The 211672-nt window shown below is 35.4% G+C and overlaps 14 protein-coding genes and 2 long non-coding RNA genes across 29 annotated transcripts; 8 read left to right on the plus strand and 8 right to left on the minus strand.

Annotated features, from left to right (window-relative positions):
* Window positions 1-13271: 13271 nt before the first annotated feature.
* On the minus strand, window positions 13272-73545 carry LOC104892485 (protein N-terminal and lysine N-methyltransferase EFM7). 3 transcript variants are annotated; one of them, XM_048645055.2, is made up of 7 exons: window positions 73388-73545; window positions 73243-73301; window positions 70598-70731; window positions 67952-68097; window positions 67511-67582; window positions 13638-13742; window positions 13272-13546 (listed from the first exon to the last, which is right to left on the minus strand). In XM_048645055.2, the coding sequence occupies exons 1-7, from the start codon at window positions 73437-73439 to the stop codon at window positions 13401-13403; spliced, it is 714 nt and encodes a 237-aa protein (XP_048501012.1). In that variant the 5' UTR covers window positions 73440-73545; the 3' UTR covers window positions 13272-13400. The 3 variants fall into 3 exon arrangements, with proteins under 3 accessions (XP_048501012.1, XP_010676735.1, XP_048501013.1); XM_010678433.4 differs by lacking the exons at window positions 13272-13546; window positions 13638-13742 and adding exons at window positions 62244-62565; window positions 62651-62755; XM_048645056.2 differs by lacking the exons at window positions 13272-13546; window positions 13638-13742 and adding an exon at window positions 66301-67294.
* LOC130591555 (uncharacterized) lies at window positions 17405-19796 on the plus strand. Its single transcript, XR_008969326.1, has 2 exons — window positions 17405-18203; window positions 19165-19796. It is a non-coding gene; the product is annotated as an uncharacterized LOC130591555 (long non-coding RNA).
* Window positions 27354-37823, minus strand: LOC104892484 (cytochrome P450 72A397). The gene is made up of 5 exons (XM_010678432.4): window positions 37384-37823; window positions 36957-37174; window positions 36410-36654; window positions 28318-28717; window positions 27354-27968 (listed from the first exon to the last, which is right to left on the minus strand). The coding sequence occupies exons 1-5, from the start codon at window positions 37661-37663 to the stop codon at window positions 27540-27542; spliced, it is 1572 nt and encodes a 523-aa protein (XP_010676734.1). The 5' UTR covers window positions 37664-37823; the 3' UTR covers window positions 27354-27539.
* LOC104892483 (cytochrome P450 72A397) lies at window positions 50764-55349 on the minus strand. Its single transcript, XM_010678431.3, has 5 exons — window positions 55001-55349; window positions 54292-54509; window positions 53747-53991; window positions 52403-52802; window positions 50764-51363 (listed from the first exon to the last, which is right to left on the minus strand). The coding sequence occupies exons 1-5, from the start codon at window positions 55272-55274 to the stop codon at window positions 50935-50937; spliced, it is 1566 nt and encodes a 521-aa protein (XP_010676733.1). The 5' UTR covers window positions 55275-55349; the 3' UTR covers window positions 50764-50934.
* A 3199-nt stretch (window positions 73546-76744) lies between the features above and the next one.
* LOC125497627 (uncharacterized) lies at window positions 76745-77980 on the plus strand. The gene is made up of 2 exons (XM_048645054.2): window positions 76745-77590; window positions 77686-77980. The coding sequence occupies exons 1-2, from the start codon at window positions 76856-76858 to the stop codon at window positions 77890-77892; spliced, it is 942 nt and encodes a 313-aa protein (XP_048501011.1). The 5' UTR covers window positions 76745-76855; the 3' UTR covers window positions 77893-77980.
* Window positions 77981-78159: 179 nt separating this feature from the next.
* Window positions 78160-78570, minus strand: LOC104907944 (uncharacterized). Its single transcript, XM_048645664.1, has one exon. It carries the CDS (start codon window positions 78568-78570, stop codon window positions 78160-78162), a length of 411 nt encoding a protein of 136 aa, XP_048501621.1.
* A 1457-nt stretch (window positions 78571-80027) lies between these two features.
* On the minus strand, window positions 80028-87251 carry LOC104892486 (LIMR family protein At5g01460). Its single transcript, XM_010678434.4, has 14 exons — window positions 86725-87251; window positions 86542-86627; window positions 84074-84186; window positions 83673-83783; window positions 83271-83369; window positions 83015-83137; window positions 82367-82429; window positions 82201-82265; window positions 81548-81657; window positions 81347-81461; window positions 81202-81267; window positions 80732-80842; window positions 80594-80660; window positions 80028-80456 (listed from the first exon to the last, which is right to left on the minus strand). Exons 1-14 carry the CDS (start codon window positions 87072-87074, stop codon window positions 80409-80411), a joined length of 1527 nt encoding a protein of 508 aa, XP_010676736.1. The 5' UTR covers window positions 87075-87251; the 3' UTR covers window positions 80028-80408.
* A 1556-nt stretch (window positions 87252-88807) lies between these two features.
* On the minus strand, window positions 88808-93785 carry LOC104892487 (meiotic nuclear division protein 1 homolog). Of its 5 annotated transcripts, none has more exons than XM_010678435.4 (12): window positions 93633-93784; window positions 93316-93377; window positions 92284-92364; window positions 91125-91241; window positions 90889-90927; window positions 90676-90783; window positions 90522-90584; window positions 90379-90430; window positions 90184-90228; window positions 89951-90030; window positions 89442-89558; window positions 88808-89074 (listed from the first exon to the last, which is right to left on the minus strand). In XM_010678435.4, exons 2-11 carry the CDS (start codon window positions 93316-93318, stop codon window positions 89490-89492), a joined length of 657 nt encoding a protein of 218 aa, XP_010676737.1. In that variant the 5' UTR covers window positions 93319-93377; window positions 93633-93784; the 3' UTR covers window positions 88808-89074; window positions 89442-89489. The 5 variants fall into 5 exon arrangements, with proteins under 5 accessions (XP_010676737.1, XP_048501009.1, XP_048501010.1 ...); XM_048645052.2 differs by having other exon boundaries at window positions 88808-89080; XM_048645053.2 differs by lacking the exon at window positions 90184-90228 and having other exon boundaries at window positions 93633-93785.
* A 9826-nt stretch (window positions 93786-103611) lies between these two features.
* On the plus strand, window positions 103612-112228 carry LOC104892488 (hypothetical protein). Of its 2 annotated transcripts, XM_048645049.2 has the most exons (11): window positions 103612-104040; window positions 105618-105724; window positions 105904-106029; window positions 106198-106288; window positions 106482-106556; window positions 106695-106777; window positions 107432-107515; window positions 107676-107822; window positions 109683-109755; window positions 110046-110352; window positions 111739-112228. In XM_048645049.2, exons 1-11 carry the CDS (start codon window positions 103779-103781, stop codon window positions 111812-111814), a joined length of 1431 nt encoding a protein of 476 aa, XP_048501006.1. In that variant the 5' UTR covers window positions 103612-103778; the 3' UTR covers window positions 111815-112228. The 2 variants fall into 2 exon arrangements, with proteins under 2 accessions (XP_048501006.1, XP_010676738.1); XM_010678436.4 differs by lacking the exon at window positions 107432-107515.
* Window positions 112229-112738: 510 nt separating this feature from the next.
* LOC104892489 (uncharacterized) lies at window positions 112739-114240 on the plus strand. The gene is made up of 3 exons (XR_789946.4): window positions 112739-112919; window positions 113420-113515; window positions 114104-114240. It is a non-coding gene; the product is annotated as an uncharacterized LOC104892489 (long non-coding RNA).
* Window positions 114241-117194: 2954 nt separating this feature from the next.
* LOC104892490 (uncharacterized) lies at window positions 117195-141735 on the plus strand. Of its 7 annotated transcripts, none has more exons than XM_048645045.2 (27): window positions 117199-117627; window positions 120802-120961; window positions 122253-122345; window positions 122469-122583; window positions 122661-122847; window positions 125133-125307; window positions 125553-125681; window positions 126484-127044; window positions 130426-131028; window positions 132607-132675; window positions 133046-133162; window positions 133242-133487; window positions 135661-135708; window positions 135785-135922; window positions 137664-137795; window positions 137886-137948; window positions 138044-138151; window positions 138265-138348; window positions 138440-138487; window positions 139023-139097; window positions 139520-139615; window positions 139746-139826; window positions 139985-140056; window positions 140291-140335; window positions 140428-140511; window positions 141268-141371; window positions 141462-141735. In XM_048645045.2, the coding sequence occupies exons 1-27, from the start codon at window positions 117410-117412 to the stop codon at window positions 141604-141606; spliced, it is 3996 nt and encodes a 1331-aa protein (XP_048501002.1). In that variant the 5' UTR covers window positions 117199-117409; the 3' UTR covers window positions 141607-141735. The 7 variants fall into 7 exon arrangements, 5 of the variants coding, with proteins under 5 accessions (XP_048501002.1, XP_048501003.1, XP_010676739.1 ...); XM_010678437.4 differs by having other exon boundaries at window positions 117200-117627; window positions 137631-137795; XM_010678438.4 differs by having other exon boundaries at window positions 117200-117627; window positions 122673-122847; window positions 137631-137795.
* Window positions 141736-146840: 5105 nt separating this feature from the next.
* Window positions 146841-152558, plus strand: LOC104892492 (uncharacterized). The gene is made up of 3 exons (XM_010678443.4): window positions 146841-147324; window positions 147792-148231; window positions 151655-152558. Exons 1-3 carry the CDS (start codon window positions 147160-147162, stop codon window positions 152091-152093), a joined length of 1044 nt encoding a protein of 347 aa, XP_010676745.1. The 5' UTR covers window positions 146841-147159; the 3' UTR covers window positions 152094-152558.
* A 3506-nt stretch (window positions 152559-156064) lies between these two features.
* Window positions 156065-163423, plus strand: LOC104892493 (PHD finger protein ALFIN-LIKE 1). Its single transcript, XM_010678444.4, has 5 exons — window positions 156065-156467; window positions 156558-156590; window positions 157375-157597; window positions 161108-161228; window positions 162958-163423. Exons 1-5 carry the CDS (start codon window positions 156380-156382, stop codon window positions 163213-163215), a joined length of 723 nt encoding a protein of 240 aa, XP_010676746.1. The 5' UTR covers window positions 156065-156379; the 3' UTR covers window positions 163216-163423.
* A 1846-nt stretch (window positions 163424-165269) lies between these two features.
* LOC104892495 (calcium-dependent protein kinase 13) lies at window positions 165270-173331 on the minus strand. The gene is made up of 7 exons (XM_010678446.4): window positions 172392-173331; window positions 170264-170407; window positions 169905-170057; window positions 167359-167474; window positions 167097-167264; window positions 165786-166016; window positions 165270-165696 (listed from the first exon to the last, which is right to left on the minus strand). The coding sequence occupies exons 1-7, from the start codon at window positions 173032-173034 to the stop codon at window positions 165547-165549; spliced, it is 1605 nt and encodes a 534-aa protein (XP_010676748.1). The 5' UTR covers window positions 173035-173331; the 3' UTR covers window positions 165270-165546.
* Window positions 173332-192643: 19312 nt separating this feature from the next.
* Window positions 192644-194551, plus strand: LOC104892496 (protein PNS1). The gene is made up of 2 exons (XM_010678447.4): window positions 192644-192837; window positions 193098-194551. The coding sequence occupies exons 1-2, from the start codon at window positions 192748-192750 to the stop codon at window positions 194379-194381; spliced, it is 1374 nt and encodes a 457-aa protein (XP_010676749.1). The 5' UTR covers window positions 192644-192747; the 3' UTR covers window positions 194382-194551.
* Window positions 194552-196087: 1536 nt separating this feature from the next.
* LOC104892497 (hypothetical protein) lies at window positions 196088-198837 on the minus strand. The gene is made up of 4 exons (XM_010678448.4): window positions 198681-198837; window positions 197445-197646; window positions 197204-197354; window positions 196088-196432 (listed from the first exon to the last, which is right to left on the minus strand). The coding sequence occupies exons 2-3, from the start codon at window positions 197634-197636 to the stop codon at window positions 197223-197225; spliced, it is 324 nt and encodes a 107-aa protein (XP_010676750.1). The 5' UTR covers window positions 197637-197646; window positions 198681-198837; the 3' UTR covers window positions 196088-196432; window positions 197204-197222.
* Between the last annotated feature and the right edge of the window lie 12835 nt (window positions 198838-211672).

The raw sequence follows: 211672 nt of genomic DNA on the forward strand, positions 1-211672 counted from the left end.
CAGAGGAGCAGAAAAATTCTAGAAATAATCAGTAAATAATATATCGGTTTCTTTGAAATGAAGAAGAATCAGTTTTAAAACTAGCGAGAATCAAGTAGAAATCCAAAAAACAGTTTCAAAATCGAAAAAAAGATAATGACCTAATAACCGTTATATGTTTTTCTAAAAATAAACAAAACTGCTGATCAACAAAAAAAGGGAAAGCCCGCGCGTTTTTGATGGCCAGGCCCGTCCGACGGAAGCTATTGGGTCAGACGGTCTGACCCAATACTTTCACAATAAAAAATGCCTAATTAACCTGGACAAGAGAATACTAAACTGCGACTTTTCAAGAGCGTTTATGAATATGTCGGCAAGCTGAACCTTAGATACGAAGGAAGCAATGAGACCATCAAGAATGACATCCTGCACAAAGTGACAATCAACCACAATGTGCTTCTTGCGTTCGTGACAGTGTCGGATCCAGCGTGAGTTCAGTGAATTCAACAGAATCCACGCTGATCCGAGTAAAAAATTGGCAGAGATAGAAAAGTAAAGGAAAATAAATAAAGCTACATATTAAAAACACGCAAAATATCCCATATTGTGCTAGTGTGGCTCAGCGGTAAATTATTGTCTTTTGGATCGCAGGTTCAATTTTTCATTGTCTTTTTTTTTGTTTCCTTCCTTTATCTTATGTTTTGTTTCTCTATCTTCATTCTTCTTTTTCTTTTTCCTTTGTCCTCCTCTTATTTTTTTAACTCTCCTTTTTATCTACAAATCTCTATCTCCCACCAAGTACTAATATAGTAGAAGGTAATGAATCTGGTTTATGTTCCATTCTCTTCCCGTTTCCCTTGCTTATCAATAAATTAATCATGCATCTATATATATATACTTCATCCGTTTCAAAATAGACGATACATTGTTGACTTTTCCACTATTCATGAATGAGGTTTGACCATGCATTATTTACTATTAGGTAAAATCAAATGTTATAATGTAATATGTTGTTGGATTTGTCTTAATGTATATTTTCAGAAAATCAAAATTTATACTTTACTCTAATACATAATTAAAGATATTAGTAGTCAAAGTAGTGCCTCGACAAGCGTTTTAGTCAACAATGTACCATCTATTTTGAAACGGAGGAAGTATATAAAACAAGGTTCATTTTGCTTACGTGCCAAGCCAGCATTATTCAATGTTCACTTCGCTTACGTGTCATGCTACTACTACATCTGTCACGTGTCATTGCCAAATTCGACACTCTATTATATACAAAAATTCTGATGTCACATGGCGTGATAATTTCCTTCCAAAAAAAAATACCTTGAAATCAAACAATGATATTACTGTGGGAAGTTTTAAACAACTACCTAAATTATAGCTACCGGTCAAATATAATTAAATATTTTTTTATTTAAAATTCAAAATTCACCCACCAAGAATTGTTATTATAGTTGCGGAATAATTAATAAAGGTAAAAAATTACTCTATTATATAAGATGTTTATGTAATCACACCTAATATAAACTGATTGTCCAGAAAATTAGAATGTGCATTCATCCTAATTTCAATTTCAATTCTAAATTCCTAAATGACAGTTATACTACTAATATATTAAATTAATTTTCACTAACTGTTAAAATTTAGAATCTTGATTTTTTTCAATAGGTTTCTCACTCACTAACTGTAATAAATTAGAATATTTTCTATAGATTGGCATAGTCACTATTTCATTTCAACCTCATGTTATTGTTTCAAATAATTTGAATTTTGATTCTTCCCACTCACTGTTATCAATTTTAGGAATTATATGACTCATTTTAGTATTATAATTATAAGATATAACTAATTGCTAAAAACTACATGCAAACATAAAATCATGGAAATTTCATCATAATTAGTCAAAAATCATTTTTTTAAAAATAAACTTACCAAATAATTCCAACCTATATTGACCCATTTAGAAAATTTCTTCGAACTCCACTCAATCCAACTCCTTCACAGATTTGATTTTGCATGCGGTCTTTAAATCTTCTTCACTTTGTAGATGGAATGATGTACACCTTGGTTGCATTAAGGGATTATAGTAACCATGCTTCAAATAGCAAAAGATAATCAAAGGCTTAATTTTTTACAAAACCCACATGCGTGAGTTTTATAATTGTTGTTGTTGCAAAAGTCGATGACTTGAGAAGATAACAATTCAAGATGTTGGAGTATAATTTTGATTGATAATTTGTGGCTTTAAAGTATAAAAATGTAGCTACTTATAAATGAGAGATTGTAATTTGATTTGCTTGAAGCTCTAGATTTTAGAAGATGAGTAGGCGTATTTTTTGGACTTAATTTTTGGAGGGTTTTGATGGAAAATCAAAGAGGAAGAAGAATGGCTGTTGGTAATGGATAATTGTTCATAAAAAGTTTAATATATGGTACATCAATATAAGGAATAGGAAGAAAGAATGCATCTCATTTAAGTTCCCTGAATAATCTGAATACAAACAATTGTATAAGTTTGCTATAAAGTGTAACAACTTATAAAGTATTGTATATAAAGCTTGATATAAAGAGTTGAAAATAAAGTCTGATATCTTATTGTATAAGTTGATATTAAGGTTATATAAAAAAAATACAATTTTTAAACATATTACTATGGTTTTTATTTTTTGATGTATACATAACTTATTATTAGGTTAAAAAATTGGGTTTTCTCTTTTGATGCATAATGTACGTACTTGATATATGATGTATGCTTTTAGATATAGTTGAAGAATATTTTTGTGGACTGTGCTACATAACAATAAGAAAAAAAATTATATTGTTAACTCATAAGAGCCCTTTATTGGATATATCTAACAGTACGACCAATCATAATTTCAGTACTAAAAATCATACAAGAGTTATTGACTTGGTGCTCGAAATCTAGATCCTAATTTCATAAGGAGCGTCTTAAGGAAAGATATATAAATGAAATATATTGTCTATTTGATAAATAAACTCACATGTTTTTTTAAAAAAATGATGGAAAACGTAATCACTCTTTACTTTGATTAAATAATATTTAATACATTGGCTTAATTATAATATTTCGGTAAATATTTATGAACTTTACAACATATTTTTGGCGAAACTATCATAAAATCTTATATTTATCATTCCCATGTAATTTGCGGGGGTCAAAAACCTATACTAAAATTTTCGAACAAATTTATTAGTAGCATATATTATCTCCACTCACACATGAGAACCATGGTATTAGGGGGGCTATTCTTTGTTTTTGTGTGTAAAGAAATTGATATAGACATTTAAAATTGACTATAAGGAACAATGGCATAAAATTACGTGAGTTTAAAGTATCTAGAGACAAGTTTTACCGCTAAAAAGTTAGTTAAAGTTAAATAAATGACTCTAAGCAGGTCCATTTTTTATAAGGCCCGTTCTAATAAAACAAGAACAATCATACTACTAATTATAGATAATTCACAAGTCATAATCTTACAGCACAAGGTCGTAAGCCAGTTTTAAACTATTCTCATTACAAGATTCTAAATTTTTTGATCACAAAGCCATAATAAATATTTCAACCTAAAATTACGAGATACACCTCATTCACGAGTATGTTGGAATGTAAATATAGAAGTTTGAAATTGTTCTACAATACAATTCTAAAAATCGAAAAGAATATGGAAAAAACAGATCATATGGTGATTAAGAAATAAAAGGCAAATCAAGAAAAAAAATACCATATTTGTATAATTTTCTTGAGTGATTGTCTCTTTAAATTAATTTTTTCACTTAGAAATTTAGAGATAACCCCATTCACTTTGATGAAAATCATGCTATATAAACTTTGAGATTGTTTTTTAATACAATTTGGATAATCATATCATTAAAAAAAATTGTAATAAGATAGTTTAATAAGAGAGAGAGTTGAGCGAAACTGCAGAAAGCAAGGAGTGAAAGTTGTTTCATGATTGAGTGACAGTAGTGCTGCGCATTGTGTTTTTATATGAGCCTCTGTATAAAATGATAGGCAGAACAAAAGCTTCTTCTTTTAACTTTTTTTGTTTAAGAAATTTTTTTGCTAAGCAAGTAATAAAATTAATTAGAGCAAATAGTTACAACCTAAGACCAACTAAGAGAAAGCAAACCTTTGCTAAGCAACAAAAAAAAGTTGGTTGGTCACATGTGTTTATCATGACATTAGCTACATCAATCACTGAACATAGGTCGTAAGTCGGTTTTAAAATTTATTTTTAATACACGATATGATTATGAAAACTTGAAATCAACCAGCTACTATTCAAATCATGATTTTAGGAGAAACATCCTAAAATCTTAAATTTATAAACAAAGTATTCCCCCGCATTTTAACTGTTTTTTTGTTTCATTTACGTAATTATAAATGTATATATCACGATTACGAATTTTTTAAAGTTCAAAATGTTGTAACAAAGGATTTTTATATATATTAAGTATAATTTTATTTTTATATTCTTTTAATCTTAAATACATGGACATGGATTCTAATAATCACGGATTCAATATATTTCGAATAAATACAACTACTTAATATACAAAATAATGTTGTCGTACATTATACACGGCTCCAAATCATTTCTACATAAAACCTCCCGTGCATTTTTGCACGGGTGGAAAGCTAGTTTAGTAAAATTAGACAAAAATTCACTATGTTGATCACTGATCAGTGCTCAATTTTTTATATGCAATGAGATATGTGTTAAAACATGAAGGATTAATATTATATATTCTTATAATCTTTATATGTGCATTTTATAAACTAATGTGCAGATATTAATTTTATACATGGAAGTATTTGATACATCACTTCTAAAAAAAAAAAAATTCTTGACAGAGCTTAATATCACCCAAAATGCAAAGAGGTTATTAGTGTTATTGTGTTGATTCGTTGTCAATTAGTCATTTAAGATTTTATATTTGTGCTAGTTGTTAATATATTTTTTTTCATGTTTCACATAATAGATATAGTTTTTTTTTTTAATGTAATCAAGAATAGAACTTCTACTAAGTACAATTGTTGAAAGCTTTCCTTTTTAAAAAAAAATGTAACTCTAGATAGTAAAATGTAATTTACAGTTTATATCCGAATAACTCCGAACCCAAGTGGCTCAATTCCTGGATTCGCCACTGGTTCGTGAAACACATATATTCTTGTCAATATGAAGAGCAGATTGGTTGTCATAGAACAAAGGAATAGCTTTGGGATGATGAACACCCAAGCTGAAAAGTAAAGTTGATAAGTGCATATTCTAACATCATTTAATTGCATATTAGGTGCATTTTCATGTAGTATTAGAGCATGTACATAGCATTTATGCATATTTAGGTCCATTTTTATAAATTAAGATGCTTTCACGAGTTGTTTGGTCTTTTAATGTAATCTCAGGTACTTTGGACTCTTATTTGAGGGCATGATTATTAAGGCACGTAAATAACCTTCAACACGATATATCATGTGCCCAAAACGGAGTTAAAGTGAAGAAGATACACACGACTTTGTGTAGTTGTATGAAATATGAGACATCTGCAATGCACCATTTTATCCATAACTTTTGACACGAATCATAATGAGCTAATTCTAACTGAGATGGAAACTACACATCAAGAGCTTTCCAACAATATATTACATGTACGAAATAAAACTTTGGATCAAAAGTTATAACTGTTCAAAGTTGAGCAAAAACCTCTACCTCACTCGCACACCCGTGCGGATAGGTGCATGGCCGTGCAACTTGTAATCAACAATCACAAAAATTTTTGCCCTGCTTGTACGATCGAGTGAGATATCGCTCGACCGTGCACGACGTTGCACACCCGTGCAACCTGTTTTAATGTCGTATATTTCGCGTGACTTAAATTATGTTGGTTTATATTATTTTGAGATTATAAATAGAACTTTAAACCTTATTTTCAGTAGCTTAGATATTATAACATCATTATTGGTTTATACTTAAGGTTTTTATAGAGAGAAATTAGAGAGAAAAAACTTATAAATCTCCATTGTTTTCAAGACTTTACCTTCTTCCATTAATTCAAGTATCTCTTTTCTTTTTCTATTTCTCCTTATTTTCTATTATGATGTTTTATTATTCTTCTATATATTTACTTATTTTAAGTATACTTTCATAGTTTATAATATATGGTTAAGTTGAACCCTAGTGTGAATTAATTCATGATTATACCTTTAAATTCCCAAATTAATTGGTTAATTATTCTTGCTTAATTGATTGTGCATATTCTAATACTAGATTAAGGATAGCTAGTATTGTTATGATTCCATTGTCTTGATCACAACGGGACTTGAATTTTGACGGATTTGAATATTTCAATTAAGGGAATAAAGTTCTCCACGGGAGTATCGGGTAGAATGGATTGTTAGGAAGTTAGAGAGCCGCGTTTAATGTCTTTAATTTGCAGGATTCCACGGGAGTAGGCTTGAGTGCATATTAGGAAAGTCATAGATACTCGGGAGAGGTTTATGGTATTTTAAAGGGTGTACTTTTCCTTGTGAACTTTTAATTAATTAGTTTAGGATAGGAAGTATTATTGTATTAATTCATGCTAGTGGGGATACTTAACTCTAGAGTCTTTATTTTGATATTGATTTAGTATAGTTTATTCCACCATTAATTCAAGCTAGTGGGGATACTTAACTCTAGGGTTTATAGTATGTAGTTAATTAGGGTTAGGGAGAATTAGAGATTAATGACTAACAAAAGTCTAACACTGTTAGTCAAAAGGGTAGTTAATTGATGTATTTTTTGAAAACTGGAGGGTATATGGTGAGCTCCATTTTGAGGCTGAAGAGCTATAAGACTAGTAGGAGCATGGGTATATAATGGTGAGAGCTCAAAAGCAAAACGTAGCAATATCATAGACAATGCAAGCTTAGCCTCAATTAGTGCCAAATTTTGCCCAATGCAAATTCTTGGCCCCCAACCAAAAGGGAAAGTATGAGTTACTCCCCTTAGTTGCTCTTGCAATCCCTTTAGAAAATCTCTCTGGATTAAATTCTTTGACATCAGTACCCCCAAACTTTGGGATCCAAATGTGCATGGAGTATTAACACTGAAACTACCACCACAGGTGGCATACTCAAATTACTAACAGCAGGTGTTAAAGAAAATAACACAGATATGTAGAGCTTTCTTGTGGAGTGGACAATACTTTACTCTCAAATCAGGGTACATTGCATGGGAGAAAGTTTGCACTCCTAAGAATGAAGGAGGTCTAGGCTTCAGAGATGTGACTAAGTGGAATATTGCTTGTATGGGTAAAGTATATATGGGCCATTTCTACAAAGCAAGACAGTGTATGGCTTAAATGGATCCACTCAGTGTATATCAGAGGGGATGATTGGTGGATGTATAAACCTAGAGCAAACTCAAGCTGGTACTGGAGAAGACTTTGTCAAGTGAAAGAGCAGCTAAAGCAATGTTTTAGTGAAGCTGAGATCAAAAACATGCTGCAATATTCAGTCAGGAAGGTGTATGATACATTGGTAGGAGAACTCCCAAAAGTTCATTGGGCTGGAATAGTATGGAATAGACTGAGCCTACCCAAGCACAGATTCATATCTTGGTTGGCTTTTCAGGAGAGATTACAGACTACATCAAGGTTAGCAGCCATGGGTATCACTAATCAAGATAACTGTCTTCTATGTGCAATGCAGAAAGAGGACCACTATCATCTTTTCTTCCAGTGCCCATTTAGCAAAGGTTGTTTACAGGCTTTTAAGGAGTGGCTGAGCATCACTACATCAACAACTGACTTGAAGCTTCTGATCAGGTGGATACAGAGAAGCACGAAATCCAAATTTCAAAAGAATGTCATGTATGCTGGAATTACTGGGTTAATTTACACAATATGGCAGAGCAGAAACAAAGTGTTTTGGGAGATGTGTGCTCCAAATATTGATGCTAGTTGTAAGCAGTTGAAAAATATTGTGAAAGCTAGAGTGAGAGTTGTTTTACCACAAAAAAATCACTAGGAAGGATCATGAATGGATCCTTAGTCTTTAAACTAGAATAAATTGTTTTGAGCTTTTCTTGAGTTAGGGGGTCCAGCCTAGTTGGTTTGCCTACTCTTGTTTGGCTTGTTTTAAGTATGTGATGTAAGCTTTTGCTTTGTGTTGCTTTCTTTGGGTTGGGGGTCCAACCTAGTTGGTTCGTCTTCCCTTAGTTAGTTTGGTTGTAAAATCGTGGTTATATATATACAACTCTCACTTGCTTAGCAAAAAAAAAAAATTACTAACTTGGTTTCACAATCATATATCCTTCATATATTATCATTGTCACCTAATAGGAAGCACAAACAAACAATTAGCATTAATTCATTATCAATTATTGTACAATATGTAATTGTAGGAATACAATCAATCTTATGGATTGAAGAATATATAATGGTACTTCTATAGCTGATCACTCATGCTTTAGAAAACATGTATATGGCTAATAACGAATTGAAATTTACTTTTTTCAAACATATATGTAAATTTATATTCTTCCGATCTTTTACATTATCACTTTTATAGATAATGAGTTAAATATTTCCACGGTGATTTTATGGAAAATACATAAAATTTGAATTTGTATAAAACAAAAATATTCTCGTGCAATTTGCATGGGTCTTAAACCTAGTGTATATAATAAACTTTAAGATTTGTGGAAGCTCCGAACCCTCTATCTTAATATATCAAAAACATATCTAGGTTTATCATCCGTTTCTAGATAATTGAGACAATTTTACTTCTCATTATTCATAACCTAACTTTGACTGTACTATTTTACTAATTTATACTCCCTCCCTAGTTCCATCTTATAATATAGTGTTTGCATTCTTTGTTAGATGTCTCAAAATGTTGTACTTATTTCTTTTTTATCAATTTGTTTGGACTAAATTATCCTTCATTTTTACATATATAAAACTTTCCAAAATACCCCTACCTTTCTGTTAAAATATGTGTCCCTATTTATTATTTTACACTATTTTAAGGAATATTTATTGCTCTTTCATATTATTCTAAAGGAAAAAGAAGAAAAAAACTAGTTTCAAGACAAAAATACCCAATAAACATTTACTTAAATAGAGGCACATATGCTTTTGTGAAATCCTAAAACTACTTTCATTTTCCTTAATTGTTGAGAAAAATGAGAAGTGAGCCCTATATTATGGGACGGAGGAAGTAGTATACAAATCAAATATTAACAAGTCAAATTTTATGTTACGGCAAATAAGAAAGTCAAAGTGTTGCAAGTATTTGGAAACAGCAAAATGTGTTTTAGCCTATGCCGAAAGAAAAAAAATGAAAAGTACTTATTAAAGAGAGAGCATGATTAGTGGTGTTGATCCAATGTTGATCCAATGTACCTGAAGAGATATATTATGTTAGAGGAAGAGATATATTACTTTGTGTTATGACTATAAGTCATACATGATTAGTGGTGTTGGATGCACCTGTGCCATGATTCAGAGTATTGATGCCAATTTTATTAAAAGATTTTAATTTTTCTATACACGTATTATTACTTGTAATAAAGGATAAGCATCATCTACTATTAGAATTGGCATTCGCTCAAGGCATGCATGCACGCGCTAGTTTGATGAGCGGTTATATCATAAACACCAACTTAGTACCATTAGTTAAAGTTGCATAATACATGATCTAGTACCTTTTTTTAAGAGAAAAGATCTAATACCTTTTTTTAGAGAGAAGATCTAATGCTTTTACTTTTTTTTATAGTAAGGAGAATTCACTTTTAAAGAAGAGAAGATATTAAGGATCCTTCTTACAAGGGGTGAGAATCGAATCTCTGTCACAAAAGCGGAAGAAGGATTTTACAAGTTAAATTAAAACCACTCGACCAATCTTAATTCTCGATACTTTTACTTAAAGTTATACACGACATAAGGATGAAGAGCTAGCTCATGTGGTAGAGCACTCCCCTCTGATCTTTGAGGTCAGGAGTTCGATCCTTACCCCCAGCATTATGCTGGGATATTTCCTTAGCATGCTTTGCATGCTTTACCCAGTGGTAGTTCCTACAAAGCTAGTAGCCTTGGTGGCTTGATAGGGGTTAGCCCTTAGGCTGACCTAATTTCCCAATTAAAAAAAAAAAAAAAGTTATACACGACATTATCTTTTGGTGGCGTACTTACCTAGATTTACCATAACGTGTAAGAGGTCATGACAGTAAACAACGGCGTTTACGAAACATGCAGCAGTGAGTGACCGGTACAATACAATGACCACCGCCTTCACCACGACGTGCCCGAGCATGTAGTTTGTAGATACATAGGCAATTATACATATACTTCAACGGTGCGGAAACAATTTAAATTTATGATTTGTCATTGTCACTTTTGGTCTACGCTAATTTTTTTTTTTTTTTTTTTTAGCCAAAAAAACAAGAAACTAGGGAGGGACCCAATTTACAGGCCACCCTAAAGCATCCTTACGGATGATCTTGGAAAAAGCAATATCAGGAGATTCAAACCAATAACAAAGATTCGTAGTTGAATGGCCATGATGTGCCATCCAGTCGGCAGCAGAATTAGCTTCTCTAAAAACATGCTGAATATTATAATTATCAAATTTTAGCAAATCAGCCGATGCATCATTAATAAGAGCATTAATTGACCAGGGAATTTTCCATACTCTTTTAATAGCTTGAATGTATAAGAGTATTATATACATTTGGTCTACGCTAAATGTATAAGAGTATTATATACATTTATTTTTTCAAGGAATATTTAGAAGTACTATATATTGATGTGTACTTTTAATCATTATTTTTTATCGTTTCAGAAAGGAGAGAAAAATCGAAAGAATTTAAGAAAAGAGAGGACAAGAGATTGATTTAATAATCCAAATTTATGTAAATATATTGAAAGGTGTTCCTAAACAATGAATTGCGTCATGTGGCGCTCATCCTAAGAAGTTTTAAGCTCATATTATCTATGTATAATAAAAAAAATTAAAAATTTCTTAGTATAGGTTTTGATCCTGTGACCTCAAATTCCTAATAGCTAGGGATGACAATTGGGCAGGGCGGGTGCAGAGGATGGTACCTCCACACCGGCATCCGCATAAAATTCCAATCCCCATCCCTGCTCCACCACTCATTGCGGGGAAAATTCCAGACCCATCCCCCCACCAGGTACGTATTTGTACCCATCCCATCCTTGCACCATCACCCGCATGGGTACCCGCACTCGCTTCATACCCGCGTCGTACCCACTTCATCCTCACCCCCACCACCCGCATGGGTATCTGCACCCGCTTCGTACCTACGTCATACCACAGATTTATATTTTGCAAGATATAATCATTAATAATATAAGTATATAAATAGAATTTCAATCATGTATATGTGGGGCAGGCGGGGGCGGGGATGGGGTCGGGATAGCACAAAATCCATACCTTCTCCACCACCCATTGCGGGTAGGATTTTGATACCCATCTCCGCCACACTTAGTCACCCAACGCCGCCTCACTTGGGCGAGAATGGGGCGGGTCTCCTACTTGACCCAGCCCCACTGCCATCCCTAATTCTTATGCTTCCTCAGTTTCGTTTTAAATGTAACAAAGGAGTATTTTTTGTGAGATATAAAATATTTCATTATTGCATTTAAAATGAAACGGGGGAAGTATTAAAGTTTTAACCACTAGGTCAGGTTGTATTTAGTGTTATCATTTTAAAGTATAATAGTAATAAATGAAAATTTTCTTACCCGGGGAATAGCCCGGGACTAATAACTACTCCTGCTTCTATTTAGTTGCTATATTGTTGGTGTACGGTTTTCAATATATTATATAACCCTTAATATCTCTTATTTCGATTAAGTAAAAATGATAAAATTTGATATTATAAATCTACACATCGAGACGAATCTCATAATACCACATATGATTATATTTACACTTATAAAAAAATTAAAATAACCGGTCAAAGTTAGTAGTTTGGTTTTCGAGAAAAACAACGTAGCAAACTAGCAACTAAATAAAAGCAGAGGGAGTAGTTAAAGAATGAAAACTTGACCAATGAAAAAAAAGTATGAATTACTTGTGCTCATAAAAACTGAATTTTGTTGATTGAAATTGATATTTGTTGATTAAAATTGTACTACTTCCTAGTAATTTTGCTTATGGTTTTTGATAAATTTATAACACATTTATATTTTATCCCAAAGTAATGGGACATATATTTGAATTAAATGGTTAAAACAAGTTTGTTTGTTTGTTGATTAAAATTGTACCACTTCCTCTTCGAAGTTGCTGCTTGGAGTAGCGATTATGAGAAAAAAAAACCGCTACTTGAAGAAGCCGTTAAGTTTAATTGACCGTTACTTAAAGTCGCGATTTACCACTGAATCCTTCCACCTTTAAGGCCAACACTCAATAAATGTAAACCACTATTTCGAGTAGCGGTTCATTAGTAGAGATTTGGTGCTGGAATTCCATGTTGGAGAATTTATTTTGTAACGTTTCTGGCATTTTGGTCAGTTATGGGAAAACAACACTAGCTGGGATTTGTGTGCATATAAACCGCTACTTCGAATAGCGGTTCATGTACGCCAGAACTCTAGTTGCTACCCAAAGAAAACCGCTACTCTAGGTAGTGACTTACTCTGTCTAACCGCTTCTTTGAATAGCGGTTTATTTTGGCGAAAACAAAAAAAATAATTTCTCGCGAGCTGCCTTACGTGGACGTTACCTATGGAATTAATTTGAACTTTGGCGCATGTGAGGAAATAATACCATATTTTAACATTATTCAAGGAAAAATTCCTAAAAAGAAAATATAACATCTGTTTTGTTACAACCATATTTAGAAAATGTAACATCTATTTTGTTACACATAAAGTACATTATATCTTCTCTCAAGAACAAGCACATGTAACAACTTTGACTCTGTTCTTTTTAACTTATTCTTACTTCCTGCGTTATTTATTAGATGTTACACTTTTCAAATCATGGACTCCTAGGTAATTTTTGGAGAAGAGAGAGATAGAGAGAATGAAAAACAAAAGGATCTCATGTGAACATGTGATAGGAGAGAGATAGAGAGAAGTTATTACCCAAAATAAAAGTGTAACATCTAATTTAAAACTTCCTAAAATATGAATTAGTTTAACCTTATTAAACTTTATTAGTCCTTATTTTGACATGAATAATACATGCATGAAAATTGAAAATGTGATGGCTATACGAATCTTCGACAAAAGTAAGTTTTGTTAACTTCTCAAACAGCTCTAATTATTTCAAGAATTTCTTCCTACTATGACCAATTAATACCTCTCACAAAAATATTATATATATAGGAAGAACAAAAAGAAACGGAGACATGACAGTGTCTTAATAGCGACTCTCATTCCCTAAAGAAGATGCAATAAATATGAGATCCAAGATGTTGCACCTCAAGACCAGCATCCTTACAACCTCCGAAGAAGAGGGCTTCATCGTCTTTTCCAATTCTTCGTGCCAAACTCATTAGAAAAGCTGGACAAGGCAACCCTGATTTTTTCAAAAGAATTTTGATGAATGTTACATTCAATAAAAACATACTTATGTAAATATTACAAATGAAAAAAGAAACAAATTATACCATCATCTTGCTCATTAAGAGATGACATCTTCGTAGTCCGATTCGGCTGGTTAGCCTTTAGGAGAAAGGATAGTGTCTTTATCAAGTTCTGATATTGTTTCACATCTACAAAAAAAAAAAAAAAAGGCGTTAGGTCCTCTTCTTTTGAGCTTAATTTCAGCACATTTCAGTTCTGTTAAATTCAGCTTCATTACGTTAAGTTCATTTCGACACTTTTTTTTATTTCAGCACATTTTAGTTCCGTTATTTAATAATGTTAAGTTCATTTCGACAGTTTTACTCACGCAATTTCAGATTTTCAGTTCAGCTCCATTATGTTCATTTCATATCAGAAAATCTCAATCTTGTAAGGAAGTACTTCCTAGTTTACTCAATAAACAACTCTACGTTGAGGTATTAAGGGTAAACTAAGTAATGCATCGTACTATTCGCTAGAGAACAGTTCTTTGAATAGACGGACTCTTGTTTTTATTGTACAACTAGTTATTGGGCCCGGGGTATGCCCCGGGTAAGAAAACATTTCATTTATTAATATAATATTTATGATAATAACTCTGAATATAACTTAGCCTAGTGGTTAAAACTTTAGTATATGTACTTGAGGTCTTGGGATCAAACCCTATACAATGCAATTTCTTAATTTTTTTATTGTACATGGATTACATGAACTAAAACTCCCTAGGGAGAGCGCCACGTGGCACAATTTCTTGTTTTCGCACGCCTTTTAATATAGAGAACGTATTGTGTCGGACTCGTCCGACCATAATCTTGGTCGGACGACTTTCAGGTGGTTCCAATTTTTTTTCAGGTAGTCTTCATTTTTTTTTCAGGTGGTTCCAATTTTTTTTCAGGTAGTCTTCGTTTGTTTTCAGTTAGTCTTCTTTGTTTTTCAGTGGGTTTTGTTGCTTCAGTTAGACTTACTTGGTTTCAGTTGGTCTTTATTCTTTTTCAGGTAGTCTACATTTTTCTTCAGGTAGTCTTCATTTTGTTTCAGTTAGTCCATTATTTCTTTCAGTTGGTCCAACTGAAAGAAAAGAAAGTCTAACTGAAAGAAAAGAAAGTCCAACTGAAAGAAAAGAAAGTCCAACTGCAAGAAAAGAAAGTCCAACTGAAAGAAAACAAAGTCCAACTGAAAGAAAACAAAGTCCAAAAAGTCCAACTGAAAGAAAACAAAGTCTAACTGAAAATGAAAAATAGGAAAAGAATAAAGAAAATTAGTGGGCTTCATCTTCAACATCACGATCAGCTTCATCACATACACTTCTTCAACATCACGACATTTCTGCTAGTCTGAAGTTTGCTGAGAAATTCTTCAATCCATCTGTCACATCCTTTTGCTTCTTGCTCATGGATCTTACATGAATGTTTTCAGCTGGATAATTATGGACCGAAGATGGGATCTTAATCCATTATTGCTTGGTTCGTGGATCAGGTTTTTGTTGTGATAATATCTTTAAAAGATCTATCTCTAACTCATCATCCTGCCTATGTCTACCCAGCTTATCAAGAGATTCCGATATTTTCCCGTGAGATTATTGCCGACTTAATAACAGGTTGAGAACACGGAGTTTGTAAAGAGAAAAAGAGAAGGAGGGAGAGAGTAAGAGAAGAGATTGATGCGAAAAATGCCGCTGCAGGCATGAAGAAAGCCACGTTTTTTTCATTTGGGTCAGCCTGTCTGACAGTAAGTATTTGGTCAGACGGTCTGACCCAATACTTTCACTTTAATATATTTGTATAGATGTATGTCACCAGAATGATTCATCTACTATGTTGGATACACCTAACCTATATTCGAATAGGTTGAATGAAAATTTGACAAAATAAATCCCATATTCAACTCAAAGATGGATATTTTTGTTATTAAAATAATTAACTAATCGTTTGATTGAGCATAAGAATTCATAAAATATTAGGAAGTGCGAAATTTTTTTGGTTGATTATATAAAGTTCTTATCTAGGAGGACCTAATAGTAACTCCCTCCATTCTTTTGAAAATAAGCGTCATTATCCACGTTTTAACCAACCAAACAACTCCATATTCTTCCACGATCTTGAAAATTCTACTTCTCATATTAACCAAACAAGCACTAAGTTTGAAATAATCTTTCCAAAATGGTGAGAGACTTATTAAGTAACAGAAATTAAACCAATCATATTTTGCAACTAAAAACAATTATACTTCGTATGTCTAATGTTCAAATTTTGACTCTTATGCCGAAAATCGAGACTCTGTTTCGAAAAAAAATTCAAGCACGCATCGCGTGCAAAAAATTCTGATATAGATATAGGTGAACTTGCCTTTTAAGTCAAATGAGGTAACTTTGGAACAAAAAGCATAACTTTTTTCTATAAAAGGGTTCACTTCTATATAAGTCACCTCGAAAAAAGTTACCTCTGGCAATACTCTACTGTGCACTAGGCTAATTTAAGAATTTGTATTACAAAAAATTCTCCCCAAAAGTAATATTTATTTCGAACTTTTTTTATCCATCTAAAGCCCTATTCAGCGCAAGTTTTTAAGGTAGCTTTTAATGTTTTGACATAAAACAGTACTCCAGTATTAGCCCTAAACCCTTAAGTCAAATAAGAATGTCTAGTTAGATAGTGGTGTGGGTAGATTTTAGCGGTAAAAGTAGTATTATTCCAGTATTAGTTCTCAAAAGCTAAAAATTTGTAGCTTTTAGGGATAATAGTTAATTAGTGGTGTACAAATTTCACATAAAAGTTCTGTTAGAATTATTGAGTATTTTTTTTTTTGTAAAAACTCCTACTTTAAGAATAATTTCCTTCACTAAACATAAATTTTTTATATCACTACTTCGCCAGCGAACGATTATACGACAATCATGCACTAAGGGCCTGTTCTCCCCAACTTATTTTCAGTTCAGTTGCAATCAGTTCAGTCATTTAATTCTCTGATAATAAAACAATGATAATTATTATTATCATTATTATTATTACTATTATTACTATTATAAATATTTATATCATGATTACAATTATTATTAGTATATTATTGTTATTATTACTCGGCCTATTACTATTCTTTCAATATTAATAATAATAATATTATTATTTTAATATTGCTAATTATTATTTTGCTAATAATTTTTTTCTATATAATTCGTCTAATTATATTAAAGAGATATAATATTTAATTTAAAGAACAGGTTGTCGTGAAACGTCCCTTTTAGTTTTTAGAGGTTGTGGTGAAGTAAAAGCTAAACCCTAGTGGCAAGAATGACCCAGAATCCAAAAGTTATAAGTATTTAATTTAGCTTTAGCATTGCAAGTATGTAGTTTGTATTTTTTTAAAATTGAAAATCATTAAAAATAATGTACAAAATTTGTAACATTCTTTTTAAGCGTTGGGTAATAAAATATATTCTATATTTTGATATTCTAATTTTGTTCGTCAATATTGGTTTATCTGTTTATTACAGACTACTCCATCTATCTCACAATAATTATTTATTATTACTATATGATAATTTATTATTATTTTATTTAATAACTTATTATTATTATTTAAATCATTATTATGAATTTATTAATAATAATAATATATTATATTATCACTACTATTAGTTATAATTTAATTCAATTCAATTTAGTTCAGTTGCAATCAGTTCAATTTAGTTCATTTCAATTTAGTTGTTTTATGCCGAATAAAATAGACCCTAACAAGTATTATCACAACTAACAACAACACTCACTATTAAAAACTACAACCACAACCTACTATTACAAAACACTCTCCTCATTTACGTACGAGCGAGTCTTGGCTACGCAACAAATCCTTAGTTTCCTCTATTTTCTTTTTCTCTCACCAAAATAAGTTAACCTACAATATTTTACAACCACTTTCATAGCTATGGAAAAAGAATTAAGAATTCTTTTCTTGTCTGTCCCATACATTCTTTGTTTTAAATCATGAAGGTCTCTTCTCTTGTAGTATCCAATTATTTCACCAACTAAATTTGGTTTACGACTTAGATTGATTTTCCAATCGTTTGGAGAAAACAAAAAGGATCATATATAGATAAGATTATACTAGATGAATCTTCATAAATACTCTAGGTACGTCTAACCGTACTCACGAACTTTCATCGAAGTTTCATTCGAATATGGGCAAATCTTCAACTCCCTCTGTCTCAAATTATTTGCTACATTTGTTTTATCACAAAGACCAAGGAGTGACTGGGGACCACTGAAGGAAATGGAATTAACAAAAAAGCAAATAGGTAAATTGTGGGACCTATGTACTATTTATGGAAATATTTACAAAAACCAAGGATGGAATGATGACAAAATTGTAAATAAAGTGTGGGACTATGTACTATATATGAAAATATTTGCAAATGTAGCAAATAAATTGGGACACACCTAAATGGCAAAATGTAGCAAATAAATTGGGACGGAGGGAGTAACTGATAAGGGACTGTTTGTCTTTACAGTGATTTTGGCAAAAGAACAAGCACCATATACTGCGCAAACAATGCCATACCTCGTTATCATCCAAACAGAAACTGGTTCACATGATTTCAATTGCACTTTCATCAGGTGCGTGTCAAATGTTTTGTTATTTTTTGTTCGAGGATGAGGTGTGTGTCACTTGTATGATTGTATCTTCTTCCCACGAGTAATTTAGCGATTGACTAATTTTATCCCATGTTTTAAAATTTAGAGATTTACTTTGGAGTTCAACAATACAATTTGAGACTAACTATGAGACCAAAAAGGGAGATATGTTCATAGCTGAAAACTACAATGTGACTCTGTGAGTGATGCCATGAACTTAAAAATTAAAAGCAATGTTGTTCGGACTTCAAACTCAGGTACTCATAAAGGACAGAAATACTTACGGATGGGCCATGGTCATTACTAGGAAGTCATGTATGGGTCCAATGTTGGAAAGCAGGTTTCCGGCCGTCCATGGCAGAAATAACAGAATTTCCAAGATGGGTAGCTCTACCGGAATTGCCAATAGAGTTCTACAATAGAGATATTCTTGAGAAGTTGGGAAATTCGCTGGGGAGAATCCTAAAAATCGATGCGCACTCTTTGACGGGGGAAAAACGAAGGTTTGCAGCCATATGTGTACTAATGGAACAAGGCCAGATTCTACCAAAAGGGGCGTGGATGGGAAAAACGTTCCAACCTCTAGTGTTCTGCGAGGGACCTTCGTTTTGTGAGGGTTGTCAAAATTTCGGCCATCAGATGAAAAATTGTAGGCATTTAAATGGGAAGCAGCAGGTTAAAGATCAAAGAACTGAAAATAAAAGAATTGATGAAGAAAAAGACAACAATAATGGTGATAAGTTCATATTTTATGAACTTTATTATATCATTCTAATTCTATTTTGGAGTATAAATTACGTGTTTATATAGATTTTAAGGTCTTATTAGGAGTTTTACTATTTAAGCTTAATGGGTCAATATTAATTAATAGTACTCTAATATGCTTGTGTTATGGAATATTTGGAAAAGAAAATTAAAAAGTCTATCTTTATTCTATTTACAGGTTATTCTTGGCTTCTTGCTAGTGCAAGGAAATAAAATACAACTATGGCCCATAATACAAGATGAAGTATAATAATTCCTAAAACCCATGAGACTTCAAGCAAAGACTTACGTGCTGCAACATCCATAAGAAAATAAAAAAAGAAATAGAATAATGGGTTGAAAAAACCCATTATCTCATAAAGCCCCAACACCTATTCTAATAGGGAAAGCGGCGGCACACAAGAAAAAAGAGGTTAAAAAAGAAAAAAAACCCTCATTAGAGGCACGAAATAAAAGAGGAGAACAGAGGGCAGCAGCTTGGACACCTACGGAGGACGAGCTTGAGAAGGCAGCACACAGACGGACGAAACAGAGGAACGAGAACAGCAGCAACTCGCGAGTACGGAGAAGCAGTAGCTCAGGCATCAACATTGGGCATCGTCCAACTCCGAAATTAGAGTTTTCTCTTCTCTATTTAAGTTTATGCAATTAACAATGTTAATCATCATTGGTTGTGTTTTCTTAATCTCCATGTCTGGCTAATTTCCCTTGTTCTAGGTTAGGGATGTAATCTTTTATTTTCTATCAATGATTTGAATTATATTGTTTGGGTTTGATTTATATGATTGCAATTTGATAATCTTGTTTTAATTCGTACTCTTAATCTGGCCAATTAATTGTATGTTTAAGGTATTGTATTATTAGCGGGAGTGAACGTTCAATACTAGTTCGTGGGATTATTAAACGTCAAGTAGTATAATTTTAGGAATAGTTATACACTGGGGTGATCTTATTGAATTCCTATTCTTAATGAGTTTATTTCAATTTATTGTGATCACGAGAGTAGACATAATATTGATTTAAATATACGTTTTCTACCTTGGGAGAGGAGATATACATACTATTGGTAATTCGATCATTGTTATGTCATATTTATTCAACCCTACGATAAATTTAATATCATTATAGAGAGTAATTGGTGAAACCCGAAACCTAGAACTACGTCTCTTACTTGTTTATCGTTTTATTAGTTTGTGATTTTATTTTTTATAGTTTTAGTACTACTCTTCTATTTATTTCCGTTGTCTAAATAATATTTTAGTTTCTTAATTTGGTACTTGAGTAGACCTCCTTGTGGATACGATACTTTGCTCACCCTATATATACAGTACTTGACCCGTACACTTGCGGTAGATTTAGGCCCGACCAAATGGCCATAAATGGGAACTGTTTAATAGGAGAGACAAAGGAAGAATGGCGAGTGGAGGTCACGGGGAAGCAAAAGTCAACGTGACACGCTGGACCCCTAAGAAAATCCAGGAAGCAGGGGGTTTTGACAAGTCACAGAAAAAGGAGGTGGAAATTTCTGAGAATAAAAAAGAGAGTGGAGAACCCTCCTTAATATTGGGAAAGGGGACAAATGACTGCACATTAGAAAATTCTTTTTCATCCTTGCAGGAGACGGAGGATTTAGAGGGATCTCTTTCCCATGATTTAGCAGAAAAAGTAACCCATCATGATGAGAAAAGTGGCAACCCAGCAGAACCTATTCCACCTAAGACATCAAATCAAAACCCACCTTCAAGCAACACAAAAAACCCGTTAAACACAACAAAACCACCTTGCTCCCCTCAACGGAACACAAAAATAAAACCTTCAACCCAGAAAACTTATAACCTCGAACCTACCCATGGAAATACCGACGGAGATTTACCCAACCTCACCACCACCATTGTCTCCCCCATCAACACCCCCATCGCCTCCATCACCACCCCGAACCTTAACCATTCGTTACGACCATCCCCTGCACTACAACTGCCCAGTCCGGCCGGTGATGTCGGAGTTCAATTTGGGATATGCAGATTATCTGATCCCAGACGAGGAGGAGGGACATTTCACCGATCTCTCATGGCAAGAAGTCAAAGCCATAGCCCTCAACCCTTACCCCAAACCCATGATTTTTCAGAAGATGTTTCTCTACGTAAACTCGGATATCGCTCCAGTTCATGTGCCACAACTTCAGGATGCGAGCCACCTACCCAAAGTAATGTTTGTATTCCTAAAATGGCTACTAGAGAAAGAGGGAGGAGTCGAGAGCGACGAAAGGAACCTGTTTCAGAACATGGGACCATGGCTCGACCCAGCGCCAGTTCTACCACGTACTCGGACGTTGGTACTCATGGAAAATCGCTCAGTGAGATTGCAAGCAATGAGCAATACAGATGCAATACTACTAGCAAGAGCCCGAAAATCGACCCGACAATTGGGAGTGACTGTAAGTTGGGCAGAGGCAAGAGGACTAAAATTCCCTCGCGAAACCGAGGCTCTCCTCCACCCTCATCTGCAGACAATCACAAACGTCGAGACCGGGGAGGAAGTGCAAGTGTGGGAGCCAAGTCAAAAGGCAGTGCTTGCACATTTTCTCAAGAAACCTTTCCTACCAACTAATATGACCATTCTTTATTGGAATGTTAGAGGGATAGGGAGACCCTCTTTTAAGCCCAACCTCCGTTTACTTGTTAGCCAACACCACCCTGACATGGTGATTCTTGTTGAAACCCGTGTGTGTCGCCAAACAACAAACACCATCTTAGAAAATTCGGGGTTTGATTCCTGGCATATTGTGGAGCCGAGGGGTTTCGCCGGAGGCATTATCCTCCTGTGGAATGCTAATAATCTGAAATTTCATCCCATAGGAGGGAACGCTCAAGGGGTCCATGGAGTCGTAGAGGTATGTAGTTCAAAGTGTTCTTATGTTTTATCTGCAATATATGCGAGTCCGGTTTTTGCAAATAGAAAATTACTATGGCAAGATTTATGCAACTTGTCTGATTTTATTAAATGCCCATGGCTAGTGATTGGAGATTTTAATGAAATTATTAACCAAAGTGAAAAATTTGGTGGTCAACCGATTAAAAGAAATCGTGCGAACTTATATGCTGCTACTATGAACTCATGTAATTTGTTAGATTTGGGTTATCATGGTCAAAAGTTTACGTGGTCCAATATGCGGAAAAAAGACCCAATTTTTGAAAGACTGGATAGGGGGTGGGTTAACCCGGAATGGATTACGAAATTCCCAAACTCAAACCTTTGGAACCTGCCTAGGATAACATCAGACCATTGCCCGATTCTAGTATACCTTGACAACCCTACACCGAGAATAGGAAACAAACCATTCCGTTTTGAACCAATGTGGCTAATGGACCAAACCTTCAAAGATCACATAGTAACAGCGTGGCCTACTCAAGGGGGGGAGATTGGTAGTATTCTTCTAGATATTAAAGAAATGCTTGTTGAGTGGAATATGAACACGTTTGGGAATGTTTATAAACGGAAGAAACGGGTATTAGCTAGGCTTCATGGTACACAAAAAGCCCTCCATATAAATCCCTACTCTAACTTCCTTTTCAATCTTGAAAAAGACCTTCAAGCCGAGCTTATCCAAATTTTAATGCAAGAAGAGGCTTTGTGGGCCTCTAAAAATAAAATGGATAGACTCAGGGAAGGAGAGAGAAACACAAGCTTTTTTCATAGAAGCGTGATGATAAAACGCAATGCAAGCAGAATTCTCTCTCTTCGAGATGAAGTGGGAATGGATATCCAAAACCCGGACCAGCTCAGAACTCACATCGAAAACTTTTTCCATCAACTTTACTCCACAGACCAAGAAGTGTGTAGGTGGCATGGAAACCCCAGCAAGCACCTGATAGAGATAGCATATCCCCCCTCGAATGAGGAGATAAGGAAGGCCCTCAAACAAATGAAACCTATAAAAGCACCTGGTCCCGACGGTTTTCACCCTATTTTTTTCCAAAAAATGTGGGATGTGGTAGGAAAGGATGTATGTCAGAACATTAGATCTTGGTTTGCCAATAGGAAGATGCCCCAGGAAACGTGTCATGCAGTTATATGCCTCATCCCGAAACAAAATCCTCCTGAAACTGTTAAACATCTGCGACCCATCAGTCTATGCAATACCTTGTATAAACTAGCAACTAAGGTCATAGTAAACCGTCTGAAACCCCTGATACCCTACTGGATTTCGCCGAATCAAAATAGCTTTATAAAGGGTCGGGGGCCTGATGTCAACATTGTCGTAGCCACGGAAATCCTGCACTCAATGAATAAGAAAAAGGGTAAGACAGGATGGTTTGCCCTAAAAATTGATTTAGAAAAGGCTTATGATAGGATTGAATGGAACTTCGCCAGGTCATGCCTTCAAAATTTAGACCTGAGTGAAGCCTCGGTTGATCTGATTATGAGCTGTGTGTCCCAATCCTCATCCTCAATCCTCATAAATGGTCGAAAGTCTAACACCTTTCATCACACGCGAGGCCTGAGACAAGGGGATCCCATGTCCCCCTACTTGTTTAACATTTGCCTGGAATCTCTATCTCATATGATTACACAAGCCACCATGGATAAGAGCTGGACCCCCTTTTGGGTAGGGAAAGACAAAGTCCCTGTCTCACATCTAATGTTTGCAGACGACCTGTTGATTTTTGGGAGGGTGGATGAAACAACCACATTTGCAGTTAGGGACATCCTAAGGAACTTCTGCAGCATCTCGGGGCAAAAAATCAATGAGAACAAAAGTAGACTCATTTTCTCACCTAACACTTCTGAGAAACACAAACTCCTCTTTCAACAAGCCCTTAAGATAGAAGAAAATGAGAATTTAGGGACTTACTTAGGGTTACCCTTGTCCCATAAGAGACCCTCAAGGAGTCAAGTCCAATTTGTGGTAGATAAAGTTAAAGGAAAGCTGGCCAATTGGAAAACAAAATATCTGTCAAAAGCGGGGAGGCTATGCCTTATCTCTTCCACCCTTTCCACCATTCCGGCCTATTACATGCAAGCCATGTTTCTTCCAGCTGCAACACTCAGGGACTTAGATAGAGTGTGCAACAACTTTCTGTGGGGTGACTCAGATACGCAAAAGAAAATACACCTGGTGGGAAAAGAAAGGTCCTTCAGACCTAAGGACAATGGTGGGTTGGGAATACGTAACCAAAACTTGATGAACAAAGCCTACATGGCTAAGTTGGGATGGAAACTTTCTCAAGGTCCTGAGAACCTCGCCCAAAAATGTATCACTTCTAAATATGTCCATAGAAACTATGTGACCTCATTTGCGAAAGGGTCGCCAATATGGCAAAGTGTAGGAAAAGGATGGGACCTTCTTGCGGAAAATAGCCAATGGATTTTGGGGAACGGGGCAAACATAGAGTTTTGGCATGATGACTGGCTAGGCATAGGGAACATACGCAGCCTTATAATCGGCCCTCTCAATGAGTATGAAAGCGAGTACAAGGTCCGAGATGTTATTGAAAATGGAATATGGAATCTAGAAAAAATTTCCTTGGCCTTGCCGAAGCATGTAATAAGTCGAATCTTGAATTTGGACCCCCCCCCCAAGGAGTCTGCACAATCGGACATTCTAGCACCAACATACTTAGACCACCAGGGTTTCTCGCTCTCTCTAGCATATAGGGCCCAAATCCCTCCTGACCACGGGCCAGACCTTGGGTGGATTTGGAAAATTAGGACGGCCCCCAAAGTTCAATTCTTCCTCTGGCTTGTGGCCCTTGACCGACTCCCTCATAACAAATTGCTCCGGGACAGACATATAACCCACGGGGTTCCATGCGCAAGATGCCATCATGATGTTGAGGACTCTGATCACATTCTCAGACTCTGTCCAGAATCCCAAAATATCTGGATGTTAGCACCTGCCTATCTCCCACTTGGCACCCAAAGTACAAGGCTTTGGTTACAAGAAAACCTCAAATCAAAAACCGTGTTCCGTAACTTGGAATGGCATATAATCTTCCCGTACCTTTGCTTTGAAATATGGAAGAGTAGGAACCATCGAGTTTTCAATCCTGATGAAAACCCATACAGGGCGGAAAATGTGCTTGCTCAGGCATGGAGAAGTGCTAGGGACTACCTCCAAGCAAATTGTCACACTGAACAACAAATGGGGAAAATCTATAACGCCACTTTGACTGACCATACACCTTACTCCTGGATCATGTTAAATGTTGATGCTGCACATAAAAATCAAACCCAAACTAGTGGGCTAGCAGGGATAGTGAGAACAAGTGAGGGAAAATGGGTGAGCGGCTTTACAAAAACCACATTCGCACGTGATGCGTTGGGGGCCGAACTGCAAGGTATTCATGAGGGGTTAGCATTTGCCCTCCACCATGGCTTTAGAAAATTGGTACTCTTCTCCGATTGTAAAACGGCCACACAACTCCTTGACCAACATATAACCCAAACTAACATATATTCTGATGTACTATGTAAATGCAGGGAGTTACGCACGAAGTTTGAGGAAATCAAGATCCTACATTGTAAGCGGCAAGACAACAAGATTGAGGACATGATGGCAAAATATTGTATGACACATGAAGACCCGCAAATTTGTAATAGAGTAGCTAGAATTTTCCAACATGTTCCTAGCTATTGCGTAGAGACTTATCTAGAGGAATGTATTAGTAATGACTACTTGTTTTGCTCCCAAGAGCTGTATGATACTATGATTTAAACTTTAATGCATCCTTTTTTCACCAAAAAAAAAAAAACTCAGGTACTCATATCTGACACGAGTACATGTTCAAGTGTTCAATTCGCCTATTTTTTGGCTCAAAACAAATTGTCCAAGTGTTCCACCTATGTACGAGTGTCGAGGATACGCCACGGATACATGAGGTGAAATGAATAGTTCGAGCAACATAGATTATATTAAAAGTAAGGAATCATCATATAATTTTTTTGAAGGTTTAGAGGACTTGCGGAGCTCTAGGTGGCCCAACTTGACATGCATGATGCAAACAAGAATGGACCTGAAAAGAAAAAAAAAACACATTCCATTTTACCCTTGGTTCTACTGCTTTTAATTTTTGATGATCGTGTGACCCGATCCAAACCTAACCCAAAAAATGCAAAGTTAGGGTTAAAAAGTAAAAACTCAACCAAAATATTAAATGGATTGTGTAAGACACACATTTTTTAAATGTGGACCGGAATTTTTTATGTATAAGTAAGAAAAGTGTGATGTGCTATGACATTATCTTAGACGCAAAATTCGTACCCCTAATGGTGCAATCACAACTGACATTGTCATCCAAGATTTAACATAGCGATACTCCATAAAACAGATTTGGGATTAATTACTAATTAGCTTCATTGATAAGGTCTTTGATCATAGATTACTATGTGTACTGTCTTGTGAGTTGCGATAGATGGGGAAAGGCCAAAAAGAAGGAAATGGAAAGGAAAGTTCCATACTACATAGGCTAGCTTGATGCCAACTAAAGGTACAACATGGGCATATGCACTATATATGTAGTTAAAGTATCAAACTTCTCTAGTGTTTGCAATTGGCAACATTAATCTCTTCGAATTCTTAAAACTTTCTATCAATTTCACATTACATGCTTAATATGGCTGTGATGAAATTCACATTCTTGATTTCGGTGGTACGATACTTCCTTGATCTTCTTTACACTTACTGTAATTGGTATATGGATGTGGTCTCTGCTAGCCAATACTTTGGATATGTTCTACTTTCCACGTAGTGTTTCGTTTGATTTTTTATTTGGTATAGTAAGCCATAAAGCGGCATGATGTAGATAGTCACCACACACATAACGACTAAACTAATTGGTGTCTATTTTGTTTGAAAATTATGATCACAAATTGAGAAAAAACGGTACAAAGTTGTACTTGTACATACACGCACCTAGATGCAGCCTTAGGCACATACAGACGGAGCTAGGCTCGGACAGTTGCCAAGGCTTATCTTAAGAATTTGTGGATAATGTAGCTAAGATTTTAACTTAGCACATTGTATCTCAAAGTTCATTTGTTCATTACTCTTATGCTTATCATTTTGTAATTTATTGAAGGATATATATAGTTGCAAGAATCCTCCTTTTTCGCACTCTATAACATCACACAAGACATATACAATATAATTAGTGCAAGCATCTAACCAGTGGCCAAGTCAATTACGACATGGAGGTGCACGTGCACCTCCAAATTAGAAAGAAATAATTAAAGTTTTGTGTAAAAACAAGTAATATGCGCCAAACGCACCACCGCCCGCCTTGCGCAATAGCAGTGCGCTAAGCGCAGAATGGCAACGAGTGGTGCCCACCCCCCATTCAAAATTCTAGCTCCACAATGCATCTAACATGGGATCATGCACTGACAAGGCATAAATTTGCACATATGTCTAATATAGACAGATATAGTTGAGACTTATGTCTTTTAAAATTACATTTTAAAGTCTCGTAAAGATTAAATCCCAAAGTTAAATTCAAAATCAAATACATGCTGCATGGCTTAGAACAGTCTTATTACATTCATATTGCACGCAACTTAAAGTCGATGTAAGATGAGGTAAGCTCCATGTTGGGGCTGTAGGGCAAGAAGAGTGGTAGGAGCATGGGTGTATGATGGTGAGAGCTCAAAAGCAAAACGCTGTAATATCATAGACAACACAAGCTTAGCCTCAATTAGTGCAAAGTTTTGCCCAATGCAAATTCTTGGCCCCCAACCAAAGGGAAAGTATGAGCTAATCCCCTTAGTTGCTTTTGCAATCCCTTCAGAAAATCTCTCCGGATTAAATTCTTTCGCATCATCACCCCAAACATTGGGATCCAAATGAGCATGGAGTATTGACAATGAAACTACCACCCCAGGCGGTATAATCAAATCTCCTAGCTTTGTTTCACAATCATATATCCTTCGAGAGGTTGCAACGATAGAAGGATACAATCTTAGCACCTCATATAGTATCATTGTCACCTAATAGAAAGCACAAACAAATAATTAGTATTAATTCATTATGCATGACTTGTTCAATATGTAAGTGTAGGAATATAATCAATCATATTTAAGAATAAATAATGACAATTCTACTATGCGATAGTTTACATGTGGAAAAGATCATTGGATGGGTTAGATCGGATCATATCAAAAGGCCCTTCAGCAGAGTTAAGAATATATATATATATATAGAGAGAGGTGTCTCTAGTTACTCGATCACGAGTTGGAACAAGAAAGTCTAATTGTTGCAAGTATTTTGAAAGGGATGAAAATGTGTTTTAGTCGATGCAAAAAAATAATATGAAAAAGTACTTGGTGAGGAGCTTACTATCTTCAGACGATTATTTAACCCATCAAAGTCTGGTTGGTTGTTTCCAAAGGTTGCAAGAACTTCTTCTCGTGCTCGTATTTGCCAATCTTGGTGTTTACTCAACAAAATCATCGTCCATGTTAGCAACACTGAGGTGGTCTCTTGCCCGGCAAGATAGAACAATTTACACTCGTCAATTATCTCTCGAGAGCTCATAGCAAAATGTTGCTTGTTACTACCAATTTTACTTTGTTGTGTCTCTTTATAGTTTGAATCCAACATTATCCCCAATAAGTCATCCTTGACAGCTTCTCCTGCCTCCATTGCCTTCTTCCTTTTATCAATTTCTGTCTTAATTATACTTTGTATCTCCCTGTTTATATTATTCATTCTTCTCTTTCCCTTTGTTGGTAAATATCTAACACAAATCACGTATGCAAAATCATAATGTGATCAGCTTGATACTAATAGTCTTATTAAATGGCATATATATAATTATTAGAACAAAGACACAAAGTGTAAGTAGTTAAATCTTATAAATCCTCTTATAATAGAGCTATTGTAAGATAGACCACCTAACTTTTTGTATTTCTAATGTCACTTTAAAAAGTTCAATGAATCACAATTAAAGCTAAAATGATCATTTTTAGACAATTGTTCACCTTTTACCTCAAAGGGGACCTGACTATTGTATATTTACGGTTGTGAGTAATAATCACTCTTTTGAATTTTTTTCTACTTATGTTTATCTAACACACACTACTGTTTTTGTAAATTTAGTAAGGAAGCATGTGATGTATACCATGATAAACAAATTGCATACTTAATTGAAAGTATATAACGCGTCCACAAATCCTAAAAGTTGTAATGTTAGCCTCTTGAGTTTTTTTTTGAAGTATTTATAATTGAAAATGGGATTTTTTAATTAAAATATTATTGAGATTGTAGTTATTCAATGTATTATTCCGTATTTTGTATATTGTGTAGGGTTTAATAAATGGTAACTTCCCATTTCTCTTCTTGTCGAGGACACTAATGACGAGTTAGATGCTGACTTTCTCAATGCTGTCGGTGTTATCCACCACAATCCCGACGTCCTTTTTGATGCAGAGACGATCGTGGCTCCCTCTCCCCCCTCGTCTGTTGCTGATCGCGATGGCAAACGCCGTAAAATGAATGAATTTGAAGGAACCCTCCTCCCCCCCCCCCCCCCCCAAAAAAATAATCATATTTATGCTCACAATTTGTTCTCCTTTTTGGGTTACTTTGGAGAACTTAAGCTTTTCCTTCTTTTGATTTTCGCAGCATGTCAAAATTCAACTTAATGTTGTTTAACTCCATTAGTCCTTTACTAATTTACACTTTTCTAATGACTTATGTACTCTTATTGGTTATTATCAATGCAAGGAAGTCATCAATTTATCTTGCTGATTTCGGTTATTTAACTGTGATTCAAATCAATTCTTTTTCTCTAAACTGCCAGAATCTTACTTGCACTTTGGGATTAGATGACCCTACACAAACTCACTCATCACTCCTTCTAATCCAGTTGCACAGGATTTTTTTGAAGTCCGAAAAGAATCAGTGGCCAAGATCAAAGCTGGCCTACTTCAAAAACCCAACTGCTTTATCACAAGATACAAGTGCCACTTGCAGCCCGCTAAATTTTGCTATTGGGACTCGTTGCCAAGCCTTGAAGAAAGGCTTTCCCGCCAAAGGCCTCTTTACCCATATTACACAAGGCCCAACCAACACTCCTCCTTGGTCCCTGCTTAGCAGGATTGACGCCAGGCTCGTAAACTTCGAATGAACAAATCCTACACGGGCCTCCAACCCAAAAATTTTGGTACATCTCTCTTGGGCCAAGGCCTCCTTATTTGCTTGACAGGGGTGTTTTCTACTCCCTCAAGAACTTTTTCCTTTGTGCATGTACACTGGTCGCCGGGCTTTTTAACGGCCTTATCACACCCGCCACTCGCCTAATGGTAAGGCAATGCACGACATCCATTATTATAAGCAGATTATATGAAAATACTCAGTTGGAACATACAAGGGGGGAAAAGTCCCAAGTTTTGACCGAAATAATTTATCTGAAAAATAAGTACATACGGATCTTATCTTTATTATTGAAACATTAACCAACTCCGCTAATAGCAAAAATTTTCTTAAAGCACTACACTTTCACAACACCATCATTGTCGATCGAGTTAATCACTCAGGAGGAATCTGAGTTTGTTGGAATAATAATAATATTACCGTCCGAAATCATGTCACACATGCACGTCTAGTCGAATTGCAAATCCTTTACAAACCGAACAATAATATCTACAATATTTTTGGCACATACTATCCCCCGCAACCCTCTGATAAAGAGACCTTCTGGTCGTATCTCAATAATCGCTTAACTATCGCTCTAATAACCATGGATCCTAATTGGAGACTTCAATGAAATGTTACTTCCACTAGGACAAACTTGGTGGGGGCACCTATTATAATAAATCAACTAAATTTTTTTCTGTATTTACTACACACACATTCAACAATTGCTATTCCTTGTCACAAAAATCTTTCCCATGGAAGGGCCTCGCAAATAACTCACATATTTATGAGCGATTGGACAGAACCATCGCAAGCAATGTATTTTTTAATTGACTTCATTGATTCCATGCTAACATATGGGAACTTTATGCTCTCCGACCATGCACCCATAACCTTCTCGTCTAATCAAGGATCTCACTCAATTGTAAGAGAACATTGGAATACCAACATCACCGGATCCAGATTTTTCAAAATACAACAGAAACTAATTCGCATCAAAACAAATCTAAAGGTTTGGGCCAAATCTAAGTATAGACTTACGACCAACAAATTTCAAGTGAACGATGACAAACTTAAATAATTACATGAAAAACTATGGTTACAACCTTTCAATTCTATCTGGATCAAACACATCAACATGCTCCTTCTACAAAGAGAAAAACTACTAGTCTACTGCTACTCTTCAAACAAAAAACATGGGGGAAAATTGCACGGAAAACATGGCTAACTCAAGGCGATTGAAACTCAAGATGCTTCCATAATAAAATAAAAAAAATACACATATATACAATGATATTCAGACTAAATAATGAAGTGGGTCAATGGGTAGATTCCCAGCAAGACCTAACCCAACTATTCACCACTTCCTTCAAAAATCGATTCCATCCAGTACTCATAACACAAGAACCATTTATCTCAGCTTCCTCACATCGTTGATCTCTCAATCAGATTTCGACTATCTAATAGCACCAATCACCCCAACAGAGCCCCGGGATCGGACGACTATGGTGCTAAATTCTTTCTAGCTTATTAGTTAATCATTGAAAAAAGATATTGTTCTTGGAATCCAAAGCTTTTTTTCATCACGGCAAATTGCCACCGTCCCTAAATAATACTATCATTACTCTCATTCCTAAAAAAGATATCCCCGAAATGCCAGATCATTTCAGCCCGATTAGCTTAATTTAACACCATCTATAAAGGAATCTTTAAATAATTAATAATTGTTAATCGCCTCTGTCCTATCCTACAAAGAGAAATTAGTCCTCTATAAAAAATACTTTTACTAAAAACATATCCATTCATGATAACTTGCTCATAGCTCAAGAAGCTCTAAATACATTCCCAAAATCACACAATAAAACGGGCTGGTGTGCTATCAAATTGGACATGAAAAAGGCTTATGACAAAATCGAATGAGATTTCCAAATGGGGAGTCCTTCACTCTTTTGGCTTTCCAGCCATTTGGATATAATGGATCAAAGAATGTGTGACCAATGTCTCATATTCCCTAAAGATTAATGGGGAAACCTCCCCTTGGTTCCTCCCATCCCGAGGACTTCATTAAGGTGACCAATTATCGCCTTATCTCTCCATCCTTTGCATGGAAGTATTAATAAGAAAACTAACCCTACAATCACATATTAGAGGATCGGGTATCAGTTTCAAAATACACCCTAGATCCGCCAACATTCTATGTCTTATGTTTCCTAATGATAATCTATTATTCTGCAAGGCATCCACTGAGGCTTGTAGAAACTTAAAGTCAACTTTAGATGAATTCTGCAACTCATCGGGTCAACCGGTCAACTTCCACAAATCGCCAAATAGTCTTTTCAAAAAATGTCCAACCATTAATAAAAATAAATCTAGCGAGACAATTCAATATGCTCCCCAACTCCTCTCTAGGATGCTATCTTGCTGTGTTCCTCAGCCCTTTTTATCCCACCAAAAATGATCTAAGTTCAATTCTTACGGAAACTGAACATCGTATCGACCTATGGGAATCCAGATTTCTATCCAAAGCAGGGATATTCATCTTAATACAATAGAATCTAGAATCTATCCCCCCCTATACTTGCGCATCAACCCTGCTCCCTTCCAACAGTGCCAAGTCTATGGACTTAATTCATCGCAAATTTTTCTGGCGCCAAAATAAAGAGAAAAATGGTATTCCTCTCATAGCATGGTATAAAATACGCACCCTAAATCCCAAGGAGGGTTGGGCCTCAGGATAGCACTACAAATGAATCAAGCTTTCATTACAAAACTAGGCTGGGAAATTCTTACAAATCCAAATAATATTTAGGTCCAACTAATCAAAGCTAAATATCTAAATAAGCACTCCTTCTTCACTTGTACCCCTAAACCCCAAGACTCCCCCATTGGGAGAAATATATTAAAACAACGAAATATTCTTCATGAAGGGATTCGCTGGAAGATTGGTGACGGTAAACAAATCTTATTTTGGCTATATAATTGGTGTACAAATGATAACCTCTTCAATATGCTCCCGGCCTTTCAACAATCAGCTGATATCACAATCCACTTAAGTCAATTCATTTTGCCAAATCGCACGTGGGATTAACCACAACTAAAAAACCTACTTCCAGAACATATTATTTAAATAATTAAGAGAACTCTGATTCCTATCCACCCTATTTCGGATGAACCTATATAGGGCTCGTCCTCTATAAGAAACTTCTCCATCAAATCAGCCTTGGCTTACTCATAATCTTTCGTCTAAAAACAAAAAATGGGAATCTAGCTAGATTTGGGAACTACAAATTCCACCAAAACTGCAAATCTTCTTTTGGCAAATCTGTCACAACAACCTAGGTGTTCGTCAAACATTAGCAAAGAGGCAAATCATTCCATTTAGCAACTGCGCCATCTACAGCAACACCGACGAAACAATAGTTCACCTCTTTTAAAATTATTCCTCTATCACTTCACTCCGGGACTTAGAAATTCTGACTATCTAGTTACCCCATAGCACGCACAAGACATCATTCTTAAACACTTTTTCCGACTTAAGATCAGCAAAAACCTCATACAAAAATACATCTTCGCTATTTTGAGCATTTGGAAAGAGCAAAACAATATTATTCTCCATACTACTTCTCTAAATATTCACATAATCATCCATAAAGCTAAGTTCCTATACAAAGAATGGATCCTCATAGAAACAGTGGATAATTGTTTCTCTTCCGGCACCCTGTTCTCACTTTCAAAAATCAAACATCCCACCACCATTCCCCACCAATCCAACTCCATCCTCGCCACTTGGGAGGCTCCACCACATAACTACTTTAAATTAAATTTCGATGGCTCCCTTTGTCAGCCCTCTTCGTTATGCAACGATACAAAACAATCATCAACAACAACATGTATCATTATCAGAGACTCTACTGGGGATCTTCGTTCAGCTGTAGCAATCAACCTTGGTTCCACCACAGTCTACATGACGGATTTCCTAGCTCTTCATCATGGCATCATGTTGGCTCTCAAAAACATTATCCAGCATATCATAATAGAAGGTGACAACCTTATTGGTCATTAACTTAATAAAAGATATTTGGCAACCCCCTAGACAGATTTCCAACACCGTTAGAGACATCCACACTTTACTCAACTCTTTTGCTTCATGGGACATCAAACACATATACTGGGAAGCTAATAGGACAACTGACTGGATTGCTAACGTGGGTCATTTAGTAGATACCGACTTTTGTATAGATGATTGTACTTCTTCAACTCTTCAAAACATCCTTGTAATTGATAAGGTGGGATCTCCCCTCATGCGGAGGGTCTCCTAACTTTCTTTTTCTTACCTTATAAAAAAAACTTCCCATTTTAATTTTTTTTTTTTGTCAAACGTGGTGTCTAATATGCTTTGAATTGTGCTTGAACTTTAAATTTGTTGATATGCATTGATTGATTGGGAAGGTTTTGAGTTGATTGAGAATTTATTTTGAAATGTTTTGTATATAATTATTATGTATTATGTTATTATCTCTTATTATGCGGGCCAATCAAGCCCAGCTCAGCTCTGGGCCGTGTGGGCTAAGCCCACGAAAAGTCGATCCAGCCCAACTCGAACCGTGAAATTGATGTGTGGGTCGTGGGCCAGATTTTGAGTCCAATCCACAAAAGCCCACCACTAAAACCGTACAATCCGGTACACAAAACTGGTTCGGCCCGACCCATGAACGAGACCAGCCCAGCCCAAAAAATTATTCAACTTAATTGTATATATTTTAATCAAATTGCATATATTATAATTCAATCAAATTCAAAAAATAATGATATCATTCATTAATATTAATAATTTTATATATTTTAATTAATTTTAAAGGTTGTATATAACTATAACAAATTATTCCAATGATAAGTAATTTTGAGAAAAAAAATCTTATGTCGGCCTGTTGGCCTGCCTGCCCACGAACTGCCACAACTGCTCTCCGAATCGCAAAAACCACTAACAGACCGGTATGTGCCAATATTTTTCAGCCCGTGGACCAGCCTGTCCGAACCGTGAATTTCACTGGTCCGGTCATGGGCCGTGAAATTTGAGCACGGCCCACAAGGACCCACGCACCCATCCACCCAGCCCGCACCAATGGCCATCTCTAGTTGAGTTGTAATTTAATAGGGTTACATCATTGCTAGCTCCCCTTTACTTATATCTCTATCATATAACCAAGAGGGGAGCTATGGCGTCCCTTTTAAAAAGACTTTTTAACCCTTCATTCAATAAAAAAGATTACCTATTAAGATTTTGAGATTTTCCTCAATCATAGCCCTCCCTAATTTAAAATATGTATATCAAAGGAAGTTCAAAGTAGCTAAAACAAACTTTCATAAAAATATGTGTATTGAAAGAAAAAAGTTTACGATTGAAGAACAAATTAACATAAATAAAGCAGTTTTCAAATCAATTACAAAATCAAAGACATAAAATTTTAATTTTACCTAAACATTGAAATGCAGTAACAATATACCAACATCCATTAACAAGTAATAAAAATACCAAGAAAACAACTTCTTCATCAAGTAACTTTTATATTTTGTATTTACACCACATGATATTTAATTAGAACTAATGATGATTGTAAATTACATCTTTCAAATCGGTCCAAATCCGGAAAATACCGGTCCGGACCGGAATCTCTATTAGTTTAGTAAATAAAAGTTTATATGTTAAAAAAAGTTTTAAAAAAGGTAGAAAGTTAGAAATTTAAAAACATACTATTTATTACTATAAGATTTTTTTTGAGGGGATTTATTACTTTAGATTGTTGTTATTAAAAATATTAATTTTTAATATATCTAATTTATAAATATATTTAAATAAAATAAAAAAGATCTTATTTCTAAAATAATATAGATTCCGGTCCAATAGGTCCAAGATCAGGCCGGACCGGACCGGAATTTTTTCGATCCGGTCTCAGTCCAAGAAAAAGGCAGATTCTGGTCCAGCCGGTTCCGTCCGGTGCACACCCCTATAATATGGCAATATATGGGATACACCGAGAAATAAAATAGAAAAAGAGAAAATAAAGAAGGTTAACTACCTAATTTAATTATAAAAAAAATCACCTTATCTCTATATTTTGTTATATATGAACAAATTTATGTTTTTGCACGCAACGCGTGCACATAAGAGTAGTAATGCTATACCGCCTCACTCTGTCACTCATCTATATATAGAAAAGGTCAGCAGGTGATCGCCTATTATATAAAGCTTGGATGTTCCTGGTAATGAATTAATGTTTAAGATGTCACTTACTTCCATCCAGGGATGTAAACAAATTTGAAAAGGCGTATAACAAGTTCTTTTTGCTCCGTGAGAAGTTCAAATAACTTTCTTCCATCTTCATAACTGCTACAAAATGCAGCTCGAGAAATAGCATCCGCGGTTAAAGTCGTAAGATGTGGCCAGACATCTACCTCTGAAGAACCTGTTTTAGATATTATTTGTTCCCACTTGTTCATTATTTCAGTAACGCTCGTCTCAAATGCTGGGAGCATAAGCTGCATACAGATGCATTGAAGTGGTCAAGTGGATCTATTTAATAAGTATAATTTTTACTAATGCGTAAATGAAAAAATAAAAAGCAGCGCTAACTATTTCAGTGACCTTTCTTGTCACGTTAGTTTCGATAACATTACAGGGTCAACTCAACTATAAGTTAAGCTGATATTTGGAATTTCAAGATTCGTTTTATATTCTATAATCTATAAGAAGATATACCATGAAGACAACAAAAGGTCGTCTAATGAAATTAATTAACATACTTTGCGTGACGAAGAGAGTATACGATCGACTACAATACCTTCAACTTCTGGACATGAAAAGCAGGATTGACAAGCCTCCTGTGGTTGGCCCATTTCTCACCTTCATAACTTACAAGTCCAGGGGCAAGTAATTCAGTTAGTGGGTTCATTTTTGGCTTCCTAAACTCGTTCATCCTAGTGAATGCATCCCTTATTAACTCGGGTTGTGTAATAAATATCGTTGGTACAGGCCCCATCCATGTGAAACAATTTGATCCTGCATGCAATGATTAATATGTTGTAGTACGTAAAACTACAAAATGTAATATGCTCACAATTTTCATTAAATATTAAACACTTACAATTTATTCTAAAATATACTTTCACAATCTAATTAAACAAAGAATAGACAGAATAATTAACATTGCATTATTAGAAATGTGGTAATACATGTTTTCACGAAATTACGTAACTAAATTAAATTACCAGCTTTTGTGACAAGTTGATGGAGTAAGGGTTGGATACGATAGAAGTAGTCATTACTAAAAGGAATAGGTTTTTTCATGGCTTCACTACGTAACATAGAGTTTTCCTTCATGTCTCCGATCAAAAATCGGTAGGATTTTCCCGCGAGCCCTTGATTTCGGAGGCATCTCTCTAGCTTGTTGGGTGTCAACCAAATTCCATTTAGTAGTTTCCATAACCATTGCACGGTAACAAGGCACAATACAGCAACAAGTACGACACTTACGCTTTCTCCAATCATCTCTCAATTTTTTTTGGGTGTTTCAATAATTGAGGCTATATGCGTACTAGAACTTGTCAATTATATATATACAATCGTGTCTAAAGCATTCTCCATCTTTCCTTCTTACCTTGTCCTTAACTTGTCCTCATGAATCATGATTCACGTGTTTGTAGGGCTGGCAATCAGGTCGGGTCGGGTCAGTTTCAGGTTGACCTGAATTGTATTTCAGGTCACTTATCCCTGACCCAAACCCGACCTGATTTATATTTCAGGTTGAAAATCTCAACCCAAACCCGACCTTATATTTTTCGGGTTGACCCGAAATCGACCCAAAATGACCTGAAATAAAAATCTAAATATCCAATGATCAAAAACTGTCAACTTAATTCAAAAAGCTAATGTACATGTAACATGTTTAAGTTTCAACATTCAAAGTCGGAATTTTCAGGTTGAAGTGAGTTGGGCTTGGCCCAATATTATAACCTAACCGGCTAAGGGCTAACCTAAGATAATATAAGTTATTTTTAAATCAGGTCATTTCAGGTTATTTTCAGGTTGAAAATGTCAATCTGAACCTAACCCGTTATATTTTCAGGTCGTGTTGGGTCGACCCATTTTTTTTTCAGGTCGAATATCTCAACCCAAACCCGGAATTTTCAGGTCAGTTTCTGGTCGGGTTATCAGGTTGGGTCAGTTTTTGCCAGCCCTACGTGTTTGGTATTTAGAGTGGGGTAATATATGAAGTGCGTGTTTGGTGTAAAGTCACAGAATGAAATTAAATAGAGGAGCGAAGTGCTAACAAATTAAACTTGTTATCTTTTTTTGGGAGTAATTCAAACTTTTGAATGAAAAGAGAAATGAAACCAATACCACCAACAAATAAATTTAGTTATTTGAGCGAGGGGGAAGGGATGATAACAAATTAGGAGAATTCATTACCACCAAGTAATGGTAATAGATTGAAGAGGGGTTAGACCAAAACAAGAAAAAAAGAGAATATGTATTATTTAATCTCGTTTTTTAGAGCCCAAATGTTTTGAGCCAAGCAAAAAGGAAAGAGTATGTATTTGATTTCGTTTGTTAGAGCATGTTTAATTAGGTCAAGTAATGAAATGAAAGGGAATAGAATCAATCAATCAAACAGCTGAGAAGTTGAAATGAGAACAAAAATTGTTATCTTTATTAGGTGTTTGGTTCAAGTCTTGAAAGGGAAAGAGAATGGTAATCATTACTACCACCCACAAATGAATTTTGTTACTTAAAGAGCAAGAAAACGAAACAAACTAGTGGAATCCATTATCACCAAATAATTAGTAATGGATTATCGGGTTAAACCAAACAAGAAAAAGAGAGTAGGTGATTGATTCTATTTCTTATAGTCCAAAATTGTTCAACCAAATGAGCTCGTAGTAATAGAAGATAAAATAAGAGAATCATGTGGGATCCCCTTTTTATTATCCCCTAGACCCCTACCTTTTTTTTTTGAAAGAGAAATTTCATTAATTGAAAGCCAAACGGCATCTACAATAGGTATTAAAGTAAAACAAGATACAATTAAACAAGACTAAATCAAATTCGTCTTCGAAGAAACTACAATGAACCAGATCGAACAATATAGCACAGCCCTCTTGTATTTGCTGAATCAAGCAGCTATTGATGAGGAAGTCTATCATTCTGATATAGTTTGGGAAGAACATTCTTGATCGAGTTAGGGTGACCGCATCTGAGATTCCAATACCTTCATGTTGAGTCTCGAACTTCAACCAATGAGAATAATTTCTCATACATAAAAACAAAAGAACCATACTCACAACTCCCATAGGGGAGAAGGAGATTTCCAAAACAGAAACTAAAAACCCCATAATAGGGTTTGAAAAAATCTCATAAAGAGATACTGATTTATTGAACAAAACAAGAAAATAAATTAAAAAGTGGAAATAAAAGGGAAAAAGGGGCTTACCATGGATGAAAACATCCATGGCAGCCCCTAATTGATGAAGAAGGGGTAGAAGAGGCTAGGGTTTGAGAGAGAGAAAAAGAAAGGGGAGGCTAGGGTTTTTTGCGCACAACAATAGATACCCCTAGACCCCTACCTTATGAGACCTAAGCTTGCTTGGACAAGTAAATTATATCGAATAAAAAAAATAAAAATAAAATAAAATAAAGAGCATGAAGAATGCATAATTGGTGGTGGTAAATATAGTTAAGCATTAATTCCGCAAGGAGGAACGGATCATTACGGCCACAGGAACTATCTTATTCTACATTATCTACATCATATTTTAAACAATCCATCTATATACATCTTATTTTCTACATTATATCTTTATTACCCTCCTAATGCATTGTCCTAAATTTAAACACGCAGAAGGTACACGAGGAAAGGAAATGCCCACTCCGATCCAAAAAGGCCTAATAGGATACGATTCAATGACCTTAAAGTGCATTCTAATCCTCAAATGTTAGACAAACTAACGACCGAGTCACATGTATATATTTTTCCTTTAAAATAAGATAAGTTGTAATCCCTTATAAATAGAAGGGAATTTGGAAAATCCTTGCAAAGAGTGAGACTCGATTCTAATACCTCTGTATTAAGTCATTACCTATTGCTAAAGTCACACATATGTATATTACATGTCTATATATATGTTATATTTTGAGTAGGTAGTTAAACGATAGTCTAGTGGCATTGAAATCATCTCGGTTCACATATTCTATAGGGGTCCTCAATCTCCCTCCCCCCTCATAAAGAATTTCAACTTACCCAATTTCCTGCTCTCTCCTTATAAAGAATTCCAACTTACCTATATAAAAAAGATTAGGAATCACAAGAGACATACACCTTTACCCTCGAGGGATGATAAAACACTATCAGTTAGAGGACACCTTGCCCAGTATCAGGGACAACGTTGTGAAAAAAAACAAATGTTTAAGTATCAAAAACACTTGTTAATGATAAACCAACCTATGTTTATGTGTTTACGACATTTGTTATTTACAAAACTACCCTTGTTGGTGTTAAATGTAACTTTTGTCAAAAAGTAAGACCGTGATTTCTGACAAAAAGTAAAAGTTGTCTTGATTTGCATGCTTTCGCCAGCTTTTTCCAAAAAAAAAAATGTAATTTGATATTTATAAAAACCCATTTTTGTGTGTTTAAAACACTGGTTATTTATAAATCAACTCCTATTTGTATATCTTAGACACTTTTTATTAACGCTTCAACCTCTACTTGTGTGTGTTATATGCTAAAATTACAACATAGTCCTGATAGGGGACAAGGGGTCTTTTTAGCTGAGTTTTATCATTCCTTCTTTCCCCTCGAGGAGCACGAGCATTTATATCATTGTAGTCCTTAGGTTCATCGTGCTACTTAAGATGTGTTTGTGGAAGTCAGTAGACAGAAGTAGTTGAAAAAGCTGCCTAATTAACGGGCCTTGTACTTTAACAAGGTCCACAAATGTCAAATCGATAACATATTTAAATTTAAGGGGAAAAAAAGATTTTTAAAAAAAAAAATTTAAGAATCAAAGATTTTCTTTTCCTTAATACATTATATTCCTAACACTTCCCTTCAAGTTGGAGCATGGGATGGATGAGAATCTTTATAGTAAACCTGGGTATACCATGCTCATGGTACACCCAAGGCTATTTTCGCCAAATGAGCAAAATGGAAAAATGAGCAAAATGAGTAAATGAGCAAATTAAGCAAATAATCAAATGAGCAAATGGGTAAAATGAGCAGATGAGCAAGTATTTCTACTCATTTCAGAAAATGAGCAAACTTGGTGCAAATGAGCACTTACGAAAACGAACTAATTACAGATGAGCAAAAAAGAAAATGAAGAAAGAGATGAAATGAATAGAAAAAAAAGACTAGAGCAAGTATAAGAGTTGACTAAGCAGCAATAATCATCCAACACAAATTATGCAAATGAGCACATAATCTTCAATCATTCTAAATAAGCATAGATGCTTGACTCATTTGAACATTAGAATTCAAAATTATTGCAAAATACATTTGCTCATTCCTACAATGATAATTCAAAATCAGCACCCATAATTTTGTTCATGTTCTGATCATGTAAAACAACCAAAAACATTTGGTTTATGCAATACGAATAACTGAGGAGAAATGAGAAAAACAACAACAACAAAACAAATGAGCAAAAACATAATCAGATCTGAGTCGTGGGTCTTCATCATCGTCGTGGATGGGTTGTGGGTCTCTTCAGTCGCCTCATCATCATCATCTCGAGTCCGCGCCATCATCATCTCATCGTTCATCTCGCGAATTTCAGATCTGAAAATTTTTTTTCCGCGAATTTCAGATCTCCATTGTTGTGTTTGGAAGGTTTGGAAGGAGGAGAGAGAGAAGAATTGAAAATCAGATTTTCTGGTCAGCAAGAATTGAGAGAAATGAGCAAGAAAGAAGAATTGGATTCAGATTTTTGCTTTTTGTCATTTATTGCCCCGAAATTACCAGCGTGCCCCTTAACTTGCAATTAATTATAGAAATGCCCCTGGGTGTACCATGAGTGGACTCTGGGATGGATCAAAAATGTCCAACTTAGACTAGAGAATATCAAACTGCGACTTCCCAAGAGCCTTTGTGAATATGTCGGCAAGTTGAGCCTTAGTATGCACATATGAAGGAAGCAACGAGGCCATCAAGAATGGCAACCCACACAAAGTGACAATCAACCACAATGTGTTTTGTGCGTTCGTGAAATACATGATTCTTGGCAATATGAAGAGCATATTGGCTGTCATAGAACAAAGGAATAGCTTTGGGATGATGAACACCCAAGCTCAGGAGTAAACCTGATAAGTTCATATTCTAACATCATTTCATTGCATATTAGGTGCATTTTATGTGGTATTAGAGCATTTACATTGCATTATTTATGCATATTTAGGTCCATTTTTATAAATTCCAATGCTTTCACGGTTGTTTGGTCTTTTAATGTAACCTCATGTACTTTGGACTTCTATTTGAGGACATGATTATTAAGGCACGTAGTTGACCTTCAACACGATATATCATGTGTCCAAAACGAATTTAAAGTGAAGAAGATACACACGACTTTGTGTACTAGTACGAAATATGACACATCTACATCATTTTATCCATATCTTTTGACACAAGAATGATAATGAGGTAATTGTAACTGGGTTGGAAACTAGAATTCAAGATCTCTCCAACGATATATAACATGTACGAAATAAAGATTTGGATCAAAAGTTATAGATGTTCAAAGTTAAGCAGAAACCTCTGCCTCGGTGCACGGTCGTGCAACCTGCAATCAACAGTCACGAAAGTTTCTGCCTAGATATTATATCATCATTATTAGTTTATACTTAAGGTTTTTAGAGAGAGAAATTAGAGACAAAAACTTGTACATCTCCATTGTTTTTCAAGACTTTACCTTTCTTCCATTAATTCAAGTATCCCTTTTCTTTTTCTCTTCTCCTTGTTTTCTATTAGGATGCATGTTCACAAGGAAAAGTACACCCTATAAAATACCATAAACCTCCCCCGAGTATCTATGGCGTCCCTAATACTCACTCAAGCCTACTCCCGTGAAATCATGCAAATTAAAACATCAAACGCGTCACTCTAACGTCCTAATAATCCATTTTACCTACTCCCATGGAGAACTTCATGCCCTTAATTGAAATATTCAAATTTGTCAAAATCTAACTTCCGTTGTGATCAAGACAATGGAATCATAACAATACTAGTTATCCCTAATCTAGTATTGAAATATGCGTAATCAATTAAGCAATTAATTTGGAATTAAATTTGAAGGTATAATCATGAATTAGTTCACACTAGAGTTCAACTTGACCACAGATTATAAACTATGAAAGCGTAATTGAAATAAATAAATATATAGAAGAATAATCAAACATAGCATACGAAGATGGGATGACGTAGCAGTGAGGATTAAATTACTTTAATTCATGCAACTATGATGGTTATGTAATCGAAGTTTATGATCACAATTACGTAACATTAGCTATGCTTAAGCTATCTATATATATTTCTAGAATTACTATAACTATTATAGAGGTTTAGTTATATGAAAGAATGTTGCCTTGTACTTTCCCGGATGGAGAGTACGGCAGTGACGCACCGACTAAGCTTGGAAGGTCTTCCGCTACTAATCTTTTTAACTAATTAACCTAATAGTGATGCTTAGAAGTCGGGGCGTTACACCAGTGCCCAGGAAAAAGGGGCGGGTTATATCTGTTTTGGTGGTCGAAGTTTTAGGTGGAGGGGATTCTTTGTCGCTTGCCATGAGAAGATGAACGAGAGACAAAAAATTGTATTACGGCTTCAATACCATGTCAATTTGTATTAGGGTAAAAAGATGTTATATTCATTGCTCATCATGCAATATATCTCTATTATATAAGTGAAGGGGGGAGGAAGATGGTGTTCTCTCATAAAAAGTCTAATATACCCTTAATGAAATTAAATTGTCATATAAATCTTTTCTTCTTCCCACTTGTCATATATATTGAACAAGTTAATAATGGAATTGAATTTGAAATATCAATTTAATATTTAATTAAGGAGAATAATTTCCTCTTCTTACCTACGTGTGAAGAAAATTTATTCAAAAATTAAATTGATAATATAACTTAATTGACACAATTAGAAGAAAAAAATTAAAACTTGAATTTCATATTAATAATTATACTCATAATATTTTAAAACCTAAATGTTGGTTATTCTTCGGTAATCTCTATTAACTAAATTAAACTCTTTTTAACGATTGAATCTGATACATAAATTCTTCCACTTTATTTGAGCACAGACTTTCTTCTAATGTATATTTCTTTCTCTGGATAGTATATTTGAATAATGATGAACAAATAACTAATAAAACAAATAAAACATTGATTTAAGAAAAATATATTAAAAGTTAACAATAATTATAAATGTATTTTCGAATCAATTTTTTTAAACACTGATGAATAACTAATTGAGAAAAACAAAAAAACATTAATAGGACACGCACGCATAGCATGAAAAAAATGCTAGTATCAATAAAAACAAGGAGACCTTGCTAACCAAGAACTCTAGTCATATGAAACTTTCCTTAATACATTATATACCTAACATAGCATAATTTTACAATTCATAGTACTCTCTTTTTCTTATAATTGATACTCCCTCCGTCCCATAATATAGTGCCTACTTCATTTTTGGTGGGTCAAACTTAAAAATCTTTGACCAAATATTCTCATTTGTATATATTAAAAAGCATATTCATGTGGAATCTTGTTAGATTCGTTTCAATGTTTACTTTCATAATATCAACTTTTTATATTTTTTATTAATACGGAATTGAAGATATTAAAGGTCAAATTTACGTCTTACAGACCGTATAAAAAAGAAACAAGCACTATATTATGGGACAGAGAGAATCTCTATTACGTAAGGGAAGGGGGGGCCTATGATGTCCTCTTTTGAACGGACTATTTTGCCCCCCTTTCCCTGACTAAATTACAAAAATAATATCAATACCAAAATGGGGATTCAAACAAAGCTACCGAAAATTGAATTTCAACATCACTCCCAAATCACTTATGTTAGGAAACTTTACAAATCCCTTTCTAAATCACGTTCAGGAAATCCCGCAAATTACTAAACTTTACAAAAAACTAAAAATTAACTTACAAACCAAAACTAATATAGTAGGGCGTAAATACATAAAAAAAACATCCACAAAATTCACTTACAAACCATTGTTCTCAAGAACTCACAAATTTCACTTACAAATTATTCTTTACCTGTACACGCTATGCATAAAAATCTGTAAAAAACATAAAATTTCGACGGGGATATCACACATTTGTCCATCGACGATTTGCAAACTTCCAAAAAGGTACATAATTCTTTCTCTTCCAAGTTATTTCAAATTAGTTGAAAAAACAATAGCAATTGTTATGTAGCGACTAACAGAAAAAAGGGAGATGATAGCAATTAGTTAAAAAGGACTTAAATTTAACCCTTTATTTTCACATGAAATGAGAGAACAAGATAAAAGTAACAAATTTAGTTTTTTTTTTTAAATGCCAATATTAAAAATTCTGCTCATAACTTTTGCAAAAAAACCATTTTCACAAATAAATTTTGAAAAAAAAAACCAAAATCAAAGTTTTCGCGAATGGTTTTTGCAAAAATCAATTTTCAGAAAAAATTAAATTAATTTGCTAAAACCATTTTCAGAAAAAAAAAATTACATTATTTTGCAAAAACAAATAGTGAAATTAAGCACCAAGACAACTGTAAAATTTTGAAATGGAAAAAAGGGCTTTTATACAATTTAAATTTAATTCATTTTCATGTTAAATCAGAAAACAAGATAAAAGAAACGATTTTTGTTTTTTTAAAAAAATTCCAATATCAAATTGTGTATGAAAATTTACAATTTTATCTCAAATATAATTTTAAATATGGGACTGATGAAAATTTTAAATATAAGTTTGTGAAATCATAATTTAGATGTTAGGCAAGGGAAAAAAAAAACTGAAATTGGTTTAAGAAATTACCTTTCTCTGTTAGAAAATCGACCTAAGAAAAAACTGAAGTTGGTTTGCTTCCTTCAAAAGTGGTTGATACGGCTGATGGATTTTTGATAAATTAGATTTACTGCTTTGCTTAATACTCCTTCCGTTTCCTAAAGATCTTCCCACTTTCCGTTTAAGGGTGTTTCCAAAAGATCTTCCCTCTTTTGCTTTATTCCTTATTTGGCAAAACAAATTTCCCTATTTACCCTCTCATGTCACTATCATATGGTCCACTATTACATTATTAATTCAATTTCACTCCCTTTCTCTCTCCTACTTTAACCCCTTTTTATTTGTTTATTTATCTTAACCCCTTTCTCTCTCCTACTTTACTCACATCATGCCCCACACAACTTGATTTTCCTTGGTATCTGTAGGAACAGTAAGTGGGAAGATCTTTAGGAAACGGAGGGAGTACTTGAAAAGACTGATTTTCTTATTGTATAGTGTATAGTTTGATGAACTAGGTTCCTTGAAAATATGGTTCATAGATTTGTAGTGAGAGGAGAGAGAAAGTGAAGAGCAAAAGTAGTGGAATTATACTGATGTTGCCAAGTAGTGGAAAAGGTAGTGAAATTTTTTTTGTTAAAATTCTAGAAGGATGTGCCTACAGGCTACAGCACGTCACTCAAAATTTTGGGTTTCAAATACAAGTGTGGATCAAAGTATAAATTTGCCAAATTATAATATGGGTTTCAAATACAAGTGTAGATCAAAGTATAAATTAGCCCAAATTATAATATTGTTGCATTGGAAATTCAACGTAACAGATAATATGGACTCAATTTTTTTTTGTTCAACAGAGATAAGTTTAACTAAGGTAGTAATACTATAATGCTACTTAAATGCAAGAGTTAAAGACTGCAGAAAAAACAGAATGTAGAATCTTATTCACAAAATAGAGGTGACCGTAAAATACTAACTTGCATTTTCTTTTTATTTCTATTTAGTAATACTTAGGCCTAAAAATATCATCGCACGCATCGCATGCATAAAAAGTTAGTATTATATGGTATCAGCCATCATAAACGATAGCATCAAAGGTTTAAGGGAATCAATCATATTTGATATTATACTATATAAAAGATTTTCCTTGCAAATTCAAGAGTTGTTACATGATTATGTCGGAAAGTAGACGTTGATCTGTTGACTTCACCTTACCATCATCTTCCAAACACCTGGAATATTTAATTAAAAGAAATCATGCCAGTACGAGATAATTGATTGTCTACAAAAACTTAGATTACCACGAGTTCATTCATGGTACACCCGGGTATACCATGAATATGTTACATCCAGAGATATTTTTGTAATAAATTAGAACTTTAGGTGCTCATTTGACACCAAATTTGCTCATATGGGCATTTTGCTCATTTGCTCATTTTGCTCATTTTGTAATAGAAGTGTTTGCTCATTTTCTTAAATGAGTAGAAATGTTTGCTTATTTGCTCATTTTTTTATTTTGCTCATTTACTCATTTTGCTCATTTGGAGAAAATAGTATTGAGTGTACCATGAACATGATACACGCACCCAGGTGTACTATAAACATTCTCAAATTACCAAGAGTTCAAGACAAGTTGATGGAGAAAGGATTAGATAATGGAAGAAGTCATTAATAAAATAAAAAATGGATGATTGCTGGTGCCTGGTTGCATGGCTTTACTACGTAAGCTCTTTTCCGCTATGTTCAACTTTTTCTTTTTTTTATTTACTAATATTTCCTCCGTTTTGTTTTATATGTAACAAAGGGATATTTTTTATAAGATATAAAATATTTATTTGTTGCATTTAAAATAAAACGGGGAAGTATTAGCTCAAAGTATATATAGAACTATCAGCTACAGTAAACCGAGGTGCTATCTCCCGTAGCATTGCTGCGGGTTCGAGCCTTAGTATCCCCTTTGGTTAGATATATATTAGGATACTAAAGATATGATAAATATCTTTAGGATATATTAGTAGTTAGGATATTAATTATATTAGGAAAATATTATCTTATGATTTATTTCAGATAAGTATTAAGAATAATATATCTTCTGGAGGTGGCTTTCGGGTAGGAGCTTCTAACACCCTCCCACCCATTGAGAGATAGGTAAAGGTTGTGGGCCTGATTAAACTATTAAAAAAATATAAAAAAAAATTTATCAACAAAATTTAAGGAAAAATTGATCTATATGAGTATATGACACCAAGTCACCAACTATAACTTAGGTGCAGGAACCGAAACCAACTAAAGCGTGGGTTATTAATAGAAAGAATATTCCTTCCTCTTCCTCTCTAAAAAATTCCCGTTGGACCGCCACTGAATGGTTCTATTCAAAGAACCAATCTAAGGTGGGTAAAGCTCCCAACACTTCTCCACTTCCCTACTCAAACTACCTTGGGCCACGGCGTTGGAAACCCCCCCTCCCCACAAAATTGTCTAAAAATAAATGTGGATAGCTCTTTCATATTAAGCTTAAAGGAGTCGTGTCTAGCGGCTGTGTGCAGGAACTCGATTGGCTCTTGAGTTGGAGGAATTGCAATGAATACTTACTGCACCGATGCTCATGAGGCCGAGATTCGAGCAATTCATATGAGTATTGAGTGGGTTCACCAACAACATCCATCATTAGTTCAGATTGCAAGAGTGTCGTAGAGGAAATTAGTAATAAAAGAGTGATTAAAAGTAATACTTGTAATGTTGTTAATGTGTGTAGGGAGTTGCTCGCTCCAAGAAACCGGCGAGCTCAAGCTATGGCATGAAGGTAGAGAGACTAACAGGATTACTGACACTCTAGCTAAATATGCAAGAGGGAGGGCGGTAACTCCAAATTCTCTACAAAATTTTCCTTTCCCGTCCCCGGTCTGTAATATAATGCTATATTATTAGAAGAAGCAAGAAACTGTATTCTGTCAGACATGGACTGTAAACTTTGACGACTGCTATGTTATATTATTGCTCGTTTATAACCAAAAAAAAAAAAAAAAACTAACTAAAGCGCGTGGCGGCATGGCTTCTATAGCACCAACTATGATAATGGGTGCTCTCATGGCCTATTTTTAGCTTTCTAAATGAGTAAAAAGTGAGCAATTTTTTTTTTTTTTTGATTGGGAAATTAAGTCAGCCCAAGAAACTGTATGTTATATTATTAGAAGAAGCAAGAAACTGTATTCTGTCAGACATGGACTGTAAACTTTGACGACTGCTATGTTATATTATTGCTCGTTTATAACCAAAAAAAAAAAAAAAAACTAACTAAAGCGCGTGGCGGCATGGCTTCTATAGCACCAACTATGATAATGGGTGCTCTCATGGCCTATTTTTAGCTTTCTAAATGAGTAAAAAGTGAGCAATTTTTTTTTTTTTTTGATTGGGAAATTAAGTCAGCCCAAGGGCTAACCCCTACCAAGGCTACTAGCCTTGTAGGAACTACCAACACATTGGCTAGTAAAGCATGCAAAGCATGCTAAGGAAATACCCCAACATAATGCTGGGGTAAGGATCGAACCCCTGACCTCAAGGATCAGAGGGGAGTGCTCTACCACATGAGCTAGCTCCTCATCCTTGTAAAAAGTGAGCAATTAACATACATAAAATTAGTCTTCGATATAATATGTATAAATGAATGAACCGTCACACGTCTGATTAATTGTTTGAAAAAAAAAATATTACCAGTTTTGGTGCATTTACGTACGTTATTTTAAATAAGGGAAAAGCTATATGCAATTATAAGAGTTGTATATAAGAAGTTAAAAATGGAAATAAGTTGCATTAATTGATCATTTGTTATATCGGTTGATGCAAAAATTTTCCGTAAATTCACAACTTATTTTCATTTTAAGTAGTGTATTTATGTCTTATATGCAATCCTAAGGGTTGCATATAGCATAACCCTTTAAATATTTGAAAAACAAATTGTGTTGGTGATCATGGAGGGATGAGCAAATAGGCTCTTTTTCATTTGTTTCAATGGATACATTAAGAATATTTTATGTTTTAAACTAGTATATAACTAGAGATACAAAAAAAATGCATTGACGAAGGTGAATAGTGGAAATAGAAAGAATTTTAATTGTGGAGCGAAGTGAGTAACTTTTTACGATTGCAATATACTTTTTTCATCTGAAGTGTTGTAACGTTTTTTTACAGTTTTTTCACCATATACCCATGATAAAAAAAAATTGCACCGTATACCCTCGCAAGTTTCCAACTTCACCATATACCCTCCAGTTTTCAAACATACATCAAACTACCCTTTTTAACTAATGGTGTTAAAACTTCCGTTAGTCATTAACCCTTGGGCACACACAGAGAGAGTTAGGCTCGGACAATAATGTAGCTAAGCCTTTACTTATTAGCACCTTATATCTCAAAGTTCATTTGATCATTACTCTTATGCTTATAACTTTGTAATTTATTGAATGGCATATATATAGTTGCAAGAATCCTCGTTTTTTGAACTCTATAGCCTCGCACAAGACATGTACAACATGATTAGTGCACGCATCTAACATGGAATCAGTTGATCACGCACTGGCAAGGCATTATGCACATATGTCTAATATTGACATACATAATTGGGACTTATTTCTCTTAAAATTACATCCTAAAGTCTCGTAAAAATTATATCCCAAAGTAAAATTCAAGATCAAATACATGCATTGCATAGCTTAGAACAACATTATTACATTCATATTGCATGCTTAGAAACAAACCTAAAGTCGGTGTAAGATAAGGTGAGCTCCATTTTGAGGCTGGAGAGCTATAAGACTAGTAGGAGCATGGGTATATGATGGTGAGAGCTCAAAAGCAAAACGTTGCAATATCATAGACAATGCAAGCTTAGCCTCAATTAGTGCAAAGTTTTGCCCAATGCAAATTCTTGGCCCCCAACCAAAGGGAAAGTATGAGTTACTCCCCTTAGTTGCTTTTGCGATCCCTTCAGAAAATCTCTCCGGATTAAATTCTTTGGCATCACTACCCCAAACTTTGGGATCCAAATGAGCATGGAGTATTGACACTGAAACTACCACCCCAGGTGGTATACTCAAATTACCTAACTTTGTTTCACAATCATATATCCTTCTCGAGGTTGCAACAATGGAAGGATACAATCTTAGCACCTCAAATATTATCATTGTCACCTAATAGGAAGCACAAACAAAAAATTAGCATTAATTCAGTATCAATTATTGTACAATATGTAATTGTAGGAATACAATCAATCTTATGGATTGAAGAATATATAATGGCACTTCTATAGTTGATCACTCATGCTTTAAAAAACATGTATATGGCTAATAACGAATTGAAATTTACTTTTTCAAACATATATGTAATTTTATATTCTTCTCTTTTACATTATCAATTTTATAGATAATGAGTTAAATATTTCTACGGTGATTTTAGGAAAAATACATAAAATCTGAATTTGTATAAAACAAAAAAAAATTCTCGTGTAATTTGCACAGGTCTTATAATTAAACCTAGTGTATATAATAAACTTTAAGATTTGTGGAAGCTCCGAACCCTCTATCTTAATATATCAAAAACATATCTAGGTTTTTCATCCGTTTCCAGATAATTGAGACAATTTTACTTCTCATTATTCATAACCTAACTTTGACTATACTATTTTAATAATTTATACTCCCTCCCTCCATCTCATAATATAGTGCTTGCATTCCTTTTTAGATGTCCCAAAATGTTGTACCTATTTCTTTTTTTATTAATTTGTTTGGACTAAATTATCCTTCATTTTTACAAATATAGAACTTTTCAAAATACCTCTACCTTCCTTTTAAAATATGTGCCCCTATTTATTGTTTTACACTATTTCAAGGAACATTTATTGCTCTTTCATATTATTTTAAAGGAAAAAGAAGAAAAAAAACTAGTTCCAAGACAAAAATACTCAATGAATATTTACTTAAATAGGGGCACATATGTTTTTGTGAAATCCTAAAACTACTTTCATTTTCCTTAATTCTTGTGAAAAATGAGAAGTGAGCCCTATATTATGGGACGGAGGGAGTAGTATACAAATCAAATATTAACAAGTCAAATTTTATGTTACGGCAAATAAGAAAGTCAAAGTGTTGCAAGTATTTGGAAACAGCAAAATGTGTTTTAGCCTATGCTGAAAGAAAAAAATGAAAAGTACTTATTAAAGAGAGAGCTTACTATCTTCAGACGATTATTTAACCCATCAAAGTCTGGTTGGTTGTTTCCAAAGGTTGCAAGAACTTCTTCTCGTGCTCGTGTTTGCCAATCTTGGTGTTTACTCAACAGAATCATCGTCCATGTTAGCAACACTGAGGTGGTCTCTTGCCCAGCAAGATAGAACAATTTGCACTCGTCAATTATCTCTTGAGAGCTCATTGCAAGATGTTGCTTGTTACTACCAATTTTGCTTTGTTGTATCTCTTTATAGTTTGAATCCAACATTATCCCCAATAAGTCTTCCTTGACAGCTTCTCCTGCCTCCATTGCCTTCCTCCTTTTATCAATTTCTGTCTTAATTATACTTTGTATATCCCTGTTTATATTATTCATTCTCCTCTTTCCCTTTGTTGGTAAATATCTAACACAAATCACGTATACAAAATCATCATCATGTGAGCTTGATACTAATAGTGTAAATGGATTGAATTACAGAACAAAAACACAAATTGTAAGTAGAAAAATCTTATGTAAGACCACCTTAAAATATAGTTATGTAAGATCGCATGTTTTAATTAGGGGTGAGCACAACCGGGTACTCGGTCAAAATTTCGAGAATTAGACCCGGACTCAGTCAAAATCGGTTCCTAATATTTAGAACCGGAATTGGTTGGACCAGGTCCTCAATTTCTGGAGTTAGTCTTGGAACCAGTTGGGACCGGTTCCAATATTGGGTACCCGGTTCTCTGAAAGTATGATGTAATTTCAATTTTGAGTGGAGGTGACTTTCTAGAACTGGTCTTAGAGTCGTTAGGAACTGATTTTAATATTGGGTATCCATTACCCAATGGCATTCAAAAACTAAATTGTTTTATTATACGTTAAGCTTGATAAAGACTAAAATAAGAATCATAGCATATATGTATTAGTATCCCTTGATATAATCTCATCCAAACTTCTATTGACGAGCTAATAAGTTTTAAGACTAAATTATTCATCATACGTAAAAAAAAAAAATATCTACCACGTACTTAGTTCGAGACCTGATTTCATCAAGTATATATATCTAGATTTACCAGGTATTCAGTGCGTACCGGGTCCAAAATTTTACTACCCATTATTGGAACCACTTGCAACCGGGACCTCAGATTTGGACCTAGACCCGATCCCAGCAGGATCAGTTCCAATTTCGGACCCACCATGTCCAACCGCAACTGGGTCTGGAACCGGTCGATATCCAATTTTTCTGCTCACCCCTAGTCTTTATAAGGTCACTTTTAAAGTTAAATGAATCACATTTAAAATTAAAGTGGTCACTTACTGGTAATGAATTGATGTTTAAGTATTAATTAACATGTCACTTACTTCCATCCAGGGATGTAAACAAATTTGAAAAGGCGTATAACAAGTTCTTTTTGCTCCGTGAGAAGTTCAAATAACTTTCTTCCATCTTCATAACTGCTACAAAATGCAGCTCGAGAAATAGCATCCGCGGTTAAAGTCGTAAGATGTGGCCAGACATCTACCTCTGAAGAACCTGTTTTAGATACTATTTCTTCCCACTTGTTGATTATTTCAGTAACGCTCTTCTCAAATGCTGGGAGCATAAGCTGCATACAGATGCATTGAAGTGGTCAAGTGGATCTATATAATAAGTATAATTTTTACTAACGCGTAAATGAAAAAAATAAAAAGCAGCGCTAACTATTTCGTTAACCTTCTTGTCACATTAGTTCCGATAACATGTCAAAGGATCAACTCAGCTACAAGTTTAAGTTGATATTGGAATCTCAAAATTGATCTTATATTCTATAAGAAGATATATAATGAAGACAACAAAAGGTCGTCCAAACTCCAATGAAATTAATTAACATACTTTATGAGACGAAGAGAATATATGAATACGATACCTTCAACTTCTGGACATGAAAAGCAGGGTTGACAAGCCTCTTGTGGTTGGCCCATTTCTCACCTTCATAACTTACAAGTCCAGGTGCAAGTAATTCAGTGAGGGGATTCATCTTCGGCTTCCGAAACTCGTTTATCCTATTGAAGACCTCCCTTATTAACTCGGGTTGTGTGATTAAAATCGTTGGCACAGGCCCCATCCATGTAAAACAATTTGATCCTGCAATAGTATGTTGCAAAATTACAAATATGGTCCTGTTTGACAAATATAATTTAGTGTTTAGCGGTTAGAGTTTAGAGTTTTCTGTTACAGTTTTAACTTTACAGCAGGATCACCAACATTAACCCTAATTAACCATAGTTATCTCCCTAACCACCAACATTCAACCACCACCACCTGACCCCTACCCTACCCCCACCAGCCACCCTCCCCCACCACCTTGCAGCCCTCACCCTGTAACCCTGACCCCTACCCCCAGTTACCCCCCCTCCCCATGCAGCCACCCAGGCCACCTTCCCCCACCCCCGCCCACGCAAACTTTCCACCCCACCACCCCCAACTCGCAGCCTCCCACTAAAGAAGATAGACATAAAATATGAAGAAATAGAAGTTAAATCCCCCTCAAAAAACAAAAAAAAAAAAAGAAGCTAAATAACCAATGAAATAATAATGAACTTAAAAATCACATAAAGATGATAAATTTAAATTACCAGATTTTGAGACAAGTTGATGGAGAAAGGGTTGAATTCGATGGTAGTAGTCATTAGTAAAAGAAATGGGTTTTTGCATGGCTTCACTTCTTAATCTTGAGTTTTCTTTCATGTCTCCTATCAACAATCTATATGAATTTCCAGTGAGACCTTGCTGTTTGAGACATCTCTCTATCTTCTTTGGTGTTAACCAAATTTGATTTACTAACTTACATAGCCATTTCACTATCACAACACATAGTGCAACAACAACTATTAAGCTCTTTTCCACCATGTTCAAATATTCTTTTGTGTTTTTAGTGTTTCAATATGAGCTCAGAGTATATACAACTACTAGTACAATTTGCAACATATATATATATATATATATATAAATGGATACAACATGGGCATTTAGCTTCATTTGGAATTGATCTTCAATATCAACGTATAACATTATAATATTCAATCTTTTTGTTGTACATTCCTTTTTTTTATTTAGTCCGTTTATTTATTTATTTTTCTGTTTTGGATATGATTTTTTTATCTTCAACATGGGCCTGTATAAAATGGGTCCCTTAATGAACAACCACTAGATAACGCCTAATAATTTCATGGGATCTTATAACATATATATAGTTACAACATTTTATGTGTTTTTCTCATATAACCTCCACATTTATGTACACTTATTCTTAAGGTGGTATTAAGCTTGTAAAATAACGAGACGATTAAGGTCATCCGTCATGTGTAGGGTGAACTGCACGAAACCTCCAAAATATAAGGATCCAATTTTATTAGTTGTCTGCCTAAATAAAAAAGAAAAAGAGAAAACCTAAATCTAATTATAGACTATTCCTTTTCAATTTTATTTAGTATAATGTTGGATCATGCAAATTTAAAGAGATTAATTTCTATTTGGTATTTTTTTTTTCTTTTCCTCCTATTCTCCAAAAAAATGAACCATTAATAGCTCTTCCTTCTCTTCCAATTCACCAAAAAATTTAATCTTTATGATTTATTTTAGCACATGGCCCCCTAATTTTATGAGATGACCCTCGTAAAATAGCTTTTAAAAGTTGACGATTTGATAACGAGGATATATAGCAACATTAAACGTCTGGGGTTATGCTATATGCATCCCTTAGGGTTGCATATAAGATATAAATACATTGCTTAAATTAAAAATTACTCCCTCCGTCCCATAATATAGTGCTCACTTCTCATTTTTCACAAGAATTAAGGAAAATGGAAGGAGTTATATATTTAAGTAATTGTTTATTTGGTATTTTTGTCTTGGAACTAGTTTTATTTCTTTTTTTTCCTTTAAAATAAAATGAAAGAGCAATAAATATTCCTTGGAATGGTGTAAAACAATAAATAGGGACACATATTTTAAAGGAAAGTAGGGGTATTTTGGAAAGTTTTATGTAGAAATGAAAGATAATTTAGTCCAAACAAATTGATAAAAAAGAAATAGGTACAACATTTTGGAACACCCAAAGAGGAATGCAAGCACTATATTATGGGACGAATGAAGTAGTTGTAAATTTATGACAAAAGTTTACATTAATCTATGTAATAAATGATCTATGTTAAATGATCTATGTTAATCTATGTAAGCATTAAATACATGTCTTAAAATGGAAATAGTTTATGAATTCGTGACAAAATTTTACATCATTTGAGGTAATCAATGATTGATTTAAAAAGTCTTATTTATATTTTCCCACGACTTTATGTCTTCTCGAACTTTGCATTTATATAAACCCTATGTAGTGGGAAGACAGTAGAGTATACAAGTTCAAAAAAAAAGTTTACAAAAGAAGAAACTCTAGCTAGTTATTAGCAGAAGAAAATGTGGGGTAGGGGGTCCATAAATAAGGATTCACATCCTCCCAAAATCATCAAAATTAACACATTGAAGGTTGTCTCGAGAAAGGATAATACGGACGTGGAGGTTATTTGATGATAACTTCATTTGCACACCTTTCATTAATTTTACCCCAATTTTCCGGAGGATCCACTTCCCCCTTTAATTATTTTCCCACTTTTTACTACTCCATCTGAATAGTTTACGCAAGTCAATATCCATCTAATTGTTCAATTTAAACACTTTTTATATCAAGTTCGAACAATCTATGCCACTTAGCTTGTTTTAAAAGAGAAAACAAATCCAAAAAAATCGAGTGACTCATGTCATTTTCTCATGCAAACACCCCAATTTTTGCTTTTCTTGGCTTATGAAATAAAACCGCGATACAAATGGAAATCATCAATGCATTTAATCTCATCCTCTAGCGTAATATATCTATTCAGGTACATCGGATCGACATCGAATCGGCAGTCCGTAACATAATTTAGGCTTAATCCAATGCCGATCCAATAATGTATCTAAAGAGATATATTATGTTAGAGGAAGAAATATATTACTTAGTGGTGTTTTGGCTATAAGGCGTACATAGTTGGTGGTGTTGAGTGAACCTGCACTATGATTCAGAGTAGGGCTGGCAATCCATGACACGACACAAACCAAACCTGAAGTTATTGAACACGAACCCGGAACGAACACGAATGACACAAAGTTAATCCGATAAATTACATTTATCATATTATGCAACTACTCCACTTTTTATATCACTTTTGATACATTTGGAGGACCAACTCGAAATCAATACGAAACCAAACACAAACACGAACACGATAACACGAATTGTCAGCCCTAATTCAAAGTGTTGATACCAATTTTACTAAAAGATTTTAATTCTTCTATACACGTATAATTACTTGTAATCAAGGATAAGCATCATCTAATACTAGTAGAATTTATATGATGTGTTCATCATATAAAAGTCTGGAGGATCGGCATTCGCTCAAGCCATGCACGCTCGCACTATTTGATGAGCGATTATATCATAAACACCAACTTAATACCATTAAAGTTGCATAATACATGATCTAATACCTTTTTTTTTAGCGAAGATCTTATAATTTTTTTTTAGAGAAGATCTAATACTTTTACCTTTTTTTAAGAGAAATTTCATTAATTGAATGACAAACGACATCTACAATATATATTAAAGAAAAACAAGATACAATCAAACAAGGTCAAATCAAATTCGTATTCGAAGAAACTAAAATGAACAGATCGAGTAATCAAGCAGCTATTGATGAGAAAGTCTATCATTCTGACACTGTTTAGGAAAAGTATAAGAATAATGGCCTTGAATGTGTTTGTAAAATTGCGTCAAAGGGGTGTTCGGGAGCACCGCCCGATCGGGTCGGGTGAAGCCACCCGGTCGGGCCCGTGACGAAGTTTGGAACAGCTGTTTTGGTAAGACGCCCGATGGCGTCGGACCATATCGCCCGATCGGGCGAGCTCGCGAATTACGACTCGGGCGAGGCTCGCCCGACCGGGCGTGCAACAAAACTGGGAAGGAGAAAAATACCGCCCGATCGGGCGGATGTCGCCCGACCCGATCGGGCGGCTGCCCGGTAAACGCGGAAACGCGTTTTCTTTGACGGGAGTATAAATAGGTTATTTATACCTAGTTTTTAGACTACTAAAAACACTCTATTCTCTCTGTAATATGTTCTCTTCTCATAATAAAATATTCTCTCTCCCTCTGCCGCGGATGTAGCCAAATTGGTGAACCATATAAATCTATTGTCTGATTTTATTGCTTTTGAGTTCATTATTTGTTTCTCTCTCACATCCGTTATAACAAAAAGCATTACTGATCGAGTTATATGCATGTTTATCACATCCGATATTCCAATACCTTCATGTTAAATTTCGAACTTCATGGCAACTCCTAACTGATGAATAAGGGGTAGGGGAGGCTATGGTTTTAAAGAGAAAAGAGAGAAGGGTAGGGGACGCTAGGCTTTTAGAGAGACGAGAGAGAGAGTGTGGGGCTTTCTGATAATAACCTAATATTTTTTATTAAGTAAGGAGAATTTCCCCTTGCAAGGGATGAGAATCGAATCCCTATTACAGAGGTAGAAGAAGGACCTTACAATCACTAAGCCAACTTTGATCCTCGATACTTTTACTTAAAGCTATATACGACACTATCTTTTCTTGACGTGCGTACCTAGATTCATCATCATGTGTAAGAGCTCATGACAGTAAACAACGGCGTTCACGAAACATGCAACAGTGAGTGACCGGTACAATGACCACCGCCTTCTCCACGAGGTGCCCGGGCATGTAGTTTGTAGTTGCATAGGCATATACTTCAACGGTGTGGAAACCATTTTAAATTATTGTGTACTATTAAGATCAAATTTATGATTTGTATGTCATCGTTACTTTTGGTCTACGCTATCAATGTATAAGAGTACTATATACTATTTATTTTTTCAAGGAATCCATAGAAGTACTATATGTTTTTATTTTTAATTTTGACAATGGGTAAACAACACATGCATACAAGAAAAGCTAAGTGATAAGAGACAGTCAATTGTAAACAAGTTCTAGCACAGATTTGAGCTACTTCATGAGCTCGTTAAACTTGTTGGCGATTTACTTTTAACACAAAACACTTAAACAGAAGAGGCTAAACATTTGATATGTTGGAGTGTTCGGTAAATTAATGTAGGAGTTGTCATGTAGGTTTTTAGACAAGTACTATATTGATGTGCACTTTTAATCACTATTTTTTATAGTTTCAGAAAGGAGAGTAAATTTGAAAGAATTTAAGAAAAGAGAGCAAGGATAAGAGATTAATTAATTTAATAATCCAAATTTATATTTGTATAAATATATTAAAAGCATTCATATATCAAAAAAAAAAAATGATGCCACGTGGCATTCTGTTTCAAGCTTCTAATACACGTGTTTATAATATCATTTAAAAATATTAACAATATATATAGTTACTAGGATTCGAACACATGTGACCATTAAAATAAAATGTGAGTGTGTAACCAGTAATCCAATAAAATTTTAATGCTTAATGTTTCAAAGTAAAACATAATAAAGTCTTATAATTATATGTAATTATCAAGACATAGATCGATGAACTTTTTTATCTCTACCACTTATCATGTCATAACGTTCATTTTACAATTTTACACTAGACAAAATATTAAGAAAATCTAATAAAATCAAGTATGAGTTTATGATAATAATATATTTGATAATTGTATTTGACCCGCAGCATCGCCCGGGCCAAAATACTAGTCTATACAAATATATTAAAAGGCGTGTGAAAGAAAGCCTATGTGTCACGTGGCACTCTCCTCAAATTAAATTTCTAATGCAAATGTTTGTTTATCCATACTCCTCACTTAAATGTGTAAGTGCAAGGTATCGAACATGTGACCTTTAAAATGAAAAGTAAGAGTTTAACCATCAATACACTATGACTTTGTTTGCTAATGTTTCAGATCAAGTCTTATAATAATTATAATTAACTAAAAAGACTTAAACAAGTTTATATATATATAAATATATATATATAAATATATAAATAAATAAATAAATATATATATATATATATATATATAACACTCGATCTTATTATGTAACTTACAAGAGAATATTGATGTCATATTCTCTTACCGCATTTCCTTTTAAGGTATTGTTTTCAAACTCAAACGTTATAATTTTTTTCCTGATCGCGTTGTGACGTGAATTTTTCAATTTATTAATGGACAAAAAAAATATGAAAAGTAGCAAAATAAATTATGAAATTTAAAAATAATAACATATTTGTTTATTGTAACTAACCCGGGACATCGCCCGGGCAAAAAAAAACTAGTAAATATATTAAAAGGCGTTAAACAATTTTAGTTCATGTAATCCATGTACAATAAACAAATTAGAAATTGCATAGTATAGGTTTTGATACCGTGACCTCAAATTCATATACTAAAGTTTTAACCACTAGACCAAGTTGTATCTAGTGTTATCATTTTAAAGTACAATAAAACCAAGCTTGCTTGGTGGAGGTGGTGGAGAACTCACCTTGTGACTTGAAGCTCACAAGTTTGAACCCCACTACCTACTTATGCTTGGGGGTAGGGATTCCCTCATATCCCCCTCTACTCTCAAGCGTTAACCTGTGTAGTTGGGCTAGCTGACCTAAGCGAGGTGCTGGTCTAATATCATCCTTCTTCTTACCCGAGTCCCCAGTGGGGGCCCAAAAAAAAGAAAATAAAAAAAATAAAGTACAATAATAATAAATGAAATTTGTTCTTACCCAAGACATAGCTTGAATCTAATAACTAGTTAAAAAATAAAAATTTGAGCAATGAAAAAAAAAGTACGAAATACTTGTGCTCATAAAAAACAACTTTTGTTGATTGAAATTGATATTTGTTGAATAAAATTGTACCACTTCCTAGTAATTTTGCTTATGCATTTTTTTGATAATTTATATCACATTTATCCCAAATTAATGGGACATATATTTGACTTAAATGGTTGAAACAAGTTTGTTTGTTTTGGAAAAAAAAACTTGTTTCAAGGTTTAACTCATTTACCCATTTATTATTGTTTTATTATCACAATTCTTATTATAGAAATGACTACTTCCTCCGTAAGATAAATAATGTTACACTTTAAAAAAACACATTTTTCTAGACAATTTTTTAAAGGAGAGAGATAGAGAAAAGGAAAAAAAAGAGACCCAAGTGATAGAAGAGAGATTGTTTCCCAAAAATGAAATATAACATCTATTTATTACAACCATATTTAGAAAGTGTAACATCTATTTTGTTACGTATGAACTATGAAGTATATATTATATCTTCTCTCAAGAACGAGCACATGTAACAACTTTGACCCTATTCTTTTTAACTTGTTCTTGCTTATATGAATTAACTTAAACTTATTAGACCTTATTAGTCTCCATTCGACCTTATCTAAAACTTACTTTTTCTTATAAGAACTAAAAATAAGTTGAATGAAACATGACTTTTGTCGAACGGTAGGACAAGAAAATAAGAAATGGGAAATACTCCTTCTGTTTTTTTTTATCTTTCTCACTTTTCTGTGCACATCTCCCAATGCACATTTTTGAACTTAAATATTTTTTATTATATAATAGTAAAAATTATACCGATTGAATATTAATAATGTACTAATTGAGATGAATCAAACAAGATCCCACATGACTATATTTTTTCTTATAAATTGAAAAAAATTAATAAAATTCTCTCTAAGTATGAATAGTGTCAAGATTCTAAGTGAGAACAATAAAAAAACAGAAGGAGTACATGCACGAAAATCGAAAATGTGATGGCAATACGAATCTTCGACAAAAGTAAGCTTTGTTAACTTCTCAAACACCTCTAATTATTTCAAGAACTTCTTCCTACTATGATCAATTAATACCTCTCACAAAAATATAAAATATTACATATAGGAAGAACAAAAGGAAACGGAGAAAGTAACTCTCTTTTTCCATTACAGTGTCTTAATAGTGACTCTCATTCCCTAAAGAAGATGCAATAAATACGAGATCCAAGATGTTGCACCTCAAGACCAGCATCCTTACAACCTCCGAAGAAGAGGGCTTCATCGTCTTTTCCAATTCTTCGTGCCCAACTCATTAGAAAAGCTGGACAAGGCAACCCTGATTTTTTCAAAAGAATTTTGATGAATGTTATATTCGATAAAACATATGTAAATATTACAAACGAAAAAGGAAACAAATTTACCATCATCTTGCTCATTAAGAGATGACATCTTCATAGTCCGATTCGGCTGGTTAGCCTTTAGGAGAAAGGATAATGTCTTTATCAAGTTCTGATATTGTTTCACATCTACAAAAAAAAAAAAAAAAAAAAAAAAAAAAAAAAGGCGTTAGGCCCTCTTCTTTTTTAGCTTAGTTTCAGCACATTTCAGAGTCGTTAAATTCAGCTTCATTACGTTAAGTTCATTTCAACACTTTCTATTTCAGCATATTTTAGTTCCGTTAAATTCAGTTTCAATATGTTGAGTTCATTTCGACAGTTTTACTCACGCAATTTCAAATTTTTGTTCAGCTCCATTATTTATTTTTTTATTTTTATTTTTTTTTGATTGGGAAATTAAGTCAGCGCAAGGGCTAATCCCTACCAAGGCTACTAGCCTTGTAGGAACTACCAGCACATTGGCTAGTAAAGCATGCAAAGCATGCTAAGGAAATACCCCAACATAATGGGGGGGTAAGGATCGAACCCCTGACCTCAAGGATCAGAGGGTAGTGCTCTACCACATGAGCTAGCTCCTCATCCTTTTGTTCAGCTCCATTATGTTCATTTCATATCAGAAAATCTCAAACTTGTAAGGAACTACTTCATAGTTTACTCGATAAACAACTCTACGTTGAGGTATATTAAGGGTAAACTAAGTAATGCATCGTACTATATTCGCTAGAGAACAGTTCTTTGAATAAACGGACTCTTGTTTTTATTGTACAATGTCACCAGAATGATTCATCTACTATGTCGTCGGACACACCTAACCTATATTCGAATAGGTTGAATGAAAATTTGACAAAATAAATCCCATATTCAACTCAAAGATGGATATTTTTGTTTTTAAAATAATTAACTAATCGTTTGATTGAGCTTAAGAATTCATCATAAATTAGGAAGTGCGAAATTTTATTGGTTGATTATATAAAGTTCTTATCTAGGAGGACCAAATAGTAACTCCCTCCATTCTTTTGAAAATAAGTGTCATAATCCACGTTCTAACCAACCAAACAACTCCATATATTCTTTCACGATCTTGAAAATTCTACTTCTCATATTAACCAAACAAGCACTAAGTTTGAAATAATCTTGCCAAATAGGTCCCCGATAACTTGCAACCAGTATTATACTATTATAGCTAAATCAAAAAACAACTTTCATTCCCTATCTCTCGTTCTCCTACTCTTCCTCCATCTTCGCCTCCACCCTAACTCAGCAACGCCACCCCTCACACATCACCGTTACTATCAAAACCTGCAAGCTGCAGCAATCAACACTGCCCAAACTTTGCACCTCATACCCCCTTGGCCCCTCGGCCCATTAATCGGTCCCTGATGCCATGCAACCTTACCTCCCCCTTCTTATAGCAAATACACCGTTAATAGCGCGTCCCTCAACAATAAGTCATGACATTTTCCTTTCACTAACCACCCAAAATGATACTACTAGGTGGTTCGACATATGTTCGTCGATCAAAATTCAAATATAACCCTTTTTTGTGGTGCTAACAGGTCACCACAGTAAATACAGCAGTTTGATACAACCCTTAATTATATAAAAAAAATGATGCATCAAATCTTTTCCACATGAATACATGATCCTTACTGAGTTCTGACAAGGTATATGAGACAAACTTCATATATAGTAACTGACTTGATTTAAATCTGCATCTTGATTGGTTTTTAGTTTTTACGCTGAATAATTGACAAATTTGTTGGCCATTTGCTTAAAATAGTTAAGCAGACCAGAAAATCATGTGAAATCTGTATCTTTGACAAAAAGAGTTGTGGTGCATACACGCTTGACCTTCAGTGTTAGATGCAAATATGCAATAATTTATAGACTTAAAGATTTTGTCAGAATAAAAAAAGTGGCAGAAGTATGTGAAATATATCACGCTACTCCAAGTTTCAAGGCTGTGCCTTAACAATGCTGGGAACGTCAATCATACGGGGGGATTCATTATGGTATCAGCTACAAGATGAAATCTCTATTAAAATGACTTGTGATTTGTCATCTATATACTCAGAAGATATTCCATAGGGAAATAAGTCAAGCACAAAAAAACTGATTTGCCAGAATAACACCATATGAACTGCATACAGAATAAACGGGTAATTTTTAAATATTTTTTTTGACCCATTTATATACATGGGTCAACTCGAATTTAATTATATCATAATTGGGTCGGATTAGTGTTGGTATTTCAACCCTCAAATGGCCAAATGACAACTTTAGCCATTTAACACTAATGGGTATCAAATTACCCTTTAAACACAATAATGTTAGGGTTTCTTCTATGATTTAAAAATCTATGTCGTACCCAACTATTTAAAAGTTCTAAATAATACCCTTGAACTTTGAAATGTCTCTAATAAACCCTCGTCGTTAACTTAACATTAGTATTTTCATTAGTTATGTAATAACTATCAATTAATGTAATTACAATAAACACAGAATTATCCACATAGAAGATAAAAACCCTCTAGATGGATTATGTTTCTTCATCAGATAACTCAACAATTTGAAAGGCTCGGGGTTACACTAGAAAAAAAAAATCCAAAACTTAATATACTAGCTCAACACAACACCATCTCTAAGTACCCACACTCCCAATCTCAAACCCAGAAAAACGCAGATGCTTGTGACTTGTGATAGGTGATAATCAGCGTAAAACTTGGTAATGTTCCATCCATGAGCAAGAGCCGTTATAATACTATCATGGGAGTAATCCCTACTAAATGACGTGCTGCAATTCCTAGACCGGGTGTATGCAAGGGTTACTAAGTCGTCATCCCTACACCCTCGCCTTAGTATGGTGTCACATGAGGAAGGGCTTCTATGTCTAAGTTATAGGCAAGGGAGGCTTTGGAAGAACACTGGGACTAATCAAACTGCGTCTAGAATCTTGGAAAGTTCGTAGAGTTGGTAATGTGACACAGAAGAAATGTACATTATGTGCTTTCAAGAGACCAAGTGGACAGGAGAAAGAGTTAAAATCATAAAGCCTCGAGACTATAAAGTGTGGTATTCAGGATATGATAAGAGTTAAAACAGAGTTGGCATTCGTATGATTGATAAGAAATTGTGCATAATGTTAGTGCTTACGTGCCTCAAATCACTGTAAAAGAAACTCTTAAATGTGGAGGATTTAGATGAGGTGTTTAAGCTATCCCTTATAAAAGCAATTTATTGGTGGAAAGCTAAATGGACATGTGAGGGTAAGTCGCAATGACTTTAAAAGTATTCATGTGTATTTGGGATATGAAACAAGGAATGAAGAAAGAGAGAGCTATTTAGATTTTGCACGGTCATATGACCTGATCTTGGCTAACACATTTAAAAGTGGGATACACCCTAACAAGGCGTAAAAATATGCATAGTTGCTTTAACTGTTAAGGTATCTCAGAGGAGAGCACGGCTAATTAACATAGACTTCTACGGTCGTTTGGTTAGTGATCATAAATAGTGGTAATGGTAATAAATTTTAGTGTAAATTTGTAAGGAAGTTATCAGGTCAATGACCAATTAATCATGGGAATGAAAGTTTATCACAAAACATGGTTTCCCTAAATAAATTTCCACTACCACCCAATACCACCTTCCCAAGTGGTAATGGATAGTAATGAGATTTTAGGAAGAAAATGGATATCTCGAGATGAAGTAGCATTACCTATACATTGGATTTCTTGTAAAAATTTACACTATAATGCATTACCATTCCCACCATTTATGGCCTCTTACCAAAAGGGCCACTAATGCTAGATGTTCATATCAAGGAACTTATAAGAAGAAATACATGTCCAAGTTAGCCAAGAACACGATAGTGGAGTCTAGCAGAAGGTAATATTAATTTTAAATACCGACTGAACTGAACAATGAGTGGTACAAGAAGCTGATAGCCCTCAGAGAGAACCCGATACAACTTAGATAAAGATGAAAAACAGTTGATTCAAATGATGAAGAACCCAAATCAAACCAAATTGGGAGGCCAAAGATGACTTTGATAAAGGGGTTAAAAAAACGATATGAAGAAATTAGATTCATGCATGGAGCAAGCGACAGAGGCAAATGATCCATGTGGATACCAGAGATAAAATCAACCCTGTCTCATTGAGATAAAAAAACCAACACTGTTGTTGTAATCATCAGTTCCACATGAATTGATAAAATAGTATAACAAGATTGGACGTAAGAAAGAAAATTATTGTACAATTAGTAGGTTGGGTTGGTATCAAGCCTTTTGGTCTGTATTATTACATGGTTTAAGTTAGTGTTCAAGGTTTTCAACATGTTTCCTATCTGACACAACACAGCCCATTTGAAAGCTCTAGGAATAGGTATTTGTTTTGTCTCTACCTACCATGAGTGCATGGCATGAAGTAACCAAGGTCAGCTTTCTAGTAAACATGCGAGATTAATGTCACATCTAGATCACATCGAGTCTCAACGAAGTCACTAGAAAATCTTATGGACATTATCTCGGTGCCAAATGGCTCGATTGTGAGAGTTGCGCGTGCACAGAGACTCTTGTTCTCAACTTACAGATAGTAGGTGTTAAGCTCTTCGCCTCCCATAAATGCATGCATCTAGCCGGTATGATGTACTGAGTTTCCAATGAGACTGCAAGCTTGACAACACATCTAGAGGGTCATGTCCAATCTTAATGAGATAGGAAAACCTCATGGTCTCTAGGACGTTATGTAAAATCCAATGGGCTTAACCTTAAATATAATCATATCAGGCCACTAATTGACACTGTTTTGTCCTTAAAATATGGCACAGGCACACAACAATTGATGTAATTTACTTATATAAACTCAAAAATTGCACACTTACATAGCAAGATATCACTAGCAATTATCAGATCCCATTTTGGATTGACAGATGAAAAGGCATCTCCCCATGTATCTGAATATCAGAAAAGCAGCACCTTGTTACCAATTATCATTCAAAAGCTCGAGGATAAAACCACAGATATAAAACTGATCAAATATCAATTTGCTTGTGTGATACTTGAATATATTATATTCATCTCAGCTCTTTCCAAATGAATGGTAGCTTTAGATAGTCATTCCAATCATCAGATGACGATGACATACTTCAAGGTGATATAGTTATTCAGTTGGCCTGATTAAATTTCGAGCGTGATAAAACTTAAGAAATTCGTCTGAGGTCTCATTACTTTATTCACGACACAAAAACAGTTGTCTTTACTCTATAAGGCATCATTGACAACTAAATATTGAAATGAAAAAATGAAATTCATATGTAACTCACGCTTCATATGAGGTAGAGCAGGGGTGACTCCATTGATCTTGCAATTATAAGCTATATTATCCTCGATTTCTTGATCATCATAGTCAGACGTTGTGATATCAATTTGCCACAGTTTCTTCAAAAAGATAGCCAAAGCACCAGTCCCACTGCCATCGACGAATGGAACACAAATACACAATTAGCTCAATTTTAACCCATTAATGTGATGATTACAGGCAAAAGCAGCACATCAGCTTTACACATGGCAAATTTATTATTTTTCTCTACTAGAACACTCTCCTTGGTGGACAACCAGCAGACTCCAATCTAAACTCTTTCTATTGAAGTAGAAAGTAACTTCATCGAAAGAAGATAAAATCACGATTTACAAAAACAGCCAGCAGACGGACCAGTAATCATTCAGCAAAAATTAGTTAAACCAGATCTTGTACATTCTCCACCTATTCACCTTCTTCTACAAAAACACAAAGATAAGAGGAAGGTAAACCTCTAAGATAGGTACAGAGAGAAAAGCAAAAGGACGGCACAATTAAGAAGAAAAATGTTTCTGCAAATTTTGGGAACAAACAAGAGGGTATAATCCCCTATATTCACTCATCTTCATAATGATTGATTTACTTTAAAGCAGCACAAACCCAGTCCTAATAACAGATGTTTTTGTACAGTAGAAGCACTTCGGTCATAAATACAACTGCACATAAAGTTAAATATAAATTTTTTTAAGATCCTTTTTTTTGTAACAGCCAGTCACACATTTTCCACTAAGTTATTTCAGATCTAGGTCTCTATGGTGTAATGCCAGAAAAAGGCAGCAACTTCTCAAATAAAGTAAGAAACATAATATCTTTTGACTTTCTTGAAATCCTGGAAGCTTCAAAATACGAGCATGACTGTTGCCATAGCAATTGAACCGAAGTGAATTTTCCATCATCCATTAAGTGAAGTGAAATCAGAAAAACCCCATATGTGTTTACCCTTAGAATAACTTGTACATGAGTTCGCATTTTCAAAAGCTTGTTTATTTCTTATATATCCAATTTGCTTGCCTGAAACAACCAAAAGAAAGTATCTGTTTCAAGATAAAACAATAACTGAAACCTAAGATGGGAATCAAATACATGTACATGCAATTGAGGGAGCAACTAAGACCAGTAATAAATCATAAAAAAATAATGTTTATTATGTAAAAGATAAACACAAGATCAACATCTGACATCTCTACATTGAAGCTTACAACCCAACAGTACGACACGAACCTCACGTCTAACAATCTATTAGATGTACTAGAAGACATACTCAATATGGAACTGAAGCAATTTGGTGCAATCTAAGCATGTTCACTCGAGGCAATGAAATTCGGGATTTTAATACAGCTTAGCCCTTATAGACAGAGAAGTTTCAACTTGTACTCTATTCTCGGAAATTTAGACTTGGAGCCTCAGATCTTCTTCTCACTAAACTTAGATCCATGTGCAAAACTCAGATAACAAACAAAAATCTCCTGATATTCCAACATTATTTTCCTAAGATAAAGATTGACAGATTCCATCTACAATCAATCTCGTATTACAAATCAAGAGAATTTAAAACCAACATAGAGAACCCACAGATTTTAGGTCATGACGGGGCTAATGGATTTTGACCATCTTACCGAATGCCTTTTGCCTTTTAGCTTATTATGTGGTTAAACGAACCAAAAAAAAATTGGTGAATGGATTTTAAGTTGGTTAAGCTTTTCAGCTAAGCAACTTTTCCAGCCAAATTAATAAAGGTGGACATCTTTACATATTAACAGCTAACTGCCAAAACGTCTTTATAAACCATAAATCTGACAAATGACTAAAACAAGCAATGCAAAATAATAAATACAGCCAAGATAGGTCAAGTGAACCAGCCAACAAATGATTGGACAATAAAAGAATCAAAAGCAACCCATTCATCATGACAACCTATGTTGCCACTAAATAAAACTATGAACTAAAAAAAAAAAAAAAGCCAAAAGTCATAAAGTGCTCCAAGTCCTCTTCAATTAACAAGTTTTGTGCAGATGCCACCCGTTACAACTGGATTTTACAATGTAAAATTACTCATAAGCCAGAAATGATCAGTCTCCATGATTAGGACGTCTAGAAAAAAAGTGTACAGAGACACTAGTAAAAATGAAAACAATGAAGACTTGTAATCTTGTCTCTTATTAAACATATAATTGGGACCATTTTGAAGGCCATGGGACTCAAATGTTGGTGGGAAGCTTAACAACAAACTTAAAATTTCATATCATTCAAAGGATGACACAAGTCAGTAATCTAGGAGGTCAAGTAGAATCCACTTTATCGAAATTTTCTTTTCTTTAGTTCCAGTGACCCAAGATTAACATATTTAATATTAGACTGAATTACTTTTCAATCTATTATAGCTCCAATATACAGAATCTCTATAAATATGTCATCCATCCAATTAAAAAGTGAAAAAAGAATTTGTCAAACTTAGGTGAATCCACTACAAGTCCAGAAAAATGCAGTGGAGATTAAAGTTCCTCAAATTTATGACCTTAGTTCAAATCTCATCCAATTCTCTAGGAGTGATGGTTAGTTACTAAATATAAAAAACATAGCATTAATTTGGATAGAAAAGGATATTACATGCCTCCCCAATTCAACAATATGTCTCCCTTCTATCCAAGACCGGTGTTGAACCATCCATTCTGCAAAAGCAAATGCACCTGGCCAGAGCAAATTAGCATTCAGCTGGTGGAAGGAGAATTCCCGAATGACTAACTCCTGAAAGTCCCAAACACAAAACAAAAATAACTAAGTAAGACATCTAATGCAAATGAGTTCCTCTTAAATGCAAAATCCCTGAAAACAAAAACATTATTCAGCGGAGTATTGCTTATCAAATAAATGTTGATTAGTAAAATATTAATCTCTCTGTCTCAAAATGAATGCAAAAATTTGACCGGGCTCACTCACCAATGAAAAACATTGACCATTAGTATCTTACTCCCTCTGTTTTTTTTTTATCTTTCTCACTTAGAATCTTGGCACTATTCATACTTAGAGAGAATCTTCTAATTGTTTCATAATTTATAAGAAAAAACATAGTCATGTGGGGTCTTGTTTGATTCGTCTCAATTAGTACATTATTAATATTCAATTGTTATAATTTTTACTAATATATAATGAAAGATATTTAAGCTCAAAGAGGTGTATTGGGAGACGCGCATAGGAAAGTGAGAATGATAAAAAAAACAGAGGGAGTATATGCTAACATTTGTTTTTATACATTAAGTAAAAATTCATTGTCAAAGTGAGCATTCAAAAAGTCAAATTGTTGCATTTATATTAGGAGAGAGGGAGTATCGCTTATCAAATGATTAATCAACATTAATTAGCTATCGAAATCAATCAGTGCAAACAAATAGGAGACAACGAAATTGCCTTATTACTTTATTAATATAAATTTACACAAATCATATACATTGAATAACATAAAATTTCATCATTAAGTTCTTCTCCCTTCTTTGTTGTGCGCATGTTGTTACTACTCCCATAATCCCAAATTAGTTCGAACACTTTTTTCATCCGTCCCAAAATAATTTGAAAACACTTTCATTTTAGGAACGGTAACCACTTTTATTTTAATACTTATCTCCTAACTCATTGGCCCACCACACTCTTATTCAATTAAAAATACCCAATCCTCTCATAATCTCATTCTTTAAAAAGAACTTCCAACAATTCCTGTTACATATAACTTTTTAATGATATGATTGATAACCCTTCAACAACTTATGTTCCAAGACTATGTGCCAAGATAAGTGTTTGAACTAATTTGAGAAAGAGGAAGTATATGTTTTTTGCTCTTTATTTTTGCAAATTTGGGAAAGAAAGTATAAGGAGATAACGACCCAATTCCTTTATCAATGTAAAAGAACGTAACTCTTTATTTCATTTCACGTAACCATGTCGAAACACGACAATTCCACCATGACTACAAGACCATGGAGACTTGACTTCACACTCCATCTTTGACAAAAAACAAGGAAAGTTTTCATAAAATTGTCAAGCCTAACACTTGGACACATACCATGTTTAACAACATGAGTAGTTAAGTCCAAGTAACATAGTTGAAAAGGCGATGAAGTCACTGCTGTTAAGAAGTAGAAGCTTTAACCAAAAACTTCTATCAGTTGCTAAAACTTGTCCAACAATGACTCAAATAGCTCTATGGATGCAACCCATATTCCACTTATAAAAGTAAACTACTTACAAAAAGCTAACTCAAGAACATAAAACAAAATTAGGGCTCTGGATAGCAAAATGTTTCCCTATCTAGAACACCCAAACAGGCCACTAATTGCTACTACTTTGCAAGAGCTAACTATGGATCGGAATGGAGAACATCCTAGTTGTACTAGCACTCATCAATCATCATTACGTATCAGTAAGTCAATCACAATAATAAACTTACAGAGATTCCAGGTTCGATAGAGGTTCAACAAATAATATATTAAGGCGTTTGAAAAAGGTTGTCATTTTTTCCTACAATAGTAATCATTTATGATTGAATATCCTAAGAGACGCCTACTTGAATTGAGTGATGAGCAGTGTGCAAAAATGACTGTAACCAGAATAAAGAGTCCTTTAGCAAAAACATTTCATATTCTAAAATAAGAGTGATTGGAACAATGTGATAGTGAAATCTGGATGGAAGAGTATTACTCAAAAGATGTTATCATTATCATCGAAGAGTTTGAGAGTTTTGTCATGAACTCGTGATACAATCTTCATCGATAAAGAAGTTATGTTGCCTAGTAATCAGTTATTCAGTTATACAAAGAATACTTATGGCATCCAAGGTTCTGATTCAAATCATTGAAACTCTAATGTAACTATCGAGGTAATCTAAGCACTATGTAGCACACTATTTCTCTTGAAACACATATCGTATCCTTTTAAGTTTCGAGTATCTAGGTGCCGAATCAAATCAATTGTTCCCACATAGCCATATTTGTGCCATTAACTCCAAAATACTTTCACTTTTACTAGTCTTCTTCAGCAAACTAGCAACCAAAAGCTGAAATCAGAAAAAGATTCTACCAGACAAGTGATGTTCAATTTATAAATGAAACCCAGAATTGATTGATTCATGAAACTCAATCATCCAAATTTATGTCTTTAAACTTGATTCTTAAACCCCACAAAACTGCATGATACTAAAGCAATCAAAAACTAGTATATATTGTAGTACATAAGATAATGAAAAGAGTAGAGATAAAATATACTCACCATTCCAGGAAATTGGTGTGTCCTCTCAACAAAATTGTCATGGGTGTTTGATTCTTCATCTGCTCAAGCACAAAAGTCAGTTAATTTGTAAGCATTAAAATGGTGCATAAATTATAAAATTGCAGAGTGGAAGAGAAAGAAATACCGGAAGAATTGTCACCGAAGAGGGAAGAAGGGGAGAAGAGTGCAGTGTCCATTATTTACAACACCGATCGGAAAACTGTGCAAACTGATGAACTAATTGGAGGAACTGAACACTTAGGTTCTTTATTCGAAACAACCTTCTAAAGCATAGTGACATCTCGTGAGAAACGACCTTATATTTTTTTGGATTTTTTGGTTAAAACACCCTTACGTTTGGTGATTTTTAAAACAATCCCCCTTTTGTTTTTTTTTTTAAAATGAACCACCAAACGTTTTATAAAAATTTTGGTTGCACCCCCAAAACCGAACTTCCGTCAAATTAAGACGTTTGTGGGGCCCTTTTTCCATTTTCCCTCCTAAATGTTTCGTGCAATGACATTTCTATCCTTGGGTAATAAAACCCTTCAACTAACCTTTTCATCTCTCTCATTCAATTCCTTCGTTCCTCTGATTTCATCTCTCTCCCTTGGTTCAGTCAAATATTCATCTTCTCTCTCTTGTCATCATCTAATCCTTTTCATCTTCTCTTTCAGTCTCTTTCATCTACCACACACTCTCTCTCTGTCAGCATGGAGACTGGTACAATGACAGAAAAGGGGAAACTTTTACTGACGGTAAAACAAGAGCATGGTGCCCAAAATAGGTAATTCACTGCGCTTTGGGTGAAATTACCTTTATTTTCAAGCAAAAAGATTTTTTAATTGCTGGTTTTTTGGATTACTGTAATGGTGCTTAGAAGCCCTAATTTTTTTATTGCTTGTTTATGCTAAAAAATGGTTCTTTGAAATTTGCTTGTTATTGTAACTCAAGTGTAATTTGTACTGTCATTTGGTTAAAAATTAACAATTGTGTCATTATTGAACTCACTTGACTTAAGTACTTGAACCCCCATTTTGTAATTGCTGATTTGTTGTTGCTCAAATATTCTAGGTGTAATCCTACTCATCTGTTGCTGGTTGTGCATTTGGGTGGTAAATTTAGACTGGTTGCTGGTAAATCTGTTTATGTGGGGGGTCAAATTTGTATGAGGGAAGGTGTGAGCTCTAGAGAGTTGAACATGGCAACAATAAGAGGTTATGTCATGCAATCACAGAAAAAACTGAATTTAACAAGTGGTGAAAATTTTAGTTTGTGGTATAAGAATCCTAGAATGGAAATGACAAATGGCAGGAAAAAAATTGAGAGTGAAAGTGATTTTGAAGAGTTTTACCAAAGTAGGGACATTCATGAAAAACTAGTGTTGTATGTGATTGATGAACCTAAACCTCAAATAGTTGTGCCATCATTTAGGACCAAGTTTGTGTCTTTCTCACCACCAAACCCATGTCTTATACAGCCCAAATGTTCCTGAAGTCCTGCTCACAGCCCATACCCACACATCAATTGTTGCCTGGTAGCTCATCACAACCCATCCCCAAACCCAGATTCATGCCTGGTAGCTCATCACAACCCTTGCCAAACCCCAAACCCATCCTTCCAATTAGGAGAAGCCCACGTTTAAATGATCCAGAAGTTTTGTTCTTAGGGACCTCTCAGTCACTACCTCCCTCATCAAACACTATCCCTAATACTAAACCTTCCACTGTGATATCTCCACAAAAAACACCTATAAAAACATCACCAGTTCAGAAGAGATCCACACCTAGGGTGAAACAGGAAGCTAGGAAGAAGAAAAGAAAAGATAAAGGGGGAAAAGGGAAAGGGAAGGTAAGTGAAGAAAAAGAAGGGAAAAGGAAAGAGAAAGAGAAGGAAGGTATCAAGGGAGGGAAGAAGAGGAAGAAGGCAATCAAGAGGCTGTTTCATGATGAAGAAGATTGGAGTGGGGATGGTGAAAATAGCTCTGGATCTGAGCTGAGTGATACAGATAAGTACTTTGATGAAGGTGAGGAAGATAGGAGTGAAAATGTTGTGAATGAGATATTTTCCAGCTCTGCAGTAAATGGGGAGGAGTTGTTGAGGCAAGCTGAAGGTTTGTTTAAACAGCAAGGAGAGGGTAAGAAGAAGGGAAGCTGGGCAGAAGAGCAGTATGTGTTTGATACTATTGAGGAGGTTGAGTATGACTCAGATGAACTAAGGAGCTTGGATGGATCAGATGAAGAGGTTGACACCTACCCAACCTTCAACATTGAGAAAGATTTAAAAGGGCAGGTAAATCTGACCTATGGCTTGAAGTTTAATAGCATATATGATTTGAGAAAGGCATTGCAACATCATAGCATTCAGAATAGGTATGACTACTACTTTATGCATAATGAGAGTGGTAGATTAACTGTGCAGTGTAGATATAAGTGCAACTGTCCTTGGAATACAAAGAAAGGAAAGTTTAGAAAGTGTAGTTGTACTAAGGAGGAACTTAAGTGTAGATTCAAGGTTCATGCTGTGCAACTCAAAATGTCACAGACTTTTCAGATTAGGACAATTAGGTTAGAGCATGAATGTGGGTTTTACCATTCAACTAGTAAGGTGACCTCTGCATATTTAGCTGAAAAGTACCTAGATGAGTGGAAATCAGACCCTGATTGGAAGTTAACCAAGTTCATTGACAGAGTTTACAGAGACTTAGGAATCAGAATTAAATACTATAAAGCATGGTTTGCTAGGGCTAGGGCAAAGAATATTCTGTATGGGGATGCTACAGAACAGTATGCAAAAGTGTATGAGTATGCCTTTGCACTGCTCAAGTACAACCCTGGTTCCTCAGCCCTTGTTTCTGTTGAAAATTCTCAAAGTCCACCAATCCATTTCCAAAGGTTTTATGTATGTCTTGATGCTTGCAAACTGGGTTATAAGCAAGGGTGCAGACCCCTCATAGGAGTTGATGGGTGTCACCTTAAAGGGGCTTACCCAGGAATGATTTTGATGGCTGTTAGTAAGGATGGAAACAATAATATCTACCCCATAGCATGGGCTGTAGTTGATGTTGAGAATACAAACAGCTGGATTTGGTTTTTGGAGCAGCTAATGCATGATGTAGGTCATGTCAGAGGTGAAGGTCTTACCTTGATGTCAGACAGGCAGAAGGTGATGGCATTTATCTTATACTTCAATCTTTGTTTTCATTCTGTTATGTGATGTTGTGCTAATAAATTTTGGTTGTTTCTGTTGATAAGCAGGGGCTATTGGAAGCCATAGCCTTGGTAGCTAGTAAGGCTGATGTGAGATTCTGTGTTAGACACATTTGGGCTAACTTTAAGCTCAAATTTGCTAGCACAGTGTTCAAGGAACACTTTTGGAAAGCAGCCAAAGCAACAACAAAGGTACAACTTTAATTAAGCCCTTTCTTCCTTGCTAATAGTTGTACTAAGTTTATTTCCCACTTATTTTGTGCATAATACTACTTTGACAGAGTGAATTCACCAAAGAGCTAGAAAATATTAAATTCTTGGATGAAGATGCATACAACTACCTTCATGCAATCCCATCCAACCACTGGTCTAGGCACTCTTTTACCACAACAGCAAAATCAAACATGTTAACTAACAACATGTGTGAAACTATGAATGCTGTGATAAAAGAGGCTAGGGATAAACCAGTACTTACTTGTTTGGAGTGGATTAGGAGGTACATTATGAAGAGGCATGCTGATAAATGGGAGGGGACTGAGAGTTACACTGGCAGATTTATGCCATATGTAGGGAAGGTTTTGAATTGGATCAAGGAAGGGGCAAAACATTGTATGCCAGTGCATTCTAGGTTAGATCATTGGGAGGTTGACACTGTTGATGATAGGTTCATAGTCAGCTTAGGGGATAGATATTGTAGCTGCAATCATTGGATGTTGACTGGGATCCCATGTGCTCATGCTTGGGCATGTATAGTGGCAAAGAAAGAGAGTCCAGAAGATTATGTGGATGAGTGTTACTCTAGGGAAAAGTACATTAAGGCATATGAAGCACACATCAAACCTATGCCTGGTGCTAAACACTGGGATCCTTGCAATTATCCAGAGCCTCTACCTCCTATCATAAGAAGAATGCCTGGTAGGCCAAGCTTGAAGAAAAGGAAGAAGGAGGCAGATGAGGAGGAGGGGGGAAGGAAGAAACAAAAACAAAGGTGCTCCAACTGTGGGATATCTGGTCACAACAAAAAGAAGTGCAAAAATCCTACTGTCACTAAACCTCCACCCAAAAAAGGAGGCAGACCCCAATCAAATGACCCTTGGGTGGTGGCAACCAGAAAGAAAAGAGAAGCTAGGGCACATCAGGTATAACTTCAAGTTCATTACTTGTAAACTTGTAATTATTTACTTGCTTATAGTACAAATACAAAACTAATCTCCATTTTTTGTTTGTTGCACAGATGAATTATGTTGCTCCTTCTGTGAATGAGGCTGAATCTGTGTCACAAAACCACTCCTGTCCTCCTCCACTATCAAGTCAAGCATCAAGCAGTCAAGGTACAACCACCAAGCAGCCAAGCAAGGGCCCTGCAATATCTCTGTCTCAGTCCTCTAAGGCAGCACCAAGACCCAAGTTGCCAACTAAGTCACTGAAGAAGACAGCTTAAAATTGTGGACAATTAATCTTGTAATAGTGTTTTAGACTAGTGAGAAACATTAAGTTCATGTTATGTAACTCATTTATCCTTTATGTTAGTTGTGTACTATGACAGTTAATTAGTTATGTGTGCAATGAAATGAAGACTTTTAAATTCACCAAATAGCATCATCTTCATTAATAGAGTTAGTCAAGATACAGCCTACTAATATATTGCACTACTAAACTACAAAAACAACTAAAACTAACCACTAACCAATACAACCTTCCACTAATTCTACATTACATTAACAATAAGGAATAAAATTAAAAAACTTGCAACTACCCCAACAAACAATCCAGTGATAAATCCACAATTTTTTGGTGCATTTTGCCTTTTTGATGCTCCTGATTTTTTGTTCAACAGCACCAAATTTTCCACCTTTGGCTTAGTGTCTTGAATCCTTGTAATTTCACTCTTTAAAAACGTTACTTCATGTGTCAACAACCTCTTCTCCAGCACCAGTTCATTAATGACCACCTTCTGCCACTCCTCCTGGTTCTTCTCAACCCATCTAAAGAATCCACACCCTTCTCTTCTAGTATGAACATCTGAGAATTTGCAGGCATAGAAACTCCTCCCAGGATTGTCATGCGTCCATGACCTCAAAATCTTAGCAGGAATTCGACAATTGCATTTGGTTGCCATAACCCTAATTCAACAATTAACCCAAATTAATTGTAGCAAATAAACCCTAGAATCGCAAAATTACCCAAAATTTAATGCATAGAAATGAATGTAACACTTACTTGATTTGAAGGATGTCAGGAATTGTCAATTGAGAGTGGAATTGCAATTTTCCGTTCGAAAATTCGGATTACCAGCTTCAATTTGGGTGTATCGCAAATTGACCGTTGTGAGAGAGGGAGCATGCTGATTTGGGATGAAGTGGTTGTTATATAATAGCAGAGGTGGGCCCCACAAACGGCTTAATTTGACGGAAGTTAGGTTTTGGGGGTGCAACCAAAATTTTTATAAAACGTTTGGTGGTTCATTTTAAAAAAAAAAACAAAAGGGGGATTGTTTTAAAAATCACCAAACGTAAGGGTGTTTTAACCAAAAAATCCTATTTTTTTTGTGCGAAACCATCTTTAAACTTTATTTTCTTGTCTAATCAAATTTCTAAATATTTTTCGACATGCACCGGATTATTTTAATATTGACTTTTATTAAAGAATCATTCTCCTCACTTTTCCTCTAATTTCTATCTTTTACCTCATCCTCTTTCAAACCTAAATAAATTACTATTCTAAGTAACATTTAACCTCCCGTCCCCCTTCAATAATTCATTTCTCTCTTTTCTGTAACTGTTTATTTCTCTCTTGTTTTCGTAAATTTTGGTTCCTTTTTCTTTTTTTCTCTTTGATCTAATGCTAATAACGGCTAAAAGTAAGACAAAAAAAACGTCTTTAAGAAGGACAAGGAAGGAAATCATTAAGTTAACATTCAAACCCTAAACTTACCAATTGAAGATTCTTATTAAGGCGATTTTTCTGGGAGAAAATAGATTTGGAGTGGGATAATGTGATTAAGTGTGAAAGAGGCGGAAAAAAGACTATATATGGGGAAATATGGAGGAAAATAAAACTCCAATACAAATAAAAGAGGGGGAGAAAATTTTAATGCAAGAAAAAATCAGGTCAATGCCGAAAAATGGTTGAGAGCTTTGATATTTTTTTTGACAAGAAAATAAAATCTAAAGGTTGTTTCTAAAAAAAAAAAATTATAAGATTGTTTCTAACAAAAAAGTCTTCCTGTTTTCAACAAGAATTTATTGACGCGAGTGATGTCTGATCCCACAGGATGACGGGATCGTCTTTCATTTATTGGAATAACTTGTCCTAAAAGAGGCATTTCAGTAAAATGACATTAATGTGAAAAAAAGGATCACAATCTAAAAATGACCTTTATAAGGTAAAAAGCGACCCCCTCTAACTTGAAACGTTGCTCAAAAAGTGATGTAGTGTTACAATAACTTCATTGTTCAGCGATCTTACAAACAACTTAAACTGTTGATTTGGAGAGGCTGGATCAAGTCACCATGTTGCGTAACACTACACAACATTAATACAAAAAACTCAAGACTTGGGACAGATAACACAGAATGAATGAATAAAATGATAAAATCATAAAACAAATGAATTTAAAACGCAAGTACTTGATCATACACTCTGCCACCAGATATATTACAACAGCATGATGCTCGTACCTCCAACCCCACCCTGCCCCGCCCCTGCGGCCCTGCCCCAAAAATCTCTCTACAAGTACTAGACTTGGTTTTTACACAAATCAAACAAGAAAAAATACATACAATGAGAATAATAAGTAAAAATTGTTAGCCGTAATGCAGCATCACTCTCATCAACTTGCTCAAACCACAACAGATACCCGAGTCTTGTGCCAAAACACTTCATCACACAACCGAAGTATGTCGTATGCAATTTCAAGACCTTTAAAGTGCCAAGTTTTACATTCCAAATACACGATCAAGAAGAAAGTTGTAGCCTGCCAGAAGGCTTCCTTCTCCGCCAACCCTAAAGCATCACATATAGCGTCAGCTAAATCCCCGCAAGAAAAGAGAGTTAAGAATACCCCACCCCCCTCCTCTATACATAAGCTCTTTAGCCTTTTTCCTTAACAAAAGAAAACCAGATGAAATTCATGAACTTACAAAAGCCGCATAGTAGAGGAATGTCAGTATAGCTAACGCAACAAAACCAATTTGAAACACATTATACCTGTGAAAAAAAGAGTAAGCATCTGCAAATGATGAACATAACTGTATAAGCAAGAGTTAGAGCCTACTGACTTGTATAAATATTTGATGCCACGAAGAGACTGCAACGTGTGACCAAATATTTCGCCAGCAGCAGTTGCTTGGGCATAATATGCAAATGCAGTGGCACAGAATTGGATCACACTGAAACCAGGAAAAGGGACCAAGATCACAAGGTTAAACAGATGCTCATTGATATAAGCTGACAGAAAAAACAAGTAGAAAACCTGATGGAAGGTTAATATATAAAAAAAAAATGAAAAGAAGAGCAAAGAAAGGAAGAGTAGAGTAAAGTTGCACATTTCAGAGCAAATGCCCCTATATTTGGGGGGAAAGGCGTATAAAAAACAGCGCACTTTGCTAGAATTAAAGCATACAGTTGAAGCAACAACCACATCTTTGAGATTAAGCCATGAAGCTTGGCACATATGTTTATCTGAAGACATGCATACATGAAATTATATGGTATGAAAATAGTTAAAGAATTAGGCCAAGGTTCAAACCTTATCGAGCAAAGAAGAATCAAACCAACATTGAACAGGAAGGAATTCATGAGAGTGGCTCCCCACCTGTCACCAAGCCAATTCATGTCAAATACTACGAGATGCTACCACAAATAAACAGACCAAGCACATAAAAGTTCAGTACTTCATTGGATGGATGGTGATGAAAACTAATTTTAAACCGAGCATAGTTGCACCAGCAACAACTGCCACGAGAAGATAGAAGCAGAAGAATGCAAATGCTGCAGTACCAAGCAGCCCTGGAAAGTAACAAAGAAAAGAGTTTATATTAACAGTTAGATAACCAAAATAACAGAAATAGTTATGCTGTCCTAAGGAAACTTACCCCAAACATCATCTAATTTGACAAAGACAAAATTCAAGAAAGGAGAGAGAGGAGGCCTGATTATCAGATATATCAGAATATGTACAATCCAAGCCACTGAAACAATCAACCTGACACAAAAGCCAAAAACTTTGGTTAACGAACTTTGAGCATATCAAGCACATAATGAACATAATCAACCTGACACAAAAGCCAAAAACTTTGATTAACGAACTTTGAGCATGTCAAGCAAATAATGACCAATGCCTTTCATAGAAGAAACCATTTGACTGCAAAAGAAGCAACAACTTGATGTAAAAAGAGATACTGACAACATTATTACAATCAAGAAAGGTGTTTAACAACCATAAACATTGTCCTTCAGTTATAATTATATGGCTAAGCTATCCAATCCTGCACACAATCTGAGATAGAGCAAACACACCATTTGCTGTAAACTAAAATAAAACCCTAAAACTTCACTAGCTATAAAAAGAATATAAGCCCCTCATCCACCCTCTCCCCACCCAAAATAATGGTAGAAAGAAAACCGGAAAGACAGAGAGACAATGAACATAGATGAACCATGATCCACAAAATATGATAGCATACAGCAGCACAAATATTAATCTACTCAAGATGCAACAATTAAAGTCGATAAGATCGATGCCCACCCTAAGATTCCCAATATGAGCTTCCCCAAGTATCCAAGTACAGTTAAAGCCCAAGCAGTCTCAGCCTGAATCAAACAGAAGGATGTATTAGCAAAACGTAAGAGAAAAGGAAAGAGTACTATAGTCAATTATATGGACATAAATAGCGCAGAGCCACAATCCCCACCTTGTCCCCTTGAGGATACATCTCTTCCAAAGCCTTCACATCTTCTTCCAATAAAAGCAACTCCTATAGAACAAAAAATTACAAAAAAATTCAGCTTATGTAATGATAAAAACCTAAACAACATTGGTACTATGAATGGCAACATAAACCTCTTGACAGAATAATGGCCAACCCACCTAATTCCAGGCTTCTAAATTTTTGGGAGAGAGGCAGAACTTCAATTTCCTTTTTGTTTTAAACTACATCTTAATATTCAAAGCCTTAACTCATAAAAGCAAGCAGATTTCTTTGTCTCACATTTGCAATGCAAAACGGAGACAGCACCGTTATCATAAGAAGTTTCAGTGCCCAATCTGAGGGAAACTGAATATGATGGCAAGTCAAAAATGTAATTCTGAACTAGTAAGTGATCAAACTACGATGCTGTAGATACTACAAGCCTTAGCAAGGTTCAAAGAATTTGAGATAAAACCTCACTTCCTTCATGCCTCAAAAACCACTGAGGTCCCTCACACTCTCCTCAAGCAATTCCTAAAAAGGAGGAACTAGCATCCAGTAGACATGCAAGCATTTTGAAAAACACCATAAAAATCACCAAAAAGACTGATGGAGCTCCCCCCCCCCCCAAAAAAAAAAAAAAAGCCTTACCTTTTCAACTGCTTTCACATTTTTACGCCATTTTCTTCCCTTGCTGCCACTTCTTTCCTCCTGATGAAGTTCATCAGCAGTTTTCTTCAAATCTCTTGCCTTTTTACCCAGCTCGGTAGCTTCCTAAATGATAGCAGTAGGACATTAGCAAAGCATACATATCTGCACAATTGCACTGGAATATACTGAAATTTTTTTATTACAGTAGCAAATGATACTCAGCTTGTTCTAAATGTTAGACAGTCAACGAAGATACCTTAATATACTGTGAGCGAGTAATAACAGCCTTTGGACGCCTGAAGAATGCAAATATGAGCCCCAAAGGTAGACAAGCAATGCCAACGCCACCAAATATCTATGTAAGGAAAAAAAAATTAGTCAGAGACATCCTGAGCAAGATCAGAGAAATTCATCAGATATTCGTTCATAAACTTTTAAATATGTGACACCTCAAGTCAGTAGGACAGAAAAAAATTAAAATTTATCCAAAATCCTCCAACAAATTATCATTCCCCGAGTATTCGCAAGATAGAAATTCCCCCAACAAAATGAATATAGTTGAAAATTCCTTATTCAATGTTCTTAGCAAATGACAAAAGACGGTGGACACCATGAAGAAACACTATTATGTCATGGCAGTTGAAAAGAATGATGATACCATAAAAAGGAAAGATCCTGCAATTGTTGCAAGAGCAACAGCGTATTCTGGGAACGTAGTGCGCATACTCCATGTAGTCTCTGATGAAGGGCTTGCTGAATATGCAGAGCACTAAACAGAAGAACAAGTAAAAATTAGGAGAAAAAAATGTGGAAAAAGTAAGTGGAATTGCATTACTCCCCCTATTTAAATATAAGGCGCCCAAGATTTTCAAGTTGAACTTTGACAAAATATATATTGAATAAAGTTACAAAAAAAAACACATAATGAAGTAGTTTTTGATACGAATGTATAATATATTTTGATGTTATTTTTGCCAAAGCTAATATCTTGAAACAAAAATGAGCTGAAAAGTAACAAGAGTTGCAGATAGGTGATCTTCGAATTCTTATGTTCCTAACCTGCCGTGAATTCCCAAGACATGGACTGCCGCTAGAGAGGCTCCACGAAGAAGGAAATGAAGTTGTGGCAGATGAAAGATGCCGGACAGTAAATTCCACCTTACCAATTACCCCTGAGACAAGGACCAAAATCAGGTGCGGATTATCAGATATAGATATCCAGTTCACTAAAAGAAAACTAGTAATCTTTGCAGCTATGAATAAAGCAAACGTATCACATCATTCAGATTCTATTTCAAAAATCCAATTTAAATCATCTAAGTAATATTTTAGAATCTTTCAAAGAAAACGACTACAAGAGGATCCCACTCCACATGATGCTTGAGTTTAACTTTACATATGTGAGTACCCACTCATATGGTTTGGTCTTGGCTAACACATGGTTCAAGAAACGAGATACTGATAACTTTTCCAAAGTGGAGCAAATGCAACATTAACATAACTGCATTAGCTGTAAGGTTATCCCAAGAGAGATTATACTTAACGTAGACTTTCAGTGCTAGATATTCTTAAAAAGACAAGGTTAAGTTAGCAATAAATGTTTACATTAGCCAAGAAGATGTGGCGTTTAAAATACGGTATGGTTCAAACATAACTCTTTGGTACCAATTTTTAAAGAAAAAAGGAAATTCCCAATACTTCTCAAATTATAAGAGACTGAAGCTAATGACTGAATGACTCATACCATGAAGTTGTGGAAGAGAGAGAGAGAGAGAGAGAGTATAGATAGAAGAATGAAGATAGAAGGTGTAACGAACAATACAATTTTTTTACATTTGGGCCTTTGGGGTAGTGTATAGCACTTGAGAAAAGAGAATGGAGACAAAGAATCTATGTGGGCGACCACCACAAATAAAATCTTAAGTTCAGTTTGGGTCTTACTAGCTGAATTCAAGTTTTGGCATTGTTGTTTACCGTTTTTGAGTTTCACATGGTTTAAATTTAAAATCTAACTTTACATAACATAAACGAACTCTTTTAGCCTTTTCAGTTATTTTCCACAAAAGCCTCCAACGAAGTGCACTTCCAAAGTTCCAATGCCAAAAATGCATAACACTACCAAGTCCCATCACAGATTCATCATACCCCTTATAGAAGACCCAAAAAGACTGACAGGCGTGTTTATTACAGTAAGACAAATAATTGTCGTGCCACAAAGTCGATGAAGATAGCAGACTTGAAGATACATGCTTACTGATTCAAACAGGAATGCAGTTGTATATGAGGTCGCAAAAAAATTCGTTTGTAACATAGTGCCTCAGGCGACAAGCTTAGAATTGCATCCAAATTGTTGGGCGTAGCGTCATATGAAAAGGCACACAACTGAGGATACTTCTTGCCTAGGAACTAGGCACGCCACTTGGGGCGCTTTTAGAGTCAAGCATGAGACAGATGAGAGCATTGCAGCCTCCACTGTACGTCGTCTGTTAAGAGTTTCCAAAAGGTCCGCTAGAGATGTTGATGCAGGTTTGAGGAAGTAACAATTAAATTTACAGTAATCCCAAGTCACTACCAGCCTCAAACATGTGACACGCTATCATTTCTCAGGGAGTGCTTTCCTATTCGACTATATTACTTATACTCAATATTCCAGCTTTTCATACCCAGTACAGCCATTGAAAAAACTATACGAACAGGAAATCTAAGATAAATCACCAAGTAACACAGCTTCGCAGACATTATAAAGTGACTCAATAAATTCAAAAACACTATACTGACAAGTGTATAGCATGAAAGCTTTTAGCACCAATACTAAGTATACTAGCAGTTCTACTCAATAAAATCACAAACCACGATATAGCAGCAAGAAACTCTTCCAAAAGAAACAATTGTCACACCATCAACACACTCCAAGGCAGGGTTAGTGAGGGGGGAAATATGGGAAGCCTCACTCCTAAATTGCAGTTATTGCACCAAGGCTATATCAGTTATTCTATCATAAGCAAAACATGAAAGTTCATCTGTTCAATGGGTGAAAACTTCACCTAAAAAGCCATACTTCAAACGAGAGGAATCAATTCCCACAACATATTAATCATGAAAACTAATATAGGAGGTTACTAAACTATCAGTATTAGGAAAGAAACTGGAGTTTATGTTCCCCTACTCCCACCTAGAGTCTGTCACTAACTAAATCAGACTTCCCAAGTGTGTGAGACTACCATACAGTGTCAAAGTTTCTCTACTTTTACCAAGGCTTTCTACTAATATTCTATGATCACACCTAAATCTAACACCGGTACCGCAACATAGATGAAAGATCAGAGCAACAATAGTCAGAGTAATGAACTATTCCTCCACCAAGTCCTAACAGCCACCTCCTCCCATCAATCAAATTCATCCCTATGTCCCCCATTACTTCATTCATCCCATTCAAACACGGCTCGTCGATAATGATTCTCTTACATCACATTCAAAAATGCACAATTAAACACTAATCAAAACCACAGTAAAGATCAATAACTCACCATATAAAATTCCCAGCACAAGCCCACAAATCACTGCAGTTACCGACACCCACAACACCGCGCTTTTGACCCGCTTTCCAACACTCCTACACCACACAAAAAACACACATTATAACTCAGAAAACACCTGTAAAAAAAACCAAAAAACATATCCAACAAAAACAACAGAGAAATGTACCATACTTGTCCTGGTCTCCTTCATAGAAAAACATAGCAAAAGGAATAACTAAAAACACAAGAATTGCGTCGATAATGTAAATAGCAAGCCAAAGCTGCTTCATCGGTAACGTCAATTGACAAGCGCCGTTATAAAGAGCGTGACGACACGCATGACGATTAGCGACGTCAGCAGGAAGCATAAGAATGGAGATAACAGCAACGGAAAGACCCAAAACGACGACGAATTTGGGGAAATATGCTTGATTGACGTCATCAGGGTGTTGATAGTTGATTAGAAGGTAAACGTTGAAGACGAAGACTAATACGCATACGATAATGGCGACGATCAGCAATGCTAGGTTAAAATCCCCCATTGCTGAGTTTGGGGAAGAATTTTGGAGAGAAAACTTTCAGAAATTTTGATTGATTTTGATTGATCGATTTTAGGGTTTCGTAGATCTGAAATTTCGTTTTTGTTTGAAGTTTTGAGGAGAGAGAAAATGAAGTTGATGAATGTTAGTAATCGGTAGTAGTGGTAGTGGGGGTGGATTTTGTTGTTGACGATTTTGACATTAATGTTTGGGTTTAATTACAGTGTTTTGATGAGTGTGGAAGGAAAGAAGAGAAGGGTATTTTGGGAAATTTGATATTGAGTTGAGTTTTTTTTGTCATTAGATTTGAAAAACCAATTTTTGTAACAGCCTGTCTGAGACCGAAAAACACTTCATGCACTTGACCTTGTTGTATTTTTTTGTTTTTGTTTGGTTTGTAATATTTGTGTATTTAATATTGTAATTGTTGTAACTTGTAATTTTAATAGCCACGTAGGATGCTTGTTCAAAACGAAACAGTGACTAGATAAATTCTCGTCTTCTTTTTTTTTTCTTTTTTAGATAACATATATTTAAAAAAAAAATTAAGAGAAGTAAGAAAAAAAAATTGAGGATTATCCTAATTTAGGGATTACAAGAATTGTAGTAATGAGGGAAGTTATTACAAGGTTCAATATAAAATGAGCATCAACTAAATAGCAATTTTATAAAGAGCAAAGGAGAGAGAATGTCTTGAATGATGTAAGATATAAGATATTTGTCGGGGTGCTTCCTAAATTCCTTGAATTATCTCATTCAAAATTAATATATTTGATATGTTCCTGTATGGCGAGTAAAATCCCTTTATGTAAGGCAAGGGCTTCTACTTCAAATACTTGGTTTTTTCCTAGCTTGTATGTGCATGCTTTGATTGGGTTGCAGTTGATGACCCCAACAGCAGCAGAGGAAGAGCAATTTGAACCAGTGGAACATAATTCGCTATATAATTCATTCTTTCAGTTCACGGTTCGTCCAGAATGGGCAAAAAATAGGCAAACTCCGACCATAATTCGCGTTTTTCGGATCACAATTCGCGGGAAAATTAGGGAATTATGTTACACTGATCAAAACCATTGAAACTAAGTTTGAGGAAAAGTGATGGGGGAGTGTAGAAGTATTTTAGCGCATTTCCCTTAGTTGTGTACCTCAATATCTTAATTATTTTTAAAATACCCCCCCCCAAAAAAAAAATATCTATATATAATAATTAGTCAGTTAGTTAGTTATCAACGTTTACAGTCCCAGGATCGAATCAAATCAGACAAATTAGACCAGTATCATTCCATTTGGCAATTATGATAGTCTACTCTACTAGTTTTCCTTTATGAACAAAGATGTTAGATAAGATTCAAATGCATAATAAGTTTGAAAAATAGACTGGGAAAAACCAGATTAGATTATACGAAATTCGAAAATATAAGGATCATAGACTAGGTTGGAATTTTTTAGCTCTTAATTTGATCAAACTCTACAATACGGATGGAATTTTGAACAACTCTATAAATATTATAAGACTATCAATACTTTAGACACTAATAATACATCAAACAGCACTTTCAATAACAATCTAACCTAATAGATGTCAAATTTTGAGTATCCATCAAATTCTCAACTCATAATCTACTAGTAGCTTCATTGTTTATCAATAATGGTCCTTTTAATATTGATTCAATTAATATGTTGTCATCATTTGCAACGCAAAGTAATCATAATTAGCAGGACGAAAAAAACACACAGGAAGGAAGAACGAGTGAACAGCAACCAAATATGTACAGTGTAATTTGTTTGCCATAAAGACCCAAAGCTCAAGAATTTCTGCTCGCAATAGGTAATAGGATCAGGGGTGCGGGTAGTTCTTACAGATTGTTCAGCTCGAACTTAAGTACAAGCATATGCACACTACATTCAGTCTGGTTCTCCAATGGATTTTCCTAGACAATGTCAGTTAAAAAGACATCACTACCAGCGATGAGCGGCCAGCACCAGATATCCTGCTCTTTGGGCTGCAGCTTGCATGCATAGAAGATAAAATCAGTAGCAGCATTGGAACACTTTGCACATGGCATAGATAATGCTTTATTACATTACTCAGCATTCTGAAAGTATGACCATTGAAACTCATAAATGCATGATGCATGTGGTGGTTAACTCCTAGTATAGTAGTATGCAACCAGAATGCCAGAAAGGGGAAATGCAACACTAGTATCATAATACTTGAGCACCAGCAATTATTTTACCACGTGTTTACCAGAAGATTTTATCTGAAGAACTAGCAGAGCGCCATTGGCTCCAACTCTTTTGAACATGAAATAATGGCACATAATATTTGAATAAGAAAATCAAATCACAGGACTAAGGTAACTAGATTACCAAAGAGATTTTATGCAAAGCTGCATCAGAATAAATTCATCTTCAGGACTAGGTTGGAGACCCAACTGGAGCTACATTTGGCGGCTCCAGATAATCAAAATCATCTGTAATTCCTGCCTGCAGCACAAAGAAACACATCATAGAATATCCTCTGTGATGAAGATGACAAGAGCGCATTTTATCCTTAAACAAGATAAATAGATAATAAGGTTTTTAACACATGTCATGTTGAAATTTGAATACAATCAAAATAAACTTTCAGGTTATTTCCATGAACGCAGTTGCACACCCTAGCTTTACATAAACACTGCCAAGATTTTAAAAAATAATTTAAAGAACTCCATATCTGCTGCTTAATCTTCAAGAAAACTTTACATTTTAAGTCATACTAAGATATGAGAATACAAGCAAATGATACTTTCTGTGGTGGTAAAAACTACTTAAAAGTGCAAAGTAGTTGAGTTGAAATATTGCTCATAGTCGAAATATTGAAGTGAATCAAAACATACCTCCTGGTACAAGTGTTCAAGCTGTTCTTTAGCCTGTGGGAAGTTATTGGCACACCACTGCCGCAAAGTGAAGATGTTATCTGTAAATTGTTCAAGGAAGGCATTATAACCACAGGCAAGAACTTGTATATTCTACATATTTAGCTCACATATAATATGCTAATGAAAGCTACGGTTCCTCCCATGTTCTACAATAACGACGGCAAGTTACAAAGCATATAATGGATTTTAACCTGTCCACCTGTTGGCAGCTGAATACGCAACTTCTATACCTTTTTCTGCCACAATACACATTAGCAGTTAGTTGCTTCTAAATGCATCTCATGATCTCAATAGGCTGAGCAACCAGACAGATAAGAAGAAAAAAGAGGATAGACCAAGGGTCTGCACTTCAGAGTAAATGAATAGGAAGAGTAAGTGCTCCTTACTCATTGTCTCAAAAGTAGCAGGATCATTATCTGCATACTGTGCCAGTTCATTCTATGGAAAATAAAAGTTGAAGCAAAGCTATCAGACTCTCAAATAATGATATCTACTTATAGCAATTGATCACATACTAAGGCAAACCGACCTTCAATTCTTTGTGGTTAAGCTCGACAGATTTTAATTCGCTTAAAGCCTCCTCTCTGTCATCCTTCAAATTTTTAAAAACTCGCATCAGGCATTAAATATTGTTGATACACCAAAGATAATAATATAGCTCAGTGAAAAAACTTATGACTGACAGATTCTTCGCGTCCCTTCTTCAGGGCATTACACTGTTCCACCAGCTCAGCATAACGTTTCTTGCTGGCATGAAGATCAGATTCTAGTTTGCGAGACACATTCCTAAGCTGTCAAACCATTGATTTAGATTAAAATGTTGAGTCAGGTTAAATGTTTAATGTACTTCTAAAAGTACAACTTAAGGTCGATAGTAATGAATCGCTAAATGTTACCTGATTTCCAGCTGTGCTAGGAAGACTCCAAAAGTATATCTAGCAAATATTAAGATGGTCAGACTAGCATTCTCCAAAGTATCCAAAAAGATAATATAACACATTAATTATCCTAAAAAGCAGACGATCATAATTGCACTTTTCAATATTACGGCATGGCAGATTAGGCAATTATGCTGAGTTGCAAAGTAAATCATTTTCAAGTTCTAACAATTCAACCAACAAGACATCCTTACAGAACTTCCAATCTTGTCCTTTAGGACAAGGTCATCATCCACGAGACTCTGCACAACATCCTTCACTGATTGACTGATGACACCTTTTTTTGGACCCATCTTCTCAAGCTCCTTAAGCTGGAGTCAACAACAGCAAAACCATTCAGTAATCTAGCTTAATATAATTAGAGTTCTATCAACCAACTAAACATCTAAGCTTCAGAAGACATCAGCAGCTCAACAAAGTGAATTGAAACACATACAACTGGATCTGTTACAGGACCTACAGCAACTGAGTACAGAAATGTAGTGCTCAAATCACTGTGATGTTAAAATCTTATAGTAATAGGCTAATAGTGCTTGTACTTGAATGAAAAGAAATAACACACAACTAATTTCCCTGCTATACAGCGATAGCAGCATACAATTTAATCTAAAGAATGTTGCAAGACTCTGAAATTGTTTAGAATAATACATCGGATTATCGATTAAACTATTAAACGGAGTAAGGGTGAGTCACAAATCAAGATAAGTAGGGCCAATAAAGAAGCAGTGTATGAAAGACTCTGGTCTCTCTATATCGGTAGAAAAATCCAAGTCATGTTCATATGCTGTAAAGTTGTGCTCTTTAAAAAAGCAGTTCGACATCCTTCATAGTTGTTTAGATGGTACAAGAATTCCAAAAAAGAAAAAAGGAGCCTATACATGATCAATGTAGACGAGGCTTTTATCATGCCACTAACTGGCAAAATGTATCATTCCTTTGCCAGAATATATTAGCAAAGTCTGATTATTTCTAACACAATAAGTACAACAAAATGATCATAGATGTCATTTACAGATATATAAGCATCTGTTGTGGACGAAGCCATAAATCCATTAGATGAACCAAACATCAAAGGTATAGTTTTCTGCAAGGCCTTTGCTTGCGAAGAAAGAGGGGGAGTGAAGAAAACAAAAGCAGCCAGTTACTCTTGTCTTTTGTCCTCAAGTGGCCTGTGAGCAGTAAAACGTGAGAATTATGACATGCTTGAATCTCTTCTTTCTAACTTGCAAACATAACCCTGATTGTATGCATAGCAATAGCATACATAATTGCAATGTTGAGAATCCATCTTCATAAAAGAAGAAATAAGATATAACAAAATCAAATTGCCATTATAAAGTAGTCTGCACTTACAAGAAAGAAATCTTGTGAATCATAGAAGATCTGAAGAATCTTCTCACGCTTCTCTTCTAGTGAAAGACCTCTCTTCTTGGACTACCACAAGTAAGAAACCAAATGGTAAGGGATATCATAAATACCCAACTTATTACAGCTAGCAAAAAAATCATCCACCAAAACAAAACTCAAACCAGCTAATCCAATGCAGTTAAAGGCAAACGAACAAGGTGCAGAAACAGAATAACAAGCGTGTTCCTAAATTATGTTCGTATACGTATTTCATGTTTTCTTGAATGTATAAAGATTCTCATGTACGAATGAAAAGCAATTCTGAAGGTGAACATCTCCCTCATCCCATGACCCAACAGACCCTAATTTCCCCTAACCTTCCTGCTCTGCTTATATTTCGGCCCACAAACATTGAATTAGAACTGATGTCCAATCATATACTTCCTCCGTTTCTTTTTACTCGCTACATTTTCCATTATGGGAAGTTTTACATTACTTGCTACACTTCTTTTTTGAGCAATAAATTCTCTCTATCTCTCTCCTCCCACATGGGTCCCTTTTCTTTTTACTCTCTACCTCTCTCTTCTCCAAAAATTGCCTAGGAGTCCGTGAAATGAGAAGTGTAGCGAGTAAAAAGAAACGGAGGAAGTACATATCTTTCCCTATAGACTATCTTCACTATTTTTGGGTACGCATCTAAGCAGAAATCCAAGCTCTATGTCGTGTTCAAGTACATAAAAGTTGGAAACTATAACCACTTCCAAGCTCAAAATCATCAATAACTCAAATCATACAGTTCATAAAGATAACTTAAGTACTATAATCAATGCTACAATTTAAATTAACCATCTCAGCTCCAGATTACTCTAACTCCAGTTCCAGTATGAGTAATTGATAATTCGACATAACTCGAATTTCGACAGAGACAAAAATGACAATGATAAGCACCCAAAATGCTCGTTTTTCGGAAAGAAAAAGCTAACCCATCTCAAATAATACAAAATCTCAACTGTATATAAAAACAAATAGTGAACTCACCATGTTTGGACAATATTGTACGTAGATAAAGCACTCACTAAATCAACCAAGTTTCTGATACTCTACAAAATTAAAACGATCCAACAATCATCAAGAAATTCAACAATAAATGGATAGCAATTAACGAAATGATTATTGTATACAGATATGAATCATAATAACTATAACTAGCTAGCTAATCAAACAAATGAACGAACTACAACAAAAACATTAAAAAAAAAAAAAAATTGATCAATGATCTGCAAAAACCCTAATTCGGAAATGCTAAGTTACATAAAAACGAGAATTGAAAAATCAATGAGTGCTTAATAATTTACCTTTGAAATTGAGCCCTATTAACGAAGAGAGGGTATTACTTGTAGTAGGATGAGATGAGGGTGTGAATTTGTAATTGTAGGACTTTGAAAACCCCGCGTCGTCCCTTTTATGTTACGGTTACGCTGACATTTTACTATGGCTACAATTTTAAAATGTTAAAAATTTAAGAGTTTTTTACTGGGATATAAATATATTAATTTGTGGAAATATATCTTACTAAATTTTTTGTGGGAATATATCTATCTAAATTTAAATTTTCTTAAAAAGTACCAAAAACACTATTTTTGGTTAGAAAGTGAAATTTTCGGCTTTTGAATTGCTTAATTACTCTCTTTATAGTCTGTGATATTCAATTGCTTCTATTACATTCATTTTCCTCCAACTTCCTCATTGTCACTTTGTAGCTCCCTCGCAAGTTCCTATCAAGTCAAAGGACAGAGATTTGTCTTTTTTGCTGCAAATAGTGTTTTTGGTACCTTTTAACAAAACTTAAATTTAAGTTGGTACTACAAAAAAAGTTAGTAAGGTATATCCCACAAAATGGAGAATATTTATAGTACACCTGGGTGTACCATGCTCATGGTACACCCAAGACTATTTTCTCCCAAATAAGCAAAATGAGCGAATGAGCAAATGAGTAAAATGAACAAATGAGCAAACATTTCTACTCATTTAAGAAAATGAGCAAAAACTTTTATTACAAAATGAGCAAATGAGTAAATGAGCAAAATGCCCATATGAGCAAATTTGGTGTCAAATGAGCACTTGAAGTTCTAATTTATTACAAAGATACCCCTGGGTATACCATGCTCATGGTACACCCGGGTGTACCATGAGTGAACTCCACAAAATGCCTTATTACCCTGATATATCCCCGCAAAAAATTTAGTAAAGACGTTTAGTTCGCACAGGGTAAGGGAAATGAATCAAAGGACAAGGAAAATAAATGATATTGAATATCCTAGTTTGTTTGGTTCTGAATATGAAAGGGAACTAGTGAGTGTCCCGGGCGATGTCCCGGATTGTTTCTTTTCGTAAATTTTTGTCTTGTGAGGAAAAAATTGACGTCATAATTTGAAGAATACAAGAAATTGGAGTAAGAGTTTATATCTACAATAGTCTACTATCATTTCCATCAATGTGTTAGGTATTCAACTACTTGTGTAGTCTTTTAATGAGGTATAATTACAAGATCTTATTATATTTTATTTGAAATATTAAACAATGATGTTGTGTTGGATCAATGGTTAAGCTTTCACTTTTCCTTTCAAAGGTCACGTGTTCGATACCTTCTAACCACATATGAACGCCTTTTAATATATTAGTATAGATGGTATACGCTCTAATTCTTTTTGTGGTTGTTTGGTTTTTAAAGAAAGAAAATTAACTTGTTTTTAAGATTAGAGTTGTTTTGACCTTATGATTGTACTCAACGAAAATGTTTTACGACCAAATTCAAAATATCATTTGAATAACTTGCTTATAATCAATTGTGTCCTCCACCCTTACAACAAAAAAAGTTGTGGAAGAAGCTTGGGTTAACCTTCGGCCTTTAAACCCAAAACTATAACAAGTCCGTCAAACTCCTTTTTATTCAATGATATTATTCCTTTTGAAACAAAAAAAAAAAAGTTTGCCACTAAGGTACTTGTAAATAATTCAAATATGTTGTGAAAACAGTGGAATGACCAATTCCACTGTTGAGCACAATGAATTCCACTGCCATGCATTCAATGCATGGTAGGTTTTTCTCGCCGTATTTGTTGATTTATGCAAATACACAGTAAGTTTTGTGCCTATAAATACTACCATTTGTGAATACCCGAACATCAATGCAATATCAATACTCTCTGATATATTTGCATAACTTCTCTCTCTATTTCTCACAACACGTTATCAGCACGAGTGTTCTACCGGAAATTTTTTTTAAGGTATCTTTAAAATTTTTACATCCATTTTTTTTTAAGTTTAAATTTTTTTCCAAGCCCAACCTTTTACTACCCGAACATGGACCAACAAAGTAACGGGATTAACATTGTTTTACACAATGTCTCTGTCTCGGGTATTTATTTTTGGATAGAGCGAAACAATGTGCCATTCACTACCAACCCAGCGAGGGGAACTGTAATACAGCCCCGACCCAGTAACCGTAACAACGGTACAAATACTCATACCAGAGAAAACCCACAAACCCCTGTTCCCAACACCAATAATAACCCTCCTATACAACCAGCTGAAAATCAACCTCCGCCCAGTAATAAAAGAGATAGAGATGAACAGGAAGAAACTAGTAGTAAACGTCACCATACTACTAACGCAGAAAACAAATAATTTTAACGCCACCTTCATGGAGGGCAAGGACATTTTATTTACGTTATTTTATTTTATCTGCTCTTAAACCGCCTATATGGACAGGTTAATTTTTTTATTGCCCCTATATGGACGGCCTAGTGAAATGATAGCATTATTATGTCTTATATGTGCAATAATGTCTATGTATGCAGGGAACAAGCATTCAGAACATTATTATATATTATTGTCTCTAATCTTCTACTTTTTTGCATTTATAGTTACATATATTATATTACCAATTTACTAGCATGCTCTAATATATATTTGTCAATATTAGAATTTTATTGCGTTGTATATTTTTTAACTGTATATGAACTGCACAGTTAGGGATAACCCTCTATAAAAGCGGATTACCATCCCCATTTTCACCACATATCCCTTATCTTCTTCCGATTTTTTTTCTCTAAACCCACAAATTTTTTTCCTTCTTCCTCAACCTTCCGGCCACCATGTTTAACGCCGACGACAACCGTCCTCCACCCTCATCTTCCTCTTTTGAAGAGGATTTTAGGAAAATAAAACTCTACTTATTTCTTATAGCCGGTTTCTTTTTCCTCCTCATGGCATTAATGATATATCTCCTAATACATAAATAGGAGACACAAAAAAAAAATTTCCCCCGGAAGAATGGCGAAAAATGCACATGAATATCAATTTTTTTTGTTTTTAGTGCATTTTAGGAAGTTTTTTTTTTATTCACTTGTTGTATTTTGTTTCTATTTTTGGTATTTTCTTGTTTTTTTTTGCTTAGCTTCATTATTGTTGTCGCTATTTTAGTTTTTTTGTTTGTATTATTTATCTATAATAATAATGATATAAATCAGGGGGAGATAATATATATATGTGATTTATCATCATTACTAATTTCAAATATTTACCTATTTGTAGTCAAAAGAATGGGAGATCTAGTGAAAAGACAATTTAACATACTAGATCTATCTGGGCAAAAGTTTTTAGAATGGACGGTGGACGCCCAAATGAATTTAAAGGCCCAAGGACTGGAACATACAATTAAAGATGTGACAACCCACAAGGGGATGCAACTACAACAGCGCATCAGTTAAAATTGCGACTGTACAAGAAAAGGCAAAAGCCTTAGTCCTCCTAAGACATCATTTACATGAAAGTTTAAAAAGTGAATATCTACTTGTGGATGATCCAAAAGAACTATGGGATAGCCTAAATGAAAGATATGGGCATCACAAAAATGTGCTTCTCCCAAAGGCACATTATGACTGGACCAATCTGAGGTTCCAGGATTTTAAAACGGTCAGTGATTACAATTCAACATTGTTTAGAATTGTATCATTGTTAAGATATTGTGATCATCCCATCACAGAAGAGCAAATGATAAACAAAACGCTCTCCACTTTCCACGCCTCTAATATCATATTGGCAGAACAATACAGGTTCAGAGCTTTCAAAAAGTACTCTGAGCTAATCTCAGTACTACTTGTGGCTGAACAAAATAATGATCTTTTGCTGAAAAATCATAATCTTAGACCTACGGGGTCTTCAGCCACTCATGAGATAAATGCATAGAAAGCTCTAATCCACCAGAAGCAAATGCTATACATAGTGGTGGACGCGGTAATTACAACGGTCGTGGGAGAGGACGTGGTAATTACCGTGGCCGAGGGCGTGGACGTGGAAGAGGCCGATTTTCCCCAAGAAATAATAATTTTAAACATTCTGATAAAAATTGGGGACAATCATCTGGAAATCAAGGCAGACGTCCTATAAAGGAAATGATACTTGCCATAGATGTGGCATGACGGGCACTGGGGCCGCACATGTCGTACTGCCAAACATTTGGTAGATCTATATCAAGCTTCAATAAAAAACAAAGGAAAAAATGCTGAAGCAAACTTTGTTAATGAAGCCACTACATCCATGCCCAGCCTTGATGTTTCAGATTTTTTTATGGATGATGCTGAAGTTGAAAATAAGTTTGTTTAGATCACAATCGATTAATGTGCTTAGTTTATTTAAACTGCTTCAATATCCACTTTCATGTATTTGTTCCTTTATTATTAATAAAAATACGTATTTTTCTTATACTAATCATCGTATTTATTATTTATGAAGATATGAATTCATCAGAAGTTGGAACTAAAGAACAATGTCTCCTGGACAGTGGGACAACACACACCATATTGAAAAATAAAGAGTATTTTTCAAAACTTACAATATTCCAAGCAAATGTTAGTACAATTTCTGGGACAGCCAAGCTAATTGAAGGCTCTGGAAAAGCTTGCATTATATTTCCAAATGGGACAAAATTGATAATTAATGACGCATTATATTCGAGTAAATCTCGAAGGAACCTCATAAGTTTCAAAGATGTACGTCAGAATGGTTACCATTTGGAAACAATGACAGTGAACAAAGAGGAATTCATATGCCTAACGGCAGAGAAAAACGGCAAGAAATACATCTATGAAAAATTGCCAGCAATTTCCTCGGGACTATATCGCATAGATATACGTCCGATTGAAATTAATATGATATCTAACCAGAAGTTAGATAATAGAAAATCATTTACTCTATGGCATGACCGATTAGGCCATCCCGGCACAGGAATGATGCATAGAATCATTGAAAACTCAAATGGACACTCTATAAAGAATGTCAAAATTCCTCGGTCAAATGAATTAACATGCTCTGCATGCTCACTTGGCAAATTGATAATCAGCCATCTATAAATAAGATTGCCACTGAATCTCCAATGTTTTTAGAAAGAATTCAAGGAGATATTTGTGGGCCTATTCATCCTGCATGTGGACCATTTCGTTATTTCATGGTATTAATTGATGCCTCTACTCGATGGTCACATGTGAGCCTTCTGTCAAGCAGAAATGTTGCATTTGCAAAACTTTTGGCTCAAATAATTCGATTAAGAACTCAATTCCCAGATCATACAATAAAGAAAATAAGATTAGACAATGCTGGGGAATTTACATCCCAAACATTTAATGACTATTGCATGTCTATTGGGATTATTGTTGAGCACCCTGTACCTCATGTACATACACAAAATGGTCTTGCTGAATCATTAATCAAAAGACTACAATTAATTGCAAGACCATTAATAATGAGGTCAAAATTGCCATCTACTACTTGGGGTCATGCTATATTACATGCGGCAACATTGATAAGATTAAGGCCGACAGCCTATCACAAATTCTCACCATTACAATTAGTATCTGGTCGAGAACCGAATATCTCACATTTGAGAATTTTTGGGTGCGCTGTACATGTACCTATTGCTCCGCCCAACGTACTAAAATGGGTCCACAAAGAAGGATGGGAATATATGTTGGATTTGAATCTCCATCAATTATCAAATATTTAGAGCCAACAACTGGTGATCTATTTACGGCTCGATTTGCCGACTGTCATTTTAATGAGTCGGTATTCCCATCCTTAGGGGGAGAGAAAGTGGACCCACAAAATATAAAATCGGAAATTACATGGAACGCATCGCAAATGTCGTTTCTGGACCCGAGAACAAATTCATGTGAACAAGAAGTCAAGAAAATTGTTCATCTGCAAAGTATTGCAAACCAATTGCCAGATGCATTCACAGATTCTAAGAAAGTGACAAAGTCACATGTACCTGCTGCGAATGCTCCGGAACGGATTGAAATTCCTAATGACAATAAGGCAATTGAAAATGAGTCAATAGCACGTCGAAAACGTGGCAGACCACCCGGTTCTAAAGATTTAAAACCGAGAAAAATGAAAAGGCAAGGGGAGACAACGAACGAAATTAATATAAATCTCCCAACAGAGCATGATGAAAACAAAAATGAAGAGAAACGTGTTCCAGAAGAAAAGGAACATGAAAGCTAGACAACAATGAAACTTCAATTAATTATGTTTCTACAAAGAGACAATGGAATCGAAAAGATGTTGTCTTGAATGAAATTTTTGCTTACTCGATAGCGGTTGAAATGACATACGATGAAAATGATGTAGAGCCAAATACAGTTGATGAATGTCGCCGTAGAAAAGATTGGCCAAAATGGAAAGAGGCAATTCAAGCAGAATTGAGATCACTTGAAAAACGTGAAGTATTCGGTCAAATAACCCAAATACCAAAAGGTGTAAAACCAGTTGGGTACAAATGGGTATTCGTGAGAAAACGAAATGAGAAAAATGAGGTTACTAGATATAAGGCAAGATTAGTAGCCCAAGGCTTCTCGCAAATGCCAGGGATTGATTATGATGAGACATATTCTCCAGTAGTCGATGCAACTACACTAAGATTTCTGGTAAGTTTATCAGTTTCGAAAGGATTGCAAATGAGATTGATGGATGTAGTGACCGCATATTTGTATGGCTCACTTGACACAGATATTTATATGAAAGTTCCTGAAGGACTAAAACTACCAGAAAATTGCATGCCCAAAGAGATGTTCTCAATAAAATTGAGAAAATCACTCTATGGGTTAAAACAATCTGGAAGAATGTGGTATAATCGTCTTAGTGAATACCTATTGAAAGAAGGATTCAAAAATAATCAAATCAGTCCCTGTGTTTTCATTAAGCGATCTAAATCAGGATTCGCGATCATTGCTGTATATGTCGATGATTTGAACATTATCGGAACTCCTAGAGAACTTGAAGCACTGCAAAATACTTGATGAAAGAATTTGAGATGAAAGATCTCGGGAAGACAAAATTTTGCCTTGGCCTGCAAATGGAACATCTAAGAAATGGGATTTTTGTCCATCAATCAAACTATACAGAAAAAATCCTGAAACGTTTTTTCATGGACAAAGCCCACCCAATAAGTTCTCCAATGGTAGTGCGTTCCCTGAATGAGAAAGATGATCCATTCAGACCACGAGAAGAGAACGAGGAGATTCTTGGTCCTGAAGTACCATATCTAAGTGCAATTGGGGCTTTAATGTACTTGGCTAACAATACTCGACCTGACATAGCTTTTTCAGTAAACTTGTTAGCTAGATACAGCAATGCACCAACCAAGAGACATTGGAATGGAGTCAGACACTTATTACGTTATCTTCGAGGAACACAAGATCTCGGATTATTCTATCAGTCAAGACCCAATGCGTCACTCATTGGATATGCAGATGCTGGCTACCTCTCAGACCACAAAAGGCTAAGTCTCAATCCGGATATGTATTCACTTATGGAGGTACTGCAATATCTTGGAAATCACGAAGCAGACTTTGACGGCCACATCATCAAATCATGCAGAATTAATTGCTCTTTATGAAGCTGGAAGGGAATGTGTATGGCTAAGGTCAATGATCAAGAATATCCAAGAAGAATGCGGGATGGAAACAATAACAACAAATCCAACTATCATCTACGAAGACATACTGCATGCATCACCCAAGTAAGCGAAGGGTACATCAAAGGAGACAGAACTAAACATTTATCACCAAAGCTCTTCTTCACTCATGACCTCCCAAAAGGAAGGGACGATCAACATTCGACAAATCCAATCATGTGAGAATCTTGCAGATTTATTCACCAAATCCCTTCCGGCGAAGAAATTTGAAGAATTAGTCCGAAAAATTGGAATGCGTCATCTTCATGATATATGCTAGATTCAGGGGGAGTATTATATGCACTGCACTCTTTTTTCCTTCGATCAGGTTTTTATCCCACTGGGTTTTTCCTGACAAGGTTTTTAATGAGGCAGTTAATTTTAAGCATATAAGGATATATTATAGTTATACTCCTTTCCCTAGTTATGGATTTTTCCCACAGGAATTTTCCTAACAGCATTCTAAATAGGACAACATCTGTTATGAGTTATCAGTGGACATTCAAGGGGGAGTGTTGTGAAAACAGTGGAATGACCAATTCCACTGTTGAGCACAATGAATTCCACTGCCATGCATTCAATGCATGGTAGGTTTTTCTCGCCGTATTTGTTGATTTATGCAAATACACAGTAAGTTTTGTGCCTATAAATACTACCATTTGTGAATACACCGAACATCAATGCAATATACAATACTCTCTGATATATTTGCATAACTTCTCTCTCTATTTCTCACAACAAAATATTATTTATTGTATGATTGCTTACATATTTAGTTGTTTGGTAAGGTTGTTTTGTCTTTGGATTTAACCTTAGAGATCGAACAATGAACTTGTCAATATTCCAAGGCTGCTTTCTCAAATCTTTGTTGAAAAAAGCAACATGATATACCCCTTTCATGACTAACTATAAAACTAGGGGATTTGATCCATGTGCACAAACCTCATGCCCGAGCCTGAGGGTTGGCAAGGAGTGCGTGGCGTAGGGCCCAAACCCAGTAGCAGCCTAATAAATAAAATTCAAACAAATTTTGAGTGAGCAAAAATAAAAAACATTAAAGCCTCATTGTTTTCCAAAACCAATTAACTAACATTTATTTTCTCGACTATCTAAGCGTCTTTAACAATGTGAAAACTAAGTTTTTAAACTAAGTCATTAAACCTTCTCCTCTTTTCTACATGTTTACACAATCACCTCATTAATTATCGCTTCTTTCTTAATTATTCAAAACTAATGCTGGGTTTCTCATTTTTTTCATGTTATCGACAATGGGCCTCGTGCTTCTTTGCATTTGCTGGCATTATTGTGTTTTTTCAGTCGGGCAACTCACATGGTAAATTGAAAAATTAATGTATAAAAGCTTTTGGTTGTTATTAACGTTGTAGGTGATGGACCTTACTCCCTTGCAAGTAGAGGGAGGATTTAGATCCCTCCTTATATGGGGGTAAGAGTTGATCTCAAGATTTATGGGATCAAAGATATGCCAACACCATTAGACTATCATATGCTACTCACCTTTATAAGTTATATAACATGGATAACTAGGAGAATCTAAAGGAGAAATATGCTCGATTCTAAAATATTGTAATTAGTCATGCTTTTAATGAGTTATAATTCGACATATCCACAAAAAAAAAAACCAATTCAAAATACTAAGGTCCCGTTCGTTATCGTTTTTTGTTTTCAGTTTTTTGAAAACTGAATACCAAAAATTAAAACCAGAAAAAGCAATTTTCACTTTTCAGCTGTCAGTTCTCAAAATCATCATGTTCCTAATAAATTTGACTATTTTTTTTATTTATTATAAAACACATATCATATGATTTTGAAAATAAAAAAGGAAAAAGCTATATGCAGCCCTAAGGGCTGTATATAAGAAGCTAAAAGTGGAAATAAGTTACATTAATTGATCATTTATTATATCGGTTGATGTAATTTTTTTTCATAAATTCACAACTTATTTCCATTTTAAATAGTGTATTTATGTCTTATATGCAACACTAAGGGCTGCATAGTATAAGGTGCTTAAAATGGAAATAAACTATTGAATCAAGCATTTATTACCTCGTGAAAAAGTGTCTTGAATTTTTAAACTATTTTCATTTAAAGAAATGTATTTAATGCTTTGGGCTACATATATCATCACATTACCCATTTTTTTATTTTATATTTTTTTAGTAAGATAAGAAATATAAATATAAACTTGATTTGATTAAAAAAAATGATTAGGATAAAAATTTATCCACACACAATAGTTGACATTCCAATAATACTAGTACTTCGGAACTTCCTAACTACCTTTATATTCTCAGTTGAGTTTGACTTTGACACCAACTACCACTACCACTTCTCCCGCATCCCAATCTCTCCACAAAGACGAGTAGACGACCGACGAACTTCTCCACCAACACGCAAAACAAGTCTTCGATTACCAATTCAATTTTCTCTCTCCTAGGGTTTTACACTCACCAAGCTTAACCCCCTTTCAATGGAAGCAACAACATCCTCGATTTCTCCGGCAACAGATGACGGTCCTTCGACTTCCTCAACGATGTCGTCTGGTGGTCCGTCGAGATCGCCGGAAGTTGTGTGGTCGGAAAATACGCCGGAGCTTGTGCACCAGCAATCGAGCATGTCGTATCGTGTTCGGCACCCGCAACGTCGGATGCCATCGTCGGCGGTGATCGAAGACCCGCCTGCTGATGATAGTTTGTCTTGTGTTATCGTTATCCTCACATTTTGGTTTTTTGGTAATTTATCTTATTTTTTTTATTTGTTTTAGTTTGGTTATGGTTTTGTTGTTGTGTTTGTAGTTTGGTGTAATTTATCGATTAGGAGGTTTGTTTGCCAAATCATTTTGGGACTAAGGTTTTGTTGTTGTGGTTGTAGTTTGCTGTAATTTGTCGATTATGAGGTTTGTTTGCTAAATCATTTTGGGACAATTATGATGTTTGTTTGCCAAATTATTTTGGGACTAAGGTTTTGTTGTTGTAGTTGTAGTTTGCTGTAATTTATCGATGATGAGGTTTGTTTGCCAAATTATTTTGGGACTAAGGTTGTGTTGGTGTGGTTGTAGTTTGCTCTAATTTATCAATTATGAGGTTTCTTTGCCAAATCATATTGGGACGATTATGAGGTTTGTTTGCTAAATCATTTTGGGACTAAGGTTTTGTTTGTTGTGGTTGTAGATTGCTGTAATTTATAGATTATGATGTTTGTTTGCCAAATCATCTTGGGACTAAGGTTTTGTTGTTGTGGTTGTAGTTTGCTGTAATTTATCGATTATGAGGTTTGATTGCCAAATCATTTTGGGCGGACTATGAGGTTTGTTTGCGAAATCATTTTGGGACTAAGGTTTTGTTGTTGTGGTTGTAGTTGGCTGGAAATTTATCGATTATGAGGTTTGTTTGATGTTGTTATTGTTGCCTTTTTTATTTTATTCCAATTGCACTTTTGGATTGTTGATAAGTGTTGTTATCGCATTGTTGATAAATTAGCAGCTTGTTTGGATAGTAAAATCCGGAAGGGTAGGACCGTAGCGGAGTGAATGGAGAGGGAGGGGTGTATGACTATCTTCTACTGTTTGATAAATAAATTGGTAGCAATAGGTGAATGGAATACTCTAATAAATAAATCTAAAGTGGTGATAAAAATATATTCCAATAATGATTTATAAGTTTGCAAGAGAAAAAAATTATTATCTCTTTAGAAGAAGAGGACATTCTTGGGTGAACATATAAGCTATAAGCCTATAACCTTCTGTTTCTGTGATTGATAACCTCCCGCTTCTTAGAGTGTGTTCTCTACTTCCCTTATTAGATAAGTTGATATAAATTCCAATTAGCTGAGTTGAGCAAAATTCATGTGAAGAGAAAACACCCTTAGCCTTTACTTTTACCATGTTTGGGAGAAATAAGGGGCTCCTTCTTTTCCCTTTTTTTGAAGTTGACGAGAGTAGAATTGATGCATTCTAAAAATGATCAATAATATGTATGTTCCCATGGTTCGATCCTTCCCAGTAAAACGCGGCGTGTTCGAATTCTGATCGCTTTTACGCGAGAAAGGGGGACCACCCTCTAAGCCTAAGTATTCCTCAATGACCAGATTAAACTCAAACTACTGCTACATTTTGTTTCTGAGTTTTATGTTTGTATAGTTTCTTCCTTTCGATTAAGTTATAAAGTGTAAGCATGTATTACCAAGTTACCAATGCTTTTCGGGTGTTGACTTGTGAGGAGGTTTCACTGATATATACGTTCTGAGCATCTTGGTTGTGTTTTTATGTTTATCTCATATATTAATTGATGGAGGAATGTTATTCTTGCAGTGTCTATGACACTCATTATGGGTATCTTTGGATCAGAAAACTTACAAGTTGGGCCATGTAGCTCAATTCTTTTACGGCCTAACCCATTATTTGTACATACGTTAAAGGTAATGTACTATAAACACTCAAAATTACATTTTTAGAGAAAAAAAGTGATTTAACTTTTCTCTTGCTATGCATGTCTTCCATGCCATGATCTCCTCATTCCACCCAGGCACATGCTCTGGGGAACTGGAATACAGAGTACCTTTTATTTTCTTATGGTTATGCGTTTGTGTGTTATTAGGTGGAAACATCAAAGTCGATGAATGTTGCTCCAGTTCTTTATGGGCTTTACAAAACTCCTCCTCTAGACATCACAAAGATGTGGTCTGAATCTGTGAATACTTCAATTAAGACGGAGTCTCACAAGGCATGTCCCTTTTCTAATATTTTCCTGTGATTGACTGCATTCTCCAATGTCGGATACAACCATCAAATGAGCACCTCTGGTTTTTCTCTAAGTTTTGGCTGTATGTCTGTTATTGGCTATGGAATTGAGGTGGTTAAATTGCTTATATATCTTCATTTGATTCTCTAGGAATGGATATATTTCTTAAATAAGGGGTCGCAGATCAATATATCATACAATATCGAAAGCTCATCTTCTTTATTGCTCATAGTAGCGAAAGGTACGATTACACTTACTGAGGCACATCTTTCATTTGATATCACTTGAAGAATTCCCCGTTGAACAGACATTAAATAAAGGATGACATTGCGCGGAGGAAGGAGTATCTTAGTGGACAGTAATTTTGATTTGGAATAGTGATCATCTTGATATCAGAAAGCAGAGGAGAATTTAATGGTTCTGTTATGTTTCAGGGATTGAAGGTCTTGCTGGGTGGCTTGAGGACCCTTCATATCCAGACAGCAGTTTATCATGGAATGTCATACACGGTAAGATCGAGAAGCTTAGATTTTCATATCTACAGCCCTTAAATTAAATAATGCGTTGAAAAATGCGAAAATCTAGTCAAGGTCATCTGGACTTGAAAGTTGAAGCCATTTTTATGTTGACCTCATTTTTGCTTTCAGGAAGTGGTTCTATCAGACAGGATATATCAAGATCTTACGACTATTATGTTGCTGTTGGAAACCTTAACACCGAGGAAGTTGAGGTATTTTTCTTTCTTTAGTGGAACATCCCCTTCTCTCTTTCTGGACCTGGATTTTCATGTCTTGTTCCAATGGTAAACTTCTAGGATGATACCCATAATTAAATCCAAAGATGGGTCAGAGAGACAACAGTTTACATTGCTCACATATATCCCGTTGTAAGAGAACCTTTAAATTTTGAGAGATCTGATTTATATGATTTGAAGTCCTAGCAATCTTTCTGCTGTTTGAGAAATCAATGTACTGTACCTAAACTTCTGTGAATGAAGGAATCCAGTCATTGTTTGAAATGCTGATTGCTTTCTCAAGTGAGGATCAAGTCATTGTTTGAAAAGTATCCGACAGCAACATACTTAAAATCATTAACCAAATTGCTTTATCATGAGTTTTTGAATCAACAACTGAAGGGTCAAATTTCTAGAATCTAGATTCCCACATACAAATGATTTTGCTCAAATCTAAGGAACTTAGGTAGTCAAACCCATAAGAGAATTATCAATTGCACCTTTCTTGAGGGGGATATTTAGTGCGATAAGCATGCTTACCAAGAGCATGAATGTAAACTTTTACTAGATGAGAAATAGTTGTCATTCACAATGAAATAAATTTAAAGCGAGTATTAGATGTGGGACACTGTGATACAACTTTGTATTCAGATGCTGGAGGCGGGACCGCGGGAGGCCTGGAGCAATTTCAACAGCATAAGAACTTTAAGCAGATGTCTTATTATATCTTACCATGTAAAAGAGTAACATTGGTTCTTGGCACATAAATCTTAAGTTCTTGTCTTGTATTTGCTTAAAGTTTTTGTTACTGTTCTTGTATGTGAGGCTTGTCTCTTTTTGTCACTTACAGCTTATTACTGATGTTTTGCATTTGGTTTGTTGTCGTTTTGCTCAGGTCAAATTGAACTTCTCAATAAAATCTTCCATGCATGACATTGAAGATTCGTATTACAAGTGTAATTTGACTCGAGGTTGGTGCAATTTAAAGATTCCCTTCCCAGGTGGAATTGCTGCTTTATTGACCACTCCGGGACCAATTGAGGTGAGGGGTTGTTTTGTTGGTTGTGCTTATGTATACTCAGAGAGAAGACACTAGTTGTTAGTGGCTTCGCTACCTATTATCTTATTATAATCAATAGCTTCATACTTGCAACTATGTCCGTTTAGATCGTACATGAACAATTGAGGATATGGCAAGAGCTAATACAACTCATTTGTTGTGCCTGTACATAGCACTTAAAGCTTCGTATAGCCGTATAGCAAAACCCTTATATTATCAACAATAAGGAACAAGTGTTTCAGCATGCAGTTTAATATATTGCTTAAAAGAACTAGATTAAATAGTCCTATTTGGTTCATGGATTTGGGTTTTATCCTTAGCTGTTACCAGAAATAGAAGCATAAGAGAAAGTTGAAAAATCAGAATCTCTAAAGATATCCTTTCTTCAAACCATGGCTGTCATGATTAATCCCTGAGTTCTTTCTAGAATGAGTTTGAGGGTTGCGTGATGAACCTTGATTTTTTCCCCCACTGGACCAACTAGCATCAAATTAGAATCATTTGTGATGTTAATTGCATGTGTATACTTCTCGTTCTCTCGAAAAGAAAATTTTCCAGCCTTTGGTATAGGCTTGACTTGGGATTGACACTTGGCAGAATCTTCCTTGACACCATTTCTACCCAATACCCACATTTATTCTGAACTAGCTGTGTAATAGATTTGTGGCTTTTCTTGGCTCGTGGAGTACCGAATGCAAATTTAATGTCAATAGTATATATGAGAGATAGAATCTCAGCTCCCATCTTCTGTCGTTCTATCTTTTCTGCTGAAGCTCATTAGCTGTAAACGCCCAGTTGGCTGACTTGGAAGTTCATTGTAAAAAGAATTGTTATCGTGCGCAGAACTAGTAATGTCTACCTGATTCTTCTTCCTGTTGTCCATCCACAATGAAAAGATTGTAATATTCTTATCCCTGTTTAATTTTTTTGAATTGGATGAGTCATGCATTGCTTTTCAGTTTGAGATGTTGACAGCCCTATGTCTATTGTCCTGTAGGGGGGGAATAAATACTATTTTGGCAATTGATTTTGTAGTCCAAGTAATGCTATGAATCCAAAAGGAATGGAATTGACTGACTCGTAATCAAATATAGCGGTGAATTTTGCCTCTTACCATTTCCCTTGAACTGGCTTAGGATTTGAAGGTGAAACAAGATATAACCATATATTGAGACACGTCGTGCTGAGACAAGATTTCCTTAGGGTTGCATTTCTGTCACCTCATAAAGTGCGTATACAAGTATACATATGCACTACTATCACCCCTCCCCAAAAAAGGCCCCCAATAGCAGGTGCAACAATGCATCCTGCTTTCATTCTCAGGACACCCTAGCCATCTCTTCACTGTTTCTGTTAAATTGGCACTACATTTGCTTACCTCTTTAGAATGCTGTCCATAGAAGTTCCTGACATGCTTTCCAATTTGACTGGAATTTCATTTACTCCCTTGATGAAAAGTGCTGAAAACCTATATTTCCTAATTCATTGAACAATCTCCCCCCACGGCCCCACCCCCCAACTATGATCCAAAATGTACGAATTGGTATTCTGGTGCACTTATGAGCTAGTTTAGCAAAGTAGGTTGTCGTTGTGCTTCTGTACCTATTCCTCATACCAACTGGTAAAAATTATAACTTAAGCAATCTACCTCTATAAACAGCTGTGACTTCGGCCCATTTGTTTCTTCTTATTTCTCCTATGGAGCATTAAATTCAACTGGTTCTGTCTCTCATCATGCATTTTGAAAACCTGATTGTTTTGCTAATATACGAGTAGTCATAAAAGGATCATGAGCTATAAGCTATTCAAGTTTGTATTTTTGTACATTTGTTACGCTTGCAGGGTACTGGAAGCAACAGAGGGGCTGTTAAACTCTCCTACGAACCACGCTGGATGACGTATTTTCTTGGTATAGGTACAGTTTCTTGTTTTTCCTTTAGTTGAAGTTGCTTGGTGTAGAAAATATGCTGATACCAAACTGTGCAATGAAAGATGGAGTTGACTATTTGTTTTGTTGGCTTCATCTCAATTTGATCAAAATTGACAATCTGGAGTCTAGAGTTTTATAATTTATATAGCCTATATAGTTTAGCATCTCTGGTCATAATCAAGAGCAATAAATGTTGTAAATTACAGAAATTAGTATTACTCAACTCCAAAGCCTGTGAAATTTCAAATTCCTGCTTCTGGTGTTTATAAATGTAGGTGGGTTGACGTCCATTATGTTATGGACATTCAACTACTTGAACAGAGTCAGACGCAACATGGAAGATACCGCTGAAAACCAATCAGGGGACTTGGGACCGGAGAGAGCTCCCCTGCTGTCTCAGAAAGATGATGAAGTCTCTAGCTTGGGCTCATCTTATGATTCTGGTTCACAAAATGATGAGGAAACCCAAGAGGACTTGGAAGAAGGATGTAGGCGACTCTGTGTTATTTGTTTTGATGCACCTAAAGATTGCTTCTTCATTCCTTGTGGTCACTGTGCATCTTGTTTTACATGCGGGATAAGGTATATTCTCAACTTTCTCTATTTGCCTGGATTTTTATAGACTATTTAGTGCTCATTGGCAAAAGCACAAGGCTATTAGCTAATAGGAGACTGAGCAGGCCGGGCCATATCTCTAGATGTGTTGTGAACCTCTTTAGGAATGTAAGTTTAGTTTTCGGTTTGGATTTGGCTCAAGTCCAATCCAATCCGAAATTAATTGGGTTTCTAAATTTTGAGTTCACAAGTCCAATCCAAATTAGAGCTTGTTACTTTGGATCCAATCCCAAATTCCAAATTATTTTACTTTTTTTAATTTTTCCATTATCTTTCCGGGGGAATAATGGATTATATACCTTTATATGTATTTTAAAAGTAGCCCTTGCAAGCTCAAACCGTGAGTCTTTAACCCATAAGCCTTGATTAAAGCTTTACACCGAATTTGTAAAACAAAGACATAGCGGAAGCTTCACAAAAAAATATTAAATATTAACAACTAAACATGATCATATTGAAAGTTTCAAAGAGAATGACATATCCCAATAACTTACGCCCCTACGGCCCTACCTAGTAAGCTGTGAGTTGGTTGGAGACTAAGCAGATCAGCAAGCCTGTGTGCACTAAATTAACGCTGTTTCTTTAAGCTATTAAGCAGATGCTGGGAGGCTGAGCAGGCTGTTGCTACATCTTAAGGATGATGTGTGTTATTAGCACACCCTCCAGGCCATGTTTGCTTAAACATGATTCCTTTTTGAGATGTTCCAAATGTTTGTCTGCCTTTTATGTTTATACCATTAAAGACTTCATATTTCATTTCTACTCTTTACTATCTTAGGTAAGAATTAGTGCATCCAAACATAGATATATTAGAAAGAAAAAAGTTGTGATAGCTCGGTTTTGCATTTCAAAGCCATTAAAAAAGGATGGACCGGCCAATACCAGTTCCTTCATAACAGGCTTCTTTCGTGAAGATATGCAAAGAATTTAGGATTGTTCTGTATCATTTGCAGTTTCTAGTTTTTTGGTTTTAAGATTTCAAAAGTCATATATATGAACTGAAAATTAGTCATACCCATTTTAATCATGCTGCAAAAAAAACTGAAAACAACCTTTTCTTGTTTCAATTTTCTTGTTTTACTTTAATTTATTAAAATTGAAAACTAGATATGATAACTAATAGGCAATTGGTGGATGATTATATAATTTTTATGTTTTATTCTCCCTTTTGCAAATTTAACTTTCAAAGTTCAGTTGCTAATTGATTTATACTTCTGTTGTGATGAAGTTGCAACTTCTTCCAGAGTTGAGCTCCCCCCCCCCCCAACAAAAAAAACCTTTACTAGGGTAAATATGTTGGAAACATTGAAATGTCTTTTCTGATTGAATAATATGCCTCGTCCATTTTCTCAGGATCGCTGAAGCCGCTGGTACTTGCCCTATTTGTCGGCGTAAGATGAAGAAAGTTAGAAGGATATATACTGTCTAATGTGGGATTAGCATACAATCACTCATATTGGAATTGGGTAGCTTGAGAAGTGATGTTCTCATTTCAGCCTCTTTCGATTGCCATTGATTGGGAAAAAATTTACCTGTCATTGGGGAACACTAGGTGAACGGTCCAGCCTTCTTATTTTTTCTTGGCTACCATTTACCATTCACCATTTCATGTCATTATAGTTCCTCAGATGTAAACAAATACTTGTAAATCGTTATGGGGGTCCGTTATCGGCCGGAGGAAGAGGGTGAAGCTGCTTTGCAGTTGATTATAATTCCCTAATTTACCGCTTGGAATTTTCTTTTTCCCTGTTGTGTACAGAGTTAGTTTTGACAGTCTATTGTGTATAATGCTGTATATGTTAATTTGCATTATAATGTAAACACTATTGTTTTCTTTGGTTCATCCTATACGTTGCAAACACTATTGTTTGTCAGTTTGTACCTTCGGTTCTTGTTTGTTTTCTCTTTTTTTGGGAGAAAAATCAGAACAATTTATAAATTTTACAGAAAAATAAAAATAAAAATAAAAATAAAACAGGGTTATAGTTGTCTTTTAAACATTTTTATTACTAGTTAAATTTCCAGTATTTGGAGAAAATTTTCTGTACTCAACACTAGGGCTGGCAAAAGCTGACACGACACGATAACACGACACGAACACGACCTGAAAAAACCGGGTTAGGGTTGAGATTTTCGACACGAAAAGTTAAATGGGTCGACACGAACACGACCTGAAAGTTAAATGGGTTAGGTTAAGTTGAATTTTCTAACACGAAACCAACCTGAATTGACCTGAAAATATAAAAGGCCCAAAAAAAAATCGAAAAATAAATACCAGAATTTTAATTAGGCCCAAATACCTACTAACAAACTTTAAGCCCAAACCCTAAAATAAACCCTTAAAATTCATTTAGATTAGGTTGATGCTCGCCGCTTTCTCTAACTCTCTCATTTCACTGTTTCACTTTCAACTTCGAACTCACTCTCTCTCTCTTCTCTCTTCTCTCAAAAAAATCAGAAAAAATAAAAATCAAAATCGAAAAATCAAAATAAAATTACGAGAAGATTGTACAACAATTCAGACAAACGTTGAGGTAATTTTCCTTCATTGTTGATTTCATTTTCAATAATTGCATGTTTGTTTTTGAAGTAATTAGATGTTTATTTTTGAAGTAATTACATATTTTTTCTCGAACTAATTACATGTTTATTTATGAAGTAAGTCCGTGTTTATTTTCGAACTAATTACATGTTGATTCTCGACTAATTATATGACTAATTTTATAGTAATTTTATGACTAATTTTTGAGTAATTACTTAGATAATTTTCGAGTAAAATTTTTGCAAATTTAAAATAATTTTGGTTTTTTTTTTTACATTTTTATATCTATTTGTTTGTTTTGTTTGATGTTGTAAAAATTTTGTGAATGGATTTTGCTTATTTTTTTAAGATAGTAGATTAAGGTTTCAACTTTGCAGATTAGTGGAGTTATCCTCTGAATTTCTTGTTAGATTCTATAAAATGAATGTTGTTTAAGTTAGCTTTCTATGGGGACTTAGTACATTTTTAATATGTGTATATGTACATATGCAGAAGCGTAAGAGCCTAAGAGGTATCATCATTTCAATGACATGCACTGGTGTTACATTTCGATCGACTATTATTTGTGTTACTGCACACATGTGCTAGGTATATACCAGAATTTTAGCCCAAGGATGAATTGTGAGTTTGTGACTATTGTGAAAAGTAAAATTTCGATTTGTGCACTCTCTTAAAGACCTGACAAGAATTGCTTTCTTTCAAATGATTTGTTTGGCTACAAACTCAAATACGGCTTAAGTTTTGTATCTAGAGTTCATGGATGTTTATAATTTTTGTTGGTTGAGTTCTCTAGTGACAAGTTTAATTATTGCCTGTGATTATGTGTAGTAGTTGTTATTTTGTATTGTGCCTGTAGTAAACGTTGATTTGTGAAGAGAACTTTCTTAGATTTGTTATTATATATTCTGTAAATACAAGTAATTAATCCTAGATTTCAGAACATCAAATGCTAATTGTGACTTTATTATCTAAGTATAAGCTAATTATAGTTTATTTATCTTATTATCTAAGTATAAGCTAATTTCTATTTATATATTTGAAGTATTATATATTCTGTAAATACAAGTAATCAATCCTAAATTCCAGAAACATCAAATGCTAATCTGTGACTTTGTTATCTAAGTATGTAATTTCAGTTGGTATCCTCTAACTTATGTCTTCTGTCTTGTGCTTTAGGACTTTGATGAATTCTGGACTAAGAAGCAAGTGTGGTTAACAAAGATTACTTGGATATGTATTTTGAAGACGCTCTTCTCCCACGAACTACTAATTTGGATGTTCTCATTAACCAGAGGATCCTCAGATTATTAACTTATTTATTTTAGTTAATTACTTATTTTCATTTAACTCATGCTTGAATCTTTGATTAGCTAATCATACGATGGACGATACACCAATCCCGAGTCCGGCAATGAGCTCCGGTTTTAATGGAAGTAGTTCTAAAAATGAGAATTTGTCTTGATTAGTTGATTATGCATGTCAAGAACTTTGGATTATGTTGTATTTTAGAACTTAAAACTTTGAACTTGCTATTGGTTGTGAACTTTGAACTTTCTTTAATTTATTTTGGTTGTCTGTAAAAATTAATGTGGGATGTAATTTGAATTTAGATTTTGAATGCTCAATGATCATGGTTTGACAGGTTTATAAAACAGGTTGTAAGTAGGTTACAACCGGGTTAAGAGGTTCGGGTCAACCTGAAAATTTCAGGTCAAAACAGGTTCAGTTAACCCGGTTTTATATTATGTTGCAAAAAAAAAACGGGTCAAACAGATCAGGTCAGGTCAACCCGAAAAAAAACAGATCAGGTTAGGTTTCAAGTAATTGACCCGAATAATAAATGGATCAGGTTAGGGTTGGGGGGTAGCTGACCCGTTTAGATATGATCCGAACACGAACACGACACGACCTGATCTGTTTGCCAGCCCTACTCAACACCTATGAAATATAAGAGGGAGCATTAGATTCAAATAATATATGTAGTACAGTTATGAAAAGGATTATATAAGGTTTAAATTAGGATTAGACAGAAATCTTATCTTCCATAACCCTGGGGCTCTCTGCATTACCCTCCATACTTAGGCCTGTAAAATTGTGAATTTGTTGCGCTTTGACATGTTTTCATTGAAAAATGTGACCCATATAGAGCATACGACCTTGACATATACATTATCTTGTATTTGTATCTTACCATGCATTTCAAGTATTGGTTTTCGAGCCAGTCCAACTAAGTTTATTCTAGCAATTAGTAGTAACACAAATACACGAGTCGAAGTGTAGTCAAATACTCCCTCCGTCCCTTAATAGAGTGCCCATTTCTCCAATGCACGTTTGCCAATGCACGTTTTGTATCGTTTAAATCTTTAATTTCATATTAGTAAAAATTATAAAAGTTTGATTTTCTTAATGTACGTAATGAGACGAATCAAACAAGACCCCACATGACTATGTTTTTTCTTATATATTAGAAATATTTTTTGAGGACTTTCTTTACCTTTGAATAGTGTCCAAAAAAGAAATGGGCACTCTATTAAGGGACGGAGGGAGTAAGAACAAAACACGTGCATATATGTAAGTCTGGCATGTAAGTGAACATCCTATTGAATATTATGAGCATTAAGTCAAGAAAAACGAACATCTTTAAGTTTTAGTAACATGACTCAATTCTAATGTTTTTTAAGCTTTTCACAATGTACAATTCAAAATGACATTATGTTCAACAATTAACAATGTTTTGTTCAACCAATAAAATGCTCAACTTTCAATTATAACAGTGAGACCCAAACATAATGTTCTTTTAAGTTATTAAAAATGCTCGTTTTAGAACAACATTATGTTCATTTTGAAACGTGAATGTGAAGCAATTGTTTCAACATATAAATACTTTTTTGTAAAAAAAAAAGAAATACTTTTTTATAGGAAAAAGAGAGATACTTTTGAATTGAGAGATGAGTTGAATAAGCTAGAGTTAGGTCATACTATCAGAAATTACAAATGTTCTTTTTTAAAAAATTTGAAATTAAATATTCTTATAGCTACAACCAGACAACCAGTGACGGATCCAGGCTTTTCACAATGGTTGATTACACTAATACAAATGCTCAATACAACCAATGACCAATACAGTAATAGAAAATTCATAAAGTATCCAAAAGCAATTAATATTCATTCTTTTAGCAAAAAAACTTGAATCCCTCATTTTTTCCTTTTCATTCTAAAATTAAATTAATAGTTTGAATGAGATTAAACAAGTCAATTGAAAAAGTCATCAAATATGTACATAATACATCATCATTCAAAACAATGAAATTGTAAAATAGCTAAATCACAATACAATCACTACATCATTCAAAACAACAATGATTTCAGCAGTAAGTTCCACAGTACAACGCTAAATAGTCGCTCATTCAAAAAACACTAAGGATGTCTCTAGAATGGCACTCACCTCTTTATGTTTCACAGGGAAAAATTAAGTAGCATTGTTTCAATAAATAAGAAAAATCATCCTATTTAGTTGAGCCGAGAAGGAAAATGTAGGCTATTAACTGCCATGGTACTGGCATTTCATCTTCCAGTAAGCAACTAAACATCCAAACCAAATTGAATATAGGTCATGATTGGAACTCCTTTCGGCTCCAACACTAGAAGTCGATAGCTATTAGTTGCTTGAACTTCAGCTCTCATCACAGAAAGAGCACAATTCTCAGGAATCAAAAACTAAGAAGGCAACTCATCATCATCTTCAACATGCCAATTAAGGAACATCATAGAATAAAATATGACCAAAACGCCGACCTCCATTATTAACATCACCACCATCACATCCACATGTTGATTGAAAAAAGGTAAAATGGGTTTCAGTCGGTAAATCAAGGCGAGATTATCATTTTAATTGAAGATTTGAAAGAAAAATGATATTCATGTAAAAAAATTCAAGAATTTTAGTCGAGGACCTCGAGGTGGTTGAAGGAGAGAGGAAGAGACGTGAGAGAGTAAGTGGAGTGAGGGTTGGAGGTTGTTTTTATCAGTCAACATATAATGCGAGTTTTTTCTTTAAAAATCCCCAAATTAATGTTGGTCACGTGACTAACTGAGACTAAACATAATTCCGCCACTATTTACGAATTTCATTTGAATAAAACTTGATGTTCTTTTATTTTGCTCATTTATCGATGCCTAATTGCCTACATTTATTTTCCATTACCCTTGTTTTAATTTGTCGAATCATCATCTTCATACGCACATGTATATTTACTTGATTCGTTAAGTTACTCCCTTGATTCGTCAGTGTCCACTATCCACTATTAGTTTTACTAACATTTTCCTAAAACGCTGTTTACTGTGTAAGAACTAACGTCGTCTTCTTCAGCTAATTTTTCCAATTCGTTTCCCCCAAAATTTTGCAACCTTTCAGATTATTTAGGTTATGCCGCCATTGCAGAATTCAAGAATTTGAAGCGCAAAAAACAGCATATCCTAACAATGGCGGCTATTTGCGAGGAGAGAATCAACAGTCTCATAGACTCGGTAACTTTCGCCATTGATACTCCTTCAAAGCTCGAAAGTCTGCATCAACTTAAGCAAGAATTGTTGCGAGTAGCAGCAGCAGAAGATACTACTGTATATTTCTCTGAATTCATCCCTTCCTTGTTAATCCTCTTCTCCGATTGTTTTAGTCCTGTTCGCAAATGCGTTACTGAGTAAGTTTTTTTGTTAATCTTTTTATCTTTTGAAACTATTTTACATCTTCTTTGATTGTTTTTGGTTCAATTTTGTGTGTGTATTGAAGTCAATTTAAGAATATAATCTTTATTTATGTTTTCTAAAGTTCAGCACTTGTATTGGCTAATTTGTATAGTTCAGCACTTGTATTGGCTAATTTTTGTGTATTGGAGTCATTTTGAAAATATATTCTTTATCTAAACTTCATATTCTATAGAATGATTGTTATTTTATATTTCATTGTTTATCTAAGCTTCATTATTGTGGGAAGGTTACTCATTCGTGAGCGTCGTGTGTATGAAGATATTGATACTTCTTTTCACATACGGAAATATGAAATTCAAAAGAGTTAGGGGAAGAAGGTCCTACAGGAAATGAGATGAATGGGAGGGCCCATAAGTTGGAAGAAGAAAGGATTTTTAGTTAGACGCATGGATTGTTATTGTATAGTTCGTTGTAGTTCTCAAGGTTTGGAATTGTTGAACATGGTTAGTACTAGGATTGTTGGAAACTTTTTTGTATGGATCATCATAAGAATGTTTAGGGAACGCCAATCTAATATCTAGAACTCAATATTGATTTCGGGGAGCCACTAGAGATAGCTTGAGAGGGAGCATTTTCTTTTCTCGTTGTTTTAACTAATTGAAGGACAATATTGTAAAAAAGCAATGAAATAGCTTAAGAATGATTTAGGAATGGATTTGGTGAATTTAGCTAAAATAATGAATGTTCTTTCTTTTTATTATCTCAATGTCACCCATGGAGCATGGGGGAAATTGTTCTTTTTATCCACGCAGAAATGATGGTTAAATACTTACATATTCTTTATTATAGGATGTGTAGCAAATGTTTCATATTTACTAGTTTAGGGATAGAGTAGGATTACTTGCTTCAAATTAAGTGTTGGAGAGAAGATTGGAAGGATGGATCTGTTTTTGAACTTTAACCTTCTTTGAGAATTTGTGGTCTCAAGATCAACTTGATTGTTAACACAGATAATAGCCGGAGTTTAACAAGGTTGGCTGATTCACTTGCTGAGCTACGTATATCATTTGTTGGACTTGGTTCCTAGTGGACGAGTTCCATAGCTTTTGTATTTTCTGTTCCCAAGATGGAGCTAGCTCTTCTCTGTCCAGTAATTTCTTTCCCTGATTGTTCGTTATTTTTGGGTCTTTTAATTGGATCTACCTTGTTTAAAGAGGGATCTAGTGCTGGTGCATGAGGATGAGAGGCAATATCCCCGACACATGGTGTAAGGAAGGTCTTTAAAATTTGTATGATGAAAAACATAGTCTTGTGAATCGAGTGGTATTGATGCAATTGTTGATGACTCAATTTTGTACAAAAGGATCACGGGATAGGGGCATAGGGCCTAGGGATATTGTTATGAAGATTTTGGATTTTTGAAAGGATTGTGTATAGGATTTGTTTTAGTATCTTGGATAAAGTTATGGAGAAACTAGGTGGGAAAAATGAATAAGAGGTTTGTTTTCTAGGTGGTTCAGTCTCACCCTGATTGATGGTCAGCCGATATGGTTTGAGGAGACCCTACTCTACCATTCAAAAAGCCCCCACAGTGAGGATAATTATCAACCTTCATGCTTAAGATGGCCCTCTTATTCTCATCAATGTCAAAAGGCTTCTCCATCCAAAGTCGATTATCCTCAGAATTAGGTCATCTGTTTAAACTTTAAACCATTAATAGAACTATAGAAGGAACATCATCATCTTTATGTCCTTATCTTTAAAAAGGGACTCATCTAAAGAGGAGGTATACTAGCATTTTTGATTGCTAAGGAACTACCTGCTGTCATCCTTAAGCTCATCAATATAGCTTATCCTACTCCAATTAACAATCTTATGGAGCAAACTTGGCCTACTATCCCCATCCGTACGTATCCCACTCGAACTCTTCTCACTCTCTAATCTATCAATTTTGGTGGACAATTGGAGTAGTTTGATCCACGAGCTCCCTCCTTATCGGGAAATGGTTTGACACTACACTTGTACTTATGACATTATGGTCCCACTTCTATCCAACCACCTAGATGAAATTTGCGTAAAAAAGGGATGAGGTAACCAACTTATAATTTGGGAGACAAGTGTCAACTGTCAAATCTCCTCATTCCTCATAATAATGGTAGTTCTAGGACTATTTCCTTCTGTATAGTACCTAGGTACATTAGGTGTCCCTTAAGACTAAGGATGCGTTCTCTTCACCTTAACTTATTTGAACTAAACTTATTAGATGTGATTGGATATGATCAACCTTGGTTTTTCCTCATGTTGACACCTGATTGAACCTAATTAGCACTTATCGGACTTGAAACTTTTTCTTTGAGGTGAAGAGAACACACCCTAAGAGTCTAAGAACCACCAAAGTGAACATAAATCTTACAAAATTTTGGGTCTTGATGACTTCAGGACAAGGACTATAGGTAGAGGTAAACCACCAATTTTTCCTGCTGAAAATAAAACAAATGTTTAGAGGCCACCCAATTCTATGCAGTCAGATATTCAGATCAATCTCTCACTAGAAGCACGACGTGAAGGAAGATAGAGCCTATCCTTATGTTTAGACTCCTAAATGGACATACCATGTAAAGCGCTAAAGATTTAATAGTTGTATTTTCAATTTTGCAACCAAAAAAAAAAAAAAGAAACACGAAAACTTACCTGCACACCTCTTGGTCACCTACCCTTACTCAAGCCCACAAATTTTCAATGGTACGAGACCTCTCAACTCCTTTGCCTCCTTACGTTGGCACCTAGAATAAACCTAGGCTGATATGTTCATGTTCGCCTTCCAAACGGATTTGTAAGCTGCCCTTGCAATATTCTACACCTAGAACAGCAGGTTCCTAATCATTTTTTCGTCTTCTCTTTTTGCATAATCGTGATCTATAGGAGCAGCACACTAGTTTCATGCTTGATAAGATATATTGATCATGTATGAGTTAGTTGTCGTACTCTCTCGTCGATTGTTAAAGTTAAGTCTTTTACAAGAAAATCTGGAGATTTACTGCCTTTTTTTAATTCTTTGTCTTGTAAATAAGATTTTCTTGAGCCTTTTGCTGTGCAGATTTTTTTTTTTTTTTCTCTTTTTCCCTGTGATTTTGTCAATCTATTTGATGATGACTTTTGGAATTTAGGGTAATTGGTGAAATTGGGTTGAGGCATTTGGAGGTTTTACCTGAAACTACACCCGCACTGTTGACTGTCATCGATGATGATACTTCAGCAGTGGCTCGGCAAGCCATCACATCTGGCACTAATATATTTTGCCGTACCCTGGAGAGGATTGCAATTGAGGTAATATTTTATGAGATATTAATTGTTAGTACTGGCTGATAAATTATTGAAACTGTAATTATTGGTAGTTGATCTTCAAGTTTGGTGATCCAACTCCATGCTGGTTTGAGTTGCAGTGTTTGGGAAGGGTGGATAATTTGACTCATCAAAGTGGGATATTGTTTACTTTGCTAGAACGATGCCTTGAGTTGAGTTTTGCCATGTCACGGCAGAGAATGTAAGGGAGCATGAACTATATATGACTAGTAATATGCTGCATGTAGGGATAAGGTCGGCCAAAATTATTTTGAACTCACCGTGCTCGCTTGTCTTGGAGCTCATTCATCTTTTAGAGTTTAAGATTTGGACATTGGGTTTCGCTTGTCAATCTAAAGCTTGGCTTGCTTCTTTTGTTCTAAACTTTTTTTGCTAAAACTTTTTTTGGACAGTAAATGTCACTATTTTCACTTAATGCTAGAAAGACATATTAATAATTATAATAAATAGCAACGAGCCCAACTTCCTTCTAAGATAGAGTTATATTATAGCCTCACTTTGATCCTTATGGAGGAGGAACTTTTTGATCATGGCTTCCTCTTTTGTCATTTTGCTCCTTACTTTGGCACTTGTCTTTATCCTTGTGTGGGTTGAGATGGGTCTAACCTTGGTCCGCAAAAGATGCTCTTGTTGCCCGGGAAAGGACTGGAAAAGGTAGGCTTGGCCAGTTCTGGATGATGATTCCATTGGCCTCTTGGTGGTGCAAGTAGAAGGAAAGAAACCAAAGGATTTTTGAGGGTTTAGCTAATTAGCTTCCTTTTGTAAAACTTTCAAGCTACACTTTTTGGTACTTTATATATGTAGTCAAGTATGAATAATGGAGTGTCACTTTACATTCATTGAGTTTTAGATAAATTTGCTCCAGAATAGCTTGAGGGCTTGAGCCTTTTGTCTTTAACTTTCCTTTTGTAAATGGGGGACACTCATTGGTGTCTTTCTATTATAATTTTTTACTAAATATCACAAAAAATAACAAATAAAACAGCCCCACTTTGATCCCATACTTCTGGGGCTCTCTTTCTGATGTACAAATTGCTTAGGATATTGTCGTAACTTCATCCTAATTAGAGGAGTTCTGATGCTTCTGCTTTACTGTTTTACAGAAGTCATATCGCATAATTTATACCCCCCCCCCCACCCCGGGGAACATATATGCAATTTAGATTCTAGCCTGGTTTCAGTATAGATGTTTCTTGATTTCTAATCTATTTGTGATGAAAATTTACAAAATTCTTCTTCTCCTGCCAACATCTAGGGACTGCATGCAAGCAAATTGGATAGTTCACTTGAGTCAGCTTGGGAATGGATGGTGAAGTTGAAGGAAAAGATATATTCAATAGCTTTTGAGGCAAGTTCAATGCCTTCAACATTTTTTATTTTTTGAAAATCAGTTCTGGTGTTCTTATTTATAAGAAAGCTGGCAAAGTTTTTGTTCATTATGTGTCTGATGAATGCCTATATTTTTTTGCAGCCTGGAAGTGATGGAAGGCGTTTATTGGCTCTTAAATTTGTTGCAGCCATCATTCTTATATATACACCGGACCCCAATGGCAGTACTGAGCTGCCAACTCATCTAATTGGTGATGGTAATGGTTGTGGACAATAGTTTAGTCATGCTTTTAGTAATTAATTAATAATTCTTATTGTTGTAGTTTTGTTTAAGGTTCTGATTTAGCTGCAGGTAAGGACGTGGGGTTCAATATTTCATGGCTTCGTAGAGGTCATCCTATTTTGAAGCTTGGAGATCTGTCTATTGAAGCAAGTCAAAGCTTGGGATTATTGCTTGATCAGCTTCGTGTCCCCATTGTGAAATCTCTTAGCACCTCAATGGTTGTTGTGCTCATTAATTGGTATGTCATACCTCTCTTCATGAGTTCCTAGTTTTCTTGGTGATTGGCTTTCGGTTGGTGTTAGTCTTGACGTTTAGTATCTCATGCACATTGGAGGAAGATTCAAACTGGAAAGTGAATTTTTTTATGTACAGCTATATATTCGAGTTCCTGCTCACCTTAATAAACTCAAATCATTATGCTTTGTTAGATCGTAGGTGATCTATTAGCAGCTTATATTGTGGATATTTCTATTGCTACTCTGAGCTGTTTATGCTGGCAGTTGATGGCTGTTAGCAATATGTAGCTGCTTTTGAGAGTGGAATACGAAAATGTGAAATTTCACTAACAGTGTTTATCTTTATGTTGGGTTTATTTTACATGAGATGTTTGTTTCCCATTCCGACTTACCTCCTCCCCTCTTTGTATGTTTGTGGTGTATACTTTCTATCTGTTGTGAATGATTTTGGTTAAGCATAGGATCTGAATTTGTGCAGTGTTTAAAAAGGTTAATTCCCGTTGTCTTACTAGCACTTTCATTATGTTGAAGGCATTAAACAGAGATTTGATGGTGCTCTAACTTACTTTATCCATTTTCAGATTAGATTATATCAACTTAAGATTACATATGTGAAAAAATGAGGTAAAGAAGATATTTTCGTAGGTCTATGGTTTGTGGTACTTACAGATGCCCAATGTCTGAGTTCTTAATGATGATTGTGATTTATGACACTAAGTTGAAAGAAAACTTATAGGAGTTTATCAAGATTGGTTTCATGATGTGTAATTGTTGGGTTAGGAGGCCTAGCTGAGGAGCCCTTCTTAGAAGGTACCCACTATTCTTGTGTGTTTGGTCATTGCTGATCTTGTCAGTGAACTTTTCTTGGTCAGAGCTGTAATTATTTAATGATATGGAAATTAGCATCTTTTTCTTACTGAACTACCCTCTATAAGCATCTTTGGGGAGACAAATGGTGTGAAAACATGAGTTGGTAAATACTTGTTTCGTGACAAAATCTGAATAATGATGGCATGATAAAGTGAGAAAGTTATCAACGTCTTGCATTTTAATAGCAATATGAGACCTATTCTGAAACTTCATGAAAAACTAAGAGGGTGCTGATTAAGAGACGCAGAGAGATTCATGATGCTGTAAAAGCCTGTTGGTGCTCCTGAAATTGACGTTGGGTATGAGATGAGAGGATTTGCATTCAGAACTCTTGGAATTCTCATTTAAAAGCAGGAAAGCATGTGAATGCAAAGACGTCTCTAATGAGTGAATGGAAAAATGTAGTAAAATTGATTCCTATAAAAGCCTAAGCTGTTTCTGTTATTCTTTGTAAATTTTTTTTCTACCATATGCTATTAGCTGGCATCATTCATCTGGGTCTTTGTAATTTTTGCTTCGGGGAATAACTTTTCCTGTAGAGCACCTGAGTTTGTTTTACCACAGTTGACCTGGTTCTCTCACTTTTCCTTTGTCCTGCTCGGTTTAGTGTCCCTTCTCTTATGGGGTCATCTGATTCCCGGTTCTGGTTATCCTGTACCTAAGTGTGAGGAGCGGGACATAAATCTTAGTAGTGTTGCCTTTCTTACGCCTTTCATTGTGCTTTTGGCCAATGTTCCAGTTTTGAATATGTTTTACTCTTCAAAGTAACAGTCATGCCTTTTAACCTTATCCCCAGCCTTGTTCTGGCAAAAGGCTGTGCTGTTTTGGTGAGTGGTGATTGCAGTAAGACGGATGAGCAACATTTTGCCAGCATTGTTAATTGACTAGGGTCAGTGATCTTTTCATCAAATGTAATTTCCAAGCAGGAAGTACAACAAAGATATGAACTTTCCTTTCATGTGGGGTAGACTTGGACTTCGGAGAATACACATACAACGTGTTTGTTTATCTGAGGATTGATGGTAATAATTGGGAAGATCTTGATGTATTGATGTATACTATAGTCAATTCGATCTGGTTTTGATTCTTTTTTTTGTTCTGTATTTGCTAGGTGAGGATTTTCATTTGTTGTTGTGGAGAGGATTTGATTAGTTACAAATGTTCCAGCTTAGCAAATCAATCAATATCAGTGTCTTCTTTTAATTTTGGATAAAGAAACGATTTATAGGAAAGAGAAGCCAAAGGAAACCGACCATAGGATAGATCTTCTCAGTAAAAGAAAGAAAAACATACTATCAGATGCTATCGAGAAAGCCTTCCTAAGACCATGACCCCCTTATTGAAAGTTGGTCTTTGAATCCGTATTTCTTATGTGATTTCAGTTCTTTGATCTTATTATCATATGGTCTTTTACCAGTTTGTCAGCCATTGCTGTGAAGAGGCCATCCTTCTATGGACGAATTCTTCCAGTGCTATTAGGTCTGGATCCCTCCAATTCTGTTATCAAGGGGCTGCATGCTTATGGAGTCCAAAATGCTTTGAAGAATGCGTTTCTCTCTTGCTTGAAGCGTACACACCCAAGTGCTACTCCAGTATGATGGTCTTCCCCACTTTTTTTGTTTGTGTTGTTTCTACGAGTATTTTGCAAAAATGATTTCTTGTAGAAACCAAACTAGTAGAAATCAATTTGTGTGTGTTGTTTCTACTAGTTCTTTTTTTCCAAAGGCACAAAATGATTTCTTCTAGTTTTTCTTTGCGAAGTTCTGCAGAATCTTGTATAACTAAATCTTTTTCCATACAAAACATTTTCTGCTGAACTTATCATTGATTTCTTCAGTGGCGTGATCGTTTAGTTAGTGCTCTGAGGGAAATGAATGCTGGGGATTTGGCAGAAAGAGCCCTTGAAGGAGTGTGCAATATTAACGGAAATCTAAAGGAGAAAAAGGTTGAGTCAGTTGCTGTCAAGGTACTCACTTTCGTCTTATATGCCTTGCTTAAAGCATGGTATGAACTGGATTAGGATAAATATGTTTAGATTAACTGTTTAAGCGTCATAAATTGCTGTTTTACTTTAGTAGATGAATCGGTTTTGCTTAATGCGTGCATTGTGCTCCCGTTTACGAATACGAAAACGAACATTTTACTGTTAAAGTGGAACATTACAAAATTCAATTATGAAAACGAACATTTTTTTGTTGAAATGGAACATTGCAAGAATTCATTTACGAAAAATAACATTTTACTGTTGAAGTGGAACATTACCAGAATCCAAATACGAAAATGAACATTTTATTGTTGAAGTGGAACATTACTAGAATTTAATTACTTTAATAGAACATATGCTCATCAAATATAGAACATATTTTCAGGTAAAATAGAACATATTTTTTGGTGGAAAATAAGTTTTAAAAGAACATTTTTTAAAATAGAACATTTGCTTATCGAAAATAAAACAGATTCACGAAATATAGAACATAATTTTCTGCTGAAAAATAAGCTTAAAACGAACGTTTGTTGAAATAGAATATTTGCTTACTGAAAATGGAATAATTTTTACTGAAAATATAACATATTTTTTTTGCTGAAAAATATGCTTAAAATGGACATTTGTTGAAATAGAACATTCACTCATCGGAAATGGAACAAATTTACTGGGTGCATGGTGTGCACCGTGCTCCTGGGAGCACAATAGAATTTTCAGGTTTTGCCTAGGAAGAAAAACTTAAATACTTCTTATTCACGTCAACTTATTCCGAGGTATCTGACAGGAGGAGCCGTCTCTTGAAGTCCATGATCCAGTGCATAATAAGGTGGGTCGCAAAAGATCCAGTGATCTGGAAGTTGGTGACAGGAATGAAGATGACGATACACCTGGAAAACGGGCTAGATCTATGGGCAGTGTATCAGACGAATTGGCAGATAAGTCAGGTGCTCTTCGTACAGCTGTTGAAGTTCAGTCTGTAACAACTGAGCAGGAAAGTATATCTAATGAAGATGATCTGGGGCCCGTGAAGGAACTAATAGGGCTTTTTGGTGCCTTGGTCGCTCAAGGTAAAAAGGCTGCTCCATCTTTGGAGGCTCTTATATCAGCTATCTCTGCTGACTTGCTTTCGGAAGTGGTTATAGCTAATTTGAGAAACCTTCCTTCTACTTGCCCGAAAGCTGAGAGTGATGAAGATTCTCAAGCAAATATGAATTTGCGTCAAAATAAAGTCGATACAGATACTTCCTTCGAGCAACTTTCTTCATTTTTGACAAATGCCTTCCACTGTATCGGTCACATATCCTCGTCAGTGGATGTCAAACCATCAGTGTCACATGACATTGAGGCAAGCATCTTTCTTTCCCTTGTTGCATCTTTTCAGATATTTTTCATGTTGCAGCCCCCTTTCCCCTTTTCTTTGCATAAGAAAAGATTACACAAAGTTCTAGTTTAGGAAGATCGATCAGTAGAAGCTTCCTGAGAACACTCTAAGCTATGATTTAAGCCCAGCAGAACTTCCATTTAAAAACAAGCGATGGACAAATGGCTGAAGTAGTGAGTCTAGTGACAGGTTAGGTGGGTTGCCTTTGGGAGGAGTAAATGTGCATTTGGCAGTAATTTGGGTGCTTTGCTTGACACAATGTTTGTAATTTTTTGCAATAAAGGCTAGTGAGGCCGGGTGTTATGGAATCTTGCTGTATGTGTAACCTTTTTGTGGTTGTTGCAGTGGGTGTCTTTTCATTTATCTGCTTTCAGATCTCTTGTGTGTTTAGCATGCTGTCTTGTAGTTTCTATCTTGTGTAATGAGGGGATCTTATTCTCTCTTAGGAGCCATTGGGTGAAATGGTAGAGAGAGGAATGTATCAAGAAAAAGACAGGAAAGGAATTAATAAGGAAACCCGCTTGATTCCGTCCTGTCGTTTGGTTGGAGAGGACAAAGGGTTTCTAATTTCTTTGCTTCTGTTTGGTTCATGAAATTTTTTATAAGACCCCTTTTTTCCTTGATTATCTCTCTTCGAGTCCATACTCCATGACCATTGAGGAACCCAATTACACATCCAAGTTTCTGACTTACCAATGCCACCTTAGCAATGCAACATTAGTTTCATGTCTGTACTAGATTATCAATATTTAAAACTTTGCTCCATCACCTTTGTCCACCGCCACCTCCCGTGCTCTATATCTATACTAATATATTAGAAAGTGTTCCTAAGCAAGGAACGTGTGTGCTCTCTCTATGGGTATTTTCCTCCATGTAATGAACATACAATAAAAAACATATATAGAAATTGCATAGTATAGGATTTGATCCCGTGACTTCAAGTTTATATACTAAAGTCTTAACCACTAGACCAAGTGATATTTAGTGTTATCATATTAAAGTATAATATTGATAAATGAAATTTTTTCCTTACCTGAGGCATTGCCTGGGCCTCATTACTAGTTCTTGCCCTAAAGCTTGACCATTGGTGGTTAAATCTGGCCAAGGAAAAGGTCTTACCTTGGCCAAGCCTTGAATAATTCTATGCCCAAGTACTCAATTGTTAATTGTCATGTCTCCATTTCTCTCTTTACTGATGTGAATTTGGATTTCGTTATGGTAGTAGGAGTTTTTTTTTGACTAATGATCGTGACAATTTTTTATGGGAGTGTCGTGGATGGTATGTGGCGGATTGGCGGTGTAAGATGGTGGGTTTGATTTTCTGTAGGAATTTGGGAATGTGGAAATTCTTGTGCAGCAGTGTTGTGGAATAGCTGCAACTGTGTTTTGAGAATTTTAAGGGTGGTCGTGATGTTTTATGTTGTCGTGCATGGCATTCACGACATAGTGACGGCGGTGATGCCATGACCGTCTTTCGTGATGGGGTGGGGTGATGCCAGGGTGGTGATGGAGGTTTCCCTTGGTTGTCAATAATTTCCCAATAAGAGGGAACTCAATTCCATGGATAGGGATCGCGAAACATGATTAAGGCGTTTTGGTCTTTGGCAACTCAAAATGAGAAGATAATTATAAATTACACAAGAAAACAGCAGAAGAAAAAAAGGAGTGCTGATTCCTTTCCCTGGTTTAATTCCCTGAAACCAAATATCCCCTTGGTGTTGGAATGTGGTTTTGTTTTCCATGTAACTAACTTTATGGCCTGACTCACCATCTTTTATGCATATGTTGGGATTTATTCTGATTGATTTGCAATAAGTACTTTTAGAAATCCATGTGATGCATTAGTCCTTTTGGTTTTACATTGTAAGCAAGCTGCACACGCATATGGCATTATGATATCTTCATAGGCCTACATTTATGTGCATGAATTATAGTAAAGCAACAGTCCCGCACTCCCGCATCATACTCAATTGGAATTTTGTTTAATTTTTTCATTATAGTTCATCGATTGGCTTTTGTGCATTGATATGTCTCAACTTAATCTTTCAACCTCATATTGTGAATAAAGTTGGGCTGCATATTTGCTCTCTCTGAAGCTGATATAAACCATTGTACGCTTCTTGGGTAATCTCTTATAGATTACTATACGACTAGCTTTTTACTTATTAATTGTGAGCTTTAATTATTTTTTCCAACTATATCTGTAATCTTTTGCGAAATATGAAGTAATCTGTCGCTAATACCTACTTTGACCAAAAGTGTGGTCAGAATAGGAAGATAATCATTTATTCTAGGGCGAGGGCGGATTACAGTATGGGCACAAAATCCAGAATTTGCTACGGGTAATATGTCCCAAATTGAGGTGTTAAAACTTAAAATAAGTCTTGGAGACAATATTCTCTATGTATAAAGCTCAAAGAGATCACATAGCATTTAATCCAATCAACAAAGTGGCACCGAAAGCCAAAGATATGAACGATCTGGGAGTGAGCCAAGGGAAAGAAATTCCATCACCGCATATGTAGAAAAAGAGGGAGCGGGGAAGGAGAACATTAATGCCTAAAACTTTGATAGTTGCATCAAGAATAATTTCTATGACTGGAAACAACCGAAAGTCGGATGATAAAGTGAAATATCTGAATTACTAGAATTGGACTAACGGTAGAGGCGTGATTATCGGTAATCCACAATCTTATTGATAGCCTATGAAACTCAAACTTTTCAACCTTGGCTGATTTTTTCTTGAAGAGAATCCCATATGTGGAATTTGGTTTTTCTCAATTTTGGAGTTGCTAGCAAGTTTAATATTTTTACAAATCAAGGAAGATATCATCAATCTGTATATACTTAATGATCAGAAGGTGACTGGATTTTATATATGGAGTACTTGCAATTTCAAAGCTTTGAAGAGGGAGGAGATGGGGATGGGAAACTCAAAAGTAAAAATAGTTAAGAAATGAGAAAAGGGGAAATATGGGGAAGGAGAGAGAGAACGGGAAGATGTAGTGGAAACGATGGGGACAAGAAAACAATTATATTTATTAAGAAATTGGGACGTTGCACTGGTTCGACATTATATGTCTGTTGGTTATAGTTTTCAAGTACGATGTCTACATTAGGTTTTATTAAAAGAAGCCGAAGGAGAAATCAGTTAGCTACTCTGCTTCAATATGACATCAGGATACCATTCCAAAATCCTGTCACAGATTGTTAGTATATGTTCTTTGAACACTTGGGCTCAGAGCTTCCTGTGTTTGTACAGTCCATTCTGTTGTTTCCTATAGGACATTTTTCCTTTTTTGTTCTTTTGGTGAATTGAGATACCTGTCTATCCTTGATTGACAGTGTCCACATCTAGAGGAATCTCATGCTGTGGATGTTGCTGACAACAATGTGACATGTACTACGTTAAGAACATCGCCTGAGCTCATTGATTCAGATATGCCATGTGCTTTCGCTTCTGGTAATGTTTCGGAAATACCCAAGGGATCAGTTGCTGCCTGTGAGTTTCAAGATTTGGGACCTACAGATACTTTGATTCCAGGCTTAGATAATGCTCCTAGTGATGGATTGTTCGATATTGTTGCTTCTTCGTCATTGGCTTCCACAGATCGGGATGATTGCAGCCAGGATCAAAATACCAGTTTTGGGAAAAGATCTATGACAGAATCGCTTCCATCAGTGTCAAATGAGAGGTCTGAGGAACTTAGCTCTAAAACTGCTGCAGTGGATGCAAACATAGGGATGACCTCAACAGCGACTTCCGTAGGTCCAGTTCACCTGTTTGTCTTGCCTAAGATGTCAGCACCTGTAGTAGACCTTTCTAGTGAAGACAAGGATACACTTCAAAAGCTGGTTTTTTTGCGCATTGTGGAAGCCTACAAGCAGGTTGCTGTTTCTGGAGGTTCACAGCTTCGATTCTCCTTACTATCTTATTTGGGAGTTCAGGTAATAATTATATTGTAAAAGTTTAATGTTACCATGTTTTAACATAGTTTTTGTTATCTGTTATTCTTAGAGCTGATCGATGTTCACTTAGAAATGAGCATCCTAGGTCTATATTTATTTTTATGGTATATATTGTGGAACATGTCCTTGTGTGGAATGGACAAGAAGTGTTCAAACACAATTGTGTATTAATATTAAAAGACTTAAAAAAAAAATTCTCAGTCTGCAGGGTCTTAAAATTGTCCTCCTGGATGAATATTATTTTTCCTGTACAGTTTGATTGGACTTGGACTATTGAAATTCAAAGGTTTTTGCAAATGATTGTCATCCAGACAGCCTCAATTTGAATACTGTTCATTAATATATTATCTTTTTCTTATTCAAAAATAAAATACCTTGCATCTCTAAGTTCATGTCTGGTAAATAATTTAAAGGAAAGAAGTTTGACCTTTTAGAGAGGTAACTTCAAGGGAAGAAAAAAAGGAACTTCTAGTGTCATCCCAAAAGGTTTTTGAAGGGGTTTCTCGTTCTATTTGACGATATTTTTAGGGGAAGAATATTAAGTTGTAGTTAAAGACTTTAAGTATAGATCTCTAGTTATCACTTTTGGTTTCCGTTCATAAAATGCCTGAAACTGAATTACTGTTGAGGTGTTGCGTTTAGTTAAGTAGGACTGTTGGGTTGTCTTCCGCGAGCTCTGCCTTAGGTTTCTAACCCCTTTTTTACAAATAATTTTGATGTTTGGGTCATCTGGCTTCACTTTACACTAAAGTCCTTTCTGCTATGAGATGATCTTCCAAATTTTCTGCTGACAATTACTTTTTAAAGTACCGCCTTTGTTACTTAAAAGTAAGAATTTATAGAATTCATGACGCTGCTGCTGTGTAGGAGAAATAACTAGACCTAAAATTAGGTGTTGCCGGAATGTGTCATGTCACTCACTTCAGAAGGTTGCATTACTCACATGAGCAATACTGGAAGATGCATTGAGTGGTTTATTCTCTTCCGTTAGTTAGGATTCTTCTCCTTGGCGTGCAGATAAGTAGATGAAATATTTTATGTTGGGCTTCGCGAATGCTCAATTATCTTTCCTGTTCTTTATGTTAGATGCCTTTATCATTGCAGTGCAGAAGCACTATCTTTATGTGGACTAAAGACTTCTGGATTTATATATATGTCTCTGTGGATCGCTTTAGTAAATAACATCGTTATAGTTTACTTGATAAATATGTACTCAACATTAGAGGGGGGGGGGGAACTTTTTTAGGTTTATATGATTAATAGACCTGATGTTGAAAGTGTCAGCCATATGGTACTTGGTAGTTGGTACTACCTCTTTGATGTACCCTTTTTGCCGCTGAAGCAAATCTGTTTGTTCTGATGTGTTAACAATTGGAAAACAGAATTATATTGAAATCTGAGAATGTGATTAAAAGAAGAAAAGTGATGCAGCTAAGAAGCAGACAGAAATGCCTTTTTTCTGTACACTGTTTTTACTACTGATCAATTTTTGTTAATATTTAGCTATCGTATTTGCTTGATGTGCTTTGACCTAGTTTGTGTTAATTTTTTTTGCAGCTCTCGTTGGACCTTGACCTTTGGACATGTCTACAGACGCACATATTGTCAGATTACACAAATCACGAGGTGATTGATATTTATATAGTTTGCTGAGGTTGACTTTGATTTTTTTTTTTTTAGATCTCTTCTTTCTTATGGATCTGATTCTTTCATTTGAAGTCGTATGACACTAGAGAATTCAACTCACTTAACTAAATAGTTGTTTTCCTACTATTTGAGATCTCTCGTGTGCTGTTGTGAACTTGTGATGCCCATTTCACACATTGGGGAATGGGGACAGTAAAGGTACCAAGTATTGTTTTAGCTGCTAGACTTTTGTACTTTGCTTTAATCCGTTTGGTATTGTCTAATATTCTATAGGAACATATAATTGTTCGAGATTCGTTAATTGTCATGATTTACGCACTTACCAAGAAGAATCATTTAATGTCTTTAGGGACACGAGTTGACATTACGTGTCCTCTACCGGTTGTATGGAGAAGCGGAAGAAGAGCGTGACTTTTTTTCTTCGACAACTGCCACTTCTGTATATGAAACTTTTCTTCTAAAAGTGGTGAGCACAGAGTCTTATTATTTTCCTTTCATGCCACTGAGCATCAATTTCTAGAGGTTAATTTTGAAGATTGCTGCAGGCAGAAACACTAAGGGATTCTTTTCCGGCGTCGGACAAATCCCTAAGCCGGTTGTTCAGTGAAGTTCCATATCTGCCGAAATCGAGTCTTAAATTATTAGAATCCTTGTGTTCACCTGAGATTGGAGATAAAGATGAAAAAGAATTGCACAATGGAGACCGGGTAACTCAAGGTCTAAGTGCTGTTTGGAGCTTGATATTGCAAAGGCCAACACTGCGTGATGTTCTGCTAAAAATTGCTTTACAGGTCTTTCATTACTCATATTAAAATTATATAGATACCAATTTCTACCTGAGCAAGTCCCTCTTTCTGGATATGCATGTACATTAAAATGTGTTCAAGAAAAAAAGAGCATTGATTGGGGATGTCATTTGAGCTGCTGTGGCCTTGTATCTATTTTCTCAAATTCAACATAGAAGTATCTCGATTCTGACATTACTTTTATGGGAAGTTATCTATATTATCCCTGAGGTATAGCAAAATGCTTAAATATGACCCTCATGTTTGGAAAGTTCACAATAACCCCCCAAGGTTATCATTTCCACCGTTTTATGCAAACAAACAACTTTATGGACGAACCCATATATTCCCTCATCTTCCTTTTCCTTCACTTATAAGCTGAAGGACTTGGCAGTTGGCAGTTGGCATCCATTAATGGCGTGCGTGGGTGAATTTGAAGGGGCTCAATTAAAATTAGTCCCCTTGACTCCTTGAGAACTCAAAAGTCTGAACTTCTTTACTAGAAAATAAAGACCGCATATGAGACCAACCGGTAGAATAACTGTGACTTGTTTAAGCTACCAACCAACTGATGGTGACCTGTGACTTGTTTAACTGGTAAAAGAATCACTCTTTCCCTGTATCTCTATCCCTTCATCTTCCCATCATTGAGCTTTAACTTTTTCTAGAGTATATAAAAGTAATCTTTATCCATTAGTTTTGACTAATTTGCTATGGGGATTACTTTTTTTTTTTGAGGGGCTATGGGGATTACTTAAGCTAATAAACTGGGGATTATCAGACCTCTTGACGAATTTTCTCTTTGAAGGAAATCAACAATTAAGCTTTTTATAGTTCCATATATGTGGGAGCCTTGTTAATTAGTGTATCTCTGCAAATGAGCATCATAATTAAAAAGTTTAATCTTAGATCGAAAATTTCAAATTATGTTATTGATTTTGGCAGTAATAAAATTAAGTTAAAATTATTTAATTTTTTCTTTAGTTGTACTTTCCATTGCTGTGCTACATCTGCGTTTCCAATGTGTTTACCTCGTTGATGCAACCAGTCAGATACCGCCCACAAACTATTCTAAACCCCTTTGTCTGAACTCTTACATACAAGGCCTCTGAAAAACCTGCAATCTTATAACAGTTGCCGGCACAAAGCTATACACTGCAAATTTGGGCAATTCACCATATCACCCCCAAAATCACTCGACCATTACCCCCCCCCCCCCCCCCCCCCAAAACACAAAAAAAAAAGTTGATCTTGCAAAGTTAAGAATATGAAACACTTTGCTGCAATTGTGGTGATAAATGAGGGGGGAAAAGTTTGTTGACTTTAGAGCAGAGAATCAAATATGGTGCTTGAATTCGGAGGCAAGAGCTGATATTAAATGGAAGTTTTGCAGGAAAGAAAATTTGAGATTCTTGTTGGCATTGATGAAGTTTAAATTTGCCAGGTTCTTTCTTTTGGTTTCAGGTTTTTGTCCTAGTAGTAACCAAGGATGAAAGAAAGAAATTTTCTTGCTTGGTGGGGAATTTTGGTGATGGGGATAATGATTATGGGGAAGAAGAGGACAGAGATTGAGAGGAACCGAGGAAGGGCAAGGGAAGGGGGATGGGAAAAATTGTTTTCCAGAATAATAAATCTGATCTATTCAAAAATAATAATAATAAATCTGATAAAAATCAATCACAATGTAGCATGTGGCTTCTCCATTGCTTTAGCAGGTTACTTTGGACCTAGGAGTCTAGGACTGATATGGAAAAGGTATCCCAATTCCCAAACTTGGAATTTCGCAAAAATACCCAAACACGGGATTATTATTATAGGAAGACGCCCTAAACTTGAGATTTATCTTGACAAATTTCCTTATTTTGAATTTTTCTATATTTGAGGGTAATTTCCTTACTCATCAATTTGTTGCCCTCAGGATCATAAGTGTTTATGTTTGTAACATTTTGCTTTTCCACTAATGCACACGCATCCCCCCCCCCCTCCCCAAAATCCCAACAAAAGGTTTTCTTTCAGTATTGGAACGTTATAGTTTGGTATGGCAAGTGCACTATAAATAACATTTTTTATAACTGTTCTAACCTATTTATAATGATGTTTCTAAATAGTAAGTCTGTAAACATGCATGCATTTTTTGAATAATATTGTATATACTGATAAACTTTCTTTTTCCATATAGAGTGCAATTCATCATGTGGACGAAGTTCGTATGAAGGCAATACGTCTGGTATGCCTACTTTGCTAATTAAATTCAATGCTATATATTAAGAGCTATTTTAAGTGCACCTTTTATCTTTCTTCAGGTTGCAAATAAGTTGTATCCTTTACCATCAATTGCCCTGCAAATAGAAGAATTTGCCAAGGAGAAGCTGCTTTCTGTGGTGGATACCCATAGCGCAGATGCTGCTGACACTGAAAAACCTATTACTCAAATACAAAAGGTCAAATATGATTAGCAGAACTTGTGTTTTACGATATTATATATCTTTTTATTAAGTTTTACATCCCTGATTTCCATGTAGTCGTTACTCCTAGTTAAAGAAAACTGTCGGCTGTTGGATTGTTGATATGCAAACTCAAACGTGGAGGAGGATTGCTATGATATTTTATTAGATCAATGGGAGGAAGACTTGAATGACCATATTGTTTTTCCTCCTTTGCCTTTTAGGGTCTCTCAATATGAATGTTTTTAATTTACATATAGTACACTGCTGCACTGAAAGCTATTTGTTTTTTTAATCCAGTTTTCTTCTTTTTCTGAAAAGTCTACAAGGCATTGTGAAAAGGCAGGATTATTTCAGGAACAGATTAGCTCAATGTATTATGTCTTCAAGCTGAACATAAGCATACCCATGAAATGGTCTCCCTTTTTTCTTGAGCTCAGCATTGCTTCATGCGAAATGTATCTTCTAGCTGAGATGTTGGTCTTGTTTTGAGACTGTAACTTGGACTTCTCTATGACTATTACATCTAGAATGTTTAAGGCTGTTGCTGTGGGGAAGGATCCTCCAGTCATAGTAGGCTGCCTAAGGCTTAATGAGGGGAGTTGTGGTAAGGTGAACTTTTAGAGAAGACATGCCTGTATAACTTATGCTCTTTAGGTGTTTATACAATGCCACTCCCAATATCTTGAGCTTTTGCAATCTTAGAAATGACAAAGTTCAGGATATTATGGATGTATGCAATGTCACACTTGAAGCCAAGCTTTTTCTCTTCACCTCTTTAGATGTCTCTCCACATCCCTTTAGAAGTCATACATCTTCTCACTGGCCACTTAAAAAAAGGATCAGAATGCAGGAGAAAAAAAGAGAATAAAAAAAATAAGTAAAAAGTTAACTTGGTTAACCAGTTACAAGTTACCTAGGATCATCTTTGGAAGACACCCCAATTAGTTGGGATTATTCTGAAATAACTCATAGTTGGGATTATAATGAGGGGGCTGACAATATTTGGGATTATTAAAATCATTTCTTCCTATATATCATGATTGAGGGGAAAAAAGAGTTTATCCATACTTGTTCCCTCTATTCTATAACTTCTTGAACAAGGTGGTGAATGCCTGAATCTATAGAAACCTTTGATGATATAGTAATAAGGCCAGAGGTTTTTAGAGAATGTTGATTTAATCAGATGAAGATCAAGTGTTGAAACAACTGGAAGTAACGAGGCCGACTTTTGATATTAACCCCCTCCTCCCGCCTCCCTCCCTTGGCCCCCTTTCCCCTTTGCTGACATTCCTGTCAATGGTGGAAAGAACTCCCAAGGACATGGCTGAAGAGATGCTGAAAATGGTCTTTTTGATGCGCTTTCAAATACTATATTTCTTAGTCTTGATTTGGTGCCTGTTGGTCTGTTTTTCTAAAAAGAAATTGCTCATAAGTGTGAACTTTTTTCTCTCTCTTCTTTCCTTCCATGGTGTGGAATTGGCCTTTGTGCATTTAGGATGTCTTTTAAGAGGTTCATTGCAAGGATAATGTCCACTGATAAAGTGGTAATGTTTTGTGTTGATTATTCATTCATATTTTTTTTTTTGAATTCTGAACCGGATGTGTGTGTGCTCTTGCCTTCGCTATAGTTGTATTCCCCTGCTTGTGAATTTCAAGATGTTTTTGATGTTGTCTCCCATGTGCTGTTGTTTGAATTGATCAGAATTCTGAAATAGTCTTGGCTGCGAAAGATCAGGCAACCGGGGAAATAATGGTCACAGATTCCTCTGCTCATACATCCCAATCTCGCACGCTTGGAAGCCTTGCAAGTACATCTGTATCTGAGTCACAACGATGCATGTCACTGTATTTTGCCCTATGTACAAAGGTGACACATCTTAATATATGCCATTCTATATCTTTATTACTCATTGACTCCTTGACAGTTTAACCTTTCCTGGTCCATTTTAATTTGCAGAAACATGCTCTACTTCGTCAAATATTTATCATCTACAAAAGCTCACCGGAGTCAGTGAAACAGGTGTAACTGGATTTACATGTGAAGTGTTAGTTGGACATGGTTGATCTTTTTTTATTTATTTAATGTGCTCATTCTTCACTAAATGCATTGTTTAGGCAGTTCATAGCCATATGCCTATTCTTATTCGGACAATGGGCACATCACCACCCCTTCTTGAGATTATCTCTGATGCTCCTGATGGAAGTGAGAATCTTCTGATACAGGTTTGCTAAGATAAATTATACCCAAGTTTATATTGCTATTTATCCCTCTTCTGAGGGGATGAGGGGACTAAAGATGCCCTATAACTGATACCCTGGGTTTGCCCTTACTATAGGTTCTGCATACTCTCACAGATGGTCGAGTTCCATCTGCGGAATTGATTTTTACGATTAAGAATCTCTATGAGACAAAATTAAAGGTATATTACATTTATGCCTATTATTTTTTTTCTTCTTGTTAGTTCCATGGAGGAGAACATACTAATGCATCATTACTTTTGCATGACACAGGATATAGAGATTCTGTTTCCAATATTGCCTTTCCTGCCAAAAGAGGAGGTTCTTTCAACTTAATATGATTTCTATGTTGTTCTCTTTATAGCCTGTTATGTATAGGGATATGGTTCCTCATCTGCAGCTCACAGAGCAAACTCGAGCATTGATAAAGACCATTTTTGACATCTTGATAGTCTCACTTCGACTGTAGTTACTGGTTGGGTAGTGTATATTGTAATTTCCCTCACATTTAAGCATCATCCGCAATGGTAACAATATCTAGCGTCCTCATCAATCTGTTTACTCACATGCGTCAATGTCTAAAATCTCTACCTCTATGCTGAGTAAGGCGGCATCTGATGGAGTGATGAATAAACCAGAGAGAGACTTCTTGAAGTTCCAGTGGCTGTCTCGGCTCTTATCTCTTATGATTGCCTTTGCTTTCATAATTCAACTCCTTCTCATATTAGGGACCTCAATTGTTCTTCGTGTTTTTGTGGAAATGTGTTCCTTTTGCTACAATCTTCCCTTTAATCCACCCCCTCCCTTCACGCCTACCCAATTTTGGTTGTAATCATTGTTTACTCTGTATTGTCAGGTGTTGAGGATCTTCCCTCATGCTGTTAATCTCCCCCAAGACAAGTTCCAGGCTGCTCTTACACGCTTGCTGCAGGTAAATGCTCTCCTTGAGAGATAGTTGTCTTCACCAGTTGAAAAAGTAACTTTGATACGACTAGAATGTAGTTGTGAAGCAGAGGAACACTGTCTTGCGAATTGCTATCATCTGAAATAAAGATGACATTGCTGACAAAGAGAAGAGGGAATTTCCTTCTCTCTATGAACGTAAATAGCCTACCTTAAATTTTTCTTAATGCTATTTCTTGTCATCCTACTTGAAGATTTGAAAATGATACTTTGCTATGATTGGGAGTAGCAAAAATTGGACGCTCATGGTTAACAAATTTCTTGCATTGGTTGAATTGAGCTTTAGGAAAACCATCTTGTCTTGATATTTATGGAACTTGTGTATCATCTTTTGCCTTCCGATGGATTCAACAGATTATTATCTAAACACTTGAACAAATTATTCTGCAGGGGCCATCCCCTTCTGGTCCTGTGTTAACTCCGCCAGAAGTGCTAATTGCCATCCACAGCATAGATCCTGATAAAGATGGGATCCCTTTGAAGAAGGCATTTCTCTTGCCACCATCTTTTTGCTTTTCTAAAAAGATATCTTTTATCATGCTTCCATCTTTTCATCTGCTTCTGTCTAGATTCCCATCTTAATATGTCCTAGCTTGTCTTTCTCTTCCATCAACAGGTGACTGATGCATGTAATGCTTGTTTTGAGCAAAGACAAATGTTTACGCAGCAAGTGATTGCTAAGGTTCTGAATCAGCTGGTATGTTCTGGAATCTTCTGCCTCATTTTCTTTTGTCTATTGCTAAGGTTCTAATACAGCCTGGTATGTTCCGGAAATCTTCTGCCTCATTTTCTTTTATCCCTTTATGTAATTCTTGTATCCATTGGTTTTGTTTTTTCTGTTTCTCCTTGTTCTAGGTTGAACAGATCCCCCTTCCATTATTGTTCATGAGAACAGTGCTTCAAGCAATTGGTGCTTTTCCAGCTTTGGTAAGATCCAACCTCTTTTTTTTCTGAATGTCTTTATGAAATAAATATACTATTATTATTATTACTTCATTTTATTATTATGTCTTTTCCAAAATTTATTCATCGGAGTATTTTTAGAAAACAAAAAAAAATCTTAATTCATTTGAGAAATAGCTACAATGATTTATCAGTGTTGCTACTACTCATACATATTCTGTAGCAGATTACACTAAGTGGCTTTTTTTGACACTGTAGGTGGACTTCATAATGGAGATTCTTTTTCGACTTGTAAACAAGCAGGTAATAGTTTTCAGCTATAGCCTATAGGCTACCCTGTTTTTGGTCTTGTTTCAGATTTTCTTAAATCTTATTATTGGGGTATTGTCTAACAGATATGGAAATACCCAAAGTTATGGGTTGGGTTTCTCAAATGTGCACAGTTGACACAGCCTCATTCTTTTAATGTGTTGCTCCAGGTATGTCCAATCTGATTTATGTCTCGATATTTGTAATGGAATGCCTTCTATGGACAAGATGCTAAACGTCTTTTCATAGGGTTAAGGACAGAATATTAAACAAAAAGAGAGCAATGAAAAATTCATGATGACACTGCTGTTTTCGTAGTTGTATGGAACTTGTAAAAGATAGCCGAAGAGTGTATCATAAACATACATCATCAACTACTGGATGCAAAAAATTTTATAGAGCATCTCAGTCCCTCCACCTGCTGCTACTCAATTAACAGAGAGAATAAGAAGACAGACTCGTATAGTTTTAAGATCTTCAATTCCCAGCTTCCTTTTCTTCTCTCTAAACAAAATAAGCTTCTTAATTCATAATGGTTTATTTATTCCTCTTAGATGATCTAGAAACAACAATCAAACTAAGCATTGTTTTACTGATGTTTTGGAGTCCTGAACCTCATGGTCATTTGCAGAGGATGATTTCATTAGAATTGTACTGTCTCTTTGCAAAACACCTGACTGTTTGGCATTTTTGTGTATAGAGCTGTTAGACTAGAGAAATTTTGAAGTCCTTTGAACTTTTTTTGGATGGTAAAATCACTTTTGATGTCAAATTTAGTGGTATGCTTTCATATGGTCTGACATCTGTTAAAAAAGTAAGAAATTGTATAAATGCTAACCTCTGGATAATCCTATATTTTTTATGATGCCTTTGATTTTCTACGTCTTTAGAGTTCTGTTATGTTTCTAAATGCTGTGTCTTTCCAGCTACCACTAGCTCAGCTTGAAGGTGCTCTAAATAAAATACCAGCTTTGAAAGCACCGCTTGCTGCTCATGCAAACCAACAGAATTTAAAATCTACACTCCCAAGGTTTGTCCAATACGATCACTTATCTGTGACACTTTGATCAGCTTCTTTATCACAAGGTTATAGACTAAAGATATTGATTCATGATTTTAGGTCTATACTTGTGGTACTTGGCATCGCCTCTGATTCTCAAGCTGCAAGTCAGTCGCAATCGGGACAACCTGAGGCCGGGGATGCCGGCAGCTCTGAGAAGGATGTCATCACAGAGAAAAGTAAAGAATCATCTGGTGGAACCTAACATAACTTGTGAAATTGCATGTAATAAGCCAACTTTAATCTTTTAATTCAAGCTACTGTCTTTGTTTTCTGTCACGAATTCAGCTGTTTCGTCAGGATCTTTTACTACATTCCTCATTGATTCTGAGAACTTTAATGAGCATATGTTGGAGTTCATTTCTCCAACACCATCGTCCCGCAACAATGGACATGAGGATCATGAGACGAGAGAGACACAAATGAATAGCCAACTCGAGACACCTGCTCATCCCCAAGATTTTTATAAAAGTGATTAAGTGGGATTCAAAGATTCACTAATTCTTGCCATAAATAATGAGGCTACAATTCTCTCTCTAGATGATGAATTTGATGTTGGTCGAGAGTTTGATAATTTGGAACAACTGAAAGAATTTGGGGATTTTGTAGCACCTAAAAGGATCACAATCACTTATGTAGCTCGATGATGACTACAAGTCTTTACTCAGTGAAGTGCTTTCAAGTGTACAATCCATTCGGTGGGCTCATTCAGTCCACCATCTCCGAAAGTTTCTACGAATATCAAATAAAAGGGCACAAGTTTCATTAACAGTCCAATAAGCCCAAACATTATGCTTAAAATAAACAATAAAAAATAAATGTATTTTCTAAGGATGAAAAAGTCTCTTTATGATATCTCAAGTTAAATGAAAATTAGGTTTACAGTTGGTCTTGTAAGAGACTGTCTAATTTTAACTTAAAATTAAGTACGGTCCAAGTCAAATATTAAGAGGAAAATATGTCAACTTTTTTTTTTTTTAATATAGTGACTAGTTTAATATATTTCATGACCAGTTTAATCTATACACTAATGACATTCTTTAATCTATTTAGTGACTAGTTTAATTCATTTAGTGACTTATTTAATTCGTTTGGTAAAATTATCGAGTTATTTTTTTGAAATTGTTTGTTGTAGTTTGATAACCAGGAAAAAAAGGAGAAGAGAAGGCATGGCTAGGATAGTGTTGGGTGAAAGTGAAATGAAGTGAACTTGTTAGAAAAATTCAGTTTTAAGTTCGTTTAATTTTATATTAAAATTGAATTGCCTGTTCTAAGGATTTGTGCTAGGTTTATGCCTTTGCGATGTATGGGTTTTAGTTAGCATGGTAGAGTTAGAGTCAATAAGACTGTGATGAGGTGATAAATAAATAAATAAACTTAAAATCATACACATTTTATATAATCATATTAGTTAAAAAAATAAACAAACAAAAATTAACGATAAAATAATACGATGAAAATTGAAAGTTATTAAAAGTAAAGTTTGGTATAAGAGGATGAGATATATAGTTGGGAAGATTATAATGATATTAACGACTTTTAAGACATTGTTTTGCATTGATGATAATTTTTTTTTTTTTTGGTAAGAAGTGTCCCGGATACCGCTCGAGTCTTAATGGATCAGACACTTGAAAGTAAGGGGGAAGGGTAAGAGGAATCCCTACCCTCAAAGTGCCTCTAGTGGAGATTGAACCCCCAACCTGGAGGTTTGCATTAATGATAACTAATAATACTACATATAGATGGTATATAGAATCGAAAAATATTTTTAGTATTATATACAAAGAAATAATAATATGATAATAATACAGTTTGAGTACGCTTACAACTATAACATAAGTATATTATCGTTCCGTTTATTTTACTTTCGGAATAAATAAAATAAACCAAGACCTATTTGACTTAGGATGGCTACACTATAAATAGGGGAGAATAAAAAGAAAAGAATAAAAAAATTCAGAAAAAACTCTAATCTTTCTCTCTCAGCCGTCTCTCTCTCAATTTTTTCTCTAAACCGTTTGTTTTCTCTCTCTCAAATTCTCTCTCCTCTCTCTTCTTCTCCCTCGTCGCCTCCTCGGAATCTCGTCGCCCTCGATGAGGTTGTGTGTACGACTTGTGCGAGAGGGTTGTGCGAGCACGTGTGGTCGTGGCTCGAGTGGTGTGCGAGCGTCGGACGGTGTGTCGAGGATTTGCGTGAAACCGAGGGTGCGAAGTCGAGGGTGTTTGTGCGAGCGATACTCGTGGTGGGTCACTACTGTGTCTGTGTGTGCAAACCAAGGAGGGGGTTCGACTCTTGGCGAGGCGTGCAAAGCCTTCGAGGGTTGAGGGTTCGTGTGACGAGGGAGTTGTGTGTGCGAACGAGCAAGGCATAGTGTGGCTCGAGTGCGGTGCGACGAGGGGTGTGCGTCGTCGAGGCTACGAGAGCCTTGTGCGTCATTGTCGGAATCACGCCGCCGGTGATTATCGCCGGCGAGTCTAGCGGTATAAAAACAATAATATGTATAATACGATATTATGTTAGTTTTAATATTGTATAACCTGTTTTCTATTATATTAAGTTGTAAGTTAATTAAATTGTAATTAGAGTAAATGATTAGTTGATTAAGTTTGTAAAATTGATTTAAATTGTTCATCTGATTTGAGTTGTAAATCTGATTTAGGGTTTTGTAAGTAAGTAAGGTATAAAGTTAAGAAATTAGATTATTGATTATCAGTTGGAATGTTATAATCTATGTAGCATGGGTACTTCTTCTAGGTCACGTACTCGTACCCGTACCCGATACGTATCTTGTATGGGTACGCGTACCCTTTCCTAAAATTTCAAAATCTTGCCGTTTTCTGTCCCCGTACCCGAATCCGCACCCGTACCCGTATCCGTCTATGTGCAACCTAGGTTATAATGGCCTTGCTATTCAAATTTGATTTTAGTAGTATTGGACATAATAAGGACTTAAATGGATTTGGTAAAGGTATTATGTTATTAAGTTAACTAAAATCAGCTTTGCTCACTGTTATCTATACAAATATATTAAAAGGCGTGCGAAAGAAAGCCTAAGTGTCACGTGGCACTCTCCTCACATTTTTAATGCAAATGTTTTATGTCTATGTGTATTCCTCACTTAAAAAAAAATGTGTAAGTGCAAGGTATCGAACACGTGACCTTTGAAATGAGAAGTAAGAGCTTAACCATCAATACACTATGACTTTGTTGTCTAATGTTTCAAATAAAATATGATAAAGTGTTGTAATAACTATAATTAATTAAAAAGACTTAAACAAGTATATACATCTCTAACACTCTTATTACGTAACTTACAATAGAATATTGATATCATATTACGTGAATTTTTGAATTTCTTAATGGATAGAAAATACGAAAACTAGCAAAATAAATTATGAAATTTATAAGTAATAACATATTTGTTTATTGTAACTGACTCGAGGCATCGCCCGGGCAAAAAAAAAACTAGTTGGCTCTTAAAAGACGATAAGTTCAATAGAGTTATGAAAGAAAGGAAAGTTAATAAACAACGAGATTAGTTATTGTTTATACTTGGAAATACTAAGTTGATATAGCTAGTCACGTGTTTTATGATAATAATATCAAGGACGTAGCACTGAAGTACTTCCTTACTCGTTTAGGTCCCAATTTCATAAGCGGAACGTTTGATAAGGCAGCGAAAATTCTTCGTTACAAGGAACATACGCGTACCAGTTCAGTTGCAATTATTGGTATCATGTTAGGTTGTGAATTATTCTATCGATAATCATGATAGGGAACAATTGTGATTGCTGAGATTGTTTGGTAACATGATTATGATTGGAAATCGATATGTATCATTGTTATGCGTTATTATATCATACCGTAAGCATGAAAGTATTGGATTTGTATTCTTTGATCTATGGTGTAACAACAATGATACAAGAAGTAAAGAATTGAGTATTGTATGTGAGAAATAATATTAAATGATTATATGTTTAATGTAGTATGAATGGACAATACTAAGAAATGATTTTGGCAATAAACTTGTAGTTGGATTTCCTACAAGTGATGAACAATGGGGGGAGTGTGGGACTTGTTCTACACTCCTACGCAGGCCTACTGTGACGACAATAGTGTCTTAATGAATTTTGATAACTCAAGTAGGGGGAAGGTTCTGTACTATCTTGGGGTATGCATACTAAGGTGATGGATGTGAGACGGAACGAAACTGTATTTGCAATTCATCTAATAGACCAAGTTGTTTATTAAGGATTAAGTAGCTTGTATGATTCTAATAAGATGACGGTGCCCGTTCGCTGCCAACTAAATAAAAAGTGAAGAATGTAATGCTATTGTGGTATCATGTCTAGGAATGATCCTTATTGCTTTGTTTATGCGTGTATGCACTCAATGCTTTACTATTTACTTAACATAGCTAATTGTGTGTTAGTTATTGTGTTGTTTGTTGACCTGTGATGAACCATTGATGTTACAATGATGAGCAGACTAGGTGTGTTTTTGTTGCTGCATGATGTTGAGCATACGGGGGATAGTTCTTAGTCTTGAAACTTTTAAGCGTTTTAATTAAGCATTATAAGACTAGTATGATTTACTTAATTAGTTGTGGTTTGAATAAAAAGGGGTCGTTAATGATTCCCGAGTTGTAGTTACATTTTTATTTCCCCTGCATTTCAGTTTTCGTGACGATGATTTGAGTTAAAATGTCTTTTCAATAATCCTTGCGTTTCAAAGCGGCGGTAACACTTCCAAAGTCGATGCGACATAGTCGTAGATGTGTATGGATTTTGGGGGTGTTACAAAATCTTTTCATATTTGACTCATGAAAAAGTATATGCCAATATATTTTTGCTCACGTGATTTTCATAAAGTTCATTGTATATTGTTCTTTTTTTGAACGCCAATAAATCAATGATGATGTGAATATTTTGTTACTTGAAGATATAATGATCAAATATGGTGAATTTGTATTTTAGTATTACTTAAGAGTATAAAAAGATTTATCATTTTTGGTGTCCCCCTCATCTTCTCTTATACTCCATCCGTTTCATTTTAATCTACACATTGACATTTTACACTATTCACAAATTTCACTTTGACCATCATTTGTGATTTATACGCGGGTGAACATATAGTCATGTGGGATCTTGTTAGATTCATCATAACATGTATTTTATTAATATGTACTTTTTATAATTTTTATAAATACAAAACTAAAGATATATGTCCTCAAAATTTTGTATTGACATACGTAAAAAGTGTAAGTGTATAAATTAAAATAAAACGGACGGATTAATAGAGATGGGAAGATGATATGATAGATTACCTTCTTCAAATATTTTTCATCAATCATCCAAATCAAATCTTGTCAAGATTAAAAAAATGCAGACAAAATTACAACACAAGTACTATACTCTCACATTAATGCCTTACTTTTAAAAAAAAAAAACACAAATCCCCACAAGATTCCAAACTCACGTGAGTATTTAACTATATAATTCCAGATTTGGGCAAAAACTTTAATATCTTAATTAATGACGCAACATTAATCAACCAAAAAAAAAACGTAAAAAAATGCATCAGTAAATTCCAATCTACCGGCCCATATGATCTTCTTCTCTTTCAATCATCCCAAATATTTCCGGCAAAAATCCTCTGCAATCAAAGATAGAGAAATTTTAGAGAGAGAAAACAGTATAAAGAAGACGAAGAGAAGAGAGAAAGAGGTGTGTGTGTGTTTTTTAGAGAGAGAAAAACATGGGTGTGGATTACTATAAGGTTCTTCAAGTTGATAGAAACGCTAAAGATGATGATCTGAAGAAAGCTTACCGAAAACTTGCTATGAAATGGCATCCAGACAAAAACCCTAATTCCAAGAAAGAAGCTGAAGCTAAATTCAAACAAATCTCCGAAGCTTATGATGTAATTTTCCCCAATTCACACTTAATTTCGAGTTTCATTTATCTGGGTTTACCTTAAAAAAAATGAATTTCTGTTTATTTTTCTGTTTTTGTTGTTGCTGTTGCGAAAATTAGGTTTACTCAATTTCGAGTTTAATTTATCTGGGTTTATCTCAAACAATTGAATTTCTGTTCATTTTTTTTGTTTTTGTTGTTGCGAGAATTTGGTTTACTTAATTTCGAGTGTAATTAATCTGGGCTTATCTCAATATGTTGAATATCTGTTGATATTTTTTGTTTTTTGTTGTTGCGAAAATTAGGTTTACTTAATTTCGACTTTAATTTATCTGGGTTTATCTCAAAAAATTGAATTTCAGTTGATTTTTTTGTTGTTGCGGAAATTAGGTTTATTTAATTTCAACTTTAATTCATCTGGGTTTATCTCAAAAAATTGATTTGTGATATTTTTGTTTTTGTTGCGAAAATTAGGTTTTGAGCGATCCTCAGAAGAGAGCAGTGTATGATCAATATGGGGAGGAGGGTTTGAAGGGGCAAGTGCCACCACCAGGATCTGGTGGATTTCCTGGTGGTTCTGATGGTGGAGGTGGATTTACATCGTTCCGATTTAATACACGGAGCCCGGACGATATATTCTCGGAGTTTTTCGGGTTTTCGAGCCCGTTTGGAATGGGAGATATTGGGGGATCTCGTGGGGGTATGGGGGGTTCATCTGCATTTGGAAGAGGGGGTATGTTTGGGGAAGATATTTTCTCTCAGTTTAATCGAGGAGCCGGTGGCGGAGCTGAAGCCTCCTCTATGCCCCGGAAGGCGGCTGCGATTGAGCGTACATTACAGTGTAGCTTGGAGGATTTGTATAAGGGTACTACCAAGAAGATGAAGATTTCTAGGGATGTTGTCGAATCATCCGGGTAAATAAATGCTTACTTGCTTTCTTTTTACTTTGTGGTTGTTTTATTGACTTGTGAAGTTGTGCTTCAATGGGAAGTGGATTGTGATTGTAAAGTTTTACGTGCAAATGATTTTGCTTTGGATCAATTCTAGCATTGCCAGTCATTGATGCTGTTTAGTTGGTTAGATATATTTATGGTTGGTGTCCTAGGCTAATTGCTTAAGAAATATTATGGGTAGTGAAGACTGAAGATCGAACTTTTGATGTCTATGGTGCTGTAGTTACTTATTAGTTGTTGGCCTACTTTTGATAAATGTTGTTACCCCGCTTACCCCTATTTGTAGTGGTATTAGCAGATAGTATTCTTACTTTATGTCATGGAAAATATGTCTCAGAGAACTGTATTTTCCATTAGTAGTCATACTGCAAGCTTTTAAAATAGTTGAGTATACAGGTGAGCTTATGCTGTTGTAAACTAGTTTATTCTACATTGGGGGAGCTGAAATAGTATTATGCCTTTCTATGACTTATCGAACTAGAAGTAGTTTAGTTTACATCGGTGGAGCTCAAATAGTATTAAGTCTTTCTGTTACTTATCGGACTAGAAGTGTCATGCAGTTTATAACATACGTATATGCGTCTGTTTTCTCATATTCACATGGAGTCTTGAAGGCTTTAGTTTGCATGTGTACAGTACCCTTTTTTTTTATGTTTTTTCTGGTTTTACTCCATTCACTCTTATTTCAGTGCTATAGACATTTTAGATTTCATCCTGAAGTTTCTAATGTCATGTTTAATATATTTTATTATTTCCCCAAATTTCCATTTTGGTGTGTTTCAATTGTCAAATGACTGTCTAATATGTTAACTAAATTTCTATGCAATTAAAGTGTTGTGGTACCTGAAACAATTTTTTATTCGTGCACTTCCACTTCTAATCTTTGTGAAAAGTCGAATAAGATAAAAGCAATGGAATGGAATAGTTCTGAAGATGTGATTGTAATGTTCATTAATTGTTATTTGTTTCCCAAATTTGATGATCATCTAGAGGCTGATTTAATTTAAATGGATTGCACAGATAGCTATTAGCATAGACGAAGTTTATGCTGTGTGTAGGATAGCGACATTCTTCTTCATTTAGGAATGCACTTCTCTATCAGAATTTTGTTGCACATTAGTAATTGTAAGTACATGTGGAACTAGTGGTGGTATTCCTGCCTAAAATGATGTTAACTTGAGGGTAGCCAGTAGTACTATTTTTCCGTAATCTTTTAAAGCTTATGACATTGTTATATCCCTCGCTTATTTTGGATCAATTTAGATTTGGGCTAAGTACTGACTACTGAAGGATATTATGTGGTCTTCATCGATGTTTTATTAGTATCAATAGTTTTCTCTTGAGATAAATTTTAGGAATTATTGCCTTTAATCTTTGTCCACATTATGTATAGTACTATCGGCTTGTACTTCACCATAAGGATTTAAGTATCCACTCTCACAAATGTAGCATTTGTTTCTACATCAAAAACAAAAATTCGATCAAATTTATTGTCTTAGAAAACCCCACATTCTCTGTGGGTGAAATCTGATGAGCTAAGGTGGTCTTGTTGGCCATTAAGTGCCGATTGGGTGAAATTCTTTTTATTCCTTGCTCACGCGTTCTTAAGAAACTTTTGTTTTGTTGGTTTGTCGAAGTTCGAGTCTCGATGTTGGCTAAATAAATCTGCACTCCAAGTATGCACTTTGTTTGAAGGTTTGCAAAATCTGGTGGTTTAAAATCACAAGATATGTAGATGTTGCTCATTATAGTCTTTTTTTTTATTGCCCCCTACCATTCTTGTTGAAGTGACTTCTATTATGTAGTAGTTGACATTGCCTTTCATTACCAACATGTCGTCTTACATCATGAAGTTACCATCTCCTTTGGATCGATGGCAGACAGGTGCTCTCTGAATTGTACAAAAAAAAATCAGTTGAACTTATGCTTTGCATTGATGTTTATGCTTGCTGCAAATGTAACTTAGGCGAGTGCTTAAAAATCATGAGCTTTTTAAGAAACACTTAACATTCTTTGGTTTAGTGACATCTATTATGTAGTAGTTGATGTAAAATAGCAAAATTAAATTGTTGATTTCAGATATGGATGATGGTGCTTTAGTATGTGTATCTTCCATGGAAAGTTAAATGTAAACCGAAAGTACTGCTGTCATGATGTGAAGAAAAAGTGATAAGAATAAATTTGTCTGGGCTGCAGTCTCTGGAGAGCAAAGTTATAAGAATAATTTTGTGTTTGAAAGCTGACTAACCTATTGTGGTCTTGATACCTTCCCTTGTTTTACATGTATTTGAATGTGAAATGCCTCTGATTTTTTCAATTTTTGGGAAAGAATTTAAGGCTCTCTAGTACTCGAGGGGGATGAGATGGGTGGGTAGGGTTGATAGTGGATGAATTTTATGAAACCTATGTAGCATGGAAACGGTAATGCAGAAATGGGTAGATGTGGAAACGCAAATTTCATATAATTAGGAAACGTGGAAGCGCAAAAACTAAAGCAATAGTGCAATACCCCCTCTGTCCTAGAAAGGTTTATACACTTTGCTTTTTTGGTTGTCCCAATTAATTTATGCTCTTATAAAATTAACCACTATCCCTTATTATATCTACTTTCTGATCTCTTTAATATCAAAGTACCCAATTTATTTTATCACATCTACCTTGTTCTCTCTTTTTATTAAATAATTACCTATGATCTCCTATCCCATCCACTTATCCTTTCTTTTCTTTTTTTGGAATAGTCTACTTATCCTTTCTTTACCCTCAAACAAAAGAGTTGCTCATTATCTCCTATCATATCTACTTTTCCATACTCTCCTACAATTATGTTCCCAATGAAGCTTGTAAAACTTTGTGGGAAGGAGGAATATATCAATAATTCTCAAAACCTCGCTAATGAAAATTGTGAACAACGATATGAAAGTTAGTTTGGTTAATTAAAAGTTTTCGAGGAGAAACACATTTTGTGACGCTAAGATCCTAGAGGGAAGGGGGGGGGGGAGGCTGCTGGTGATTCAGAGATATTTCCATGCATCATAGAGATCTGAGTTTGCTATGAGCAAATCAACCTAAACTCCTTGGACTGTCTATTTGACGTACATCTGGTCTTCATGATCTTCTCTTGTGATTAAGTCGTACTGCATCTATAGTATTGTTAGGCTGTTAGTGTTTATATTTTGCACAACTCAATCTTGATTGTTTTGCGGTCCCAATTTTATGGTGAGTGTGTATGCACCCCTATAAGCTGTGGGTGAACCCCTGCACCTGCATTCCTCCTCCCCCAAACAAAGAAGAAAAGAGAGAGAAACAAGAAAAGGTAGAGAAAATGGGGGATAAAATGGCTGCTTACTTATATTTGTATTAAAATAATTGCATTCTTACTTGTAGGAGGCCATCCACAACGGAGGAGATACTCACCATTGAGATCAAACCAGGTTGGAAGAAGGGTACAAAAATCACTTTTCCAGAAAAGGGGAACGAGCAGCGTGGTGTTATACCCTCAGATCTGGTGTTTATCATTGATGAAAAGCCTCACAGCGTATTTAAGAGGGATGGTAATGATCTTGTTGTAACTCAGAAAATCTCTCTCGTTGAGGCCCTAACTGGTTATACTGCACAAATAACAACACTGGATGGACGTACTCTAACAGTACCCGTCAACTCTGTTATCAACCCTTCATATGAAGAGGTAGTTAAAGGAGAGGGAATGCCTATCCCCAAGGAACCTTCGAGAAAAGGTAACTTGAGAATAAAATTTAACATCAAGTTCCCAACAAGGCTTACTTCAGAGCAGAAGACGGGTATCAAGCGGTTGTTATCTTCATGAATGGTTGTCATGGCTTTAACTTTGTGTATGCCTCATTTCATCTTGCCGTTTTGTTTTGCAAAGAATTTGCACATTCCTGAGTTGGACAACTTTTGGAATTTTAATTGTTGATGTGAATGTTTTTACTATAGTTCAGCCTCATGACCGTTGTTCATGTCACATATCTCTGTATTACATGTGTGGCTTGTGTTTGACGGCCAGTTTGGTCTCTGCTCATGGATATTTTAATATCTAAGATGAGGATCTGAAATGTCTTTGGCAAACATGCTAATTGTGCAACACAGCAGGGGCATTAGCAAAGGAAATTTCTTCAAGTAAACTCTGTAAGTTAGAGTTGATGTATGCTCAAACATACTATTGTTGCAAATCCTGAAATTGTATGGTTTGCACCCTTGCACTAGTTATTGAAGTGCGTAGTGATGCTGCTTATACTGGTGCTACATAATGCATATTTATTTAGGCTTATATACTTGTTTTCTTTGGGTGCTGATTTTCTTCAATGTTTTTAACTGTGATGGTTTGCTGTGACTGCAGTTGAAACGGCGCAAGAATGCATTTGTAGCCTGGTGGTTTGTGTCGGTAATTGTTATATTTGTGTGTACGCGCATGTGTATGTTTTATTTATGTCATTAAGCTAGTATTTTCAAATTTCTTGGATATGTCAAGCTACATCCCTCTCTCTAAATGATTTACTGCATCTAGTTATTGAGTGATTTTAGGTTTAAATCTGGTTGTGTTCTAAGTTGAGTTTCAAATTGAGTCTAGATATTGAAGTTTACGGAGCTTGCTAGTGGTTTAGGTCAATAATATATATAGGTCTAGACTTTAGGGTAAATTTATCAGGTCTTTCCCTAAGATTAGATCAAGTCTTGTGCAAATGGTTTGAGAAAAGTATAAGGGGTGAGTCTACCTTTTTCCCTCTCTTCCCCTCTTCTTACTTTCTCTCCGTCATTGCTATCCAAACGAAGTGTTTTAGTGTCGTAATTTTATTTACTAGGGGTGATATTTACGCGAAAATTTCATCAAAAGGAGTACTCAGCCCCCCACCTCCCCAAGAAACACCTTAGAGAAGCTCCGATTTGGAGTTTTTGGTCTATGGCTTTGGCTATTGAGAAATGATTTTGGGCGTCTTGGGTGCGGGCTTCTGCTTCTAATTTTAATCCTGTCTGGCCTAGCCAAGAGTAAACACAGTCTAAGTTCCTAAAATAGACTCACGCCTTAATAATTAATTGATGAAATCCAATAACTACCAGCAAAGACTACAAAGATATCGATGTAAGATTAGCTAACATGTTTGAGAGCTAGTTGTTGGGTTGGGTGATGCCTCGGGTTGAATAAGATAAAAATGATGTATGGTTTGGCGTTGACATTTTGGTGCAAGCACAAGTTACGTATAGTATAGTGGTAAGATTATGATTTCATCTATTTTATTTTCATGCGACTAGGGGAAAAAAAAGCTCTATGAAAAAATGGTAGTTCAATTCGATGTTGTTTAAGAAAGAATTAGTAAACATAGGTGTGGTCGTGTGGATGTGGAATTAGACATGTTATGCAAATTTGAGTTCATGATTCCGAGACCTTATATGCAAAAAAAATTATCTTTTTTTAAGGAAATATTTTGGCAACGTGCATCGCTTGTCCACGCGTTTTAATAATGTGAAATTATTGGGTCAGACCGTCTGACCCAATATTCTCGTCAGACGGGCTGAGCCCAGTTCTCTCCTCTCATCCTGCTACTTACTTTTTTGATTTTCATTAGAGATTAGGGATGGGGCCATTTTACAAAATGATTTCTCATGGATTTATTGGTGCTGCACTTTGTTTCTTAGCGGGAATCAAATTATATATCTTCTCTTTCCTCAATCCGCCATTGATGTGAGCTTGAGAAACTAACAACAATATTGACGTCATCATCGCCGCATTCAGAATCTTCATCGACATATTCGACAGCTCGCTAGTTCGTCATTGGCGACGACGGTATGGAGATCCATGTTAATCTTCGAAACTGGAATTTGTTTGATCTTCCAAAATCTGAAATTGGAAAATTGGATTTTTGGAAAAATTGATGTTAAATTGATGATCATATCGTTTCAAGAAGAAAGAAGGTGGTATGATTATCGTTTCAAGAAGAAATAAGGTGGTATGATTATGTAAGGTCAACGGCAGTAGCAGCTAGTTGGTTAAGGTGTAACAGTCTCACCCATCATCTTTCTCTCTCTGAGGAATGAAGAAGGAGGAGAAAGTGAGAGAAATCAAAGGTTAGTGTTTTATTTTTTTTTCAGTTTGACTTTGTTTTCTTTCAGTTGGACTTTGTGTTCTTTCAGATGGACTTTCTCTTCTTTCAGTTGGACTTTCTTTTCTTTCAGTTAGACTTTCTTTTCTTTCAGTTAGACTTTCTTCTCTTTCAGTTGGACCAACTGAAAGAAATAATGGGCCAACTGAAAGAAATAATGGACTAACTGAAACAAAATGAAGACTACCTGAAGAAAAATGTAGACTACCTGAAAAAGAATAAAGACCAACTGAAACCCAAGTAAGTCTAACTGAAGCACAAAAACCCACTGAAAAACAAAGAAGACTAACTGAAAACAAAATAAAGACTACCTGAAAAAAAATTGGAACCACCTGAAAAAAAATGAAGACTACCTGGAAAAAAATTGGAACCACCTGAAAGTCGTCCGACCAAGATTATGGTCGGACGAGTCCGACACAATACGTTCTCTTTAATAATATATATAGATTATATATGATTCTCAATTAATAAATCTTTTTTAGTAATTCAAACATGCTTTTTTCTTACTCTAATTTATTGTGCTATTTTTTAGCTCCTTGGAATAGAGGAAATTAATTGCGGGCTTGGCCTAGGTACGAATAAGGTCAAATATGTTTTTGTCCAACGGTCTTAATATGGAAGAATATAAGCCCTTATGTGGACTTAACACATAGTCCATGCCCGCCCTAGTAAATAAGTCGCGTTTTGACGGGTATAAAATGTGTTGTTAAAATTAAACATTATTGCTCACAATCCATACAACCACACACAACAATAATGCCACAAACTATAAAGTATAAACCTCAAAAAGCAAGAAATGAAATGAGTATTAAGAAAGCAAAATTTTGTATGATGAGGTAAAAATATCAGGTGGCGTCAAAGGTCGAAGCAAATAATGAGAATCTAGACATTATAATCTTTAAATTCAAACACAATAAGCTCAAAAATATAAAGACAAGACCAAATATTTTATTTGAAAAATAATTCTACTTCTAAATTACTATTTAAGCTATTTCAAGTATCTATATATGAATATATCTAAGCTTTATGAATCAAAGTCTCTTAAAGCCCACTCAACAAGTTCCATAACCCATTAAAAATAAAAAAAATGAAACGAGACCAGCAATCACTACAATCACACATTCACCCCACCCCTTCCCTAACACCAATAAGGCAATCACCACCTAATTCTAAATCAATAGCCCTACTCTTTTAGGTCATCTATCACATAACTAGTATAAGCCTAAAGCTTATTAAAGCTAACATACCATATTCTCTCTTCAAATCTTCACCATAAAACCATCTTGAGGGTTGGTTAACTTTGGTTTGTACTACTATTTCCGTTCTTTTTAATATACTTTTCTTTTTGATCTGTTTCTTTTTAATCTACACATTGTTATTTTTTCTATTTTTGGTAATATTTCACATATACTTTTTCATCTTTTTCCACCTATGTCATCCACTTTTTAATATTTTAACCCCTTTTTAGTTTTTCTCTCTACCTTTTTAATTTATCTTTTATATTTTTATATTTTCTCCTTAATTCTCCTGCAAAATAAAGTGTGTAAATTAATTTGAAACCGAGGTAGTATATGGTTTTTAGGTTGGTAATTTGGGTTAATAAGTTGGGCATAGTCTTCTTAACCCTTAGGTCACATCTCACATGTGGGTCCCAAACAAACTTCAAAGGTTGCATTTTTTTTAGCAAGAAAAACACCCTCAATCCTCAACTTGCTTTCAATTTTCTCTCTCCTCCTGTCTCTTCTGGGCGATCTCACCGCACTTCTTCCCATTTCTCTCTCTCCTCTGAATGACAACAACAACAACAACAACAACAACAAAAACTCCACACTTTCTCTAATTCTACCAATTCTTCACTCACTCTTCTTCATACCCTTTATTCTTTTCTTTGGATTGAAATCTCTTTAATTTTGTATGTAAATTTAGGGAAAAAAACTAACAAATTTTTAACGATTTTAAAGCTGAAATATTAAGATTTAGATATTATAAAATTATGTCATCGTCAAATCCTAGAACAGTGGAAGAGATCTTCAAGGATTTCAGCGCTCGTCGTTCTGCTATTGTTCGTGCGCTCACTTCTGGTATTTTTTTTCTATCTTTCTCTCTCTTCAATTCTTAGTATCTGGGTTTTTTTCTGTAACCGTTTTTGTGATCTGGGTTTTTTTTTTCAGATGTTGACGAATTTTATGGGCTCTGTGATCCGGGTAAGATGATTTTTTTTCATGGGTTTTGAAACTAATACCTAAATTAGTGAAGTGGGGTTTCAGATTCGCTGGTGAATTTGATTAAAGTGGTCAATTTTGGATTATGTTCTTATCATCTTTTTTCATGTTTAGTTTTTGGCTATTAATGTCCAACATTTTGGAGTTTATAATTTACTAATTTAGTTAGCTGTATTATTTTCATATGTTTGAGTCAGTTGCGGGTTAAAGTAATTATCAAACTTGCTATCCAGTTTAATGTTATGTACTTATCTGTTCAAGTTGGTTGTGTTGTAATATTTTGATCAAAATTCAACCATTTTTTTTGTTTTTGAGGAGTACTTTGACAAAAATTTCCGCATTGGGAATTGTATTAATGAACTGAAGTTCAGTTATTGAAATTCAGTGGTTATTGGTAAGTCTGAAGTTAAGATCTCAAAAACGAATTGAAGAAAGTTGGGGATGCATTAGTAGACTATAGGATAGAGAGTAGAGCCTTGTTATTGACTTTTGTTGGTGTTATGATATACTTCTTCCGTTCTCTAAGAGATGCAACATTTTGGTTTTTACACTATGTATGTACTTACTTTGACCGTAGGGATATGTAACTAATACAAAGTTGTGTATTGGCATTTGGCAAGCATAAAAGCCGAAACGTTTCAACTACTAAAAATGGAGGAACGATTATGTATTTATTGTGAAGTGTATGTGTTCTGCTTGCATTTCTGGCTAGAGTATTTGATTATAGTTTCGTCTCACTTGTTTTGTGTATCTCTTTGGCAATTAGAGAAGGAAAATTTGTGCTTGTATGGGCACCCGAGTGAAACTTGGGAAGTTAATCTCCCTGCAGAGGAAGTTCCACCAGAGCTTCCTGAGCCAGCTCTTGGGATCAACTTTGCAAGGGATGGAATGAACCGGAGAGATTGGCTTTCTCTTGTTGCTGTGCATAGTGATTGTTGGTTGTTATCTGTAGCTTTCTATTTTGGTGCTCGTCTCAACCGTAATGAAAGGTATGCTTTTTTGTGGTCCGTATAAGCTATGGTTGCATTAGTATCTCTCTTGTTGATTAAGATGGACACAAGCTGTTCTGACTTCTGAGTGTTGAGACGATAAAATGCATATATGAGTATGCATGCCATAAATGTATATGTTATGAATGCATCATTCTATGTTACACGGAAATATCTAATCTTGTCATTTATTCTTGTTGACAAGGTTGAACAATAATATGGGTATAGTCCGATTCTCTATTTTGTGCTTAGACACAGTCTTCCATAAGAACCAAGAGTTGGAAAGAGGTGAAGAGATCTTGATTGGGCTTTGGTCTTTAAGAATTGTTAGATGCTGCAGGATACTCTAAGACTTTTCGATGTCAATGGTTTGAAGTTACTCATTTTAGTTTTGTTTATATTTTCAGTTGAACCCAGCTCAAAAAATCTCTGTTAGGATGATTTCTTTATGTGGCAATTGAATCTCTGTCAATTGCTTTGTGGTATTGAAGAAAAGCAAGTTTTCATTGTGCTTAACCATCATTTAACACACTTCCCTGTGATGGCTATATGAGAGAGCTAATTTTTATTAGTTCAGAATGTCAAGGCTTTTGGAGATTTGCAGCTGGAGCTCTGATTCATGATGGAAATGCCTAGCTGGATGCTTATTATTCTTTTTTCCCACCATTGGCCTTAATCTCCTTTTGGCCAATATATTTCAATAAATTCTGCTGAACCTGTTGTTAGAAAAGGCGATGTTTGCAGCCTCTGACAAGTGACATTTGCAAACCCATCTTTACACGGATGTTTTAATATCTACAATCTAAATATTATGATCACTGTCAAATCTTACACTTGTATTAAGACTGGCTTTATAAGTTCAATAGTAGTTGGTTCTCGTAAATCCTTCTTTGTAGAAGAAGTTCTTGATGGATATGACTAGAGGATGGAATATCTGTAGCCTTGGAGCTGTACAAGGTGCTTTGATACTTTTTTGGGCCTTCTCCAGTCCTTTTTGTCATTTCCTGAAATGGTAATCTTCTTGCCTCTCGTAATAACCAGCCACACTTGGTCCCAATCAACTTTTGCCAAATTGCCTTCAATATATTGCTCAATGTTGCAACTGTCCTACCTGGGGCATTCATGAAGAATATTTTAAGTGAACGTAGGGATGATCGGTGTTAAAGAATTAAGAAGGGGGAGGAATGCAGCACCCTTGCACCCTTATTTCCCTTTTTTTGTTAGATGTTTGGAGCAGGTACTCTTGTGATTTAGAAGGTTGTGTGTGCCAGATAAGAAGGGCATGAAATGTGGAGAGGAAGAGGGATGATGAGGGAGGAGGGGTTTGATTAAGAACACGTACACAACATTTTGGAGGAATTTGAAAATCCTTTTCTTCTCTAACCAAACAATAGGGAGAATGAAGGGGTTTATGTCTTTCCTTTCTATCCCTTGATTTCATTCCTTTTTTCTCTTTTCACCAATCAGCTTTTTCTGCATTTACTTTGACTCTACAAAAGAAAATGTGCCAGCAACTTACATGCTATCAACTACAAATTTACTTTGGAGGTTATTATACGTAAATGATGTATAAAATGGTCTTGAATGTTTTCGTTGTGTGTTAATTCTCTACGGCGATGGGGCTGAAAAGTGCAACATAAACAATAGAAATTCTTAGTTATGTCCAGGATGTGGAGAAGGATATACTTGCACTTAGGTGTGTTGGCCTCTCCATTAATGATTATGCAATTGTCATTCTTGATATTTTCCCATGAAGATTTCCATCCTTCCTTGAAGCACTGAGATAATGTCGTAGAGCTTTAATTCTAGCATATTACGGAAGCTACCAAAATGTCTAAGTTTATGCAACACCAATTCCAACATAATGTGGTTGTCAATTTAGCCGATAAGAATCTCAGGGAAGGGGGGGGGGGGTTCTCGGTGCTTGTATCTCAATGGCTTCATTCCAGAAGCACATACATAATATGTCTATTTACTCCGCATTGTAGTGGCTGAATATGAGACCTGCAGGAACGAGAGGTTCGTAGTTTGTACTTAAAGCTGACAGTCTTAAAAGATAGGCTGATCAGAAGTAATTTTCAAACTTGGATTGCAGAAGCAAATGAAAGGATTTTTGATGAAGTTTTCAAGAGGCCATGATCTAGAAAAACTTGGAGATATAAAGATTCCTATCAAGAATTCAGATGCACATTTTATTGGATTGACAAGCACCCTTTTTGTTATCTCCTATGCTCATTTCTCTCTCCATGTCTTTCCTGGAAGATGACCCCTCTATGTAAAATATAAATGAGAGTATTGAGGATTCTAGATAGTCGCTATTCTACTGGAAGAAGATTCCACATCCTTTTCATCTTTGACTTATTTTTTATTATGTTTGACTAAGTTGGGGATAAACCAAATGATGCGTTCGCAGCTGCTGATTGAAAATGATCATAGTCTATTGATACCAATCAACCTCTGACCCACGTTGTATTCTTTTTTATAAAGAGAAGTTGCCTATACAAGCGGTGCTAAGTATTCATTTGATTTTATTTCTTTTGAATTGATGTGCTGCAGCAGTTTGATGAAGTGAAGATATCAGTAACAAGAGATGCATTGTCTTTGATTAAGAAACATTGACTTTTCGTTGGCTGGCCAGATATGAAAGCCAGTTTTGACTTCTGATTGCTAGAAAACTATGGCTTGGGAGAACTGATTATGGATTTCCCTGTCATATGTACATTAAAATATAAGAATGGGGATTTAGGATGCATGTGTTATGTTTATAATTATCTCGGTCCTTATTTTGTGCACTAGGTAGCTCTCTCACATAGTCACACTGTGAACTTGGATTGTTTATGTGAAATTTCTGCTATCTGCATTCACTTATCTTCGGCGTTGTAATAAACATTTAGCTGGGCTAGTCTGCTGTCTAGTTCTAACAAGCATTCTTCAGGGAAGCCTAGACTCACTAAATATGTAGGTATTAACCCCTGCTATACATGGATTTCCTTATGTGAAAAGAGTTGATATATTAATGGAAGTAGAACAAACATTGGTTGGTCAATGTATCTATTATTGCAAAATAAGCATTTTTGCAAATAACTTTGTAAATCAAGTTTGTGATGCATGTGCCTCGAACTTACACGTGCAATTATAGGACCCTTTCTCCTGTACTTTCTAGAACGTGGGGGTTAGGACTGCTGTTTATATGGACTCTTAAACACAATTGAAAATTTAGAAAGTCATAAAGGAAGGAAACAAGGTGTATATTTTTTTTAAAAAAAAGATGTGCTTTCTTTTCTTTGTTTAAAGGTGGACTTTATAATTTTTACATGGTACATGCCTTACTTTATTATCCAATTTAATGTTTGTACTCTCCTAAAGCTTTTTCTGATAATATCAGCTTATATTGTCTGTCCAAACCAATGTATGATATCTAGGTTCTGAATTGGAACAGCAGATTATGCATGCATAATGCAGTCAGTCAAAGGTGACTACTACTGATAGGTTCTATTGTTTCTTTGTCAGGAAGCGTCTATTCAGTATGATAAATGAACTGCCAACTGTCTTTGAAGTTGTGACCGAAAAGAAGCCTGTAAAGGACAAGCCTAGTGTGGATAGTGGTAGCAAATCCCGAGGAAGTACCAAGGTGAGGATACTTACAGTTAACCTTGATCTGTTTGTCTTCATACATTCTTTCCTGATTTGAGTTCTTGGATAATCAATAAACTCTTGGTAATCTTTTTTATGATACAGATACTTTATGGCTTATACCTGTTGCTTTATAGTAATAAAATATTACTCCTAATCAGCCACTATGGCAACAAAACCTGCAAGAATTAATACCTTGTAGGCTCGTAGTGGATAATCCGGATATGTTAGTTGTTCCAAGAGTTTTGGAAATCTTATACTAGCTTTTTATGGCCTTTCGGTAGAGTTTGGATATTTCATATATGAACCATTTCCATGAACTGTTACTGTATTATTGGAAGATCAAAAGGTCAGGGTGGTTCAGAAATAAGAAAATCCATACAAAATGTCAAAGACCAGTCAGAACATGGGGTTGGAGATTTAGGTTCTAGTTTCAGTAGCTTCTGGGACTTCATATATGGTTAGGTTTCTTCTTCCTTCTGTAATAAAAGTTTTGCTACCCTTGGAAACATCTCTTGTCATATGCATCTCCTGTTTTCCCAATTTATAATGTTATTCAGGTCACTGCACTGCAAGTGTCACCAAACAGCCATTGCGCGGTAGTTTGACTCATCCACCTTATCTGAAAAATTATGAGATTTGCAATTTACATTTTGAAATCTAATGAGATCTGTAATTTACCCCACATGATGCTGCAGCTGACAATGTATAGCAGCAGGAATAGTAATACCGAGGCTTTACATATCCTTAGGCCTTTCCTTTCTCTTTGAAGAAACTCAGTTTTTTGTTGATTTTCTTTCGTTTCATCTAGTTAATCGAGCTTTGATATTCGTTTATCAGAACTTCATTGGCTATGGTTGTTGAAAATTTGGTCTTCATACATCATGTCTCTTGGATAAATATATTCTGTTTGATATTTTATGGTATAGCTAGGTAGACGTGTTGATTGGAGATATAACGGGCATTGACAAATTGGCAACTAATATTGAAGACACCGGGTGGGGGATTGCAAGGAAGAATAGAGAAAAATGAACTCCATAAACTTTTTCTTTTGCTATATCTTTTTTACCATATGCTTTACTCCTTCAGAGTTGCAGCAAGAGCCAAGAGCTCTACAATCTCAAGAAGCTTTTACTGAATAGCAAGACTCTGTAGCAGAGGCCTGAGGATCATGAAAATACATAAAAGAACTACTAGAAAGTTCAGCGGATGGCAGAATATCATCATCCTCAAGAATAGCAAAGAAAAAGGAGTTCAGCCAGGGCAAATCGTAGCTCAATATTATGCATTGAAGCTCAAAAGAGGAATAGAACTACTGCATAGGAAAAGCGGAATTTTCTTCTCTTTTTCTTTCTACTTTTTTTATTATCTTGCTCTAGAATTTCGTCAAATTTCATCGTCTCTGACTTATACACTCACCCTAATTATATCACTGTCACCCCTAATTGAAATAGAACCAGCTGTTCTACTCTACATCCTATATGTTCACCTTGGGCTATTATTAGTAGTTGGAATCTCTGTGATAGTGTTTGCTACATGACCTAGACTGTCTAGGCGTAGAAGTAAGATTGTACATTATATATGACGAAATATGACAAGGGAGAGAGATTTCGCCTTTTTTGAGAAGTTGAGTCTGGTGATTGGTTGTTTACATTAGTTACTCTTTATGCCACAAACCTGGTTGGAGCATTTCTTTGAGTCAATAATGTCCCTATGTATATTTGCAGAGGTCAAGCGATGGGCAGATCAAAAGCACCCCAAAGCTGGCAGACGAGGGATTTGAGGATGATGAAGATGAGCAGGGAGAAACACTGTGTGGTAGCTGCGGTGGCAATTACAGTGCTGATGAATTTTGGATCTGCTGTGATATCTGCGAGAGGTGGTTCCATGGAAAGTGCGTGAAGATAACTCCAGCCAAGGCCGAGAACATTAAGCAGTACAAATGCCCATCTTGCAGCTTGAAGAAGGCAGGACGTAGTCACTGATGCTGGTATAAGGTGATCAGAAAATTTTTACCTGGGTGGCTGACATAGTATAGCAAATACTACTATCTTTAAAGTATGAAATCTGTAGTTAAATTTGTTGCCAGCTGATGTTTGTTCATACAGCACCTGTGATCCAAGTTTTCTAGTCTGGGAGTCTTGTATTTTCTTGTATCAGACAGTCTGGTTTATGATAAATGTATTCGTATCAGTAGCGTATAGCCAATCACCACTTGATGTTTGTCAGCAACACATAGGTTAACAATCTAAAGCTGAATTCATTAAGCTTTGCACCAGAAGTTCTTCTTTTCTGTTTATCTGTATGCTCGCATGTCTTAGCAGTTAGCACTGCTACAAGTAGGTCTGTGTTGTCTGTAAAATTGCTTTGCACAAATTACTACAACAGGGATCTCAAATTAGAAGCAGATTCCGATTGTGATTGTTTACTAGCTCCTCCGAAAATTCACTCTAATTTGGTCTTTGTTTGGATTTGGGCATGGCCGTCGATAATATTATTGCTGAGTGTGAGCATGGCCGTCAACAATATTATGGCTGTTAACATTGATAGTTACTGTTGTTGTTCGAGTCTCTATTAGATGGCATTGCTGCTCTGGTGGTGTATCAGAGTTTCAATGGTGGGAGATTGGAAAGGATCAACAGTGAGTAAAAGATTCTTATGTTGATGTCCATGCTAACATTTGTCATACATTTTTTTTCTTCAAAATTGGTATTGAATGTGTATAGAAATATGCAAAGTGTATGGCTGGGGATGAAGAAAAAACCGAATAATGTTTTTATGTGTTCTTCTCAAATAACCTTCATAATTTTACTTTTATTTATAATAATTTGAAACTTGCAAACCATCAGTTGAATGTAATATTTTGGTGAATCTTGTTAATAGTTTTGTCTTAGTTATAACTAGTAAATATAAAACATTGGTAGACTCAAATAACGATTTTACTATATAAGTTATATTGTGTAAGTCACACACAACCAATAAATCATCTTTAAAATCAAGGTTGGTGACTCAGTCGGTGGAGATTTATGTTTTACCAATCTAAAAAAACTACTAATTACATCATGTATCATCATAGATCAGCCCCTCATTTCATCCTTTTGACAAGAGTTCGATTCTTACATCTTGCAAAGTTGATTCCCAATCTCCCCTTTTTCGTATTCCTCAAAAAAGCATCACTAAAGTAAGGATATACATGGGGTCCATAGAACTTGGCACACAGGAAATGTTATCCCTGACACAAACCCATTAAACTGACCATTTCACACGATAATACAGAAAAACTGCGTACAAGGAAGACACTCTCGCTTAGACCAAAACCCCTATACTCATGATAGTGAACTTATTAAGTGTAAAACAAAGATGCATGTTAGGTAGACAACTTTGTTATTGTGTCTATGAATGTGATTGTGATCTTAATTCTTGTAGGCCAATCCAAAAGCTAGCAATGTCAGTCTCAAATCTCAATACATAAAGATCAATATCACGGGTGAATTTTGCAAAATGGAAAATTAGTGAGGCAATTCATTGAACTAATTCTACTTTTAGTAAAACATAAATTATCTAAAATATTTTCTGGATGTGCAACCATCTACTTGTTTCTTAAACTTTTTCACTTGCCTAAAAAGTTGAAGACAGAGTGTTTGTGCCAAATAAATTGCGACAAAGGGAGTAGTAAGAATCTAAATTGCGACCGTTGGGTCACCCCATATAGAGTCATCTCATATTGTAGGCCTTGAACTTGAGGAGGGTGCCATAGTTCTATATAACATGAAAAGGTTATAAGCAAAGGTAAAGCATAGTTCTATGTAACAAAGAAGATAAGCATAAACTATGACACTATTAGACTATTACTCTTTCTTTTCCCTTTGAAGGGTAATTACGATTGGAGAATGCACATATCTTTCAATTAATTAGCTCAGTCCTAAATTTCCGATTTCCGGCGAAAATTAGATTAAGTGAATGTTTGCTTAGAATATTAAGGTGGAATAGGATCAAGTATAAGGGAGACAAGAATAAAGAAGAGATAAGCAGATGATACTTTGCCAAAAACGATTGCACATTGATGTAGCAGAAAGAGAAACATAATCTTACATTCGTACCTAAGGCCAAAAAGGCACAATCTTTTCATTGATATTTGACAAGAGATTATACAAACATACCTCGGATTCAGCCTCGCAAGCCAGAAAACACTACTAAATCCAATCAGCAGCCCCCAAAAATCAATGACATCCTTAAAGAAAACAGTCCAAATATATGCAAAATGACCAAGTATTTTGGCCGTTTAGATGGGGTCAAACACAAACCTAAACCTGTTATTACTCCGCCCCCAATTTCAAAGACCCGTCTTTCAAAAGCTTCATGCTTAGGTTGTTAAATCTTCCTCGTGAATAATGTCTAGAGGCCTTTCTCCAATCAGTTCCAGTTTTCATCATGGCAACAAACTCATCAAAGCTTATTTTTCCATCCTGAACGCATTAACTTGCATATTAGCAAGGAATTCCAGATACATCATTGAATCTATGAGAAAATAATGAAGAATCCAGAGGCTTTTTACCTTGTCTGTGTCCACCTCCTGGAAGATGTCATTGGCAACGTTAATGCAATCCTCGACTCCATCTTCCATCAAGGCATTTTGGAGTTCTTCTGGCTCAATATAACCATTTCCATCCTTGTCAAAGTAAGAGAATGCTTTCCGAAGGTGCTCATCATTTCCCATTCTCTGTAAATGAAGCGAAACAGCAAGAAATTCTCCATAGTCCAGCGTTCCTTTGCCATACGTGTCAACCTGCAGGCCAATTATGTTGCTCAGAAAGCCATTGACTGACTGGTAAATTTATTCTAAGCCAAAACTGTTGTTTTGTCAGGCTCACACGGGAAAGAGAGAAATATAATGATGATAGAGAGACTTTTTTGTTCTAAGCACTATTATTTACTGCATGACAATAAGGCATTTTAACAATCGGTTGCACTGGTCTTGAATTCTTGATATGGTCTGTCCTACTTTTCAGCAACTAACTCCACTTTGGGTTATTTTGGACTTGTGATGGTCATTTTTGGGTCATTTTGGACTTGTGATGGCCATATTTGGGTCATTTTGGACTTGTTTCACATACAAGGATCAGAGAGCTTGACGATATTGCATATTCACAAGAATGTTTAGTTTCTTGACTCTGAAGAAAGTCTGAAGGCACAGGTGGTTAAGACTCCAGTAACTAGATCTTTGCTAGAGAGAAGTAATGGAGCTAACCAAGCAATACTGTAGACAAAAAATTGCAGCTGAGCAAGTTGATAAACCACCCTGTTCAGCCGCTCTCAAAAACCTGTTCTACAGCAAGTTGGTAAACCACCCTGTTCAGCTGCAGTCACACAGTACCTAGGCACATTCCACGCCAAATGGAGGGACGTCGGGAAAGAAAGAAAAGAATGCACCATGTGCCAACTTCAAACTAAATTTTGCAAGCATACAACCTAAGAAAAAGCAGAAGCCCAAGATCAAAGAAGTTATGCAATCTAACCAATTACCCCGCAAAACCCATCCCCCTTTCCCAAATGAAAGGAAAAAGGTACTCCTAGAAGCTAATAACAAAAATACATCTCTGCATAAACCAGCCTATCCAATTCATCTTGCCTACACTGAGAGAAAGAGTAATTGAATACATCATTAATCGACAAAAAGGTAGGCAAGAGAACAGAATACTAGAAAAAGAGGCCCTATTTGAATAGATTTGTAGGAAACTAGAAAGGGTCATAATAGTAAACACGTGAATCTCACCCTCTCTTGGGGAGGGGAAGCACCAGGGTAAGGGGAGGGGGGAAGATGGGGTAGATTGGGGTGGAGAGAGAGTTCGAGTGGATAGGTGCTTACAGCTTCAATAAGCAATTGTACTTCAGACTCTCCAAGTTGGGAGCCATACTTAAGAAGACCAGCTTTCAGTTCTTCAACTAAAACAATTCCGTCATCATCTGTATCTATCTTTTTAAACATTTCCTTGATATCTTCAACTTCTTCAGCAGACAAGAACTCGGCAATAACCTGAAATAGAGTGTCGTTGAAGCTGTCAGTACCTAATAATACAACCAAATATAGCCATAAAGAACCTCATTAGTCACAGAAGCAGCATATATACCCTCAGAGCTTTCCTCTTGAATCTGTTCATCATGGCAAACTGCTTGAGCCTTGATTTTACAACATCTCCAAGAGGAACATTTGAAGCCTTTTTGGCATTTTGTACCCATGAATGTTCTGTAATGCATAGTAACCATGTAAGATTTACAGCGAATATCATGCACCCAACACAGACATAAGAGCTCGTTTATTGATGAAGCTGAATTACACATGCACTGACTAAAAGCTTCAATTCTTTGAGCTATTTCCAGCGATTAGATGCAAGAGCCTAGTGCTGATGCTACCCTTAACAAAATTTTCACTTTCACTTCTCTTTTGGAAGAAAGAACTATAAAGTTGTAAATGAGATAATGTACAGACTGACCCCAAGACACAAGCCAAACATAAGTGCCCTGTCACTTGAAGAAGTATGCAAAGTTCAAACAATTAAAAACTATTCAGATAGGAACTCCATAGCAAATTCTTCAGCTATCAGAGAGATCTTCATGCGCACCATTAAGGAAGATTTATATCTTAAAGGCGTAGAGAGCACTTTGAGCTTTGTGTTCTTGAGAAAAATAGATACAATTCAGATTTAATTTTAACATCCAATAGTTCAGCTACGATCTCATGAGAAAACAATCATTTTTTTTCAGAAAATTCGCTGGTGAACTATGGAAGGCAGGTAGTTCTTGTTCAATCTACGTTCGTGCCAAATTTTCATCTTCAACCACTTATGCACAAGCCAAAGAGAAATAAATGAAATTCTCCTATGAAAAACCATATTGAGAGTTGAGACATAAATTTTACCTATCATGTGACTAGAAAAGAGCCTACATGCAAGGACTACAGATATAGCAAGGTCGGCAAACTACCAGAGTATGATAGGTTAATCACCAGAGACTACCACAAGCAAGTCTAAATTATGAACCATGTCTTAGTCCTAATGTAAACATAGGGTTTTTCAGTAAATACGCAAGTACAATCATCAATATCTGACCCTTCTTGTCGGCAAAGCTGGTCCACTTAAACTAAAGAGTATTATATGATCAAATTGTTGCCAAAAGGTTAAAAAAAATCTTGAAGTGATTAGTCTATCTTCCGATGTTGCATGCTGAAGGTAACAGATAGATTAGTCTAATGGTAGAGGTAAAGGCAATAAAATTCAAAAATAGAGATGAATTGATCTTTACTATCACGTCTCTTCCCTCCCTGTATTATTTTCTGTTCTAGCACAACTTAATATGAGTTTGCTTTTGCTTCAGGAAGCTTCCAGGTTCCTATCGATCAACCGAACAGGTTTCTCCTAAGATGGGTTCAGCCACCTCATCATTGGGCACTGGAAAACACCACCAAGATCTTCGTAAAAGTTTGTACTTCATACCTTTGCAGTGAATCCTTCTATTTTGGAAATCCAACTATTCATTATTTTAGACTTTTGTTGTATCCATAATCCAGAACTCAAAATTTCAGCAACAAAGCCACCAGCCAATAGATAGATAAGACAATTCTTCAGTGGAATACCAGAATTTCTTACACTTTGTCTCTGCTAACATCCAGCAGGGAAGGTTTTCTAAGATTCTTATCTAAGTGCAATTTCAATTACTTTGCAAATAGCCAGGTTAGGATTTTCCAAAACCGCCCAAACTGCAAGCATTTATCAAAAGAGAAAAATCACGTCTAAATCAATACAGATGAGTGCTTCAAGAAGTGAACCAAGCTCCTTTGTCAGCCACACTTCTTGCAATCTCATTCTTCTTTTGAAAAGGTAAATCCAGCAGATATAAAGGCTTGAAAAATTCTATGGAAGTAGGTGAATAAAGGCTATAAAAAATATATGAGAACAACATAAATCAAGTTTGGGAGAACAAATCAAGCTTTCAGCAATCTGAGCATCAGCTTCTTTCTTTCTTCCACCTGGTATTTCCGAACCACTAATGTCCAAAAGGTAGATAGATAGTAACTTCTCTGTTACTTTGTCTACTGAGAAACAAGAGCCTCCAAATGCATCAAATGAAATGTGAACAAGCAGTTGTCAGATCTATCAGACGAGTCACAGCTCAGGAAGTAAGATCAAGTGCTTGCCATTAACAAGCAACTTAAAGCATGTTACAGACCTCATATTTTTACTTATAACTTAAAAGTTCCTAGTATAAGTGTTCCATTTTCTAAATCTTTTTTTTTTGTTCATAGTTTGTGGAACTTTTCTGAATTACTTCTAACAAATAACTTTTAGACACAATATTGGAAACCTATGAGCACAGAACGGTAGAACAATTGAACCAATAACCTCAATATTGCCCATATCCACAAAGCTCCAATCAGAACTCCCAGTATGTATTTTTTGCTTTTTTCCTTCTTTAGACAAGTAAATATGTTATATGTACTTGCCAAATCATAGTGCATCAGGACTAATTTATCAATGGAAGACATACTAATGGTCCAGTTTCACATGCATGTAATAAATTCCAAGGAAGCTCAAATTAGAGACAATTAAATAGTACTATTCTTTTTCACAGATAATCAAGAATAGGAGAACACGTGAGAGAACCCCAAGTGTGTAATTACCAAGTACTTGTTTTGCTGTTAGTCTTTTCTTTGGGTCAGGTTCCAGCATTTGTCTGACCAAACTCTTAGCACACTCTGAAATGTTAGGCCATGGATCCCGTTTGAAATCTATTGCACCACGTAGAATGGCCTGTGCCACACCTTGCTCAGACTCTGCAAAAATATTCAAGTAAATAAATGCAATCGTAATAAGACAGCAAAATGCTCAAGGTCATAGAAAAATTATGTATTTTCCAACGCAGCAGATATTCATGCTTTAAGACAACGAAAGAGCCCTCAAGGGTAAAATGCAAGCTACAAATCTGTTCATAAGCAGGGGCATATAACAATGTGCAGCAACAAAAACAAAAGACAAATACCTGCCCAAAACGGAGGAACTCCACACAACAATATGTACAGAATAACACCTGCACTCCATATATCAATTTCTGGACCATAATTTCGCTTGAGCACCTCTGGAGCCATATAGTACGGACTTCCAACAATTTCTGAAAACCGTTCACCTAAACACATAGGACCATTGAGAAAGGCAACTTGGTTACTTTCACAATTAAAATCCAAGGCTTGCAACTAAACAACATCAAACAAGAGTCATAGAGATAATCACGTCGAAAATAGCTACAGCGTATAACAAAGAAACTTATCACCAAACAGACACGACAAAGGCTTATAGAAAAGTGAAGGACAAAATTTCTAGGTATATGATGGCTCTTGAGTTGCTCATCTCAATAGTTTGACCAGAGATAAAGTGTGATCCCATTTACCTATTTTGCCCATCCCAATGCAACCACGATCAGGAACATGCTAAGCATTATGTGGTACAACCATACAAGGTACAGTTGTACACACCGGTTAAACAGAGTTAGGTGATGAACTAAATTCTCAAACTTATTATATATTCCACAGCCTATGGCTTTCTGATGACACCGAATCTGATTCATGGTCAGAAATCGAAGATTAATATTTCCTAAAAATGCTCTTCTATGTATTCAATATACTTCCACTGTTTCTTTCAAATAGAAAAACTTCAACTTTCACGCTCCAACACACAACTTTGATCAATAAATTAATAATATGTTAGTAAAAATTATTAAAAGTTGATGTTTTGATTATTTACGGTAAGATACATCCAACATCTTACGTACTAACATATTAAAAATATTTTAAATTCTTTTAGGAAAGTACTAGTATATGAATTATGATATTGCAAAAGTCAGAGTATTGGTAATAAAAAAGAAGAAATTACAGAATCTAGGTGTAGCAAAACATAAATACAGCCATATATGGGATTATGTGTAAAAACATGAGTACTACCACTGGTAATGCTGCATCATCCCATGATAGCGGAGAGATATTTAGAGAGACATAATAAAATGTTTGTCTTACAGGACGCAGGCTAAAAGGCAAGAGACAATCCCACCAAATATAATGACTACTACATGCCTACGTTATCTCTTACTCAGAGCACCAGTCACTTGTATGCAAAATGTACAGTTGTTCACCTGCTCAAATTAAGATATCTGTCATAGCCAATTGATGCAGTAAGCAAATTTGTTCAAAACCTTTGGAACTTAGCAGTCTTTCAAACTTCCTCCACAGGTTAAACATAAATAACTTCATTTATAGGTATGCAAGTTGCGAGTCCATTATCTCATTTAATTAGAACCAAACATTCCAGTAGAATCAGTAGGTCTTCAAATTCACAATACAACAATTCAGTCTTTAAAAATTTGATATTTGAAATCCTCGCATTGAGACGAATCTAACAAGACCCCACTTGACTATGCTTTTTCTTATATAATAATGCGAGATAGTTTAACAAAGTTGGTTGATGGATAGTGCCACAAAACCAGATGATGCAACTAAAAAAATACGGAGGTAGTATATATTAACTTTTCAGAAACCCATTATAGTCTCAAATCCTCACTTAATGGAAGATAAGAAACCCGAGTTCTTTCCCTCCACATATCTTGTCCTTCTTCTCCAAAGTATCGGTCTTGAATACCGAAGTAGACCTAACAATCTATCAAATTCCCCTAAATCTAGAATCTTGACTAACATTGAAGTAATTGCAATCGAAACCTCGTATTAAGATTCTAACAAAACAGAATATCCCACTCTAGAACACTAAATTAAACTCATTATACCAATACAAAACAGCATTTTAGAAACCCATTATAGTCTCAAATCCCCACTTAATGAAAGATAAGAAACCCAAATTCTTTCCCTCCACAAATCTTGTCCTTCCTCTCCAAAGTATCTGTCTTGAATACTAAAGTAGACCTAACAAGGTACCAAATTCCCCTAAATCCAGACTCTTGACTAACATTGATTGAAGTAAATGCAATCAAAACCTGGTATTCAGATTCTAAGTTTCTAACAAAGCATAATATCCAACTCAAGAACACTAAATTAAACTAAAAATAGCAATACACAAAGCTACATTTTAATTCTTTCAACCAAACAAAAAAGGATACAGCAATATACCTTGCTGAAAGAAAATGGAGAGGCCGAAATCAATAGCCTTCAATGGCGAATTCTCCTTCTTATTAGCAAACAAAAAGTTCTCAGGTTTCAAGTCTCTATGAATAACCCCATGCTTATGACAAAGCTGCACAACCTCAACAATAGTTCTAGTAACACCGGCAGCTGCTCGTTCCGTGTAATGCCCCCTAGCAACGATCCGATCGAAAAGCTCGCCGCCTTCGCAAAGCTCCATAACCAAATGCACTGCATTATCATCCTCACACGCCTCCTTCAAGCTCACAATACTCGAACTCTTAGGCAAATGCTTCATAATCGCAACTTCTCTCCTAACATCATCAATGTCGACAGCAGTACGAAGCTTTCGCTTAGAAATCGACTTACAAGCTAACAATTCTCTATTACTTTTATCAATACACAAGTAAGTAACACCAAATTCACCTCGACCTAACTCTCTATCAATCAAATACTTCTCTTCGATTGATTCTTTTGGTACGTCTGGTAAAACTGTGATCGATGATGATGATGACGATTTCTTCGCTGATAAATTATGGTGATTTTTCTCTCTCCTCTTATTATTGTCTGATTGTTTCGATTTTACATCTTCTCTTGCTACTGCCGCCGGAGATCTGCAGCAATTTCCCATCGATTTGGGGCCAGATTTGAAGGTTTCTGGGAAATGTTAAGGGTATAAACCCTAACCCTAACTCATAGTATTACAAATTTGGGGAATCTAAAACCCTAGAATTTTGTTGTAGAGGAGAGAGAAAGTAGTAGAGAGTGTGAAAATGGAGGAGAGAGAAAAGAGAAAAACTGAAGTGATAGTGAGTGAGTGAGGTGGTAACGGTTCAGAGACTTCAGATGCTTTAGCTTTCCTTATTTGAACTTTTTTTTTTTTGATTTCTGATTTTCCCTCTTTTATCTTTTATTTAATTATTTTGAACTTGTTTATGTTTTTTTTAAAAGGTAAATTTGTTTATTTTTTTTGGGAGGGGTTGATTATGTTGGGGTGTGACGTTTACGTCTTATGTGGGGACAATTTTTTTTGTTTTTTTTGGGTTGATGAATATCTTTGATTAGTAGAATGGATTTTACCAAGTATGAACATTGCATTTAGACAAATGGGAGTTGCCTCTATAGTAGTATAGTGCCTAGATATCTGAAAAAATCACCCACAGATAAGAATGATGTTCACCAGATCCGATATAATTAGATTTCTCAACTGATCCATTTCAAATTCGGATCAACCTAATCCAGTTATACTTAAACATATCAACCCAACCTAATTTGTTAAAGACTCATACTTAATTTAAACCCAGTTAAACCCTAATACCAAAATCCAAACTCAATTTGTGTCTGATTTAAAGTCAACCGGAACCCATGTAGATCTGAGAAAACCCATTTACACCAAACCCATTGTAATCGACCCATGTCAACCCAACCCATTACTGACCCGGCATTATCAAACAAATATGTTTTGCTCACAACTTTAGTCCATGTTCTTATAAATACTTTTGTATAAAGTATTAAAAATTTGTTATTAATAAAAAAATTTGGACATATTTGATAATATGATTATATAGCATTGGTCGAGTTTATTAAGGTGTTCATTTATGTATCTCTCGTGTTGTAGCGCACACAGATATGTGTATGCCGACTCAAACTTAAATCGATATCGATAATGACTAGAAATGAACAGACTCAAACATATAATAGATTGATCCAACTCTACTTGAATCGGACTTGAGTTGACCCAAGTCCATCCGAATCCAACTTCATCTGCACAAACCCATTTAGCACACGACTTATTCAAAACTGATTTGAGCCGAGCCGAAATGGTCTGATCCATTCCTAACCCGCACCCAAGTATACGTTGGCCGGGTTTCATCCAACATAAGTGGCTGCGACCCGACCCATACTTGACCCGAGAAAAGATTTGATATGGCATGATCTGACCCAAACACATTCGACTCGAGCCAACCCAGACTCCTCGATAACCTAGATTGACACCCCTACTTAAGTGGGGACGACACCATTTTTTTGTGTTTGGAATATTGGTGTATTGATGAATGTCTTCAATTATAATGGATTTTCCAAGTATGAACATCGCACTTAAACAAATGGGAGTTGCCCCTGTGATGCCTAGATATCCGGAAAAAAAATCACTTAGGGACAATAATTAGGTGTGGAGAGCATCTACCAATCATATCTTTATTATGGATCCATTCCTAACCCGCACCTAAGTATACGTTGGTCGGGTTTGATCCAACCTAAGTGGCTGCGACCCGACCCATACTTGACCCGAGAAAAGGTGTGATATGGCATGATCTGACCCAAACACATTCGACTCGAGCCAACCCAAACTCCTCGATAACCTAGATTTACATCCCTACTTAAGTGGGGAAGACACCATTTTTTTGTGTGTTTGGAATATTGGTGTATTGATGAATGTCTTCAATTATAATGGATTTTCCAAGTATGAACATCGCACTTAAACAAATGGGAGTTGCACCTGTAATGCCTAGATATCGGGGGAAAAAATCACTTAGGGACAATAATTGGGTGTGGAGAGCATGTACCAATCATTTCTTTAGTATGGATTTGTCGTTTTAAAAGAAAATTTGACATAAATAATTTTAATTTTTCACCCTATTTTGTAAAATAATTCAAACTTTTGAAAAACTTATAATATTTCCGACTAAACATTTTAAACTAATACAAATTTTTATATATAATCAAAAGAAATAAACAAAGGCATGTAAGAAAAAATAACTTTGGATTATTTTGAGTAAATTGCTCGAAAAATTGGATTTATTAGTAAATGATGAGTAAAAGTTTGATTCATTCATGCAAAAAATACCTTTTAAATTTCAAGTATGGTGTCATCCATTTCTTTTCCTTTTCTTCCTCTTTTTCATTTGGTCTAGGTAGATTTTCTTAAAAAAAAATATACCTCTTTCTTTTTAATTTATTTGGATTTTTTTAGGTTTGGTATGAGAGTGAAGATTACAGATAGGAGTCCACTCATGGTACACCCAGTGACATTTACGTAATCAATTGCAAGTTAAGGGGCACGCTGGTAATTTCGGGGGAATAAATGACAAAAAGCAAAAATCTGAATCCAATTCTTCTTTCTAGCTCTTCCTTCAATTCGAAACCTTATAAATAGAAAAAAAAATGGAGAAACCTACACAACCTTGCGGATCACTAATGGCGGATTCAACTCAAACACACTAATGGAGATCTGAAATTGGCTCATTTCTCTCAATTCTTTCTCGTCGGAAAAATCTGATTTTCAATTCTTCTCTCTCCTTCTTCGAAACCTTCCAAACACAACAATGGAGATCTGAAATTCGCGGAAAAAAAAATTCCAGATCTAAAATTCGCGAGATGAACGATGAGATGATGATGACGCGGACTCGAGATGAGGATGATGAGGCGACTGAAGAGACCCACGACCCATCCACGACGATGATGAAGACCCACGACCCAGATCTGATTATGTTTTTGCTCATTTGTTTTGTTGTTGTTTTGCTCATTTTCCCTCAGTTATTCGTATTGCATAAACCATATGTTTTTGGTTGTTTAACATGATCATGACATGAACAAAATTATAGGTGCTGATTTTGAATTATCATTGTAGGAATGAGCAAATGTATTCTGCAATAATTTTAAATTTTAATGTTCAAATGAGTCAAGCATCTATGCTCATTTAGATTGAAGATTATGTGCTCATTTACATAATTTTTGTTGGATGATTATTAGTACTTAGTCAACTCTTATGTGCTTGCTCTAGTCTTTTTTTCTATTCATTTCATCTTTTTTTTCATTTTTTTTTTCTCACCTATAATTAGTTCATTTTCATAACCGTTCATTTGCACCAAGTTTGATCATTTTCTTAAATGAGTAGAATTACTTGCTCATCTACTCATTTACTCATTTGATCATTTGCTCATTAGCTTATTTTGCTCGTTTGGCGAAAATAGCCTTGGGTGTACCATGAGCATTGTACACCCAGGTTTACTATAAAGATTATCTTACATATAATAATCCATTACTCCAAAAATGAGGGTAACAATTACTCTTTACCACCCTTAGGTTGGCTAATTTTTGCCTCTGTTAACATGTTGGAGGTAGGAGATAGAGAGAAACAAAATGAAAATTTTAAGATGAGAGAGAAAAAAATATTCCTCCTTATTACTACCAAACTTACCAATTAGTAAAATCTACTCTCCTAATATATCATCTTGAATTGATTCCCCCTTCAATTTTTACCCCTTAATAATTCTTATATTTCTAAGGATAAAGTTTTTTTTATGGGATTTAGGAGTATTGATGAATATCTTTAGAATGGATTTTCCAAGTATGAACATTGCATTTTAGACAAATGGGAGTTGCCCCTATAGTGCCTAGATATGTGAAAAAATCACTTGGAGACAAGAATTGTGTGTGGAGAACATGTACCAATCTTTTTGTTATTAGGGATTTGTCCAGCCCCGACGTTGAGGCCATGGGTGGAACGTCCAGCCCGGACGTTCGCCCCCATGGTCCAAAAAAAACCGACGGCGATTTGTATTCCTTGCGCAAAGAAGAGTAGTTGGATCTACAATTCGAATGTCGATGGTGGTGAGCTTCGTTTATGTCGATGGTGGTGTAGCGGAGAAGAAGCAGATGTAAGTTCAGGTCATGTAACCTTACTTAGCAATTCATTATCATTCATTTTATTTAACTCATAATCAGACAAGGGTCAAAAGTTAATTTTAGTAAGACTTCGACTCGTATCTATCTTTTTGCTTAGTGATACAGTAATGAGCAGAACTTAGATTTGTTAATGACCGCGAAATTCACTTGCACCTCAATGGAAACATAACATGAAAGATTGTGGAATATGTTTGTCTTTGTTCATCAAGATCATATAAGGAAGTTTGCAAATATAATTAAGAGGATGTGCTAAAGTTTCTCATAAGTGGAGCAAATCACGACAACACCCTATACTCAGTAATGTGGTGGCAGGGGCCAGGGAGTGGGGTGCTTGCAGAGGGTCGGGGTGGCTGGTGGGGGTGGGGGAGGGTGGGGGATGCTGGTGGGTGGTTGTAGTAATGGTGTGGTGGTGGCGGGAGGTGGATGGTGGTGGTTTAGAAAAAAAAAAGAGATTAGAGATGTTAACTTTTTTTCGGTGTTTTTAAGTAGTTCTGGGGCGATAAATAGAAATTCAGTATGTACATGTGAGGAAAATATGAGGGTAATATTTGATGAAACTTATCAATTTGTTATTAGTTCAATTCTACAAACTTCCCCTTCACTAATTCTAAAATCCATAATGGATTTTAGACTATAAGACTAGTGACATCGTAGTATAATCTTAACAAGTGGCGCTATCTTAGTTGTCTCTCGCATTGCCCAAATTCTTATCAGTCTTAGCATTAGGGATGGGCAAGGGTCGGGTCCATCTGGACCCTAGACCCGGACCATAATTTTTTTTGCAGACCCATACCCGGACGGCCGAACCCTAAGGGTTTGAAAAAATTGGATCCTGACCCAGACCCTTAGGGTCTGGAGTGTCCAGGCCTAAGTTCTGTATTTTGCCAAATTTTCAGCATGATTAATATCAATAATCATCTGAAATTTGCATGAAACAAACACGAAAAATCGCATGAAAAAAACACAATAATTCGCATGAAACATCACAAACATATAAATTGAAAAAAACGAAACAAGCACAAACTTATAAACTGAAAAAAAAAACGAAACAAACACAATTCACAAACCTATAAACTGAAAAAAATAAAAAAAATGAAAGAAACACAAACATACAAACTGAAAAGAACGAAACAAATACAACTTACATAAGAGTTCACAATGGGTGTGTTTGGTGTTTTAGTTTAGGTTTTAGTCTTTTAGAAAATCAATATTTTCTTTTATAAAAAAGTTAAAATGTATATATTAAATAAGTTTAGGGTCTAAGGGTCGGGTCCGGGTCCAAAACCTCAATACCCGGACCCTAAAAAATTCACCTGGACCCAGACCCGGACCCTTAGGGTCTGAAAAAGTTGGACCCACACCCTTAAATTAGGGTCGGGTCCAACAGGGTCCGGGTAGGGTCCTGGACCCATGCCCATCCCTACCTAGCATACTTGTATGTCATGCAAATCGATGTTATCATATGTATTTCATGCCAATCGAACTATAAAACCTTTTAATTTCTTCTAAAATGCCATTGTTTATCAATGACAAGCTGAGAAAAGATTTCCTCACATGCAAAATCATGAAAACCATGTGGAACAATTTTAACTTCATCTTCTCCTCTAGCAACTACTATTAGCTAGTATAGTAATACTTGTATTTCTTAGAACAGAATTCAGAAGATTCTTGTTAGTGTATATTATAATATGATAGTGTTAGTAAACAATAAACTAAGCAAAGTATAAAAATAAGAAGAAGAGACAAGAATAAAAGAACAGAATAAGGATGAAAAAGCTCAAAAGTTTAGTATTATACAAACATCCATGGCCAAACTAAAGAAGAGAGGATGTCATGGGATGTCTGTTAATTAGAGACCGAGTTAAAAGACGAGCCTATCAATCTTTCAATTCATGTTCATTTTTTCAAGCCAAAGTAGGAATCATATGATGGCAACAATGTCTGTTTTTTCTTGCACTTGGAGAACAAATTGATGATATCTAAAAGACAGAAAACTACTAGACTATTAAAGGAGGAATCATACTTGGTTTGATTGTTATATTAGCTAGACAGGTGGGTCTTTGGTTTCTTTTTACATATTGACAAACAAGAGAATATTTTATGTTATGCACTTTGATTTTTTTTTTTTTTAGATCTCTATCTTTTAAAGCTGACTAATTTGAGGAACTCATGATTTTTGCGACTCTTTTCGATCTTTATTAGTTTATCCGTTTTTTTTGCACAATGTTTTATGAGAAACAATGTTGTGGGATATAGAAAGAAAGGAAAACTATTATTTTATATTAAAGTTGAATGTATGGGTGATGGAAAGTTAGTGGTCTCATTCCAAAAATAAAAACAAAAGAAATGAGTAAACTAATAAGGGACATTTCAAAAAAAAATACGGTAAACTAATAAAAATCGGACGTAGTATATTTTAGTTGGCCAAATAATAGATGCGTGGTGGTGAATTCACTTAGAAGTTACATAAATTCCACTCAAAATACTAATATGACAAAAGTTTATTTGAATAAAATTTAGTCGAATAGTCGCACTCATATAATCATAATTCATATTGGTTGAGAAGATATGTTGCATGGAAATAAAAATGTGTAATTGTAGAAACAAGAAAACGCAAAAAAAAAAATATTAAGGTTAATGTGGTTTGAGTGAACTACCTCCTAGAGTTTCTCTAAAATTCTCTCTTAAAATCTTTCGTAGACATACAACATTGTTTTTTTCGAACTCATGACATTTGAAATATAATGTGAGTACTAATCCATTACAATTTTAATATTTAATGTTTTAAAGTAAAACATAATAAAGTCTTATAATTATATGTAATTATAAAAAATGTAAGCTTTTTGATCTTTAATCCTTTTTATTAAGTAATAACATTCTCTTACCCAAAATTCACTGAAATTGTTATTTTTATCCTCAACTCCTCATAAGTTTTATTAAAACAATTTATCATGACATAACGTCAATTTTCCAATTTTACACTAAACAAAATACAACGAAAAGCTAACAGAATTAACTATAAAATTCATAAATAATGATATATATTTGATAATTGTAAATATGTAACCGACCGGGGATTATCCGAACCAAATACTACTAGTTTATACTATAAAGACAGCTAAAAGAAGAAATAAAAGGTGATGAATGCAAGTGACAAAATGCAAGAAGTTGAAAAAAAACAGGAAAATTGATGAGAGGTTTGTCTAAAAAATTGGAAAACACAGTCCCCACTTGCATGGCTATGAACAAAAGGCACTTGAGTACTTTGGAAGAAAAGGAAAGTTTTGTATGGAGTGAAGTTTTAATTTGATGCCTTTGCTCAATGCTCATATATCTTTGACCAATGTAATCATATGCTGACTTCGTTCGATTGCGTGGTTGGCAAATGCATGCTACTTTCGAAATTTGAGCTTTGCAATCACTCTTTCCTCGCAAATTAGATGGTAGACACGAGTCTACCATTTAAACGGTATGCATCATTCAATACAATAAATAAAACAATATTTTCAATGTCAAACTAAGCAAAAGAACAACACACGAGACTCAATGAATATCTAAATCAACAATGAACAACAAGAAAAAAAAAAAGATGAACATAAAAGGAAATATTTGATGAATAACCACTCAACCTAATGAATAGACAAAGAAAATAATACAATGAACAAAGAAATATCTGCATTAAAAAAACTAAGAAAATCAAAGGTAAAGGTTAACAAAGGAGAATCGCTGAGATCGATGTTCATTGGAGGACAGTTGATGTACATTAGTTTCACGCGTTTTATGTTTTTTGGACTGCGTTTTGGCCCGTGTCTACTAGTCACCATCTTAAAGGAACAGATGCATCGAATTATCGTGCATGTAATCTGCCACGGAGTACATAATTTTGTGTTTTTGTTGAAATTTTACTGCTTATACTAGTAGTATATCATAGTGGATTGGTGGTAAATGTTCTTCTAAGTAAAATACCAGCTTTAGAGTTTGGGAGATCACTAATCGATCGATTAAAATTACATCTTAAAAAATATTCAAATTTATCAGATGTTTACTATAATGAGGGTGCATTATAACCTTCAATTTTTACTATTTTAGGGCTCCTCCGACCAGTCATATTTTTCACCGAAAACCTTCCTATGGAGTGCTGAACGACTTATAATGCATCTCGGGTGCTTCGCACCGTTTGAATTAACCCAGAATGCCACCAAATTAAACCACCCATTTATGATTTTTTGGTGCAGCCACGGAATGACCCTGAAATAGTCGTAAAAGTTTTTCTTATGCCCGTTTAAAGTCGTGGGAGTTTTTAATATACCATCCCATGTTCCCTCGAGCCACCCCACGACATTCAGTGCACGGGTCCCGTTGACATCTAAAAGCGTGACTTATAGCCTTCAATTTTGACCGTTTTAAGACTCCTTCAAGCCTAGTTATATCACCAAAAACCTTCCTTTGGGGTGCAGCATGACTTATAATGCATATCAGGTGCTTCGCACCATCTGAATTGCCCCAGAATGTCATCAAACCTCCCATTTATGATTTTGTGATGCAACCACGGAATAGCCCTGAAACAATCGTAAAAGTTGTTCTTATGCCTGTTGAAAGTCATGGGAGTCCTTAATATACCATCCCATGCCCTCTCGAGGTATCCCACGGCATTTGATGGACGGGTCCCGGGGACGTCTAAAAGCGTGACTTATAGCCTTCAATTTTGACCGTTTTAGGGCTCCTTCGAGCCGGTTATATTTTTCACCCAAAACCTTCATATGGGGTGCGGCACGACTTATAATGCATCTTGGGTGTTTCGCACCATCGGAATTTCCCCAGAATGCCACCAAATGACCCATTTATTATTTTTTGTCCTGCAGCCACAAAATGACCCCAAAACGGTCGTAAAAGTTGTTCTTATGCCCGTTCAAAGGCGTGACACTCCTTAATATACTACCCCATGTTCTCTCGAGGCATCCCACAACATTCAGTACACGGGTCCTGAAGAAGTTTAAAAGCGTGACATATAACCTTCACTTTTGACAGTTTTAGGGCTCCTTCGGACCCGGTCATATTTTTCGCCGAATACCTTCCTATGGGTGCGACACGACTTCTAATGCATCCCGGGTGCTTCGCACCATCTGAATTGCCCCAGAATGCCACCAAACAATCCATTTATTATTTTGTCGTGCAGCCACGGAATGACCTCGTCACGGTCGTAAAAGTTGTTCTTATTCCCGTTCAAAGCCATGGGAGTCCTTAATATACAACTCCATTTTCCCTCAAGGCATCCCACGACATTCGATGCACGAGTTTCGTGGACATCTAAAAGCATGACTTATAGCCTTCAATTTCGACCGTTTTAGGGCTCCTCCGAGCCCGGTCATATTTTTGGCTGAAAACCTTCCTATGGGGTGAGACACGACTTATAATGCGTCCCCGGTGTTTTGCACCATCTGAATTGCCCCTGAATGCCATCAAACCACCCATTTATGATTTTGTGTTGTAGCCACAAAATGGCCCGAAACGATCGTAAAAGTAGTTCTTATGCTCGTTCAAAGCCGTGGGAGTTCTTAATATACCATCCCAAGTCCCCTTGAGCGAGCCATCCCATGACATTCGATGCACGGGTCCCGCGGACGTCTAAAAGCGTGAGTTGTAGGCTTCAATTTTGACCATTTTAGAGATCCTTTGGGCCCAGTCATATTTTTCGCCGAAAACCTTCTTATGGGCTGCGGCACGACTCATAATGTATCCCGGGTATTTCGCACCATCTGAATTGTCCGAAAACGCCACCAAACGACCCATTTATTATTTTGTCGTGCAGCCACAGAATGACCTCGAAACGGTCGTAAAAGTTGTGCTTTTTCCCCTTGAAAGTCATGGGAGTCCTTAATATACCATCCATGTCCCCTCGAAGAATCCCATGACTTTTGGTGCACGGGTCTGATGGACGTCTAAAAGGGTGACTTATAGTCTTCAATTTGACCTTTTAGGGTTCCTCAAGGCAACGTCATATTTTCACCGAAAACTCTCCTATGGGTTGCGGCACGACTTATAATGCATTTCGGGTGCTTCGCACCATCTGAATTGTCTCAGAATGCCACTAAACGACCCATTTATTATATTGTCGTGCAGCCACGGAATGACAACAAAACGGGGGAAACCTGTTCTTATTCCTGTTTAAAGCGTTGGGAGTCTTTAATATACCATCCCATGTCCCTTCGAGGCATCCGACGACATTCGGTGCATGGGTCTCGTGGACGTCTAAAAGTGTGAATTATAGCCTTTAATTTTGATCGTTTTAGGGCTCCTCCGGGTCCGGCCATATTTTTCGCCGAAAACCTTCTTATGGGGTGCGGTACAACTAATAATACATCTCGGGTTTTTCGCACCATCTGAATTGCCCCTGAATGCCGCCAAACGACCAATTTATTATTTTGTCGTGCAGCGACAGAATGACCCGAAACGGTCGTAAAAGTTGTTCTTATGCCTATTCAAAATCGTGGGAGTTCTTAATATACCATCTCATGTCTCCTCGAGCCATCCCACGAGATTCAGTGCACATGTACTGTGGAGGTCTAAAAGCGTGACATATAACCTTCAATTTTGACAGTTTTAGAGCTCCTTCGGGCCCGATCATATTTTTCACCGAAAACGTTCTTATGGGGTGCAGCACGACTTATAATGCATCTTGAGTATTTCGCATCATCTGAATTGCCCCTGAATGCCACCAAATGACCCATTTATTATTTTGTCCTAGAGCCACGGAATGACCTCGAGACGGTCGTAAAAGTTGCTCTTACACCCGTTGAAAGCAGTGTGAGTCCTAAATATACCATCCCATGTGCCCTCGAGACATCCCACGACATTCAGTGCACGGGTCCTGAAAACGTCTAAAAGCGTGACATCTAGCCTTCATTTTTTACCGTTTTAGAGCTCCTTCGGGCCCTGTCATATTTTTCGCCGAATACCTTCCTATGGGGTGTGGAACGACTTCTAATGCATCTTGGGTGTTTCGTATCATCTGAATTGGCGCAGAATGCCACCAAACGACCCATTTATTATTTTGTCGTGCAGCCACGGAATGACCTCGTAACGGTCGTAAAAGTTGTTCTTGTTCTCGTTCATAGTCGTGGGAGTCCTTAATATACAATTCCATGTCCCCTCGAGGCATTCCACGATATTCGGTGCACGGGTATCGTGGACGTCTGAAAGCGTGGCTTATAGCTTTCAATTTTGACCGTTTTACGGCTTTTCCGGGCGCGGTCATATATTTTTCGCAGCAAACCTTCCTATGGGGTGCGGCACGACTTATAATGCATTTCGGGTGCTTCACACCATCTGAATTTCCCTAAAATGCCACCAAACGACCCATTTATTATTTTGTCGTGCAGCAACGGAATGACCCCGAAACGGTCGTAAAAGCCGTTCTTATGTCTGTTCAAAGCGTTGGAGTTCTTACTATACCATCCCATATCTCCTCGAGCCATCCAATGACATTCGGTACACGGGTCTCGTGGACGTCTAAAAGCGTGACTTATAGCCTTCAATTTTGTCCGTTTTAGGGCTTTTCTGGGCCCGGTCGTATTTTTATCCAAAAACTTAATATGTGGTGCGCACGACTTATAATGCTTTCCGGGAGCTTCGCACCATCTGAATTTCCCTAGAATGCCATCAAACGACCCATTTATTATTTTGTCATGCAGCAATAGAATGACCCCAAAACGGTCGTAGAAGTTTTTCTTATGCCAGTTCAAAGTCGTGGGAGTTCTTAATATACCATCCCATGTCCCCTCAACCCATCCCACGACATTCGCTGCACGGGTCCCGTGGACGTCTAAAATTGTGACTCATAGCCTTCAATTTTGACCGTTTTAGTGCTTCGGTGTTCCCGGACGTATTTTTCGCCGAAAACTTTCCTATGTGGTGTGGCAGGACTTATAATGCATCCCGGGTGTTTAGGAGCATCTGAATCACCCCAAAACGCCATCAAACCACCCATTAATGATGTTGTGGCGCAACCATAGAATGGCCCCGAAACGGTCGTAAAAGTTGTTCTTATTCCCGTTCAAAGCCATGAGAGTTTTTAATATACCATTCTATGTCCCCTCGAAACATCCCACGACAATCAGTGCACGGGTCCCATTGACGTCTAAAAGTGTGACTTATAGCCTCTACTTTTGATCGTTTTAGGGCTCCTTCGGGCCCGATCATATCTTTCACCAAAAACATTCCTATGGGGTGTGGCACGACTTACCATCCATCCCTTGTGATTTCCACCATCGGAATTGCCCCAGGATGCCATCAAGCCACCCATTTATGATTTTGTAGTGTAGCCACGGGATGTCCCCGAAACGGTAATAAAAGTTGTTCTTATACCCGTTCAAAGTCATGGAAGTCCTTAATATACCATCCAATGTCCCCTCGAGGAATCCCACGGTATTCAGTGCACGGGTCCCGGGGACGTCAAAATGCATGACTTATAGTCTTCAATTTTAATCATTTTGGGGCTCCTTAGGGAACGATCATATTTTTCGCCGAAAACCTTCCTATGGGGTGCGACAAGACTTATAATGCATCTCGTGTGTTTCGCACCATCTGAATTGCCCCGGAATGCCACTAATTAAACGATCCATTCATTATTTTGTCGTGCATCCACAGAATAACCCCGAAACGTTCATAAAAGTTGTTCTTATACCCGTTCAAAGCCGTGGGAGTCCTAAATATATCATCGTATGTCCCGGTCCCCTCGAGGCATCCCACGACATTCAGTGCACGGGTCCCGGGGACGTCTACATGCGTGACTTATAGCCTTCAATTTTGATCGGTTTTACTCCTCCGGGATCGGTCATATCTTTCACCCAAAACCTTCCTATAAGGTGCGACACGACTTATGATACATCCCGGGTGCTTCGCACCATCCGAATTTCCCCAGAATGCCACCAAACGACCCATTTATTATTTTGTCGTGCAGCAACGAAATGACCGCGAAACGACCGTAAAAGTTGTTCTTATACCCCTTCAAAGCCGTGGGAGTTCTTAATATACCATCCCATGTCCCCACAAGGCATCCCATAGCATTCGGTGCACGAGCTGCGGGGACGTCCAAAAGCGTGACTTATACCGTTCAATTTCGAAACTTTTAGGGCTAATGCAGGCTCGATTATATTTTTTGCCGAAAATCATTCTATGGGGTGTGACACGACTTATAATGCATCACGGGTACTTCGCGCCCGCTATATTCAGTCTTCATCCTAATTAAAAAAAAACAGGATAAACTAGTGTAGATAAGATCCAATAGATTCAAATAAATCCAAATATATTCTAATAGTCCATATAAGTGAGGGGGAGGTGGTAACTCGGTGGAGTACCATCCTGAATTTCAGGGTATTGCCCAGGGTTCGATCCTTATCCCAACAATATATATTGGGGCATTTACTTCTGGATTGTTTAGCCTTGTACCCAGCCTCTTAATTGACGTGCATTCCCTGCAAGCTAGTAGCCTAGTAGGGGTTGATCTTCGAACCAATCATCTTTCCTAATAAATAAAAAAAGTCCATATAAGTTTAAATTAGTAGTTACAACGAATCCCACCTTGGAGTGATATAGGGTAGTAGGATCAGAAATTATGTAAGAACATATGATAGTAAGATCAAGTAAATAGCACAAAGAGTACTCATTTTATCTCAATTTACTTGTCACATTGAGACCTTGTTTGGTTGAATTTTTTAAAGACTTGAAATAGATTCAATAATCTGAATTCATTACTCCTTGTTTATTTTGGGTAGTGGGTAAATCATTACCCTTACTTGAAGCTGAAAGTAACTCAAATTACCTAAATGTTACCCTCCAAATTAGAGAACTAACAAAATTTTTTCCATTTTCTTACAAGTGATTCATTTTCATTGCTGAACCAATTCAAACACCCATTAAAGTTACAATTATTCACTGCACTAGATGCGCATGAGGGAATGAATTGAGACTACTACACACGAATCCCATACCTCATGATGTAGTTGCTTATCCTTGGTAGGACGTACCCTTCTCTTCCTGGGGAAAGTAACTAAGCCGAATTATCACCATTCTTCACCTCTACTTGATTCCATTCCCTTTCCATTCCTCTATATGAACCAAACGCCCTCTAACTGTTTACACATGTTCTAGTTGAGGAGATTGAGAAACTAGAGAGAAACAAATAAGTTGGTAGGTGTGAGGCCTACCTTTTAAAACAAAACGATTAAAGATAAAAACTTGAAAAAAAATATAGCAAGTAATATGACATAATTATAAAATGAATATGTAGCAAGTAATGGTAATATTAAAATATGACAAAGTTCTCATATTTCAATTAACTAAAATATTCAGAATATTGTTTTGCTCATATAAAATCAATAATGTGAATTTATGATAATGGTTTACCTTCATAGGTAGTCTGCATAGCTCTAATACTCTACTTATATTAAAACTAGCTTTTTCTACACGTTATGCGTGCGGTGACATTTTAGGCATAACTATTACTCGATATAAAAAGAAATGAAAAATAAAATTATGAAAGTATGTATCTACGTTCACATTCATTTGGTGAGTAAGAAGTATTTAAATACTTACAAATAATATCTAAAAATATTTTTAAAGTAACTATAAGTGATAAAATTGTATATCCAAGTAATGAAAAAACTGAATTTTTTTGGAGTTTGTATTTGTGATTAATTTTGTCTATGAGTTGTCTTTGTAATGAGAATGCCATTTTTTTTTTATTGTATGTGGTATTAATTTTTGGTAATTTTTTGATTACGAATTTTTTTTAGTTGATTGGATCTAAATTTAATTTGATTGAATCTTTTTTATTGGCAAGTTTATATGATTGACAATTATATAAGTTGATTGAGTTTAATAGAGATTTGATTGAATTTTTTTGGTATTTTTATGTGTGTAATGGTTTTAACTTTTATGTCATGGAGGGGTAAATATGTAAATTCAAAGGGGGACACCATTGCTCCCCCTTGGCTTATATAATAGAGATATAAATTATACAATGTACAATAATATCTTTAGACGTCCATTATAATTTTTTTTTAATAAGTTAAGGAGAAATCTTGACAAGTTGGGGAATAAAGGGTATCCCAACTTGCCAAGGGTGATCAGAATCGATCTCAAGACCTCATGAAAACGGGAAGAAAACTCTAATCATTAGGCTATCCCTCACTCTCAAAATATAAAAGGTTTTATTAATTAAAACTCGAGTACTTTAAAGTCTTTTAAGTAGTTAAGTGTCTTAAAACAAGTAGTAATGGATAAGTTATGTGCAAGGTTGTCGTGATTGAGATTTTTCTTTTTTTTTATTAAGGAAATATAATTGGTCCGAAGGTCAACTCTTTGCTAGTCTACTAGCCTGCAGGGTACACCAGCTCATATGCTGAGCACAAGGCTAAACATTCTAGAATTGAACGCCACAACATATTATTAGGATCAGGATTCGAACCCTGAGCAATGTTCTTAAATTCGAGGTGGTACTCCACTGAGCTACCACATCTCCTTTGAGATTTTACTTATGACGAACATCAATTTGTAATTGATAAATTGTCGACCAATTAGTAGAGCAAAATCCATGAACATTTTCTTCCAACTTTTTTATTTTCTTGAGGGGGCATTTTTTCAACTTATGTTTTTATCGGATAATAAACAAACGCATATGCCACACGAACATAATCATCCGCAATTGGCAAATACGAAGCTCCACAATTTAAAAGGGTATCACATTTAATCAGATTAAAAATTCTATCAGCTTATGAGGAACTCAAAAACTCTCTAATCTATCCCTAATGTCTTTAGCACTTTGACATGAGATAAAGAATCCAAAAACTATTTCCCATACCTCCCCTATTTACATTTACATTGGTCAAATTACTAGATCTAGCTATGCTAATAAAATATGGCCAATGGGGTGTTTGGACTGGCTAGGTCACGGGTTGTGGCGGGTTGGATGGTTCGCCACGGACCAGCGGACCATAAGTTCTACGGGCTGCACAGGCTGGTCTGGTTGACCAGTTTGTTTGGCGCACGAAGATCTAGGGCGTGTTCGGCGACAGCTTTTCGAGTAGCTTTTAGTGTTTTGACTTAGTCAAAACACTAATTGTGTGTTTGGCATGCCAGAGGTTGAAGTAGTGGTTAGTGTTTCAAGTAGCTTTTTGCCAGCTTTTCATGAACGCTACAAAATATGACGTTCAAGATACCAAGATAGCGTTCCAAGTTTTTTTTTCCTGTTTTTTTAAGGAAAAAAATACCAAAAATTTGAGAAAATTCTTCATCTTCTACCTAAATTCCTCTGAGACCCTGAATATATCATAAAAAATTTCACTTTTTATGGATTAATTTGGGAATACCAATAAATCGCACAAGTATTTTCCAAAATATAATGAATTTCTGGAAACATATCTTTGGTGCTATTTCTTCTCACTTTTCCTGAAATATCATCTGGTATGAAAAGATCTTTCAAAATAATAAAAAAAAAACTCGTATGAAATGAAAGATACATCCGAAAAATACCATCATCTTCGAAATTTGACCACTTTATACTCATATTAGAGGAAAAATGTGAATCCTAGAAAGATTAACCACAAAAGGACATGTTTGGGGGAAAAAGAAGAAGAAGCACAAAACAATGAAAACGAAGAAGATGATCTGAAATGTTTGAGAGTTAAATGAAGGGAAGAGAAAAAAAAATTGACCACTTTATACTCATATTAGAGGAAAAATGTGAATCCTAGAAAGATTATCCACAAAAGGACATGTTTGGGGGAAAAAGAATGGAAAAAAAGAAGAAGAAGCACAGAACAATGAAAAGGAAGAAGATGATCTGAAATGTTTGAGAGTTAAGTGAAGGAAAGAGAAATTTTTTTTTTGAGAACCCAGATCTGAAATTAGAAGAGAGAGAATTCAGAAAGTTCCATCTTCAAGCATGAAATCTCCAGAGAATTCCAACAAGTATAGCTAGTTGATTTTTATTGGAAGTAATATGAGAGATGAAATAGAAGTACAAGTATTAAATGGAGTGGGATCTAGTTAAAAAGACAAAACTATACATAAACAAATTTAAGGACATCATAGTAAAAGAAAAATAATGCATTGTGTTCATATATTGAAATTTAATTTAACCATAAAATAATCAATAATAATTAATCATATAATTATTATAATTAAAAAATATGTTATTTTATCATATATAAGCATAACAGCTACTTTTACCGAACACTTATATTGTAAACAACTACTTTCACAGCTAAGAGCTAACAGCTACGAGCCGACAGCTAACAGCTACCCGAACAGCTAACAGCTACTCCAACAGCCAACAGCTACCCAACAGCTACTTTTGCCGAACAGACCCCTAGTCGGGGTTTTGCGGTTCCTAGAGCGGGTTTGTCGAGCCATGGTTTGATGGACTGAACCGGACCGGGCTAGCGGGTTTTTTATAAAAATAATGTTTAACCAAATTAATTAAACATTTAGTGTCTAACTTTGACTTTAATAATTTTTATTATCATAATATCAAATTTGTTAACACTTGGAAAGTAAATTAAATAAATAGCGATTAATGATTTTCATGATTAATAATAACAATTATTTTTAATATCGTTACATCGTACTCATTACGATTTACACTTTCATATTAATTGAAATAAAAACAAATAGAAACACTAACAGTTTTGCAGGCCGAGTTGGGTTGGCCTAGATGGTTTTGCAGGCTTTCATAGAATGGGGTAGAGATGACCAATATCCGGGTCAATCCAGCCCAACCCACCTCGTGGGCCGTGTGGACCGGGCCCGCAAACATCCGGTCTAACCCAACTCGAACCATGAAATTGGTGAGTGGACCATGGGTCAGATTTATTGAGACCGGCCCACTAAAGCCCGCTATTAAAACCGCCCAGTTCGGTCCAGCCCAACCCATGAACCGGACCAGCCCAGTCTAATTAAATACCAAACTAAATTGTGTATATTTTAATCAAATTATTTATATATTTTAATCAAATTGAATATATTATAATTCAATCACATTGAAAAATAATGAAATTATTCATTAATATTAATAATTGTATATATTTTAATTCATTTTAAAGATTTTATGTAACAATAATGAATAATTTAGATGATTAAATAATTTTGAAAAAAAAATTCTCATGCCGACCCGCCAACCCGGTCCAGCCCACTAGACCCACGAACCGCCAAAACCGCTTCCCGAACCGTGAAAATCGGTAACAGACCGGTGTGGGCCAAGATTTTTCTGCCCGTCCAACCCATGAATTTCACGGTCCGGTCCTGGACCGTGAAATCTCAGTCCTGCCCGCTACAGCCCACGGCCCTGCCCGCACCAGTGCCCATCACTAGAATGGGTTAAAAGAAAAGAAGCCTGTAATCCATCCAACAATTTTATGATTTTCACTATTATGGACCATGTTGTTCATGGGCCAAACTTGCACTGCCCACGAGACGGGTTGGGCTAGTTAGCTTGATTGGCCCGCATCGTTGGCAAGCTCTACCAAGTATAATTTCAATTATACTCGATTTTCTTATAATAATTCTACTTATAAACTATACTATAATAATCTTAATTGTGGGGCTGCCTTCTCCAAACAATCAAGTGGCATGAGAAATCCTATTTAAAAGTCAAAGGATGATGGATAAAGATTGAAATAAGAATGCAAAGAAAGGGGACAATAGAGGAGAAGCAAAAATGTTGAAAAAAAAACATAACATACTAGTCAAATAAGTTATCGGTTGCTTGGAATCATTTTAAGAAGACACTCCCCAAGTCCCCACAGCTTAGATACTAGAGTAAATCATACTTCATATTAATATGAAAACACCACTCATAATTTGAATCATTCTTACAAAATTTTCCTGTAGTCTTTGCCAACATGCTGATAGAAGTATAAAAACATCACAAAAATTGTTATTAGGGCTTTAGGGGTAATGGGCGCAATTCTTATTATAAATTCGGGTGAACCATTCACCTAGGTATATTTATTTGCCCATTACCTATTTGTAAACACAAATTTAATTTATAATGTAATAACTCACAAACTATCATTTCTTTTGAAAAAAAACTCGAATTACATCAAATAAATGACATCGTGACATGAAATTCATGTTATTATTGTATAGTCCATGTCATTTTTGTGAAAGTTTATATAAGATACACTCATTTCTAAAAATGCAAAAAAATAAAAAATGCATAAAAAAAATATCCGATACACCCGAGTGTATAATATATAGGTTTTGGGAATAGGGTAGGTGACAAATTACGGCCCAAATAATTCAATAGGCATAAGAAATGATCCTTTTTTATCAATGTCATGGTTTTTGGGCCCTTTTAAGGAAAACAAATCATAGATGGCGCAATTGCGCGGCAGAAGCGTTGACCAGCCATAATAATCCACGTGAGCAAACACAAAACTTCCAACCACATTCTTCCAAATCCAATAACAATATATCACTAATTAGGAGAAGGTAAACTAAATCTAACTAATTAGTCAAATCTTACCAACTGATTTTCAAAAACTAAAACAAAGTCATCCTTAAACTTTTGCTGATATTAAGGCGCAAGAAAGTAAGAAAAATTCCTAAGAAAATAAATTCATCTTCTTTAGAATATCAAAAAATATTAATCTCACACATGGCAAGAGTCATGAGTTCTTCAGTTACTCAAGCTAACAATGAAGTTGATCATCATCACTTTGATCACAAGAATCCCACCACCCAAGAAGTAATTTTTACTTTTTTTTTCCTTCTCATCTTCTGCCTTTAAATTTACAACTTTTAATCATCATTTCTTGTTTATGTTTAACACGTTACTACATTTCTTGTTCTTTTTATCTATCTTTTTTGCTTGATTTTTGCTTTATCTTTAGATTTAATCAAGAAAAAAGAATATTAATATTGGGTGTTTTTTCATTGTTGTTATTGTTTCTTGTTGATTAGTTCAACAACTTTGAATATTTCTTAGAGGAATTATTATCAATGCAGGTGGAAGAACCAAGAATTCCAATGAACAAGCCAAAACTCACTGGAAAGTTTATGGGAATTGTTTTTTATCTTCAACTGTTGATGGTTTCAGTTCTTGCAGTCATCCTCATCATAAGAGGCTTCCTTTCTTCTCATGCTCGTCGCCATTTTCGCCCGTTGGATTGGTATCCGCCGGTACTTATGTCTGTTGGATTGTCTGGAATCACTGGATTAGTATGGCAAACATTAAGTCGATACCATCCATCAGGAGCCATCAAGTTAGCATTTTGGTTCAGCCCTTTGCTAACCTGTGGCATGGGTGTTCTTTTGATCTCCATTGGCTCAGGAACAGGCTTAGCTTTCGGAGTTTTATCGATTCTAGTAGCTGTGATTCAGTCGTTGTATGCTTGTTGGGCGAACCCTCGGTTTGATCATGCTGTTTCTGTGCTGTCTGTCTGCACTGCAGTCCCTCCTCTGAAGATGATCATACTAAACACACTGTCTGTAGTTATAACAGTAGTGTACTCTTCTGTTTTACTGGCGGGAATTGGTGGTGCCACAGCTACTGGGACACACTATGATAAGATTTTCATCGCGGTCATCCTCCTGAGCATGATCTGGACACTGCAAGTGATCAAGAATTTCCTGCAGGTGGCAGTCTCGCGTGTCAGGTATATGAACTTCGCGTGTGGAGATTTGTCAACAGACGCGTGCACATCCCTTAAAGAGGTCGTGGGTCCCACAATGGGGACTGTATGCTTCGGGTCAGTCCTGGTCCCGATGGTCACTTTCGTGCGAGGTTCTGCAAGGGCAGTCAGCCTTATAGCGGGGGACTCTGACGAATTCCTGTTTTCTTGTGCTGATTGTTACTCAGGGATTGCCTCGAGACTTGTGACATGTGGCAATCAATGGGGGTTTGTCCACGTTGGAGTGTACGGTAAAGGGATCATCCAATCATCAGCTGACACATGGGAGATGTTCAGAAGAGCAGAGATGGAAGAACTTATTGACTGTGATTTAACTAGTTCATTCTGTTTCTTCTGTGGAGTTGCAGGAGGTGCTCTGAGTGCACTTGCAGGAGGGTGTTGGACAATTGTGGTGCATAAAGAATATGCAACTCAGATTTTGGTTTATGGTTTTTTGGTTGGTTATTGTCTTAGTCGTGTTGCTATGGCTTGGCTACAATCATGTGTTTCGGCTTACCATGTGGCCTTCGCCGAGAACCCTCAAAGTGCTCGTTTCGATGCAACTATCCCAGTTAGGTTACAGGAGCTTCATAAAAACCGTGCCAGTGAAACAGCATGACAGTTCTAACAGGTAAACTTCAGTGCAGATTGCAGACTGGTTATATGTAGAGTAGGTTAGTACACCATTTGTACATAGTATTTTCATCAGAATCTGGATAACAGAATGAAATTTTTTCTTGTACATAATTGTAAACGGGAAATTAGTATAAGTGTATAACCATTCTTGTACATGTTTGCACTTGTGTATTTTAACATTTACAGTAGTAAAAGAAAATTAAGGTTTGTTATCAGCAAAAAAGCTGCTCAGAGTTTGGCAAGAATTTGTACTTGTCTATCTTAGAAATATCATTACGAAAAACATGAAGTAATTCATTCCAGAATACGTTTAAGTTGATCTGTTTTCACAGTTTAAGTTGCTTTCATTTGGTAGATGCGCAACAACTCTCCTTTGAATTATACTATCACTATGAACATGTTTGGTTCAACATGCTTGGAAATTGGACTCTAAGAAATGGAGTTAAATACCCTACACTCTTTCTCCTTCTTCGGTTCAAGCTCTCCTCAATCTTTTACCATTACTTGTTGGTAATAGATTCCTCTAGTTTATTAGCTTCTCTTCCCAATAAAATCTAGTTGTTGGTGATGATGGTTTCCTTTCCCTTTCTGCTCCTTGACTTGAACCAAACACCCAATAAAGATAACAGTTTTGTAATCATTGCACTCGTTTATTTGACCTTATTCCCTTTCCATTCTATGACTTCAATCAAACATGCTCCATATGTACTACTCAGCTTATGTCCTTCTCTAAGAGGGCCGACTGCCGAGCTTTGCTTAGTACACTACCTCACTAAGTGATTATGTCTATAAGAGATAATGGACAAACCACTCGTCCATGAGAACAAGCAACTCTACATCTATAATTGATAAGAATTATGTTATTTAGAGAACATATTCTTAGCCCTCTATTTGTTTTGTAGACATTTAGTATTCCAATTTCTCTAAATTGCCTAACTCAATTTGTAAGTTGTCACTAAATAGATTACGAAATTGTTAGTAGAACTCTTCCTAATTTTCTATCACAAGGATTACAATTCTTATAATCAACCAAAACATTGTACAAATACATATATCCCGAAATTGTTGTCTATCTAAGAATTGCAATTTTTCAAGTGAACTTTAGATCCAATGGAAAGATATAGGAATCAAATTGAATTCAAATGAATCAAAGCTATACATGGAACAAAGTTACCAAACTCCATAATTTAAGATGTTGTATTAATCTTTACTGACTACCTTATACTTAGCAAGACTTGTTAAAAATTTGATAAATCAAATTATGCTAATATCAATTAAAATATTTTTAATACTAATACTTCCTCCGTTTTGAAATAATGGGATACTTCTCTAAAAAAAATCTCACATAAAAGAGAGAAGAATTTCATCTATTTCAGAATGAACGAAATAAAATAAATTAATAAGATTAGGATCACTTTTATATTATAAATCTTTATATAGTTAGGTTGTTACTATATACTTTACTGCTTATTGTAATAATTTTAAAGCCCAAAGTTGTATAAGCTTATTTTTTCTGAAATATCACCCAATCTTGAAATTTTAAAGCTTTAGAGATAACTTTTTGACTCATGACATGAAGAAAATAAATTTGCATAGACTTTTTAAACCCCAAAACTTGAAATCAATATTATCAGCTATCTGATAGATGATCTCATTAGTAACTACAATCAACACAAAGGATTAGTGGTCTAACTGAACTGCAAATGTGCTGATTCTGAATTTTTGATGCAAGAAATCATGAGGATTAAGATTTGAGGACAATGCAAGAGGAATAAAGAAGTTTGGCATTCAAATGAAAAATTCATCAACCAAAACTTCAGATCTTATCAACATTGCAGACTTCCCCTCAACTAGATCTAAATACCATTTAGTCTGTAGGCAGCGGTATTTTATCTCCAAAGAACTTATTCTATCTCGACCACATCAACGCAACCGCAGGATCAAATACGAAAGCATCAGCAAATCCATGTGAACTCATAAGTGCTTCCTACTAGGTGCTCTCCATTCTTGATTCTTAAATTATATATTGCTGATCTGCATCGACATTAACACTTCGTCAGAAACTCAGCTTCACCAATAGTTCACCAAGTAATCTCTCTCAAACTAGCGAATATGCTATATTAATTGACAATATTTTCAGGAAAAGATAACAAAATTGGGCTCTATATAAGAAACCAAAAGCCAATAATTCACCAATATCGTCACCAAGTAATCTCTATCAAACTAGCGAATATGGCTTATTAAAACTGACGGTATATTTTGGGAAAAGAATACTAAATTCACTAATTCAGCTCTATGGAAGAAACCAGTAAACCAAAAGCCAACAAAATTCATCAGTCTACCATCTAGATATATATACATATAAACAATTCCTATGACACGAGATTCAGCAGATTCACAGAGCTTGATCCTTACGAGAAACATGATTCAGCTAACATTTCTTTCAATGATGAAATAAAAACAAACTTCAAAACAGCAATTCAACCGTGCATGTCCTGATTATCAGCTTCACCTAAGCAAGGGAGGAACTGGGAAGAGGGAGGCGAATACATAAGCTTTTACCTAGTAAACTGAATCACCTCTTTCATTTTTCAATAATGCTATTCGCAACAAAGTATCCTTCATTTCTTAGGTTAAATTATAATTAACAAGCCAACCCTGCTCTGAAGTTAATTTCGGACATTCCAATCCATTCCAAGAGTCCCAAGTCTCCCAACCAAACACCTCCCCAATCACAGTAAAGTAATAACTAACATAGAGAGAAATGAGAACAGGTACACTTAAAAGCAAGAACTAACAACTAACCTCTTAAAGTAAAATTAGCCTAAGAAGCTTCACTAGCAGATGCAGGTAGATGGCTAACAACCAGCGGAGGACGTAGGGCTCGGTGCTTCTCTTCATTTTCCTTTCGGGCCTTGTACATCTCTTCAGTCTCAACAACAACCAACCTTTTAACCTGAACAAGAATAAAAACCATAAGATGTCACCCAAAAATAGAACTCAATGAACAGCAACCAAATGATTAGTAGCCACATCATTGTCAGACCTGCTGTATCATTCCCCTAACAGTTGGAGTATTCCATCTCATCACAGTCCGGTTACTCTTGCCAAGACGCAATGCCTCCAAGGTCCGTCTATGAAGTTTTCTGGTTCCCGGCATACCCCTCACCTGTGTAATATATAGGTTGGCGCTCCATGCAACTGGGACCTGTGCCTTGAAAGCTTTAAATGCACTCATCTCTTTCAATCTGTAATATACAAGAAATAAGAGTTAGAGGAGAATAACATCCTTCTGGAAAACAAAAATGGGTACCAATTAACAAGAAAAATATATATACTATTTCAAATTCTTCAAAGAACAAACATTCTTGAATTTAGATTCTCTCAAGGTAGTGAAGCATGCTACACTCCAAAGAAAACACACTACCATCCCCAAGCATGTAGCCTGTGATGCTCTGCCAAAGCTTTGAACATTGACACAACTACACGAGAGAAACGAACATTTTCCAATAATTTTAAATCAGCTAAAATTCTCGGACCACAATAGAGTACTTGGTTCTATGAAAATAATTGATTACTTGTAAAGATGGATGGAATTGCTCACAGCAAAGTCAAGAGTCTAAATTCTAAATGATAAGAGGAAAGATTGCAAACTTTTTCACAGATCAAAAACAAAACAGTGTGCATCGAAGAGGCGACCAACTTCAGGATAAGATCAACAGAGCTAACAACCAAAAAACATCAAACAAAACTCAAAGTGTGTTAATGACCTTGAAGGATACACTTCTTAATTTATTCATCTATTATTTCTTTCTCCATTTTCTTCATTCTTCAAGTTCATCCACCAAAAACTGCTTTCAGTTAGATCATGGATCACAAAATATTCTCAAGTAAAATATCATTCTCTCAACAATAAGTGAGGTCCAGCTAGAATCACTTTCCATAGAAATTTTATTCTACTAACGGCTCGTTTGCAGTGGCGGACTCAGGAATTTGAATCTGGGGATACGGAATTACGGACGTACAACAAACACAAAAAAAAAATAGTAGAAAAAGTTACAACCAATTTTGTTAAAAAAATGCATAAGATTAAACTTCAAACTAAAAATTACAATTGGAAAATCGAATTTCAATAAGCAAACCCTAACTAATTAATCAACAATGTCCAAATTCAACAATTTACATCTAAATATTCAACTAATTTCAGAATCTCACATATATAAACTTAGTAAACATGGAAAATCTGAAATTAAAACACAAAAATATAAACTTAACAACTTACAAAAATAAAAATGATTTCTGCTTCGTCGACCACTGCTGCTGGACCGGAGACGAGAAGTTGAACGGTGTGCAGCGTGCTAGAACTGAGTCAGTGATGGACACGCATTTAGGTTAGGTTGTGGGCTGGGCTTAGAATGACAAACCATGTTCAATATTAACTCCTATTTGCCTATTTTTATATGGTCTACTTCATTCGATAATTATTAGTTTACTCGTTTTTTTTTTTTTACAAAGTTTAAGGGTATGTTCTCTTCGGCATAAAACAACTGAAGTGAACTGAACTGAACTGAACTTATCGGAGCTGAACTGAACTGAACTTATCAGAGCTGAACTGAACTGAACTGAATTGAACTGAATTGAATTAAATTACATTGAAATAAATTGAATGTAATAAATATATAATTAATATTTTAAACAATAATAATATGAATATTAAGTAATAATTATTATGATAAGTAATGATAATGAATAATAATAGTAGTAGTATTTTGAATATTTTTAAATGATAGTTATAAATAAATAACATTAATAATCATAAATTAATAATAATAATAATTAATGATAATAATGATAATTAATAATAATTATTTTATATTATTTGTATTAATATATTAATACTTGACGATGATATATAATAACAATAATATCTAAGAAGTAAATTAATATTACTATTTTACTAATTAGATTTAATAATATAAAAATATTTAGTAATAAAAATAATGATGGGTTGGACCGCAAAAATTACATCATAAACCGTCTTGACGCGATTTGATTGGTTTATGGGCTAAAAAAAGTGGGTTTATTTGTGCTTTGACCTAAACCATGTTCTTCCTAATAATGATAGTAATAATAATTAGTAAATCTATAATAAAAAAATATAGATTCAACAATAATAATAATACTTAATAGTAATGATATAAATTTAAATAATAATAATAATTATTATTAGTAAAATAAATTATACCAACATAATAAGAATAATAATATTTAACAAAATGGTTATAAAAAGAATAGAGCTGAACTGAACTGAACTGAACTGAACTTATTGGAGCTGAACTGAACTGAACTGAACTGAAAATAAGCTGGGGAGAACAGGCCCTAAGAGAAATAATATTGTAAGTATTATTTTATGTTAAACTTGAATGCATGTGTAATGGAAAGTTAGTGGTCTCATTCCAAAAATAGAAACAAAAGAAATGGGTAAACTAATCAGAGACGTTTCAAAAAAGAATACAGGTAAACTAATAAAAATCGAAGGTAGTATTTATATAATAAGCCTTGGTTTTGCTCTCATTCTAAATGTCTCTATTAGTATCTATTCATTTTATATACAACAAAAGCATTTGATTAAATCATTCACTTAGACTCATGAAGTCATGACCTTGCTGATCAAATATCGCCTGTGCCGAAATTTCAAGCTCAAGGTTGACTGGCTTAAGTATGAGCTTAATTAAACAGAATTTTGCACCAAGACTAACTAGACTTGTTTAAGAGAAATTCGACCAGCGGCTATCCCTAAGGCCTAATCTCAAGCTTCCCTTCTCTAGCCTTCCTCCTACCCACCAACAACCAAGCTCAATCAATGTCTACTACTAGACAATTCAAATGCAACATAAATAATGCACTCCCACATTTCATTTTCTCGGAAAAATGACATAAACCACAACTTCTATATCCTCCCCTACAACTTCTACGTCTACATGTATAAAGAACAAAGACAAAGTGTACATTTAATATCTTAGACATTCCTAATCGTGCTTTACAATTTAAACTTAACAAAATTCATTGGATCCATACCCAATTTCGACACTTTTTAGCAACACAACATATAAATCAGCACGAATCGATTAGATTAAATACCTTCAAAAGCTCTTAAAGTGAAAAATTATCCTCCACATAGCTATTTACATATAAAACCACAAAAAAATTTTAAAAAAAAAGCACATTGAATTCACGACAATCATAAATGTCATTGTTTTTGAAGTGCAAACTCTGGATTCAACTGAAGTGAATAAAATGAAATATTTTTGAACTGATAGTCATAAAATTTAATCGTAAAACTTACAATGGTAAGATTAGTTCTAAACAAATCATCGATTTTCTGGAGTCATCGAGAAAATCCTTCGATTTCTATCGTCAAAAAGTAATTTGAATTGATACTCGAAATACGAGATTAAAATTTTAGGTATAAATAAAGTAGATGAATACGAATAGATTGGAATTGGTAGTGACTGATGAGACATAGAAAATTTAGCCCAAATTCAAAAGATTGAAATATCAAGGGTTAGGGTTATGAGCTTTTTTTATGTTTTTTTTCCTTTTTTCCATTTTTCTCTTCATCGGTAGAGTGATCAAATCAGCTCTGCCCGAATTTGGGCCGAGTTTGGGCAGATTTTTTGGTCCGGTGTCAGCCTCGGACAAGTCGATTTTTTTTTGCTTTGATACAGCCTTTGGACAAACCAAAAATGAGTTCTTAATCTAATTTTTAACCCAAAAAAATTGTTCTTTTTTAACCAGACTTTGGGCACAAATTGTTGGTCCGGATCTTGGTCCAGCCCGATCAATGGAAAATCCTTTAAGGCACGCTCCGGCCCGAACTCAGTCCGACTCATCATCACCTTGACTTTAATCCTAAACTCTTTTGTTAAAATAACAGTCCGTAAGTAGGTCAAGTCGTGTTGAATTCGCATTGTGCTTCTTTCTAAAAGGGTTAGAGATTCAACTCTAACTCGATTTATTTATTAAGCGTGCACATAGATACAAATTAATGTTGTATAATTTTTTTTTTTTACAGGAATGTCATATAATTATTAAATTATTCCTTTTTTTTTTTTTTACAATGGGAAATTGTTCCTTAGGTTAATGTCTTGTTAAAATACGGCAAGTATGACAACTAAGCAATGAATCTTCTATAGTTCAAGAAAATATTCAAACTATTACAAGTCAGGCTAATTATATACTGGTAGCATAGGGATTAAATGGGTTATCATGTCATGTTCAAGTGTAAGAGTTTAACTCTAAACTAATCTGTTTAATAAACGATTGTGTTGGGTTAACTCACTTACTTAATTAAACGACTTGTAAACCTTAATCTATTTTTTTAATTATCAGGTTTAGGTAAACGGTAAGGGAAAAAAGATTTCAAGAAAATTCGAATTTGTATTTCCAGTTATCATCTCGATCAGCTCTTATTGATTTTTCCTTGAATATTTGTAGACGATTTGTCCAAGAAACAAACAAATATGTCAATGAAATAAGTTGGTTAAAACTTAGGAAAAAACTTAAATTGTCCTCTGTAATATTATTTTTCGTGGTTGCTTGTACAACAAAAAGTAATCACATCTTTTAGGATTTTTTTTTTAAAAAAAATTCCATGGTAAATATTATTATTCTAATTATTTTGAATATCAAAATATATGATTAATATAGGACGGCAAAAAAAATTGATTCTTAGTTAAAATAAATTTATCAAATATGGTAAATATTAAAAACACAGTGGTTTATTTACAATACGGTTACAAAGCCTATAAAAATATCCATCTATAGATGAACAATAACATTTTACTAATACCCTTTTGTTGCCAACAACGAGCTTTTTGAATGTTACTAACAGAGCTGGCAAAATATTACCCAACCCGCCAACCCGACCCGAACCCAACCCATTAATAATGGGTTGGGTCAAAATTTTGAACCCGTTTAATTAAATGGGTCGACCTGACCCAACCCGTTTAATTAAATGGGTTGGGTCAGGTTGAAAATTTCAACCTGATTTTGACCCACCTAACCCATTTATGAAAAAACAAGCTAAAAAAATCTCTAACTCAATTCAGATCTCAGCCTAAAAAAATTAGGCTGAACATTTTGTGTTGATTTTGAACAAAAGTTATATTGATTTTGAACAATATTATCATATGGTTATAATGACTTAATTTTAATTTGGTGCCTATTGTTATTTGCAAATAAATTATGTTGTTTTTAAATTTTTTTTTCTAGAAAAAACACGAAAAAAAATTAAACGGGTCGACCTGAAGGTTGACCCGTTTATCATAAGGTTGGGTTGGGTTGTAAATTTCAACCCGTTTAAGTTAACAGGTCAGGTTGGATCGAGGGATTCTCAACCTGCCAACCCACCAACCCAACCTGATCTTGACCCAACCCGACCCATTACCAGCCCTAGTTATTAATATGTTGACACTCTCGTTCATCCTTAACCGTGTATATAATAGACTACCTATACAATTAACAACAAGTGGAATCCCAGCATATTCCTTAACAATAGACCTTCCAATAACACATAGATTATGATATCTATCTTCCTCACCTTCCATGAATGCTAATTGGTTAAAAATCGATAAGCAAATGGTTAGGCGTCGAATTATTCTTACATGGCAACAAGATGCATGCTTAAGATGTGTTAGTGTGCTTGATTAAGTGACAACGCTTAATTGGACGAGCAAGGAAGCAATCGGATAGATGACATGGCAAGGCAGTTGAAGTCTCTATTTCTTAGGAGATTATGCGCTTGATGAGAAGATAGTGGCGTTGAGGATAACTACCAACAACAACAATAACGTTCCTAAGCATCCCTTTGAAATAGGATATTAGCCAATTATTATTCAAGGAGAAAAACGGCTATGAAGTAACATTTTATCATAATTTAGTATAAATAGTCCATTAGCTCAGATATTGTAGATCATTAGTGACTACTCTCTCTAGCTAAGCACTTGTATTCTCTCACAAACTCGAGCAATATAGTGAATTGGCATAATACCATTCCTCCCGTGGTTTTCCCCTTATTTTCAAAGGGTTTTTCCACGTAAAACTTGATGTATTCTTTTCTTTATTTCTCGCAACATTACTTTCTGCAAGTTATTTTTAGGGCTGTTCTCCCCAACTTATTTTCAGTTTAGTTCAGTTCAGTTCAGTTCAACTTAGTTCAGTTCAGTTCATCTTAGCTCCATTCTTTTATAACCAATTTGTTAAATATTATTATTATGTTGTTCTAATTTACATTAAATGATTTCTGTCCTACCTTTTCTCTCCCTCTCTAGAATACCCCGAAACCTAAACAACTCAAACCCTACCTCTCCGCGACGCCTCGAGTCGGCTCGCTGGTGGCTGGCTGAGCGCGCGCCGCTCTCTTAGCCGCCGGCGAGCCTGCTTCCACCCCCTTCCGTCGGTTAGTCTTTAGTTTTTCAGTTTAAAGGTTGTTTAGTTTGTTGTCTTTTTCATTCACTGGTTTTCTTTCCCCGCCCCGTCGTCAGTTTGCGTCCGTCCGTCTCCCCTCCGCCATGTTCCCCTCCGCCATCGTCCCCTCCCTTACTTTCGAGTCAGTTGTGGCTCGTCACCCCAACGACTCCCCTACCCCCTGTTCCCCGTCGTCGTTCCCCTCCCTCTCCCGCTTTGTCGTCTTCGTTTCCCCGTCCCTGTAGTCGAGTAGCCTTCTCCTTCTCCGTGTCGAGTTGCCCACCAAGGTGTCCAATAGGTCGTGAGTCCTCCCTGCTTTGTCACAGTTTTAGGGTCAGTTCCCCCTCCCCATACCCCTAGTTCTCAGTGATTGAAGTTAGGTTTAGGTTTCCCCTTCCTCGATCCCTCGATCGTTTTCAAAAGTGGTTAGCTCTAGGTTCCCCTCCCCGTTCCTCTGCTCTGTTTTTGAGCTTTAGTGTTATTGTCCCCTTTCCCGTTTCCCTCTAGTGTTAGTTGTCAGTTTGTTGGTTCGTTTAGGACTCCATCGTTGGCTCGTGAAGATATCATGCAGTTTATGAAGTTTTTATGGTGCTGGTTGGTGTGAAGATATCATGCAGTTTCTGAAGTTTCTATAGGGGTTGAAGTATTGGGTAAGATGAGAGGTGATGATCCTTTTATTCCTATTGTGGTTAGATCTTCTAGGTTTGAGATTGCAAGGACGAATCTTCGGATCCGCCGATTGGGTGATTTTCTTCAACATAAGTCACCCAAATTTCCAGTGATGACCTTTGGAGTCATCACACCTCAAAAATGCATTTTGTAGGAGGCCTTACAATTTAATTTGGAGCAAGTTATGTCGTCCACGCATTTCGAGTTTCTGTCTTGCGAGACTAAACTCGGGTTACCCTTGTTCAAGGGTCAGAAGTCACCAAAGGAGGTGATTTCTTGGTCACTTTCATAAGTAGAATCCCAGGAAAAGGTTTTAATATTCAAGGACCTCCGGATTTTGTAGCTAGTAGACTTTGGGAGCTACTAGTTGAGTTGCGGCAATCTACTTTTGAAGATCGTTTTGGTGTCTTCTTTCAACAGGTTTCCTCTCATTCCAGGTCTGTTTCATCAAGACCTTTGTCCCACATCGTCTTACCATCATTCGAGAATCGAGATTAGTCTAAGTTGGTCTGCATATGTAATAGGTTGTTTTTATTTCATCGAATATATAAGAGCAAATGAAGCTCTTCTAGTTTCATTTGCTTTGTCTTCTTTTAGTTGTATTAGTATTAAGTTGTACTTTCAATTTTAATTAATGTAAATTTTCTCGATGAAAAAAAAAAAATGATTGCTGTCAAATATTCTTGCATTTGTGGATGATAAAATTGAACCTTTTAACTGTTCTGTTTTTATATGTTGTAGAGGTTAATTTGATGATTTTAGTCAACGTTACAACAACGTCGGAGTTTTGGACAACTGGAATATGATGTATTTACTCTTTACATGAGTCAAGGGCCCAAGATTGAGAGAAGTTAGAGGTGGATGGTACGTTGATACTTGTACCAATAACAGGGCAATGGATACGGAAGAGTAGGACTATTTTGAAATTTCAAATGACTAGCTTTAGTGGCTAATTACTTCTTTCGTTTTTTATTAGTTTATCCGTTTTTTCCTCACAAAGTTTTAGGAGAAACAATTTTGTAGGACATAGAATGAAAGAAAAACTATTATTTTATATTAAAGTTGAATGTATATGTGATGGAAAGTTAGTGGTCTCATTATAAAAATAGAAGCAAAAAAATGAGTAAACTAATAAGAAATATATCAAAAAAATAAATACGAGTAAATTAATAAAGACCGAAGGTAGTGTATTAGAAATTTCAATGATGACATACGTTTAGTAAACGAATGAAACTAACCCAAGTCCAAATACTTAAGATTCTAGAAACAATTATATTAGGCTAAATTGGTGATCATTTCAAATGATATGGCCATTTCAAATCACTGAAGAATACTGAAATTTAAGATTTCAACTAATCATTGAACTATCTTACAAACTAATTCACTAAATTGCTCATTAACCAATCTGCAAAATGCCTTACAGAGAGGCTCAATAATACAAACATATTTATAAAGATACGGATTATATACACCTAAACAGAAAACCCTATAAAACTTTACTATTATACGAAATTTGTTGTGGACTTTTCTAGCACATCTTAGATGGAAGCCAAAAAACTCCCTTCCAAGAGACCCGCTTTACGACAAAGTGGTATTGGCATAGTAGTTGTTCATTTTGTCTCTTAATCAATTACATACCGTCTTTTACCATGTTCAAAATGTTTCGTGGAATAGGGCCCCTAAATAGAGAAAGTCCAAGTATTAAAAAGAAAAGGTTTATTGACTTTTCAGTTCCCACAATATGCGTATTTCTAATCTTTTGCAAGTCTTAATTCTCAAAACCATCCACCTTCTCATTTTTTTTGAAAAACGCATTTACCTTATATTGATTACTCTTAATTCAAGCTTCTAATTATCACTTCAACATAATTTTTCAATCCATATTTTCAATTAACCTCAAATGAAACACCAAAAAATATGGTTTTAACTGGACAATTCTTTTATTACCTATTTATTTGCAATCCATTCACTAGTGTAAAAATGAAGAAGGGCTGCGCTGAAAAAGGCATGTAGGGCTGCGCTTTTTGACAGCAGCCCTTTCAATAGCAGCCCTTCACATTTTAAGTAGGGTTGCGCTAGAAAAGCACAGCGCTTCACTGTGAAGGCTGCGCTTTTTAGGTAAAAGCGCAGCCCTTCCTACCAAAAAAAAATTTTTTTTTTTGACATTTTTTACTCATAATCTCACATTTTCTGAAATTATACAGAAGAGAAACGAAACGAAAATAAACCCAAAACAAAAAAAAAAGAACGAAACGAAAATGAAAAAAAGGAACAAAAACTAATATACAGAAGTTATAGATCTGAAAATACAAATTAATCAAAACGAATATGAAAATACAAGAACATTAAATCAAAACAAAGAGAAGTATACAAGAACATTAAATCAAAACAAAGAGAAATATACAAGACCTATAGATCTGAAAATACAAGAACTACCTCCAAACATTAACTATAATGTTTAAATACATAAAACAAAACCCTAATACATAATTAAGGAAAATAAAATTCGGAAAAACTTAAAATGGGTATTTGGAGGCTTAAACGAACTCGGATGGCTTAAAAAGCCTAAACGTCACAGCGTAGCGGTGTGTTTGACTCGTTGGCTCGTTCCGCTTTCGAAAAGGTATCACAATAGGCAATCGGACTCCGTCGACATGATTCGTGCAAATCATTTCAGCGTTTTTGTCGCAACGTTTCTGGGAGTTTTTGAGAGGATGAGAGAGAAGGAGGAGAGGGAGGAGGGACGTGAGAGAAGGAGGAAAAGGAATAATGAGGGACGTGAGAGAGGAGAGAGAAGAATGAGGGACATATTTGACGAATCCTGCTTAATATTTGAAGCCCGCGAACTTTTTTATTTCAAATTTTTTTAGGAAGGGCTGCGCTTTTTTAAAAAGCGCAGCCCTACCTACAGAAGGGCTGCGCTTTTCCTAAAAGCGCAGCTCTACTAAGTGAAGTGCTGCGCTTTTTAAAAAAGCACAGCCCTTCTGCTATGTAGGGCCGCGCTTTTCAAAAAAAGCGCAGCCCTTCACTAGTGGGGTTGCGCTTTTAGGAAAAGTGCAGCCCTTCCTGCGCAGCCCTTCATGTTTTTTCCCCTAGTGATTTCCACTTATATTTATCTTTTAATCATAAAAAAATGGCCCCCAAATAATAATCTACTTATCTGGGTTACTCTTTTTTCATTATCTGAATATATAAAGTGAAGAATCATGAATGGATGAGCTATTACATTATTGAATTCTCAAATATGAGTTCACACAGAGCCTCTATATAATTCGAGACGGACCTGACCAATTGGTCGGAGTTCGATCCTCAACCTTTGGAAATAGAATAAGATTCTTGATAAATCCTTTACCCTTAAGTAGAACACCCAGAGCGAGAGGATTAATCACTGCTATCGACGGTGGATATCGTGGCTGTCCAACAAAAAAAGACCCGATTCATTAGTGAGATACCATACTTGATACCATGATACATACATTTGATACCACATTCATTAGTGAGATGCCATACTTGATACCATGATACATACATTTGATACTACATTCATTAGTGAGATACCATACTTGATATCATGATACATTTTTTTAAGGTAAGATGAAGTCCATTGCAAGGAAAGAAGGAAATTGAGGATCTCTCCTTGCAAGGAGTGAGACTCGACCCCATAACCTTTAGGATCGAAAGTAATACCAATACCACTATACTATCACCTGCTGCTCACTTGATACCATGAAACATACATTTGATACCACTATGGATGTCGGAGGAAGTAGATACTCATACCAATTACCATATCACGAGAATACTTTCTTTTTTTTTTGGAATCCTCAAGTGAGTCTAAAGATGTTCTCTAAAAGAACAAAAAGTCAGGTGTGAAACAGTGAAGTGGTGGAGCCATCTTTCTTGCGCAGCAGGCAATCTAACACTGGCGCCTGCATGATGGCCACGTAGATAAACAAGGTTGGCGATCACACGTGACGTAGGACATGCCTCAAACAAATAACGCGTCTATCATTATTGCTAATTAATTTCATATACTAAACATCTTTATTTACTTCTTAATATTTTAAGCTAAATATGAGTAATATGATGCTCCAAAATGGTTTAGGATTATTATATTAAATTAATTTTAGTTAGTAATTAATCAAAAATTTATACGAATATTTTAAAAGGTACCCAATGTAGTTAGATGATCATTATTTAAATATATATATATATATATATATATATATATATATATATATATGTTGAAGTCTGGATTCGAACTCTTGACCTTAGGTATGGATTTTCAAAACTCACCATCTGATCTACATCTTTTAGTGATTTATGTTTTCACAAATTTATAAATATGTGTTGTAGCTAGCAATGTGGCGTCAAATCCGTCAATGCCTACTTCCAGCCATAAAGTTTATTTTTCCTTTTTGATTTTTTTTTTTGCAGTCATCTCCTTGCTCCATCTTATAATGATGTCTTGAATCGACTCCATGACTTATTACTAAGAATTAAGATACATTTACCACTACACCAAGTACCAGGAGCATAGCCATGCCTAAAAACTAAAGAGTGGAAATTAAGGTGCCTTATACAAGTACAAGGACATTACTGTAATTTCATTTAGTAACTTCAATTGCGGGGTTGATTCTAATCATAAGGAGGTAAACCATGTAGGGTAAGATTATGATTTTGTTTTGTGATCACTTAATTATAGTTTTTGTTTTAATATATATGTTAAAGAGATATTACTCTATCAAACAATAATACTTCTTTTTTTATTAGCAGAAACGATAATTGGTATGCAAAACAACCCCTGCTAGGCTATTAGCTTGCAGGGCAGGCCAGTTCAGAGGCTGAATACAAAGTTAAATATCTTAGAAGTAAATGTTGTAATATATTGTTGGGGTGAGGATTCGAACCCTAGCAATGTCCTGAAATTCGACGTGGTATTCTATTGAACTACCACCTCTCCCTCAAATAGTAATACTTCTATTTTACAAGTAAATCTAGTTTAGTTTTACAGGTCATGCATGAGTATTTGATTGTTGAGGGGAAGATGTAAGAATTTTATTTGCCCTTTAAGATCTATATATAATACTTGAATAAATTGAAAACTCTTACTAATTAGATAAGCATAATGCAGGTATGGATGGCTAGAAATGATAATGTTTTTATATTTTGGGTTATACTATATGCAGTCTTTATGGTTGCATATAAGACACAAATACACTACTTAAATGGAAATAAGTTGTGAATTTATGGAAATTTTTTGCATCAATCGATGTAATAAATGATCAATTAATGCAATTTATTTTCATTTTTAACTTCTTATATACAGCCCTTAGGGCTGCATATAGATTTTCCCTTATTTTTTTATCTATCAACACAAAAATAATATTGAAATTTATACTCATTATAGCAAATAGAGGAAAGATGGAGATGAAAATTTTAGGTGAAAATAAATGAGAAGGGATACCAAAATCATTCTTAATAACCATTAAAATTCTAATCAGATGTAGATGTGTACATCATTTGCATCCCCTTTGCCCATCGACATCCCTATGTACATCTTCGAAAAGAACAAACAAGTCAACAGTAACTGAATTCACTTGAGAATAGTTAACATCAAATTGGAGGTTTACAACTATTCTAAGATTATATTGTCAAATAGCTGGTCCTCCATTCGTTTTTATTTGAGAGGTATTAGCTGGCACTCCATTTAGAAAGTTGTTCATCAATTAGATCTTTTATATGTTTGTCATGTTGAGGCGTATACATTAGGGCTTCCTTTGTCGGTTTACGATGGACATATATTTTTCCCTTATGGGTATGGAGAATGACCTTGTCTAAACCTCAACCCGCATGATGTGTTTGATCTATCATTTGTGGGTGAAACATTTGAGAGTAGGAAATAGGGAAGGAAAATATCCAACCAATTACATCAAGCAAGCTTGATATAGTGTATTGTACGTACATAATATTCATACTCTATTTGTTACTTACAAACTTTGTTTGTTACTAATGACTAATTCTGGCAACTTTCAGGCCTGGAAAGATTATTTACCTCCAATTTTAGATCCCAATTGCAACATTAAGTGCCTGTTCTCTTCGGCATAAAACAATTGAATTGAATTGAACTGAACTGAACTGAAATGAATAGTGATATGTGAGAGTAAAAGTATTGTCCAGAGTTGAACTGAACTGAACTGAAAATAAGTTGAGGAGAACATACCCTAAGTCCCTAACCCTCTCTCCACAAAACTCTTTCCCATTTGTTTCCTCCATCTAAATAGCTTCATAATAATCTTCTTTTCTAGTTCTCTCTATATTGTGGTTAGGGGTGAAAGTTCGGTGTGCGGTTTGGATTAGGGCCTAATCCAATTCGATCCGAATAAAATTTGAATTTCAATTTTTCAATCCGAATTCAAACCAATTAGGGTTTGAATCCGATCCAATCCGAATTTGCATACTCTAGATTGGATCCGATTCAAAAATCCGATTTTTTCAAAACTCTAGTTTTTCGATGAAATGAATTAAGCACAACAACAACTTAGTAGATTTAGGAAATGAGGAATTAAGTGCACTAAGTGTTTTAGGGGAAGGGTTGAAGTGCTATGTGTATTGGGCTATGGAGTAGGTTTTTTTTATGAAAAAAAAATCAGTTAAGCACTTAAGCCCAATCCAGATACATAATACAAGGCATATTACTATTTGGTTATATTGGATTTTTGGATCCGATTACCCTTAATCCAATCCGATCCGAAAATCCAATTTTTCAAAAATCTCAATCCGAATCCAATCCGAACATAGTTCAAATCCGATCCGAATTACTAATTTGGATTGGATTAGATTTGATTTTGGATTTTATCCGAATAACTTTCACCCCTAATTGTGGGTGTTTTATTGGTTGAAAATGAAATCTCGGAGTGTTAATTTTGTTGGGCATCAGTGTGGAAATGACAAAGTATGTAGAAAGAACATTATATTGGAGGAATGAATTTGTCAACAACAACAAAAGTTGACACTTTTTTACGAAAATCTAGTAATGGGTCTTGAGTAATGAAAGTATATTTTAATAGGTTTTCCCTACAAAACACTTATTTAATTAATTAATCTTTCTTTACATAATTTCCCACAACGAAAATT

This window comes from Beta vulgaris, chromosome 5, assembly GCF_026745355.1.
Source record: "Beta vulgaris subsp. vulgaris cultivar EL10 chromosome 5, EL10.2, whole genome shotgun sequence".
Taxonomy (NCBI): Eukaryota; Viridiplantae; Streptophyta; class Magnoliopsida; order Caryophyllales; family Amaranthaceae; genus Beta; species Beta vulgaris.

Bases quoted from the DNA above. Each gene is read 5' to 3' on its own strand.
- LOC104892484 (XM_010678432.4), bottom strand. From the start codon at position 37,663: ATGATTGGAGAAAGCGTAAGTGTCGTACTTGTTGCTGTATTGTGCCTT. The intron at 37,175-37,383 runs GTAATTTAATTT...CATTGCATGCAG, and splicing joins TCAACTTGTCACAAAAGCTG to GATCAAATTGTTTCACATGG. The intron at 27,969-28,317 runs GTAAGCTCCTCA...GCTTTCTATTAG, and splicing joins TAAATAATCGTCTGAAGATA to GTGACAATGATACTATATGA.
- LOC104892483 (XM_010678431.3), bottom strand. From the start codon at position 55,274: ATGGTGGAAAAGAGCTTAATAGTTGTTGTTGCACTATGTGTTGTGATA. The intron at 54,510-55,000 runs GTAATTTAAATT...ATACTATTGCAG, and splicing joins TCAACTTGTCTCAAAATCTG to GATCAAATTGTTTTACATGG. The intron at 52,803-53,746 runs GTAAGTGACATG...GATTTGTGTTAG, and splicing joins GTTTACATCCCTGGATGGAA to ATATTTACCAACAAAGGGAA.
- LOC104892485 (XM_048645055.2), bottom strand. From the start codon at position 73,439: ATGGACACTGCACTCTTCTCCCCTTCTTCCCTCTTCGGTGACAATTCT. The intron at 70,732-73,242 runs GTGAGTATATTT...TGGGACTTTCAG, and splicing joins CACACCAATTTCCTGGAATG to GAGTTAGTCATTCGGGAATT. The intron at 13,547-13,637 runs GTATAATTTGTT...TGAAAAAATCAG, and splicing joins TCTTAATGAGCAAGATGATG to GGTTGCCTTGTCCAGCTTTT.
- LOC125497627 (XM_048645054.2), top strand. From the start codon at position 76,856: ATGTTAACTAACAACATGTGTGAAACTATGAATGCTGTGATAAAAGAG. The intron at 77,591-77,685 runs GTATAACTTCAA...TTTGTTGCACAG, and splicing joins GAGAAGCTAGGGCACATCAG to ATGAATTATGTTGCTCCTTC.
- LOC104907944 (XM_048645664.1), bottom strand. From the start codon at position 78,570: ATGGCAACCAAATGCAATTGTCGAATTCCTGCTAAGATTTTGAGGTCA.
- LOC104892486 (XM_010678434.4), bottom strand. From the start codon at position 87,074: ATGGGGGATTTTAACCTAGCATTGCTGATCGTCGCCATTATCGTATGC. The intron at 81,268-81,346 runs GTACTGAACTTT...GCTTGGTGACAG, and splicing joins ATCACCATCCATCCAATGAA to GTGGGGAGCCACTCTCATGA. The intron at 80,661-80,731 runs GTCAGTAGGCTC...TTTTTTTCACAG, and splicing joins GGCATCAAATATTTATACAA to GTATAATGTGTTTCAAATTG.
- LOC104892487 (XM_010678435.4), bottom strand. The intron at 91,242-92,283 runs GTAAGTGCAGAC...TGTTGACTCCAG, and splicing joins ATTCACAAGATTTCTTTCTT to CTTAAGGAGCTTGAGAAGAT. The intron at 90,928-91,124 runs GTAAGGATGTCT...AATATTTGCTAG, and splicing joins AGGACAAGATTGGAAGTTCT to ATATACTTTTGGAGTCTTCC.
- LOC104892488 (XM_048645049.2), top strand. From the start codon at position 103,779: ATGGAAGCAACAACATCCTCGATTTCTCCGGCAACAGATGACGGTCCT. The intron at 104,041-105,617 runs GTAATTTATCTT...TTATTCTTGCAG, and splicing joins CCTCACATTTTGGTTTTTTG to TGTCTATGACACTCATTATG. The intron at 107,823-109,682 runs GTGAGGGGTTGT...TTACGCTTGCAG, and splicing joins CCACTCCGGGACCAATTGAG to GGTACTGGAAGCAACAGAGG.
- LOC104892490 (XM_010678437.4), top strand. From the start codon at position 117,410: ATGGCGGCTATTTGCGAGGAGAGAATCAACAGTCTCATAGACTCGGTA. The intron at 125,682-126,483 runs GTACTCACTTTC...GGTATCTGACAG, and splicing joins TTGAGTCAGTTGCTGTCAAG to GAGGAGCCGTCTCTTGAAGT. The intron at 133,163-133,241 runs GTGAGCACAGAG...AGATTGCTGCAG, and splicing joins AAACTTTTCTTCTAAAAGTG to GCAGAAACACTAAGGGATTC.
- LOC104892492 (XM_010678443.4), top strand. From the start codon at position 147,160: ATGGGTGTGGATTACTATAAGGTTCTTCAAGTTGATAGAAACGCTAAA. The intron at 147,325-147,791 runs GTAATTTTCCCC...TGCGAAAATTAG, and splicing joins AAATCTCCGAAGCTTATGAT to GTTTTGAGCGATCCTCAGAA. The intron at 148,232-151,654 runs GTAAATAAATGC...TCTTACTTGTAG, and splicing joins GATGTTGTCGAATCATCCGG to GAGGCCATCCACAACGGAGG.
- LOC104892493 (XM_010678444.4), top strand. From the start codon at position 156,380: ATGTCATCGTCAAATCCTAGAACAGTGGAAGAGATCTTCAAGGATTTC. The intron at 156,468-156,557 runs GTATTTTTTTTC...TTTTTTTTTCAG, and splicing joins TGTTCGTGCGCTCACTTCTG to ATGTTGACGAATTTTATGGG. The intron at 157,598-161,107 runs GTATGCTTTTTT...TTTCTTTGTCAG, and splicing joins CGTCTCAACCGTAATGAAAG to GAAGCGTCTATTCAGTATGA.
- LOC104892495 (XM_010678446.4), bottom strand. From the start codon at position 173,034: ATGGGAAATTGCTGCAGATCTCCGGCGGCAGTAGCAAGAGAAGATGTA. The intron at 167,265-167,358 runs GTATATATGCTG...ACTCTATTTCAG, and splicing joins TCAAGAGGAAAGCTCTGAGG to GTTATTGCCGAGTTCTTGTC. The intron at 166,017-167,096 runs GTAAGCACCTAT...ATTGGCCTGCAG, and splicing joins TACAATTGCTTATTGAAGCT to GTTGACACGTATGGCAAAGG.
- LOC104892496 (XM_010678447.4), top strand. From the start codon at position 192,748: ATGGCAAGAGTCATGAGTTCTTCAGTTACTCAAGCTAACAATGAAGTT. The intron at 192,838-193,097 runs GTAATTTTTACT...TTATCAATGCAG, and splicing joins AGAATCCCACCACCCAAGAA to GTGGAAGAACCAAGAATTCC.
- LOC104892497 (XM_010678448.4), bottom strand. From the start codon at position 197,636: ATGAGTGCATTTAAAGCTTTCAAGGCACAGGTCCCAGTTGCATGGAGC. The intron at 197,355-197,444 runs GTCTGACAATGA...ATTCTTGTTCAG, and splicing joins TTAGGGGAATGATACAGCAG to GTTAAAAGGTTGGTTGTTGT.